At 37.2% G+C, this 288,358-nt stretch overlaps 4 protein-coding genes and 1 pseudogene across 8 annotated transcripts; 1 reads left to right on the top strand and 4 right to left on the bottom strand.

Annotated features, from left to right (window-relative positions):
• Positions 1–78,371: 78,371 nt before the first annotated feature.
• On the top strand, positions 78,372–283,055 carry PTPN13 (protein tyrosine phosphatase non-receptor type 13). Of its 5 annotated transcripts, none has more exons than XM_045997254.1 (48): positions 78,372–78,836; positions 129,779–129,898; positions 153,534–153,712; positions 162,999–163,064; positions 165,177–165,362; positions 173,512–173,599; positions 182,909–183,472; positions 196,277–196,372; positions 196,782–196,875; positions 205,182–205,404; positions 210,132–210,206; positions 210,333–210,507; positions 212,271–212,424; positions 212,692–212,830; positions 213,765–213,917; positions 217,019–217,201; positions 220,192–220,354; positions 224,870–225,287; positions 225,425–225,522; positions 227,049–227,105; positions 235,172–235,261; positions 235,582–235,689; positions 236,085–236,216; positions 239,826–240,289; positions 241,337–241,468; positions 242,708–242,801; positions 243,420–243,505; positions 244,192–244,351; positions 245,714–245,928; positions 246,045–246,143; positions 248,622–248,986; positions 249,992–250,175; positions 251,218–251,376; positions 251,874–252,045; positions 252,144–252,354; positions 255,369–255,436; positions 258,508–258,569; positions 260,908–261,001; positions 261,915–262,052; positions 262,151–262,233; positions 266,116–266,171; positions 267,998–268,104; positions 270,233–270,381; positions 272,062–272,152; positions 274,955–275,292; positions 276,924–277,139; positions 279,726–279,788; positions 282,357–283,055. In XM_045997254.1, the coding sequence occupies exons 2-48, from the start codon at positions 129,784–129,786 to the stop codon at positions 282,450–282,452; spliced, it is 7,458 nt and encodes a 2,485-aa protein (XP_045853210.1). In that variant the 5' UTR covers positions 78,372–78,836; positions 129,779–129,783; the 3' UTR covers positions 282,453–283,055. The 5 variants fall into 5 exon arrangements, with proteins under 5 accessions (XP_045853210.1, XP_045853209.1, XP_045853211.1 ...); XM_045997253.1 differs by having other exon boundaries at positions 241,337–241,483; XM_045997255.1 differs by lacking the exon at positions 182,909–183,472 and having other exon boundaries at positions 241,337–241,483.
• Positions 172,129–172,551, bottom strand: LOC123936731 (annotated as a pseudogene).
• Positions 178,056–180,562, bottom strand: LOC123932533 (phosphatidylinositol-glycan biosynthesis class F protein-like). The gene is given in 2 exon segments (XM_045990834.1): positions 178,056–178,706; positions 180,446–180,562. Coding segments are annotated over 2 exon segments (768 nt in total).
• LOC123936732 (60S ribosomal protein L37a-like) lies at positions 209,391–209,748 on the bottom strand. Its single transcript, XM_045997259.1, has one exon. It carries the CDS (start codon positions 209,722–209,724, stop codon positions 209,446–209,448), a length of 279 nt encoding a protein of 92 aa, XP_045853215.1. The 5' UTR covers positions 209,725–209,748; the 3' UTR covers positions 209,391–209,445.
• On the bottom strand, positions 234,087–234,389 carry LOC123932530 (60S ribosomal protein L39-like). Its single transcript, XM_045990819.1, has one exon. It carries the CDS (start codon positions 234,387–234,389, stop codon positions 234,087–234,089), a length of 303 nt encoding a protein of 100 aa, XP_045846775.1.
• Positions 283,056–288,358: the final 5,303 nt, after the last annotated feature.

The raw sequence follows: 288,358 nt of genomic DNA, 5'->3' as shown, positions 1-288,358 counted from the left end.
ATCGCTCTTTGTCAAATAAATAAATAAAAATCTTTAAAAAAAAATGAAATACCAGTTCTTAGCTATCAGATTGACCCCCCCCCAAATTTAAAAGTCTGAGGATATGAAGCGTTGGCAGATATGCAGACAAAAGAAGGTGGAAGAAGAGCTCTTCCATTATACTTGCTACTTCAGCCAGCAATAGTCTATCCAACCCAAAATGCACATACCCTGCAGCCCAACAATCCCACTTCTCCACATCTCTCCTAGAAAATACCCATGTGCGTAAGAATGTTTATCACAGCATTGTTGTAATTCAAGCCTAAAAAGGAGACAAGTTAAATATTATGGACTACTATGTTACCATTAAAAAACTAAACTAGATATATGTATAATAATATCATATGTAAATCCCTAAGATGTATTTTTTTTTTAAGATTTTACTTATTTATTTGAGAGAGAGAGAATGAGCAGAGAGAACGGCAGAGGAAGAGAGAGAAGCAGGTTCCCCACTGGGCGGGGAGCCCAACTTCGGGCTCCATCCCAGGACCCTGGGATCATGACCTGAGCCCAAGGCAGACGCTTAACCAACTGAGCCACCCAGGGGCCCCTCTAAGATGTCTTCTTAAGGGTAAAAGCAATTGTATACAGTGGTACAATATTTGACTTCTTGTGTAAAACATAGTCACATATACGTACACCCCTACTTGAGTTTATAAGACGTACTAAAAAACTTGTGTGTGTACATGTCTATGTATCTCACAGCCACAAACCTACATCTATGGTTTCTTCTAGAAAGGATTATGACTGGCGTGCCAGTCAAAGGAAAATTTAGCCATCTGTCAAGTTTTCATTTGTGGAGAGAAGCATTATTCACATGCCATTTGTGTGGTTATGCTAAAATAACCAAGTGGTTTTTTGATGGCGTGTGAGTTCAAGAGCAGATCCTTGAAAACAGGTGCCAAGGCTCATAGGTTTGCACCTCCCACTGAGTTCTGTGTACTGTTTACCTGGCAGGCTTGAGTATGTGCTTGTTAAAATGGGTGAACGGATGAGAATGAAGCAAGAGATTGAACAGATGATGAAGAGCCTTAATTTCTGAGTTCAAGAGTTTCTGGTTTATTTGGCAGAACAAGATAAATTAATTGAAATAATATATGTAATATAATTCCTTTCTATACATTTTAGCATTTATGATTAATCACTATCAGTTCTATCTTGTTTCATGACCAGAAGATGGAGCTCCAAACATTTACACCATACTCCCCTACCCACCCCCCCCCCCCCACGCCGTCCTGCCCCGTTTTGTTGGAGTCATGGTAGAGGTTGTAGTTTTGTTTCTTTAATTCTGGGTTGGTTGTTTTTTGGGTTTTTTTTTTTTTCCCTTCCACATTTAAACCCCTCCATTTTTACTGAGTTCTCAGATTATCAAACTCCAATTGCTGATTGCAGAGGGGAGGAATTACCTATAGGGGAAGCTACACCCTTCTGTCTGATTTTCCTACCTCTGGGACTTCTTTGTTTTATGCACTAGTTCATAATATTTTTGTCCAGTTATTCCCACTCTTTTCTTCCTCCCCACAATGGAAAAGCCCACTGTACACACGTGCTGACATCCCATTCTGTCCTCATGGGAGGGAAAATTCCAACCCTGCTATACATGGACTTTGTCCCTATGTGCAGTCAAGAACTTGTACGCTGAGGAAAGAGAACATGACACGGCTGTAATATATATTTTGGACTGTTCTCCAGTTTCTATGCTTTTCTAACATAAATTTCTTACCCACAGAATTCTTCCTTGAGACCTCGAAAGACCCGTGGGAAATAATGAATTTTCTAAATTTCTAGTACATCTGTTCTATGACCTTTATGCTGGTATTATTAATACAACTGTATGCCTAGCTAATTATTTAAAATTAATTGATTTAGTCACTTTTTTAAGTAAATATTTATTGATCACAAATGCAAAATTGAAGAAGGGTTATGGACTGGTGGTACACACACACACACATCTCTCTACTCTGAATCCTCAATATATTTACCCAAGAATACACAACCCAAGAAATCCAGAAGGGACTCAAGCAGAAGCAGCATCACCTATTAGGATTGTTCCTTGCCCTTGATTTCTCACACAGGGACAAAGCTGTCAGTGACTCTGGTAAGATTCCACACTAATTAATTTCTACAAGAAAAACTGCTTGCTTCACCATTGCTCTGTTAGGCTTACATCACCATTTCAAAAATAGTTACACTAACAACATATATACCACCGTTTAAGGGAACATTTATATTCCTCTCTTTCTTGATCCAAATTCAGTATCAGGAGACAATTCCTCACCATGGATCAATAACTGGATATATTCCAGTAAAATCTTTCTAACCCCTGCTTCCAGGTCCTTCTCAGAAAGTTCGTGTGTCTGTCCCTACTAAACCTCCTCGAGGCTCTCAGCTTGTATCTCCAAATATCTACCAGTCATTCCCACTTCTAAACCGACAATGTTTAAATTTGAACTTACTTTCTTTCTTAATCCTTTTCCTCTCCTACGCAAACCTGGTTTCCTCCCAGCTTTCTGGAGATGACTTTTTTTCTGTAGTCATCTACTCAGTAATCTAAATTTTAAAAAAAATTTGCAAAGCGATCACTTTGGATTTCACTTCTCCCTCACCTCCCACATCCAGTCAGCAACCCTGCCCATCCTACATCCACAGTGTGCCCCAAATCCAGTCCCTGTGTATCATTGTCAGAAACCATTCTCTTGCACAGTAATTTCAGTAATTTTCCGCCTCTCCCCACTCTCTTCCTCCTCAGTCTACACAGGCTATATTAACAACATACCAGGAGTGCCAAATAAAATACAGGGCATCCCATATTGTTGTTTGCTAACTCTGACAACCCTACACCACGCTCAACTTTCTAAACATATCTCTGGTCAGACAATTCTATTTAAACTCTCTCTCCTTTCTATTACTGAATTAGTTTTTTTTGGCTTTTGGTTTTTATTGTTGTTGTAAGTATCCTGACCATTACTGAATTAAGGCTAAGCCCTTTAGCCCGTCACTCAACAAATACTTTATCCACCACCTGCTATATACAAAATATTCTGATTTCTGTCATGAAGTATTCAAACTAAATAACTTACAACCTCTGTCCTTGAGGAGCTTATAAGCTAAAGGATGATCATTGACATAAAAGCACCACACAATCAGACAAGGAATTGTAAAAGGAATTTAGACCTAAGGGTGAGGAGGTTCCCAGGCTTACAATCATGTGACCTAGATTTTAATTTGGCCTTAGGCCAAAGAAAACTTTTTTTGACCCCGCCCACACCGTAGTTGTAAAATCCAGTCACTGAAAAAAAAGTCAACTTCTCAACATCTGCTCTCGGCCTGTGATAAAGGCAGTCCGGGTGAATAAAACTTTCTCCCCAGTGTATAAAGAAAAAGAAAGTAAGTTGTCTTTATTCAGTTCCATGACTGACAAAAACAAGCAGAAAAGTTGCATAACTTAAACAGAATCTTAAATGATTCAAGGAGACAGGAATGGAGTCCAGCATTATCAGTGTTCTTTCTTTTTTTTTTTTTTTTTTTTTTTAAAGATTTTATTTATTTGACAGAGAGAAATCACAAGAGAGGCAGGCAGAGAGAGAGGAAGGGAAGCAGGCTCTCCGCTGAGCAGAGAGCCCGATGCGGGACTCGATCCCAGGATCCTGAGATCATGACCTGAGCCAAAGGCAGCGGCTTAACCCACTGAGCCACCCAGGCGCCCCATCAGTGTTCTTTCTGATGCTAAACTCATCTCTGAACAGGACTTAAAGTCTTTAATGAATAAAGCAGTTTTACTTCAATAAGCAAAATATAAGGAGTGATATAGGAATACGCAAATCATAAAACATAACTAATATAGGAATAGCTGTTTCAAAGATTCAAAATTAAAAAGCAAAAATCAGAGGATATTCTAAACATTTGCTTTTGGGGAATTTCAACACTGAGATTCACTGGGTCAAAAAGAAATAATGAGCACAAGATGACGCTGGCTAGCAAGAACTTCTGAAAAATAACTCTAGGGTGTAGAAATGTACCTGGCCTATATATTTCTTATATATATCCATCAGCATTATAGAGTTGATTGAGAATTATATGACTATTTTTAAAAACTTTAATATAAAGCAATTCTGTGATATTTCCAGAAAGAAATATAACAGCATGGTTGGGAGAAAGAAAAGGGGGGGGGGCTTATCTTTTATTTTTACCATGTTCTTTTTTTTTTAAGATTTTATTTATTTATTTGACAGAGAGAGACACAGTGAGTGAGGCAACACAAGCAGGGGGAGTGGGAGACAGACAAGCAGGCTTCCTGCCAAGCAGGGAGCCCGATGTGGGGCTTGATCCCAGGACCCTTGGATCATGACCTGAGCTGAAGGCAGATTTAATGACTGAGCCACCTAGGCACCCCAATTTTTACCATTTCCTTTCTCTTGAATGCTGTAACATGTGTATATATAATTATTTAAAAATTTGTTTAAAAACTTTGTCTATTAAGGAATACCAACTCATCATGGACATGTAATGGTTTTATTTTTCCAATAAGTTTCCCAAACAAATACCACTTTCCTGCTGAATTAACAGCTCCTCCCTTTGATGATGTACTAATAAAATATACTTGTACAATAAAAAAATTGAATTTAATTTTTAAAAAATCTCCTCCAATACATATTGCCAATTATGTGCTTTTCAACAAAATATAGTTTATTAGAACAATCTAATTCAGCTATTTCAGACTCAGTCCTGTTCACTTAAACACTCTAGTTGTACAATCAAAACTCTACTTGTCCCACGATTCAGAAGAGGTGAGGCTTTCAGTTAGGACTAAAAGCTTAAGGGAGTTTGTCAGATGTGGGGACTGGAGTGGAGAGAATGAGTTCTGGCTCTTTGTTACCTCCACCCTCTTCTTCTACCAGGCATGAGCTGCTGTGGGAGTGAGGCAGGGAGGAAGAAGAAAAGGAACAGGAGCATGTCCTCATGTGACTGGGCAAGCTGTTGTCCTGTCCTGGGTTGATGATAACTACAAGTCTGGACTACTGTCTATGTGCTCTGTGAGGACCAGTGGTGGCTCCAAGACTGTGTTCTGATGAGAGATTTCATTATATCCTTTGGCAGATACTCCCCTGGTGGCTTGCCCCCACATATAGGCCCCTCTTCACCCTTCATACTGCATCAATCCTGGAACAACTGTGGCTGCTAATTTCATATACTCTCAGAACAAACTCTCAGAATCAATATCTTGCAGCCACGTGAGTACTTCCTCACCTCTACTTTGAGGCAGAGGCCCCCTTTCTACCTACATGCACTCTGCTCACCCCATCTCCTCTCAGTTCTTTTCCTATATTCCAGTAGCACACAAGGCACATCAGCAAATCTGCTACTCAGAAAGGTCATACATCGGGGTGTTTGGGTCGCTCAGTTGGTTAAGCAACTGCCTTATGCTCAGGTCATGAGCCTGAGTCCCAAGATCGAGTTCCGCACTGGGGTCTTTGCTTAGCAGGGAGTCTGCTTCTCCCCTTCTTCTCTGACCCTCCCCTTTCTCATGCTCTCTCTTTCTCTCTCAAATAAATAAATAAAATCTTAAAAGATGAAAGAGGAGGAGGAGGAGATATGTCCAGGAAACAAAAAGTCTACAAAATGTTTACTTTTATTTTTAAGAGGTTTACTTGAGCTCCCCTCCCTCACATGGGTCTTGAGAGAAAAAATAGACTGTACATTTACTCCTCAAAAGGCTGTCTTCCCTTCTTCCAATCTCCCTTGAGAAGTGGGGATGTCATGAGTGGTTGAAATAGTTCTCTAACTATGGGCCATTCACAGACCCCTGCAGGAAGGTCGCTGACCCCAACTGCTGGTGACTATATAAATTTAGAATATGGAACACATTGTGACTTTTGCCTTCAGTTTGGATATTAACAGTAAAGTGGCCAAAAGAAAATTCCTGCTCAACATCCTGTAAGTCTTATCTATGTATTTGGTTCCCATTGTCCATATAGGGCTCAGACACCATTATAATTTCAGTTCTTAATGATTAGAATGTTAGGGCACGTGGATGGCTCAGTCAGTTAGACTCTTGATTTTGGCTCAGTCAAGTCAGACTCTTGATTTTGGCTCAGGTCATGATTTCAGGCTCATGGGATTGAGACCTGCCACAGGCTCATGTTCAGCAAGGAGTCACCTGTCCTTCTCCCTCCTCCTTCGCCCCTCCCTCTTGCCCTTCCACACATGTGCCCATACACAAGTACTCTCTCTCTCTCAAATAAATAAATAAAATCTTAAAAAATTTAAAAAAATAAATGATTAGAATACATAGAGTAGGAAAACAAGAACTTACCAAAAGTAGCTATATTTTTGTAGCTATATTTTTTTCTACAGTCATCTTACTAAAAACTAATCTTTTTTTTTTTTTTAAACTTGGACAGAACTAAATTAAATGAGAAATGGTACTGACTGGCCAGTTGGGTAAGACTTCTCAAGGCTGCCTGGCTACCACAATGAGAACTTGACCACGCAGTATCAGGAACTGACCAGGAGAGGAGAAATTAGAACAAAGGTGAAGGGTTGGATGATTTCCTGACTGCCAAGCTAATGATCACTTGGTGCCTCCTTTTCCACCATAACAATATACCTACCAACATAACCCAACCATTTAAAGACTGCTAGAGATTTACTGAAAAATTCTCCCTCACTGGTTATCTTTTCTCCAGATTCCCATCTGTTAATCAAACTCTCAGGTTAACCAGTCTTTGCCTATGCCAGTAATAAAGTTAATAAAGTAAATGATTCTATTTGAGCCCAAGAATGAAAGATAGTCAGAAGAAAGGCATGCGGGCTTTCCCTAAGAGGAAAACACCTTTAAAAGGATTTCACGGCACCCTGGAAGGAGCCCTCCACGCTTGCCCAGGTGAACAACTACCTGACAGCTGGATGAGCACATGGACAAAAACCTGATTGGATGACAGGCGCATCGAGGGTTAATCAGATTAAAATTGCAGGCCAACAAACCCATAATAACTCCTAGACTAAGAAATTCCAGCGGCAACTCTCTCCAGTCCCTTCCCACTTTGGGAGCTTCCTACTATCACTCAATAAGCTTCACTTTGCTGCCCACCACTCTTCTTCTGGTCTACCTCTTCATTCTTCGAAGTGGCGTGACCAAGAACTGCGGGAAACTGCAGAAAAGCAATCCTGCAACACCATTACATTATCATCATTCTTAAGCCCCTTACTCTGGGGGTTCTTGGGTGGCTCGGTCGTGAAGTGTCTGCCTTTGGCTCAGGTCATGGGATCAAGTCCTGCATTGGGCTCCCTGCTCAGTGCCCACCTCCCTCCACTGCTTGTGTTCCCTCTCTTGCTGTCTCTCTGTCAAGTAAATAAATTAAATCTTTAAAGAAAAAAAGACCCATCACTCTGAGAATACACTCAAATTCCCTTGACTAGAGTATATGGTGTGTAATCCGATGAGTTAATCTGAGAAAACTGAACTGGTACCTTGGGATTGATTTGAGGTGGTGGTGGTGGTGGTTGTTTGGGTTATTTTACTATCGTATTGTTATTTGTTATTATTGCTACATACTCACCAAAGAAGGATTAGAAATCTCTTTCCCCCACCCCACCACAAGAAAAAGGAAGCACTGGTTTCTGAAGCCTGAGTTCCTTGCCTCCCTCACCAAAGGGAAGCAATCAGCTTTTGTGTTTGAGGAAGATTGGAGGAAATTCAGCTAATTGGCCAGCAGAAGTGGTATGGAGGTAAGATAGAAATTGCTGCCAGAGGAATAGAGGGGTGAATCTCTAACACAGAATGGAGACAGGATTTGGAGCTTGAGAGATGGCAAGTCATGGTCTCTACTGGCACAAAGCACCCAGACTAGAGCTGAGTGACATGAGAAGAAGGCCAGACACCAGACCAGGAGGCCTCACCAAAAGATTCCACCAACTACCAAAAAAGAGGGAGAGGAGCCACTCATTCTCTAAGTAAATTTCAGGAGTTTAGTTAACAAGTTTCTGGGAGGCTACCAAAGATAAACCCTCAAGAAAGGGAAAGAGCCCTTGATAATTATTGACATTTGGCTTCTCACCATGAGCCCCAACATGAGTGGGGGCTTGGAGCCAGATTTCATCTGATTTGAAAACGAAGTACTGATTTTTCTCATGCCAAAGTGTTGCTGAGAAATTTGTATCCCCTAAGGTTTGTCCAAACTCTTTAGACCCAGACAGGCAATGCTTTTTTTTTTTTTTTTTTTAAACTTGCAAAGGTGGCTAATCTACTGCTTGTGGGTAAATTTCACAGGCTTAACTCTCAGTGACTATATATTTCTATATAACTAGAAAGCACTTCACTGTGCTTCCATGTGCCAACAAAAATCTGTTCAAATATAATGTTATTTTTTACTGTTCACAGACAGTAGGAAACACTTCTACACAGAACCCACCAGACCACCAACTAGTCCAAAAAGTCCAAACAGGAGACAAAACAGCTGTATCATTTTTACTTTCTCACTAATAGAGACAGCATTTTCTATAGAAACATCAACTTCTGTGACCTCTGAGAAGAAACATCAACTTCTGTGACCTCTGAGAAAAAGAAATTATATTTGTTCTCCTGTGTTATGTAACTTGTTCAGGATTCCACAAGAGAAAATATGCAGGCAGAATAATTGATGACTCATTTCTCAGTTTTTCTTTCTTTCTTCCTTCCAATCTTCTGTTTTCAGCTATCAATAAAAAACTTCTGGCATATAAAGAGTAGGTAAACTCTCAGATTTCTTTTCAAATCTTTCCCTTCTTCAGGGCTAGTGGAGAAATACCTTCTGTTACTTCACCACTTCACTATGGTCAACCTGCCTCTATTTTCCCTACACATTTTTTTTTAAGGTTTTATTTATTTGTTTGACAGAGAGAGACACAGCGAGAGAGGAAACACAAGGGAACAGGGAGAAGCAGGCTTTTCGCTGAGCAGGGAGCCCAATGCAAGACTCAGTCCGGGAATCTTGGGATCATGACCTGAGCCAAAGGGAGACGTTTAAAGACTGAGCCACCCAGGTGCCCCCTTACACATTCTTATCATATTAATCTTCCTAATTTATAGCCTTGACCATTTTACGTCATTCTCCCATCAAAGTCCCTAATCTAACACCATTCCATTCAAAGAATGCTTAATGAGGAACTGAGAAGTTCAAAACTTTGTGGTTTAACACTCTGAGGGACATGAGCTTGAATAAAACAGCTCTGCCTTCAGGTAGTTTTTATTCCCACAGGAGATACAGACATTTCCCAACCTAGCAAAAGATGAACTATGCTAACTATTCTAATTAAGGTCAAGATTAAGGCTGTAAGAGTGCAGGCAAAGGAAAGATAAAGCTGGTCTTTTTTTTTTTTTACCTTATTTTTCTAATAAGGTCCATTATTTACAAAATAATCAGAATAACTTATCTAGCAATAAGTGCACTGTATAAACTGGCATCATCAACCTAATCCTATCTCCTTCTGCATTCCACAAACTCTCCATAGACTCAGCCAACTGCTCTATTTAGCTCCAAAAGCATCTTGTAGTTTCCATCTCTCTCCCTCTCCTAATGCCATTTGCTCTGAATAGATCATCCTTCCAGTTCTCCCTTCCTGTCCAAATTCTACCCACGTTATTTATATACTGCCTTTTCTATGAAAACCTTCTTGCAACAACCAGCCAGAGTGCCCTTCTTTCCTCACATCTGAGTCACCCCCTGGGATCTTTCTCGCCACCTTTCTGAATTTACAGTAACCTCCATATGCACTACAACTCTGGGACTCACAGAATTCAGGGTCCTTCCTGCCTGATATCTCTGCCGCAGTCCAACATCATAGCCTCATGCCATTGGTTTCAGTCTCTTACTTGGTCCTTCATTGCCCATATCCTTAGTACTATGCCTAGAACTCACTCTCTAACTCTGCCTGTAGTAGCTAAAGTATCTGGAACCACTTAGAATCCATGGACCCTACTGATGATGATGCACACTTTTGTCCTTCTATGTGTGTTTCGTGTGTCTTCCTATATACCTCAACCTATGAAATGGACTCGGAAAAAAAGCAAAAACTCAGCATAATTTGACTGTGACTACTTTAGTACAATATGGATGAAACTTGAAAGGCATTATGCTAAGTGAAATAAGTCATACACTAAAGGAAGACATTATATGATTCTGCTTAAATGAGGTACCTAAAGTAGAGAGGTACCTTTCAGACAATGAAAGCAGAATAGTGGTTACCAAGGGCTGGTGGAAGAGAGGAATGAAGAATAATTGTTTAATTGGTACCGAGTTTCAGTATGGAATGAAGAATAGCTCTAGATATGAACAGTGGTGATGGTTGCACAATAATGGGAACGTACTTAATAAAACTAAAATGTACACTGAAAAATAATGAAAATAGTAAATTTTATGTTATGTGTATTTTACTACAGTAAAATAAATAAATTTTTTTAATGAATCATTTACAACATGAGTTGGGGGGGGGGGAGAACAGTACCAAAGAGTTTGACAGAAAATCAAAATAGAGATCTCCATCAGCACTCGTTCTTTCAAGATCCTTAACTAGCTAGCCAAATATCTCCCCTGCTGAGATCTCACAGGACTGAGTATTTGCTCTGGATGTACCTTTGTTCTTTCCAGTTTTTGGCTCTGGTTTCTTCTAGACTGCTTTGCGGCCTGATTCTGAACAATAAGCTTTCAAATAAAGCATATAAGCAGTTTATAAACATAAAGGTTACTAAACAAATATATTTCACCAAGGTGTTCCTTCCTGCTCGTGGTCCTACTGCTTGATTCTCCCACCCTCTGTGGAGTTCAAGTCCCATGGACCCAATCTCACTTACTCCCTGACTAGTGAGTACGTTTCCCCCATGAGAGAGAGAAGAACCAATCTCCTTCACTATCTCGGATTCCCTCCCCATCTTATAGATGTACTACCACTTTTTGCTTAGAATCATGGGCCCTGGGTGCCTTTAAAAATACAGCCTCCTCAGGGATCCTGTTGCCATAGCCACTAAATTTATTTACCTTACAGCTCCCAAGGCTCTTCATTAATACTTGTCTTTCCCACTACATATTTCCTTATATTATTTACCTCTCTGGAAGGCAGAGACAGTGTTTTTTATGTCTTTCTACTCTTCTTAGTGCTTTTGATTATGAATGCCACATTTTCTTGGAAATATAACCAGAATGCCACTACATTTTCAAGAATCATAATTATCAATCCATAAAAAATAGTTTTTAAATTAGTCAGAGAATTTAAGTATAAACTATTTATTACTTTTAGATTTTATTCCTGTTTACTTAAGTTCCAACAAAGTTCATGTAAGCTGTTCTCAGAACCCACTGAATTCCACTGCAACGCTCCTTAGATATGAATCATAGAGATTTAATATACTGTCAGCTTGATAAATTCTGTTCATTCTAATAAAAATTTCCAAGACAATATAGTATGAATATTCTTCCTCAATCCTATAATTCACTTAAATGTCTTTGTGGAATTTTCATTAAATTTCTCAGTAGGGTGGTTTCTGGTAAAATTCCCAGAATTTAGATCATGCCATTGATCACTATTTAAAAATTGTCTGGGCTTTATCTAAGTCTACCTAGACTATAATCCATTATAAAATCTCTTCCAAATATTATTCTCTATTGAAGGAACAGGGCTTCTCAGAGGAATGTTGAGTCTAGGGCTTGGGTAGGACATATATAGATGAGCCCAGAGCTCATGGATCCAAAGTATAAATAAATATGGATCCAAAGTATAAATAAATATACATGAATCCATATTGATACAAATGAATGAGTGAATAAATAAATAAATGGGGTGAGAGGGAGAAGAGGTGGATTTTTCTTACAGATGACTTCCCAATGATAAACATTGAAACTCCTGCTTCTTGGAGGTACAGATTAATTCGCCACACACTCTCTCCCCGCTCAAGTGTGAGTGAGATTTAGTGACTTGCTTCCAATGAATAGAGTTTAGAAATGGAAAATAGTAACTTTCCAATGGAGAAATCTGACAAACAGCGGTTAACATCACTAGGCTTAGTCATGTAGATGGCATTACTTATGATATGATGTGATGAGAAGGGTGCTTTAGCCCTGTGATATTCTTTCCAAAAACTTGTAATCTCAACTTAATCATGAGGAAAACATCAGAAAGACCAAAACTAAAACACCTGACTGCTATACCACGAAACTATTCAGGTCATGAAAAACAAGGAAGGATTTGAGAAACTGTCACAGACTAAAAGGGATTAAGGAGGTGTGATGACTAAATGTAATGTGGCATCCTGAAGTGGATCCTGGAACAGAAAATGGACATTGGTGGAAAAACTAGTGAAATCCAAATAAAGTATGAAGTTTATAAATAGCGATGTACCACTGCTGGCTTCTTAGTTCCGGCAAATACATGATGGTATTATAAGATACTATCATTAAGGGAAAATTTTGAGGAGTATACAGAAGCTGTGTACTATCTTTGCAACTTTTTGTGAATCTAAAACTATCCCAAAATAAAAAGCTAATTTATATAATACTTTCTCCAGTCATTTTTAGAAGCAAATGGAAACTTATCTGATCCTGCTCATGGAAGAGGTCCCTGTTCTATCCTGGGACTTAAAAAAACAATACAATGGACTCGTGCCATTTTGTGTACAGGACTTAATACTTTTTCTCAATCTTCTCATAACTGGCTTTTTACATCCTTGTTTTTATTTTTAGTTTTTTGGTGACAATAAAGAAATGGCCCCTTGAACTTTGTCTGAGAAGTGAGAACCTGAGATTCTCCCACCAAAGCCAGCTAGAAAATTATAAAATTACAAAATTTAAGCTAGAAAATAATCCAAGCTAATTACTGCCTAAACATATTTAATGATTTATGCAAAATGGACAACCCAAGGGACACCTGAATATCTCAGTCAGTTAAGCGTCTGCCCTGGCTCTGGCCGTGATCCCAGAGTCTTGTGATGGAGTCCCACATTGGGTTCCCTGCTCCAGAGGAAGCCTGTTTCTCCCTCTGCTTTTGCCTCTCTCTCTGTCTCTCATGAATAAAATAAAAATAAAACCTTTAAAAAAATATGCACAATTCAAGAATCACATGAAGATACAGCCTAGATTAACTATATTCTTTTCTATCAAAAATATACTTAATTAATCCAAGATACATTTAAATGTATCCTGTATGCTATGAGATGTCTCCATAAGTTCTTTAGCCTCCTACGGTAGTAAAACAACTTTCAAAAGGAAAAGTGCAAAACAAGCTAAACTCAAAGAACTTGATCCACCAAATTCCCAGGCTGAAATTTTGAAACACTCACTGTCTATTGTCTATAGCATGGGATATTTCAAAATGTTTTATCAAATGCAATACAAATAATACCAGAAAATTTCTATCAAGTCTATGGCCATAGTATTTTTGTAGAATAGAGTAGACCCAAGAAAATTATGGAGTGTATCTTAGAAATTGACAGTGAGTCTAAGCAATTCAAAAAGAAAGAAATATAATGGGGACATTTTTTCATGTCCCTAGAAACTGATAATCTTGAGGTTCTGACCAACAGAAAATTGATATAGGAAAATGAGGCGATAGTCTGGATCAAGGCAAGATCAAGGCAATAACAATATCTACTAAAGAATTTAGTGATATATAGGAGAACAAAATACACACTAAAAATCTCTTCAACACTCAACAGGCAGTCCTTTTATATAATGCTTTATACTAGTAAATATGCTTACATAAATTTGCTTTCTTTGGACAGTTTTTGGTTTTCAATGTTTAATTTTACTTGACATAATTCAAAGAAGTAGAGCCAGGGCTAAGAAAGGGCTTTTTTGTTTATTTTTCTAGATGGAAACAGATGTGTACTAGAGAACATTCCCTCAATGAGCAACTCAAGTACTGCAGTCACAAAGCCCAGACACTCACATTTATTCATCCTGAGGTTTCACAAGCTTTCTAGTGAATCGCTTTCTCTTTTTAATTTCAAGTTCAAAACTTTCCTGAGTTGGACTTTACATATTGTCTTCTTAAAAGAAAAATTCAGCCTTGTTAAAATTCAACTTCACTTTTCTTCTTTCAGTTGTAGAGAACATCTCAAAAACAATTGGCTTTCTTGTTCCTAGGGTTGTCTTTCTTTCTTTCTTTTTTTTAATTTATTTTATTTTCAGTGTTCTAAAATTCATTGTTTATGCACCACACCCTGTGGTCCATGCAATACATGCCCTCCTTAATACCCACCACCACTCCCTCCCCCCAAAACTCTCAGTTTGTTTTTCAGAGTCCACAGTCTCTCATGGTTTGTCTCCCCCTCTGATTTCCCCCAACTCACTTCTCCTCACTCCCTTCAGGAATAAAAATTGTCATTTATTTCAACATTGTATATTATACTAATCAAAAATGTATATTATAGGGGGGGAGTCAAGATGGCGTGGAAGTAGGAGGAGGCACCATTTCAACCTGTACCCTAAAGTGAGCTGATTACCTACCAAAGAACTCCGATCACCCATGAAATCAGCCTGAGATCAGAATTATACACGTCTGGATCTCTACAGGAGCAGAAGACGCCAGTGGCAGGTAAAGCAGACTGGGAACGTCCAAAGATAAACAAAAGGGGGAGGGAGCCACCAGAGGTGACCTATCGGAAAGTAACACCCCAACACGAGAGTGCTCTGCGTCTGGGGACCAGCATTAACTTGGAGTCTGGTTGAAAGCACTCAAAAAACAAAGAGCAAAGGATCGCGGGGGGGTAATAGTGGGAACCTGGGCGGTTAGGGTCAGGGACCTAAGTCCCCGGACCCAGGACAGCCTCCCCTGGCGCGGAGCCAGAGAGAGTGCGGCGGAGAAATCAGGTCTCCCTCCCTGAGCGGCCACTGCACCTGAACGCCAGCGTGCCCGAGAACGAGTGGGGTCTGGCTCCCGTGAGGGGCTGGGAGCCTGGCCAGATGGCAATCCTGAAACGCGCGCGTCCCACACCCTCCCTTGGGAAAGGTGCTCATAGGCGCTAGCCTGGAGCTCTGGCAGCCAGAAAAACCAGACATTCCCAGCCGGGGACAGCGGGAAAATCTCAGTGCGCGATCTCTGCTCGGAACCTCTCTGGCGGTCTGGAGCTGCCTAGACAGCCACCGCTGCCCTGGTTTTGGGCACAACGAGAAGCTCCTGCATCCCCAGGGACAGTGACTCAGAACCGACTCTGCCAGCAGCTTTTGCAAAACAGTCTGAGGCTTCTCTCTGAGAGGGAGGTCGGGGTGCTGTTTGCTCTCCTCTAAACCTCCAAAAACCATCAAAAGCTGTCAAGGCGAGAGAAAGCAGATGAAAGAACATAAAAACCCCCAGAGAACAAAAGGCTGAAAAAAAAACAGTTTCCTGAAAAAAAAAAAGAGCTCACCCCCTTGAGGGGAGCGGGAGGACCTAACTCAGGGAACATCATTGTCTGAAAACCCACGTGGCAGGCCCCTCCCCCAGAAAACCAACCAGGAAGGAAGAAAAAAAAAAAAAAAAGACTACAAGAGAACAATCACCACTACTTCATAAATACAACTTTTATTTTTAACTCTTTACCAATATTCTGGTTCTTTTTAAATTTTTTAACCTATTTTTTATACTTTTTATAATTTTTTAACCTATTTACCATCACACTGAGATGTCCAGTACATCAAATTCTTTAATAACCTTCTAACCTGAACTTTTTGATACATATACCCGTGTTTTTCTTTTGTTTTTCTATTTTTTTAATTCTTTTTAATTTTAACTTAGTTTAGTCTAGTTTATTCTTTTTTAATTTTTATTTTCTACTATACATATAGAGTTAAACTTCAAGGTAATCCCCTTTCCCCAATCAATGCTACCCCTATAGGCAAACCAGTTTCTAATCCCCCTGTAACTTAGGAAAGTTGAGTCCCTTAACAAAAACATCAAGATACCTTCAGGAAGAATCAAAATAACCTTCCTCACCCACACTGAGAATCTATAACCATTCTCCCAATTTTTCCTTCTGTCAGTGTTTCTGTGAATTTGTGTTTGTCCTAATAATATATAAACTTTATACTTGGGGTTCTTTCTGATGAGGTTCTTCCCTTTTTTTTGCTTACATATACATATTTTTTTCTCTTGTCATATACTTTTATCACTCTTTTTGTCTGTCTGTTTTTGTTTGTATACTCCACAAATCTTACCTTGTGGCCCATTTGGGCTGAGCCTTCTCTTTTATCTTCCCTTTTTTTCCTATCTCTCTCTCTCTTTTTTTTTCCTTTTTTTTCCTTTTTTTCCCTCTTTTCTTTCCCCTTTTTTTTTTCTTTCTCCTTCTCTATTTCTTTTTCTTTTCTTTTTTCTCTCATTTGGGTGGGGAATCCTGATTGCACAGAAGCGTTCCAGGGTGAACATTGACTGCACCACAATCGATAAGTCCAGCTGCATCTGTTTAGTCATCTCTTACCAAAATGACTAGGAGGAGGAATACCCAACAGAAGAAAAATACAGAGGATGGGCCTTCTGCAACAGAGCTAATGGCTATCGACATAGACAATATGTCAGAAAAGGAATTCAGACTAACAATTATCTAGGCAATAGCTAGGTTGGAGAAAGCCATGGATGACCAAACAGAATTGATTAGGGCAGAACTGAAAGCCACCAGGGATGATGTTCACAATGTTAGGGCAGAACTGAAAGCCACCAGGGATGATGTTCAAAATGCTCTCAATGAGTTCCAGTCCAATCTAAATTCTCTAAAAGCTAGGGTAACTGAGACAGAAGATAGAATTAGTGATCTGGAGGACAAACAGATAGAGAGAAAGGATCAGGAGGAAGCCTGGAACAAACAGCTCAGAAGCCACGAAAACAGAATCAGGGAAATAAACGATGCCATGAAACGTTCCAACGTCAGAATTATTGGAATCCCTGAAGGGGAAGAAAAAGAAAGAAGTCTAGAAGATATAGTGGAAGAAGTTGTCTATGAAAATTTTCCCAATCTCACGAATGGAAACAACGTTCATGTACTAGAGGCAGAAAGATTTCCTCCCAAGATTTTAGATTCTCGAAAGTCCTCACGGCACCTTATCGTTAAAATGGGGAATTATGTTTCAAGAGAGACCCTCTTAAAAGCAGCTAGGACAAAGAAGCTTCTTACATACAGAGGAAAGCCCATTAGAATAACGTCAGACCTTTCCACAGAGACCTGGAAAGCCAGGAAGGGCTGGCAAAATATATTCAGAGTACTAAATGAGAAGAACATGCAACCAAGAATACTCTATCCAGCAAGACTGACATTTAAAATGGAAGGAGAGATAAAGAGTTTCCAAGACCGGCAAGGCTTAAAAGACTATGCAACCACCAAACCGACACTGCAGGAAATATTAAGGGGGGTCCTATAAAAGAGAAAAAATCCTAAGAATATCATTGAACAGAAATATAGAAACAATCTATAGACAGAAAGACTTCAAAGGCAACACGATGTCAATAAAAACCTATCTCTCAATAATCACTCTCAATGTGAATGGCCTAAATGCGCCCATAAAACGACACAGGGTTGCAGATTGGATAAAACGACAGGACCCATCCATATGTTGTCTACAAGAGACCCATTTTGAACCTAAGGATACACCCAGACTGAAAGTGAAGGGATGGAGAAGCATCTTTCATGCCAATGGGCCTCAAAAGAAGGCCGGAGTAGCGATTCTCATATCAGATAAATTAGATTTTAAACTAAAGACTGTAGTCAAAGATACAGAAGGACACTACATAATTCTTAAAGGGACTATCTGACAAGACGATCTAACAATTGTGAATATCTATGCCCCCAATATGGGAGCACCCAATTACATAAGAAAACTATTAATCAAGATAAAGAGTCATATTGATATGAATACAATAATAGTAGGAGATCTTAATACGCCTCTCTCAGAAATAGACAGATCATCGAGGCAGAAAATTAATAAAGAAATAAGAGCATTGAATGAAACATTGGACCAGATGGACCTCATCGACGTATATAGAACATTCCACCCTAAAACAACAGAATACCCATTCTTCTCAAGTGCACATGGAACCTTCTCCAGAATAGACCACATACTGGGTCACAAAGCAGGACTCAACCGATACCAAAAAACTGACATTATTCCCTGCATATTCTCTGATCACAATGCTTTGAAACTGGAGCTCAATCACAAGGAAAAGTTCAGAAGGAACTCAAACACCTGGAAGCTAAAGACCACCTTGCTTAAGAATGCTTGGATCAGGGGTGCCTGGGTGGCTCAGTGGATTAAGCCGCTGCCTTCGGCTCAGGTCATGATCTCAGGGTCCTGGGATTGAGCCCCACATCGGGCTCTCTACTCCGCAGGGAGCCTGCTTCCTCCTCTCCTCTGCCTGCCTCTCTGCCTACTTGTGATCTCTCTCTCTGTCAAATAAATAAATAAAATCTTTAAAAAAAAAAAAAAAGAATGCTTGGATCAACCAGGAGATCAAAGACGAACTTAAACAATTCATGGAAACCAATGAGAATGAAGACACCTCGGTCCAAAACCTATGGGATACAGCAAAGGCGGTTCTAAGGGGGAAATACATAGCCATCCAAGCCTCCCTCAAAAACATTGAAAAATCCAGAATACACCAGCTGTCTCTACACCTTAAAGAACTAGAGAATCAACAGCAAATCAAACCAACTCCACATGCAAGAAGGGAAATAATCAAGATTAGAGCAGAGATCAATGAGGTAGAAACGAGAGATACAGTAGAACGTATCAATGAAACTAGAAGCTGGTTTTTTGAAAGAATCAATAAGATCGATAAACCATTGGCCACACTAATCCAAAAGAAAAGAGAGAAAGCCCAAATTAATAAAATTATGAATGAAAAGGGAGAGATCACAACTAACACCAAGGAAATAGAAACAATCATCAGAAATTATTACCAACAGTTATATGCCAATAAGCTAAGCAACCTAGATGAAATGGATGCATTCCTGGAAAGCTACAAACTCCCAAAATTGAACCAGGAAGAAATTGACAACCTGAATAGACCGATATCTAGCAATGAGATTGAAGCAGTGATCAAAAACCTCCCAAAAAACAAGAGCCCAGGACCTGACGGATTCCCTGGGGAATTCTACCAAACTTTCAAAGAAGAAATAACACCAATTCTCCTGAAGCTGTTCCAAAAAATTGAAGCAGAAGGAAAACTTCCATACTCTTTTTATGAAGCCAGCATTACCCTGATCCCCAAACCAGGCAAAGACCCTACCAAAAAAGAGAATTTCAGACCAATATCACTGATGAATATGGATGCAAAGATTCTCAACAAGATCCTAGCAAACAGGATCCAGCAGCACATTAAAAAGATTATCCACCATGACCAGGTGGGATTCATCCCTGGGTTGCAAGGTTGGTTCAACATTCGCAAATCAATCAGTGTGATAGAACACATCAATAAGAGAAGAGAGAAGAACCACATGGTCCTCTCAATTGATGCAGAAAAAGCATTTGACAAAATCCAGCATCCGTTCCTGATGAAAACGCTTCAAAATATAGGGATAGAGGGAACATTCCTGAACTTCATAAAATCTATCTATGAAAGACCCACAGCAAATATCATCCTCAATGGGAAAAAGCTTGCAGCCTTCCCGTTGAGATCAGGAACACGACAAGGATGCCCACTCTCACCACTCTTGTTCAACATAGTATTAGAAGTTCTAGCAACGGCAATCGGACAACAAAGAGAAATAAAAGGTATCCAAATTGGCAAGGAAGAAGTCAAACTCTCTCTCTTCGCAGATGACATGATTCTTTATATGGAAAACCCCAAAGACTCCACCCCCAAACTACTAGAACTCATACAGCAATTCAGTAACGTGGCAGGATACAAAGTCAATGTACAGAAATCAGTGGCTTTCTTATACACCAACAATGAAAATACAGAAAGGGAATTAGAGAATCGATTCCATTTACTATAGCACCAAGAACCATAAGATACCTGGGAATAAACCTAACCAAAGAAGTAAAGGACCTATACTCGAGGAACTACAGAACACTCATGAAAGAAATTGAAGAAGACACAAAAAGATGGAAGACTGTTCCATGCTCTTGGATTGGAAGAATAAACATTATTAAAATGTCTATACTGCCTAGAGCAATCTATACTTTTAATGCCATTCCGATCAAAATTCCACCGATATTTTTCAAAGAGCTGGAGCAAATAATCCTAAAATTTGTATGGAGTCAGAAGAGACCCCGAATTGCTAAGGAAATGTTGAAAAACAAAAACAAAACTGGTGGCATCACGTTACCCGATTTCAAGCTTTACTACAAAGCTGTGATCACCAAGACAGCGTGGTACTGGCATAAAAACAGACACATAGACCAGTGGAACAGAGTGGAGAGCCCAGATATGGACCCTCAACTCTATGGTCAAATAATCTTCGACAAAACAGGAAAAAATATTCAATGGAAAAAAGACAGTCTCTTCAATAAATGGTGCTGGGAAAACTGGACAGCGATATGTAGAAGAATGAAACTTGACCATTCTCTTACACCGTACACAAAGATAAACTCGAAATGGATAAAAGACCTCAACGTGAGACAGGAATCTATCAGAATCCTAGAGGAGAACATAGGCAGTAACCTCTTCGATATCAGCCACAGCAACTTTTTTCAAGATATGTCTCCAAAGGCCAAGGAAACAAAAGCAAAAATGAACTTTTGGGACTTCCTCAAGATCAAAAGCTTCTGCACAGCAAAGGAAACAGTCAACAAAACAAAGAGGCAACCCACGGAATGGGAGAAGATATTTGCAAATGACAGTACAGACAAAAGGTTGATATCCAGGATCTATAAAGAACTTCTCAAACTCAACACACACAAAACAGATAATCATATCAAAAAATGGGCAGAAGATATGAACAGACACTTCTCCAACGAAGACATACAAAGGGCTATCAGACACATGAAAAAATGTTCATCATCACTAGCCATCAGGGAGATTCAAATTAAAACCACATTGAGATACCACCTGACACCAGTTAGAATGGCCAAAATTAGCAAGACAGGAAACAACGTGTGTTGGAGAGGATGTGGAGAAAGGGGAACCCTCTTATACTGTTGGTGGGAATGCAAGTTAGTGCAGCCACTTTGGAGAACAGTGTGGAGATTCCTGAAGAAATTAAAAATAGAGCTTCCCTATGACCCTGCAATTGCACTGCTGGGTATTTACCCCAAAGATACAGATGTAGTGAAAAGAAGGGCCATTTGCACCTCAATGTTTATTGCAGCAATGGCTACGGTCGCCAAACTGTGGAAAGAACCAAGATGCCCTTCAACGGATGAATGGATAAGGAAGATGTGGTCCATATACACAATGGAGTATTATGCCTCCATCAGAAAGGACGAATACCCAACTTTTGTAGCAACATGGACGGGACTGGAAGAAATTATGCTGAGCGAAATAAGTCAAGCAGAGAGAGTCAAGTATCATATGGTCTCACTTATTTGTGGAGCATAACAAATAACATGGAGGACATGGGGAGATGGAGAGGAGAGGGAGTTGAGGGAAACTGGAAGGGGAGATGAACCATGAGAGACTATGGACTCTGAAAAACAACTAGAGGGTTATGAAGGGGCGGCGGGGGGGTGGGGGGGTTGGGAGGTTGAGGGACCAGGTGGTGGGTAATGAGGAGGGCACGTACTGCATGGAGCACTGGGTGTGATGCCAAAACAATGAACACTGTTATGCTGTAAATAAACAAATAAAAAAAAATGTATATTATACTTCATGATAATAGATTAGCATTGGAGGTGTCTGTGTGAATAATGGTTTTCAGTATTGTAGATTTCTATGGAAATAAAGATAGATGTGTGTGTGTGTGTGTGTGTGTGTGTGTGTGTGTGTGTGTACAAATATTTCCTATCTCTGTCCACAGAGAGGGAATGGTGGCAGCAACACCATGGTAGTAATAATTGTACCTAGCAGGCAGATCTTGGTTTCCAAATATAATTCTCCAATTTCCAAGTACAAATTTGGAAATTCATTGGAAATTCACCGATTTCCAAATACAAATAAATAAAATAAAAGGAATCAGGGATCCCTGAAGAAATGGCTCATGCAAGGGCTGGGAAAGAGAAAGTGCAAGTGAGCTTGGGATACTTAAGGAGGTATCCAAAGAATGATGGGTGATATGTCAAAAGGACACAGAAGCCAGCTTACTGGGACTCAAGTCTCAAAGCTTCCCTAAGAAATATTTAAAGTTCTTATCATTTGCCTAATTTTCTATCAGGTTGTTTGTGTCTTCATCATTTTGCTTTTCAAGATTCTTTGTCCTGTGAACCAATCCTTCCTAGTTTATATGTGTAGGAAATGTCTTCTCGTTCACAGTTTATCTGGTCATTATCTTTTGATAAACTACTATTATTAATTTTAATGTAGCTGAACTTATCAATTTTTTAATCTACAGTTTGTATTTTGTGGGGTTTGTTTCATAAATTTTTCCTACTCCACTTTTATAAAGATAGTGTCCTAAATTGTCTTCTAAAAGTTTAAAAGTTTTGCCTTTCATAATTTGGTCTTTAATCCACAGGAGTTTTTGCTTATATATGGAGGAATACAGAGACAAAATTCTTTTCTCATATGAATAACCAATTCTCCAGCACCATTTTCTGTACTTTTCCCAGTTGAGTATTCTATCCTAGCATCACACCACACTGTCTTAAACCTTATAATAAATATTAATATCTTGTAAGGTAAATGTGTCTGTTTTGTTCTTTCTCTTTAAGTGTATTTTGGATGATTTTAGTCCTTTTTTATTCCATATTGTTTATTTCATTAAACAATAACGTTGTAAGATTTTACGTCCAACCTTTCAAGATTTTGGTTGGAATTGCTTTATACCTTTTTTATTTTTTTAAAGATTTTATTTATTTATTTGACAGAGGGAGTTCACAAGTAGGCAGAGAGGCAAGCAGATAGAGAGGGGAAAGCAGGCTCCCCGCTGAGCAGAGAACCCGATGCGGGGCTTGATCCCAGGACCCTGAGACCATGACCTGAGCCGAAGACAGAGGCTTAACCCACTGAGCAACCCAGGCGCCCTGGAATTGCTTTATACCCTCTTAAACCAAATTGACAGGAAATGTCTTTACCATATTCATTGTTCTTATCCACGAACAAGGTACATCAAAAAATGTTAAACTTTTGTACTTATAAAAATAATAATGAAACAACCCCCCAAAAATGGAAGAACTATTTCTAACAAACATGATGGTTCACAGGTTTATATGACTAGGGGCACCTGGGCGGCTGTAGGTTAAGTGTCTGACTTCAGCTCAGGTCAAGGTCTTAGGGTCCTGGGATCTAGCAGTTGGTCTGCTCCCAGCTCAGTGGAGAGTCTACTTCTCCCTGTCTGGCTTCCTCTGCCCCTCCCTCTGCTCCTGCATGCACACAGGCACTGTTTCTCTAAAAAATAAATAAAATATTTAAAAACAAAAAAAGCTTTATATGACTAATATTTTAAAATTTCATATGAAATACCATGGAATAATGAGAAAGGATTTGACCAGATAAATCATAGGGAAGAAATAGAAATTAGAAATAAGTATATGGAAAAATGTCTGGCCTGATTAATAGTAAAGAAATGAAATTTAAACACCTACAAGACGTAATTTCACCTACCAAATTAAAATTATTTTCAAAAATGTTATAGGAGTGCCTGGGTGGCTTGGTCAGTTAAGAGTGTGCCGTCAGCTTAGGTCATGATCCCAGGGTCCTGGGATGGAGCCGGCCTTGGTCTCCCTGATCACTTAGGGAGCTTGCTTCTTCCTCTCCCTCTGCTGCTCCCCCTGCTTGTACTCTCTCTCTGTGTCAAATAAATTAATAAGATCTTTAGTAAATAAATAATAAAAATAAAAATGTTTTAATAGACACATCTGCTTGAGTCCAAGTGAAAATCAATGCTCAGCAAGGTTGAATGCTTGAGGTGGGCTTGCTTTAAAACCTATTTGTATGCAAACTGAAGAGCCTCTTGGAAAAGAACACTTAGAAAGGAAGAATTATTAGGAATTATTAGGAATTATTAGGAATAATGAGTTTCAGCCAATAAAACAGCAGTTTTCATTGGTACAGTCTTGGTCTGTCTTTCAGATATATCTTCTAGTTCAGCTCCCCCTTTGAACTCCTACAGACGAAGGGAGAGAGGCCACCCAGAAAAAGAAAAAGAAGAAAGTAAAAGAAAGGAAAGGGAAAGGGAAAAGAAAAAGAAATCAAATCTAAATGAGCAGTTTCATTATTTGTGAAGCACTGGAACATACCAGCACAGCTCGAGGCCTGTTAGATAGAGTGACACACTGGAAGAGGTGCACTTTGCCCGAAACATCCTGAAGCTCTAAACTTCAGCTACTAGGCTGAGGCAAAGCCAACCAAAAGGAGGTGGGTATGTGGACACAAAGGTGAAGCCTTAGGCACTTTTAGAAAAATTTGATCCCGGGGCTCAGAGATAATTTCCAAAACACTAAGTGCTCACAAATCAGTTAACAAGGGAAGGTCGGGGGGAGCAATACTGAACTTTTTAGTTTTTAATATGTTCCCATAAGCTGATAAGCTAGTGAGGGCTGGGAAAATCCTGTTGGGTCTGCAATTGGTGATGAGTGGTAGGATATGGGTAGGAGCATGAGAACTCCCCCCGCCAAGCCTCCTGACTGCATTTTAGTGAGGTTTCCCTCTATCAGTTTTCATGGGAGGAAGGTTAAATGAGTACTGACTGGGACAACTAAACAAATGGGTAGATGATTAAATACTATGCAACCCTGTGTTAGAAAACACTGTCGAGGGGTGCCTCGGTGGCTCAGTCAGTTTAGTGTCTGCCTCCAGATCAGATCAGGGTTCTGGGATCAAGCCCCAAATCAGGGCTCTCTGCTCAGTGGGGAGTCTGCTTCTCCCTCTTCCTCTGCTCCTCACCCTTCCCACCCCACTTGTGCTCTCTTCTTTCTTTCTCTCTGTCAAATAAATAAATAAAATATTGTTTTTTTTTTTTGTTTTTTTTTTTTTTTTAAAGATTTTTATTTACTTGACAGAGAGAAATCACAGAGAGGCAGGCAGAGAGAGAGGAAGGGAAGCAGGCTCTCCACTGAGCAGAGAGCCCAATGCGGGACTCGATCCCAGGACCCCGAGATCATGACCTGAGCTGAAGGCAGCGGCTTAACCCACTGAGCCACCCAGGTGCCCCAAAATATTGTTTTTTAAAAGAAAAAAAGAGGGTACCTGGATGGCTCAGTTGGTTAAGCAACTGCCTTCGGCTCAGGTCATCATCCTGGAGTCCCGGAATCGAGTCCTGCATCAGACTTCCTGCTTGGCAGGGAGTCTGCTTCTCGCTCTGACCCTTCCTCTTCTCATGCTCTCTCTCTCGTTCTCTCTCGCAAATAAATAAATAAAATCTTTTAAAAAAAGAAAAAAGAAAGAAAACACTGTTGATAGTAAAACCCAGGGTATTAAACTGAATGTAGAAAGATAAACCTATGCTGGAAATTTTTTTTTTAAGAGTTTTTTTTTAAAGATTTTACTTATTTATTTGAGAGACAGAGATCACAAGTAGGCAGAGAGGCAGGCAGAGAGAGAGAGAGAGGAGGAAGCAGGCTCCCGGCTGAGCAGAGAGCCCGATGTGGGGCTCGATCCCAAGACCCTGGGATCATGACCTGAGCCGAAGGCAGAGGCTTTAACCCACTGAGCCACCCAGGCGCCCCTATGCTGGAAATTTTTAATTGAGGTTTTTCCTTTTACCAAATTACTTATTTTGCTCTGTCACTCTCTATGTATTGACTAAATTGGAGCTATTGCCTTGGGAGAACAGAAATCCGCTGGTCTGCTTGAATGCATTTTTCACTCATAGCACGCTTACCACTCAGAAGTAAAGCATTGATACATAAAAGCTAAGCCATCGTGGGTGAATTAGGTTTTTTAAAAATTAATATAAATATATTTAATAAATATATTTAATTAATATAATTTTTAAATTAATATAATTTAATAATATAAATATAATTTAATTAATCAATATAAATTAATTAATATTTTTAATGTAATATAAAACCCCATATAAATATTGGGTTTTTAAAAATTAATATAAAGACATGATTATAATTTTGAGGCAAAATCTAGAGGACTTGCATATAGAGATGACAAAAATTAATCACAGAATAAAAATAATGCAGTATTTAGCCTAAAGTCAATTTCCTGCCTGGTGGAAGGAAGAAGAAAAATTCCCTCCTAGGCTGCAGAGGAAAGACTGAAGAAAGGAAAAATGAAGAAAGACGTAAGAAGAGTCCCTGAGAGGACTGCCGCCCTTCCTGGGTTGAAATTCAAGATGGATTCTTGTGCTCCAGATAGGCTCCAGGATCTGAGAAAAGAAGGTACTTTGTTCCACTTCCTTCATGAAATCAGGGAGAAGACACTTTTGGAATGCATACTGACAACATAGGGTGGCTGCCGAAGACTATGAATCGCTACAGGTCAGGACTAGAGACAGAAGGGGCCTGTGAGAGCCACCTGCCCCCACAATCCTGATGGTTCCTGCAGAGCTGAGAACAATAACGCAACCACTTGTGGGTGGGTGGGGGTGGAGGATGACACAGTGGAGGATAGGGTGGCCCCACACTAAAGCCAGGGGAGGTGGGTTCTCAGCAACATTGGGGAGAGATGACAAAACTTCGGCTGCAATTATACTGCACTACCCATGCCCAGAATATAAGGGATGTGCTAAATTCGCTGCAGATCAGTGGGGCCAGGAACACACAGGCAAAATCCACACAAGGGAAGACCTCAGTCAGAAGGGACTGGATGATAACACAATGCCCAGATACCCATCCCCTGTGGCAGGATGGCAGCATGAGCTTCCCCTGTTCCCAGAGGTCATTCCAGGGAGGGAGGAAGGTGAGGTGAAAAGGAGAGACCTTGAAAGGAAGTCTGAATGGGCAAGAAACTGACTTTAGTTACAAAGAAATGTTCAGTTATTTTTTACACAAAATTTGTTATTACAAAACTAGGACATCTGTGTACAATGCCATTTTGACCTATCCAGTATTTATTCTCTCTTCATCTGACAAAAGCAGCTTGCTTTCCTGGGTCCTATTTTTTCAAGGCCTGGGTGTTCCTTTGACTTTGTCAAGCCTGCCAAGAAATTCCTTTCCTTCCTTAAATTTGAAACTAGGTCAGTTTCTGTTATTTGCAACTGAAGAATGCCAGCTGATATGAAATACATAATCCCAATTCTGTAAATGCACAAGAGCACACTGACACAAGCACGCACGCGCACGTACACACACACACACACACACACACAGCTATGTGTGGAAAAGATTAGAAGGAATTAAATAAAATGTTAATAATGATCACTCTGGGTAACGAGATTACCAATACCGTTAATTTCTTCTCCCTTCATTTCTAAATTTCCTCTTCTCCTCTAAATTTCCTCTTTGTATTTTTTTTTTAAGATTTTATTTATTTATTTGACAGACAGAGATCACAAGTAGGCAGAGAGGCAGGCAGAGAGAGAGGGGGAGGCAGGCTTCCTGCTGAGCAGAGAGCCCGATGTGGGGCTTGATCCCAAGCCCCTGGGATCATGACCTGAGCCGAAGGCAGAGGCTTTAACCCACTGAGCCACCCAGGCGCCCCTCCTCTTTGTATTTTTATTCAGAATATGGAAAGAGAGAAGTATTATCCATAATGTCCAGAAAAATAACATTAGAAAGCCCAATGACATTAATGAGACATGTCGTAGTTCTTTGTCTCCAGGCATCCTGGGCCAGCCAGCAGCAGCAAGCATGAGAACTATAGGGCCTTGTGGGGCAACAGGAAGAGGACTCTTTAGAGCGCCTAGAGACCCGAGGTTTAGGTCTGACTCTGTCAGGAACAAGCAGCTGGCCTTCATTAAGACTCTCAACCTCCCGGAGTCTCAAGTCTCTTCATCTGTGAAATGAAGGATTAAACTCCCTACAAGATCACAGAGGTCACTGACCTGTCCACCAGACGCTAGGCTCAGTTTCCAGCTCTCAACATTTCTAGGATATATGTGCAGCAGGACAAAATGTCCCAGTGATGCCAGTCAACGTTTTAACTTTCATAATGCTCTCTAGGGAACTCTGCTTGTTTTGCTTCTGAGACAGAAACCTCACCATATCACTTTGATGTTTTCCATCTTGTGTTCATGCTCTCTCTCTCAGAAGGACAATTTACAAGCCAATATTGCCTGTTACGAAAATGAGATTGCAGCTAGCACGTGACCCTGACGTCAGTCCCCGATTAGCCCAAGAACCCCGAGCACCACCATACTGGATGGTGCTAGATCTCTTCCTATCGACAGCATATTATTGCCTCATCATGCAGTTGGTCATCAGAGCCACAGACGGCAGGGAAAGGCTTAAAGAGGGATCTGGTGAAAGGCAGATTTGCTACTGCTGTCGCAATCCAGGAAATCGCAAAGCCAAGGAAGCCCAAAGGGGTGCAGTGCTATATTCATGACATATCCTCTGTTAGTGGGGCTCTGTCTGGGGAGAGGACCTAAGTGTAGCCCAGATAGGAACACATAGAAGGGTACAGCAGGAATGAAGCTGTAGGAATAACAAAGACCATACTAGCAACTTTTGTATCTATTCTAAACTAACCATGACTTCATCAAACTAATCTCTCACCTATTTTCTTTTTTTGGGGTCTTTCATTCTTATATCCATATCTTGCAACTTCCTCTGGGAATGTTCTTCCTCTTTTTATGTATAATGTCTAAACGTCCTCTTTGGCTTGCCCAGGACAAACTTCCCATGACCCAGAGTAATGCATGGCCCAAAATTCTCCACCATGTCTCAAGAGATCTCTTTAACTTTTAGGGCTCCAAGGAAAGTATAAGTCCCAAACCCTTTAATTCTGTATCATAAAAATTGACTTCTCTCCTTTCTGTTTATCTTAATTTCTAATCTAAAAGAAGAAAATAGAATGGAAATGAACTGGGTGATCTTTTCCAAGAAAAACTTGAATTTTTTAAACTACTAAGAGAAGAACTAAAATTTGAATGCAGAAAAGATACAATTAAGCACACTTGCAACCTTGGCAAGTACATTAAGGGAGTGTAAAGGGAACAGGACTGCGTGGGAGTCAGGCTCAGTCCAAAAAAAACAGGCCCGAGAATGTTTCAAGATGAGATTTAAAGAGATGGAATGAGTCACTGAGTCAAGAAGGGAAAGGAGAAGAGAAAACACTAGTAGACAGTTATTCCAGTGAAAGAACCCCAAAACCAGCAATAGGTAACTTTACAGGATAGAAATGAAAAAAAACAAAAGGTAGAAATGTCATTAAACTGAGGCTGAAGAAAAGCAAACAGGGAGAAATGGTGATTTGTCTCTTTGCCAAAGTCAGTGTTGCTGATGGGGAGGGAAAAGAATGGAGAATGTGGGAGGGATTGAGGAATTCCAATAAGAAGGTTATCTCCCCCAAAGAATGCTTGAGAAGGCTTTTTTTTTTCCACAAGAGATTAAGTCATTATTCTAAAATAACCCAAGAGGTCATGCATTGCCTCTCTAGTGTTTATTAGTATAATCCATGAGTAGAAAATAATTTTCTAATATGAAGGGGGGGAGCAGGAGGTAACAGAGAAAAGATAAAATCCCTCAAATTAAAAGCAAGAAGGTACTTAAATGACTTATGGTTTAAACAACCGCCCCCCAAAAGACTGCTGACTCTGCAGATAAGACTGACATCACAGCCTGCATCAGAGTTAAACTGCCTCCCAACCGTTCTTACTGAAAATATAGCAGGATAGGAAGTTGCAAACATCTAAATAGTCCCTTATCTCTCTCTCTTTCTTCCCTTGTAAACTGTTTCAAATCCCAACATCATTTTAATTCAGCGAATCAAAGCGTCACCTGCTTCCATTCACCACTTTCAAATCTAACACTGAAATCAGTGAGCAATGTAAACTAATTTAATAAACAGAGAAAATATAAGTAAAATAAAATGTAGCCACTTTAAGTATAGTTTGTGATTATAAAAAAGATAATTTCCATTTTGTTGACAATGGGGATTTCTGGTAGTGCGTCTATCTGGCAAACTTCAGAGACAATCGTTCTATTGAGGGGCTAGGAAGGAAGTTGCTATGACCAGATTGCTTCCTGTGGTGAACAAAGGGCTTTTGCTGACAGAGCAACTTCATGGTTAGAGAGACAAGCCCGCAAGTTTTGTCTTTCAACATTGAAAATTGTTCATTTTCTTCTTCTTCCTCTTTTTTTAAAAATTTCACTATTTCAAGAAGAAATAATATCTTCCGACTTCCTTCCTAAGGAAGAATCTTAAAAAGAAGAAAAGAAGGGATGAAGGAGGGAGGGCAAGAACAAAAGAAGGGGAAGGCAAGTAGGCAAGGAAAAAATGTCATGACCATGTTTCCAAGTGTTGGGTTTTTTTTTTTCCTATTACAAATATTAATATATCGGACAGTTAAGGAGACCAAAAAAAAAGTTATAAGGCCCACGTGTATATCATCACAAGGCTAAGAAAGCAGGGCAGGGTGAGCACAAGCAAGGATACAGAGTTTTGAAATGAGTGTAAGGATCTGTTTACCTGAAAACTTCTTAAGGGCTAGAATGGATGTTTCAGGTTAAAAGGCTGACTCTCAGTAATGAGTGCATGAAGAAATAAGGTACTTTCTCCCTCATGTCCATTTCTCTCCCTTCATCCCTGATGTTATGGGCATCTGTGATTAAGACAGGAAAAAAGGCAGGTGTGTTCTTCCCAGAGCAACTTCTCGGAAACAGACACTTTTTCCATGGTGTTTAAGACCATGATGAAAAGACTTGAGAAGAATTACTAAAATATCATCTGAGAATACTTTCCAGTGGTACAATGTAGGTCTCTATGGTAATGGAGGAGAAAGCAAATTTGTCTTGGTAGGAATGTCCATAAATGAAATATATGTGTGATTGTTGCATTTTCCATGGCAGGATGTCAGGGAGAAGGCCTGAAGGGAAGTCCAGAGGGAAGCATAAAGACCTTGATAGACAGGAAAAAGAAAAGAGGTGTTGATGGGAAGAAGGAATACAGTTCAGCACTTCAAACATTTGCTTCACTTTCACTCTGACCAGGGGCAGTTTGCCTTAATCCTAAATACATCCAAATAGTATAAGCACCAATTTCACATTTTAAAAAATTAACAATACATTAGACATACATTAGGGAGTATGAGTATCATTCGTCCTTTAAAAATAAAGGCAAACCACTGCAACAGAACTGGTTACATAATTTGCAAGATCCATTACAAAATGAAAATATGGGGTTCAAGGTGTTACCTGAGTGACTTAGTCAATTGAGCTTCCAACTCTTGAGTTTGGCCCCAGTCATGATCTCAGGATCCTGAGATCAAGCCCTGCGTGGAGCCCCCGCTGGAGCCCCACAAGTAGCCAGGTCGGGCTCCATGCTCCAAAGGAGTCTGCTTGTCCCCCTCCCTCCCCCTCTGCCCCACCCCTCATGCATGAGCACATGCTTTCTCTTTCTCCCTCTTTCTCTCTCTCTCAAATAAATAAATAAAAATCTTTTAAAAAAATTTTTTTAATGTGAGGCTCAACTCTTACTAAGAATTTCAAAAGGGCAAGAACAGATCAGTAAACCAGATGAGGGAAACTACTAAGTGTGGGTCTTGTATCACTGTACCAGACTTATACCCATAAAATCAGTCCTGCCCCACAATTGAAAGCAGATATGGATGGGTTCAATAATGCATTCGGAAAAAAAAAAAAAAAATCCCTGAGGTAAATTCCCACTGTAAAAGTTCAAGAGGGAGACCTGAATTATTGAAGTTAGAAGACCTCTTATCTCTGCTTTTCTATGAGCAGTAGCAGGTCTGGAGGCCCTCAGTGGTACTTCTAATCCTAGTATTTTTATTATCTCACTAGACCACAACCTGCTCACTATGAACAGGAGAGTTCAGAAGGTCATCATATACAGCTCTCAGATATGGAAATGACTAAAAACATATTTCAGATAGTTCTGGTTCTTTTCAAATATTTTTATAGTCTTACAATACTATGAGGCCCAGGGCACCTGGGTGGCTCAGTGGGTTAAAGCCTCTGCCTTCAGCTCAGGTCATGATCTCAGGGTCCTGGGATTGAGCCCTGCATAGGGCTCTCTGCTCAGCAGGGAGCCTGCTTCCTCCTCTCTCTCTCTCTCTGTCTGCCTCTCTGCCTACTTGTGATCTCTGTCTGTCAAATAAAATCCAAAAAAAATTACTGTGAGGCCCAACTAAATTGATGCTTTCACTATTAAAAGTTAGTGATTTCAGTTCTACAGCAAAGTGAAAATACTACTGGTGACTCACTATTTATTCCATTTAATGCTAACATACCAGTATAAATACCAATATATTTTTTTAAGATTTTATTTATTTATTTGACAGACAGAGATCATGAGTAGGCAGAGAGGCAGGCAGAGAGAGAGGAGGAAGAAGGCTCCCTGCTGAGCAGAGAGCCTGATGCGGGGCTGATCCCAGGACTCTGAGATCATGACCTGAGCCGAAGGCAGAGGCTTTAACCCGCTGAGCCACCCAGGCGCCCCTAAATACCAATATTTTGTTTTAAATTTTAAAAATCAGTGAAGCTAAATATTTAGTAGATTTAAAATACCAAGGTGTATAAATATATTACAAAGCATCAAATAGAAATGAAAATTTATAAAAATAGAAATCTTAACCATTTATTATGGTTGTGATAAAAATTATCCACAGATGAAATTATTAAAAATATTTTTGAATGTACTAAATACTGTGTTCAAGTTAAGATAATTGCATGAACTGTGAAAAATTAGAGGTGAAAAAATACACATTTAATTAAATGTAGTATAAAAACAAAGGCATCAATTATATCATGATTAATTCTTGAACAAAATTTTATACAATTTCTTCCAGCTTTGAAAAGTATTCTGACTGTATATTAGTTGGAAAATGGTGAGAAATAATTACCTGTGCCAACACCAAATCATTTCCTTCATTTTCAATTGGTAATATTTATTATTTGATAACTTTGAGATAAACCAACTTTTTTTCAAGACTACAAAGTTTTGATTATGACTATTTTGTTTTACTCATATTTTAATTTTTTTTAAAAGATTTTATTTATTTATTTTGACAGAGAGAGATCACAAGTAGGCAGAGAGGCAGGCAGAGAGAGTGAGGGAAACAGGCTCCCTGCCGAGCAGAGAGCCCGATATGGGTCTCAATCCCAGGACCCTGAGATCATGACCTGAGCCGAAGGCAGCAGCTTAACCCACTGAGCCACCCAGGCGCCCCAATTTTAATTTTTTTAAAAGATTTTATTTGTCAGAAAGACAGAAAGAGAGCACAAGCAGGGGGAGTGGCAGGCAGAGGGAGAAGCAGACTATCCACTGAGTCAGAATCTGGACTAGGGACTTGATCCCAGGACCCTGGGATCATGACCTGAGCCAAAGGCAGACACTTAACCAACTGAGCCACCCAGGTATCCCTGTTTTACTGATATTTTAAAAGAAAATATTTTAAGTTCATTTTAATTTTATCATGTAAAATGAAGACTACAAGAGTTAACCATATCACTTTCAAAACTATATATTTTTTTAAAGATTTTATTTATTTATTTGACAGAGAAAGACACAGCGAGAGAGGAAACACAAGCAGAGGGAGTGGGAGTGGGAGAGGGAGAAGCAGGCTTCCCGCAGAGCAGGGAGCCGGATGCGGGCTCAGTCCCAGGACCCTGAGATCATGTCCCGAGCCGAAGGCAGAAGCTTAATGACTGAGCCACCCAGGTGCCTCTCACTTTCAAAACTATTATTTTATATTCCACTTGTACAGAAAAATCTTGGAACTGGAGTGAAAATTAATTTTGTAATAGAATTTTTCCAATACCACAATATGATTGCCTGTTGAGACTCACAAATATATTAACCTGTCTGGAGTAGAGTTATCTTTCTGGATAAAGTGAATTTTGGAATCATTGATCTTGATCTCAACTTACAAATGATTCAGATGTCAATTTTCTTAAACAATGAAATAATGATACCAAATGAGCAGAAATATCAAAATGTAAGGGGTCACAAATATCACTGCACAGGAAAGTAGCAATTTACCAAACACCAATTTCGTCATCATTTTTTGGTTCATTTGCTTTTGTAATCCAACTCCTCACATACACACAACAAAAGTTAATTTCATTTTGAGAATTGCAACATTATCCTTGAGAAAAGTGGATATATGTTATAATATCAAAAACCTGAGGTTAGAATTATTGTAATGAAATTCAGATCAATGAGCAATTAATAAATATTTTCATTTTAAGACAGACATAGTATGCCAAAGAGCATGACATAAACAATTCTCTATCAACTCATTTTTCATTCTTTGACAGCAGCCAGCTCAAGCTATGAGGTAACCGTGGAAATTGAGTTTCATCCACAATGGAAAATGACAGGATGACCCTGGATCCCAGACACATTGGAGTGTCAAACTGACCTTGTATTAACTACTCTAGGGAACTCACAAAAGAAGAAAACCTATTTTAGGCCATTATTATTTGAAATTTTCTGCCAATCAGAGTCAAATTTAATACTAACTAATAAAAAATTCTGTGTACAAGAGAGGCTGCTTCAAAGACAAATCCTGAAATGTGTAACACCAGCTCAATGAAAGTAGCTGGAATTCTTTCCAAAGAGCTGGAAAGGTAGCAACCCTTCTTATGTCTCAGCAAAATATTTAATAAACTGTTACTTATGATAAGTTGGAAGTCAAACCACTTGCTAGTTAAGAATGTAGTACTTGGAAAAATAAAATAAGGTGGAAATAGAGAGGGGGCAAACCATAAGAGAGGCTGAACTCTAGGGAACTCTAGCACTGAGGGCTGCTGGAAGGGAGGTGGGTGGGAGATGGGGTAACTGGGTGATGGGCAGTATAAGGAGAGCACTTGATGGAATGAGCACTGGGTGTTATATGCAACTGATGAATCACTAAATTCCACCCCAGTAACTAATAACACAGTATATATTAATCAAATTAAATTTAAATAAAGAGTAAAAAAAAATAAGAAGGTAGTGCTCAGGAAATGATTAGAAGAAGATCAGAATACTGGTATTTGTCAGCTGCATCAAATTCTTATAAGCTTGAGCTAAAGTTACCCAGACTTCAAGCGATGGTAGAAAGGACTTCCGCTCTGCAGAGACAGAAAATACTCTGCCTACAACTTGCAATCAAAGGAAGTTGAAAATCTGATAAATTCGAGTCTCTCAAGATTTAAAAAGCCAATGCTTCTCTCCCCCAGCACAGAATTATATTTCTACCTCCTAGACAATAATCTTGGTTTATAATTATATATTTATTTAGTTTATTTATGTTACATTTTATGAAAATTGAAAGTGTTTTGTTCTCAGTTGTATTACCTCCTAGTGCTTAACACAACTTTCAGTGAAAATAGGCACTCAGTAAATACTAGTTGAAAGAATTAATAAATTTCTACTTATTATTTCCATTTACTTTTCACTCTATTTTAAGCATTTGGGATACAAAAAGAATCAGAAACATTATCACATGACATTTTAAGTTCATTTAAGTTTATTTAAATAAAATACTTTCCTCAAAAACTATACCCTCATCAAAGAAGAATACATTTAAAAAAAAAAAAGACATAAAGTATTATATCCTAAAAGTCAGGCCTCTTGGAACTTCTCAGGGCAGAGAATAAGTAAATCCACCTCACAAGTGACCGTAAGTTATTATGTATTATTATTAGTACCTTTCAAGAACAGCTTTCCAATCAGTACAACTCCCTATTTGTAGTAATCTACAACTAGTGTAGATTTACCATTTGCTTCAAGGACATAAAACTTCTTCACGTAAATGTTTCCTAAGAGACATCTTTCTCATAAACATTCTGAGCCTTTACCCAAGTTGAACATTCAGGACTCAAAAGTACACATACCCACTGTGTGACAACAGACAGTTCTTTTGTTTTGTTTTGTTTTGGTGTGTTAGATCTACAAGGCTGATATAACATTCAATATGCATCAGAATTTAAAATTTAAAAGTTGCAAAAACACCACTGTAAAGCAGAGCTTCAGTTAAAAAAAAAAAAAACTTCCAATGTCAGAGGTTCAATAGAATTAAAGTGTTTTTTTAAGATTTTATTTATTTATTTGACAGGGAGAGACACAGCAAGAGAGGGAACACAAGCAGGGAGAGTGGGAGAGGGAGAAGCAGGCCTCCCACCAGGCACGGAGCCCAATGCAGGGTTTGATGCAGGGCTCCACATGGGGCTCGACAGGGGGCTCAGTCGCAGTACCCGGGGGATCATAACCTGAGCCAAAGGCAGACTCCCAACGACTGAGCCATCCAGGTGCCCCTAGAATTAAAGTTTCATTCTTGCTCACATGAAGTCCTCTGAGGCTTGCTTTTCTTTGTGTGTTTATCTACTTTCTATGTTGCTTTAGTATTATGGTACCCATAATACTATTATGGGTATTTTTAAAGGTATTTATTACATAAATACCATTATCAGTCCATGTTTCTACAACACTGGGAATAAATTTTCTTCCTGAAAGTGACATATGTCACTTCTACACACATTTCATAGGCCAAAGCTAGATACCTGGTTACACCTCGCTTCAAGGAGGCAGGTATATACAACCCTCTTATGTCCTTAAAATAGAGAAGAAGAACTTAAGTGAACAGCAATAATGCTATCCATAGTACATTACAGTTATCCAGTTTGTGGCAGTTTGTATAGTTGGTTTGACTCCAATCTTCTAATATGTGCAGTAAAAATGGTATATGTATGTGTATATATATATAAATATATAATCAAATAAACCTACTTCATTATATTATAGAAATTTATGTTTTCTACTATTTAATGACCCTATCTTTTTTTAAAACATATTTTATTTTTTTATTTGTCAGAGAGAGAGAGCACAAAACAGGTGGAGCAGCAGGTGGAGAGGGAGAAGGAGACACCCCTCCCCCCTGAGCAGGGAGCCCCATACGGGTCTCCATCCCAGGATGCTGGGATCATGACTTGAACCAAAGGCAGATGTTTAACCAACTGAGCCACCCAGGCATCCCTAATGGCCACATCTTATTATGCTAAATGCAGTAATGTCAATTTTTTAAATTTTGTTTTGCTTTTGTCTATGAATTTTCTAATAGGCAAGACCAGATAAAAGAATATTTTTATAATTTTAGGAATCCTTTATTCAATGAGTAATTGTAATTAAGCCTATCTCATAAACAGTGAGTAAAATATTTGTCAAAAAGATCATTCCTAATTTTGAATTTTCATTAAAGATGATTAAGTATCTACTTCAAAAATAGCAAAATAGCATGAATTTTCATTTACCCAAATATTTTCTTGCAACTCTTTGCTGCCATAACAGTTAGAGCCTGAATTTTATTTTCATAAGTTTAAAACCAATTTTTATTTCTGCTTTTTATCATTAGAGGATATCTACTATTAAAAGATCATTTTAGTGGATTAATTTGCAATTTAAAAACAAATAAAGAGGAGGAAATAAGAAACACAAAAGGGAGGGTATAAGAGAGAGAGAAAGAAAAGAATACTCAGATCCTACTAGTTGGGAAACAATTTGCCATGGTCTCTCACATTTCTGCTCAGCACGCAAGCAGAGGAACTGGCTTTTTTTTCTAGATTACCTTTTCAAGGATGTCTGTACAAAGAACAACCTTGGAAGATAGAAGTATATCTCTTTAGAGCAGACAGCAGGTTTGTTTGCTGCACAGTATAATTAAGATAATGTTTCCCTCCAGGGCAAAGGTTGGGCAGCTTATCTTACAGCCCCCTTAATTGATTGGGGTTTCTTAAACTCAGGGTTCTTCAACTGTGATGCAAACCCACTGCCTCTGTGGCACTCACCTGGGCCACTCCATAAGATGTATGGGGGCGTAGGGGCGCCTGGATGGTTCAGTGGGTTAAAGCCTCTGCCTTCGGCTCAGGTCATGATCCCAGAATCCTAGGATCAACACCACCCCCCCCACCCCCCCCACCCCCATCAGGCTCTCTGCTCAGCGGGGAGCCTGCTTCCCCCTCTCTGCCTGCCTCTCTTCCTACTTGTGATATCTGTCTGTCAAATAAATAAATAAATAAATCTTAAAAAAAAAGATTTATGGGGGCATAAATGACATGAACATGAAGCTCATATGGCTTATGCTTGCCTGATGAGTAATAAGACCTCTTATTCTGACCTAGGAGTCTCCTGTCTTTTGCCAACATACACAAAACTATGGCAAGCTAACTTGACAACTTTTGATGACAAGAATGGGATACTGACAAACACGGCTTTCTGAAAGAGAAAAGCCAAGAGATCATAAGAACTGAGTTAAGGCTTATCAGAAGACTCCCCAGGACCCAGTGAGTAGTGAAGTGCTTACCCAAATAATAGGCAAGGGCAGATGGGAGGTGGGGGAGGAGCTTTTCACCATCCTAACTTTTCATGAATGTTTACAGTTTAAGTGTCAAGAAGCAGGATTGAAACAACTCACCTAAATGGTGCTTTAATTGTTGCTCACTCTCCTCTGAGAGGGAAGAAAGAGGGCTGAGGAATCCCCAAAGCTAACAGAGGGCATTGGGTGGTCTGAAAACATCAGAACTTCGTTTTGGTTGAGCCATGAGTAGCCACTGGCTCAAACAAAATGGAAAGCAAACATGCTTTGCTTACTGGCATGGAGCCACTCACTCTCTTCCCATATACCCCAGATTCCTTCTTCCAACCCTTCTACTTTTACCTCAGCAGCTTTAAGAGAAAAATAATTGGAGGTGGGGTTGAGGTCTTTCTGTCCCGAAAGGGGAACAAAAACTATATGCACAATTCCAAGTATGCTGGGGAACTCAAGCCAAGAGAAGGACTCAGACCTCTACAGCTCTGTTGAGACACAGACACCTAAGTCAACCATTCTATCCAGTTCTGTGATGAAAGGCAGTGCTCAGATTCAATTTATACAATTTGGTCAGGGTTTGTAGTAGGAACATAATACTAATATGACCTTGTCTTCTAAGATATCATTCACTCCTGATTTTCCTTCTACTTCTCTAAGAGCCCCTTGGTTTTCTTCAAGGGCTCCTTTGCCACAGATGACTTCTTCAATTAGAAATTCTTAAAAGAAATGGAGGGCAAGAGAGTGAAGAAATTAGGTGCTATAATAGAACTTTGAGGGGAAATATCTGAATTGCCATGATTAGTGGTAAGCTGAGATTTTTGTATTTTCAAAGAAGGCATGGCTTAAACATGAATGAGGAACACTGTCTTATATGTTGATGTTTTCCATAATTTCATCCTCGGTGGCCATTTCTTCTGCACTTTTTTTTTTAAGATTTTATTTATTTATTTGACAGACAGAGATCACAAGCAGGCAGAGAGGCAGGCAGAGAGAGAGGAAGGGAAGCAGGCTCCCTGCCGAGCAGAGAGCCCGATGTGGGGCTCGATCCCAGGACCCTGGGATCATGACCTGAGCCGAAGGCAGAGGCTTTAACCCACTGAGCCACCCAGGCGCCCCAGCACTTTTTTTTTTTTTTTTAAGGATTTTGTTTCTTTATTTGAGAGAGAGAGAGAGAGAAATAGCAAGAGAGAGCACAAGCAGGGAGGAGAGGGAGAGCCGATTCCCAGAGAGCCCAAGGTGGGATTAAATCTCAGGACCCTGAGATCATGACCAAGCTAAAGGCAGACACTTAACAGACTGAGCCACCCAGGCAACTCCCTTCTGCACTTTTAGTTACATGCTTTCATCTACATTCTAGAAGCTATTTACATGCTCATAATTCCCAAGTCTGTATCTCTAGTTCCAACCTATCTTGCAGTTCCAGTCCAGCTTTTTGCAAATGCTTGTTAACTGGCTATCCAACAAGCACGTCAACCTAAAGCAGTAAAAAGACTAAAATAATCACAGCTCTTTAAGTATTCCCTCCTTTCCCGTTGTGGTTAGTGGAATCAATATCTTTATTCTCCCAACTGAATCCAAAAAACTCATCCTAAAGTCCCTCCTCTTCCCTAACCATCCATACCCAAATCCTATTCCCTTTCTGTTTAGAAATATATCCAAAATATGACCATTCTTTCCCATTTCTACTGCCACTAATTCAATTCAGGCTCTTATGGTTTCTACTCTAGACTAATGACATAGTACCCTATCTGGTCTCTCCCCCATCAATCTCTCTTAAACCCATTTTTACACTCCTGCCATAATTATATTCTTACCAAACAAATATGATTACATCCTTCCCTTTGTTTAACAACTTCTCCTGATTTCCCACTAGCTGCCCTATAAAAGACAAGCTCTTTTGTTTCAGTACAGTGCCCTTCCTGATGTAACCCCAATACACTGTTCCAATTTCATTTCCTTCCACTCTACACCACAACCCTAATCTCCAAACCACAATGAACTTCTCACATATCTTTTCAAAACTCTATGCCTTTGCACATTTTGTTCTCTTTGCCTGAAATGCCCTTTTCTCCCCTCTTCTTTATATAGCATTCTGTCTTCAAGACTATCCAGAGTTCACCTCCTTTGTCAAGCAATCCCTGACATTCTTAGCAACTACCATAGCATTTGTTTCTCTTTATTCAATTTATTTCTTCATGTGTTTGCTTCTTCCACTAGACTGACTTCTGTAAGAGCAAACATTATCTCAAGGTTTTTGCAAATTTGAGTCCTGGATGTCTAAGCACAATGGCTTAATATGGCTGAATAAATGTTTTTTGGTTTAATAACTCAATTTCTTATGTCAAATTAGGATCCAATGAATGTCTTAGCCTAGAATCAATTCTTGAGCAATCAAATGATGTTATCTAATGAACTTCCATATTCTGTTTTATATAAATTTTAATCTCTGAACCTTTTATTTGACTACATTCACTGTGTTATTTAAGTGAACAAGATGAAATATCACATAAGGGAAAAAACAGGATAACACTTTGTCCATTATTAAAAGCTTATGAGGTTTTGTAGAGGAAAATACACTAGCTATTAGCTAATTTAAGGATGAGGAGCACTTTTGAATTAACCTCGTCTCCACTGGGGTCATAGAAAATCAAGAATGTGACTATTTGACTAGATATAAATGTATTACTAATCATATCCTGCCTTATAATATCAGAAACTCCATTTATAAAATAAAAGAGCTTAATCTGAAGATACCAGAAGATTAGTCTGGCTACTAAGATTATGTTTTATCCAGAGTATGGATTTCATTGCTTTGAGACACAGCATTTCATAGTCCACTGCATTTTATCTGGTCACTTTATCAAACTGATCATTTTCTACATTGTCTCAGAAACACATAGGTGGGAAATGAGGGGCAGAACACAATTCATGAAAGGAATAGGAAAAGCTAAGGCAACATGTGTTTTTATATTTAATGTAACCTGGTCTGTATCCATTATTGATGAAATTTGAAGAACACTGAATTCTACATCAGCTACCCTGAGGAAGTACAAGTTTCTTGAGGACAGAGAGCCTTTTTTCCTTTTTAAGTTTTGATTTGAAAAATGTTAAAGCATACAGAAAATTATGCCCTCTACCAAGATACACTAATTGATCATATAAGCATGAGCATATTTCTGGACTCTCTATTCTGTCCATTGGTCTATATCAATTTTTGTACCAGTGCCATATTGTTCTGATTGCTATAGATTTGTAGTGTATCTTGAAATCTGAAATTGAGATACCTCCAGCTTTGTTCTTTCTCAAAATTGCTTTGGTGGTTGTGGTTCCATACAAATTTTAGTATTATTTATTCTAGTTCTATAAAAAGTGCTGTTGATATTTTGATAGGGATTGCATTGAATCTGTAGGTTGTTGCTTTGTGTAGTATAAACATTTTAGCAATATTAATTCTTCCATTCCATGAGCATGGGATATCTTTTCATTTGTTTTCATCATCTTTAATTTCTTTCATTAATGTTTTGTACTTTTCAGAGTACAGGTTTTCCACCTCGTTGGTTAATCTTATTCCTAGGTATTTTATATTTTTGGTACAATTGTAATTCAATTGCTGTCTTAATTTCTCTTTCTCATATTCATTATTAGTGTATAGAAATGCAAACAGTTTCTGGGTACTTATTTTTGAATCCTGTAACTTTATTGAATTCATTTATTACCAGTAATAGGTTTTTGGTGGAGTCTTTAGGGCTTTCCATGTATAGTATCATATCATCTGCAAATAGTGACAATATAACTGCTTCCTTAGCAATTTGGATTCCTTTTGTTTCTTTTTCTGATTGCTGTGGCTAGGACTTCCATCTGCAAATAGCAACAATATTACTTCTCCCTTGAAAATTTGGATTCCTTTTATTTCTTTTTCTTGTCTGATTGCTGTGGCTAGGACTTCCATTTTGATTACTGTGGCTAGGACTTGTCTTGTTCCTGATCTTAGAGGAAAAGCTCTTAGTTTCTCATCCTTGAGTATGATGTTAACTGTGGGCTTTTCATACATGGCATTTATTACGTTGAGGTATGTTCACTCTAAACCCACTTTGTAAAGAGTTTTTATCTATCATGAACAAATGTTGAATACTGTCAAATATTTTTTCTGTATCTATTGAGATGATTATATCATTTTTATCCTTCACTTTGTTAATGTGGTGTATCACATTGATTTATTTGCAAATATTGAACCATCTTTGCATCCCCAGGATAAATTCCACTTGATTGTGGTGAATGATTCTTTTTATGTATTGTCAAATGTGGGTTGCTAATATTTTGTTGAGGATTTTTACATCTGTGTTCATCAGGAATCCTGGCCTGTAGTTTTCTTCTTTTGCAGTATCTTTGTCTAGTTTGGGTATCAGAGTAATGTTAGCCTCATAGAACGTATTTGGAAGCTTTTTATCCCCTTTTACTTTTTGGAATAGTTTGAGAGGAATAGGTATTAACTCTTTTTTAAATATTTGGTAGAATTTAGCTGTGAACCCGTCTAGTCCTCGACATTTTTTTACTGGGAGTTCTTTTTTTTTATTATTGCCAATTTAATTTTGTTACTAGTAATTGGTCTGTTCGGATTTTTTATTTCTTCCTGATTCAGTTTTGGATGAGTATATGTTTCTAGGAAATTATCCATTTCTTCTGGGTTGTCCAATTTGTTGCCATATAAATTTTCATAGTGGTCTCTTATAATCCTTTGTATTTCTGTGGTCTTGACTGTTACTTCTCTAATTTCTGACTATTTAGGTCCTCTCTCTTTTTCCTTATTCAATCTGGCTAAAGATTTAACAATTTTGTTTATCTTTTCAAAGAACCAGTACTTGGGTTCATTGCTTTTTTTCTATCATTTTTTAAGTCTCTATTTTATGTTATTTTTTTTTTCTTCTCTCTAGAGAGGGAAAGAGCAGGACAGGAGGGGCAGAGGAAGAAGGAGAAGTTTTTTTTTTAAGATTTTAATTATTTATTTGATAGACAGAGATCACAAGTAGTCAGAGAAGCAGGCAGAGAGAGGGGAGGAAGCAGGCTCCCCGCTGAGCAGAGAGCCCGATGACCCTTGATCCCAGGACCCTGAGACCATGACCTGAGCTGAAGACAGAGGCTTTAACCCACTGAGCCACCCAGGTGCCCTGGAAGAAGGAGAATCTTATGCACGTTCCATGCCCAGTGCAGAGCCCAATGTGGGTCTCCATCTCACAATCCTGAGATCATGACCTGAGCCAAAATCAAGTGTCAGACACTTGAACTGACTGAGCCATCCAGGCATCCCTATTTCATATATTTCTGCTCTGATCTTTATTTCCTTCTATCTACTAACTTTAAGCTTTGTTTTTTTTCTCTTTTTCTAGTTCCTTTAGTTGTAAGGTTAAATTGTTTATTTGAGATTTTTCTTGTTTCTTGAAGTAGGCCTGTATTGCTATAAACTTCCTTCTTAGAACTGCTTTTACTATAGAGTATAAAGAGCTTTTATTCATCCCTCTTGCTCTGTAGGTAAAACATTCTGAATATATCTTTACTTAATTATCTTAAATGAAAAGCTTTACTATCTCTTTACAAAGTTCTAGATGATATTCTAATAAAATATATTCATCCCTTGCCTTAATATAATAAAATATAACACATGTGCATTAAAAAGAATAAAAAACTTACTTTAACTCTCATGTAATATTTAGCAGAAATAGAACAGAAATATTTTTAGACAATCTTGGACCAGAGGAAACTGCAAAGTAATTGCTGACTTGGTCACTGGAGATGAAGATAATCTACTTCTGTCAACTAAAAGAGACTACAAAAAACAGACCCTAGGGAAAGGAAGATATTTTTACTTCAGAAAGCAGAACTGTGATTGCAAAAAGAATTAGATGCTGAGCAAAACAAAAATATGGTGTTTATTTATTATGGAGCCCTTTTAAGTCTGAGATAAAAAATAATAACTAAACCAAAGATAAATTAGAAAATACCTTCTAAAGTCTGAACATCCTTAATTTTTTTCCAATTCAATAATGTGAAAAATGAAAAACATTTTTATAACATTGTCAAGATAGTCAAGTTATAAGATGCCCTTACAATTTCATGCTCAGTCTCTGCTCAGCTGTAACCTCTAGGACTTTTATTTTTCCTGAGTGGGCTGGGCAGTGAAACCAGTGAGATTCACCCTCTGGGTCAGAGCCATTTTAAATACAGTGCTCTGCCTACTCATCAGACACAAGAAAGCAGTGAATCATTCATCTTCTGACCAAAATTAAGCTGGCTAATTGCATGGCTATCAACCCTGACTGTTAATGTTTACATTCAAATTTTTGGGTAAAGGATAAATGAGTTTTTTAAGAAGAGAAATATGAAGTGTTCCATTAATGAAATTCTAAGTAGAGTGTAACCAAATCTTTTTTTATGGCAAGAGTAAATGTTTTAAAGATATTACTTCTCGTTTTCCAGTCTGTCTTTTTCTTGACCACAACCAGTATAGGATATAATAATTCTAAAATAACAACCTCCTAAGTTATGTTATTGTAGAGTAATTTTACAGCCCAACCCAAAGCAAAATAAACATCAGTAATGAATTGCTCCCATGAACCAACCTGATGAAAGGCTATCACTAAAAAATAGTACATTTTAGAAGCCTAAGAAAGGTAGAACTCTGAGGTATGACAGTTTCATTGCTTATTTATGTCACCCAAGAGTCCATCCAACTGAGCAATTATTTAATTAGGAAATAATATCTCAAAAGTCTTATTGGCTCTAGTTGTAATCATTTGCCAACTTCTGATAAACTGATATTAAAAAGGGTAAAATTGTTCATTTACTTAGCACTAGCTCTTGAAATTTAATGAAATCAAAATGCTGTTTCGTTTCACCCAAAAGTAGGTGACAAGTATTTTTTCCTTATTACAGAACATAGAGGTGACTGATTCATCACAATGTTTTTTGTTTTCATATTAATTATTTGGCATCCAAGAAACTGAATATGTGATTAGTAGGGTAAGTAGGATGCATTAGGAGTCAAATTTCTAAAAATGAAATTGTTATTTTCATATACTTTTTCTATTGGCTCTTAAATTCATCCATTCAGAGAAGTATATTTCCCTTGATTAAATAAATGTCCTGACTCAGGTAGTATTTAATAACATCTGGATCTTAAACTGAAACATTTTTACCTTGCTGCTAAATAGTGGCAAAAACTTTAATGTTTCATTCTTTCACCTACCCCCACGAAGGTCTACAAGCCTCAATCATTCATTAAAAATAAATACCTGATTAGTTTATTGATAACACACAGAGGTAAAACAAAAAGTAAATAAAAAGTATACTTTTAATTCCATCAGGCTACAATTTCTGTTTTTAAATTATTATAGTCTTCATTCTTGACAGCCTAGATTGAAAATTTAAATATAGAGCTCCTCAACAAAACACACTTATGAATCAATTCATAAATTAAAGTTACATAAATTTAGGAAAGTATATTCTTATTTGAATTCTTATTTCAGAATTTCTCCATCAATAAACAAATTTTTATAGTCCATCAACTTCAGGGCTAATGATGAGGCTTTGTACTCATTTGGTGTCTTTCATCTTTGGCCTTTTAAAGCTTTTATGGGCCTTAATTAATTCTTACCACACCCCTCTGAGACAGGTTGGTATTATTATCCCCTTTTTATAGTTGAGGAAACCAAGACAAAAAGAGATTAGTATGAGATTTGCCCAGTGACATAGACTAAATCAGGGACTTATTCAGTGTAAGCTACGAAACTCTTCACAGATAACTCTGCCATTGGCTTCTTCATTTCTCCTTCCTGTCAGCATCAATGTTTTAACGTCCTCAACAGAACAAGTTTCCCATTTAGCAACATAGTTTAGTTGAATTACTTTCTCACTCTATAAAATTTACATTGCCTCTTTGAAGATTTATTTTAGATTTTTGACATTTTGCGACTAAATGTACAACTTGGTACCCTGAAGAAATTACAGTACATATGACTTAAAATTAGACATAAAACTTTCAGGAAATTCTAGCACACAGTATCAGATCTTTTAAGGACATTTTAAAGTCCACAGAGGCCATTCACCTAAAAATCTTTATGGTGATATTATTATGATACAACCTCATACGGTGACTCATGCTGGCTTGTTCAGGCTTGTGTTCTTTGTGAACTGAAGACCTGTGTAAACCCAGTTACAACTAGTTTCTCTGCTATTGCACTATGCTTCACATTGACTGTGAAAATAAATCTGCATGTCTATTTAATTCAGTGGTAAATGTCTGCTACTGAAATGAGAAAAGAAAACTGACACTTTTTATCACTTTTTTTTGTTATTATCACTTATCACTTATTTTTTTTTAGACATCTCCAAAAGTTTATGTTCAGGCTTAACCAAATCCAATGGCTTTGTTTTTCTATCCCTCACATGATTAGCATCTCTTATTAAAAGAGATAATGCGCATCTTAAAAAAATTTAAATCGCAGGATTTTTAATTATGGGTGAAATAGGCAAAAGGAATTAAAAGGTACAAACTTCCAGTTATAAAATAGATAAGTCACAGAGATGAAAAGAGCAGCATCAGGAATATAGTTAATGATATTATAATAACATTGTATAATGGCAGATGGCAACTACACTTATGGTGATATACAGAATTGTTGAATCACTATGTTGTTCACCTGAAACTAATATAACATTGTTTATCAACCGTATTTCAATATTTTTAAAAAGAAAATTAAAAACCACAGGATTTTAAAAATTACATATAATTTATCTTAAATGGTAATGAAATGGAAATGCTCATTAGGAGATATCTCTAGAATTAGATTTATTCCAAATCTGGTTTGCTTATGCTTTTAGGTTCTTTATTTTTTTAAGATTTTATTTATTTGTTTGACAGAGAGAGAGAAAGCTCAAGCAGAGGGAATGGAAGAGGGAGAAGCAGACTCCCTCCTGAGCAGGGAGCCCAACATGGGGCTGGATCCCAGGACCCCAGGATCATGACCTGGGCTGAAGGCAGACACTTAACTGACTCAGCCACCCAGGCACCCCACTTTCAGTTTTCTTAAAATGTCTTACTATTAAAAAAAAAAAAGTCCTACTGCTCCATTAAATTTTATCAGATCATGCTACCAGCAAACGATCTCTCTTTTCACAATAAAGTCTTTTTCTTCCCAGCTCTGTTTTGGTTAATTGTGTAAAATACAATGCAATCATTACCTTTGAGGAAAAGGTAAAGAGAGGAAAGGCAGAAAACACACATTTTAATTTTCAAACTTTTGAAACCATACTATTCAAATATTTTATACTATACTGTACCCTTTCTGTTCTTAATATAAAACCATCAGTTTTTATTTTTTTAAGATGTTATTTATTTATTTGAGACACAGAGCGAGAGAGAGCTCAAGGAAGGAGGAGGATCAGAGGGAGTGGGACAAGCAGACCTGCTGAGCAGGGAGCTCAATCCCAGGACCCTGAGATCATGACCTGAGCTGAAAGCATATGCTTAACCAACTAAGTCACCCAGGAGCCCCAAAACCACCAATTTTTAAATTTAGGACATTACTAGTCATATGATTTCAGGATTAAACATTTTATTTAAAAATTCTGAGATAGAAAAAAATAATAATAAAATAAAATAAAAATTCTGAGATATATATATAGTGAACTTTACTATGATTTAATTAAGTATATCACACTTTTTAATGTATATACATAATTTATATAATTTAGGGAAAATAGGTGTACCTGGGTGGCTCAGCGGGTTAAGCCTCTCCCTTCGGCTCAGGTCATAATCTCAGGATCCTAGGATCGAGCCCCACATTGGGCTCTCTGCTTGGCGGGGAGACTGCTTCCCCCTCTCTCTGCCTGCCTCTCTGCCTACTATGATCTCTCTCTCTGTGTCAAATAAATAAATAAAATCTTTAAAAAATTTTTTTAAAAGAAGGGAAAATATCTTTTCACTATGAATGAATAACATTCCCAGTCTCGGGGTCGGATTGAGCAAATCTCAATTGCTGAATATTTTAAGTATTGTCAAAAGTTCATATAGTGTGCCATATAGCTTGGACATTACAAAATAATCTTTTCTTCCTAAAATATAAATATATTCCATTTTCCTTAAATGAGAACTTTCAAAATAAGGACACATCTTCTTTCAATACATATTGCAGCTTATAATGGAATTCTTATTCTAAGGTTTGTATAGAATCAGTTATACTTATTTGCCACACACTCTCAAATATTTATTTTAGGGAGTAGCTGATAAACCTGCCTGTTCTATCTGGTAGCTTAGAACTAGGTCAATTTCACCATTTGGAGCTAAACACAATTCATCACCCTTATCTCTCTAACAGCTAATCTGAAGTAGTTAAGTAGTAATATATTGGCATTCCCCTTTTTAACTGATGCAGCAACTATAAACTTAGTATTGCAAAACAGAAAGGGGAAAAAAACCCAAACTGTGCAATAGTCCTTACTGATTTGGAGTAGAAACTTGGTAAACTATTTTCAATTCAAAACAAAGAGCCTTAAAACCACTTACTTTTCTATTTTTTAAAGATTTTATTTATTTATTTATTTATTTATTTGACAGAGATAGTGAAAGAGGGAACACAAGCGGAGGAGTGGGAGAAAGACAAGCAAGCTTCCTGCTGAGCAGTGAGCCCCGTGTGGAGCAAGTTGTGGGGCTCGATCCCAGGACCCTGGGATCATGATCTGAGCCAAGGGCAGACACTTAACAACTGAGCCACCCAGGTACTCCATTAAAATAATTTTCATACAGTCAGTAGATTCTTTCCTGCTGGGTAATAGGACATCATGGAATATATTTAATGACCTGGACAAAGAATAAAGCCTTTTGCTCTTGTAGAGTTCGTGTCAGAAATAGAGCAAAGCACTTTAAATTCTTCTTACGTTGTAGTAAAAGCCTTGCTCAGTTTCCTAGATGACTCTGTCAGTTGCTGTGTATCATGATTTTTTATGATATGTGAATAATATAATGAGTAGTAGTAGTAATGGTAGTATTTCTAATAATCATTCAATCATGCATTAATAAACCAGACTTTCATGTGCTCCAGGCATATTTGAGCTCAGTTTCAAAGGCTCTTTCATTTTTCACTGAGAGCAATTCATAACCCTCCTCTTTCCTTTTCCAGAATCAACTCTTCATTGTTGCTCCTTTTACTGACTTTACAGTAAATGAAAAACTGGTCCGGTATTACTGAGTTCTGCTTTTTATGAAGAACTAGAGCTAGAGACAGATAGATAGATAGACAGACAGACAGAGTGAAATATACATATCAATTAAGAGCCTACACAAGGCATAATTATGTGAAAGCACACTATCTGAACATGGTTGAATTAGGTAATAAGGAGACAAGACACAGACAAAATCCTTGTGCTCAGGAAACTGACAATCTAGTTAGAAAAATAGAAACTGTTTCCTCCTTTGCGATTTATGATGAACCATTCCTTTCCCTTCCACCCCCACTTATTCTAATTTTTATCATCCCAGTTTGGGTAGTTACCAAATCCTGCTTAGATTATTACAAGGTGTTCTCCAAAAAGAGGCTAAAATAATTTACTCTCTGGTAAACCCTCCCACTTGATCATTCCTGGATTGACTGTTCATTCTAAATTTCATTGGGATCATAGTCATACAAGATTGTATAATTCTGTCCCAAAAGTTCAAGAACTAATGTCTTTGGAATAAAGTTTTAATTTCTTAGTCTAGCCTCAGCCTCAATGCTTCTAAAATCAGATATCAATCTGCTCATCAACTTTATGTGCTGCAATATCCCCACACGTAAGTTAAACTACATGGCAAATCATTCTTTATATATGGCATATACTTTCCTATTTTTCCACCCTGGATTACACTGTTCCCTGTGTTTAGAGTTCTGTGTATTGAAATCCTACCCATTTAAGGTCACGTTCATATGCTGCTTCTTCCATAAAGTTTACCCAGAATTCCCCCAGCCGAAACTGGTATCTTTCTCTCTGTGTGTCTCTGTCTCTGTCCCTGTCTGTCTCATCTAAATGCTCTAAGTTCTTTCTTTGTATCACTCTTATGGCACCAGTCAAATACTACCTTGTATTGTTATGTTTATTTCTTTCTTCCTTACAAGCATATAAAAACCCCCACATACCTCTTGGCATGCGTCATATATATTGAGCAGGTTAGTAATATTTGTGAGGTGTTGAATGACTACAGTGAGAGAAGCCAGCAAGTGCAGAGAGGAGGGCAAATACATAGTAGAGATGAATGTTATATAAAGTTTTTTAGAAATAAAAGAAGTGGAACTTAAATTTATGTTCATAATTAATAATAAATTGATTGTTAATATTTTACTTATTTTAAACATTTATTAATAATTTTATCAATTATTTATTTTGACTGAATTAATTACTAAATTATTAAATTAGATTTGATAATTAAAGAAAGGAATTTTATTCATAATTGTATCTTAATTTACAGTTTCCCTACAAGAAACTTCTAATTTCTCACACAAACATTTCATTCATTCATAAAATATGAAGGAGTTATAAAAAGGTATTGAGGTCAGTGGATGATATCATTCTGAAAATTCCAGGAGAGAGAGGAAATTCAGAATATCTAAAAAGAACTTATTCAAAATAGTGGCATTATTTATACCCAAACAGGTAAACATCCAGATTTTATGCGCTGAAATATTTATTTAATTTTATCTTCTATGTTTATGGTATCATCACGGTAAGGCCCATTTGGGATTGAAGTAACTTTTCTGATTTCTTAATACATGTAACCTACTACCTTCCAGTTCACGTAGCTATGAGGTGAACTATCTCCTGACCACTAAGAAATGTTGGATGCATGGTGCTTTGAAAAAGAAACACAGGGAGAGAAGAGGAAGGACTGCAACTGTCAGAAGTAGTACAGGAGGGGCACCTGGGTGGCTCAGGGGGTTAAAGCCTCTGCCATTGGCTCAGGTCATGATCCCAGGGTCCTGGGGTGAGCCCCCGCATGGGGCTTTCTGCTCAGCAGGGAGCCTGCTTCCCTTCGTCTCTCTCTGCCTGCCTCTCTGCCTACTTGTGATCTCTGTCAAATAAATAAATAAAATCTTTAAAAAAAAAAAAGAAGAAGAAGAAGTAGTAGTAGTACAGGAGTCTCCCTGCAAAGCAGCTGGTCTCAGAGCCTCTTGTTTGTTTCCCCAGTACAATCTTTCTTCCCTCCCTTCCTTAAGATTTAGTACTTGATTCAAAAGGAATTCTAGCTGACCACAGAAAGAAGATAAGAAAAGGTTGTGCAAGGCATTTACTTGCATATGGATGAAGAAATGCTGAGAAACCACCAAATGAATCCCATTCTCCCACTCCCCACTCTACAAGCAGAGAAGTCTGTGTGATCCTACTCAGGTATGAGGCCATAGGAGAGATCCTTTCCCCTCTTCCTCCACATTTTAAGGAAATGGATGGAACAAGCAAATGTTCTTTAGGCTGGATTTAGGGCTCAAAGCTCTGAAAAGGGTAAGTTTCCGGTAGGGCAAGAGAGTCCTGGGGAAGAATTCTTCAAGTGTACAAGGTCAAACTACTCTGGAGAATAACACAATAGAGTATTTGCCTAAGCTTGTGGAACAATCTACATTTATTCAAGCGAGAGATGGTGGGGGAGTTTCAAGGGCCTCCCACACTGGAAAGTGTGCTTAATGGTTTGGCATCCTGAGAACTTACCCAGACGAGCAGGAGGAAGTCTAACCCTACAAATGGGCTTCTGTAAGAATTCTTCTTACACTTCCCACTCCCACTTGAGAATACAGCTGCTTGCACATGTGGCAGCCAGATGGCTCCCCAGTTTACTCAGAATATGAGAAGGTGGGGACAGAAGAGAAGATGGGTCAGCCTCCTACTGTACACTAACAACACATTAGTCAAATCAAACTCAGCTATGGACAAATTTGTTTTTTAATAGCTCAGAGCAATACATTTTTATTGATGAAATCCAGAGTATATTTTTATTTATTTTTGTTTATTCATTTGGTTTTTTAGAGTATACTTATATATATATTTTTTAATTTATTTGACAGACAGAGATCACAAGTAGGCAGAGAAGCAGGCAGAGAGGGGTGGGGAAGCAGGATCCCTGCTGAGCGGAGAGCCCGAAGCAGGGCTTGATCCCAGGACCCTGAGATCATGACCTGAGCCAAAGGCAGAGGCTTAACCCACTGAGCCACCCAGGTGCCCCCCCTTTTCAAAAATGTTTTTAAAAATTTATTGGACAAACAGAGATCATAAGAAGACAGAGAGGCAGGCAGGGGGGGGGTGGGGAAGCAGGCTCCCTGCTGAGCAAAGTAGAGTATACTTTAAATTACACATATGCTCATTTCTTACTTTGCTCAGAATAAATCCATGTTAAAATGAGTTAAAAGTTCTAATTCTCACCATTTTTATTACTTTGTAGTGATATTAAAAGACTAGAGAGAATACAAAAATCTTAAATGTAGAAGATATTAAATAAATAATTCCTAACACTCTGGTAGACTACAAAGATGCTCTCAAACACAGGAATCTTCTCCAAAAGCTAACATTTCAGCTCATCCACAATATCATAATTGATTAAAAAATGGGACACACAGTTGAGGCACTGAAAGATCTTCAAGTTCCTTCTGAATCATTACAGATAAAATTGTATTTAGCTTTTTGTAAACCAACTCTAAGAGAAATAAAGCACAATGAAAAACAAGTACATGGATATAGCATTTTCTATGTAGCACTCATTTATGTACCCAAATAATCCAGTATTCAATGCTTCTGCCCCAGGAATGGATAAGATTCAGCTTTTTCACAATGCTTGCTGCCTATCCCTTTCCCATCTTCCTGTTTAAATTTCTTGGGCAGATCACCACTTTCTCTACTCAATTTTCAAGTTCCTCTACTCAGCCTTTCTCTTCACATTGCTCTCTACCACTTCAAATGTATTTCCAGCTACTTCCTTACATACATAAAACTCCTGCTCAAGATAGAGTGGTCTATTTGTTGATTCCTGAACGTATCATTCACATTCTTTCTACCTTCAGAGTTTTGCTCAAACCCTTCCCAAGTGTTTTATCACTTCCCCTTTACCTTTCTTGAAGATGCAGTTTAAGTGCTACCTCTTCCAGGAAGCCTTCCCAACTATCTACCCACCAACAGATCCACACATATTCATACCCTCATGGAATAGAACACTCCCTTCCCTGTACTCATCTGGCAAGTATTGTCTGAACAACCACGTGGTCTTGACTTCATATTATATCATCCATTTTTTTATATCATCCATTTTTAAAAAAGATTTTATTTATTTGACAGAGAGAAACAGAGAGAGAGGGAACACAAGCAGAGAGAATGGGAAAAGGAGAAGCAGGCCTCTTGCTGAGGAGAAAGCCCAATGCAGGGCTCAAACTCAGGACCCTGGGATCATGACCCAAGCCAAAGGCAGATGCTTAATGACTGAGCCACCCAGGAGCCCCTATATCATCCATTTTTATCCTACATACACATATTTTACCCTCTTCCCAAGATCAAGGATCAGGCCTACTCTCTATTTTTTATTCCCAGAAACCAGAACTAAAAAGTACTCAATAAATACCATTGTTAATAACATTGATGTGATGCTGATGGACCCACTGGAAACAAAGACTAGGGTGGAACCTCTTAGGAAATTACTGGCTACAAAAAAATACAAGTTTATCTCACTGAAAACATCCTGTTCCTTTCCTAAATTTGCCAGATAGATATAAAAATAACTTATACCATGTTTTCACTGATAATCACCAATTTCCTCATTTCTTTATGGTAATAACATTCATTTTGGTATACCTCTTTTAAGACTGCATTTTTAAGTTACCCATATTGCATGGTATACATTTAAATATTATTTAAAATATGGTGTCTGACATCAGATAATTATTTCTAGGAGATTTTTTAAGTTGTAGTCAAATTTTTGTGTTTTTCCCCTAGGTGCTACAGTAGTTTCCTTATTTATGCTAGTCCATGCTGGTTTGCTTATACCTCTGAGTTTTCTGATAATTCATAATTCTTGAAATGGACAAAAACATACATACATGAGAATATGTGTTGTAATCCTTTGAAAACTCTCCATAGCTAAGAATCAGAATTCCTTAGTTCTAGTCTTAGCTCTCTCTACTGTATCATTTTCTTATCAGTGAAATGGAAATAACAACATATATCCTTTTCTTATTGCATATTAGATAATAGATATGACATAACACATCTGAAAATCCTTACAGAAAAGGATCCTTACATAAAGTCAAGTTATTACCCATTAAAGTAAGTCTGAGATAACAAAGACTCACATCTCTTCAGTGCTTGAAAAAAAAAATGTTTTAAGTTAGTAGGCACCTTTAATGTGCTAGGTAGTGTGTTGCCTGGGAACTCAAAGATAAATAAGACCAAGACAGGTCCTAGGTCTCAAAGTATAGTAATGACAAAGAATTAAATAAATAGAACAGAGGTTAGGAAAATTCACTGCCTAATTTTGTAAGGCTCATGAGCTAAGAATGGTTTTTACAGATAACAAGTTGCAATCAATTTAATGAATGGAAACACTAATTTTGAACCACAAGTAAGAGAAATGGTATCCTCTCTAAAAGAATTCCATCTTCAAAAGCTATATGTTATTATTAGAAACATACTTATTATCATTTTATTTAAAATTTTGTCAATAAAAAAATCATTAAAATTTTATTTTCTCTTGTATTATATAAGTACCTACATAATATCCTTGATTTTTCTCTTGGTTTGCAAAGCCTAAAATATTTACTAACTATAAACTTTTACAGAAAAAGTGTGCTAACCCCTGAAATAATTAAATATAATTATACTATAATGTGGTAAATACAACAGTAGAAACTATAACTTGAGAACTGAAGTAATGATGAAAATATTGGGGAGGAGAATCTAAATTAGCTTTGTGTAATGGTTTCAGGGTAGACTTCTGGGAGTAGATTGCACAGGACTGAGTCTGAAAAGCTAAGGAGGAATAAACAAAACAAGGGAAAGAAGCAGAGGGGTCACCAAGGATGGCTGGTAGGAAAACTATAGTCTTCCACAGTCCGTTCAGGTTCTCAGATAAGCAGATACCCTGATAGGAATAGGTAATAATTTGTTCCACGTGTTGATGATTCTTCACTCTGTACCCCAACCATGGGTTAGATTCTAACTACAACCAGTTGCCTGGTGATGAGTGTGGGTGGGAAATGCTCTTGTGAAGACCCCGTAATCTCTATTCCTCCTACGGATGTGGGTCCTTGTTACATGTTTTCTTATTGCTGTGTGCCTGTCCTGCCTTCAGTGTATTTACTGTTCATTTTTAAACATTGCATTGTTTTATGTAAAAGAGTAGAATATTTAAATTTTTTTAGTGACAGAAGTCTATAGAAAATAAATTTTAAAAAACAATAAAAATCTTTGAAGTGACATCCAAATTTTAAATATATATATTTCCAGTGACAGGTAATGAATAGAACACATGTATATGCTATTCCCTCCTTTCTCATATAACATCACAAAAATGATGGCAAGAAAGGAATTTTTTTAAATATAAAAATAAAAATAAATATAAATATAAAAACTGGAGATAAAATAGAACTGTCAAAAACAAACTGAAAGATGCAAAGCATCTGATCAAGTAGTAACTGACTTCTTAGCAGACCAGAGGCTGAAAGGTAAGTACTTATAACTGGGAAAATCCAGAAGCAAATGAATTCATTAGGCAAAACCTTGGAAAACCTCAGGAACTAGAGACACCTAGTAGCTCTAAAAAGTAATTGCCAGTGGAGCCACAAATAGGAGGCTTGGTTAAAAGTCTGAATAAGAAACAGGCCATTCAATCCCCCATTTCCTGACAACCACATGAATCAAGGCAACAACCTTCCCTCCACTCAATGGAAGACTGGATGTTTACTCTCCAAAGATTTTAAACACTGGACTTGGGTTCACTAAGCAAGATAAGGGTTACTAAATTAAAGTAAAGTAAAATAAAGATGTATATTCTAAACAATGAGAATTAATATGTTCTCCCATTTAGCTCCCAGAATGCTCTGTGTAGCATTCTGGGATATCTGGATGGATATCTCCTGATAATGCCACATTGAAGCCCAAGAACGGATTTCTTATGGTTAATTTTTTTTTTAAGATTTTATTTATTGATTTGAGATAAAGCAAGAACAAGCTAGAGAGAGAGAGAGAGAGCACAAGCAGGGGTGAGGGAGCAGAAAAGGTAGAGGCAGACTCCCTACTCAGCAGAGAGCCAGATGCAGGGCTCCATCCCAGGCCTCTGGAAACATGACCAGAGCCAAAGGCAGATGCTTAACCCACTGAGCCACCCAGCTGCCCCAGTCATATGGAAAATTATAACTTAAGCATATAATTAATTTATATAGGTCAGCTATATAATATGCTGGGCTCCTTGTTCAAAAAGCAGGAAAAAAAATGTCATTAAAAATACTGAAATAGAAAGTCTTTTTTTCTTCTTCAGTCTCTCCTTTGACTTGTCATGGTGTTTTTCCTTTTTCTTTTCTTTCTTTTTTTTTTATCATGGTATTTTTCTTATTTGATATTTAATATTTTTCTAAGGAAAGGAAATTTTTAAATTTAAATTATTAACCCAAATTTCACCATTCATCTTTATACTAGACAATGTCCTTTTTAAATGCAAATTTAAGAGCATTTGATTCATATATAGAATCACTGAAATTGCACAATTCATATTTTGTAGCTCACACAAGCATATGTAATTTGTTCTTAGCTTAATAGTGGAAACACTACATAAAACTAACTCAGTTATCTATTTCAAGTGTTAATATGCACATATTCTACCACTTCACTACTTTTGGCTTATTGGCATCAATAATTTCACCATAACTATTTTACCAATACTGTGAAGTAACAAGAATAAAAAAAAAATATGATAGGGTTCCTTGCTCGTGTGTGTTTTTTAGAATGCCATTACCTTCTTAATTCTGATTCAGACAGATAATATGACTTTTCGGGGCTGTCTATCCCAACTTACTATGTCATAGATCTACCTAGCCTACCTTGTACAATCCTGAGTCTCACTAAACGCTCATGCATCATGGGCCCACTGGAATAATGTGTTTATGGGGCATCTGGAACACTGTATGCAAATGGAGCAGCAAGTGGTGGCAGACATACTGCGTGTGCTCCAGCACCCAAAGGACTTTAATTACAAAACACAAGTTCAAAACAAACAAACAAACAAACAACAGAACACAAGTTCAAGATCAAATCCAGACACAAGTACAAAACGAAGATGAAACGATTAAGAATTTCAATATAACAACAGTAGAACATTAAGTCAAGCGTAGGGTTTTTCTAAGCATGAGGCCTTATTCGGTTGCACAGGTCTCATCTCTGTGAAACTGTCAACTTTATAAGAATGTGCTAAGTAGTTTTCCAAAGCAGTTGCATGATATCACATTCCCACCAGTAAAGCCTGGAAGTTCCAGTAATCTGCATCCTTACCAGTAACAGCAGTGTCAAACTTGTTAAATTTAGCCATTCTGGAATATATATAATGACATCTCATTTTAGTTTTTATTTGCATTTCCCTAATGAATTATTATGTCGAATATTCAGTAATTAATGAATTATTCATCCATAATTATGAAAAATTATGTGCTTATTTGCCAGCTGGATATCATCTTTTTTTTTAAGATTTTATTTATTTATTTGACAGAGAGCCTAGTGAGAGAGGGAACCCAAGCAGAGGGAGTAGGAGAGGGAGAAGCAGGCTTCCTGCCAAGCAGGGAGCCAGATGCGGAGCTCAGTCCCAGTAACCTGGGATCATGACCTGAGCCAAAGGCAGAAACCCAACAGACTGAGCCTCCCAGGTGCCCAATCTTCTTTATTTTTTTATAAGGTTTTATTTATTTGAGAGAGAGAGAGAGCACAAGCAGGGAGAGCAGGGGAAGGAGAAGCAGGATCCCTGCTGAGCAGGACCCTGGAATCATGACCTGAGCCAAAGACAGATGTTTAACCGACTAAGCCACCTAGGTGCACCCTCCTCTTTTTTTTAATTTTTTTATTTTTATTTATTTTTTTAAGATTTTATTTATTTACTAGAGAGACAGAGATCACAAGTAGGCAGAGAAGCAGGCAGACAGAGAAGAGGAAGCAGGCTCCCTGCTGAGCAGAGAGCCCGATGCGGGGCTCGATCCCAGGACCCCGGGATCATGACCTGAGCTGAAGGCAGAGGCTTTAACCCACTGAGCCACCCAGGCGCCCCGTCCTCTTTTTTTTTTTTTAAGATTTTATTTTTTATTTGTCAGAGAGAGAGAGCATAAGCAAGGGGAGCAGCAGGCAGAGGGAAAAGCAGGCACCCCCCTGAGCAAGGACCCAATGCAGGACTCGATTCCAGGACCCTGGGATTATAACCTGAACCAAAAGCAGAGGCTTAACCGACTGAGCCACCCAGGTGCCCCTGGATATCTTCTTTAATGAAATATCTGTTTAAATCTTTAGCTTATTTAAAAAACTAGTTTGTTTTCTTGAGTTTTGAGAGTTCTTTATATATCCTGGATATAAAATTTTTTAAAAATATCTATTTATTTGAGAGATAGAGAGCAAGAGACCCAGAGGGTGGGGGAGAAGTAACAAAGAGAGAGGAAAGAGAGAATTTCAAGCAGACTCCCCGCTGAGCATGGAGCTTCACTTGGGGCTGAATCCCAGGACCCTGAGGATCATGACCTGAGCCAAAATCAAGAATTGGGTGCTTAACCAACTGAGCCACCCAGGTGACCCTGTGTGTGTGTGTATATATATATTTTTTTATATATTTTATTTATTTTTATTTTATTTTATTATATATTTTTTAATATTTTATTTATTTATTTGACAGAGATCACAAGTAGGCAGAGAGGAAGGGAAGAAGGCTCCCAGCTGAGCAGAGAGCCTGATGTGGCGCTCAATCCCAGGACCCTGGGATCACGACCTGAGCCAAAGGCAGAGGCTTTAACCCATTGAGCCACACAGGTGCCCCATGACCCTGTATATAAATTCTTAATTTGTCTTTGACAAATATTTTCTCCCAATCTGTGGCTTTAATCTGCTTGTTTTTTTCATTTGCAATAGTCTTTTGAAGAGCACAAGGTCTTACTTTTGCTTTTTTTTTTAAATTGTTCTGTGTTTTTTTTTATTATTATTAAATAAACTCTACCCCCAACTTGAGACTTGAACTTACAACCCTGAGATCAAGAGTCCTAAGGTCTACTGACTAAGGTAGAAAGGCATTCCCAGGGTCTTCATTTGATAACATGTATTAATTTCTTTCATTTATAGTTCATTCTTTTTATGTCCTAAGAACTCTTTGCTAACCAAAGGTCACAAATATTTTCTTCTATGTTTTTGATTTTTTTTAAGGATTTTATTTATGAATTTGAGAGAAAGCAAGTGAGAGAAAGAAAGAGAGCATGACCGCGGGGAGGGGCAAAGGGAGAGAGAAGCAGACTCCCAACTGGCTAGGGAGCCCAGTGCAGGACTTGATCCCAGGACCCTGGGATCATGATCATAAGGCAGACGCTTAACCCACTGAGCCATCCAGGTGCCCTCTTTTATGTTTTCTTCTAGAAATTTTCATAGTTTTTGGTCTATGATTCATTTCAAGTTAATTTCTCTTTATCTATTGGGAGGTAGCTTTTAGTTTAATATACAATTTCACATTAAAAATTTTTGCATATGATATTCAATTGTTCCAGCACCATCTTTTAAAAACCTACCTTTTACATCATTAAATAACCCTGTCATCTTTGTTGAAGATCATTTGACTGTGTAGTTTGTTTTTCTGTTTCAAAATACTTTTGCCTTTGCATTTTCAAATAAATTTTATAGTAAGTCTGTCCATTTCTACCAAAATGTTTCAATTTTTATTCTAATTGATGGATTCTATAGATAAATGTGCGATTATTCACACCTTAAAAAGAGCAATTCTTTCATTTCCCTCCAATTATTAGGTCATCTTTCATTTTTCTCACCAATGTCTTAGTTTTCAGTGTATAAATCTTCCTATAATAGATTTATCTTATAGATTTATCCTATAATATTTATTTATCCTATAATATTCACATTTTGATGCTGTTGTGATTTTTTTAAAGTTTCAATTTCTATCTTTCATTGCAAAGAAAGATAATTGATTTTTGTGTCCTAAGACCCAGCTAAATAATTCACTCATTAATTTTAGATTTTTTTTTTTAATTTCTTGGGACTTGGAGGTAACATTCATGCCATCTGAAAATAATGATAGTTTTGTTTCTTAAACATGAAAGGGTAGACAAGGATCACAGGACATTTGAAAGAAGCCTCTAACATAAAAACAAAACCAAATAAACGGGGGGGAAAGGCACTTGAAGGAAACAGTACAACGAGCAAAGAAAATATTCAAAAGTGTCATTGGTATCTTCAGAGAGAGGAAAAGACAATACTTCCTAGGAAAGATAACATAGTACTGTGTATTTTTAAGAGGATCACTCAAAGAACTTAAAAGAACTTCTATAACTAAAAATGTAAACCAAAAAAAGAAAAGAAGGAAGGAAGGTAGGAAGGAAGAGAGGAAGGAAGAAAGGAGACATTTAAAAATTTTCCAGAAAAGAGAGGAGAAAAGACAAAGATGAAAATGAAGGGAAAGTAGAGTATCAGAAAATTTGAGATTCAGCATGTTATTAATGGTAGCTCCACAAAGAGAAAGCAGAGGTATTGCGAGGTAGAAGGGACAAGCAGTTATTAATGGAGGTATATTACAAGAAAATTTCCCTGAACTAAAAAGCCTGGATTTTCAGTACCCAAAATAATGATATTAAAAAGATCTGTATTATGCTCATCATTGTGAAACTTTAGAGCACCGGGGACAAAATGGACAAGAATTGCAAACATTCTACTGAGGAGAAACAATTTATATACAAATATTCAGAACTGGAATGGTATCAAACTTTCCAACTGCAACCCTTTAAGTTAAGAGACAATGAAATAATACTTTTAACATTTTGAGGGAAAATAATTTCCAAAATATAATAATTACATTAAAATAAATAGATTTTAGATGTTCAAAGAGTCTATTGGAGGGTGTAATTCACTAAATCAAAGGAGAAAACTAGGAGGAGAAAGAACAAGGCATAAGATCCAGAAATAGGGGATCAAATACACAATAAAGATAAAAGGAATCCCAGGACAATGACGCAAAGAAATTCCAGATGCTAGGCGTAAAGACCAATAGGTCTATATTGGAGCAGAATGCAAAGCTCTAAGAAGAATATCTATGAGAGAGAAAGAAAAATTGTTAATTTGCCAAATGTGTCCAATCTTATCAGGTAGATTTATGTTTCCAACAGACAGCCTAGGGATATTTAGCTACATAGAAAACTGAGCAAACAAAAACAAAAACAAAAGATGCAATTATTTACTCTAGCAGGGAAAAAAGTACAAGAAAATAAATACACTGAATATAAACGAATATGCTAATGCACTGTGACTCAATTTTGAATAATATATGACCATAATCATTATAAAGGCCAAATATTAATATAAACAGAAATTGTGATAATTGTATTAGGAAAATGAGAGGAATGGAAGTCTAATGGATAAGACATAAAGCTGAAAAATTAAATATGTAACTGTATTTAGTAAATAGTTATAGAATATTTACTGTGCAAGGCAGGAAATGCTTCAGAAATGCTATTCATTTAATCCTCATATTGGCTTTACGAGTTGGTTCCATTACTAATTCCAGTTTGCTGGTGAAGGAACAAAGTCACAGAAAACTTAACTTCCCCAAGATCCATGTTTCGAAACTGGGGGTGATTTTGTTTCTCCTGGGGACATTTGGCAACGTCTGAAGACATTTTTTGTTGTTACCGCCTGGGGGAGAGTGCTACTGGAATCTAATGGGTAGAGAGACCGCGAATACACTACATATGCTAAAAGGAACAGAATAGCTGCCTACAACAAAAAGCTACCTGGCACAGTATGTCAGTTGTGCCTGTTTAGAAACAGTGACCAAGATAAAGAGAAGTGGTGACTACAGAGCTGGGATTTGCATTCTTGGAGCTCTTGAATATCACCTTAGTATGCTGCCTTTCGACAGCAGCCTATGGATGCTGTTATTTAGGAACATGAAAGTAAATATCAGAAGAAAGAGCTAGAAAAATTAAAATTAGTTGCCTCAACTAAATAAGAGCCAGTGGACTGTTTTGGGTTTGTTTGGTTTTGAGTGTTGTTTGTTGTTTGCTTTTCTTGTTTCATGATGTTTTTTAAAAGACCTGAAGATTTATTTGAATTATATTTATTTTTGAATGTTAGAATAATTATGAACAGTCAAATCATAAACTATTCTCAGCTCAATCATTGTTTCCCATATTTTAAAATTTTTTTTAATTTTTAAATTTTAAATTTTAAATTTTTTTTTAAAGATTTTATTTATTTATTTGACAGAGAGAGATCACAAGTAGATAGAGAGGCAGGCAGAGAGAGAGAGGGAAGCAGGCTCTGCTCAGCAGAGAGCCCGATGAGGGACTCGATCCCAGGACCCTGAGATCATGACCTGAGCCGAAGGCAGCGGCTTAACCCACTGAGCCACCCAGGCGCCCTTTAATTTTTAATTTTTAAAATTTAAAATTTTAATTTTAAAAATTAAATTTAAAAAATTTTTTTTAATTTTTATTTATTTATTTGACAGACAGAGATCACAAGCATGCAGAGAGGCAGGCAGAGAGAGAGGAGGAAGCAGGCTCCCCACCAAGCAGAGAGCCCGATGTGGGGCTCGATCCCAGGATCCTGGGATCAGGACCTGAGCTGAAGGCAGAGGCTTTAACCCACTGAGCCACCCAGGCGCCCCAAATTTAAAAAAAATTTTAAGGGGGAACCTGGGTGGCTCAGTGGGTTAAGCCACTGCCTTCAGCTCGGGTCATGATCTCGGGATCTTGGGATCGAGCGCCACATCGGGCTCTCCACTCGTGGGGAGCCTGCTTCCCCCTGCCTCTCTGCCTGCTTATCATCTCTCTCTCTGTGTCAAATAAATAAATAAATTTTTAAAAAAATTTTAAGGATTTTATTTATTTATTTGGCAGAGACAGACACAGCAAGAAAGGGAACACAAGCAGGGGGAGTGGGAGAGGGAGAAGCAGGCTTCCGGAGCACAGAGCCTGATGTGGGGCTCCATCCTAGGACCCTGGGTTCATGACCTGAGCTGAAGGAAACACTTAACGGCTGAGCCTCCCAGGTGCCCCATGTTTCCAATATTTTAGAGGTGTTTAGAAAAATGCAATTTATAAGAGTTGTCTCTCAGTAAATTTTGATTAAATGAAAAGTAGGAAAAATACATGGAGGACAGAATATATAAAAAGAAAACTTGGGCGCCTAGGTGGCTCAGTGGGTTAAGCCACTGCCTTCAGCTCAGGTCATGATCTCAAGTTCCTGCGATCGAGTCCCGCTTCGGGCTCTCTGCTCAGCAGCGAGCCTGCTCTCTCTCTCTCTCTCTGCCTGCCTCTCTGTCTACTTGTGATCTCTCTCTGTCAAATAAATAAATAAAATCTTAAAAAAAAAGAAAAAAAAAGAAAACTTTTGTCTTGATTGACATCTTGCATATCAAGTTCCAACTTGCAACATAATGAAGGATTTCAGACAGAAAATCCTGATGATCCGGATTCTTAATAGAAAAGCTATTTCAGACCTTATTATAAGCAAACGAGAAAAAATAGCTTTACTAGATAATGATAGATTACCAGCTCTATAATTACATATATAAAAGCATCTATATTAGAGAAACAATGAAATTATTTTTAAAAAAATATTAGAGCCAAGGTAAATAAGGATGGCACTATTATTCTTAATCATTATTTTTAAATATGTATATATCACACAACCTTTAAAGATCCATATAGAAAACACAAATTCAACTTGGAAACTCACCCCCCCCACCCCCCAATATCTTGCAACGGTAACAACAAACTTTAATAGGATGAGCTGCGGAGAAAGGAATAAAGATACCAAGTTCAAACCACTCCTATAGCAATACATTGGGTCAACAGAGTATCTCTTTACTCTCAGAGAAAACAAAAGCCATTTTCAAGAATCTTCCCCATCCCTATTTCCTTTCCCCCAGCTTTATTTTCTTTCCTCAGATATTTTCCTGTTTAAGGTTGTGTATGTGTGCCTTTTGTTGTGCTTGCTCTGACTAGGCAATTTCACATGTTTCATAAGGCAAAATGGTATCCAAGTGTATACAGTAAGAAGTATTGCTCCAACTGCTGTCCACATTCAGGAATACTGCCCATTCTTCCCTGTTCCTTACAAGTAAACACTATTAATAGCATTTTTGATGGGCTGAATCCTCTCAATATTTCTTTATGTAAATACAGCAAATCTAGATACATATGCATGTGCATATATGTGTGTGTATTTTTCTTCTTTCCCACATGCACTGTTCTATTTCTTACTTTATTTCACATAACAATATTTTTTAAAAATTTATGTTAGTTGCGGCACCTGGGTGGCTCAGTTGGTTAAGAGCCTCACTCTTGATTTCAACAAAGGTCATGATTTCAGGGATATGAGATCCAGCCCTGCGTCAGGCTCCAAACTCAGTAGGAATCTGCCTAAGAGTTTCTCTCCCTCTCCCTCTGCTCCACCCCTGCCTCTGCTCTCTCTCTCAAATAAATAAATAAATAAAATCATTAAAAAAAATTTTATGTTAGTTAAAGTCTGGCCATCTTAGACTCATCACTTAACAAATTAGAAAATTTAAGTCCAGAGATGACATCTCTCTATTAAAGATATTGGCCATCATAATAATTATATAACAATTATTTAACTATTAAATTATGAAATAATTATTTAACAACTTTTAAAGTTTTTTAGTTTTCAGGTGCTAAAAATTTTTTTTTTTAAATCAGGTGTACAATTTCTGTTTTTAAGATTTTTAAAATTACTAGTTAAGCCAACTTCAAGAAAACCTATACTGTACTTTAACAAATAGTTATGTTTTGGGGCACCTGGGTGGCCCATTACTGTCTGCCTTTGGCTCAGGTCATGATCCCAGAGTCCTGGGATCAAGCCCCACATTGTGGGGGAGTGGTCCCTGCTCAGTGAGGAGTCTGCTTGAGATTCTCTCTCTCCCCTCCCCCTCCCCTCACTTTCATGTGCATACTCTCTCTAAAATAAATAAGTAAACTCTTTTAAAAAAATAATTAATTAATTAAATCAGTGGTTTTAGTTTGGCTAAATTTTGTATCATTTTTTTGTACTGTTCAATAGTAATTGCTTAAAATTTAAATAACACACCACTTTATCAAAGTTTTTAATTTCTCATATCTAAAGAAAATATCATTCTTGGCATAGTGAAAGATTATAAAACAAATGCTAAAAGTCTAACTAATCACACTGAAATAAAATTTTTTCCAACAAGATTTTAATGGGAAGTTATGGGGCTTGGAATTGTATAAATAATTAAACACTTCCACCTTTCTTTCTATTCTCCAATCCCCAACCCCAAGCAACCTGGGCAGCTCAGTTGGAAACCCATTTCTTAGGGTGGAGCTCCTAATGGGGACTTGGTAGAAGAGAAAAAGAAAATATGCAGCACATAACTATCCACGAAGTTAACCTAGGAATACTCCTCTTCACAGGGCTTTACAGCATGGTTAATTTGGTTAGAACTGTGAAATCAAAGGAGAGTTTGTTTTTCTCTGTCCCTTCTAAGATTCTTCCCAGGAGCAAAGCCCATTCTATATTCATGGGAAAATCACTATTATAGAATGTCAATGGTATTTGAATGAATGGTCTTCTATTCCAATTCAAATTAATATTATCTTTGGGGTATATATTAAATTTAGTGGCTCTCTTCTGTCTGAAGTGGGAAAGGAAATTACTTTGAACATAGGGAGAGACCTAGGAGACAATCAGAAGTTATTGCCCCATATCTATTTGAATTTCTTTAGGTATATGAACATACCCTTGTCTCAAATAAAAGACTACAGAAAGAAATGGAAAAATTAGCTGCATGCCTCAAAACAAGGAGAGAAAAAATTTTAAGAAATATAAAATAACAAGAAAAAATTAGCCATCTAATTAATAACTACCATAAGCAAAGAAGGTATATGCCCCCTTCCAAACTTCTAGAGGTTAAAAAATAATAATATGCTATCAAAAATATGATAAAACTGTCAAATTATAGATTATATTAGTCTTCTAATTAGGAAAATTAAGTCAAGAGTCTTCCCTGAAAGTTATATATATTCACAAGCACAAAAATAAAAACAAAGAAAAACAATAAGTACTTTAACAAAACTTCTCCAAAGATCATTTCAATCACATCAAATTCTCCTGGCAGATGTTCTGTCTGAACAAATTTATATGTTCACTCTTGTTCAGTTTTGCATAGCGAAGTTATTTTTCTTTGAGTTCTACATCATTGTATGTGTTCCTTTGATGAAGATGAGATGTAAGAACTTGAAATTCTTTGTACAATCTATATCCATATATCTTTGCATATGCTATCAATTTTTAAAAGTAGTAATAGGAATAAAAGGACTGCATAACCGTTGAACTGCATGTTAAACGTTATTATTGAGTTTCTAGAAATTACAAAAACATGGTAAATCACTCATACCTATCTTCAAACACTGAGGTGGCAAGTGAATCAAATGATTTGTTGATGCCTAAATAAAAGTTTATTTTCTGCTAAAATATTATTAATCAGGTGCCAAGCATATTAAGAATTCTCAGGAATCTTATGGTGAATTTATAAGCTTTTTTCTTTGTCTTCAAAAGCACAAGCAATATTTACCATATATAAAAATGAAAGTAACAACAATTATCAAATTCATTTATGAAAGAATAGAAAAGGTAAGCCAAAGGAATTTCTAGTTCTTTCAAGGTCAAAAGCAATCCATGTTGGCAGAAAGAAATTTAAAAGTCCAAGGCAAAATAATAAATACATTTTTCTTTACATTGTTAGAAGTACCGTATAAAATGATATTATTTTCAAGGGAAAGATGCTATATTACTAATATAAATATATGCTTTTCAGAGAATGATTATAATAGCAGCATGAAATGGGCAAAATTAAACAAAAGACGTTTTGTATGTAGCATACAAATATTAACTCACGACTTTGGTTTTACCAAAATTATATAAACTTTAACTTCATTCATGATCATATCGAAGTAACTACTTTGGCTCTTTGTTTTCTTCTCCATGACAAGCCTCTTGTGCCTTAGAGCTGTCACATTTTACTTGGCTTAATCTACAACTAGAGCAAAACTGAAATAATATCTGTATCATCTAAAGAAAACACACTTATAAAACAGTGTGAGGGGAGAGAGAGGCAGAGGCCTGGCACTGATGACCAGCAAACAGAAATTGGAAACTAAACCAATGGACCTCTGAAAGACTAGTAATTTGAAAGAATATTTTCTATAGAAACGGAGAAACAAAGGATACGTCACATAAAGTATAATCTCTTTTGTAAGATTTCTGCATTTTAGTTGATAAATACTTTTATATTTTAATACTGTGGTTATAGTTACTAATATAATTGTTGAAGTGCTATAAAGATAATGAATACATTATTTTATGAAAATATTATTGTATTATTTAAAATTTGTTTTAAGTTGAAATAGCTTATAAAGTTCTTGCTTGTTTACCAAAGATTCATGAAAAACCTTATTGTTACTGTATCCACATAACTTGTTCACTCTACTCTCACCAAAACCAAACTTTCCTGTAGTATACTCATGCTGAGAATCCTAAAGTAGCAGATACTGGTGATTACATCCATAATCCAATATCCATTTCCAAACCCTGTTTCCCATTCCCACCTTTGCTACAAAACTAAGGCTGCAAAACTAAGCACTTGCGTCCTTGCTTTCCTTGTACTTAGCCTTAGACAATTTTGGCCAATAATATGTAGGTAAACACATACTGGAGTATAGTCTTTTGGGAAAAGTTTTAATTTTATATTAAATTCATATATATATAAATTTTATTATATATATATATATATGGAAAGAGAGAAAGAGGAAGAGAGGGAAAACAGCGAAGGCTGACTCCATACTTCTCCATCGTTCTGTTGGTCTTGAAAGAGGATTGTATATCTGCAGTTACAGCCGTCCTATTAGGATTATAAGAGGATTATAAGAGGCAAAGAAGAACTGAATGGCAGTGACCCAGGCTTGGACATCAGAAGCAGCTGCCTACCATGTGGCTTCTTATGAGAAAAATAATCCTTTCTGTTTAAGTCACTACTTATCAGATATTTTATTACTTGGACCTAATAGCCTTTCTGATGCACTGTCCTCAAAGAGTCTATATTCCATTGAGAAAAACATTGTTAGATGTTCAAAGTAAAAGATGATGCTCTAACTAGAGACTATCTCTCTTACCTAAAAAAGAATGGCACTGATTCCCCACCACATCCTCCAGTAATATTCCGATTATCAGAATCTGACTATTTGCTGGATGGGAGGGGTGATGATGTCTCAAAGCAACTATCTGAAAGAGTTTACACATGGAAATACTTCCTATGTTTGGCTTAAGAACGGGGATAGTGTATGTGTACGAGTGCAAGTGTGTGGGTAAGGTGGGGACAACAAAGGCAAAGGCATATCATGATGACTATTCCCTTCACCTCCATCTACTTAAAATAGTTAATGTCATCAGAGACCTTTTTAAATGATTTTTTTAAGATTGTCTCTATTTTTTTGAGAAAGAGCAAGAGCAAGTGAGTGAGACAGAGAATAATAGCAGGGAGAGGGAAAAGCAGACTCCGCCTGAGCTAGGAGCCCAATGTGGAGCTCAATCCCAGGACCCTGGGATCATGACCTGAGCCAAAGGCAGAGGCTTAACTAACTGAGCCACCCAGGCACCCCTCATCAGAGACATGGTGATATAATGAACATAAGCAGTGTTGCTTCGAGAATCACGTGACCAAGTATGGCACAATGGTGGCCTTAATTTGGCAGTTGAATTCAGCCCAGCTCTGGCTTGTTGTTGACAGCTTCAGGAGCACCAAGAGATGATCTCCTTGACACTAATACTGATTGTCTCATAGAGGGTACAAGCAAGCACCCTACTGCAAATGATGTTCAGGCATTAGATTTTCAGGAGGAGGTTTCAGTATAAGCACAAAGTTAAACATTACAGAACACATGTAAAACATCACCTGGAGAATACTGGAAGTATGGGAGGTAGTCTACATTTTCAGGAGTCTAGCGTCATATGTATGGAAGAAGATGGGGGTCAATCTGTGTTAGTAATATAACTGGAATCCATCCAGTCTATGGCCCAAGCTGGTGACAATTTTAAAGACAGTGATTTTTAGCTAACATATTTTTGGATGATAGATACTTTAACTCTTCATCTAATTCAAGTTGCCATTGATGGTACTGAGAAGACTTCCCCATCCAGAGAACTGGACAAGCGAATGGAGGATCACTCAAACTACAATGAAGCAAGGGAATGTTTACTGAAAGCTGAGTAATTGGAGTATATTCTCTGATGAAAGGGAAGAGAGTTCATTATTCTTTGAGCTCATATTAATGGCAGAGTTCAGTAACTGTTTTGAGAGAGTAGAAAAGTCTCTTTTCCCCTCCACACTCTAAGAGTATATACGCAATATTAGTATCTCTTCTATTTGTCCTCACCCCTTTCTCTCTCCCCTTCCCTCAGCAGAATAACAAGAATAAAAAGGTCAACCAACAATCAACAACGATTAATATCTTCTGAAACTTATTGCGTATAAGATATTGTGTTAAACACCGTATAGGGATTTCTCAAAATAAAGTAACTCTACTAAAGAAAAGTTCAGTCCAAAAAAAGAAAGAAAGAAATTTATTATTATTATTTACTATTAAATGACCTTCATTTAGACAAACCGTAAGATTAACTGATGTTCTCCATTCGCCCTATAAAACAGACTGATGTCTGTAGCCACTGAAAGTTTATTAATGGGTTATATCATAGCATACCTGCACATTTATGCTTCCTCCAACTGAGTTATGACTACCAGTAGCCATTCATTCATTCCCTTAATAGTATCTGAGTGTCCATGCTGTGACAGGTTCTATTCTAGGAGGCAGTGACACAACAGTGAATAAAACAGACTAAGATTGTGACCTTCTGAAGCTTACATAAAAATCAATTTTTTTTAAGGGCGCCTGCATTGCTCCATTGGTTAAGCGGCTGACTCTTGATTTTGGCTCAGGTCATGATCTCATGTCCTGGGATCAAGTCTCACATCGGGCTGAGCACCCAGTGGAGAGTCTGCTTAAGGATTCTTTTTCTCCCTCCCCCTCTGCCCCTCCACCACCAGCCCCCAACCCAGATCATGTGTGCACGTGGGTTCTCTCGTTCTTCCTAAAATAAAGAAATCTTTTTTAAAAAGTTTTAGTTTCCCAAATTCTTAATGTGAATTATTCTTGCTAATGTAATTAGGTAATTTAATTTTTACATACTTTATTAAGTGTAAAGTACAAAGTGAAAATAAAGTTGAAATTTAAAAACACTTGAAGTAGTGAATTTTGGGTTATGTATATTTTACCACAATTTTTTAAAAAATGAAGTTGAATGCTATGGAAAGACAAGTTACTGCCATGAATTACCAGAGGCAAGAAAACTGGAATATATGACACAAGTGTCCTCAAGTTCTACATTTCCTTTAACAAAAACGAAACCAGAAAATTGAACATTTTGCATTTACGCAAGGTTTATGTACAAATGAGAACCTACACCTCTCAACAGCAGATTTATGGTCAGAAAAGCCTTGGTCCAACATCAAGAGATTGGCTAATGTATGTATAATGATAGGCTCTTGGTAAAAATAAAATACTTAATTTGCATATTATAACTTTTAATCATTCTCTAACTTTATTTTTTTTTTAATTTTTTAAGATCTTATTTATTTGACACAGAGAGAGAGATCACAAGTGGGCAGAGAGGCAGGCAGAGAGAGAGGGGGAAGCAGGCTCCCTGTTGAGCAGAGAGCCCGATTTGGGGCTCGATTCGGGGCTTGATCCCAGGACACTGAGATCATGACCTGAGTGAAAGCAGAGGCTTACCCCACTGAGCCACCCAGGCATCCCTCATTCTCTAACTTTAAAGTGAACTAAAGAACTACTCATCCTAACAGCTTCAACACTCTAAGAAGTTTCCTGTTCTGTGGTTGTAAAATGTGGCAGGTTCAGCATTTCTCCAGTTTATAGAAGTATCCTAGCTCAGGATTTAGTCCTAAATTGGTCATCAGTGTCTGCAGATAAGACTATTTTTCCGCCTCAGTTTTCTGTTAGACATTCCAGGAGAAGATGTAAGAATCAATCAGCTTTTTTTTTTTTTTACGATTTTATTTATTTATTTGACAGACAGAGATCACAAGTAGGCAGAGAAGCAGGCAGAGAGAGGAGGAAGCAGGCTCCCTGCTGAGCACAGAGCCCAATGCAGGACTCGATCCCAGGACCCTGGGATCATGACCTCAGCTGAAGGCAGAGGCTTTAACCCACTGAGCCACCCAGGCGCCCCAAGAATCAATCAACTTTTAAGAAATTTTTACAAAGTGATGCTTTGTTTTATTAAACACTCCGACTTGGCCTAATAAAGCCTTTAATGATCAACTTTCTTGCACAGCAGCTCACTCGCACCAGACAGTGTGAAATCACCCTCTTTAAAACACAACTTAAACTGGAAAGCTTAATTTCTGATTTGGTCTCCATTTCTGGGAACACCTAAGAAAATCAAGATTAGCAGTCATGAACCCTAAGGCAAGTCCCTATAGGTCAGATTTAGATGATAGCATGTTCTTATTAAATTTCTTTGTGTGTGTTCAAACACAGCTTAGTTTCAAAAAACAGAAGGGTTACGCTTATTTGCCATACTCCCTTCAACCAAACTGAATAGGCAGTTACATAACTTGCCGGGACAAGTAGTAGAAATGAGTCAGAGACAGGACCAGCCCTAGTAAAAATTGAGAATTAGGCAGTTTGACTTCAGCGCCACACCCCTTTAGTACTACGTGTACTTCCCTGATCCCCTCCCTTGGTATCATCACCCTGCCGGTCACCCTCATAGCACACACCTCTCCCCCGTAAATCCTTCTTTCTCACTCTGTCTCTTCCACTCGTACTGAAACTAGCTTCTCTCTTTCCTTCTTCCCCTTCATTAATTACAGTTTACAGCTCCAGTATCTCTCACCCTCGGGGTTTAGTGTGACAACTACCTAATCTGATAAACCAATCCATACTGAAGTGCTAAGAGAGAAAGCTGGAAGGTAAAGTGAATTTTAACTTCCACATTCTAAAGTTAACACCTTTGCAGTTTAACTTGTTAGTGGCTAAAAGGGAGAGTTTCTAGCCCAGGCATTCAGGAAATGTTTTGGCTCAGGCAGAGCCATTAAGCAACTGGCAAACTCAGGAGTGGGTGATGGTTTTTTTAGCCTAACATGCCACCAGCCCTATCAGAGGGACTCACAAACCCTGGTCAATCTGGGGCCAGGAGGGGTAAATTGGAAAAGAGCTAAGAATTGCTGGTAAAGAAGAGTGGAAGTTACAGGAGCACCACAATCAATTTTTTCTGACTTAACCTTTCATGGGACTAGTGAGCCCTGGTACCTGATAGATATTTTTTAAAGTTTCTTGTCAGAATGAAAGACACTATTTAAAAAATTTTTTTCTCAGTAAGTCGAGAACTAATACCAAAAATCTGCATACCTTTTGTTCTTATTGTTCTTTGATTTTCTTAAATAGCACTTTACAGTTTCCACACACAGATTTCATGCAATCCTGTTGAGTACTGAAAGAACATTACAGGATATTCTATGTGAAACATATCAGCTATTCTTATTTCCTTCACTTTATGAATGAGGAAAATGACACTCAAGAAGAGAAGTGACTTGTCAAGATTTGCACATAGGTCTTTTGAGAGCAAATGCTGTGCTCTTTCATTGTGCTGAACTACTAGGCCGCCTCCCAACATTTAGAGTTATCTGTGCCATTGCTGTCATGTAACTCTACATCCTAAGGGAATTCTCACATTCTAGAGTTCAGCTACCACCAAAAGAAAACAACCTGTTTATTCAATGGACCTGAAGGTAATTGTAGTCCAATCTGGTTTCCATTGCTGCATTTTTTTCCCCAGCCAATTCTTGGTTCCCTTGGAAGTGTCAGAACCGTCTCACCAAGTCTTCCTTAAGCACTGCCAGACTCTGTGCTCCAATTACCTGCTCATGTTTTGGTGGATTACTTATCTTGTTTCTGCTTCTCCCCTGGGCAAAGTTCCCATCCCTGTCCTTACTCTGTAAACAAAAAAAAAAAAAAAAAGTGGGGGGGGTAATGCGTTTCTGGGCTTAAAGGAGGAAAAACACGAACATAGATGGTACAAGCCTGAATACAAGTATTTCATATTGAGATGAACACAAGAAGCCAGCTGGGGAAACATGGCTATTTACAGATTTAGATTAGTTTAGAATTCATTTCAACCTTGGAGGTAAAGGTGGTATTTTTAAACCATTGGCATTTAAAGCACACGATCTCAACCTTTTGGAAAGATATAAACCCCTTTTTGAATTTGTTGAAATGTACAGATGCTTTCCCTAGATAACTGCACAAACACACACACACCGGGAATACAATCTCAAGGAGTCCATTACGGGGCGATCCATGGGCCCCACATAAAATGTTCCTGACTTAGAGTGTGACGCAAGGTTGGTCTCTAAGTGATGAGTGTTCTGAGGTCCATGAGCCACTTGGGAGCCCAATTAAATATGTGTTAAGGCCAGCTATTTAGTTTCTTTATGTTAGTAGTGATAATCTGTTGACCTTTTTGTTTGTTTATAGAACCTGGCAAAAGAGAAATCATTTTTATTTAGTCTTTAAGAGAAAAATCAGCTTTGCTAGCCTCTAAGGTAGCATTATCCAAAAGGACTTCTAGTGATAATGGAAACGCTCTGTATCTGTGCTCTTCCATTCAGCAGCCCTGAGCCATATGTGTCTAGCAGGACTGAGGAACTGAATTTCTTGTTTCGTTTCCATTTCATTAATTTACAAAAAAGCTTTTTTCTTGTGATGAAACTTTTAAGATCTACTCTCAGCAATTCTCAAATATACAATACAGTATTATTAACTACATTTGACTGTGTACATTACATCCACATGACTTATTTATTTTATAGCTGGCAGTTTGTCTTCTTAACACCCTAGACTTTCTATAAGAAAAGTGACAAGGCACATGTTGTAAAGATTTTAAATAAAAACATTTCAGAAATGGAATGTTTACTGTAATTCTAATCCTCAGAGAAATAGTAGTTGGTATAAATATTGCCATATAACCAGATACATGTATTTTTTTAAAAGATTTTATTTATTTGTTTGTTTATTATTTCTCTTTCTTTCTTTCTTTTCTTTCTTTAGTAAGCTCATACCCAGAGTGGACCCAACACAAGGCTTGAACTCACAACCTGAGCTGAGATCAGAGTCAGATGTTCAACCAAGTAAGCTACCCAGGTGCCCCTACCTCTTATTTATTCAAACATTTTTGTCTCATAAATTCATTTTTAAAGTAAGCTTTATTAATTTCTTTTAGTACTCATTTCTAGCTATTTCACTGTGGTCATTATAAATAGGATTTTTTTTATATGGTATGTTCTAACTAGTTACAATTCGTGCATGGGAAAGCTCTTCATTTTGTATGTTAATTTTTAAAACTGGTTACCTTAACTCACCTTTCATTGCTTGTAAAAGTTTTTCAACTGATCCTTGGAGTTTTCATACTTTTTGCAAGTAAATGACAATCCTGTTTTTCTCCATTGAGAATGATATTTGCGGTGGGTTTTTCATAGATGGCTTTGATAATATTGAGGTATGTGCCCTCTATCCCTACACTTTGAAGAGTTTTGATCAGGAAGGGATGCTGTAAGTAAATGACAATCCTAACTTATGTTCAGTATTTAATTTTGTATTTCTATTCCATGTCTTACTGGATTGGCTGTCATATCCTTTCATGGTATGATGATGAGCATTCTTGTCATGTTTAATGAGAATAATTGTTTCATTATAAAGGAAGCTTCTGGATTTGGTATAAAATATATATTTTTTTTAATCTTTTTTAAAAATATTTTATTTAGGGGCGCCTGGGTGGCTCAGTGGGTTGGGCCGCTGCCTTCGGCTCAGGTCATGATCTCAGGGTCCTGGGATCGAGCCCCGCGTCGGGCTCTCTGCTCGGCGGGGAGCCTGCTTCCCTCTCTCTCTCTCTGTCTGCCTCTCTGCCTACTTGTGATCTCTGTCTGTCAAGTAAATAAATAAAATCTTAAAAAATATATATATTTTATTTATTTGACAGAGAGAAATCACAACTAGGCAGAGAGGCAGGCAGAGAGAGAGGAGGAAGCAGGCTCCCTGCGGGGCAGAGAGCCTGATGCGGGGCTCGATCCCAGGACCCTGGGATCGTGTCCCGAAGGCAGAGGCTTTAACCCACTGAGCCACCCAGGGGCACCTAAAATATATACTGTTAAATTATGTATCCTAAATGCCTTAAAAGTTTTTATTAAGGAATGATGTTGGATTTTACAAAATCTATTTCATCATCAACTGAAACACTCATACAGTTTTTTTTCTTCCTTGACATATTAACATAACCAACAAAATGAGTAAGTTTTCTATTACTGATTCATTCTTATATACCTGGCATAATTCTCTTGATTTTGCCATAGCATTTTTAACATACTTCTGGGGTCTAAGTGTATCTTAAGTATGTATTTTAATTTTACATTATATCCAAAAGGAGATTAACTTGTAGATTTCTCTATTGTGTACTCTTTATACTCTTCATCAGGTTTTGGTATCATAGCCATTTATTTTAAAACCAGCTTTTTACCTCATACAAAACAGAAGGATTACTGGTGAAAAAGCCTTGAGGGCAACCACCTGAAATGGCCTTAATGGGGGGGGGGGGACCAATACTCACAGCACTGGTTTGTCTACTTTTGAGAAAATTTCCAACACTATCAACACTGTACTCTTCATACTTTCTTTTTGACTTGAATTTGCAAGCTATTCCAAGTATTATGGATTTGCTTTTCTTTCTAATAAATAGATGAACTTTCTTTCAGTGACAAACAAAGGCACATGTTCTACCTCAGCTCTGTCATACATGAACCAGAACACCCCAAAACTCCCATTTCAGAAAATGGGGGCTCCAACTCCAGTCCTTCACTTCTCTCTCTAGTTCAACTGGGCTGGTCTTCTCACTATTATTTACTATCACCACTCTCTATTCCTGCTGTTGCACCTGGTTTAATGTTTCCTTGGATTGTCTGTCTTTCCTCATGTGTTTCGTTCATCCCACCACCTACCCTTCTTCAGAGCCCAGTTTCTTAATATGACTAATCCAGCCCATTCAACCTACCACAGACTTTCATCTGCTACTGTGCTCAAAGTTTGGCTGCACATTCTAGCCATAATCTCAAATTGTTTCAAGAATGCTACTTTTCTTTCTTAGGCTCTGTGGTTAGCTCCCTGAGGGCAAGGACCTTATCTTAAAATTTTGCTGTGCATTTTCCATTGTATTCAGCAGTGTGAGTAATTACATTCAGTGCATACTTGCAAGGCATATTTGACTAAACACATCCATCACAGTTATTCATTTAGTAAATGAGATAATGAAAAGTCAATGCTCGCCAAAGCTAAATCATTACTATTAATTCCCTCATTCATCATACATGTACAGCAGCCTCAGGAGCTAGGGAACCTAGGATTGCAGTTTTAATTTTACCTCAGATTTCTCCATTTTGGAGCAGCCATGAAGTTTAGATTCACCTAGGACTCAACACCGTCAGCCCAGGACTACGTTTACCCCCAGGTCCCCTACCCAGAGTGGACCAGGTTACCTTATCCTCTGAGAGTAAATTCAAACTTTTGAAACTCAAATGACAAGATACTGTTTGCTCATGAATCCGGGAAGACTTTCTTGTTGATCGTGGAAAGCCAAATCTTTCTGCCTGCAGGAGGGCGATAGCTGCTAGGACATAAATTTGCGAAGTGGCGATGGGTAGCGCTATATGGAAAAATGGGTATTTTTTATTTTATTCGATTACGTCGAATCTTTTACCTAATTTTTTTTAACTTTAGGATCATCTTAGTCTCAGAGGAATTTTAACAGAAGAATTTACATCCTTTTTTCAAAAATATGAGTATTTGAGTTTCTCCGAGGGCATCTGGGGTTGACGAAGTGCTGCCAGCACACCTTTGAAGATCACTTTACAAGTGTGGGAAAACTCACCGAGCTGTTTTCGTTGACCCCGCCATTTCCAAGTTGCTATATTGCTGCAGGGAGCTGGCACAGCCCTGCTCTTTCTCTCTCTTCCCTCTTCTCCTCACCCTTTGAAAGCCCAAATCCGCCCGGTGAGAATATGGAAACAAGGCGGGAGGCCAGGGAGGACAAGGGGGGAGGGGTTCCTTAGACTCGCCGGGGAAGAGCAAGCAGTTAGACATTTTTCACGCTCCCTCACTCTCCCTAGGGCCATAAAGTTCTGTTTCGAAGCTGGAAGCGTGGGGGCGGTCGGCCGCGTTCTCGGCGTGGCCTGAAATTAGGAGTCCGCACTGCAGGGGATAGGAACTCCGCTGCCCCGCGACCAACCTGAGCGTCTCGTTAGCCAGAACACTAAAAGCCAGGCCCTGGGCACCGGTTGTCATGGGAACCGGGGCGCTGGTCTCCCCGGCGACCTCGTCCCTAGGGAGGGGGCGGAACTGGAGGCCCGGAGGGCCAATGAGGCGGAGGGGAGCGCCCGGGCGCCCATGGTTGTCCTCCTGGAGCCCTGGAAGGCTTTTGAGTGACAGGAACGGGGGCGGGGCCGGCGCGGGTGCCTGAGGTGGAGCCGGCGCTGGGAGCTAGTGGCTCCGGCGGCGGCGGTGCGGCGCGGCTCACGCACCATGCTCACGGCCCCTAGAGAAGGTCTCGCTGGCGCGCGGCAGTCCCTCGCTCCCCGGTCCGCCTCAGGCCGCTCGGCAGCTCTCGGAGCCGGCCGCAGGAGTTGAGCCGCCCCGCAAAGGAGGGTCTGGGCGTAGCTCTGGGAGGCGCGCAGAGCCCGGGAGGGCGGACGGGGAACTCCAGCGCTCGGGGGTCAGGCGGTCGGCGGGGGTCGCCGCTGGAGGGGCGTTTCCGAGGCGTGGAGGAGGAGGAGATGCTGCTCCTCTTCTCCCCCTCCCCAGGCTCCTTCTTCAGCTCCTTCGGCCCACGCCCGCAGCCGTTCGGCGGAGAAGAGGTGGTGGCTCTCGACGCCCGAGGCTGCTGCCGGCGGCCCGCCCCGACGCCGCGTCCCCTCAGCCCTCGCCTCGCGCTCCAGTAGCAGGACCGGTCACCGGACGAGCGGGTAAGGACGAGAGCCGCCCTGGGCTGCGGTGTGCACACGCAGAAGTGCAAAACCAAGTACACCACGCTCCCTCTCCTCTCCCAGCTCTTGCTCCGGCCCCTGAAACCGACTCCTCTGTTGCCCTGGTGGGGAAGGAACTTTTCTTTGGTTTTCGCGGTGAGGCGCTGGGTGGGGAAGGATGAGACCGAATTTCATTGTGAATTAGGAATTTCACCGTGAGTTTTCCCCCAGCATCTCCGCGGAGGAAAGCCGGATTCTTGGGAATGAAACCCCAGAGGGGGAGTAAGAGGTTGCGGGGTAGTAGGGAGTGACATCGCCCCATCCTGCTAGTACAGCTCTGCGCTGTGCGTGCTATGGGAAGGGATCCCGGAGTCTGTTTCTAATTTCTGTAAATGACTGTGGACATGCTGTGGTTAGAGGCCGCCCAGAAGAATGTGTATATGTAAGGGCTTAGAGAAGAGGGGGTGGGAAGGGAGGAAGAGGGGCAGAGGGAGAGACACTGCCTGATGCAAGCTCTTTTATTGCTTTTCTTCTCGGTGCCTGGGTTAAATCCCCCACCCCCACCCCCACCCCGCCTTTGCTCATTGCTGGATTCTGAGTACAGAAAGCTGGAAGGCTAAAGTTTGCTAAAGTCGAGTAAGTTCTCACCAAGTTTAATTGCCTTATGTTGTGAATATATTGGAGAAGGGGGAATGGGGAGAAATATTACAACTAAAATAGATTTGTAGCAATACAGTTGTCATTGATCTTCCACATATATGATTGACACCTCCACACACTTCCAACTAATCTCCTCGCCAGCCTTGTGTCATGTTCGTTTAATTCTATCTTTGAAACAACAAACGCGGTGACTTCATAGGGAGCTGCCTGGAGCCGAGTTTACCTCTCAGAAAATGGGGCAATCGGGTTTGTTTTCAAGGCGGAGACCTAAGCAAAATGTAGGACAACTAATCTGTGGGATGAAAGGCACTGGTAACTAATTAGCAAGACTTAAAAATTTACGTCTGTAGAGTTTTGCTCAAGATTGGAAAATATAGAAAAGTCGTCGTATTTTGAAACAAGAGTTGATATTTTCCCAAATTCGTGATGACTGGGTTAGCAGGATCAAAGTGAAAACTTGCATCATGCTTACTGCTTGCCTGTGGTGGTGCTTTGATAAACATTATTTCTCCTTTTAATATCATTAGTATTTTTTATTAAGTCTATGCTTGTATTGATTCTGCATACACAGGCAAACTAACTGCTCTATTAACTAATCCCAAATGTATTCTACTTTTTCATAATAACACTGTGTCCTAACTTTGATGTTCTAGAGGCTTTATGGGAGTATGTGTGGGGGAGCAGGTAGGATGAAAGCTGGAATTAAGGCTAGAAAAATATCTATGGTTAGTTATTAAGAAGAAAAGATTAATTTGTAGTGACTTTCACTTTTACAATTAGAGAATTATAACTTTTACCATTTTTTTAGGTTTGCCTTCTGAATTTACATTTGTGCCACCAAATGTTTACTGCATGTAAAGCCTACTTAGTTTTTGGAGAGTGATTACTAACATCCAAAAATATTTCTAAATAACTTCTCATGTCACAAGTAACACATACACAAACTGTTAAAACCAATGCCAATTTAAAGGATGAATTTTGCCACTATAATAGGGATCAAAAGTTGTAGAACTTACATTGTCTTTTTCTGGAGGCCTGCCTCCAATGCAGGAAGTAAATGTGAGAATTGGCTTATCAGTTGTTTCTGTGTAGATAATAGGTATCATTCTTTTAAAAAATTGAGTTTATGTATTATTTATTATTAAGAAAAAACAGGTCTAATCCTTGGTTTAGTCCACTTTTAATCGGCTAAGGATTGGGTGGGGAAACGTCGTAGTTTTTCTTATATCAACTTAGTATTTTTTTTTCCCAGGTCCTAAGACATACTGGGGAGAAAAGGGCTAGTGGAGATAAGCTACTGCTGCTGCTTCCTCTTTTTTGACAAGAGTTTGTAATTTTGAATTATGAAACTTTTTTGGTAGTATAATTAAATAGTAATTAATACCATTTGAAATTGAAATGAAACATTACCATACCCTAAGCCAGTGCATTTAGGAGTTAATCCTATCAATATATTCTTATTTTGGAATATGCTTTGGGAGAAGTCTGTGCCATTAATTAGAACAGTGACTGAAGATATTCTTTCTAACCTCACATGCAACTAAATGTGACACCATTGTGTTAATGTCACTTTACAGAGTGGGAGCCTGAAAAAGGAGAAAAGATACTGAGTCTCAGGATAGAAGGATTAGTGCTGATATGTACGGTGTGCGGGGTTTGTTGCTCTGGGTTTACCTTTTTTTTTTTTTTTTTCCTCTGTGAGAAACTTTCTCCCTTAAATTGAAAATTAAGATGGGTTGAACAACTCAGGAACTGAATTTTTAATAGATGGCTTTTAGTGGGTAAATTAATGCAAGACTTTCATGGCCTAGGTTAAAATAAAAGTTCTATACTCAGTGTAAATATATCATATCAAAACTGTGGTCTACAACATGCTCTGTGGGGAGTTCCAATAATCCTTTAAGTGGAAAGGGTAAAATGAAAAACTCTTTAAAACCCCTATCTTATCCCTGGTTAGTGTCAGGCAGCTAGCTGTGAATAAGCATCTTGTTCTATGCTGTCCGAAGAATGTGTGACTCTACCTAATAGCTTATGAGGCAGTAGGAGACCAATGGTTTAAGTTCTTAGGATAAAAGGCAGCTACTCCTAAATGGTCTGGTGTAGAGGCTGGTGTAGATTTGAACCACAGACAAACCTGTTTTTCCCAGGGTTTGCTCTCAGATACCTGGATAATGCGGGAACCGGGACCGGTTAAAGTATCTGTTTTAGTGTGTTTGCCTCATCCTGTGCTCCACCACTGAATCCTCCTTTTTCCTTCTTCCTCTTCCTTTTTTCTGTTTGATTCCAGTGTGAAATTTTACTGAAACAAACTTCCTCAGAGAGAATCCTTCTACTGTGGAGTGTGGACTTTACTGTTTGACAAACATATGTCCAATCCTAGAGAATATCTTTAAATCTACTCTCCACATCTTTTTTTTTTTTTTTTACGATTTTATTTATTTATTTGACAGACAGAGATCACAAGTAGGCAGAGAGGCAGGCAGAGAGAGAAAGGAAGAGAAACAGGCCTTCTGCTGAGCAGAGAGCCCTATGTGGGGCTCGATCCCAGGACCCAGAGGGTTAAAGCAGAGGCTTTAACCCACTGAGCCACCCACGTGCCCCTCTGCTTTCCACTTTTTTAAGCAAATTAGTAATATCTACCTCCCAAGTTAGGTTGATGATGAAATTAAATATACATGAAATTGGCAAAGGCAAGTTGACACTCAATATTTAGTTTATTTCCTTCGTTTCTAATCTCTTTTACATAATTGAATACTATTCACTGATAAAAATTTATGATTGGGGCGCCTGGGTGGCTCAGTGGGTTTAAAGCCTCTGCCTTCAGCTCAGGTCATGATCCCAGGGTCCTGGGATCGAGCCCCACATCGGACTCTGCTCAGCATGGAGCCTGCTTCCTTCTCTCTCTCTGCCTGCCTCTCTGCCTACTTGTGATCTCTGTCTGTCAAATAAATAAAATCTTTAAAAAAAAAAAAGAAAAAGAAAAAAAAATTTATGATTGTATAACCCAAGTCATTTCCGAATGTTTAGAATGTGTAGCTCATATTTAACCCTTAGGTGTTTTGACGTAAATTTGGGTTGTCAAAGGCCCTCTTTGCCTACCAGCAAAGAAATGTCTTAAGTTGCATAATGCGTCTATGCCTAATAAACAGTTTCTCATTTTCTTTCTAGTTTAGTAGTACTCAACTCTGGCTGCATGTTAGAATCACCAGGGTAGCTTTAAAAATTTTTATGCCCAGGACCCAACCCAAACCAATTAAACCAGAAGGGTGGGGGGATGAGACCCGGGCATCCATATTTTTGGAAGCCCCCTAAGAATATTTACAATTTGGAGCCAACTTGTAAACCAGTATTCTAGTCCTCTCTAGAAAATGAATATAGAAAATTTGTCCCCACAAATGCAACATAATTTTTATGTTGTGTCATAGTCCTTTTCTCTTCATACGTCACAAGAATTTACCAAAAAACTGTCTCAGAAACATCTATGTATATGCCCATCTACAAGACTTTTACTATTTGAATCAGAATTTAGGGTACAAATATTTCTCTCTACTTTAGTGCTGCACTGTCCAATGTTACAGTCCCAGATACAGGTGGCCAAATTTACATTAATTTAATTAAACGCAATTTAAGATTCAAGTTTTCATTCCCGCTAACCATATTTGAGGTGCTCAGTAGCCACTTGTGGCTAGTAACTGCTCTATCAGACAGCTCAGATACGGAAAATTTCTATAATCACAAAATTCTGTATTACCTGAAGGATTTTTATTTTTAATTTTAGTTTTTTATTGTAGCATAGTTGATATACTACCTAGAGGTTTTGAAATTTATATTCCATTTTCTCGTCATCTGAAGTGAGTGTGTATATTCATTTTCTTCAGATTTATAATTTAAAATATAATACTTTTTATACTTTTTTTCTAATGCAGAGAAATACCACATATTTGGTGCTTATATTACATCTTTTCTCAATCTCTTACACCTAGTTATAAGGTTTTCCTTTTCAGAGTTAACTGAGAGGTGGAACTTCAATGTACTTGTGTGTGTTATTTGCATCAGTATGCCCTGAATCTAACCAGTGGCTTCATTGCCCTCGTGTACTCCAGCAGTTTCAAGTTGGGAAACAGAGAAAGTCATCATTTCAATTCAAGTGTTGGAATTTGATTCTAGGTTTTTCTATCTGGTTAAGCTGTTTTTGTTTTTTTGTTTGTTTTCCTATAGAAACGCTTAGTTGTCACATGATATGATCAAATTTTCCAACAGAAAACCATTATATTAGCTTTAACATGAACATACAGATGCATGGGAGACTTTATTTTTTCCCACATAGGAAAACATCCCCTTCAACAAAAAATGAGGTTTCTAAACAATTTGAGGTGGTTGGAAGCTAACACTGTGTCAATGAATTTTATTGGTGTTTACCACTTGTTAATTACCGATGCACAGCTTAGAAGAAACTATACACTATGTGTGCAGTCCATCTCATTTCTATACCACCCCCTGCAAACCCCTAAAATATCAGTTTTCTTTATTGGTTTAGTGTGCTCTGAGTAGAAATGGAAACAAATTATTTTCAATTAAAAGTATTCTTTTTTTTTTTTCTATTGGTAGATGGTACATATCCTTTTACATAAACACATGCTTTTTTTTTTTTTTTTTTTTTTTTTAACCTATTCAGATCACAAAAGTTGCCTCCAGGACAAAGAGAGCTATTTCGTTGAAAGGATGCCTGATGGAATGTTTTGTATACAATATTGTTTTCATGTTTTGATGCTTTTCCACTTAGCTCTAATGTAGTCTGTGAGGGAAAAATGAAACTTTCTTGTAGAATAACTTAAGGTTAGAATGATTATATAACTTGAGAATGTGGTAGAAATATTCAAAGTTGGTGTTTTCCATTTGTTTCTTTTTGGAGTTTTTTGGAAAAGAGATAGAGCCTGGGAAGTTTTTAAAATTAGGGAACGCTTTTAAGAAATTTAGTTTCGGGACGCCTGGGTGGCTCAGTTGGTTGAGCAACTGCCTTCAGCTCAGGTCATGATCCCGGACTTCCAGGATCAAGTCCCACATCGGGCTCCCACCTCCTTGGGGAGTCTGCTTCTCCCTCTGACCTTCTCCTCTCTCATGCTCTCTCTCACTCATTCTCTCTCAAATAAATAAATAAAACCTTAAAAATTAAAAAAAAAATTTAGTTTCTCCCAGCACTACTAAGTATTACTTAACGCACTTTTTCTAGAAAAGTATAATTTTAAAATAAACATTTAAGCTACTAAGAGATGATTGATCATTTTAAGTCTTAGTGTAGTCAGATATCTCTTCTGGAGAACATAATATAATTCAGTTTTGAAGTAAAAAATCAGTACTTTGGTACAGGAATTTCCCTCATTGTAAGGTTTTGATTTATTTCCTCCTCAGTATCTTTCATATTCTTGACTTGTGCTGAGATGTAATTTTTTGGAGTTACTTGAACATAGTATATAATTCATCCTTCTAGTATCTATGCTTAGCTTAAGGTATAAGTGTCAGACAGTGTTTCAAATATAACATATCTCAACTTTTTAAGTATTATGTGAAAATCTGCCAAAGCTATAATAGCTGCACTTCATGAAAGCTAGAATAAGTGTTGTAAAACAAAAAACAAAGCAAAATGCTAATAATTAAAATATATGTATCTATAGACATATAGTAGAATAAAAACTTTAGTTCAGAAATGATCAATTATCAAAACTAAAATGGATAAAACTAAATTGTAGATATGTATCATTCGGTTCACTTCAATTAGAACTTCGAAATTCTGGCACTGCTTTGAGGTGTATACAAATGAATAACAAAAAGGACCTATGTTATTACATAGTGCCCAGCAATACTGTTACTTTAGCTATAATTCAAGCTAACATACACTACAACACTCATATGATACAATTCTTACAATGAAAAATCTAGACTATATTCTCCATTAAATTAAAATTTAATAGGAATTTCCTTTAATCTTTAAATAAAAGAAAATATTCTAATATGGCCACAGAATATATCATACTCATAGTGTAAACGAAAACCATCCTAAGTCATTTTTTAAGTATACATCTAAGTCTTAGTGTTTATGTTAGTACATCAAGACTTCTGACTTCAAAGGAATTTTACGATTGTATTGAGATAGTAAGATTTAATTGAAAAATCAGTGATACTGTTCTTCCACCTAAATGGATAGTAAAGAATCACTGTTGATGAGCCAAGCTAGCTAAGTGTTTTTATAATAACTGTATTAATGAATCGGTACCCATCTGACCACATTCTGATGTCCAGCTCCCTTTTTAGTTCTTTATTCAGTAAATATATACTGAATCCCTTTTCTCTGCCAGACCCTCCGCCAGGCACAGAAAAGACACATTTCTAAGACAGCAGATAAGTGGAATAATCTATGACCACAGAACTTTAATTACTTGAATTCATGCCAACTAAGTCCATCTATTGACAGGATATACTGACATAGAACAACTGTGAAGATTGAATTAAACAGCATGTAAAACTGTCTTGTAAAACTTTATGAACACATGTGTACCTATCTGAGTATATATGAATTGTTTTTAGATGCAGCTGTGCACGGTGTTGACCACACCTGCTTGATTTAGAGAGACAGAATAGCATGGTATTTAGAGCATAGACAGTGGAGCTGGTCTGCTTGGGTTTTGATCTCTGACTATGATTTAGCTTGTGCAAGTTTCTTAACCTCAGTGTACTTTAATTTCCTCATCTGCAAAATGAAGATAATGATCAAGCCTCTTATAGGATTTTTTAAAAAATATTTTATTTATTTATTTGACAGAGATCACAAGAAGGCAGGCGGGGTTGGGGGAGCAGACTTCCTGCTGAGCAGAGAACCAGATGTGGGGCTCAATCCCAGTACCCTGGGATCATGACCTGAGCCGAAGGCAGAGGTTTAACCCACTGAGCCACCCAGGCGCCCCTTTATGGAATTTTTTAAGGACCAAATGAGTTAAGATACATAAGCACTTCAAATAGTGCCTAATGCAAACTAAGTATTTAATAAATACTACCTGTTATTATTTTTGGTATACTCTGATTTATAACAGTTTTTGTTTTTCTTTTTTAAAGTGGGTAAGTGTAATATATGAACTTTAATGTACTTTTTTGTTTCAGTTTATGGCACTACTTTGTTCCTTGGGTTACATGTTTCTGTCACTTATCTTGCACTTACTGATATATGTGATATGTGCATGATTTTTATACACTTAGTGGAACTTGTAAAAATAAATGTTTTTCTCTTCACAGTACTCATTTTTAGAATATTACATCTCCTGTTTTGGAGTTACTTTTGAAACATATAACATGTTTTTTTGAATCTCCTTTTAGGCAGTATACCTTTGAAAGTAGGTTTTATTCAATTAAAGATTTGTTATTGTTTTAGAACGGTGAGTATTTAAAGAGGAATTAAATATTAAACTTGAATTAAAATGAAAAATGCTGGGCACCTTGGTGGCTCAGTGGGTTAAGCCACTGCCTTCGGCTCAGGTCATGATCTCAGGGTCCTGGGATCGAGTCCCGCATTGGGCTCTCTGCTTAGCAGGGAGCCTGCTTCCCTCTCTCTCTCTCTCTCTGCCTGCCTCTCTATCTACTTGTGATCTCTCTCTGTCAAATAAATAAAATCTTTAAAGAAAAAATGAAAAATGCTTATAAAGTAAAAGGAATGATTTTTAAAATATGACTCTAAATGTAATTTTAAAAAAGAGCCCCGGAAATGTTTCTGATATTATGTTTGAGGACAAATGTATGTATCCTTCTAAAGTATTTATTTTGAAATACAACACTCTCAGATATATAAATACATGTTTATAATATATGTTAAAATACATATTCATAATCTCACAAACACACAGAGCTATTACCTAATATTTGTAAATCTTACGTTGCTGTATTCCTGGGAATGTTGTATAGCATAAAAACTAAAATTGTTTAGAATATATGTTTGGGCACACTTCCTAACTAATACTGTGAACAGGCTTAGAATCTTCAATATGTTAATAAACCTCATTAATCTCCCAGATGATATAGATATATCTATCTATCTATATTTATTTATAGATAGATAGATATAATTTTTCATTTATTTGTCAGTAACTACAGAAATCATAGTACATCTCTTAGCCTCTCTCATAATAGGAGCGCTGATTTGAGAAATGCTGCCTGGGATATTCTTTGTGCTTGCCCTATCCAAGACTAATGCAATGAATTGTTGGTTCCTGCTTTTTCCAATTAGAAATTGCTAGTACAAGAGACCTAGAGACAGTGTGCAAGGTTCAATGGCCTAAAGAAGCTAGGGGTATATTTTTCTTTTCTTTTCTTTTATTAACATATAATGTATTATTAGCCCCAAGGGTACAGGTCTGTGAATCACCAGGTTTACACACTTCACAGCACTCACCATAGCACATACCCTCCCCAATGTCCATAACCCAACCACCCTCTCCCTACCCTCCCTCCCCCCAGCAACCCTCAGTTTGTTTTGTGAGATTAAGAGTCTCTTATGGTTGGCTCCCTCCTGATCCCGTCTTGTTTCATTTATTCTTTTTCTACCCCCCAAATCCCCTATGTTGCTTCTCGACTTCCTCATATCAGGGAGATCGTATGACAGTTGTCTTTCTCCAATTCACTTATTTCACTAAGCATAATACCCTCCAGTTCCATCCACGACGTCACAATTGGCAAGATTTCATTTCTTTTGATGGCTGCATAGTATTCCATTGTGTGTATATACCACATCTTCTTTATCCATTCATCTGTTGATGGACCTCTAGGTTCTTTCCATAGTTTGGCTACTGTGGACATTGCTGCTATAAACATTCAGGTGCATGTGCCCCTTCAGATCACTACATTTGTATCTAGGGTTAATACCAGTAGTGCAATTGCTGAGTCATAGGTTAGCTCTATTTTCAACTTTTTGAGGAACCTCCATGCTGTTTTCCAGAGTGACTGCACCAGCTTGCATTCCCACCAACGGTGTAGGAGGGTTTAGGGATATATTTTTCTCTAATATATTACAAAATCCAAGCACAATACTCCAGAGCAAATATGACAGTTTCAAGACTGGTAGTGAACTCAGACCTCTTTCTTCTTTTCTACCTTCTTGATGCATGGCTTTCCTCCTCAAGATGGCCTGTGGTCACAAAATGACTGCCAGCATTCTGTTCAAAATGCATTGTCTTTCAGGCAGACAGAATATGGAAGAAACGGGAAAAATGGCAAAACAGGGTGTGCCTTCCAGATGAGTCTGATCCTTTCAAAAAGTTTTCTTGAAAGACTTACCTAGTGACTTCTATTTATACTGGCCTTCCCCACTTGTTATGGAAGCTAGGAATTCTAGTTTCTTGCTGGCTATCCCAAAACTAATTAAGGAGAATGGATATTGGGGGTTCAATTGTTGTTTTTGCCAGAGTTCCTAACATCTGATCTCCATTTGTTTCTAGTTTAGCGAATTTTCACTGTAGTATGCATAGATAAATTATAGACCATACGCTAGGTTTGGGGGAGGGGTGGAAGGGAACTTGGTTTTATTGACTTGCCACTTGATATTTAACACATGGTTTATTTCTTTATCACCCAAATTTCAGCCTCTCTACTATACATTGTCTTGGTTAGGTCATTGGCTATGCCTTGGTTATCAGATTGTTTTTTATGTAAATGTTTTTATTTATTTTATTTATTATCATTATTGGTTTTTAAAGATGTATTTATTTATTTTAGATGAGGGGTGGAGAGGGAGATAGAATTTCAAGCAGATGCTGCACTAAGTGCTGCGCTAAGCGAGGAGGCTGATGCACCTTGATCTCACAGCCCTGAGCCAAAGCCAAGAGTTGGGCGCCTGACTGCCCCACCCAGGTGCCCCTATGTAAGATCTTTTTAAGACATGGTAGCTACATATAGGTCATGTTAAGACAAAAGTGGTTGACATTTTAAAGGAAATAAAGTGAGGAAATCTGCCATATCCCTTTGAATATGGGAAAAATATAGAAATTGGTAGAAAAAGAAATACCCACAGGATTGTTTGACTACAGTTAAAATAGCAACAATTAGAAATGTTTTATAAGTAACATAAATTTATTTTTGTCTTGTATGTCATTTGGTTTTTGTCTAAACGAATTACATAGCTATAAAGTATTTGTGACTCTGTTCAGAACTTTTTTCTGTATTTTGAGAAATGTTGAAAAAGAAAAGGAAATGGTTCCTACCAAAAAACTTAAAATCTAGGTTTAAAAAAATGCAGGTAGGAAACCATTAGATATTAGAAAACAATGAATAAGCACAATAGTAATTGGAACAGTGATGGCCCTAATCTATGTCTGCAGAAAATGAACAGTAAGTATAAGGATTATTGCAGTCTGTGGTGGTCGAATAAAATAAGAAGCTTAGCATAATGAGGAAACCTCACTGAGGCTGGGAGCATTGGGTCAAATGGGGAAGTAATTTTTCTCAGTTCTTACTGAGTTTTGTCAGCTATTGCTTGAAAGATATGTATCATTTGTTGCTATCTGCCACTTTAACAAGACAAGCTGACAAAGGATCTTGACTCTAAAGTATGTTTGATGTTCAGGTGGAAATGCTTTGTACATAAGTTACTGTTTGGTTCGCTTATTTGGAGATTAGGAATTATATTTAAAGTGAGCTATCTAAACTATAAATTCAAAAAGGGTGTTTAAAATAAAAATCACATCCTGTTGTTTAATGTTCTGCCATTGTAAGATTATTTATTTGCCACTAATGTGACTTTCCTGTCAGCTTTTATACTTAATTATTATGATTATAGTTACCTGTAGGATTCAAAACTTAAAATTACTTGGGAATGTTGTCTGCAAATTGCTTTTGCTACAAGATTTTTTTAATCCTCTTAGAAGTTAGCATTATACTTGGCAGACAGCAAATCCTAAAAAGTTTAGAATAAACCCTTCTTTCAGTTTGTAATTTAGATAAATACTTTATCTGCTATAGCAAATGTGATGTAGGAAGTATAATTTTAAAATATATTTAGTATTTTACCAACTCAGGACTTGCTTTATTCTTTAATTTCTAAAACAATATAATGCTAAACCTCTAGGCTATTTACACATAGTTGATTGCCTAAATCACTTAGTTGATTGTTAAGTAATAACAAAATTTAGTATAGGACTCTGAAAATATGTCTCAGCTGGCCAGGTGGGCTAAAGGATTAATAAAGTATACATAAGGGGCATCTGGGTGGCTTGGTGGGTTAAGTTGCTGCCTTTGGCTCAGGTCATGATCCCAGGGTCTTGGGATCAGGAGTCTTCTTCTCCCTTGGCCATCTCCTCCCCACCATCACCCTAGCTTGTGCTCTCTGGCCCTCTCTATCTCTCTGTCAAATAAAAAAATAAAATCTTAGAAAAGTAATAAAGTGTACATGATGGTAGCTGGTGTACTTTCCTTTTCTACTGCTTTTTTATTACCAAATAGCTATAAGGGGAAAAAAACTAGGAGAATTAATGTTACTCTAGCTTATAAATTACTCCTAATTCACTTAGCATCCTTTTAAATATATTTGACCTTTAATCATGTGGGAAAAAAGACTTAATTTATTCTGTCGGAAGAAGAGTAATTTTTTTTTTTAAGATTTTATTTATTTGAGAGAGAGAGATAATAGAGAAAAAGCACAAGCAGGGGGAGAGCGAGAAGGAGACTCCTGGCTGAGCCAGGAGCCCAACACGGGACTCTATCCCAGGACTCTGAGATCATGACCCAAGCCTAAGGCAGAGTCTTAACGAACTGAGCCAGCCACCCAGGCACCCCAAGAAGAGAAATTGTTTCAACGGTGGAATTCATTTCTTACAATTCCATTAAAACTATTATTTAATCTTTAAAAAGTGAGAGATTTTACAGAGATTTTCTTTTTTTTTTTTAAGATTTTATTTATTTATTTTGAGAGGGAGAGAGAGAATGAGAGAGAGAGTGTGTGAGAGGGGAGAAGTCAGAGGGAGAAGCAGACTCCCCGCCGAGCAGGGAGCCCCCATGGACTCGATCCTGGGACTCCAGGATCATGACCTGAGCCAAAGGCAGTTGCTTAACCAACTGAGCCCCCCAGGTGCCCAAGCTTTTCATATCTCTATATTTTGACAATTAGCTTTTTAGACTGAATAATATTTTAAAAACTTTGTAATATATCAGTTTGTAAATATTTATCTGTGCCATCATAATCTGTAGATTAAGCCAATAATTTATACACAGACCACACATATTTATGATGTCTTTGAGGCCACCAAAACATTGAATATTGGAAACAGTAAATGACATGATGCTGTTTGTGTATTTACTATGTGCTAGACACTATTTTAAGAATCGGACACATAGAATATTATTTATTTTTACAACAATCCTGTGTGGTGGATGCTATTACTCTTAAATTATAGATGAGAAAACTAAGGCTTAGAGAGACTTAATGAGTGGTCATAGGTCACACAACTAGCTAGTAGGTTTTGGAGCGGGGATTTTGAATCTGTTTGACTCCAAAGTTAGTGATGTTAACCATACATAGCTTCTTGTGTGAGTAGTATCTTTTAAAATGAACAGTATCAAAGAGAGGGAAGAAATTACCTCAGTTTGCATAGAAAATGTGTAAGAGAACTCCATCGTCTATGCTGGAATCTAAGTTTATGAAATTGTTCATGAGCTTTTCAAAAGTCATTTTTGGAATGGTAGTGTATTTTCCTTTCAGCTTTTTTTCCCTCAAGGTCTCCATCTCCTAACCTGTGGTCTTCTTAGCAGTGAAGTTTCTATAAACTGTTGAGTAAAGTAAAGATAGTAAATTACCCTTTTGAAAATCTTTAAAAAGAGTTTAAATGCTCATCACTGCATTATTCGTAATGGTGTAAAATTGGAAACAATATAGTAGCTGACAGGAGGAATGAATTATTCTAAATCCTTACAATGGAATTTCGTGATCCTCAAAAATTTAGGTTAAAAGAGGTTGTTTATAATGTGGAAATATGTTAAGTAGAAAAAAGGTAAAACTTAGTAAAGCATGATTATAACCATAGTTTTTATTTTGTTTTATTTTTTATGAAAACTTTAATTTTTTCTTACAGAATTTAATTGGATAATATGCATTGTTCATTAAATGAAAACAGAGAAGTTAGTCTTATATATTTAAAATTATTCAAAATTGTCTTAAAGCATATTTAACATAATAAATCTTTAATAATAGACTGATCTAAAATAAAACATCATTTTTTCAAGATAGATATGGTATTAATTTATTTTCATGTTTTCTAAAGTTTTTATTTAAATTCCAGGTAGTGGGGCACCTGGGTGGCTCAGTGGGCTAAATAAAGCCTCTGCGTTCAGCTCAGGTCATGATCTCAGGGTCCTGGGATCGTCCCGCAACATGCTCTCTGTTCAGTGGGGAGCCTGCTTCCCTCTCTCTCTCTGCCTGCCTCTTGCCTACTTGTGATCTTTGCCTGCCAAATAAATAAATAAAATCTTTTTTTTTTTTTTAGATTTTGTTTATTTATTTGACAGAGAGAAATCACAAGGGAGGTAGGCAGAGAGAGAGGAAGGGAAGCAGGCTCTCCGCTGAGCAGAGAGCCTGATGCGGGACTCAATCCCAGGATCCTGAGATCATGACCTGAGCTGAAGGCAGCGGCTTAACCCACTGAGCCACTCAGGCGCCTTAAATAAATAAAATCTTAAATAAATAAATAAATTCCAGTTAGTTAACACATAGTGTTGTATTAGTTTCAGAGGTATAATACAGTGATTCAACACTTCCATACAACACCTAGTGCTCATCACAAGTGCCCTCCTTAATCCCTATCACCCATCCAGCCCATCCTTTATCCGCCTCCACCCTGGTAACCATGAGTTTGTTCTCTATAATTAAGAGTCTGTTTCTTGGTTTGCCTCTCTCTTTTCCCATCCACTTGGTTTTGGTTTTTGTTTTTGTTTGTTTTTTTGTTGTTGTTATTGTTACTTAAATTCCACATATGAGTGAAATAATACTCTGTTTGTCTTTCTCTGACTTATTTCACTTAGCATTATACTCTCTATCTCCCTCCATGTTGTTGCACATGACAAGAGTTCATTCTTTTTTACAGCTGAATAATACTCCTGAGTATGTGTGTATCCCACATATTCTTTATTCATTCACCAGTCGATGGACACTTGGGCTGTTTCCATAATTTGGCTATTGTAGATAATGCTGCTAATAAACATCAGAGGGCATGTATCCCTTTGAATTAGTATTTTTGTATTCTTTGGGTAAATACAAATAGGAAAACTTTAATTTTAGAAAAGACCAGAAAGAAACAAAAATGTTCTGAATGGTGTTATGTAAGGGGAAGAGTAGATTTTGAAGAGCTCATGCCATACAGAATTTTTCTGTTGAGAAACATTATATTTTACACGATTTTTTTAAAATATAGAGGAGGCTTACTTATTATAATGCATCGAATTCTCTTAGCCAGTGATTTAGACAACTAGAAGATGTACTTTGAGGCTGGGTTATTGTTTTACAAGGATGTTTAGATAATAATGATAATACACACATTTATGAAGTGTACTGTTTAATGTAGTAAATATTTAATCCTCAAAGCAGCCTTAAGGTGGATACTACTGTTATCTTCACTTTTACAGGTAAAAGTAAGCCAAGGTAGAGATTTGCCCAAAATAGTACGGACAGTTAAGTGGGAGACTCAGCATTGTGAATCTCCTCAGTCTGGTCCCTTAAGCCTGTTTACATTTTAATAGTGAAAATCATTTATAACTTTCAGCTCAGGGTTAGAAGTAATGATCTTATTGAGGTATGGTAAGTAAGAATACTTTGACCCACTCTCCATTCCATTCTTAGTTCATTTAAAAATTGTCTTTTGGTTTGGTTGACAGCTGTTATTTACAGAGCCCCAAACTGTTGGTGACTGTTAACAAAGTTTCTTTTCTTCTCCTTTCAATCAGCTCTTTCAGTAGCCCTGCATGCTTTGTATGTGGTCGTGTAAAAAGTATCTGATAGGAGAACTCCAAAAGTTTCTAAGTTTTAGTTTATCATGTGGTTTTAAAATTCATTCACAACATAGCTGGTTGGCACTCACTCTTATTTAGAGAAGTAGAATTTGTATCCTAACATTTTTTGAGACAGAAAATCACTTATTAACCCTCTCTTTAACTGCCTTCACATTTTTTTTCTTTTTGCTTTTTTTTTTTTGCACTTAAGAGTTGTATACTGTTCTCATGCAAATAGTTTCAGCCATCATGTAGTTCTTTTGTTTAGTAAATAGTTTTGTTGCCCTATGAAGGAGATGTGTTGTACAGACTTTAATTTAATTACAGCAGATAAAGACTACTTTTTTATTTTTTAGAATTGATAATACATATATATTGTACAAGACTGGAAGGTACAACAATTGGAAAGTAAGTCATCTTTCTATTCGTATCTCCAGGTGCCTTCCCTGGAGTGCTCTTCTGTATCTTTCATTTTCAGTAATTTTCAGTCTCCAAAGCCAGGAGGAAACACTAATGAATGATGTGCCATACTGATGTTTTAGTCTTCCTCAATGTGAAACATGTACCATTTTAATATGCTAAAAATTTATTTGATTTTGAAAAGAATTTTTACAAATAAAGTTTTCTTATTTTATAATAGTACGCTTAATTTTTCTGCTTTTCTTTTTTACTGTTAGTCGAACATTTCTCATACTTTTGACCTGTTAATCCCATTCTTTTATTAGTACTTTAAAAATCTGTTATAGTAAAAGCAAAGTTGAATGTCTTATCAGTAATAATATAATTTTGTTTAAGTTGAAATTTTTCTTTTAACTGAGGTTGACAAATATTGGGTACACCTGGGTACAAATACTGGGTAAACCCCAATGTATAGAAATTTTTGACATACAGAAATTTGATATATAGCACCCTTTAAAAAAATGCTTCCTTTTCTAGTTTTCTTGGTTGAAGTGAATACTGAAAACTACAGAGTTACTCCTACTGTATACCTAAAGTTTCATTTTTCCTGTTTAAGTAGAGTGCGTGATGAGAAAAAGTGTGCCAGGGCATAATTTTCTAATAACATTGTTTTAGCTCTTTGTAATTATGCTTCCTTTTATGTGTACTTTCTGAAACATAGCCAGAAAATAGGGTGGGTTGTGGTTTCCAAATGTGAGCTGTGTCTGAATTACCTGTGAATTAGTTAAAAATAAACATTTTGGGTTACCTCCTACACCACCAGGAATCTACAGTTTAAAACATGCCCCAGGTGCAGCTTTCCTACAATTGGTAGGAAATAAGTACTCTTTTCAATGTATCTTTCTAAAAATCCCATCTCCCCTTACCAAAAAAAAAAAAAAAAAAAAAAAAAAAAGATATTATAGTGATGCTTTTATATGTTTGTTTTCTAAGTTTAAAAAAAAATGGGTACATTTGTTGAGATATTGTCATACATACTCTCAATCAGGTGTCATTAGCCTAAATACCTAAAATGCTGAGGAGGGTCAGGGCTAGTTGTGTGAGGGGGGAAAACAGTAGTGAATGATGGAACTGACACTGTAGTGAACTGAAAGGCTCAGACTCTAACTAAAGGTGACATCTGTTTACTTATCTTGTGTGCTACCATCTGTCTTTCTCCAAGATTTTTATATGAAATCTCTCCAATTCATGAAATCTTCCAGTTTATTAATATTGGCTGCCAAATAACACTTTTGTAAAACATGGTGTGGCCATTACTCTATACACCATATACAACATGTCTTCAGGCCAAATAAAGCCCATGGGCTACGGGTATAAAAACCTATGCTATAGGAATCATCTTGACTATCTTACACTTGCAAGAACTTGCCATGTTTTGTTTTCATACTTATTAAGGGATAATCGTGCTTCCAGCTATCTGCTTTGACTAATATTTCACCCTAGTGTATTAATTAAGTAAACATTGGATTTTTGTGTGGGAAGAAAGAAAAGACTATTTTCTAAAATAAATAAAAGACAAAGTCTGCTGTGTAAATGTATCAGATTTTTGGTTTCTGTGATTTTTCTTAGAAAGTTTTATTTTCAATCCCTTCTCAAGTTCTGCTATTCTTCCTTTTTCCTGCCTCCACATTCAGTATCTCCTTGCTCCTCCCATGAATGTTCTTTTCATTTGCAAAAGTTATAAAAGAAGAAAAATCCTTCTTATAGAAACTCTGTAGAATGAAAATCACTTTGTGACTTACTTAGCTGCACAAACTTCTAGACATTCTTCCCCATAGCATTAAAATTCCTTAGCCTTAGTGCTATTTCTTTGAAATGTGCTTTTTAAACAGAAGAATGACTGCCTTTAAGGCAGTTAGTGAAAAGACCCACACAGAAACAATCTAAAGACTCAGCCTCATAACCGTGTAAGATTTGACCCCAATCCATCAGGGATGATTGAATTGAGATGCCTTTACAATGGTTCAGTACAGAGAAATAAACATAATAAGCTAGTGAAACTTAGACTTCTAGTCAAGAAGGAATAACAGGGATGGGATTTACCCGCCAGCCCATAACAAATAAAAAATGGACAAAATTTGTGAAACAAAAAATTTTTAAGACACCAGATATCAAATAATGATATCCCTGAGACATGGAAATAAGGTGAGCCTTGTGATTGCTCAGCTTACAACCTTGAGAGGGTTTCTGGGCTGTGGTGCAAGATACGGGAAGCCAGGTTAGAGCATGGTAGATAGACTACCTGGATTCAGTAGATGTTGCTGAAAAGTTTAGGAAAACTGAGGCAACTAGAGTTAACAGAACAGAGTAATAGAGAGGGAAAACAGCACAGAGAGAGAACCCCCAAAGACCTGCAGAGAGTTCCCTTCAAGTATTCAGCAGAGTACTCGACAAGTACAGGTATGTGAGGACACTTCCTGAGTGGAGAAAAACCACACAAAAGAATTAGAGGAAACAGTACTTGTCAGCAGAGCAAGGAATAGTCCCTGTTCCCACAAATCAGGATGGAAAACCTCAAGATTCATGGGACAGTAGGTGGAATACACACAACCTGTTCTAGGAGCAAGGAATAATTAGACCTGGACTGAGCATTGCTCCGGGCCAGCCTAAGAAATCTTAAAAGCTAGACCCAAAAAGATCAAACTTCCAAGTTTTCAAATAATTTAACTTTATTCTGAAGCAAACGCAAAAATATTTATAAACATACTCAGCATCCAGTGAAACATTTCAAGGCATGCAAAGAAGCAGGAAAATAAGACCCACAATGAGAAGATAAATCATTTAAACTGAGTCCAAACTGATACAGAGGTTAGAATCAACAGATAAGTGCATTTTTTGTAATAGTTGTAACTGTAATCCGTATGTTCAAAAGTTAAGTAGGAACACAGTGAACTTCTAAAGATGAAGACTATGATGTCAGATGAAAAACAGACGGGATGGGATTAATGGCAGATTAAACTTTGCAGAAGGAAGCATTTGTAAGCTGGAAGACAAACCAGTACAGATGATTCAAAATGAAACACACAAAGAAAGGGAAATAATTTAAAAATGAACAGAACATGTTTGAGTTGTAGGATAATTTCAAGTGACCTAATATACATGAAATTTGAGTCCCTAAAGGAGAAGAGAAAGAAGGCCTGATGGAAAAAATAATCTAATAAATAATGGCTGAAAGTTTTCCAACTATGATGAAAGCTGTAAACAGATTCAGAATCTCAATAAACCCCAGCATGAAGATTACACCAAGGCACTTCATATTCAAACTGTTCAAAATCTGTGATAAAGAGAAAATCTTAAATGTAGTCAAAGAAAAAAAAGACAACCACAGGAAGAACAAAAAAAGGATGGCAGTATATTTCTGGCCAGAAATGAAGCAAATAAGAATATAGTACAGCAATATCTTTACTGAAAGAAACTTTCAGCCTAGATCTCTGCCTAATGAAATCTTTCAAAATTGAGGAGAAATAAAGGCTTTTTCAGAGATAAAATAGTTGAACGAATACATTACCAACCTGCACTACAAGAAATGAAGTCCTTTAGGCAGAAGGGAAGTGATACCAAATGGATCTACATAGTGAAATGAAGAACACTGGAAATGCAAACTACCTTGGTAATAGATGCCCTGTTTTTCTTATTATTTAAATATCCTTAAAAGGTAATTGCTGCTCTGAGACAAGTAGATTGATAAGCCTACTTTTAAAAATCCCAAAATGAAGTACAGAAATAATAATGGATGACATTTGACCACTTACTATGGGCAAGGAGTTTTGCCTATATTGTTTGATTTAATCTATCTAGCAGCCCTATAATCAAGTACCATTACTGTTTTCCTATTACAAATGAAGAAAGAAAGTTCTAGGAAGGTAAAATAACTGTCTGAGATTATAAAACAGTAAATGGAGGAGCTGGGACTTAAACTCTGTCCGACTCTAACTACAGCTTAGGTTCTTTGCCATTTTTCTACAGTGTCTTTCCAGGGAAGGAGGAAAGAGTACAGAACAGGTGATTATAGGGTAAAGAGACCAAGTACAGAGTTAACGAGGTTGAAATAAAAGAGGAGTTAGCAGACAGCTTGGCAGATGTCATTAATTCCTCACATGTATCAGATTATTTCTAGTGGAATGGTCAAGGCCATCCAAGTTGGCACTTTTAACTCTAATATTTTTTTAGATAAAAAATTTATACAGATGTGAGAGCCAGTGAGTCAAAGTCTCTATTTCTAGCTTTATGTAGTTCAAAATATGCCCTCTGGAGTTATGGAAGGAGGAAAAAAACATGTTTCCGTCTGTCCCAGGGAAGTGATGAACCTCTATCATCAGGGAACCAACCCTTGAGTTCCCTCAGCCAGTTTTCACTACATACTTGGACTACAGACCTAAGTAATTTAATAATCTTTCTCTTTCATTTTTAAAAACAGTTGCAACATTTATGACTTTACTTAGAAGATCAGCTAAATGGAAGAAAAAGTTTAAATTTGGGTAATCTGACTTGTACTACTAATAATGTTGAAGTCACATAGGAATGGTTTTAAAAATACCTATGGATAGGGGCGCCTGGGTGGCTCAGCGGGTTAAAGCCTCTGCCTTCGGCTCAGGTCATGATCCCAGGGTCCTGGGATCGAGCCCCGCATCGGGCTCTCTGCTTGGCTGGGAGCCTGCTTCCTCCTCTCTCTCTCTCTCTGCCTGCCTTTCTGCCTACTTGTAATCTCTATCTGTCAAATAAATAAATCTTTAAAAAAAAAAAATACCTATGGATAAAGATTGGTACTTTTTAATGTGCTTATATTTTCTTATGTGCAAAAATAATATCTTTTTAAAAATAATATTATAAAATTATAAATATAAAAATAATATCTTTTTTTAAAAGATAATTGACTTAAAAAATACCAATGTATGGGGGCTATAACATGTAAAAATAAAATGCATGGCAATAACACATGTTGGGAGAAGAATACTGGAAATATACAATGTAGATTCTTATATAAGTTTGATGTGATGTTACTTGAAGTAGACTGCGGATAAGTTAAAGGTGTACGCTATAAATCCTTTGGCAGTGACTAAAATAACAACAAAAAACAGTTAACAGCTAAGAGCTAACAAAGGAGATAAAATGGTATTATAAAAAATAATAATCCAAAAAGGGGGGGCAGATGAGGCAAATAAAAAAATAACAAAATGATAAAACCTACCTCTCTCAATAATCACATTTAATATAAATTATTTAAAACCCCCAATTAAATAGCAGAGCTTGTCAGATTGGATTAAAAAGTCAAGACCCAATTATATGCAAGAAAATATGCAGTATGTCAACTAAACTAATTGAAAGAAAACTAGATGTATTAATATGGACAAAGTTGATCTGAGGACAAAGAATTTTACCAGGGTAAAAAGAATACTGTTTTAATCATATGGTCTCACTTATTTGTGGAGCATAACAAATAACATGGAGGACATGGGGAGATGGAGAGGAGAGGGAGTTGAGGGAAACTGGAAGGGGAGATGAACCATGAGAAACTATGGACTCTGAAAAACAACCAGAGGGTTTTGAAGGGGCGGGGGTGTGGGAGGTTGAGGAACCAGGTGGTGGGTAATAGGGAGGGCACGTACTGCATGGAGCACTGGGTGTGATGCCAAAACAATGAACACTGTTATGCTGTAAATAAACAAATAAAAAAAAATGCAAAAAAAAAGAATACTGTTTTATAATGACAGTGAGTTCAGTATATCAAGAAGATGTAGCAGGTCTAAACACTTATGCATCTAATAACAGAACTTCAAAATACATGAAGCAAAAACAGAACTGTGAGTAGAAATGGAAACATCCATAATTACAGTTGGAGATTTCAATACCTAACAGAATAAGTAGGAAATCAATACAGTATAATACTTGAACATCACAATCAACTAACATGACCTAAATAACATTTATAAAACACTTCACCCAACAATGGCAGGAATATACATTTTCTAACAGTGCACACAGTATATCCACCAAGTTAGTTCATATCCTTGACCATAAAGGAAGGGTTTTTTTGTTTTGTTTTGTTTTTTAAGATTTTATTTATTTATATGAGAGAGAGAGAGAGCAGAAGTGGGGGTGTGGCAGAGAAAGGGAGAAGCAGACTACCCGCTGGGCAGGAGCCCAAATCAGGGGCTTGATCCCAGGACCCTGGGATCATGACCTGAATTGAAGGCAGATGCTTAACTGACTGAGCGCCCCCATTAAAGGAGTTTTAATGCATTTAAATGTATTCAAGTTGTACAAAGCATCTCTGGAAAATCCTCAAGTATTTGAAAACTTAATAACACTTCTAAAGAACCCATGGTTCCAAGAGGAAATGGGAAAGTATATTGTTCTGGATAAAAATGACAACATAATATGTCAAAATGGTGGGGTGTAAGCTCCTACAAGCAAGACTTAGGGGAAATTTATAGCACTAAACACCAATAGTAGGAAAAGTCTCAAACCAGCCTTCACCTAGAAAAAGGAACAAAGTAGTAACTAGAAGAAAGAATAAAGAGCAGAGGAGAAATCAAACAGAAAACAAACAAAATTAATGAAACCTGAAATTGCTTGTTTGAGAAGAACTAGTACATGTATAAACTTCTAGCCAGACTGATCAGGAAAAAAAGAAGACTCTAATTACCGGTGTCAGAAATAAGAGAGGTGACATTTCATGACAGTTTCTGCATTTATTAAAAGAATCATAAAGGAATATTATCAATGATTTTTGCCAATAAATTCAGTAACTTAGATGAAATGGACAATGCTTTGAATAATCTACTGAAATATAGGCACTCTCCAACTTTAGATATTACTATTTAAAGAAATGCCATGAAATGAGAAATTTTCCAACTATGTTTCTTTTCTTTTCTTGCTTTTCTGGAGAAATTAATCTAAAATTTAAAATATCCAAAGAGTAATGTCTTTAAATAATCCTATTTTACTTTTAGATTATCACTTTTTTAGAAAGCTTGGAAAAGTTATAAGGATTATTTCCATTGCAAATGCTAAAATGTCTTATTTTTGAAATGTTAAACATAAATGTTTGGAGGTAGGAAGTTCATAGGCTTATTCAGCAGCTCAATCATGCATTTCATAAGGTTCGTAGCTTGCACTTGCTTGCCTTTTTCCTCCCTACTCATTTTTTGAATATTCTCTCCAATTTTTAAGGCTTATCCTCTAGTAGTTACTATAAATATGGCTGCTACGGTTCCAAATATTGCCTTTAGACACCCAACTGGCTTGTGTTTGGGGTCCCCTAAGACCAAGCCACGTTCCATGATTTGCTAGGAGAACTCACAGGATTCAGCACAAAAGATTGGTCGCAACAAAGGATACTAAACAAAATCAACAAAGGGAAAAGGCAATGGGGTGAAGGCCAGCGGTAACCAGGAGCATACTTGGGAGAGCCATCTCCCAGTGGAGTCACACAGGATACGCTTAATTCCCTCAGCAACAAGCTGTTACAACACATGTTAAATATTGTCTATCAGGGAAACTCATTAGACAGTGCTCAGATTTTTATTTGGGGCTAGTCAGGTGGATACTCTGGGCCTAACATGTACAAAATTCCAGACTCCGGGAAGGAAAGCACGTATTTAGTATAAACCACATTGTTTGCACAAACAGTTTAGACAGTGAGGTACTCTTCCAAGCTGTGGGAATGGTGGGAACCCTCTCAAAATCTAAGTTCCCAGACCCCAGCCAAAGGCCAACTTCGTCAGTAGCCTGCTGTGTTAACTCTTTTTCAGCATAGCTAGACAAAGAATAAAGACATTTTCTCCCATGTGTCTTTTTATTAAGATGAAAGTCTTTCCTAGTTTCCCTCTCACTAGATTGTGTTTCAGTACCGTTAGCTAGATTGGGTTGCTGCCTATATCCTAACTGAGGGAGTCTGGGAATTATCCAGCATTTCCAACCCCTGTAGTGGAAGACAGATTCTGCCAAGAAAAAAGAAGAATGGTTGGGGAGAATGTCTGTTAGGAACTAAATATTTTCTTAATTCATAATTGTCAGTTCTAGTATTTTTAAGGGTAAGGTACTAAGAGGTACATGACTAAGAAAAGTAAGTACCAAGAGTATTGACTTTTAGTATGAAACATCATAGCAGCAAATTTTCAGCTATTCAAAGTGTCTTTGTTGTACTCTAATATATAAGATAGATTTGTAGACATTGTTTATTTTATCAATAAGCTTATTTTATCAATAAGCTGAACCAGAAAACAAAATTCTTCATTACTCCCATGTATAAACAAAACAAAGTAACCCCACTCTAAATTGCTCTTTAGGTTGACTAATTAGTTTAAAGAAAATTTTCTGTATTATAGTGCAAATTTATTTTCATTTAAGAGTTTTTGTCATGATTAATTTTCCAAAATGATGAGATACATTCTTCAAGAAGAATCACCTTATTTGTCATAAGAATTTTCATCATTTCTTATGAAGTCGTTACCTTTAGTTTGATGTTTAAGTATTTCCTTTGCCTTTGCCAGAGTAGTTTTGTCATGGCCAATTAGTCAATTCCAGTCAAATATCAGTTGTGAGATGCCTGAGTGGCTCAGTGGGTTAAAGCCTCTGCCTTCGGCTCAGGTCATGGTCTCAGGGTCCTGGGATCGAGCCCCGCATTGGGCTCTCTGCTCAGTAGGGAACCTGCTTCCTCCTCACTCTCTGCCTGCCTCTCTGACTACTTGTAATCTTTGTCTATCAAATAAATAAATAAAATCTATAAAAAAAAATCAGTTGGACTTATCAGGTAAATTTAATCATTTTGGGTTTTTACAATCAAAAGCCATCAGAATTCATTTCCTGATATGAAAGTTGCTCTGTGTTGGCCGTGCATTTAAACAGAAAGTTCTGTACTGGAGAAGGTGAAACTTGCTTATGCAAAAATCTCTGTACTAAATGAATGGTGCCAATTACAGTATTGCTGATTTTGGAAATATCTAACACTAGACTGCTAAGATGTAGATTTAGGTTTAAGAATGTTGAAATGCCCTTCATAAAAGAACAGGCTTTAAAAATTATGCTTGGTTTTTGAATGAAGATAAAACCTGGTAGAAATATAAAATTGCCCTGATTACTTAAGATGTAATTACTAATGGAAGTAAGAGGTTGTCGTCCAGGTTCTGATTATTCACTAACAAGTTTGAATCTGCTACTGAACTGCATGTTTAGTATTAACACATATTTTAGTACACAATTTGTTTTAGCTATTTTTTAAGATCTTAAGAATTAATTGGCCTATTAGTTATTGATTTAAGACCAACTCTGTTATGGTCTACTGGGTGAACTAAGGACCTCAATTTTGTTGTCTAAGTGAAATTTTAGAAAAAAAGCATTTGCTGTTGAATTGATTTTATTTTTTAGCCAAATATTTTTATTTATTTATTTATCTTTAAAAGATTTTATGTACTTATTTGAGAGAGAGAGAGCATGAGTAGGGTGAGGAACAGAGGGAGAAGCAGACTTCGCAATGAGCAAGGAACACAGTGTAGGACTTGATCCCAAGAGCCTGGGATCATGACCTGAACCGATTGCAGACGCTTAACCAACTGAGTCACCCAAACACCCTGTTCTTTTTTTTTTTTTTAAAGATTTTATTTTATTTATTTGACAGACAGAGATCACAAGTAGGCAGAGAGGCAGGCAGAGAGAGAGGGGGAAGCAGGTTCTCCGCCTAGCAGAGAGCCCGATGCGGGGCTCGATCCCAGGACCCTGAGATCATGACCTGAGCTGAAGGCAGAGGCTTAACCCACTGAGCCACCCAGGCGCCCCAAGCACCCTGTTCTTAACCAAATATATTTAAACGACTGACTGACTCTCTAATAGCACTGATGTGGAAATAATACTGTGACTGTGGTAATAAAATCTAGCACATTGTTTTTAAGTTGAACCATGAAAATGGTCATAAATGATCAATTTCGTATGATTCAATCTGTTACTTGGGTATATTTCTATGATACAGGTATAAAGTATTTTTCATTGTTCAGTAGATTATTTGTGTGTTAACTCTGTTTTGACTCTCATTATCATTACTTGCTACTTGTCAGCTTTGGGACTTATTACTTGTAACAAGCAGAAAGCAACTTGCCGGAAAATGACTGATGTATTAACTTGCATTCATTATAGCGTTTTACAGTCAGTATAATGTTAGACCTGGAAAATATGTTAGAGGTCACTGAAGGCCATCCCACTCACCTAGTAAAGGAAAATATGTCATCCCTTACATATAGTTATTTCCCTCTGCTTGACCACTTCAGGATATTACCTCAAGAATTTTTCAGTATTGTTGGAGAGTCAATGTATTGGACTGAAATCTACCTAATTTTAACTCATTAGTCACATTTCTGCATTCTGTTAGGAATACTGTGAAAAGACTACTCCTTCCAGATGGCAAATGTTTTAAAGATTCTCTTTATTTATTTGTCAGAAAGAGAGCAGAAGCATGGGGAGCTGCAGGCAGAGGGAGACAGAAACACTGAGTGGAGCAATTACTCCACTGAGTAAGGAGCACCATGCGGGACCCAGTCCCAGGACTCTGAGATCATGACCTGAGCCGAAGGCAGATGCTTAACTGCCTGAGCCACCCAGGCATCCTGCCAGATGGCAAATGTTATAATATTAGAGGGACAGATATGCTGTTTTCCTACTCTCATCCTCGTGAGAAAGTCTCAACTAATTCCAGCTGAAGTCATAGAATCAGCATTTTAGGATTTAAGGAACTTTAAGATTATTTCCATTGGTGATCCAGTTTACAAGATTTAGGCTTCTGTCAATTTAAATTACCCACATTGTCTAAGATTTTATTTATTTGATAGAGGTCACAAGTAGACAGAGAGGTAGGCAGAGAAAGAGAGAAAGGAGGAAAAGGAGGAAACAGGCTCCCTGATGAGCAGAGAGCCTGATGTGGGGCTCGATCCCAGGACCCTGGGATCATGACCTGAGCCAAAGGCAGAGGCTTTAACCCACTGAGCCACCCAGGCACCTCTACCCACATTGTCTAATGTAATGCCTTATAAATAATGAGCACTGAACAAACATTTGTTATATAAATGTGAGGCTTAGAGAGGGTAAATGAGATTTAAGTTTATTCAGTCATTCCATAAGTATTTGGGGGATATACCATTTAACGATAGAGACAAAATCTCTGTCCTCATGAGTTTTATATTTGGCTGCAAGAGACATTTCAATAAAGATTAAATCTATAATATATGGTCAGGTATTGTAAATGCTGTGAAATATTATGTAATTGGGTAAAGATGTGAGAGTTAGGGAGGAGGTAATGCTCCTATTTCAGATTGGGTGCTCAAGGAACACCTTTCTGTGAGGGAATTGATCAAGGACTGAATAAAGTGAGGAGACTCAGCCTTGTGGATATTTGAGACAGGAGTGTTATAGATGAATGCAAGGGTTTGGGTCACTAACTAGAACTGAATATGTCAGGACTGAAAGGGAGAGAGTAGTTGAGGTGGAGAGGTAGGTAGCCTGGAGAAAAATTATGTAGGAAGCTATAAAACTAAGTAGAGCTCTGAGATTTTCATTCTAAGTGAGGTGCAAAACCAAGAAGCAGAGGAATTACATGATTAGATCTGCAATTAAACAGGATCACTATAGCTACTATATTGGGAATAAAGTACAAGGGGGTAAGGGAGGAAGTAAAGAGACCCATTATAACCCTACTGTTATGGTCTTCTAGACTTTCAATGTCCTCTACAGTTGCCACAAGTTATGTGACCATTTAAATTAATTAAAACTAAGTAAATGTGTTGTTTTGTTTTTACTTAAAAATTGTGGGGGGCGCCTGGGTGGCTCAGTGGGTTGGGCTGCTGCCTTTGGCTCAGGTCATGATCTCAGGGTCCTGGGATCGAGTCCTGCATTGGGCTCTCTGCTCAGCAGGGAGCCTGCTTCCCTCTCTCTCTCTGCCTGCCTCTCTGCCTACTTGTGATCTCTCTCTGTCAAATAAATAAATAAAATCTTTAAAAAAAAAAAAAAAAACTTGTGGGACTTGAACTCATGATCCTGAGATTAAGACCTGAGCTGAAATCAAGAGTTACATGCTTAACCAATGGAGCCATCCAGGTGCCCCTAAAATTGAGTAAAATTTTAAAATTCAGTTCCTCTCTTGCACTAGCTGTATTTCAAGGGCTCAATAGCCACACGTGGCTAGTAACTTCATCATACTAGACAGCACAAATGTAAGACATATCCATCATCGTAGGAAATTTGACTGGACAGCATTCTTCTAGACAATATATAGTAGCCAAGATTGTAGGGTGGCAGAGGTCATGAGACTTGTCAGAGAGATTCAGGACCTATTTTTTTTTTTTTTTCAGGACCTATTTTTGAAATAAGAGCTACTAGTATTTTCTAAGAGATTGAATATGGGATATGAGGGAGAGATAGAGGTCAGGTGATTCTAAAGTTTGTGACCTGAATAAATGGCTTAGTTCCATTTCAAAATGGGGAACACGGGAGGAGAGGTTTAGTAGTTTAAATAAAAAATTCTGTTTGAATTTTATTTTATTTTATTTTTTATTTTTAAAGATTTTTTTTTATTTGACAGACAGAGATCACAAATAGGCAGAGAGGCAGGCAGAGAGAGAGAAAGGGCTCCACCTAGTAGAGAGCCTGATGCGGGCTCCATCCCAGTATCCTGAGATCATGATCCGAGCCGAAGGCAGAGGCTTAACCCACTGAGCCACAAAAGCCCCCCAGTTTTGAATTGTAGAAATGACATGCCTGTCATATTTTCCCTTAAGAGTAGAATTAGCTTATATTTCTCATACTGTATTTGTTTGAGTACTACCATTGTACTATAATCTTTGCTATATCCTAATGCCATTTACTTAGTATTTTTAAAATACCTCATTTTCATGCTTGAATTTGTTTAAAAGGAAATCTTAGATCAGTATTATTTTCTTACATGGAAAACCAGTCAAATGTCCCATTACTGGAAGTTAAGTGCAAAAGTCAATTCCATTTTGATACATGAAAACATGATTATGTTATGAAATGTCAGGTATGATAGGGTGGCCTGCCTGTGCAGCAAGGTTTCAAGCTCAGGACTGTCTCTGTTAAAAGGGAGATTAGCAAGTAAAACAAACTAGCATTAACCTGGGACTTTTTCCATGACCTAATCAGAAGTATTGAAGCAGAATTAAAAACAGTAACTTCTTATTGTGGAATTCAGTTTTCTAAAATTTAGCTACAAAAATTCTCTCCTTACTTATAAATATTACTCTTAGAAAAGCCCTACTGTAGGGGCGTCTCGGTGACTCAGGGAGCTAAGCAGCTGCCTTTGGCTCAGGTCATGATCTGGGTCCTGGGATCTAAGGTCCTGGGATCCAGCCAACCTGGGGATCAAGCCAAGGGCTCCCTGCCCAGCAGGGAGTCTGCTTGTTCTTCTCCCTCTGCCCCTCCCCCCACTCATGCTCTCTCTCACTCTCTCTCTCTTTCAAATAAATACATAAAATCTTAAAAAGAAAAGAAAGAAAACCCCCACCATAAGGCAAATAAGATAATCAAGAGATGTAGAAAAGACATTCAGAAATATGGAAATATAATATGGTGATAAGAGTTGTATTTGGGTCTCTTTCCCACTGCCCTCTTTCCTCTCCTCCTAAGAACTGAAATCCCTCAGGATATAGAAGACTTCCAGAATTCTCTATTCTCTATCTGTATTTTAATGGAGTTTCAGCGTGTTTGCTTACTAAAACAGCCAGCTGTTTCTCTTAAGTTAAGATTTACCCTTGTATTAAATATTTAAAAGATCAAAGAGCATGAATTTTCTTTCTTCATCTGTAGTTCAGACTATCTCAGGCTAGTTTCCTTATAAAACTGCAGCCTACATGCCCCTTTTCTTTATCAAATTTCCATCTGTGGGCTGCCAGAAAGATTGAAAAATCCAGTTTTCTTTATTGAGATGTCAGTAGTCCAATTTTTAATAATAATAGCTAACATTTATTAAGCGATTGTTATGTGCCAGGCACATGTTCAAACATTATTGCATGTACTAACTCAGCAATCCCCATTTACAAATGAAGATATTCATCGTGCTTGAGTTCACATCCCAGCTCCACAGTGAACTAGCTACATAATCCTGGGCCCGTTATGTAATCTCTGTGCCTCAACTCCTCATTTGTACCATGAAATAATCATAGTACCTACCTCACAGAATTGTTGAAATAATATAGTACTTTCTGTGTTTTTGTTTTGTTTTTAAGACTTTATTTATTTGACAGACAGAGATCACAAGCAGGCAGAGAGGCAGGCAGAGAGAGAAGGGGAAGCGGGCTCCCTGCAGAGCAGAGAGCCTAGCGTGGGGCTCCATCCCAGGACCCTGGGATCATGACCTGAGCTGAAGGCAGAGACTTTAACCCACTGAGCCACCCAGGTGCCCCTCTTTCCTGTCTTATTGAACAGAACTCTTACTGAGCTTAATCTCAGCCAATTAGCTCATTTCAAAAGTGAAACCTTTCTCATTTTGTTTGTTTTGTTTTGTTTGTTTGTTTGTTTTGCAGTTTGTCCTCAGGGAGAAAAATATATTCTAGAACTTGGAAAGTTCTTACAATAGGACTGAAGAGAATAAACATACTTCATTTTCAACAATGTCAGTAATTTAGTGTGTGTTCTTAGATAAAACATTTCACAAAATTAAGTCCCTTTAACCAAAGCCCAGTTTCAAATGAGGTCTTTGGAAATGAAGAACTTTAAAAAGAAAAAGAAAACTCTACCTCTTGAGCCCTGTGTAGGAATGATCTTCTGAAGTATTTGTACAGTGCCCTAATACCTTTAAAAATGAAAGTGGGACTGTTTCAGGAGGGACTGAAGTTGAGAACATACCCAAATATTTCATCCATTTAGATACATGAAATATTTTATTTATATAGTACAACAGAAGTGATTTTGAGGGTTTCTATCAATTTAGACTAGGATGTCATGAATATTACATATGATATAATATAAATAACAAAACCCAGAAAATACTAAGCATCATGTTCTTTGAATCATAGTGTTCATATATACTGAGTCACACTCTTCTTCAGTAATAAAAACACAGAGCATAATTAACTTAACACTACGCTCATTAATCAGATGCCAGTGTTTAAGGCTTGTTTCTACAACTCAGATTACTGGAGACCTAGCCAGCTTCAGATACCTTTAGATCTTCTCAAACAGATAAAGTCACTATTTTGGAAGTAAGTTTAGGAATAAATGTCAAAAACTATTAAACTTTGTAACCCCATCTCTTTTTCCCTCTAATTACCTGAGTATTTGCAACTACTTGATTACTGTTGAAGAGTTACCTCCTTTGTTTATGTATTTATTGTCCCTGGAAGCCTCTCCTATTTATCCCTAAAACGCAGACTTCCAACGTAACCTTCTGTTGTGTAGGCTACCCACGACCTCTCTGACTGGATCTTGTACTTCCAGTGTCTCCCTGGCTTGTTGAATTCCTTATACTCAGAAAACAGACAAAGTTTGACGTGGGGTTCACACTGCACGCCATGAATGTAAGCAGAAAGTCCTTTGTTAGGGGTGTGATCACTTTAACAATTAGTGCACCAAAAATTCTTACATTCACAATAGGCAAGAGAATATTTAATTTTTTTAAAATTTTAATCTTCACTTTCAAAAATACAGTCTTTGAATATAAACTTGATTGTACTGTGTAAATTGTAATTGGGTTCAATTCTACTCTCAAGTCCCTAGGATCATGCCAAAGTGTTCCCTAAGGTAATAGAATTTCTTATAAAGCTAGAGAGCATCTTTAATGAATTTATGTTTGCAATTCCTTATCTGCAATTCCAGAAAAAGCAAGACCATTGTTGTAACTTATTTGAAGACAAACCTGACCTGAGCTTCTTTGGTGACAAAACCTGACTTGACTTGAGACTATTTATAGTTTTTATTTATCTTTTTTTTTAAGGTTTTTTTTAAGATTTTATTTTTTATTATTTATTTGACATTTAACAGACAGAGATCACAAGTAGGCAGAGAGGCAGGCAGAGAGAGAGGAAGGGAAGCATGCTCCCTGCTGAGCAGAGAACCCAATGTGGGGCTCGATCCCAGGACTCTGGGATCGTGACCTGAGCCGAAGGCAGAGGCTTTAACCCACTGAGCCACCCAGGCACCCCAGTTTTTATTTATCTTGCTTAGCGTGAATATTAGTAAGTTTGCCACAGAAATGTTGGTATATTGGGCTACTGGATGCTGACCTGGATCCAGACCTTTGCTGGAAATGTTTCATAATATACAGTATAAGCACAGCATTAGTTTTCTAAACCCTAAGAAACTCTCATTATGAAAACACAGCTGGTCCAGAGTTTCACCTGAATGGTTGGGAACCTATATATAAAGAGACATAAGGGCTAAAGTGAAGCTAGATTTCTTTCTTTCATCTTCTCCTTTCTCTCCATCCCTCTCCCTCTCCCTCTCCCTCTTCTTTCCTTCCTCCTTTTTCTAATAAAGTCAGTAGTTATAATCCAACTAGTAATATTAGATGTGCTAGGAGTTCTGTCATTTTTTTTTTAAGGTTTTATATGTTTATATGACAGAGTGAGAGAGAGCACAAGTAGTAGGCGAAGCAGGTAGAGAGAGAGGGAGAAGCAGGCTCCCACTGAGCAAGGAGCCCAATGTGGGGCCCAATCCTAGGACCCTGAGATCATGACCTGAGCCTAAGGCAGACTGAGCCACCTAGGTTCCCCAGGAGTTCTGTCCTCAATACTTTTTATCCCCCAGATTTTTTTTTTTAAGTAATCTGCACCCATCATGGGGCTCAAACTTAACAACCCAGAGATCAAGAGTCTCGTGTTTTATGGAGTAGTCAGCCAGGCACCCCCCTTAATACATTCTAATTGACCTTAATACACTCTGTATTTCATCATTTACAATGGAATTGATAACAGACAGAACCTTAAAGAAACACTATTCCTTCTTAAAATTGTTACTTTGTCTCCAAAAGGTCTTTTGACTTAATACTGCAACCCTGTCATATTAGGTTATTTTGATTTTATTCCTTCTGAATTACAGGTTGAGTAATTACCACACAGCATAGTATAATTCTGTTGAATTTATTTTTAGGCTGGTACAGTACGAAAACTAGGGCAGTTGTCCTATTCCATACTTTATAGACGAGTCTGAACATAAGTTATAAGTATTATTTTTTATCATTTATTTGAGCTGAGATTTATTTTTTTCTTTTTGGCTGATGATAGTAAAGAGTAGCTCTTTTAAAACATACTGTAGTTTTGAGAGAGAATTACAGAATGCAGAATGCAAGCTTATGGAATTTTCAGTAATTAAATACATAAAATCCTTTCTAAAGTAAGCAAGTGGAGGCTAGAAAAATCTCTCCTATTTGTTGTGAATATAAATCATCTGTTTCTAATGATGAGAGTCAAGGTTTTTAAGTGAGTGAAATAAATTGGACTTTAAAAGTAAAATCAGGGCGCACCTGGGTGGCTTAGTGGGTTAAAGCCTCTGCCTTTGGCTCAGGTCATGATCCCAGGGTTCTGGAATCAAGCCCCACATCGGGCTCTCTGCTCAGTGGGGAGCCTGCTTCCTCCTCTCTCTCTCTCTGCCTGCCTCTCTGCCTACTTGTGATCTCTGTCTGTCAAATAAATAAATAAAATCTTTAAAAGTAAAATCAGGGGGCACCTGGGTGGCTTAGTGGTTTAAGCCTCTGCCTTCAGCTCAGGTCACAATCTCAAGGTCCTGGGATCGAGTCCCGCATCAGGCTTTCTGCTCAGTAGGGAGCCTGCTTCCCCCTCTCTCTCTGCCTGCCTCTCTGCCCACTCATGATCTCTATAAAATAAATAAATAAAATCTTTTTAAAAATTGAATAAAATTAAAATAAATTAAATTAAATTAAAATAAATTAAATTAAATAAAATTAAAAATTAAATAAAAGTAAAATCAGGGACATCTGGGTGGCTTAGTCGGTTGAGCATCTTCCTTCAGCTCAGGTCATGATCCCAGGGTCCTGGGACTAGTCCCTGCTCAGTGAGGAGCCTGCTTCTCCCTCTGCCCGCTACTCCCTCTGCTTGTGCTCTCTTTCTCTCTGACAAATAAACACATTCTTTTTTATTTTAAAACACATTCTTTTTAAAAAAAGAAAAGAAACTTGGCTTTATCTAAGTGTCAAAGATGTGCATACTATATAGCCCAGAATTTCTACTCAATTATCTTGCATACAAAATGTTCATAGCAATATTATTTTGTTAACAAAAAAAACTAGAAACCATCCAAATTCCAACAGTGGAATCCTATTCAGTAGTGAAAGTGAATAAGCAACACAAATGAACATGGATGACTCTCACAAATGTTTTGAAGTGAAGAAAACAAGCCAAAGAAGCATATTTACAGAATAATCACTGTTTTTAAAAAAAAATTCAAAAGTATGTATACATACAAAATAAGGGGAAAGAATGGATGGTAGGAAAAATGAGACTTGAAAGAAAGATAAATTAGGAGAGATTAAGAGTGGATAAGAAACAGTTTTTGGTAACAAGATGAAGGGGAAAAGGAGAAAAAAAGAAGGCAAAGAAGTGGGACCTTAAGTCTGGCCACCGGAGAAACAGTGGTCCCATTAATCTGTTTGGAACAGTTTGAGTGGCTAATTCGGAGAACAGACTGTTTTAGGCTTTACATTTATTGAATTTGATTTCAGAGGACAGTATCTATCCAGGGAAAAATGAGAAAATACATAGTTAAAATTGAAAATCCAGTATTTAGACCAAGTCTCTCTCAAGGCTGGAGCTAGATTTAGGAATAAACTGCCCTCATGTGATTAGGTGAAGTCTTGGGAGCAGGTGCATTCTCCAATAAAAACTGTATACAGAGAACACTCGCTTTATGAGAATGGATGGAGATTACATGAGTAAAAATTCTGACACTGAGCGGCATTGATTAGAGTTAGAAGAGATGATGTGATGTAATCAGAAATTCAAGTCAGAATTTTGAGAAATGAATTATAGTGGAGCATATTATTCCAGTTCTAATCTGTAATACATTAACAGTAAATTTGAATAATTTATCCAAAGTGATTTTGTCATTTGTCTATAAGCCAGAATTCCTTTATCTTGTGTAAAAAGTTCTCCATTATTTTGCATATTAGTCATTCTTATTTATGACAGTTACACAAGAGAACTGTGTAGATAATTAAATTAAAATTGTAGATATAAAAATGACACTTTGAGAAATACATCCTTTTAGAGTTAGTTGGAGTCCCAGCAGAATAAGACAGTAGCCCAAACCCCATGGTTTGAAATTAAATTCATGAGTTCTTGTAAGTCATGTTACTACTTAAACTATAACAATAATCTAATTTAGTTAATCACAATTATATTATGTGAAATAATATGAAAATCACATAATGAACAACAGCATTCAATATAAATATCTCTGTTGCTGCTTAATGTTTTTAGATTTGGGTTTTAGATTTGTTGAATTTATTACTTAGATATAAAAATTAGTCATTCTTAAGGTTGACATGTTAAACGTTTCGAAGTGGAAATTGGTATTATCAAAATCATTTTTAGAACAGAGCAGTTTAAGTAGAATTTTTACTCTCTCCGTATATTAAGTTGTAATTATTGTTGGAACTACTGAAATATGCTTAGGTTTATTATGCATCTGTGACTTCTGAAGTTGTTTGGGCTTACTCTTTTCATTTATTTTCTCTAGAATCAAAGTTGATTTTGTCCACATTAACATAGAATGACTCCTGCTACTTTATTTTACTGTGGTATAAATTTACCCAAACTTTTTAGATTTAATAGATTTGTAAGAAAGGACAGGAGGTGAAGATAGACATCACTTTCACCTACAATATTCTAGTATATGCTGAATAAGTAGTGTTTCTTCCCTTCTGTCTTCTAACACCTCTAAAAGTCAGGTTCTTATCAGTTAGGTCATAAATGGACATTGAAGGCTAAATGGTAGAAAATCAGAAAAGTAGCAGGAATCTCTTTAATAAACTGTCACTGTTTGTCTTGCTTATGTGAGTACTTCACTTTGGAGTAGTATGAGCCTTGGTCAACCTTTCTGGACCATCTAACATCACATCCCAGAGTATTATAAAAGGTACCTCAGTGCAAATTGCTTTGTCAATTAAAACATGAAGTGGGCGCCTGGGTGGCTCGGTCATTTAAGCATTTGCCTTGGGCTCAGGTCATGATCCCAGGGTCCTGGGATTGAGCCCCATGTCAGGATCTCTGTTCAGCAGGGAACCTGCTTCTCCTTCTCCCTCTGTCTGCTGCTCCCCTGCTTGTGCTGTCTGTCAAATAAATAAAATCTTTAAAACAAACAAACAATCTGCTCCAACAGAGTCTTCTTTAACATAACCTAATCAACTGAGCGACTATCCTTTGTTACTGATAAGTCCTGCTCACACCCAAGGGGAAGGGATTACACAGGTCTGGCATACCAGAGGGGCAGGAGTCCACCTCAGAATTCTGCCTACCACAGTCTACCCTCTGGACCTGAAGTATTCATGTCTCCCACACCTTACATACACAGAAGCAAAATCCACCTGTTCCCATGGTTCCCAGGTTTCTCATCTTATTAAAGCATCAGCTCAAAGTTCAAAGTCTTAGTTAAATCATCTAAGTTAGATGTAGGTGAGACTCCTGTTTGTCATCTGCGAACCGGTAAAATTAAAGAGCATCACAACGTAAAATAGTGGTACAGGCATGGGATAATTATTATAGACATTATGGTTCAAAATAGCAAGGACAGAATGGAAAGTTTAAAAGGAGTCACTGGTCCATAACAGTTCTGAAATCCATGTTGGCAGACCAAACCCAGCTGGGTTGAGTTAGGTTTCAAAGCCTGGGAACAGACAGACATGGCTCTCAACTCTATCTTCCCAGTCTTGGTTCTGCCTTCTGATACATTCTTCCTTTTCTTGAAGGTTATATATGTTTGCAGTTGCTTTGTTTTATCAGACTTCTTTCTGCCAGTGACATTTGGGAGGAGTCCAATAGCCTTTTTCCATTTTATATTCCTTTTGTTTCCTTTTAGTTCAAATTGGTAGTGTTTATGCTGAAATAATTTCCTCAAACTCTGGGTTTTGAGTGGCTTTCACAGGGATTCACTGCATTTGTCAAAAGTTAGACTTGTAGGGTTTTCAAGAAATGAAATAATCCTTTTTTTGTCTTTGCCTCCTGCTGAGATGGCTAAGGGAAAACTCCAAAGTTTACTAGAGGCCCTTAAAATATTGAAAGGGTCCTTTGTGTGACTAAATCTTTGGCCTTTTGATCTTTTTGAAATCTTACCAGACAGTCATCTTTTGGGGTGCCTGGGTGACTCAGTCAGGTAAGCCTCCCTCTTGATTTTGGCTCAGGTCATGATCTGAGGGTGGTGAGATCGAGCCCTGCCTTAGGCTTCATCTTAGTGTGGAGTCTGCTTGTTCTTCTATCCCTCCCCCCGCAGCCCCCCCAACTCGCACTCATGGACTCTATCTCTCTCAAATAAGTAAATAAAATCTTTATAAAAAATGTCTCTTTCTCCATTGTACTTTTGTTAAACATTTTTTATTTTTAGCATCTTTCTATTTGGAGAGGCTGGGCATTTTAGAAATCATCTAGGCCTAGTTCCTTTCTCTTTAGTAGCTATTTCCTCAATTTATCTCTTCCCTTTTGCATTTTACTATAAAGAACAAAAGTGAACCAGACAACACCTTCAACACATCACTTGGAAATGTCCTTAGTCATATATCCAGTTTTAACACTGGTAAGTTCTGCTTTCCATGTAACTGTATGATACAATGTTGCCAAGCTTTCTGCTACTATATAGCAAGGGTCCCCCTTATTCCAATTTCCAGTATAGGCATACCCCATTTTACTGCACTCTGCAGATACTTTTTTTTTTTTAAAGAAGTTGAATATTTGTGGCAACCTGCCTTGAGCCAGTCTGTCAGTGCCATTTTTCCAACAGTATTTTCTCTTGTAGATTTCAAATTTTTAACTGTTTTGTTATGGTGCCGTGGTGATCAGTAATCTTTGCTGTTACTATTGTAATTGTTTTGGGATGCCACAAATTGTGCCAATATAAGATTGTTAATGTAATCAGTAAACATTGCATGTACTCTAACTGCTCCACCAACTGACAGTTCCCCCATCTCTCTCCCTCTCCTCAGATTCTCTTATTCCCTGAGATACAACAATAGTGAAATTGGGCTAATTAATAACTCTACAAGGGCCTTTAAGTGAAAGGAAGAGTCATATGTCTCTCACTTGAAATCAAAGGCTAGAAATAATTAAGCTTAGTGAGGAAGGCATTTCAAAAGCCACGATAGGCCAAAAGTTAGGTCTCTTGTGCCAAACAGCTAACCAAGTTGTAAATGCAAAGGGAAAATTCTTGAAGGGAAATTAATAAGTGCTACTCTAGCAAACACAGGAATTATAAGAAAGTGGAACAGCCTTATTGCTGATATGGAGAAAGTTTTATTGGCCTGGATAGAAGACAGAAGATCAAACCAGCCGCACAAGATGCCCTTTTCAAAGCCTAATCCAGAGCATGGACCCAATTCTCTTCAGTTCTCTGAAAGCCAAGAGTGATGAGGAATCTGCAGAAGAGAAGATGGATGCTAGCAGAGGTTATTTCATGAAGTTTAAGGAAAGAAACCATCTTTATAACATAAAAGTCAAAGGCGCTTGAGTAGCTCAGTCAGTGAAGCGTCTACCTTCTGCTCCGTTCATGATCTCAGGATCCTGGGATCAAGTCTCAGTCGGGCTCCCTGCCAAGCAGGGCTTCTCTCTCCTTTTACCCCTCTTTCCCTGCTCATGTTCTCTCTCTCTCAAATAAATAAAATCTTAAAAAAAAAAAAAACATAAAAGTCAAAGTGAAGCAGCAGGTGGTAATGTAGAAACCGCAGCAAGATATCCAGAAGATCTAACTAAGATGATTACTGAAGGCATTAGTAAACAGATTTTCAATGTAGATGAAATAGTCTTCTATTGGAAGACAATGCCATATAGGACTTTGGTTTGCTTAGAGAGGAAAAGTTGATGCCTGGCGTCAAAGCTTCAAAACACAGGCTGACTCTCTTGTTAAGGGTAGTGCAGCTGGTGACTTTCAATACTCAACCATTCTGAAATTCCTCGGGCCCTTAAAAATTATGTGAAATCTAATCTGCTTGCACCTCAATGGAACAACAAAGCCCGGATGACAACAAATCTATTTATAACATGGTTTACTGCATATTTAAACCCATTCTTGAGACCTACTTGCTCCGGAAAAAGGATACCTTTCAAAATATCAGTGCTCATTGACAATTCACCTGGTTACCCCAGAGCTCTCATGGACATGTACAAGACTAATGTTGTTTTCGTGCGTGCTGACACAACATCCATTCTCAGCCCTCAATCAAGGACTATTTGTGACTTTCTATTTAAGAAATACGTATTGTAAGGATTATAGCTGCCATAGACAGTGATTCCTCTGATGGGCCTGTGAAAAATACATTGAAAACCTTCCAGAAAGTATTGACTTTTCTGGATGTCGTTAAAAACATTCATGATTCATGGTAAGGGGTAACTGTATCAACATTAATAGGACTTTTAGAAGAAGTTGACTTTGGCATAGGATTCTGAGCCTCGAGTGGGGGATGTGTTTGAGGAGTGCAAGTAGAGGAAGTAACTGCAGCTATGGTAGAAATAGCAAAAGAACTTGAATGAAAAGTGGAGCCTAAAGATGTGACTGAATTGCTGCAATCTCACGATAAAACTAACAGACGAAGAGTGACTTCTTATGGATGAGCTAAGAAAGTGGTTTCTTGAGATACAATCTACTCCTGGTGAAGGTACTATGAAGATTGTCAAAATGACAGCAAAGGATCTAAAATATTACATCAACTTCATTGATAAAGCAGGAACAGGGTTTGAGAGGATTGACTCCAGTTTTTATTTTATCATTAAAATTTCATTTATTTAAAAGAGAAAGAGCGTGGGAGATGTGGAGGGACAATAAGAAGGAGAGAGAGAATCTCAGGCAGTCTCCTTGCTGAATGTTTAGTCCAACGCTGGGCTCCAGCTCACAACCCTGAGATCATGACCCGAGCAGAAATCAAGAGTCAGATGCTTAACCAACTGAGCCATCCAGGCGCCCCAGCTTGACTCCAGTTGTTGTTTTTTTTTTTTTTTTTAAGATTTTATTTATTTATTTGACAGACAGAGATGACAAGCAGGCAGAGAGAGAGGGGGGAAGCACGCTCCCCGCTGAGCAGAGAGCCCAGCGTGGGGCTCGATCCCAGGACCCTGGGATCATGACCCGATCCGAAGGCTGAGGCTTTAACCCACTGAGCCACCCAGGCGCCCCTTGACTCCAGTTTTTTTTTTTTTTTAATATTTTATTTATCTGACAGAGAGAAATCACAACTGGGCAGAGAAGCAGGCAGAGAGAGAGGAGGAAGCAGGCTCCCTGCGGAGCAGAGAGCCCGATGCGGGGCTCGATCCCAGGACCCTGGGATCATGACCTGAGCCGAAGGCAGAGGCTTTAACCCACTGAGCCACCCAGGCGCCCCTTGACTCCAGTTTTTAAAAAAATTATACTATGGGTGCCATTCTGAAAGAGTCCATCAATGTGGCATTTTCAATGTTGTCTTATTTTAAGAATTTGCCACAGCCACCCAGCCTTTAGCAACCACCACCTTGATCAGTCAGCACCATCAACATCAAGGCATCTTGCCATCTATCAGCAAAAAGATGACAACTCACTGAAAGTTTAGATGGCACTTAGCATTCTTTAGCACTAAAGTTAAGGTATATACAGTGATTTTTTTAAAAAACATAACACTATCGTACGCTTAGTAGTTTATAGTTTAAACATAATATATCTGCCCTGGGAAACCAAAAATTTCATTTCACTTGCTTTATTTCAATACTCATTTTATTGTGGTGGTGTGAAACTGGACCCGCAGTATCTCCAAGTATCTCCAAATGAAGAACATGGTACTTCATTTCCTTCTGAGTCCTTACCTGCAGCATCCAGATTAAGGTCCAGATGTCAATTAACATTCTATCCAAGGCAAGTTAGACTTTCCCTATCACATGTCTCAAAATTCTCACAGCTTCTATTCAATATCCGATTCCAAAGCCATGCTCAGGTTTTTATTGTTAATACAGCATCCCTTGTTCAGGTACCAAAATTTGTATTAGTTTTCTAGTGTAACAAATTATCAGCTTAAAATTTAGTATCTTAAAGCAACACATTTATGATTTTACTTTTCTTATTGGTCAGGAGTCTGGGTGTAAATTAACTGGATCCCCTTTTAGGATCTAACCAGACTGAAATCAAGATGTCAGTTGGGACTACAGTATCATCAGAGGCTCAGAATCCTATGCCATGCTCACTGGTTGTTAGAATTCAGTTCCTTGTGATTGGAGGACCATTTTCTTAATGGTCGTTTGCTGGAGTACACTGCCTGCTCCTGTAGGCCACTCCTGGTCTTTGCCATGTACCCCCTACATAGGCTGTTCATAACATTGAAGGAATGTTCAGGGCAATTTCACAGTTCTGCCTACCACACTTTTGGTTTATTATGCTATAAGGGACAAATTTAATTTTTTTTCTTAATCTTTCATGCTTTATGCATATTTGTTTCCTTTAGTTGCTGCCCCCTCTGATAATATTTTAAGTCTGCATTTCTTGAGGACAACCAGTAAGTGCTCTAAAGCAATGATCCTTCAGGAGGCATTTCCAAAGGTCTGACCAAAAAAAAGCAATGATCTTAGCAAAAGTGAGTGGGTGGGAAGGAGGGGTGATATAGAAAGACAATACTCAGAACTGAAATTCTATCATTACGTTACTTTCTGTTGGTACTTCCCAGTTGGTGAGGAGAGTGTAACATGTGAAATTAGGGATTTCCCCCTCCCATTTTACTTTTTTTTTTTTTAAGGTTTTATTTATCTATTTGACAGAGATCACAAGTAGGCAGAGAGGCAGAGAGAGGAAGGAAAGCAGGCTCCCCAGTGAGCAGGGAGCCCAATGCGAGGCTCAATCCCAGGACCCTGAGACCATGACCCAAGCTGAAGGCAGAGGCTTAACCCACTGAGCCACCCAGGCGCCCCCCATTTTACTTTTCTCCTAAGTTTAAGTGATATATAGAAAGCGAAGAATTCCAGAGTTTTTCTTCTTGTTTTTTGAAGCTGTCTTTGAAAGCAGGGAATAGACATATATGATTTCTGTTTAGATAAGTGGTTGACATGAGCCAGAGGCTCAGAAAAGCAATTTAGGCTTGTTTGTTTTAGTTTCTCTTCTCTCACTGGAAAAGTAAAATGGAAAAGTTGACAAATATTAAGCCTTGCTCCAACTTCAATATAAATGTTTAGACACATGCTGTTTTCTATTCTGTGGCAGCCTCCAATTAAAACTTCACTGGGTTTTATCTCTTTTTCTCCTAAGAAATCCCAATTCTTCCTTAATCTTTCTGGACTATATTAGGCAATAATGTTTTTTCCCCACTCTTTAATCTGTCTATACCTATACCCTAATGGAAGGAATTTGTAATGTATTTATTCATTTATTTAGGGAGATTCACTTTCAGTCCTCTAGAGTTATAATAGTGCTTTTATTATTTCTACTTTGAATGTATCTGTCTTGGTGTCAACCATTCTGGATCAGTAGTTAAAAAGTAGAAATAATCTCACACTATTTAATGTGTCCTCTAATTATTGTGTTTATCATTTTGGGTCTAAATGCTTACAAAATTAGAAGTTGAGAGAAAAACAAGGGATTGCTTTCTTGAATAATGGGTTTTTAAAAAGACTGTGTTATCAAAGTACAAATTCTAATTTTACCAATGTCTAAGTTACATGGCATCTTAGATATGCTTTGGCTGTTTGAGGAAGGGAAGATTGTAGACCTTAGCCATAGATTTTGTTTTTGTAGTCTTACAGATTTTTTTTTTTTAAGTAGGAGAAGTTGACTCTTAGAAAACAAGTGTTTTGTTTCTTGCAGGAATATGACTTTATTTTTAACATTTTTTATTTTTTATTAATATATAATGCATTATTAGCCCCAGGGGTACAGGTCTGTGAATCGTCAGGTTTACACACTTCACAGCACTCACCATAGCACATACCCTCCCCAATGTCCATAACCCCACCACCCTCTCCCTACCCCCCACCCCACCACAACCCTCAGTTTGTTTTGTGAGATTAAGAGTCTCTTACGGTTTGTCTCCCTCCTGATCCCAGCTTATTCCATTTTTTCCTTTCCTACCTCCCAACTCCTGCCACGTTACCTCTCAAATTTCTTATATCAGGGAGATCATATGGTAATTTTCTTTCTCTGTTTGACTTATTTCACTCAGCATGTTTTGTTTTTAAAAGCATGTGTTACCTAAGTTGGGGGTTGGTTTCTTCTGACAATAAAAAAAAATTCAGACAGCTTCATGGGACAAAGAAAAGCATTGCTGTCTTGCTTTTGTAAAGTTTAGATTGTTTTTCCTCTTTTAAACAGTGTTATTGATGCATAATTGACATATGTATATAATAAACTATACGTATTTAAAGTATACAATTTGGTAAGTTACGAAATATTTATGCAGCTGTGAAATCATCATCACAACACAGGTAATGAACATACCCATCATCTCCAATCATTTTCTCATGTCCCTTTATAGTCATTCCCACAGGCTTCCTACAGGGCAATGCCATCCTCAGACAATTGTTCATCTCCTTCTCTGTTTTCATTTTTTTTTTTTAATTTTTCCTTTCCTTCCCCTATGTTCATCTGCTTTATTTCTTAAATTCCACATATGAGTAAAATCATATAGTATTGGTCTTATTCTGACTGACTTATTTCATTCAGCATAATACCCCTTAGTTTCATCCACATTGTTGCAAATGGCAAGCCTTCATTCTTCTTTTTTTTTTTTAAAGATTTGATTTATTTATTTGACAGACAGAGATCACAAGTAGGCAGAGAGGCAGGCAGAGAGAGAGGAGGAAGCAGGATCCCTGCTGAGCAGAGAGCCCGATGTGGGACTCGATCCCAGGAACTCGGGATCATGACCTGAGCTGAAGGCAGCGGCTTTAACCCACTGAGCCACCCAGGTGCCCCAAGCCTTCATTCTTCTTGATGGCTGCATAATATTTGTGTGTGTGTGTGTGTGTCTCTATGTGTATTTGTGTGTACACACACCGTGCCCCTTTATCCATTCATCTGTAGGTGGGCATCTGGGCTCTTTTCATAGTTTGGCTATTGTGGACATTGCTGCTATAAATTTTGGGGTGCAGGTGCCCCTTAGAATCAGTATTTTTGTATCCTTTGGGTAAATACCTACTAGTACAATTGGTGGATCATAGGATGGCTCTATTTTTAACTTTTTTTTTTAAAGATTTTTTTTATTTATTTATTTGACAGACAAAGATCACAGGTAGGCAGAGAGGCAGCCAGAGAGAGGAAGGGAAGCAGGCTCCCTGCTGAGCAGAGAGCCCGATGCGGGGCTTGATCCCAGGACCCTGGGATCATGAACTGAGCCGAAGGCAGAGGCTTTAACCCACTGAGCCACCCAGGCACCCCTATTTTTAACTTTTTGAGGAACCTCCATACTGTTCCCCAAGACAGCTACATCAGTTTGCATTCCCGTCAACCATGCAAGATGGTCCCCTTTTCCATTTGATACTGTATCTAAGAAGAGTTTGTCTAATTGATTTTCTCCTAACTTAAAAAAAAAAAAAAAAAAAAAGGCCTCTGGGGTGCCTGGGTGGTACAGTGCATTGAACATTAACTCTTGATTTTAGCTCAGGTCTTGATCTCAGGGTCATGAGATTGAGCCCCACGTCGGCCCTGCGTCAGCTCTATGCTCAGTGAAGAGTCGCTTGAGAGTCTCCTTCTGTCTCACTCTGCCCCTCCCACTTGTGTGCTATCTCTCTCTTTCTCTCTTTCTAAGATAAATAGAGTTTTTAAAAAATGGCCACCGGGGTATTATGGTATACAGAAAAGGTTATTGAAAATAATTTTTAAATTTTTATTAAATAAGAAATTCTAAAGCCTAGTTCTTAAGCTTCTAAGGTCAATTTAGTTATACTTATAGACGATTTTAATAGTTACTTTTAAGGAGTTCTTTGGTTTATAATCACATTTTCCAAACTTTATTAGTTAAATTTTCTTAGATATTTTAAACTGCACTCATACAACTAACAGTAAATTTTTAAAAGTATTTCGAGGGCACCTTGGTGGCACAGTTGGTTGAACGTCTAACTCTTGGTTTTGGCTCCAGTAGTGATCCCGGGATGGTGAAATTGAGCCCTGTGCCAGATTTGCTCATTGCAGAGTTGGCTTGAGATTCTCTCTCTACCTCTTCCTCTGCCTCTCCACTTGTGCTCTCTTTAAAAATAAAAGATATTTCCGTTGTCTGACTGACCATAAGGAAAAAAAAAAAAAAAAACCCTTCCCAAGTACTTAAATAAACCTGATGAATGAAAACTTGTAAGTATGCTGAGATTTAAGTTCTCTTAGATGTTCCAGTGGCATTTTGTACATTTTAGAATACAAGTCTGAACTCATTTTCCCAATTACTTTATTTAAATTGACATCACAAAGTATATCTGTTATTGTATCTGACCTAGTTCTCTTAAACATTAGAAACAACTAAATACCAAATATATACAGATTCTTTCATTTTATTTTTTAAGGTTTTTTTTGAAGATTTTATTTATTTGTTTATTTGTCAGAGAGAGAGAGTGAGCCCAAGCAGGGGGAGCAGCAGGCAGAGACAGAGAGAAAAGCAGTCTCCCTGCTGAGCAAGGAACCCAATTGGGGACTTGATCTGAGGACCCTGGGATTATGACTTGAGCCGAAGACAGTGGTTTAACCAACTGAGCCACCTAGGTGTCCCAAGTTTTTTAAATTTAGTTTAAAGAGAGTATATGCATGAGCAAGAAGAGGGGTAGAGAGAGAGAATCTCAAGCAGACACCCAACCCAGTGGGGAGCCCCATGGAGGGCTCAATCCCCTGACCCTGAGATCATGACCTGAGCCGAAATCAGGAGTTGGACACTTGACCAAATGAGCCAACCAGGTGCCCCAAAGGTTCTTTAATTTTCAAAAATACTAATATATGAGCTTATTTCTCTTAAACTTTTTATTAACTTTATTGTGAATCTTTTAGGTTAAAAGATACTTATAATTTTGGGGGTTGCTTTCTTAGCTCATAGTTTTTTAATGACCAAAGATGTCCTTAGCCCAGACGGTGAGTGGATATTTGCCCAAAACTAGTGGCACACTCACAGTTGTTTTGTTCTAAAATAGGGTAATCTTATAGCCCTATTTCCTTAGAATCAACATAGACACACCAAATTCATTAGTCTACCCCCCACCCCCAGACAGGTTGTTACATGACTTGATTGGATTCAATTAATATGTTTACTATTTCATTCTTTCTGGAATCACTTTTCTGGGCTCCCTATTTGTGAGTGACACAAATCCCTCAGGATTAAAATGACATCTGTTGGAATCCTTTTGTGGCTTTGTGGGACTGGACACAGATTTAAGGTCATGACAGTTAATACTTGTGTTAACCAAAAACACAATAATGATTCTGGTTATGTAATATAATTAATTTTTCTTATTTGAAAGCCTTCCCTTAAACTTATTTATGTAACCAACAACATTCAAGGAAACAAAAGTGAAGAATACGGTTAAATTTACTGTAAAGCAGAACCTCTTTGATAGTAAAATAATTCCAGTCATACATCTCTACCCCACGTTATCTGGTACTGTGCCTAAAGAAAATGACTAAAGTAATACACTTTCAAGAATTTTCATGACAGGGGCGCCTGGGTCATGCGTTAAACGTCTGCCTTCGGCTCAGGTCATGATCCCAGGGTTGTGGGATCCAGCCTCACATTGAGCTCCCTGCTTAGCAGGAACCTGCTTCTCTCTGTCTCTACCGTTTTCCCTGCTTGTGCTTTCGCTCCCTCTGTCAAATTAAAAAAAAAAAAAAAAATCTTAAAAAAATATTAATTTTCATGACAGATTGTTTCCCTCATCTATTAGTTGACTTCAAGCTTCTTTTTCTCCACTTTTCTTTTTTTTTTCTTTTTGCATCCTCTACTTCTGCCTTTCTTTCATTCCTTTGTCTTGTCTTTCCTTTCACAACTAATGATCTGGAAACCTGTAGTAAAGGTGAATAAAAGTAATAGAAAAAAAGATGATGATCGTAAGCAATTGCCAAACATGGTGACAATTTAGAAGGTATAGTGTTTGATTTTTAGAAAGCTGCTTTAACATTACATTAAGTTTTGAGATTGGGCAATTAGAGGGGTGATGCAGTTTTTAAAAATCTTAAGCCTCTTTTTTAGCAAACTATAAATTACAAATTTCCAATCTATTCTGTTAGCTAGATAATATTGCTTTAAAAAACAATGTTCCTTCTATGTTTTGGAGTTCCAAAAGTTCCAACCAGAGATGCATAGAGATCCCACTACACTAAATAGACAAAAAATTTTAATAAAAATTAAGAGGATTAATAAAATATAATTCAGCCTGATTGAACCAAACAACAGAAGTAGAATTAGTCATCTTTATAGATAGAGAAGTCAAACACTGAAAAAATTCTGTTGGTTGAGAAGTTACTTTTACTTTTTCATTTTCTTACAGGAAATAACTATATTTTAAAAACCTATTCCTTTAAAAATAAGTAAAAATCTGTACCTTAAGATTTAAAATTTTGTGTGTGTGATACAGATCACTTTCTTTACAATGCATAAGGTATAATCATAAGCAGTTTGTTTTGTTCCCCTTCCTTTCCTTCCTTCCTGCCTTCCCTCCATCCTTTCTTCCTTCTTTCATTCCTTTCATAAGAGAAGTTCTTGTCTTGCCTCTATGTAAAAAACTCAGTCTGGGGCACCTGGAATCTGACTCAGTTAGGTGCCTGACACTTGACTTTGGCTCAGGTCATGACCTCATGGTGGTGAGATCAAACGCCCGCATTGGGCTCCACATTGGGCGTGAAGCCTGCTTGATTCTCTCTCTCCTTTCCCTCTGCCCCTCTCCCACTCGCATGCATGTGGACACGCACACACACTCTCTCTCTCTTAAATAAATATTAAAAATAAAAACTCAGGTCCATCATTCTCTCCTTATAGGCACTTAATAACTACAGTCACTCAAGGTGAAAATACAGTGTCAATTCCGTAATTAAAACTGCCTGGTTAGTATAAACTTGTAAGTTCTTAAGGCTGACTCTTATGTGTACTTTTGTGTGTTTTTCAGAGACGTTTACTGGAGTTACATTTCCTGTAACATTTCAGAAAATGATTCCTCCTATGAGCCAGTACTGAATTCTTTTTCCTCTACCTTCTCCTCCCTCTATTCCTACCCTGTCATCCTTGTTCATCCACCCTTCCCCCCCTTCCCCCTTCTGTAGGTACTCTGGGAACTCAAGAGGTACTCTGAATAGGGTTGGGTTTTTGGTTTTCTTTTTTTTTTTTTAGTTTTAAGATAAATTTCCTGAGATATAATTGACATATCATAAAATTTACTCTTCTAAAATGTACCTTCAGTGGTTTTTAGTGCAGACACAGAGTTATGCAGCCATTACCACAACCTGAATTTTGTAACATTTTCATCATCTCAGTAGTATTTTGGTAGCTCCAAGCTGGCCATCTGTGTGGGCCTGTTTATTTACACCTCTCTATCCCAAAAATAGCATGCTTCCTCACTCTGAATCTCATATGCCCTCCTCAGGCACCAGTCTATGGTGTCCTCCCAATGGCGTTCTCCCTAATATCAGGGAAGCACTCGTAGGGGTCCAATGGAGGCCTCTTTGGCCAGGTAGGGTCAAACAAAGGCACCTTTCTATACACCTCCTGCTTTAGTGGGGGCATGAAAATCAGTATAGCCATCTTCAAAGAAATTCTTCATATGCAATTTTCTCTCTGCTCTTTTTATCTTGTGTGCAGGCTTTAGAGCAAGGTAACCAGTTCTCAGGAATCTTATTTTGGAAATTTGCTACACGGTAGACTTTCTCACAAATCCGGTTGGTATCTAATTTCTAATAATATCTTGATGCATCTGTTGAAACTTCAAATTTCGTACGGTGCTTTATGCAGAAGATAATAACTCAGATGTCTCTTAGAAAGCAACACAGCTTATTCTTTTTTTAAAATGTACTATCATTTAATCAAGTGCATAAGAGACAGTTTTTTTGGGGGGGATGGGTGCCTGAATAAATAATCACTTCTGTATAAGCTAAGTAAAAATGCCTTTGGTTTTTTCTAAGCAATATCTTATATCTCCCTTTTAACTACTACATTGTGCATTTAAGTGCACACTCCTCAAGGCAGATCCTAAGCATAAAATGCTATGGTAAACATTTGAAAAGGAAAGTGGCAGGACAAGGTTGTCCTCATTTATAGCTGGAGTTGCTTTTTTCCAGTCTGGGTTAAAGGAACATAAATACAAACTTTTAAAAAATATTATCTATCCTTGTTAGTTGAATAAACAAAGTCAGCTTTTGTCTGAAACAGCTGTTTTTTATAAGTTAATTTTTAAAATTTAATGAAGGATATAATTACAGAAAATAAGCATTTAACATTTTCCACTTCCTCTAGCTTCTTTTCCAAACCCATCTGTTTCTGCCTACCAAGAGATATACATTATGCACATTACACTTAAATTGGTTGCGATGGTTAGAAATCTTAGTGATCAAGAGCAATTGTCTTTTCAAGAAATGTCAGTGTAGGAAACTTAATGTATGATGATACTGAGTAGCTGCATTCTTGCCTTTCACAATGAAAGTAGGATTATTTTGCCCCATAGAAAACCTTAAAAATTGTCATTATATCACCCACTTAATTGAATGCCATTGAAAAAAAATTGACCCTACAAAAATGTCTCTACAAAGTCACCCTTCTGAGTTTTTTTTTTTTTTTTAAGATTTTATTTATTTATTTGACAGAGAGAGAGATCACAAGTAGGCAGAGAGGCAGGCAGAGAGAGAGGAGGAAGCAGGCTCCCTGTGGAGCAGAGAGCCCGATGCGGGGCTCGATCCCAGGACCCTGAGATCATGACCTGAGTCGAAGGCAGCGGCTTAATCCACTGAGCCACCCAGGCGCCCCCACCCTTCCGAGTTTTAATTCATTCTCCATAGAGTTAGATTACAAAGCATGTTTACAGGAATAGACTTTTCCCCCATTATAAACCCCCAAATGGCATTATTATTATTAATTATTATTGTTATTCCCATGTCACAGATGAGAAACTGAGTTTTAGACATGAAATGACTTTTCCAAGGGCAAATGATAAGTTGGCAGCATAGTTGGATCTAGAAGTACTTAAGTCCATTCGGTGCAAAATTTATAGTTATACTATGTATATCAAAGAGAAATCAGTTAGTGTATGGAAGAAATGTGTTCCATCTTATTTCAGCTCCACACACTGAGGCTGTAGGAGCTCCTCTCCTCATTTTAGCTGGGATGCGTAGAATGAAGCCTCAAACTATAATCTGAAAGGCCTTCTGTTCGGTCTGGCTGTTTTGATGTAATATCTGCACTTTGCTGCCTCCTGGTACCTTGAACTCTCTGCTTTCTTCCATGAAATAGTCATCATCTGTTTTCTGGTTCAGACCAAAAAGCTGGCCCTATGGGGCTAGGGCAAGGAGCTGGTTTGAGGTTTTTTTCCCCTCCAGTTCCTTTCTCCTCTATGAATTTGAGCTGTAGGGTGATACTTAGATTGAAGACCATATTGAGAGATTAGGTAGCCAGGAACCTCATCTCTCTTCACTGGTATGGAACTTCACTACTGTAAGTGCAGTACAAGTTGCTGATGTGTACCCCATCTGTTACCTTTGCTTCTTAGGTAATATGCACGTGTCACTAGCTGAGGCCCTCGAGGTGCGGGGTGGACCTCTGCAGGAAGAAGAAATATGGGCTGTATTAAATCAAAGTGCTGAAAGTCTCCAAGAATTATTCAGAAAAGGTAAGTCTTGTCTTTTTTTTTTTTTTTTTTTTTTTTTTTGCGTATCAGGTGATAAACATGTAACGAGGAAGAGTATAGAAAGGAATACTTTTTCTTATCTTTCTTTGGACTAAAAAAGCTCAGATCTTCTCTACCTTCATTTGAACATCTTCTTTGTCCCTCATATTGTGCTAGGTGCTGAAAATACAATGCTGATCAAAATCAAAAACATTGACTGGAGCTTGTAATCCAGTGCAGAAAATTGCTCTTAGTTAAAATACTTATATAAGCAAATGTAAAAAATGCAACCATGACAAGGGCTACAAAGGAGGGGAATCAGTGGCTATGACCCCCAATAGGATTTGACCTGGTCATGGGGAAGAAAAGTCATCTCTGAGCTAAGATCTGAATAAGTCATCTCTGAGCTAAGATCTGAAAGAAGAGAAGTTAACCAGAGGAGAAGAAGGGGGAAACATTCCTGTCGGAAACAATAATATGTGTATCCCTGTAACTCCAAATTGGGATAATGTAGACTGAATAACTGGTTTGGTGCTTCCCTATAGAGATGATCACCTGGTCCAAATGACTGTGTGGCATTTTGGAGCTGGAAAAGTTAGGGAGTCACTGTCCAGAAACATTTAATACTCTACTGAAACATTCTACATGAAGATGGTATTCACCTTTCAGACCACATGGCCAAAATCTATTCAGAATAGTAAATAAAGAAACCAAGCTTCATCTAAAAGAAGAATTAAACTTTAAAACTGTTTTGAGTAATTTAATCAGACACAATAATCATTACAGAAATGGGGGAAGATTTGAGCATATAATGGTTTCTCAAAGTGTGGTGTCTGGATGGGTAGCATCACCATCACCTGAAACTGGTTAGAAATGCAAATAATGTAGGCCCATGCTAGACCTACTGAATGCAAAACTCTAGGGGTAGAGCCCAGCAATTTATGTTTATCAAGTCCTTAAGGATATTCTGATACCTGTGAAAGAATCATTATGCAGGGAAATTGCTGAAGACCATGAGCCATGGGAACCTTTTGGAAGGTGTAAGGGTGACCACTCATTGAGTATAAGAAGGTCTAGAGCAGAGAGGAAGAATGTTTGGAGACAGGTGATAACGCTTTGTCATAGTTGCTTTTATATTCTAATCCAGGGACAGGAATTTGAAACAGTGTTAGGGCCCTCCCAATTCTGCTATAAACTAGGTGTTTGAGAATCTTTGATTAGAGTTAGGATTACTCTAAAGAAAATGTATTCATTTTATATAATGCCATGTACTTAAATCTAGCTATTTTAAGTAGACCTTGTCTTTGCTTCATTTTAATTTTAATTGTCAGACAATTAAGAAGCATATGTATTCCAGAATATAGAGCAGTAACCGTGCTCTAAAGATGTTGTTGAAGGAAGGATATGTTGGTGGTATTCCTTAGCTAATAGTCAGTTTAATATTTAAGAAACAACTATTGGCTATGAGGTTTTGTGTGGAAGATCCCAAGTAGAGGATGACACCATTGGCCTTAAAGGTTCACTCAGATCAGACAGGATGCATGTGTAGAGTTTACTGTGCCAAATAAATGATTGGGGCAGTAAGTACTAGAGATGTTCAAAGGAGGGAGAGATAATACCTCTTTTTATTATACTAATGGCAGGATCACTGCCCTGGCCATGACTCATACAGAGTATCTGGCACACTGCAAATACCTGGGGGTTTTCTTCTTTCAAATTTTATAATGTTAATAGAGATTGAATGTCTGAATGTAAAGTACTTGTCATTGAGATAAAATTACTGCACAGCATATTGGCACATTACAATGGAGAGACTGGTTATGTTATAAAATGAATTGTGAGGCATTTAGGTTTTAAACACTGTCCAGTGGGAGCTGGATACCATAAGGCCTTCAGTCCAATTCACAGGGAAACAACAGTAATACAGAGAAATTGAATTTGGCTTCTTTGGCAGTCTAGAAATTACCAACTATTATAATTGCCATTTGGAAATTTGTATTTATTTGGAGGGAATTTATGCTTATTTGATTTTGTTTTTTACCTGAAATTTCTTAGATTTTCATTTCTTTGTTTGATAACATGGTGTCTCTTTGGCCCAAGTTCTTCTCCTGATGATTATAACAAACTGAAATAAAAATTATTACTTTGCTTAGTTTTGTGAAGGAATGGTTTGGTCTTGGTTTTCTAGTATACCCCCTTATGAATAACAATAGGAATGTTAGTGGTAGAAAAGCAAGTAAAATACAGTGGTCTCTAAGAAGTTTGTTTTTCTAAAATGTATTTTCTTCTCTTGGTTTTGTCTTTTTTTTTTTTTAAGATTTTATTTATTTATTTAACAGAGAGAGAGATCACAAGTAGGCAGAGAGGCAGGCAGAGAGAGAGGAGGAAGCAGGCTCCCTGCTGAGCAGAGAGCCCGATGTGGGATTCGATCCCAGGACCCCAGGATCATGACCTGAGCCGAAGGCAGAGGCTTTAATCCACTGAGCCACCCAGGCGCCCTTTGGTTTTGTCTTTTTGTGCCTATTATGTAAACCTTAGTTTTAGTTCTGATGGGTGGTGTTTCTTCTCTATCTTGTATATATGCTGCCGAAGCCAGCACGTTTCTTCTCTATCTTGAACTTGCACATGGCTCCTGTGTCTTTTTCAGTATATAGGTTCAAGTATGAGCTCCTATGAATACAAGGCTGGAAATAAACATTTCCACTGGGAGATTATTGAACACAAATTAAGAAGATGTTTTTTCATCTTTTTGAGCCTCCCAGCAATTTAAGGCTTTTGGCCTATTTTTTAAAAACGAAATTATTGTGGTTGTTATTCATAGAATAATGATAACCTAAGCATGACCTTATTGAAAAACATCATATTTAAATGAGTTTCCTGGGCACCTATGTAGCTCATGGGTTAAGCCTCTGCCTTCCGCTCAGGTCATGATCTCAGGGTCCTGGGATGAGCCCCACATCAGGCTCTCTGCTCAGCAGGGATCCTGCTTAATCCTCTCTCTCTCTGCCTACTTGTGATCTCTCTCTCTCTGTGTCAAATAAGTAAATAAAGTCTTTTTAAAAATAAATGAATAAATAAATAATAAATGATTTTCTTTTCAAAGTAGTAAAAATATAAAACTTTTTGAAAACTATAATTCCACATTTAGATGATGGTAATGCTGGTAATTAGTTCTCTTTTCATTACAAGTTTCTTAGTTTTAGTGTCTTATGATTATTAAAATGTGTGATCTATGTGACTGCTTTTTAGAATTTTTCCAAGATTTTGTTATGGCCTTGCACATGGTCTATTTTGTAAAATATTCTGTGGGAATTTGAAAGGAATGTGTATATTCGATTTCTAGGATATAAATTAACCTTGTTAATATTAGTGCTTTTAAAATTTTTCTGTAACCGTATGAGTTTGTATACTTAATCTGTCGAATTCATAGAGATAGTTAAAATCTCCCATTATAATGATGTCTTTGCCTGTCTTCTTACTACTGCCAATATGTGTTTTTGTGCTATTTCGTATGATGCATATAATGGCTAATGACTAATTTAAATGGACTGGATGTTTTATCAATATAAAAAAACTCTTTTTTTTATTCCCTTTTATTATTATTGACTTAAATTCTATCCAGTCTGCTCTTAATATTACCACCTCTGCTTCCTTTCCTTGCCATTTTCCTAGTATATCTTTTCTCCTTCTTTACTTTCAAATCATCTGTATTGTAATTTAGGTATCACTTGTATATAGTAGACAGCTGGATCTTACTTTTTTGCTTATTTTTTTAAAAGATTTTATTTATGTGAGAGACAGAGTATGCATGAGCTGGGAAGGAGCAGAGGGAGAGGGAGAAGCAGACTCCCCCACTGAGCAGGGAGTGAGATGCAGGGCTCTGTGGGGCTCAATCCCAGGACTCTGGATCATGACCTGAGTCATAGGCAGATGCTTAACTGACTGAGCCATCCAGGGACACCGCTCTCTTTTTTTGCCTCTTTTTTAATTAGGATATTAAAGTGGTAAGTGAAATAAAAGTTCTGGAAGAATTTCATTAAGGGTCCTTCCATATCGTGACACTCTAACTGTATGCTTCTCAGTGCACTTTATTAATAGATTGGACGGCATAGCTAATGTCAGAAAATATATATTCATTTAAGATTTTAGATTTTACATCATGGATGAACTCTTGCAAGAACTGAGTAGTCCTAGATAATAAGAAAGCAATGCCATCTTCATATGCGTTCTAGATCATCTTTAGAAATGAAATTACTTCTGCCCTGGAATATTTAGTTTACAATATTAGTTCCCCAAAACTGTCATTTTCTTTTTCTTAATTATGGAACTGTTGCTCTTTGCAGAAAACAGTGTTTGAATCTAAGGGATTTTAAAATATTAGTGTGGATGATTGGTTGTTGCTAATGTTGCCCCTTCATGACTAATCAGAGGAAAAGAGATATTCTCCCTTACTGAGACAAGGATATAAACCCCTTTATGTGTAGTCATTCTGGTTCCCTGTTTATTAAATAAGATAATTAATGAAATTGGTAAATTAAATAAATAGTTAAAAATAGAATAAAGCGGGCGCCTGGGTGGCTCAGTGGGTTAAGACGCTGCCTTCGGCTCAGGTCATGATCTCAGGGTCCTGGGATCGAGTCCCACATCGGGCTCTCTGCTCCGCGGGGAGCCTGCTTCCCTCTCTCTCTCTCTGCCTGCCTCTCTGCCTACTTGTGATCTCCTGTCTCTCGCTGTCAAATAAATAAATAAAAATAAAAAAAAAATCTTTAAAAAAAAAAATAGAATAAAGCATTTTGATAAAGTGCTAAAAATGAGCAACATTCACTGTCTAAATAAAAACAAAGAGTTAACAGCAAATATCCTTGGAAAATTGAGAAGTCTGCTATATTTCTTTTTCTTTTTGGGAAACAAATTTGAATAAGTTTGCAGAGAGCAGGGCAAATAGACATTTTTGGCGGTATTTCATTATAAACACTTATGCGTGAATGAAAACAAATTACTACAGATATCTGAGACAAATATCAAATAAACTTCTCTGTTCCTCGCTTTTTTTTTTCAGCTGACAAGTACTTTTTAATGAGCTTTACAGATAATTAAGACTCACTTATTTCCAGTAGCATTAGTTTAAAGCAATGTTTGTCATCTGTTCCTCGCTTTTTGAGGAACAAAAAAATTCTACTTTAAAAACAGTCTTACTAGAGAATTGTGTATTATTTTATTATCAAAATTAAGTGAAATGTAAGTTTTTTTGTTTTTTTGTTTTTGTTTTTGTTTTTAATTTTGTGCATTTGCTTTCAGTAATAAATACTTTCAGGGTGCCTGGGTGGCTCAGTGGGTTAAAGCCTCTGCCTTCGGCTCAGGTCATGATCCCAGGACTGAGCACCACATTGGACTCCCTGCTCAGTGAGAAGCCTGCTTCTCCCTCTCCCACTGCCCCTGCTTGTGTACCCTTTCTCAGGTATCTATGCCAAATAAATAAATAACTTTATTAATAAGTAAGTAAATAAATAAGTAAATAAATATATATATATATAAATATTTTTTTAAATAAAGATTTTATTTGTTTATTTGACAGACAGAGATCACAAGTAGGCAGAGAGGCAGAGAGAGAGAGGGGGAAGCAGGCCCCCCGCTGAGTAGAGAGACCGACTCAGGGCTCCATCCCAGGACCCTGGGATCATGGCCTGAGCCGAAGGCAGAGGCTTTAACCCACTGAGCCACCCAGGCACCCCTATAAATAACTTTCTTTTAGGGAGGGCACCTGGGTGGCTCAGTTGGTTAAGTGTCTGCCTTCAGCTCAGATCAGGATCCCAGGGTTGTGGGATCAAGCCCCATGTCAGACTTCTTCCTCAGCAGAGCTTCTCTTTCTCCCTGTCCTTCCTCCCTGCTCATGCTTTCTCTACCTCTCTCAAATAAATAAATAAAATCTTTTTTAAAAAATAAAAAGTAAATACTTTTAAGGAAATTTTCTTGCTACTGAAAGGGAAAAATAACATACAAGGGATACATAAACTCAACCACACATACGTGTTTATTTTTATTTATAGAATCAAACTCTTTGATCTAGAAAGTTCTTAATGCATTTCACCTAATCATTTTTAGAGATAAGGAAACATGGCCTGGTTTAATGACTTATAAGAATTAGTGTTGGCAGAGCAGAACTTATATAACTATCCTAAAATAAGTCATTATGAGCAATACCTATTTAGAGCCATAAAATTACTTCATTATACCTGACAATAAAGTTTAAAAATTGATTGCCTTTCTAGGATGTTTAGAGGATGTTCTAGGATGTTCAGGATGTTTAGAGAAGTAACATCAGGGGCCAAAAGTGACATCACTTCAGAGTCTACAGATATTAAGGGAATAATAAGGGAAAGTTAGGACCAAAGATGTTGAAAAAATTGAAATGGAAATTGAAATTCGGTGTTGAAATTGGAACGGACACCTTAAAAGACGGAAACTACCAATGTTTATTCAAGAATGAGTAGACAACCTGAATTGCCCTATATCTATGAAGGTGAATGAATGTATATTTGTAAATGTTCCACAAAGAAAATCCCAAGCCCACATTGCTTCACTAGAAAATTCTAAAAATTTATGGAAGAAATAATAGCAAATTCTGTATCAAACACTTAAAGAAAATTGAAGAGAAGCAAATACTTCCCAACTAATTCTGAGGTCAACATTAATATCAAAATCAGACAACAAGGGGTACCTGGGTGGCTCAGTGGGTTAAGCCTCTGCCTTTGGCTCAGGTCATGATCTCAGGGTCCTGGGATTGAGCCCCACAACAGGCTGTCTGCTCAGCAGGGAACCTGCTTCCCCCCTCTCTCTGTCTGCCTCTCTGCCTACTTGGGATCTCTCTGTCAAATAAATAAATAAATTTTTGTAAAAAATCAGACAACAATATTAAAGAAAATAAAACTATAGACCAATATAACTCATAAACATAGAGGCAAAAAAAAAATTTGTGTGTGTTTGAGAGAGAGCATGAGAGTGAGGGGGGCAGCAGAAGGAAAGGGAGAGGAGAATCTTTAGCAGGCTCCACACTCAGCACAGAGCCCAGGGTGTTCAATCTTAGGACCCTAAGATCTTCTTTTTTTTTTTTTTTTTTTTAAGATTTTATTTATTTATTTGACAGATAGAGATCACAAGTAGGGAGAGTGGCAGGCAGAGAGAGAGAGAGAGAGAGGAGGAAGCAGGCTCCTTGCCAAGCAGAGAGCCCGATGCGGGGCTCGATCCCAGGACCCTGGGATCATGACCTGAGCCGAAGGCAGAGGCATTAACCCACTGAGCCACCCAGGCGCCCCCCCTAAGATCTTCTTAACACATTATTAAGAGAATGACAGGAGAAGTCACAAACTGGGAGGAAATATTTGTAAAGGATCTAACTGATAAAAGGCTTGTATCCAGAATATATAAAGAATTCTGAAAACTTAATAGTAAGGAGCAAGCAAATCCCCCAAATGGACAGAAGATTTGAAGAGCTAGCTTTCCAAAGAAGATATACAAATTTCTGATTTCAAATAACTTGAAATTATTAGACTTCAGGGAAATAAATACAAAATCTCAATATCATTCGTCATTGAGAAGATGTAAGATTAAAGCCACAATGATATTATTTCACATCTATTAGAATATATATACTGCTGGGGATATAAAATGATCCAGTTTCACATTTTAGAAACTGCTTTATAAGTTTCTTGAAAAGTTAAATATACACTTAAATATGCACTTATCATACACTTAAAAGTACTTAACCAAAAGAAATTAAAACCTATGTCCATACAAAGCCCTGTATGTAGATACTCATCTTAGCTTTATTTGAAGTAGGCAAAACCTGGAAACAAATCAAATGTCCTTCAACAGCTGAATGGATAAACAAATTGTAGTATGTCCATATAATGAAACAATACACAGCAATAAAAAGGGCTAAACTTTTTTTTATTAACATATAATGTATTATTAGCCCCAGGGGTACAAGTCTGTGAGTCACCAGGTTTACACACTTCCTAGCACTCACCATAGCACATACCCTCCCCAATGTCCAAAACCCAATCACCCTCTCCCTACCCGCCATCCCCCAGCAACCCTCAGTTTGTTTTGTGAGATTAAGAGTCTCTTATGGTTTGTCTCCCTCCCGATCCCATCTTGTTTCATTTATTCCCTTCCTACCCCTAAAACCCCCCATGTTGCCTCTCAGCTTCCTCATATTAGGGAGATCATATGATAATTGTTTTTCTCCGATTGACTTATTTCACTTAGCATAATACCCTCTAGTTCCATCTACGTCATTGCAATGGCAAGATTTCATTTCTTTCAATGGCTGCATAGTATTCCTTTGTATATATACACCACATCTTCTTTATCCATTTATCTGTTGATGGATCTCTAGGTTTTTTCCATAGTTTGACTATTGTGGACATTGCTGCTATAAACATTTGGGTGCACGTGCCCCATTGGATCACTACATTTGTATCTTTAAGGTAAATACCCAGTAGTGGGATTGCTGGGTCGTAGAGTAGCTCTATTCAACTTTTTGAGAAAAAAAGAGGTAAACTTTTGATACATGGAACAATGTGGGTTAATTTCAAAATAATGAAGGAAGTCAGACCAAAAAAAAAAAACTCATACGGTATGATTCTAATCTAAAACCCTAAATTATGTAAACTCAACTATAGTAATAAAGCAGATTAGTGGTTGCTTGGGGATGAGAGGTTGAAGAAGGGATAGAATGCAGGGTAGAAAACTTTTGTGGGGTGATGGATATGTTTATTATCTTGATAGTGATAATAGCTTCACAAGTGTATTCAAATGTCAGAACATCAAATTGTACTCTTTTAATATATGTAGTTATTATGTGTCATATTATGCTTTAATAAAGCTACTTTAAAAATATATCAAATGTTTTTGAAAAATTATTTTTAAATTTAGAACTTAGCCTTTTTTCTTAATTTGAAACTGTGGGGATTTCTGTTTGTTTTGAAACTCTTACCTTTTTTTTTTTTAAGATTTTAATTATTTGAAAGAGTGAGAGCACAAGCAGGGGGAGGGGCATAAGGAGAGGTCAGAGGGAGAAGCAGACTCCCTGCTAAGTAGGGAACCCAATGTGGGACCCAATGTAAGGTAGCTCTATTTTCAACTTTTTGAGGAACCTCCATGCTGTTTTCCAGAGTGGTTGCACCAGCTTGCATTCCCACCAACAGTGTAGGAGGGTTCCCCTTTCTTTAGGAGCCATTTTTAAAAAGGTTTAAAAAGAAATAGATGAAGTTAATTTTATTGTATTTAATCTATTAAAATATTCTAATATGTAGTCAATATAAAAAAGTATTAATACGATGTACACTTATTTATACTAATTTAAAATCTATTTTATATTCACAACCCATCTCAATATACTCTATATTTCATCAAGAATATTTAGGTCTTATGAAATGTATTGATGAAAAAGTATATTTACATACTTAAGCTGTTCCAAGCATACTTTTTTTCTTAGTTTTTTTTTCCAAGCATACTTTAAGCAATTTCCCAATATCTGATTAAATATTCGTTCTTAAATTTATTTATTTTTTTAAGTAGACTCCGTGACCAGCATGGAGTCCAACACAGGGCTTGTATACATGACCCTGAGATCAACAAGTCACTTAACCAACTAAGCCACGCAGGTGTACTTTCATTTTAAAATTTAAAATATATGTGAAATTCAGTTTCTTACTTATGTTAGTCACATTTCCAATTCTTTTTTTTTTTTAGGAGAATTTTTTTTTTTAAAGATTTTATGTATTTATTTGACAGAGAGAGATCATAAGTAGGCAAAGAGGCAGGCAGAGAGAGTGAGAGGGAAGCAGGCTCCCTGCCGAGCAGAGAGCCTGATGTGGGACTCAATCCCAGGACCCTGAGATCATGACCTGAGCCGAAGACAGGGCTTAAACCACTGAGCCACCCAGGCGCCCCACATTTCCAATTCTTAAAAGCTGTATGTGGCTAATCGCTACTGTACCAGAATGTGCAGATAGAATTTAATGTCCTCTTAAACTGGCAAAACAAAAGCATTTTCATGAAAAAGTGAATATTTACCATCAATGAAACATCATTGAAAAAACTACTAAAAGTTGTATTTCCAGAAGAAGGAAATTTAACCCAGAAGGAAGAGGAAGGCTTAACAAAGGAATGATAAGCACAACAGTTAGCTAACTTGATGGCAAATCTAAATAAGCATTGTCTATATTAAAACATCAAGAAAGATGATGTCAAATTTAAGTTTACAATAATAATATTTAGGTAAATGATAGGAGTTAAAACAGCTTAAGGGTCTGACCTATGGGAATGATAGGTTTATTGACTTTAGAGCTTGCATAGTAATAACCTCAAATTTTGTAAGATAATCAGAAAACAAAAAGAGAGAAATGTGCAGGGGTACCCCATGGGTGGCTCAGTGGGTTAGGCCTCTGCCTTCGGCCCAGGTCATGATCTCAGGGTCCTAGGATGGAGCCCCATATCTGGCTTTCTGTTCAGCAGGGAGCCTGCTTCCCCCTCTCTCTTTGCCTGCCTCTCTGCCTACTTGTGATCTCGGTCTGTCAAATAAATAAATAAAATCTTAAAAAAAAGAGAGAGAGAGAGAGAAATGTGCAACTTCCAATCTGGTGGAACCAATGGAGAATAAATAACTGAACTCAGCCTTGAGAAGAGAGACAAAGCATTGAACTTCAAACTGATTTCTTGGTTGGTTGGTTTTATAAGCCTTTGTAGTAAATATAGAAAGTTTTTATGGTTTAAAATCTTTTGAGTAAATCTTTGTACAGTCTATGCAACTTTTAAAAGACCAAATCCTAACTAGTCTCTTCATATTACATTCCTAATTATCTACAATCATAATTTTCTTGATTAACAGGGTGTATCAGTTGTCTTTGACAAGCCACATCTTGCCCTGTCTTTATAAAGCCACAATGAACAGGTCCTTCAAGTTAAGTGTGTTTGAACCAGACAAGATTACCCCATTTCTCTCCCTGGAAACAAACCATAAAACATGAAATTAGTATCTAGCATTCTTAAAATGAATAATGTCAGTTGCTTAACAAGTGTATGAAGCACTTGTAGTAAACCACGCCTCCCCCCATAAATACACAGTCGATACACTGTTTTGATTTGAAATGTTTTTGGCTCAAGATGTGACAAACCATTTACAAATTTAAGGAGTCATACATTTTTTCAAAATTTATTTGACAGAGAAGGCATGTGATAGAGCACAAACAGAGGAACTCCCCCACTGAGCAGGGAGCCCAACATGGGGCTAAATCCTAGGACCCTGGGATCATGACCTGAGCTGAAGGCAGATATTCAACTGACTGAGCCTCCAGGCTCCCCAAAAGTCATATATTTAAACAGGAAAGTTGCTACAGGTCATGCTTTCTAGCCTCATCCTAGGCTGATAAAAAGAATTTTACTCACAATAAGTATTGCTTGAATTTCATACTTAAGGATTTAAAAAAAAAAATATTGAGGTATCATGTATGTAGTAAGGAGTGTTGTGCTTTTTTCTTTTTAATAACTGGAAATTTGTACTTCTTAATCCACCTCACCTACTTAATAAAGAGCATTATTGTTAATTGTACAGCCTGATGAATTATATGAAAGCACACACCCATATAACTACCACCCAGATCAAGATATAGAACCTGGGAGGTCTCCCTCATACTCCTTCCTTTCAGTTCTCCTTCTTCCTCCTCCTCCGCCTCCTTCTTCTTTGATTATAGCTGAGACACAGTGTTACATAGTTTCAGGTATACAACACAGCGATTCAACTTCTGTATATGTTATGCTGCACTCAGCACAAATGTAGCTACCATCTTTTGCCATACAACCCTCTTACAATATTTATTAATTTGGGGGGGGGAGAGTAAGAGAGCCTGTGAGTGTGGGGGAGGGGCAGAGGGTGAGGGAGAAAGAGAGACTCTCAAGCAGGCTCCACACCCAACATAGAGCTCAATCTCATAATCCTAAAATCATGATCTGAGCCGAAACCAAGACTTCCACGTTTAACCTACTGAGCCACATAAGTGCCCCTACAGTATTATTAACTGTATTACCTATGCTGTGCCTTTTATTCCCATGACTTATTCATTCTGTAACTGGAAGCCTGTATCTCCCACTCCCTTCACTCATTTTCCTACCCTCCACCCCCTCCCTTTTGGCAGCCATTGGTTTGTTCTCTGTATGTATAGATCTGATTCTGCTTTTTGATTATTTATTTACTTGTTTTTTAGATTCCACATATGAGTAAAATCTTATGGTATCTTTCTCTTTCTGACCTACTTAGCATAATACCGTCTAGATCCATTCATGTCATCACAAATGGCAAGATCTCATCCTTTTCTGTGACTTGTAATATTCCTGTGTGTGTGTGTGTGTACCACATCTTCCTTATCCATTTGTCTATCAATGGACACTTAGGTTACTTCTATATCTTGGTTATTGTAAATAATAAAATAAACATAGGCTGCATGTATCTTTTTTGAATTGTTTTGTTTTGTTTTGTTTGGGTAAATACCCAATAGTGGTATTAGCGGATCATATATTATTTCTGTTTTTAATTTTTTTGAGGAAACTCCACACTGTTTTTCACAGTGGCTGCACGAGTTTACATTCCTACTGATAATGCACAGTTTTCCCTTTTCTCCATATCCTCACCAACACTTATTTCTTGTCTTTTTTATTTTAGCCATTCTGACAGGTATCAGATGATATCTGGTTGTAGTTTTGATTTGCATTTCCCTGATGAGTAGCATTGTTGAACATCTTTTCATGTGTCTGTTGACCATCTGTATGTCTTTGGTAAGATGTCTTTTCAGGTCCTCTCTCCATTTCTTATTTTTATTTTTTATTCATTTTTTATTTTTAAAGATGTTATTTATTTATTTATCGGAGAGAAAGAGCATAAGCAGGGTGGGTGGCAGGTAGAGGAAGGAGCATGACCTAAGCCGAAGGCAGATGCTTAACCAACTGAACCTCTCAGGCATCCAGCTCTGTCCATTTTTTAATCAGATTGTTTGGTTTTTTGTTGTTGAATTGTGTAACTTGTTTCATATTTTGGATCTTAATCTGTTATTGGCTATTTCATTTGCAAATATATTATGTTCAGAAGGTTGCCTTTTTATTTGTTTATGGTTTCCTTCGCTGTGCAAAAGCTTTTTATTTGTTTTTTGGGTTTTTTTAAGATTTTATTTCTTTATTTGAGAGAGAGTCAGAGAGGGAGAGCACAAGGGGGGAGGAGTCAGAGGGAGGAGCAGGGAGCCCAGCAGATGTCCGGCTTGATCCGGGGACTCAAGGATAATGACCTGAGCCGAAGACAGACATTTAACTGACTGAGCCACACACGCACCCCAAAAGCTTTTTATATTGATGCAATCCCAGTAGTTTATTTTTGTTTTTTGTTTTCCTTTCCTGAGGAGACATAACTAGAAAAACGTTGCTATAGCTTATGTCAAAGAAATTATTCCCTATGATCTCTTCTACAAGTTTTATGGTTTCAGGTCTCACACTTATGTCTGTAATCCATTTTGAGTTTATTTTTGTGTGTGGTAGAGAAGGTGGTCCACCTTCATTCTTCTGCATGTAGCTGTCCAGTCTTCCCAACACCATTTGTTGAAGAGACTGTCTTCCCCCATTGTTATAGTCTTGTCTCCTTTGTTGTGTACTATTTGGCCATATACATGTGGATTTCTTTCTTTTCCTAGTTAATTCTTGACTACAAGAATAATCATTATTATGACCTGTTACATAGATAAATTTTCCTTGATTTTAAACATCATATAAATAGAATCATACAATGTAAACTGTTTTGTGTCTGAATTCTTTTACTCAACATTCTGAGATTCACCCACATTATATGACCAAGCTTTTTAAAGAAAATGTTTAATGATTACTTCTCTATATTCTCAAATACAGAAGTTAAAAGGGAGTTTTATGCCTCGTATCATTTAGTAACCAGTTAATATTGTTACCTTTTTGGGTGATGTGTATCAGTCATGCTTTACATTTTTACAAGAAATGTGTCCCGATATTTCTTTTTGGACAGTGGAATCGTTTGCCATTCAAACAAGCCTCCTTCTCCCATTTCTCTTCAGAAGGAAAAATTCTTGAAAATGTGAATAGGATGGCGTATCTGAAGAGCAGCAGAGAATAGCATTAGTAATCACAAAAATATTTTTCATAAATAGCTTCAGATCATGTTTATGTGGAATCATGTTGTCATAATTAAAGTCAGTTTCTCTCTGGCAAAAAAAAGTTTCTCCCTATACTTCCTTTTTCTAGAAATTGAAAATATAAACTAATCTTCATTAACTTTTTCATCCAGTTCTTCAAAAATGAAATAAATGCCAGTCATCCTTAATATTTTTTGTTTTTCAGCCACTGTATAAATTCCAGGTCCTCGGGCGCCTGGGTGGCTCAGTGGGTTAAAGCCTCTGCCTTCGGCTCAGGTCATAATCCCAGGGTCTTGGGATCGAGCCCCACGTCGGGCTCCCTGCTCAGCGGGGAGCCTGTTTCCTCCTCTCTCTCTGCCTGCCTCTCTGCCTACTTGTGATCTCTGTCTGTCAAATAAATAAATAAAATCTTAAAAAAAAAAAAAAAAATTCCAGGTCCTCGAAAGTAAAGAGAAGTTGCTGAGTTCATTCTTGAAAATTTGTAATCTTTTTCCCCCAGTGTTATTCAGATAGCAGTAGTGGGAAAAGATGTTTTTTTAGGTACTTGAAAATATGTTGGAGGGAGAAAAAAATAAAACTTGCTGTTTTATAAATGGCCTTTAATTTAAAATTTATTTCCATTGCTGATTACCTTGGTTATAGTTTAATTTGTCTGACAAAATATAATGCAGCCACTGCATGATCTATAGAGGCTGTCAGGAAGGTGCTGGGAAGCAGTAGAAATGCCATTGAAAGGGGCGCCTGGGTTTCTCAGTTGTTAAGCATCTGCCTTAGACTTAGGTCATGATCTCAGGGTCCTGGGATCAAGATTCTCATCCAGGTCCCTTCTCCATGGGAGCCTGCTTCTCCCTTTCCCACTCCCCCTGCTTGTGTTCCCTCTTTCACTCTCTGTCAAATAAATAAAATCTTCAAAAAGTTTGGCACTGGGTTCCAGAATATAACCAAGTATTGAAATAGATTTTACCATTCAAGATGAACATTGTCAAAACTACTTGAATGGGATGGTTAAATAAGATATGATCGGCATACTTTCAGCAAGAAACCACTTTCAAGCAAATTTGTCTTTTAGAAGTCTGCAGCATAAAAGATTACATATATGGGAAATAGTTTTGTTCTCGACATTTGGACTCTCCTTCAGGAAATAAAATTTGTTGTTAGTCCCAGTGTCTTTTTTAAATACAAGTTGTGTATGTAAGGATACATGCATATATCAGACAAGGTAGGAGATCAGAGGTGCTCGCTGCAAGGCCTGAAGAGATACAACATAGATATTCCCTGGATTTATAGAAAGGGGCAAAGAAGCAAAATGCAAGGAAAAAATGAAACAAGATGGAATTGGGAGGAAGACAAACCATAAGAGACTCTTAATCTCACAAAACAAACTGAAGGTTGCTGGGGGATGGGAGGGGTGGGATAGGGTGGTTGGGTTATAGCTATTGGGGAGGGTATGTGCTATGGTGAGTGCTATGAAATGTGTAAGCTGATGATTCACAGACCTGTACCCCTGGGACAAATAATACATTATATGTTAATAAAAATAATTTTCTTAAAAAAAGCAAAATGCATAGGAAGTTCATTTGTAGTTTTCTTTACTTTGGGAATAAGAAAGAAAAAACCAAATGAAGATCATTTGATTAGGTGGGTAAGGCAACTTATTTCTAAATGCACAGTGGGATCTTCAGTTGGGTGCCATTTATTCAGCTCCTTCTTTATAAATAAAGAAGAACTATCTAGGTCTTACTTCTAGTCTAAAATTATTTCTGACAGGCATTCTGCTTTTCTAATACAAAATGACTTTATTATAATTTGAATAAAACACTCTCGTTTGCCATATCTCTTGAAAAATGCCTCTTTTGTGGCTTTATAAACTGGAAAAAAAATTAAGCATTAGGGGAGAATATAAACCCGTACATACCCTCCATCTCCTGATGTTCTTACAGTCTGTTAATTGACATAGAAATGAAACAAGTACAAGGTCAAGAAGCAACTTAATTGAGCTGTGATACCATTTTATTGACCCTCTTAAGGGTAATAGTTCTTATATGTGTGTCAGCTCAACTGGTATACGTATCTGAATCTCCAGGAAGCTTTTAGAAAATACTGTGCAGAATCCTGTGCCCTGTCTCCAAATTCACACCAAAATCCTGAGACTTAAGACACTAGGAGATAGGAGACTTCTTACCTCAATCTAAGGTAGATCCTTTGTAAATTTAAAGTTTGTTTCAATATTCTGATTAACTAAGCTGACATTTCTTTTGACTCATACTTGGAATAACTAATAATAATAAAGATTCAAGAATAGAATAAAGATTAATCTCTCAGTGAATAATTTAAACTACCTGGTATTGAAAGAAAACTTTGTTTTCCTTCATAGTGAAGCTCCAAAATAACCTTTTTTTGTGACTGGCAAAATGTAAATTGACAAATTATTGTCATAGCAGAGCAGGGCAGAAGGACACCTTTTAAAGACTGTGAACCTGTGGTAAAGAGTTGGAATTGTAAACAAATTCATTTTTTTCAAATATTGCAATTACGTCATTGTAATTGCGTTGTACCTGATCTTTAAGAAATTAAGGGATGCCTGGGTGGCTCAGTCAGTTAAGCGTCTGCCTTCAGCTCAGGTCATGATCCCGTGGTGCTGGAATCAAGTCCCATATTGGGCTCCTTGCTCAGCAGGGTGCCTGCTTCTGCCTCTGCTTGCTGTTCTCCCTGCTTGTGCTCGCTCTCTTGATCTGTCTCTTTCTCTGACAAATAAATAAATAAAATCTTTTTAAAAAATTCATAGTTAATATCCTTAAAACACTTCCAGTCTAGAGGGAATTTATGAACGCAGAGTTACAAAAGCATTTTGTTCGGTATTTTGGCGTACAATTTTTAGGTGTGCAGTTTTTATTGATGGGTGCAAAGAAAGGGGAGGAACTTAATATATGAAGAGATCAGAATATGATACAAATGAAAGAAGACGTGAAAGGAACTGCTGCTGTTTCTTTCATGCTGTTTGGATTGGGTGGCCAAGAAAGTTTGCTGAAGTAGAGAGCAAATTCATAGGGACCTGGTTCCTTCTGTATTCATATTATCTAGCCATATAAGCCCTGTTGCTTTTAATAATCATAACCAATTTAGTTTTACTAATATAGATTGCCTATATACCTCTTTTTAAAATTCAGATCTCTTTGGTGTTCTGTTAACAAGACGCACGGTTTGGAATTACCTCAAGAATCTTGCAAGTACATAAACAAAACAAACTACTAGAAGCCTAATTGATCAGATGCCATACCCAGATTCCAGTGGTTGTGGTTTGGATAGGTGGCTTGCATGTGTTTAGTGTTTAAAAGCAAAAAAGAAAAAGAATGTGTATATTAGTGTGAGTAAATGTCATCATGAAGAAAAAAGCCTTTTTTTCCTATTGTAGTCAAGAAAAGCTCATAAAATACATCAATTTGGAGGGCATGCCTGCATAATTTCATTTTATCAGCATGCTATCACTTCTATTACAAATAAAAATTTTCAAAAATGTATGCTGATAACATAGTTGATATGTGTACATCCCAGATAAACATCTTCGTCTAATAAATCATGTCATACCTAAAGATAATCTCTAGGTACAGTAAAACACCAATTTCTCATGAATAGTTAGTAAGTACAAACTGGATGATTATAAAATTGTAAACTAGTTTTTCTAAATTTGGTAACTTTGCTAACTAGGAATACAATATAATAAGTAGGACACTTATAGAAGATACATTCCCCCAAGGAATTAAAGAAATAATATTTTAGGATACTTAATACTTTAAATTATCCATATTTCTAATATGACTTCTAGATATGAGATATCAAAAAGTTCCTAAAAATCTAATTGGATCTATTCTTCTGAAATTTACAGTACCTGTTATATATGGTATGCTCCTTATGTTCCATTGCATGTGGCAGGGAGCTAAGTAGGAGACTGAGGATGAACTTAGATACAGTGAGTTTTCTTAGATGTACTGTCTACATGTGGTATCTTCAAAGAAAAGACATTAAATAGTAATAACAATCACTGTTGTCTGTACACTGCCAAAGAGAGCATAATAGCCACTACTTTTGTATTGTACTTACTGTGTGCCAGGAACAGTTCCAAGGGCTTTTTCCATGAATCCTCACAACAACCTTACCTATTCAGATGAGGAAGTCGAGGCAAAGAAAGGCTAGGTAACTTATTTAAGATCACAGTATAAGCTATAAAAGTCAAACCTAGGATATTAACCCAGGGTTGCTGGCATCTGTCTGAACTCCTAATCATTATACTATTCTTCCTCTCTCTCTCTCTCTCTCTTTAATTTTTAAAATTTATTTGAGAGAGAGAAATAGATGTCTTAATTCCAATTATTTACACTTTTTTTTCAAAATAGGATTGCTATTTTATTCTAATCCATGTCAGAGAAACTAAAGTTTTAAAACAGTAGTAACAATTTATGAGGAATCAACAAATTTTGAATTGGGAATCGATCCGTAGCATGGCCTATAATTCCCAGTGAATCTTAAATAATTTATCACAAAGTTTTACTAATCAAGTAAAAGTTCAAACATTGTGAACTGATTTTTTATGCATTGTTATACCAGATGATTTATTTAACACTATATATGTTTGTATATACATACGAACTGAATTTTTGAGAATTATGTATTAAGAGTGACTTATTCAAATTTTTTGGAGTTTGGAACAGTGGCCACTGCATAAATTTTTGACAAGCACTCTAACAGAACATATGGAATAGGAGGACTACAATTTCTGTATATATACTTAAATAGGCAAAGGGATATTTCAGGCCAAAATGATGTCATTGTTCTAAATCTTTAGATGATTCCTGTTTAGTTCTCTTATCATGTTTGCTACCGGTTATGGTCATTGCCCTAACCTTTATACCATAATTGGAAGGCCACAAAATAAAATGAAGGAGACAATAAAAAGTAAACTCTTTCCGGGAAAAAAAGTACAGTGGGGCACCTGCGTGGCTCACTTGGTTAAGCATCCGACTCCTGATTTTGGCTCAGGTCATGATCTCAGGGTTGTGAAATGGAGCCCCATGTCAGGGTCCGTGAACAGCTTGGAGTCTGCTTGAGATTCTCTCTTTCCCTCTCTCTTTACCTCCCCTTCTACCCTTCCCTTCACTTGTACTCACCCACAGGTCTGTGCTATCTCCCAAGTAAATAAACTAAATCTTTAAAAAAAAATTAATTTTAATAAAAGCATGGCTATGGGACTTCGTTTAAGGGAACATTGGAAAGAAGCTCTGAGTAAGATATTTCTTTGCATATCAGATTTTTGCTTATTTCTAACTTTGCCTCTCGCCACTTGTTTAAGCAACTTTTTCTGTGGAATATTGGTAAAGGTCTATAAATAGAATCATTTGACTACTGGAATCAGTTCACATCTGATTTACTGTTTCATAATAATAGCATTCTTGAGGATAATCATCACACAAGTAAAACACAGGACATCAAATTACAAGCTTCTGGAATTCCATTTTTAAATATTCTTTTGTTAGCATTCTGTGAAGGATTTTGCATGCATTTGCTTTAAATTCTTTCCTTGTGGTTAGACAAGGACAGTGAATTATACTGATTTGAGCCACTACTCTAAATTTCCTCACTTGTAGGTTTGCATAACCCTTTGCAACTATTGGAAAATATATTTTGTGGTTTGACTGTTCTCTAAAGAATCTAATACTAAATGTCGTACGTGTGTGTTTTGGGTATTTGACAGCAATGTAGTTTGTTGTTGCAGCTGCTTTAGCTCTATTACCAGACCTTTAAAAATCACATTTGAAAACAATGAAAATATCTGTCATTTCTTTATGTGTGTGTGTTTTCTAATAAGTGAAAATATGACCCACCTTGGTAATTTTGTTTCTCACTGCTCTCTACCATTTCTCTGTCCAAAGTTCTTGCTGTTCCTTGTACAAACTTAATAATTTCCTGACCACATGTCTTTGCTTTGGCTGTTTCTTTTCTTTGCCATCTTCCTCTTAACCATGAACCATGGTCAAATCTTACTCATATTAAAGGGCCACATATAAAAAAAGAAATTAATTCATTCTTATTGTAGTTGAAGTAATTATGCTGTCCTCTAAACTCCCTTTTGTGTTCTTTTTCTCTCTTAGATACCTTATGCTTTCTATCTTGTATTTATTCATAAATACATTTTATCTCCCCAGTAGTACTGTAGGTTCTCTGAGCAAATGACTTGTCATGTTGGGAAGGTTATGTTTAAATATGAATACTGTTTATAATAATGGTATACCTTAGATATTTAGTAAAAACAAACAAACACAAACCTGTTTTATCAAGTACAATTTGAAAGATAAAAGGTCTTTCCAGAGGACCAATAGTTTTGCTGACCTTGGTTGTGCTGGTAAATAAATCTCTTAATATTGTAGTGCTAAGCAATTATGGATTACCTTCAGCAGTTTCTGTTCTGTGCTACCCTGTCAAGGATGGGGCAGGGTTAGTCTATGGCCTTGAATGAGGAAGAGAAGTGTAGCAAGTTCTTTTCTGGTCTAAGTGGACACTAGCACCCAATATGGCAAGACAGGACATAGCCTTTAGATGTCTGAGTGGTATTTATGCCTCTCCATTAGCTGTGATTTCCTATTATTTATAAATTTAAGTGGTAACAAGTATACAAAAAAATCATAATTCTATCCCCAAAAAAGACTGACAGGAAACAGAAATGAGAGTTAAAACCCTAGCCTCCTGTCTTAGATTTAGGATTAGATACTGGGGAATGGCATAGAAAGGCTAATAAAAAGAATCATTTAAAATAGTGGGGGTGGAGGGGCACCTGGGTGGCTCAGTGGGTTAAAGCCTCTACCTTCAGCTCAGGTCATAATCCCAGGGACCTGGGATTGAGCCCCGCATCAGGCTCTCTGCTCCGTGGAGACCCTGCTTCCTCCTCTCTCTCTGCCTGCCTCTCTGCCTACTTGTAATCTCTGTCTGTCAAATAAATAAATAAATAAATAAATAAATAAATAAATAAATAAAATCTTAAAAAAAAAAAGTGGGGGTGGAGATTGGCAGTGATGAGTGAAAGAAGTGTGAGAGGGAGATTATAGCACCATGCGTGCACAGATGCCCGAGAGAAGAACAACCTGGGAAAAAAGACTGACAAGGAGCCATTAGTCTTAATGTTGGAGTGTGTCTTAACATTAAGGGTATGGTCCTTGCCCTTGATTTCTTTTCTATCTGAACTCATTTTTTGGTAAGCTCATCCAGGCACAAGACTTTGAATACCGTCTATTAGACCATTGACCCCCCCAAATGTATCTCCAGTTCAGAACTTCCTCCCAAATTCCAACCCACCTGCCTACTGATACCCCCATTTGAATATCTAATAGTTAACCTTAAACATAGTAGGTCCCAAAGTAAAGTTCTGATTCCTACCAACACCTCCCAGCCCCTACTTCTGCAACCTGTGCTCTAACTCAGTTGAAGACACTCCATCCTTCCCATTACTGAGACCAAAATCTTGGAGTCATCCTGATTCTTCTCATTCTCTTGCTTCACATCCTGTTTTTCAGGAATTCTGTTGTCACTACCTCTAAAATACATTCAGGTTCCAACAGGTTCTCGCTGCTCCTAATACCACTGTGTGGTTCCAGGCCGTCATCACCTCATACCAGATATTAGTAGGTGACCTTCGTTATTGGTCTCCTAATGTCTGTTCTGTTTTATTGCTAATTTGAAAGGAATTGATTGTAGACAGTTTTATAATAATCTGTGACATGGGAAATATCAATATTTCGAATAGCATCATTAGGCAAGGAAAATATTGTTCTGCCCTGTTTGAGTTCTCTTTCATCAGACTGTGTAATGTTTGTGCATGAAATACCCAAGACAAAGTTTTTAACAGAAAATGTGTAAAGTGGCTATGAAAGACAATATACTTAGGCTTTACCATCTGTGATGACTCATTAAAACATATTTTACCATAAGAATTACAGGCCATGTTTTTAGCTGTGTGATGTGTGATCGGGTGGTACTATAAGGACCTCTGGTCTGTGACTCAGCTTCAGTGTAACAGGAGATTTGCTCACTGATGAAAGGATACATTCAAACTCGTTTTTCTTCCTTGACACAGTTACTAAAGACATGTTTCAGATTCATAAAAAATACAGGAGAACATATAATTGTCTTTTTAATCTTCAGGAAAGGAATGAATTTTAATAGTTTACTTTTTATTAACATAAGTCAAATTCTGGTTAAAAAGTCAGAAAGGATGAATAATTCCATTCTAATAAAAGTTGTTTTCAGGAAAGCATAGATACTGTAGTATGTTTAACAAATTGTGTCTTAGACTTTGGTCAGTTTCTTAGACGTGGAGAGATATCAGTACAGCCTGTTGGGCTGAGAAATAGTGGCACCAGCAGTCACACACCTTTTGTGACTCCCTTCTAGCAGTTTCTTGAGTCCATAATCCAGGTCATGTAGCAGTTACCTTAAAACATAGATTAGTTTCCTTTTGCAGTGGGAGGACAAAATAAATTACCTCTAATGAGTCTATTTTGTTGAGCCTAATGTATACTTTTACTTTTGCGAGCTGGCCTGCTGAAATCGAAGGACAGAGAGAGTGTGGGTGTGTATGTATGTGTGTGTGTTGTTGTTTTGTTTTGCTTTTGATACTCTCTTAAACATGTGCTGTTAAGCACCCATACATGCAAACATTAAAACAAAAAAATGTTAGAGACCCCAATGATCACATTTGGTAGTACAGAAGCTGTCTGAAATTCTGGTAAAATAATGAACAAATGCAAACAAGACAAATCTGAATTCAGACAAATATCTATTTTGATGCAAAACGAGAGACATTCTCTATAGCTGAAAACTTATTAAGTCCAAATATGATGACTTATCAAAGGAATTATTTTCTGTGTTTCAGAACACGATAGTCTAAATGAGGAAATCTTAACATAGGGTCTGTGAGTGGGCTGTAAGGAGATCCTTGAATCTCTTTTGTATGCAGTTTTATATTTATCTATATCCTCAAAAAAAGAGACCATATTTTTCACCAAATCCTCAAAAGAATCCATGATCCCCCCCCCCCCCCACCAAAGTTTAAAGAACCACTCGATCCTTATGCTCATCTATATCACTGTGGTCAAGTTTTTGTACCAAATTTAATTCTTATGACTGACAGTGAAAATTTTCTATTTCTGCTCTCCAAGGTTTACCATCTAAGTTTTCAAAGGTTAAGCCAGATCAAGGTGATGTTGTTAATAATGCTAGCAATAGTAGATACATGAAACCCATTCTCTTTGTAGCATGTTGCTTTGGTGTATGTTAACATGTTAACATAAATATGAATAAGTTGGGATAGTCGTTTAAATGATCTATACTGCGATTATAATTTTAAGCAGATTTTTCTTTCCTTTTTATTCTGTGTGATTACAAACCAGTAAGCATCGCTGATCCTGCTGCCCTTGGTTTCATCATTTCTCCGTGGTCTCTGCTGTTGCTGCCATCCGGTAGTGTGTCGTTTACAGACGAAAATATTTCCGATCAGGACCTTCGTGCATTCACCGCACCAGAGGTTCTTCAAAATCAGTCACTGACTTCTCTTTCAGATGTTGAAAAGGTAATTCTTAAATATTCTTGCTTGATTTTTTTGTTTTTGTTTTTGTTTTTTGTTTTTTTAGTGGAGTAGGAAATGTAAAAGGCACTGGGCTACCCTACCTCAACCCTCTGAAAAAAACAGCCATTGAATTTTAAATGATTATGTATTCAAGAAGTTCACATTATTTTGTGTAAGAATCCAAAGTAGTTTTATAAAAATTTATGGATTGAAGAAAACATTTTTAAAATGTGAGCTGTTACTAATTCATGTTTAAAGATATTTATTAAATGCCTGCTGTATATAAAGAACTTGCTTGTGAGAAAAATGCAAAAATAACCATAAATTGATCCTGATGAGCATACCTGGATGGCTCAGTCAGTTAACCATCCGACTCTTAATCTCCACTCAGGTCTCAATATCCAGGTCATGAGTTCAGGCTCTGTACTGGGCTCTGCACTGATTGTAGAACCTACTTTAAAAAAAAAAAAAAAAATTAAGAAGAAGAAAACCGATCCCGATTAATGTGTATAAAACATTCTGTAATATATGGATTGAAATAAATGCTATAAACAGGAGTAGAGTATATCAGGATGCTGGAGAAGAGCAATTTTTAGCTTAGAATGATAATTACAGAAAAGGTAGCATTTGTATTGGGCTATGAAGAATGAATAGAATTTAGAAAAGTAAAAATAGGTAGAAATGAGCATTACACTCAAGGTTATTACTACATGCAATGATAAGAGGTAAGAAATTGCCCACTGTGATAGGGAAATGTTTAGTTAGACCAGTTAGTCTAGGAAGGCTGTGGATAAAAAGAAGGAAGCTATTTGATCAGAATAAAGAAAACTTTGAATGTCAGACCCTGAGACTTTCTTCTGAGTCATATTTTTAGGACAGTGACATAGTGTGATTTGTGATTTTAGAGGGTATGTTTGACCAAAGTGGATAACTAGATAAGATGAAAGATTGTATAGGAATTGTATTATATAGGAATCTGTACAATATATAGAATCTATACTACACCCACAAATAAGAGAATGTATAGGAACTGAACTGTATAGAAATCTAACTGAGGAGTTTTAGTAATCTGGGGGGAAGAACTGAAAATCATGTCATGCCTTGGGAATGTAAGGGCATGAATGAAGGGGACACAATGGAAGTGAAGCTGGCAAAGTTTGATGTTTCATTTGATGGAACAATTAAGGAAAATTTATGAGAGAAATATGCAGTCTGAGGATGGCAATACCATTGACATCAGATCTAATCAGGCTATGAACAAAATAGATGGATAGTGTGCAGCTCACTGTGGTAATTTAGATATGGAACTTGGAGAATTCAGAAGTGGGTATGAATATCATTTCCCATACATTATTCCACGTTAAGTGCAAAAATTAACCTAATATTTTCTAATAGTAAAATTATTAAATGAAAAAGTATGTGCATTTTACTTGAAAGAGTTATTTATTTGAGAGAACAGGAGCCAGAGGAGGGGCAAAGGGAGAGAATCATCAAGCAGACATCCCGCCGCGCAGAGAGCCCATCACAAGGCACACTCCCAGGCCCCTGAGATCATGACCTGAGCCGAAGGCAGACATTTGACCAACTGAGTCACCCAGGGGCCCTGGGATCTCTAAATCTTAATTGAGGTTCAGGATATTTACAAACCAGTGAAATAGCAAATTAAGTTTTGCTTGTCTGAGCACTTTTGAAGAACAGTGTCCGTAACTTTATCAGTCTCTCAAGTGGATCTGGTGACCTCAGAAAAATGAAGAAAAACTGCAATAAAGCCATGCCTGCCATAGTTTTAAAATTTTCTATTGAATTTCAGTAGGGTTTTTTTTCTAATTATGAAAAGTTTTACACAGGTGTTCATGAATTCTTGAAAGTATTGAAAATCCACAATAAAAGAGAAAAAAAGTGCTTAGTAGAAATTTCAGGTGTAGAAGTGCTTTTCATTTGCTGAACGCTTTCCCATTTTGCCCCGTGGTGTCAAGATACCCAAACTAGTAAACTGTCCTGTGTTTAGGTACTGTTAGAGCACATGTTTGGGAAAGTGATTTGACACCTATCTTTTACTAGGCTGAGTACTTAGGAGCCGGGATGGATGGGTGTGGGATTGTTGCCATTACTATGTTAAAGTAGAGTTGATTTCTTTTTTTTTTTCCAAGTGGTTGCACAAATTAATGTCTTATTTATTTATTTTTATAAATTTAAATTTACATTAGGAATGTGTCAGAATTCAATTTGTTTTGCATCCTTTTCAACAATTGGTTGAAATATTGCCAGTTAATCATCAAGGAAATGCAAATATATATGCAATGATTTTTTTACTATATATTATATAGAAATATATGTATGTGCATTTCCTTGATGATCAGTGTAGAAGTTTATCTTTTCATATGATCAGTAGCCACTCAAATATTCTTTTTTTAAATTTTATTTATTTATTTTTTAATTTAATTTTTTTTCAGTGTTCCAAGATTTATTGTTTATGCACCATACCCAGTGCTCCATGCAATAGGTGCCCTCCTTAATACACACCACCAGGCTCACCCAACCCCCCCATCCCTCTCCCCTCCAAAACCCTCAGTTTAGTTCACAAATGACACTACAGACAAAGGGCTGATATCCAAGATCTATAAAGTACTCCTCAAACTCAACACACACAAAACAGATAATCATGCCAAAAAATGGGCAGTAGAGTTGATTTCTTAGTGCATCTAATTGGAACTCCTAGTTTACTGCATGCTTCAAAACCTCCAGTGTAATTCTAAGTATAAAGAAGATCAAAGGCAATTTTCTTGATCCCATTCCTGTTTGTGATGTAAATATAAGCAAAGGTCAGAGGAATAGTCCTATATTCTAGTATTCTTTTTTTGGTGGGGGTGGGGTGCAAAAGAACATATATCTATTTGACGACTAATGGCCAGTAAATTCATGGAAACTAATTTGATATTGTTAGTATGGAAATTAAAATTAAAAATCACCATTCTAATATTCTGATTTTAATGGGGAAGGGGTGTACTAAAAAAGAGGATGGTAACTGCATTTCATGACTTCTATGAGTTAAGGATATGTCATTAACTAGCATTCAATACATGCTTACTGTTATTTTTAAAAATAATACTCAATTCTTGCACAGTATTGTGAATAATAGTGAGTGCTTAGTAAGACATTGATGCATAAAAATATTCTCTTTATTCAATGGAACTTGTTTGAAAACTGTATATGTTTGGAAAAAAATTTACCTCAGTACCAGCTCTATAAATAGGTACTTTCATTTATTTGCCTTAAAATTTTACTTTTTAAGATAACATGCCTCTTTAGAACTACACAGGTTTATACAGGTCACACTAAGCTTTTGATCCTCTGGCTTTTCTGTTTTACTTGGTAATTGTTCACTTCCTGCTTGCATAGCACGTGATGTACTTAACTGGGCAGTTCTTTTGAAATCAGTTTGATGGGATTGGAACCTGAATCAAATTCTTGTTTTGATTTGTCTTCAAGAATATTGATAGGCGGGCACCTGGGTGGCTCAGTTGGTTAAGAATATTGATAGGCCCCAGGGATTTGTACTATATCCCTGATAAACCAAAGGAATCTTCCTTTTTAAGTGTTCATTTCCACCAACTTGCTGTCTAAATGTCAGGAAATATGGTTGTTACTATCTTTGTGCTTCTTGAATATCAAGGGTCATTTTTATAAGAACAATACTGGACTTCTCCAACCCTAGCAGTAGCCTCAACTGAATTTGTCAAAAAAATACCTGGGGCACCTGGCTGGCTCAGTCAGTGGAGCATGTGACTCTTGCTCTCTCAGCTCTAAGTTCAAGCTCCACACTGAGTGTAGAGATTACTTAAAAATAAAATCTTAAAAAAAAAAAAAGACCGGGGCGCCTGAGTGGCTCAGTGGGTTAAAGCCTCTGCCTTCAGCTCAGGTCATGATCCCAGGGTCCTGGGATCAAGCCCCACATCGGGCTCTCTGCTCCTCGGGGAGCCTGCTTCCTCCTCTCTCTCTTCCTGCCTCTCTGCCTACTTGTGATCTATCTGTCAGATAAATAAATAAAAAATATTAAAAAAAAAAAGACCAAATTCCCTTATGCATATTATACTTTATTTACTTTATATTAAATCTTATTAATGCATCCTTTTCCCTCTCCCTCCCATTTGTCTATTCATTCATCCATAAATTTCACAAGTATACTTGTTACATGATGCAAATCACTAAAAAAAAAAAAAAAAAAAACCCTCCAGGACTGTCTAGTACCAGAGTCTAATATGAAGTAAAATCGTTAATTTGAACATTTTAAATGCTAGGGTTGTGGAGATAATCTATGTCACATCCACTAGGATGGCTACCAACAAAAGAACAAAAAATAGCAAGTGTTATCAAGGATGTAGAGACAACAGAAATTTTATGCACTGTTTTTAGTTATGTAAAATGGTGTGACCATTATGGAAAACAGTATGGACATCCCTGTGTGATTCCTGTGTAATCCAACAATCTAACTTCTGGTTGTATATCCAAAAGAATTCAAAGCAAGATCTTGAAGAGATAGTTGCATACCCACATTCATTGCAGCATATTCTTAATACCCCAGAAGAAGCAACTGAAATGGTCATTGATGGATGAATAGATAAAGAAAATGTGGCATACACACCCAACAGAATATCATGCAGCCTCTAAAAAGAAGGAAATCCTGTCACATTCTACAACATGGGTGACGCTTTGGACATTATGCTCAGCAAATAAGCCAGTCACACAAAGAATAATACCGTATGATTATACTCCTGTGACATATCTAACGTAGACAGACCGTAGAAACAGAAAGTAGAAACGTGATTACCCGGGGCTGGTGAGAGAGGGATGGAGGAATTTGTGTTTAGTGGATATAAAGTTTCAGTTTTGCAAGATGAAGTTTTAGAGTTCTGGTATACAACAATATAACAACAATATATGTATACCTTGTCCAGTCTGTTCTGACTGTAGTCAGTACATTTTTGAAACCCCATGTCTGGTCTTATCCTTTGCTATTTAAAATTATTCAGATTCTCTGTTTCCCTTGAATAAACTTTAGACTCCATACCATGGCCTTTGAGTGTGTGCTGTGCAAGCCTTCCCTCTGAGCACACTTTATCCCAAGCTCTATGCTTCAGTCGTTCTGGACTTCAATGTCTTGGATGTGCTAAGTGCTTTATCTTTCTCTTAGCCTTTGCAGTTCCTTTCCTTCAGCCTCCAGTACTCTTTCATGCCATCTCAGCTCTTGTCTCATCCCCTCATTGCCTGGCTAACTTTGCCTGTAGATCTAAAGCTTTCTTTTACACTAATTGTACTCTCTGTATACTGTCTTGTACATCGCATTATCTTGTCTTATTTACTATAGTAGAAGGTTTAGAGATGGAAGGGACCCTGCCTGTCCTTCCTCATTGTTATTTCCCTTCTGCTCTATACTGGTGGTTCTCAAAGTGTTGTCCTCAACTAGCAGTATCAGCATCATATGGGAACTGTTAGAAAGCAAGTTCTCAGGCCCCACACCAGATACTAAATCAGAGGTCCTAGATGTAGGACCCTGTGTCTGTGTTTTACCAGATGATACTGATCTGTGTTGAAGCTGGAGAACTGTTGGTCTGTGCCATATCTGCCACTTAGTGGCTCTGAAAATTTGTTGAATGAGTAGAAACAATTCAGGATTTTTTTTTCACCCAAAGCTATTTATGCTTTGTTGCTATTAAATGCATAGCCATAAAGTGCCAAGGAACTATGTAGCACACATAAAGCAGCCCTTAACTTCTTCACAGAGATCACTGGGTGGGAGGTATCTGCATATCAGACTGCAGTATCTCACCCAGTGACTTACGGTCAGTTAGCTAAGTCCTCAAAGACTCAACATCTCCTCTTTAGAGAATGGATGTAGAGGTGGAAGAATACCTTCCACCCGTGAGCCTTCTCAGTGATGACTGTTTTCATTATTATCCCATTTTATTTTTCAACAAATATTTACCAAGTATGGGTTCTGAGTAAAATTTCTGTCCTTGTCACTTGAAAGATGTGTGACCCAATGCAATTTGCTTACCTTTCTATGGCTCAGGTGACTTATTTGTGGAGGGATAATGATAGTACTTGCCTCATAGGGTTATTGGAAAGTTAAATAATACCTGTAAGTTACTTAGAACAATACCCAGCACAGAGTAAACACCCACTAAGTATTTCCAGTATATGTCAAGTGCTGTTCTAAGTCCTGGGATAGGGTGGTAAGTGGGACAAATTCCTTCCACTTATGGAGTTTACATTCCAGCACATTAGAACTATAAAGACAAATGAGGCATATTAACGAGCTCACTCAAGTGTCCTCTTACCCATGTCACATTTTCATTGTATCTTTATCTCTGGCTCCTCCCTTTTCACATATCTACTTAATTGCCTCAATTTCTTAAATCCACTTTCCAAGCCTGACAGTTCTAGCCCTTTCCAACTCCAAAGGCCTGACAACCAGGAGAACTGATGTTTCAGTTCAAGTCCAAAGGCATCTCAGGGTCCTGGGATCGAGTCCCGCATCGGGCTCTCTGCTCGGCAGGGAGCCTGCTTCCCTCTCACTCTCTCTGCTTGCCTCTCTGCCTACTTGTGATCTCTCTCTGTCAAATAAATAAATAAAATCTTTAAAAAAAAAAAAAAGTTGATGTCCTCATTCAAATGCAGTTACACAGAAAGATAGTTTTTGTTCCTCAGGAATGGGTAAACCATTTTGTTCTACTCAGGCCTTCAAATGATTGGATGAGGCCCACCCACATTAGAGAGCAATCTACTTTACTCAGTCTACTTAAATTAAGTGTTCATTTCATCCAAAAACTCTCACAAAAATTCCCAGAGTAATGTTTGACCAACTGTCTAGGCATCCTGTGGTCCAGTCAAATTGACATACAGACTTAATCATTATACTATATACGTAGAAGGTCATCAAATATATAATTTTATAACCTAGTTTTAAGAATTGTGCTAATTTTATATAGTCATGAATAAAAATTATTAAAATATAATAACTCATTTAGCATATTGAGCAATAAATATAATAAAGAATCTTGAGCACTCGAGAATCACAAATCAATATGAATATGTTAAGAGAAATATATTTGAATATATAATTATTTATGCTAAAGCCATGAAAAGTGTTTTTCATATACAAGGCCCTTTGAAAAGGTGCTCACATATGAGGTTCTTTAAAAAGAATCTGAACAGAAATATACAAATAGCCTGCACTATGCTATGTACATTTCATGAAGTTCAGCAGGCATATATTGAATATATACTATATGCAAGTTCTGTGTTAGTTGCTAAGAGGTATTATAAGATATGTAAAAAAGACTTCCTCAAGGAATACAAACATGGACACATCTTAACTATATTATAGGCAATATTAGTTAACTGTTTCATTAGAGATGCAAGTGAAATATAACTACATGAAAGAGAATGCTTTATCCTATTTGAGAAAATTTATATTGTCTACATCTCTAGACCATCAATAATGTGTAAGAATTTTATTGTCAAATGAAGAAACAAAGAACTGTTGAAGAAAAATTGAGAAACAGAAGGATTATTTTGGCAACAGAAAATTATTTAGTGGTGCTGAAATGTTTAGGTTATGATAGGTGAAGGAGTAATAACAGAAGGAAGACTTATAAATCTATCTAGAAAAAGGAGGTAGAAGCAAGTTAGAGTGAGCCCTGCTTCTCATTATAAAGAATTGGGATTTTTTTTTTAATTGGGAGCAATGAAAATATTTGAAAAGAGGAACAACTTTTGCACTCTGAGATTTAGAATCATTTAGGAGACAAAGTTGGAGTAGGTTAAAGTGCTATGAAATTGTAAAAAGGAATACCCAGTTTTATTTGTGCATACTTCGCCTGTTTCTAAAGAGAATTTGAGAGAGCTTAAAGAGTTAAAAAATAAATGTGAGAAAATAAGACCGAAGTGAAAATAAAGGCAAGAAAATAAGATGGTGCTGGAGTAAGACTGGTACAAAAAAATTGCACGTAGTAAGATTATGCAGTATTGATAGAGAGAGGCTAACAGGTTAGCTCTGAATTTCTCAACAGGAGGAAAAATATGAAATGATTACTTATAAGACTAACTGTCCTCACTTTCATCTAACTTCCTGTTTCACAGGAAAGAAGTAGAAGCAGTCAGGAGAAACTTCTCCCAGGATACCACTACCAGATTACTCACATAAATTCCCGTCTTCTCTGTCTCCTTACGGTAGATGAACCATCCATCCTCCTCCATAAAGCCAACTCCTTCATTTTTGCTTTCACTTCCACTCCTCCCACTTACTCAACAATCTTCTCCCAACAACCTCTGCTCTCTCCTGCAATTCCAGTTTTCTGTGTTGAATCACTCCTATGAGCATAAAAATGTGCTATTATTTTTCTAAACTTAAGAAGCATACAAACAATGCAAAATATCTTTTTTCATCCAGCTTCTTTCTCCATCCATTACTCCATTCTTTCTTAGTAAGAAAAATGCTAATCAAATTTCAGTGAAAAAAAAAAAAAAAAACCTTTCATGAGATTTTTTTCTCTTCCTACATTGGCAAAAATCAGATCTTTGTAGCACATTCTATAGACAAGTCTTGTGAAAAAAATCTCTTATATGTTACCGGCAGAAATGTAAAATGGGTTTTTTACATCCCCAACTTCTATGTAGGGAAATCTTACAATGTGTATCAAACTACAGATGACTTACTCTTCCATACATAATCTCAGAGAATCAATTCGAGAGATTGGAGAGAAATAGCTGCATGTACAAAATGACATCACATCTCTTGTTAAATTAAAAATGCAAGTGTGGAGTAATTTTTAAAGCTTCTGACATTTATAAAAATATATATTTGTGGGGCACCTGGCTGGCTCAGTCAATAAAGCATGCAAGTCTTGATCTTGGGGTAATGAGTTTAAGATCCATATTTGGCATAGAGATTACTTAGTTAAAAAAGGGGGGGGAGAAAAAAAAAGTAATTTGCATGAGTTTGCATAAAGAAACTTAAATAAGAAGTAACAAAAATACTCCTAGATGATATGCTGGGGAATTATGGGGAAAAAATCTGTTGTGATAATTTCCATTCTTTTTTCTATTTTAAGCTCTCACATTTACATAAAATATGAAATGATGATTTTTCTCAAATCATGTGTTATACTTTATCTGGGACCAAAAAAAAATCATGAATATACAGTACTCACTAAATCGTGTTTTTAGTACTTGCTAAAGTTTTAAATTTTATTTCATCATAAAATGATTTTTTAAATTCTGTTCCTAGATCCATATTTATTCTCTTGGAATGACTTTGTACTGGGGGGCTGATCACGAAGTGCCTCAGAGCCAAGTAAGTCAAATTGTCACATCTGTACATCTTTTTAGAAAGCTCTTCCTTATATTTTTATGTTCTACAGCATGTTATGAGGCATACCAGCATTTCCATGCTATTTGTTCACATTAATAATATCATACTCTCAATTAAATTATAAAGTACTAAGGGCACTATTGTTCTCATAATGTTCTTAGAATTATAGCAGTTACTATCTACATACAATTTAGTCTGTGAAATGTAATGGCCTCTTCAAAAATTATAGCAAGAGAAATGGGAGTCCACTGTATTTCTTCTAATGTAATGACTGATAAGAGGGATTCTCAATGTTGATGATTCATTCTTGAACTAAAGTGATAATGTTTTTTGATGCAGACATATAGGAATAGTAGCTCTATGTCTCAAAATACAGTTTATACTTACTACATTTTTTTCCTTAATGCTTCAAAATCATACTTCACTAAGCCTATGGCAACAGACACCGATATTAAAGCAACACTTTCTGAAGTTTTGGGTTCTGATGACCTTTGGGCTGCTTCTAGTTCTTATTTTCTAAAATAACAGATTCCTGAAGACCCAATGTAAAAATAATAATGACTTGAAGTTGAAAATTTAAGAATACTGTATTTCATCAAAGCAAAGATGTAACATACAGAATTAGGTTTTATTTTAGGCATGTAGAAGTCAAAACCAAAAATAACTAGGTGTAAGCATTGTTTTGGTTTGTTTTATCAAATTAAGAAGTAATAAGCATTTTAGGCTTTTAGTCTAAAATTCAGACATCCTAAGATCCATGAGAGATGGATGACATCTTCAACTTGGTTTGGTCTCATTTTGTATCATGAAAAATACTGTGATTTAGTCTCTCTCCTCAGTTCCAAGTTTATAAATATAGGTGAAAAAATTAAATTATTACTAATATTGGTGTCCTGTATTGTACAACCTAACTTAGTGTAAAATGTGATCACAGCCTCTGATTAATACTTTATACTCTTCAGAGAACCAAAAATAAGTAAATATCAATAATGTATAAATTGGAATGGAAGTATAAACTTTAACCTATATCTTGCTATCAGAAATCACAATCATTTACAAATATGTAATACCATTTCAGAAGTACTAAGCCCCCGTCTTGTGTCAGACATTGTACTAGACACTTGGAATGTAATGGCCCATGCCTGTGGGGTACATCTATGAGTACAGGGGGAAAAAAATAGCCAATTATAACAGTGTGTGAATGCTATGGTAGGGAAATGGGAGGTGCTGTGGAAAACCAGAGTTGGAGCCTCTAACTACACTTAGAGGGTTAGGATGAGTTTACTGAAAGGCATTGCATCCAAGCTGAGATCTAAAGGATGATGTAGCACCCAAATGGATGAGAAGTGGAAAGGAAGGGTCACAGGAAGAGCATGCTTCATCAAAATGGTTGTACCAGTTTAAACTCCCACCAACAATGCTTTTCTCTTATCAGAACTTCAAATTATCAGTCTTTTTCTTTTTAACCTTTCTGTTGAGTTGTGCAGTAGCTCTTTTTTGGTTTTAATTGCATTTTTAGTATACTTATTGGACATTTGGATAGAATAGTCTACAAATATGTCAACTAACTAAAAAATCTTACATTACAGTTTCTCTGTTTCACCAGCATAAAGAGAACTTACATATAAATGATCTTAAGTCATTGTAGTATTTGAAATCTAAGTTATCATCAGTGTCAAATTATATTGAATATATTACATGTTTTTGATTGTTAGGAAATCATTTATTCACCCAAAATGTACGTACACATTCACATTCATGTAACTGCTTACCAAAACACTTGAATAATTGAGGAATTCCATTTCTTTATCATACCAAAAAAAAAAGAAAAAAAAAGAAAAGAAAACCACTGAGTTTTCTGTAATAATTCCTATCTTGGGAGAGTTATGTTAACCATCTTCTGCTAATAATTTTTTTGAGTTATGAAAAGGTAAAATGTACTAAAATATATATGCTGCTAGACAAGGAGTTCCTTTCCTCCAAGTATTTGAAGTATGTTTGGTCTGGTTCCTCTGACTCCTGAAATAGCTTGTCTCATGTTAGAGAAGATTTACACACACTTTTCAAAGTGGCTTTTCCTTTCTTTATATTCAGCCTATCAAGCTTGGAGATCATCTCAACAGCATCCTGCTTGGAATGTGTGAAGACGTTATTTATGCTCGAGTTTCTGTTCGGACCGTTCTGGATGCTTGCAGTGCCCACATCAGAAATAGCAATTGTGCGCCTTCATTTTCCTATGTGAAGCAGTTGGTAAAACTGGTTCTGGGAAATCTTTCTGGGGTAAGCTACAGTTTCAACTGGTACATATAGTCATATTTTAAAGATACTGTAGGCAGCATTTGCTCAAGGAAGACGAGGAATAATACATTAAATTCCTTGTTCTAATGTTAATTGTTCACTTGAAAACAGGACTTAAAATTTAGAAGCCCGGTGCAATAACTTAATCTCTTAGATTTTATGAGAATTTGCCTTTTTTAGAACACATTCGAGCTGAAAATGTCTGCTCTTGCCTCCTTTCTTTTTTTTATTAAGTCCCCATACAGTGTATCATTAGTTTTTGATGTAGTGTTCCATGATTCATTGTTTGTGTAGAACACCAAGTGCTCCATGCAATCTGTGCCCTCCTTAATACCCATCACTAGGCTCACCCATCCCACCATCCCCCTCCCTTCTAAAATCCTTAGTTTGTTTCTCAGAGCCCAGCGTCTCTTGTGGTTCATCTCCCACTCCAATTCCCACCCCCCTTCATATTTCCCTTTCTTCTCCTAATGTACTCCATGCTATCCCTTATGTTGCACAAATGAGTGAAACTATATGATAATTGACTTTCTCTGCTTGACTTATTTCACTCAACATCATCTCCTCCAGTCCCATCCATGTTGATGCAAAAGTTGGGTACTTATCCTTTCTAATGGCTAAGTAATATTCCACTGTGTATATGGACCACATCATCTTTATCCATTCGTCTGTTGAAGGGCATCTCAGCTCTTTCCACAGTTTGGCTATTGTGGACATTACTCCTATGAACACTGGGGTAGTTATGGCCCTTCTTTTCACTACATCTATATTTTGCGGGTAAATACCTCAGTAGTGCAATTGCTGGGTCAGAGGATAGCTCTATTTTTAATTTTTTGAGGAACCTCCACACTGCTTTCCAAAGTGGCTGCACCAACTTGCATTCCCACCAACAGTGTAAGAGGGTTCCCCTTTCTCCACAACTTCTCCAACACTTGTTTTTTCTTGCCTTGTCAATTTTTGCCATTCTAATTGGTGTAAGGTGGTATCTCAATGTGGTTTTGATTTGAATTTCCCTGATGGCTAATGATGATGAACATTTTTTCATGTCTGTTAGCCATTTGTATGTCTTCTTCAGAGAATTGTCTGTTCATGTCTTCTACCCATTTTTTGACTTGATTATTTGTTTTTTAGGTGTTTTTGAGTGGTTCTTTAGAGATCTTGGATATCAGCCCTTTGTCTATAGTGTCATGTGCAAATAACTTCTCCCATTCCATGGGTTGCTTCTTTGTTTTGTTGGAAGCTTTTTATCTTGATGAAGTCCCAAAAGTTCATTTTCACTTTTGTTTCCCTTGCTTTTGGAGACATGTCTTGAAAGAAGTTGCTGTGGCCGATGTCGAAGAGGTTACTGCCTATGTTCTTTAGGATTTTGATGGATTCCAGTCTCACATTGAGGTCTTTCATCCATTTTTTTTTTTTTTAATTTCTTTTCAGCGTAACAGTATTCATTGTTTTGGCACCACACCCAGTGCTCCATGCAATACGTGCCCACCTGGTGGGCTCCATGCAATACCCACCACCTGGTCCCCCCAATCTGCACCCCCCCCTTCAAAACCCTCAGGTTGTTTTTCAATGTCCATAGTCTCTCATGGTTCACCTCCCCTTCCCATTTCCCTCAACTCCCTTCTCCTCTCCATCTCCCCATGTCCTCCATGTTATTTGTTATGCTCCACAAATAAGTGAAACCATATGATAATTGGCTCTCTCTGTTTGACTTATTTCACTCAGCATAATCTCTTCCAGTCCTGTCCATGTTGCTACAAAAGTTGGGTATTCATCCTTTCTGATGGAGGCATAATACTCCATCCATAGTGTATATGGACCACATCTTCCTTATCCATTCGTCCGTTGAAGGGCATCTTGGTTCTTTCCAAAGTTTGGTGACTGTGGCCATTGCTGCTATGAACATTGGGGCACAGATGGCCCTTCTTTTCACTACATCTGTATCTTTGGGGTAAATACCCAGTAGTGCAATTGCAGGGTCATAGGGAAGCTCTATTTTTAATTTCTTGAGGAATCTCCACACTGTTCTCCAAAGTGGCTGCACCAACTTACATTCTCACCAACAGTGTAAGAGGGTTCCCCTTTCTCCACATCCTCTCCAACACACGTTGTTTCCTGTCTTGCTAATTTTGGCCATTCTAACTGGTGTCAGGTGGTATCTCAATGTGGTTTTGATTTGAGTCTCCCTGATGGCTAGTGATGATGAACATTTTTTCATGTGTCTGATAGCCATTTGTATGTCTTCATTGGAGAAGTGTCTGTTCATATCTTCTGTCCATTTTTTGATATGATTATCTGTTTTCTGTGTGTTGAGTTTGAGGAGTTCTTTATAGATCCTGGATATCAACCTTTTGTCTGTACTGTCATTTGCAAATATCTTCTCCCATTCTATGGGTTGCCTTTTTGTTTTGTTGACTGTTTCTTTGCTGTGCAGAAGCTTTTGATCTTGATGAAGTCCCAAAAGTTCATTTTTGCTTTTGTTTCCTTGGCCTTTGGAGACATATCTTGAAAGAAGTTGCTGCCTATGTTCTCCTCTAGGATTCTGATGGATTCCTGTCTCACTTTGAGGTCTTTCATCCATTTTAAGTTTATCTTTGTGTATGGTGTAAGAAAATGGTTGAGTTTCATTCTTGTGTACATAGCTGTCCAATTTTCCCAGCACCATTTATTAAAGAAAAATCCCAAGAACAACAAACCCTGTATCTGTAGTCTTATCTCTGCAAATCATGTGTCATAGTAATACTTTATCTGGGACAAAAAGACGTGAATATATAGTACTTGGATACTTCTTGGTTTTTTGTTTTTTTTTTTTTTTTTTTTTTTTTTTTTTTTCCCTTTTTATTTATTTTTTTTTTTTTCAGCGTAACAGTATTCATTCTTTTTGCACAACACCCAGTGCTCCATGCAAAACGTGCCCTCCCCATCACCCACCACCTGTTCCCCCAACCTCCCACCCCTGACCCTTCAAAACCCTCAGGTTGTTTTTCAGAGTCCATAGTCTCTTATGGTTCGCCTCCCCTCCCCAATGTCCATAGCCCGCACCCCCTCTCCCAATCCCACCTCCCCCCAGCAACCCCCAGTTTGTTTTGTGAGATTAAGAGTCATTTATGTACTTGGATGGGAGACTTCTTGGTTTTTTATCTGATCTGATCTAGATCCAAACTTTTTCTGCTCTTACCCTTTAGAGTTGTGATACCTGAGTGAGGTCCTTCTTCTTTCTGTGAACTACAATTTGCCACTGTCACATAGTGTTCTTGATGGCTTCTTACTTGTAAGTTTTGCTCTCTTAACCAGGATGTTGTGTGGCTGGCAGGGGTATATCCGCATTCCATGCAGTTTGCTAGTTGACAAGAAACAGGCTCATAGATTCTTCCAGACAAATAGTTTGTAAACTGTACCCTGTGCAGCCTTGGTACTTCTATGAAAGGAATATGGGTAGTAGAGGCTGAGTGAATGGGTTCTTGCCTGCTTGTTTCTCCTCCCTAACTAGAGCTGCTCCCCCAGTCTTAATTTATTTGTCTATATTCTTGCATCTGATTTTTTTTTTTTTTAAAACAAAGGTGAAGCTACGAAAAAGCTGTGAAAGCCACCTATCCAGAGCAAAGTTTCCTACGTATTATCAAACACAGTTTTGTTTTTAAAAATTCTTTTGTGATCGGGGCACCTGGGTGGCTTACTGGGTTAAGCCTCTGCCCTGGGCTCAGGTCTTGATCCCAGGGTCCTGGGATCGAGCCCTGCATCAGGTTCTCTGCTCAGCGGGGAAGCCTGCTTTCCTTTCTCTCTCTCTGCCTGCCTCTCCGCCTACTTGTGATCTCTGTCTGTCAAATAAATAAATAAATAAAATCTTTTTTAAAAAAAATTCTTTTGTGATCAAATAAGTTTGAGGGAAACCTGTATAAGAGCAATTAAAATGTATTTTCACTGCAGAATTTCTCGGAGCCTTTAATACACTAGACTCACCTTCAAGAATGATGCACACATAGACAAAACATTCCCCAAACTTATTTGGGTCTCTCTTTTTTTTTCTTTTTTTTTTTTTTACAGATTTTCTCATAATACTAATGTTCCATAAAACTTCCTCCGAGAAATAGTGATCTATACTAATTTTTTTTTTATTTTTTTTTAAAGATTTTATTTATTTATTTGACAGAGAGAGAGATCACAAGTAGGCAGAGAGGCAGGCAGAGAGAGAGGAGGAAGCAGGCTCCCTGCGGAGCAGAGAACCCGATGCGGGGCTCGATCCCAGGACCCTGAGATCATGACCTGAGCCGAAGGCAGCGGCTTAATCCACTGAGCCACCCAGGCGCCCCTAATTCCTTCACTTTTTAAATAAAGAAATTGAAACTCACACAGTTTATGGGTCACATATTTCCTATTAGTCCAGGGATCTTTCTATTTTACCACATCTCCTCTAAGACTTGTCTTGCTGATTTTATCACTGTAGTAAAATTCCTGGAATTATTTTTTCTTCCTTCTTTCAATGAAGCAATAGTCCCCCTTGGAATTCTGTTGCCCCTCTAATAGTTGCCTGTATTAAATAAAAGATCTTCATCTCTTTACATGTAGTATTTAAGCCAGTTTATTACAGTAACTAAAATTGCTCATCTAAATGTGAAACCTTTCTGCATACTACAGAAGGTCCAACTTTGAATAAAATATTTGCTCTTATTTAAAGTTCTACAACAATTTGCTTAATTATAAAATGCAGAGGAAGATATGAAAAGCAACACAGGAAGAATTTTAAAAGTTACGAAGTTTTGAGGGGGTATATAAGTTATGACTGCATCGAAAAATAGCGCTTTGAACTAGATCCAGTAGTCTGATAGAATGGAATCTAGGCAGAGGGAAGTAAGCCTGGATAAATGCTGTGAAATAGTCACGAGCAGGATATATTTGAGGAACAGTATTAAGTCTGATATGGGGTGTGTTGTGGGATTGTTGTGTAGGAGAGAAGAATAGAAGGGTCAGTCAGAGTTAGTATACGGATAGCCTGCCTTTCCAGAGGCAGATTTCTACTAAGAAGAAATAGTACTGTTCCCCTCATCTTTCCGTTGCTCCTGCTAGACTCCTGGTCATCATCCAACAGACAGAGCTCCAACAGCTACCTTTTTTTTTTTTTTAAATGTTTGTTTTATGCCAGGCACTGTGTGCTAAATGGCTTATGCGCTCTTCCACTTTTGCTCATCCTAACAGTCTTAGGTTACGAAAGATATTTTGACCCTCGTTTTAGAGATAACAAAACTAAAGCTTAGAAAGATTAAATAATCTGCCCATGACCACACACTTTGTAAATTATAGACACAGCTGGAGCCCAGATCTCTCTGGCCCCAGAGCCCAAGCTGTTAGCCATTTTGCTCCTCCTACACTGTTTTGCCTCCAGGAGCTAAGAGAATGATTTAGTTTTTTGCTTAGGGTGAAATTCATTTCAGGTGACCATCACTCTTATCTACCTAAAGTTAATTAGCATAGAATGTAAAGTCTGCAGGCCAGCTTACTTGTCTTGGTTCTTCTACTGATTTAATGTTACAGCATCTTTGACCTCAATTCCATTTATCCGTAAAATAGGACTAGTAACACATACCATCCACTCATATTCCTGAACAGTTGTGAAGATAATTATTTCAATGTTGAGGAGCTTCTTCAAGGTTCTTAGAAGTTTCCTTACTATTTATCTCTTCCTCGGCAGTATGCGGTTAATAACCCTACCACATATGGGTTTTGAGGATTAAGTAAAGTAAAAGCCCCTAAAGCAGTGCCTGCTTTATAGTAATTGCTCAATAAATGACAGCTGTTATTAATAGTAATGTCAATGCAGGGATTCCCAGATGCAGGATGTCCCTTTTCTCTTCAGTTACTGACAACATAGTTCAATACACTACAAATACCACTTAATTTAAAGGATGACATCATTCCAGAAATATTTCTGTTTAAGTCTTCTTATAAGTAGGGAACATAATACCTTGAATATACTACCTTAAACTACTGCCATAAGTGGATTTTTAATCCAGTTCAAACAAGTTTCACTAATGGAAGGATATTAAAATTATTGTGTACCTATGTGTATAAACAAATATGTATGCATGCTCTTGATGCTAGACTTTAAGTAATATCATTTATTTCTTTTTTTTTAAAAAGACTTTATTTATTTATTTGAGAGAGAGAATGAGAGAGAGCATGAGAGGGGAGAAGGTCAGAGGGAGAAGCAGACTCCCCATGGAGCTGAGAGCCCAATGTGGGACTCTATTCCTGGACTCCAGGATCATGACCTGAGCCGAAGGCAATGGCTTAACCAACTGAGCCACCCAGGCACCCTCCTTTGTTTATTTCTTGAAGCTTCTACTCGATCATCTAAATAAACCCAGTGTTCTAATTTTTCATCCCTTATAATGTGGAATTTGATCAAATTTGATACATTTTTGTTTTTTAATGGTAATATGCTTCTTTCCATTAATACATTTTTTATGTTTCTATTATTCCAGTGTAGTTAACATACAGTGTTAGATTAGTTTCAGGTGTACAATATAGCGATTTAACAATTCTGTACATCATTACCCTGTGCTCAAGTGCTCATCATGATAATTGTACTCAATCTCCTTTGCCTGTTTCACCTATCCCTTCACACACCTCCCCTCTGATATACTTTATTTTATTAATTTTTTTAAAAGTTCTTTGTTAATTAATCCTCTTATGAAAAATCTGCATAATCACCACAGATAAAGTCACTGCAGTATCTTTACTCCTTTTCTGTCATCCAATCTCCAGCTCACTGCTAGACACTTCATTTCTTTTTGCCAGCACCAACATTGGCTTTTGCAGTCCCCCTGATTTTCTTCATTCTGTCCTTGTGTTTCTTAGCTGTTTTCTTGGGGTATTTTTCTTCTCATACGGGCCATGTCTTGCAAGTCTGATTTGGGTTTATTTTTCTTTGCATAATCTACTGAATCATAAATCATGTCAAAGCCATTTGTCTTGCCACCACAAAAATGGGTTCTGAGTCCAAACACAAAGATGACATCTGGTGTGGTTTTGTACATTTTGGCTGGCTTTTCCCGAATTTCTGTCTTAGGTACTGTTGCCTTTACGGAATGAAGAACATCAATGACCATTTGTTTCAGCTGAAGAAGTCAGTTGGTCTGAACTTCCTGGACTGGACAGTTACTGTGTCATTCATGATGGCAGCTGAGGTTCAAGCAGCTAGGGAGGAAAAAAGTGATATGCTTTTTTTTTTTTTTTAAGATTTCTTTTTTTTTTTTTTTTTTTTTTTTTTTTTTTTTTTTTTTTTTTTTTTAATATTTTATCTATTTGACAGAGAGAAATCACAAGCAGGCAGAGAGGCAGGCAGAGAGAGATGGAGGCAGAGAGAGATGGAGGCAGTGGGGCAGGGGGTGGGGGGAGTGTGCCGGCAGGCTCCCTGCTGAGCCGAGAGCCGGATGCTGGACTTGCTCTCAGGAACCTGAGATCATGAGCTGAGCCGAAGGCAGCGGCTTAACCCACTGAGCCACCCAGGTGCCCGATATGCTTTATTTTAAATGAGTACCCTCAGTTAAAGTTATTAAAGCCTAAGACTATTCAAGCATTGTGTTATAAAGGATATTCAAAAGATCATTGATTTAAATTTCATTATCATCTCTCAGTATGTCCATTTGGCTTAAAGCATTTCAAAAATGTAATTTCTGGCAAGAAAAATCTAGAAAATTACTTTTGAAAATAATTTAAGTCAATACCCTCAGTGCTTAGTTATAATCAGGAGAAAGCTTTATTATACCAGAATTAATGTGTTTTTAAAATCATAATCGAACTTGAGCGATTAACATAGTTATCAATCAGAAGAAGACTCCTCTAGTTTATTGTTTTCAGATGGGGCTCATTTTAATTACTTCAGTTCAGCTAACTTTGTTTCCTAGTTAGATAATTCTTCTGTCTTGTCTTTCATTTCCTGAGGATGGATTGGCCAGAACTGAGCTACATAAATCCTGTGAAGAAAAACAAATTAAGAAGAGCAAATGTGGAGTGTTTTACTTAACACTGTACTCTCTAAAAATTGTCTAATTAGTGTCATTCTGTCGATAATTACCATGAAAATTAAGGGGAGATTCTTTTGTCAAATTTGATTTTTTATTACTGTATACAGACGGATCAACTTTCCCATAACAATGAACAAAAGCCTGATCGAAGTCAAGCTATTCGAGACCGATTGAGAGGAAAAGGATTACCAACGGGTAAGAGTATATTAGTAGGAAATCTTTAAGTTTTAACTTTATTTCGTTGTTTCTTTTAATGAAATCATACTTACCTGGCTTTGAAATCTGGTAATTGTGACCATAATTAGAACATAAGTATGCAAGGTGGAGACAAGGAGCAGACAGGAGCACTAACTGTATTAATATAGAAACCCATTAAAATTATGCAAAAAACATTACTAAGACATAACTCCCACAGTAAATCATTTCCTTTCCAATATTATTACAATAATAACATTTATTTACTTTATCATCTATGTCATGGAATTTTATATTAAAAATATATTTTAAAGCAAGGTGAAACAGTACTGAATCAAAGTTTCAGAAATCAGCATTATTTTTGCTTCCCTCTATTTTCTAGAGGGAAAATTACTCTGCTATATTTAATATATTTCTTAATATTGTAAAAAAAAGGCATTAATAATTTGGTTTAAAATTTCTGATATATTTGTTGTTACAGTAAAAAATAGTCTATGTTAATTAACACTTGAGTCTTTAAAATTTGGTAAACTAAATATAGCAGAGTAATTTTTTTTCTTTTCTGTAAAATTTATGTTAGGTATGGATAAAATGGGGGTCTCATATATATTGCAACATTTCTGATTTTTAGGAAAAAACAAAGTATATTTAAAAATTAATAATCAATAATATAACATTATTGTTACTAACTCAACAAATAACAAATAACAAATGAGGACATGGAGAAGCAACATGGGGGGTTAGGGGGATAGGAGAAGAATAAATGAAACAAGATGGGATTGGGAGGGAGACAAACCATAAATGACTCTTAATCTCACAAAACAAACTGGGGGTTGCTGGGGTTGGGAGAGGGGGAGGGGCTATGGACATTGGGGAGGGTATGTGCTATCGTGAGTGCTGTGAAGTGTGTAAACCTGGCGATTCACAGACCTGTACCCCTGGGGATAAAAATACATTATATGTTTATTAAAAAAAAAAAAATTTTGGAAGGGGAGGCGAACCATAAGAGACTATGGACTCTGAAAAACAACCTGAGGGTTTTGAAGGGTCAGGGGTGGGAGGTTGGGGGAACAGGTGGTGGGTAATGGGGAGGACACGTTTTGCATGGAGCACTGGGTGTTGTGCAAAAACAATGAATACTGTTACGCTGAAAAAATAAATAAAATGGAGAAAAAAAAAGAAATATTTAATATTATTGTCTAATAGTTCTTGAGAATTCTTTTGACTAACAGACTATCCAAATGCAGATAATCTAGAGCTGACACAAGTAACTTTAAAAATTTAACAGAGAAATCTGTAAATGGACTGTCCCTTGATTTTATTTTCTAATAGTCCTATCCCTTTATTGGAGAGTTACATCTTCCCTATATCCAAACTCAAGGAAATTTGTAAGGAATTACAATTTGTCACTCAAGATACAACAGATTTTGTTTATATTTACATTTTGGGTAGAATTAGAGGTCCTTACACTTAATAGCCTTTTTGAGATCAAGTGTAATACAAGAGAATTCTTCAATTCTTCTTAGGCATTGCTCTCCACAGTAGTACTGCTCAAGGGCTGTCTTAATTGGCCTTCAACACATGTATAAAACCACATCTCAAAGACCAAATTGACATAATGTACTAATTATACTCATTACCACACAAGCAATTAGGAGTTAATAGTCAATGGCTTATACTAATGTAATATAAAAACCTTAAGATTAAAAAAATGGACTTGTGAAGAAGAAATATTTTTTAGGACCCAAATGTTAGTTTTGGGCAGTACAGTTCTTCCCCGTCAGTGGTCACTTGTAACAAAGAGCCTTGTTAAACTACATCCGTACGAAAGCATTCTCTTTGCAAACCAACCTGAAAACTTTATGTACTGATAGCTTTAGTTTATTAGGCTCCTGGCTGTAGTTTTCAATAAAGAAGATGTCAAATGGGCATTGAGATACAGAATTAGGTTAAAAGAAGTAGACAATTTTAAGGATAGTGCCTTGTGTCTAAGTGATTTGATTCTTCAACTGAAACTTAACAATAACATTTTTTTATCTAGGAGTCAATGACCTTGAAAGGTCTCTCTTTATATCTTACCTCTCAGATCTGTTAACAAAAGCAAAGGCCTAAATTTGCGGGCTGTCTGCCCCCATTTTGTTATTTTATACTGCCAATGCTGATAAAATGGCTTCACTCAGCAAAAAGAAATCAAACATTTCCTGCCAAGCTTAAGGCGGAAACCTACACCATGATCAGATCAGCATGATAGTGCTTCAGAACTTGGGTGTATTGACAGTATCATGTTTCTTTTGTGTGTGTACTTGAACACACTTGTGAGGACAGATGGAGAATTGGGAAACCTCTTTTAATACTGAAATGTCATTTTGATGTTAGCTTCTAAGAGATGCTTAAGTCTTTTGAGTCTTGTATGAGGGGAAAGGTGAATGATGATATCCAATTAAGGCTGATGTTAATCATATTTAACAAATATACTTAAAATGTACTTTACAAGGGAGATTTTTTTGAATTTGACTGAAATAAACGGGATATGTCCTATTATGAAGACTTTTTATGTTCTTAAAATATTTATTTTTGTTTATTTTTCCCCCATTTAGTTTTTAGCAAGCTATGTATTCTCCAAAAGGAGAATGTTTATGGTTTGATTTTCTATTTGGATACTTGTAATTGTATATAATCTAAGGTTGTTTGTAAACTCTCTTTGAACTCAGAGCCTTTTCAAGAGATGTAAAATCCACCTATAGTCACCATTTATCCTGTTTTGAATAATTTGATTTTTTAAGTAATAGGATCTAAAACTTTTGTAGGAGATCTTTTGATTTCTGGTTTCATGCTTTCCTCTCAAAAGAACTTTTAAATTCTCCCTGGGTAGATAATGATATGCTGAGGAGAATAAAACAAAAACAAAGAGGAGGTGGAATTTAGAATTTTATGTTGCCCTTGTTCAGAAGAGCTCATGATATTTCACTGGATGTTAGTACATTTATCCTGTTATCTTTAAGAAGAAGGTATAATAAGTAACGTCCGCAGCACTGTAGATGAAGGAAGTGAGAAATATGGAAATGAAGTGGCTTGCCCAACCTCATGGATTGAATTTGGTAAAGTTAGAATTAAAACCCAGGTGTTTTGACAATAATCTTTCTGGTAGATTACGCTACCTAAATTGGGTTTAAAAGGTTTCAAAAAGTTATGTAATAATCCATTCTAAAGCATTGTTTTGGAATGTCTTTAATCAAGAACTCGAAATCACAGAAACAGGTAAGACATGGTTTCTTATGTTACTGTTCCAGTTGGGAGTGGAGTGAGGAAACGAGTGGGAGTGATGACAGATATCTAATATAACAGATAATGTTAACATAGTGAAAGAAATGTCCTAAGAGAGGGCCAGCATGCTCTGGGAGTATAGTGGAAGGAGCTAGTAACTCTCCCAGGATGAGGAAATATTAAAGAAGTTTCTACCTGAAACCCTTTAAGAGTCGCTCCAGTGGCTATGCCTTCAAAAATAACATTAACTTCCTCTGATGAAAATGGGTAGTGAGCACAGCTATTAGATGTACTTAATGATTTCAGTGCTGTTTATTGCCTGTTAAATAAAATAATAATAATAGCCGAACACATGTTCAGAAGATTTGGAAAGCAGCTGTAGAAATTGCATTTTACCTAGTCTCAAATGAAGTTAGTAAGTAAGGAGCACTGGTACTAACAATAGTACATAGTTTTCACTGGTCTAGCAGCCTATGCACCTGATAAAATGAGCCTAGAATTCCTGTTTCTCCTCATTTAAAGAGCCATATTCTATAGCTGAGCTCTCATTTTTAGTTCCCAGATTAGTGAAACTTTTTCAGTGGTACTTTAGCAATATAAGGCAACCATGATGATATGTGATGCTATATATATTTTATCCACTTGTGAAGTGTTAATCATGCAATTCCATATCCAGATGTACAGCTGAAGATAGGATCACTGATAGGACAAAATGCATTGAGAGCCAGTTAAGAATATGTGATTTAAAAAGGGTGTGTTTATACAAGCCAAAATCCACATCTCTGTTGCCTAGATAAAGGTATGTCTCCTTTTTCATCCAAAAAAGCAAACACAACAACGAATCTTGGAACACTGAAAAAAATAAATAAATCAAATTACCAAAAAAGGGGGGGGGGTGGGCAAACAAATGCAGTCCTTAAGATATTAGACCCACTGGAAAAAGCACTTAGCTCCAAACGTCTCTTTCTTTTTTTATTTTTTCTATTATAAATATTTTATTTCAGCTAGAAGGTACAATCTCTCAGGGATTAGAAAAGCACATCATGTTATAACTACATAAACAGTCACATCATGTTGTAACTACATAAAAAACGGTGCTATAAATGCAACTGCCTGGCTTAGACCCATATACATGTGTCTGCACAGTCTATGGAATCTGCACAAAGAAATGTCTTCTCTCCCTTTGCTCTAGTTAATTGTTCTTGTATGTAAGTTGCTTTTTATTCCAGTGTATCCACAGTGGTGAAATCATAAGGCCAGCCATGTAGCCAAAAGTCACTCCAAGTGTACAGGAGATGGGCCGTATCTGCGACAGTCTTTCCCAATTGAGCGGACTAGAAAAGATTCCAAGCCATGTTCCTATAGAGCTAGAAATTGTAATGATCTGAAGACTGTTCTCCCAAATGGTGACTCCATTTCTTCTGAAAATTCTTAGCTGTGCTTTGATGTTTGGTTCTAACAAACATGAAAAAGGTACAGTAGTAAAAGTAGACAAAATAACTGCAAATGAAAATGTTTCTAACACCAACTCTGTGAGTGGTGCTCCATGTAGAACAAAATTTATGTGAAAGAAGAAGCATCACATAAGAAATTAGATACAGCATTTCAAAAATCTGGTCATCTTGTATGATAATGAACTTCTTTTAGTGGGTGTATTTGGTTTCACTACTAAATATAATACTAGCTTGACGGCAGTTACAAAAACAGAACAGATGTCCAACCATGTCAAGTGTGTTTCCAATATTGAAAAGTTCTCCAAGAAGAATGATGGACTGAAGATGCTTAGGATAATTGAAAATCTGCATAAAAGATGGGTATGCAGTAGTCTCTTGCTATCAGTTATCTTTCACAGTGTTTTGAGAGGCTGTCTAACTCTCCTGCCTGTGGAAGAGAAGCAGGGATAATGCCTCCCACCATTAGGTACAACTGGCTTCCCTGACCCTTAGACAGGTGCAGGCCTGTGAGGCCCAAACATCTCTTTCCTACCACTAACTTTTTCTTTCTTCAAAAGGTGATCCACACTCAGTTTCTCCCTTTAATGCTTTTGTGGCTCAGAGCTCTTAGAATTTTACTTCAGACCATGTCTATCAGGTATATACATATCACTCTGAACTTTGTTTCACACCTCCATAATTTTTTGCCCATTTTTCCAGGAGTATCAATCCCTCCCAACCCCTTCTCTCTCTCTCACTCCTCTTCCTATTTACCCATTCCTTTGGTTATTTTATTGGCTACTAGAAGAGACCTTATTATGGTTAAAAATCTTTTATAAATAATGGTCATGAAATTTTAAGCTGGCTATCATAATGGGATTTTCAGGCATGTAGAGCAAATTGAGAAATAGTTAAATTTGGCGTATTTTGTAGAGCAGAATAGGAAGCTAGTGCAAACTTCCAAACGAATTATTTTCATTACAATTTTGTACTACCTTACAGAATCTAAAAATGGTAATGTTCTGGACTTTTAACTTTCTGGACTTCCAATAAATAGGAATTGGAATATTTTTTATGTCTACTAATTTGCGTAAAGCAAAAGCTTAGCATTTATAGACCAGTAGTTATCCAAAAGCCATCTTATTAGCAATTAGTTTTAAGTCTCATATGGCTGGTGAGAAGACATGGCTCTTTTAGGATACCATGGCCCATTAATATATTGTTAATAAATACTAATGATGTATAAGAGAATGATAAATTTACCTGTTAGGAACGGAATAGATTCATGATACACTTAGAAAGTGATTATTTCAATAGTGGTTGGGGTAGGCCTCACTGTCATATTTAAAATAAAAGTTTAGAATAAGAAAAACTAACCATGAGAAAGGTCTGGACCATTCAGGGCATAGAAAAATTTATGTATAAAGGTCCTAACATATAAGAGAACTTAACAGGAAAACCTGTGGCCTGGATGGAATAGAAGAAGTGGCGATGAGACTGAAAGATTCAAATGGCAGATCTGAAAGGAGTCTTGATTTTATTTTGAGTGTGATAGTATGCCTTGAAACTTATTTAAAAAGGGTGCTGGCATCATGGAATAGGTGGTTTGAGAAGATAACACTGGCTGCCGAGTAGAGGAGTAGTTGCGTGAAGAAAGAAGGGAGGCCTGTCCAGAAACTGTTGCAATTTTTTAGTCAAGTGATAATCTTAACTGGGAATCGGGCGATGCCAGTGAAAAAGGAAATAATCACATGGAATAAGATATCTTTGAGAAGTTAAATAGCCAGCACTTCTGATGGATTTGATACAAGCTATAAGGATGATGAAGGATTTCAGGATGGTGCTCCAAACTGAGGTTTGAGCCATCAGTTAGGTAGTGAGTGAGGCCACTTACTGAAATCGAGAAGATTGAAGTTGAATGGACATCCCTGGATGTGGCAAGCAAAAAATAGTGTTAAGCATGTTCAGTTTGAGGTGCTTTTAAGATACACTAATAGAAGTCTCAATTATATGAGATTGGAGCTCCCAGAAGTTATTGGTGCCAAGAATATAAACTTGGGAGTTATCAGTATGTAGTTAATTATTTAAAGCTTTGTTAGTCGATGAAATTATACAAGAGAGTGAAAAGATAAGGTTCTGAAACTGATACCTGAGGAATTCCAACATTTAGATATCCTCCAATAGAGGAGGCAAAAGCAAAAACTAAGCATGAGCAGTCTAAGAAGTAGGAGAAAACCGGTCTTGCAAAGAGATGAAAGTACTTCATTACGTAGCTGTCATCACCATCAGTTGCTGCTGAGAGATAAGTAAGATATAGATGCAAAATATCTGTTGGATTTAGCAGTATGGAGGACATTAGTTTTACATAATGGAAGTTCCCAAGGTGTGGAGGAGTTGGAAGTTGACTAAAGTCAGTAGCATACTAATGGAAAATAAGAATTGGTGACAAAGGAAGCTAGAAGGAAATGTGGTAACAGGGGAGAGATTTTGTTTATTATAGAGATACTAATGGGAATGACTCAACAGAGAAGGGGGTTAGTTAAGATTGAGGGCAGACATTAACCAAAGAAGTAAAATTTCTGATAAAATAAAAGGAGAGGGGGATTAGACACATATTGGGAATTGGCCTTCAACTGGTAGAAAATTTCATCTTTGAGACAAAAGAAAAGAGAGACACAGGTAGATATATAAAATTAGCCATGGGAAAATGAGAAGCTTTCTTTTGACAGATTCTATTTTCTTGATGAAATATGAGCCAATATCATCAGAAAAGATGGAATTAATGTGGGAAATTTGAAGAATGAGGAAAAGTGAAGCATTGTGGAAAGTGAGTGAAATTACTGTTAACACATTGATGTTGAGGGTCCAAGGTGTTTGACTCTGGATTTATGATGTTGCCAATATCCTCATTTGTTGGATTTTCTCTAAGTTTTGGCTACTTTTTGGGAATCAAGGCAGTAAAAGAAGACAGATTGTTGAGCTCATCTATGGTTGTATGATCCTTAAGTCCTTTCAATTCTTATTTTTTACCTAATTTTCAAGAATATCTCTGTTCTCTATTTCTTAATAAAATCTTAAATTAATGAGTTTCAATATGAGGTTTGTTTAAGAATGTAATTTACTTCTAAAATACTAATAACATAGATGTGTTTATCAATTTTAAATTAGATTAGAAGCTAGAGTGTGACAATCTCTGTTTAATTGTGGTGTGGTATATTCTCAGTGTTCTTTATATGACATGGCCCAAATATTGGTGTTATCCTTATCTGCACTTAGGTGGATCCATGTCCAGGGAAGATGAGTTACAAGAAAAGCAAAATGTTTGAGTCTAATTTTCCAGTAAGAAGTTATTTGTTGACCATTCTGAAATGAATTCGCTTTTCTAAGATTTTTAAGGTGAAATGTGGAGTCAGGGAATTAAAGCTTATAGCTATCACCCTGAAGAGGAAATTGACTTATTCGGATGAATTACTAAGCAATTTATTACTACAAGGAAAGTTTTAGTCATTATTTTATATTGTATACATAGCAAATAAGTTATTAAGAGGGATCACAGAAGGTCAAACAGGAAATCTTCAGATTTATGGACTTTTGGGTTAGTAACTCTGAAGTATTTTTCTACATTTCTTTTTCTATAGTGGAGCCATATACATACATACATACACATATACATATATATAATATACATATATAGTATATTATATGTATATGATTTTTTATGTGTTATTTTTTTATGTGTTATTGACTCTGAATTCCAAAAATTAATTTCTGGTTGGACATTTTTGCTGTGTATCAATGTATTGATAGACTGGCGCCATAAAAAAATTAGAATGCCTTACTGATTTTTAACTACATCAACACACAAGGACTAAAGAATAAAAGGAATTAGTACTTAATTCCAATTGACAAATATTGATGCATTTATGTTCAAGAGTAAAAGCTCTTTTAATACATGATGGTCTGCCTTGGAAAAATTAAGTTTCTTACATAATTTAAACAATCAGATTATCTGGATTTCAAACAGTCAAATTTTCTGAAAACATATTTAATCATAATAAAACTTTGATACTTAAGAATTCCAAATGCTGCAATCTTTTTTCCATCTAGAATATAGCAAGAATTCTGTTTCTTCTTTAAAAATATTTAAACGACCAGAAAATACCAAGGCTTCATGTTGAAGTGATAGGTGGTTGAATTATATCTTTAGACGTTAAAGGAGTATACTCTACATTCTATTATTATCCCAAATCATTTCATGGATTAAATTAATATTCTGCCAAACTGGATAGTATCAGAAACTTTTGCCTATTTTTTTTACTTTTGTCTATTTTTAAAAACCAAATAATTCACCTTTGATGAATATAAAATACTACTACTCAAAAAAGAAAGTTCAATACATTATGTTTTCACTGGGTAAGAAACATGGGACTATGAAAAGTTATACAAACATATCATCTCTTCCCACTTTCAGCATTACTGCATCCATTTCATCTCTGATCCTCCATTAGGAAGATTTAGGAAATGACCAGCACTTTCACTGTCAATAGTAAGGTTACATTCCAGTTGTTTTCTAAAACTTCTGTGCATACATGATAGATTCTTATCATTCCAGGAAGAAGCACTACTTCTGATGTACTAGACATACACAAGTCTCCACTCTCTCATCAGACTTTTCTTAACAAAGGGCTTAGTAAATCTATGGGATTTCTGTCCATCAGAGACACACAAGATGAGGAAGACTATTTCAAGGACATTTCATCAGATAATAATTCCGGACACGAAGATTCTGAAAATGCCTGCTCCCCTTACCAGTTCAAAACTAGTGGCCCAGAAAAAAAAACTCTCCTTGGCATTGATGTGCTTCCCAAGAAGAAGATTTGGGCTTCATCCATGGACTTGCTTTGCACAGCCGACAGAGACTTTTCTAGGGAAACAGGTGGATTCCGACAGTACCTCCCTGAGGCAGTAACAGTGCGGACTTCAACTACTCCTAGAAAAAAGGAAGCAAGATACTCAGATGGAAGCATAGCCTTGGATATCTTTGGCCCTCAGAAAGTGGATCCAATGTTTCACATGAGAGAATTGCCCACTTCCTCAGCAATATCAAGTGCTTTGGACCGAATTCGAGAGAGACAAAAGAAACTTCACGTTCTGAGAGAAGCCATGAATGTAGAAGGTTAGTAATTTTGTATGTGTTTGAGAGAGAATTGAAATGAAATATTTAAAATTGTGTTTTGAAATAAAGAGGGTTATTAAACCATTCCACAAGTCTTATTTCCACTGCCAAAGCTTTATACCAGGTTAGCCTCTTTTCTGTCAGTTTCTGTCCTCTCCACCAAAACCCTAATCAAAAACACTACTCATCTCTAGTCGTCTCTAGTCATCTAGTCATCTCTATTAAGCATTCCACTCCAGGCATTGTATAGCACTTAAATATTTTGGGTAGCATGTTTTTAGATTGTGAGCTTCTCAAGGCAGGAGCTGTGTGTTCTACTTGTTTTACTCCTCCACAGCACTGTGCATCTTGCACTCTCTCTCTCTCTCTCTCTTTTTTTTTAAGATTTTATTTATTTTTTTGACAGAGAGAGAGATTGCAAGCAGGCAGAGAGGCAGGCAGAGAGAGTGGGGGAAGCAGGCTGCCCTATACGGGGCTCAATCCCAGGACCCTGAGATGATGACCTGAGCCGAAGGCAGAGACTTAACCCACTGAGCCACCCAGGTGCCCCCTGTATCTTGCACTCTCAAAAGCGGCTTCCCTACAGGACTGGTTAATGGAAATATGAGGCAGTAATCCAAATCAGCAATTCTAGGGAGGCAAAATAGCCTGGTAAGAGTGCATTGGCTCCCAGACCACCCACTTCAAAAAAGAAACATAGGGGACACAACTCTTGGAGGACATAATTAGTTTGGTCTGGAATGAAGTTTTAAGTCTATATTTTAGAAGTTATGGTGTGTAGGTTTATAGATTTAGAGGCAGACAGCCCAAGCTTGAATTGTTTACTGCATAAGTAGCAGTATGATCCTTTCTTCAGCAACTGGGCTCAATCCCTTCAAGGGTAAGTTACCCCATCTATAAAAGGTGCTTAACAAAAGGAGATTCGGTAATGAATGTAAGGTGATTAACAAATCAAAGTATCACAGTATTAGTATGAGGTGCATAAAAAACAACTTTATCGATGATAAATTCTTATTTGCAGAGCATAGCTGTGGTTCAAAAATACCTGACTGGCACACAAACCTCAATGTATTGAGTAGAATAAAATTATGTGTTAGACATGGATAGAGGCCTTTTTTAACATAAATAAATGGAAGAGAAAACAAAATTAGAATTATCAGTCTAATCCTCTACACTTTTGAAGATTAAAATGTCTCAATGCATTTATAGACTGGTGCCTTTCCTTGTAGACAAACTTTGGGACCTAGCTGAGAGAGAACTTTAAGGTGTTTCTAGTTCAACGAGAGTAGTGGCATAATAAAGGGTCATATTCGTTTTTAAGGCCATTGTTCCAGTGGAATATTTTTGATTTTTAAAGTGCTCTGCCACTGGTTTGTTCTGTTACTTAAGGTTAAGTTTAGCTCTGGACTGAAAATAATCTACACATTGTGCTTTACTTCTAATAAAAGAAGCTTTGCTTCTTTTTTTCAATTCAGGAATTGCAAATTAGCAATGAATTTGAAATCATAAAGGAAATTATTGAACACTTAATTGATACTACGGGTATGTATGTATATGCATTTAAAGAAAACACTAGAGGCACCTGGGTGGCTCAGTTGGTTAAGTATCTGCCCTCGGCTCAGATCATGATGCCAAGGTCCTGGGATTGAGTCCCGCATTGGGCTCCCTGCTCAGGCAAAGAGGCTGCTTCTCCCATTTGCTCTGCCTGCTACTCCGCTACTTGTGCTCTCTCTCTGCGTCAAATAAATAAGTAAAACCTTAATAATAAATAAATATATGTGCTGCCGAAGTGAGCACTTAATAAATAAATAAATAAATAGACACTAGCCAACTTTATGAGATGATTGTATGTAATCTTGATCTGAAAACTTTCAACAACAGAAAATAGCTTAGAAATTTGTTATATACATGATTTTACTGTTTAACTCTGACCAGTAAATTTTTAGAGTTGAAAAGTTTTTAGAGTTGAAAAGCAGAAAAGGCACTTTCTGTAGCTTAAAGTCTTCTCCTTCATAAGTTGTACTTCATGATTACTTAAAGTTGCACAACAACTAGCATTAGAATAACAGCCTGACCTTCTTATGAACATGCCTCGTAGAGAGGTTTATGTGAAGAATTTTTGCCCTATGTGGGGGGAGAAAAAACCAAACCCTTACTTATTCAAATAGATAAAACTGTGATAGTCTCAGAGTATAAATAGCAAAGCTACCTATTGATGTAGATGTCTGTTTCTAACATTTAAGAAATTGGGTAATTAACATGTGAATATTAAAAATTAAATTAATTTAAAAATTAAATTATTGAATATTAAAAATTAGTGAATATTAAAAATTAAATTAATTTAAAAATTAAATTAAATCCTAATATCTTATGTTCTCATGTGTGTGTTTTAAAAGATTATTTACTTCAGTGGCGCCTGAGTGGCTCAGTCGTTAAGTGTCTGCCTTCAGCTCGGGTCAGGGTCCCAGGGTTCTGGGATCGAGCCCCACATCGGGCTCCCTGCTTGGCGGGAGGCCTGCTTCTCCCTCTCCCACTCCCCCTGTATGTGTTCCCTCTCTTACGTGTCTCTCTCTGTCAAATAAATCTTTATTAAATAAATAAAAGATTATTTACTTCATATTTGTTAAATTAATAGTTGTATGATTTAGTAAAGTCTGAAAAAAGTGTTATTTTTACACTTGAACTTTGGTTTGAGAGCTAAACTGTAAAGAAATCAGACACTAATGGAAATATATGAGCAGTAAGCCAAAGTATCTCCTAGTTTGCATATTAGGCTTTTATCTTGTTAGGGAATGTGTGCAGGCACATGTGTTAAAGAAATTCAAATACACAAATTTGTTGACAACTTGTTTTTCAAATATGCACATATATCTACAAAGATGATGTATAATGTTATTGGACCTTATTTATTAAAATGGTAACTTGTTACAAACCTTACTTCTAAATTTAGAAATTTTATATTCATTACAAGAGATTCAAGAAAAGAAGAAAAGGAAAAGGTTGTTTGTTTTTTTTAAAATAAAATATGCTTTGTATTGTTTGATACAGTACCATTTTCATCCTGAAATCTTTCTTTGCTATTGAAGTTTTCAAAAGCATTTGTTCTCACAAAGAACCTACTCATTTTTCCCAGGGTGTATTTTATAACCAAGTTAAACAGACACCTTGAAAATGTTAATATACTATGGAAGTGCTTACACCATCTTAAATAAACTCCATTATTATATAATAACTTTCAAGTAGTAATAAGTTATATTTCCTTTAAACTAAAGGTATTCTTCAAAATGAATGTTTGATGTTTGGAAATCAAAAGCAATAATTCTTAGTTATTTAGTTGAGTAATTTGCTGGTTTTATACTGTGCATGTTCCAAAAGTGAAATAATTTATGTTAGCTGTTCAAACAAAAGTGCAGATTGTTAATATAAAGATTTTAACTAGTATACAAAGAAGAAAAAAGTGGGAAACAATACAAATCCCATTTATCTCATTTAATTCTCATGAAAAGTAGGCTTCACTGGTCCCTTTTATGTGTGAGAAATCAAGCAAAACAGTGGATATTGCTAATGTACACATTTCTTTTTAAATACTATTGTTTTAAGCCATTTAAAATATTAATAGTGCTCTGTACAATTTTTGTGATCTTTAAATCTGGCAGTTGCTACTGGCTATCAATAATTATAGAATTAGAAGAGGTCTTAGAGTACATATTCCTGAAGTACATATTCATGAAGATTTAATAACTTACCCAAGACCACGTAACTAGTTAATGATAGCGTTTCCATCATTATGGGAAATTGTGGATTTCCATCTAGATTTCAGAGCTCTAGTCTAAGAATTTCCAAATCTCTGTTACTTCCTAATTTTTAAAAAAGATGTGTTCCAATGTTCATTGGGTTAATACAGCAACCGGAAGAAAAGTAACTGCCAAATTTCGGTTTGTCCTTTTAAGCGTGCAAGGAGGCTCATTGAACTAATAGGAGAGACAGTTGTATGGGATGCCTGGGTGGCTCAGTCAGTTCAGCATCTGACTCTTGATTTCAGCTCAGGTCATGATCTCAGGGTTGTGGGATTGATCACCATGTACAGTTGTGCACTCACCACAGAGTCTGCTTATCCCTTTCCCCCTGCTCCTCTTCCTACTGTCTCTCTCTGTTCCGCTCCCTCTTTCTCTATCTCAAATAAACAAAATCTTTAAGAAAAAAAAAAAGAAAGACAGTTGTGTGCTTCAACCTCAGATGTATAGCCCTTTCCTTAGTCCAGCCTCTTGAAAGGAGCCTTTTCCTAAATCATCTCTATAGCATTTCCTTAGCTGACAACATCAACCAGCCAACTAAAACAGGGAAGAGCAGAGTTTGGTACTAGAAGGAATCTGGATACTATTTAAACCAAATCTCTCACTTTCAAAAGCCTGGAGTAGTCTAGGTTGCCAAAGGAGATACATAATTGGTAATTTATAACAGAGCTATATTTAGAATCCAGATCTCTTGAAACCCAGAGAAAGATTTTTTCCACTCTGCCATTCTGATTTCAAGCAGAAACGAGATACATTTCAGATAAGTTATTTGGAAAATTTTTTACTGACTGGAAGGTTGGGCATTCAGCTAACCAACTAACAAACCCCTTCAGTCTCTTCCTAAAAAAAATTATATAATTTTTAATACAGTAAAATGAGATAGTAAAATGAAAAAAAAGGCTCAAATGAGGCAATTTTTGTTCTTTCTGCAGCAAACCACACTGGATAGGGGTTAAGATGGAGCTCTATGATGTCTCAAGCTCTATTGTGGTAGAGAGCATTTTAATGGAGCTTTCCTACAGTAGGTGGTTATCCTGCAGCCAATGAAATAAGGGTATAAACTCCCAAAGAGTAGTGGTGACCACTGAGTTTTCTGATCTCCTTGAGAACAAAATAAGAAATGAACAGAAAAGACCCTGAGAAAAAAGCTATAATTGAAATTTAAAAATTATAAATATAAGACTATTTCTATGCTTACTAAGTTAATACTTAATCTTTCAGATAGTTTTCTACGTATAAAAAACAGTAAGGAAGGGGCAGGAAGAAAAATAACAGGTTTATCTTGTGGAAACTAGTTATAAAATTTAATGTGACTCCTTTTTTGCTTTATTCTTTTCATTTCACTGTTTTCACCTCAGCAGAGTACTGTCCTAGTCTACTTTCTCCCTTTCTCTCTTGTTCCTGTATCTTTTTTCCACCTTTCTACTCCATCTCAAAATCTGATATATCATGTTTTCTTATAGAAGTATCTGTCACCGTCTCTCTTGTATGTAATCACCGCACGCTCCCTATCTAACATTGCCGTGTGGTTTGGCAACACATTCCTGATTATGAGAGACTGACTTGGAGCCAATACTGTGAGTATAGTATGAACAGCACTCCACACCCTGGGCGGGGACCATGAATAGCATTTTGCTTCCAACAGTCAAAACTCCTCTGCATTCTGTATAAATACTAGAAGGGAATATGAAAAACAGATAAAATTAAATCCTTCAAAAATGACTATGGTTAAATATTACTATGTAAGGGGTTTTAAGTCAATCTACTTTCCTTCAGCCTTAACTATTGTTTAAAGACAACAATGTTGTGACCTCTGATCAAGCCTTAGTTTGCTGTTCTGTGCCGGTGAATGCAGCTTAAACTCTGTGTTGTGCAACTAGAATATGTAAGCACTCAAGTACGTGAGCCTGCGCTGATTACTGAGGCACCTTAATGTTTCATTGTCATGAGAAGATTGAATCCGAAAGTTCACATGTTTTTATAGTTGCGTTTCAGAAAAACAAGGGGATGGGTTTATAAATATTACAGTGCAGCATGCAGGATACTTCTCGTGACATGTTATGAAGAGACAAATTTTTCTTCAAAACTTAGCTCTTTTAAAATCCAAAACAGGGGCACCTGGGTGGCTCATTCAGTTAAACATCTGACTCTTGATTTCGACTCAGGTCATGATCTCAGTCCTGAGCTCAAGCCCCACATTCACTCTGTGCTGGGCGTGGAGCCTGATTAAGATTTTTTCTCTCCCTCTCCGTCCGTACACCCCTCCCCACTTTCATGTGCTCTCCGTCTCTCTCTCTCTCTCTGAAATAAATTAATTAATTTTTTTTAAAAAGACAACTTTTCATTTATAGCCAGGTTCAGAAAGCCTTTTCTCACCTTCCCAATGTAGGATGATGTCCTATTTTCATTGAAATTTTTTGTTTTGAGGAGCTTGTTTCTTGTCATAAACATCAGAAATTTGACATGGTCTGGGGGTGCCTGGATGGCTCACTCAGTTAAGTGTCTGCCTTCAGCTCAGGTCATGATCCCAGGGTCCTAGGATCAAGCCCCAGCTCTCGCTCCCTGCTGAGTCGGAGGTTGCTTCTCCCTCTCCCCTGTACCCCTCCACCTGCTTGTGCTTGTTCATTCTCTCTCTCTCTCTCTCTCTCTCTGTGTGTGAAATGAATGAATATTAAGATCTTTAAAGAAAAAAATGAAAGAAGAACGTTGGCATGGTCTAATTCATAGCTATGTCCTTAGTATCAACCACTATATCCTATGTGATGGTATTAATCTAAACTGAGTATTGCAATGTAGCTATTAATATTAAATATTTGGTAAGTGTTTTTTCAGATATGTGATTTGACATTCTCTGATGAATTCTGTGTAGTTAGGAGACATCCTACCTCCTTCTCCTGTGTTTTGTCCAAATCTAAGAAAGTGATAACCTTACCAACCAACATCAAATGCAGTCAACTTCCTTTAGAGCTTTGGACTCTTTGAAAGCTTTAGAAGGGGTAGTGAAGTCATTATAACACAGGATCCTGGAGGATTCTAGAAGAGTGGTATAGCCAGCGCAAGACACAGCCCAGATTGGTAGCTACTACATTATATAAAACTGCTCCAGATTGAGGGAACTGGAAACTTCATTCTTTCTGCTGTTCTTACTCTGCACAAATTTTACATCTATAAAGTAATTTGCAGGGCACAGCATTTCTCCATATATTTTTCCTCAATTATGTATTTTTACCCTTGCATGAGTTCTGTTCCTCCTGATTAAAAATTTTATTTGCCATGTCTAGCTCTCAAGGGATTTTAGAATATGTTCTATTCATATATCATGTAGCATGATATTACATAGAATACAGTGGACTCTAGTGAACCTATAAAAGGAATAATCTTTATTCCCTAAAAATGAATCCCCTGGAAAAAAAGCAAAGAAAAACACTTCATATATGAAAACATAAGGTTATTATTTTTGTTTCTTTGGCATATTTGAAAATTGAAATATTTCATTAGGGTCATAACCTTAAAAATGCAGAGTTTTAAAAAATCTTTATAGTTATTTAGTTCCTGATGCTGCAATTGTCTTGAGTCTCACTTTCTGCCTGTCACTTGTCTAAGTTTGAATATGTATCACTTGTAAATTATGTTTTTAGATTATAGTTTGTGCCAGCTTAGTTTGATTTTAATATGAATATTGTAAATTTGAACATTTCCTCTGAAATAACTTTATGTAACTTGGAATATCATGTAAATCTCCATAATATGCTAAATATTAAAAGTATAGTGTTCATGATCACATACTATAGCTTTATATGTTTGAAGTGTTAAGTGTGATAAGCAGTGGTAGAAATTGTGACTCTAACTGCCAAGAACTATGGCTAAATGCTCTAGCCTATTGAAAAACTGCCTCTTATTGTTACTATGTAAGTGACGTCGACAGGATATTAGGGCTGGAGTGATTTTTGTTTAAAGGATCAGGTTATGGTTAAAGAATAATAAAATGCCTCAGATTTTCATATCTTGTATTCTGACAAAAAAATAGTATACTTTCAATTATGGTAAAATAGTGCTAGAAATGAAAAGATGTCTTCAATTGTCGGTGTATGTGTGATTACAAAATCTCTATAACTAGACTTCTCTCCAAATGTTGATTCTTTAAGCCATCCTTCTGTGGATCCTTTTCTTCTCATTCTCTCTCCACTAGTCTACAGAATGCTTTTGGAGAGAATGTTCCTTTGTGTTCTATGTGTTTATATACATAGACTCACATACGCCCAGTTTGGTGCTGCTTTTTTGGCGACATGTATCGAGGCTGATTTTACGCTTTCATTTATTCTTCTGCACTCATTATTTCTACACTAAGATTCTTTCCCACAACTTCACTTTCCATATCTATAAACTAAGTACTCATAGGAAATCAAAGAGAAGGAAATTGTCTAGTGAAATGAAGAATAATCATGACCCTAAATGGACCCCGGAACACTGATTTGTACAATGTAAACTTCATTTAAATATTTACTAACTGCGGAATTTGCAAGTCAACAAATCAGATATTGAATCTAATTCTATCCCACAAAAGTCAAATACAGTTCTGCAATTATAATGGCGAAAGCTTAAAATTTTGTTGTTAAAATTTTAACATTGCAGTGAAGGTGGCCATATGTGCATTTTATAAAAAGTGTATTTGAATATTCTTAATAAGTCCATTTCACATGGTTCAAGAATTTTGGCATTTATAAAACTTTGTGTATACTATAAATACTTAGAAGCATTTCTTTGTTTAAAAAAATAGTCTGATACTTTTTAATTAAAATAGCAATCAGTAGATTTTATTGATCTGGAAGATGGGTATGTGAGGATGCTTTCTGTTTTTGTGTCTCTGTAGAAGTTTTCATAATAAAAACTTTTTTTCTTTTTTAATCATTCAGTTAATACCCCATTCCTAGGATCTGGACCAAATCTAAAGTGCTTCTATTATACATTTAAATATAGGTAGAAAACATATCTGTGGTATCTGGATCCTTCAAAAAAAAAAGAGTCGTCTACAATGTAAAGACAACACATGGATAATTAGGGATCACCCTTCTGCAGACCAGAACAGTGGACAAAATCTACTCTGGAGCTAGTTAGTGTCTACTGGATGCCTTTAAGTAGGTCATCTCAGAAAACCAAGCATTGTTCTATCAGAGCACATGATCTGTAAGCATGCAAAATACGGCTCTCCATATACACCAATGCAAGATACACTCTTGGTAAAGGACGTGTTCATAATTTATGTTTGCAGGGAATTTTGTAATAATTCTTGAAATGGTTAAATTTATTATTTAATTCAGAAATGGAAAGCCAATACTTACACAGGCTAGCCTTTCTCCTAAGCATAACTGAATAGTAAATAATGCCTGGGAATTTTAATCTGGCCGTGCCCCTACATGAAAGGAACGTGGCTGACAACATTTTTTAAAGATACATTCCAGAATACAAGAAGCTTACAAAAGCGATTCCTACACTTTAATTAACACAGACTTCCACTCCTACCCGAGTCTTTGAAGAAGAAAAGAAAGTCTTCTGTTCCCCTAGTAGTGCTGCCAATCTAGTCATCCTCTCCATGTTTCTGGAGTACCAGTGCCCCATTACTATAAAACAATAAAGCATATATGTCAGTGCCCTCCCTCCCTGCAGGTGTGATATTGAGAACATTTACAAACCAACAGTTCATCAAGGGAAAGTGACTTATTGTTATGCATTTAAAAGGGAACATAATCAATATTACATTAATTTGTCTCACAGAAGGAACCCAAGAATTGAAAAAAGAAAAGGGAACATGGACTCATGAAATAATGTAAGAACAATAATGAAGCACCACCAAAGAATGAAAATTCAACTTAAAATTTATTTACTAACTTAACACCCACTTGGCAGAAATAGTTATAAAGCAGTAAATTCATGGAACACTTGGGTGGTTTGTTGGTTAAGCGTCTGCCTTTGGCTCAGGTCATGATCCCAGGGTCCTGGGTTCGAGCCCCAAGTCAGGCTCCTTGCTCAACGGAGAGCCTGCTTCTCTGCCAGCCGCTTCCCCTGCTTGTGCATACTCGCATGCTCTCTCTCTGTGTCTGGCAAATTAACTAATCTAAAAAAAAGTAAATTCAGTGTGGGGTGTGAAATTGTTATTGCATGGCATAACATCCAAGTGACTGAAGTTCTCTACTCTGTCTACTACATAGGCTTATTGAGACTGTGTACTTTTCTTTGTAAGGTAAAAACCATATTGCCTCTTTACATTTGAGTCTTCTCCTTGGCCTTTTGGTTTCATTTACTGTCCTGTACATTGCAATGCCAGGTTTGTTGTTGAAGTTACTTTGGGGAATCCCTCAAAAATTTAACATGGCAGTTCTATAACAATATAACAATCTTCTTCAGTGCCCTTGGAAAATAGCAGTTCTTCTTAAGTAACCAATTAACTTAAGTAACAATTATTGAGTTAATTGGTTAAGTTTAAATAGAACTAGACAAAACCATTATTTGATGTCTTCTAAAATCTTTTCCAATCATATTTACCTTTTTTTAAATTTCTTTTCAGCATAACAGTGTTCATTGTTTTTGCACCACACCCAGTGCTCCATGCAACACGTGCCCTCACTAATACCCACCACCTTGTTCCCCCAACCTCCCACCCCCCGCCCCTTCTAGACCCTCAGGTTGTTTTTCAGAGTCCATAGTCTCTCGTGGTTCACCTCCCCTTCCAATTTCCCTCAACTCCCTTCTCCTCTCCATCTCCCCATGTCCTCCATGTTATTTGTTATGCTCCACAAATAAGTGAAACCATATGATAATTGACTCTCTCTGCTTGACTTATTTCACTCAGTATAATCTCTTCCAGTCCCGTCCATGTTGCTACAAAAGTTGGGTATTCATCTTTTCTGATAGAGGCATAATACTCCATAGTGTATATGGACCACATCTTCCTTATCCATTCGTCCGTTGAAGGGCATCTTGGTTCTTTCCACAGTTTGGTGACCGTGGCCATTGCTGCTATAAACATTGGGGTACAGATGGCCCTTCTTTTCACTACATCTGTATCTTTGAGGTAAATACCCAGTAGTGCAATTGCAGGGTCATAGGGAAGCTCTATTTTTAATTTCTTGAGGAATCTCCACACTGTTCTCCAAAGCGGCTACATCAGCTTGCATTCCCACCAACAGTGTAAGAGGGTTCCCCTTTCTCCACATCCTCTCCAACACATGTTGTTTCCTGCCTTGCTAATTTTGGCCATTCTAACTGGTGTGAGGTGGTATCTCAATGTGGTTTTGATTTGAGTCTCCCTGATGGCTAGTGATGATGAACATTTTTTCATGTGTCTGATAGCCCTTTGTATGTCTTCATTGGAGAAGTGTCTGTTCATATCTTCTGCCCATTTTTTGATATCAATCATATTTATCTTAAACCAGAGAAATTTTTTTGAAATTATCTTATTTACCATCACACTTCCTTGTGGTGGAATGGAATCATTTTTTAAAGTACTAGTAAATATTTGGATTTTCAATCCCAAAATTCTTTTCATTAATTATGGTATTATTTCTTACTCATATTCGGTGTGTACAAAGCTGAACAAAATAGGGTGTTCTGTATAATGCCTACATCCTCAGGTAAACATTGCCCCAAGAACGATGTGCAACTTCCTCTCTAGCAAGTGGCCTTTTTTCCTTCTTTGTCTCAGCGTGACCTCCTTATTCCTCCAGCCCATCATCTTCATCCTGGTTCTACAAGCCTGGTTCCTGCGTTGTCATTTGACTATTTCATTAATTTATTCATCCCTTTTTCTTTTAACAATCTCTACTGAACACCTTGCAGCACCAGGAATAAGTCAATTCATTTTGTGAAGTTCCTGTTCTCAAGTTTGCAAACTAGTGGAAAAGAATCCCTCCCATATATCCATTGTGTGGCATCCCATGTCTCCTCCCTCAGTTCTAGGTGTTTCCCATGGTTTTCTTTCTCTGGTGCCAAGAAAAAGCTGCAAAACCATTCCGACTGGTTCCAATGAAATTCATGCATTCCAGCCCAACCTAAACCCTCAATAAATAATAAACCCTTTATAAAAGTTTTCATGTGGTTTTTACTGACTCTTATCACATTCTTCATAGCAGAATTTCTTTACTCTTCTCAAGCTCCCGGCCACTGGCTCCCAGGAAGTGACACACGTTTTATTACCGGGAGTAAAGCAACCTCTGATGATTGTATCTGATGATTGTATCTTATGATTTCTTCTGTATTTTCACTCTGTCCCTTGTCCAAAGTGCTTCCTCTTTGCCAAAATGACAATCCATGTGTGTTGGGGTTTTGTTTTGTTTTGTTTTGCATATTCTGTTTCCTTCACTTTTTTTTCATCAATTTTCCCCACTATCATTTGCAACTTCAGTCTCTCTCAGTCTGCAGGCTTATCATCCACTAACATCCTGCTTAGACATCCCACCCTGCCACAAAGACTCAGATAACTCAGTCTATTTTTTCTTACATTAAATTTTTAATGTTCCATTTAAATATTTGTGCTTTTGTATGTTTTGGGGAGTGGGTGGAGAGAAGCCTGTAGTTTTCATAAAATTCTAACAAATGAATCTGTGACTCCACAGTATTAAGAGCCACAGCTGTAAATGTAGTCAGAGACCAGGTTATGAAAGGCTTTGGATACCAAGCGAAGGAGATTTTAAATTGAATCCTGAAGACTTTAAGAAATAATAGTAACATGCTCAGATTCTCATTTCTGGAAAGTTCCTAATATGTCACACAGTTGGCAAGTAGTGAGCTGAGATCCAAACCCAGATAATCTGGTGTCAGAGTCCAGATTCTTAACCAGTATGCCAAACTGCCTCGAAATTGGAATTATGTTGTTTGAATACCATCCAGCAATTGGTAAATTTAAAGCAATATATAAAATGTTCTAGTCTTATAAGAGTAAATGTAATATTTGATTTGATTTGTGTGGAACAGTTAATGCATTTGCTTTTTAATGTTTTTGTTTTAATCCTTTTAGAACCAATTCGAAGATACAAAACTTACCACAGTGATCTCTTTAGTACCTCCAATGAAAGTCCATCTATCATTTCCTCTGAATCAGATTTCCGACAAGGTGAGAGGCATTTGAGTAACCAAAATGTTTTTAAGAAACCATGAACGTCCTTTTTCAGTGATGTTAAGATATAAGGTAAAAAAATAATTCTATATAAATATAAAAATTATAAAAAGCAGCTGATTACTCTTTTTAATAGTATTTTAGGAGCTTAATAGCATCAAATATCATCAAACAACAGTATAGTCATTTTCATAATGGGAAGTAATTCATTGTCTTCAAAAATAATGTGACTTGTCTCTGAAGAGTTTAATGACATTATGTCATTAATTTGATGGTATGAACGTGATTTGTTAAAATTACCTTAGTGTATCTGCTAAATGTTAGAGTTTTAAATAAGGCTACTTCATATTTTTTATCACCTGTGCAGTTTTCTCTTTATTCATTCCTTTTTTCATTCTTTAATTAGTACGAAAAAGTGAAGCTTCCAAGAGGTTTGAATCCAACAGTGGTCTCACAGGGGTAGACGAAAACCCAAGTCAAAGCCAGTCACAGAGACCAAGGTATGTAATATGAAAAAATAGTAACAATAAATTGCCAAAGGCAGGTTTTTTAAATTAGAGTCAGGGAGAATTTTTGAAAATTATCCTCTTTTCTCTATAGTCTTTATTTTCCTTTTTCTTTACCTCTTCTTTGAGTTCTTGAAAATTCATTTAATTATGTGGAAGACATTGTGGTTGTTTCTGTTTGAGTTATTGGAATCTTTTAAAATTAGAATTGGCTGTGTTTATTTATAGTTTGTGCTTGAAATTAAAATTGTCAATATGTATCTAAAATAACTTACAGGAAATTCTGAAGGGATGGCATCAAGAATCTGTGAGACGATAGTAAACCTTGATTTCTAAGAGAATAATTTCTCTTTTGAAAAGTTGAATAGGCTCGACAAGCAGGTTTTCAGGGAGTATTTTTTGTTGAATGAATGACTAGTTTACTACTAAGTAACCTATTATGTAAAAAGTTAACTATTCACTACATATTTACTGGCTTAAAAGAGGTTATCTTGTTGTTGTTGTTGTTGTTGTTGTTGTTGTTTAAGTTCAATTTAGGCTTTCAAGTTCATTTTCATACTGAAATATTCAGCTTTCTTATAAGGTGTTAGGTATTATTCTTGTGCTGTGCTTAGGATGATGGTATTATAGCTATATATTGATTTACTTTGTTTAAACTGAAAAGTGTCAAGTCAATACTGAATATTTTGATGTATTTTCTTTTCATGTGTGCACAGGTCCCTTACATGAATAAAAGCATATTGTTAATATTAAACATTAATTTGACATTTGTAATATGTTATTACAGAACCAGATGTTGCTTCAGAATTTATTCCCAAACTATGGAAATCCTTTTAAATTTAATATCTTAGTTCATTTAATTCAAGTATCACCATATACAAAAGAATCATTTGGAGATTAACAAAAACTTGCCCCTTAGCTAATTAATTCTGGCAGACAGTGTTTCACACCTGTAAACTATTAATAGACCAGGTAACCCTAGCCATGTGATTAAAACAGACAATTTATCTAGGGTTTAGACTCCAAGTAATTAAATACATTACACTAAAGTTATTCCTTTTAATATTGCAGTTTTTATTAAATTTATGTCTTTTTCTCTTCTCTTTTATGCTTTTTAAAATAATCCATGATACTTTATTTCCTTGAAGGAGAGCTCTAATAAGCATTCATTTACCTAAAGCAGTATTTTATTTGCATAATAGAATTTTATGTTACTAGGACTCCATTGTGGTGATAACCATGATTGGGTAATTTTGAACAAAGAGGTAAGAGACAAAGATAGGTTTATGTTTGATGTTATACGGTTTTCTTAAAGACACAAAAGCATTTTGGGATGAACAGCAATACAAAGCAAATATTAAAATGCAGTCAGTTCTGTAGTGAATTGAGGAAGTCACTCCTCTCTATATATTTAATTTGGAGAAAATTTATATAACTAGTATGATGTTCTTCAGCTCAATGAAAACATGTTAAAGATAACAACTGGAGAATTATTGGGCTTATGTATTAAAAATTGATTTTATAGTTCATTTATTAGTTGTTTAAAAACATGTTCCTCCAAATAAAATTAAATCATTTTGTGACTCTTATTTCAATTTTCTTGATGAGTTACATCAAGAGATTATGAGAGAATATTTGTTTCAACTGTTTCCAAGTTTTATTTTTAGGGCACGTTAACTTTAAAGCCACCTAAATCATATTCTAATCATAAACTATCTTTTATTTCACACTTTAAAAGGGAAAGAAAAGCTCAATGTGGCATTTATAGCCTCTCCATTAGATAAAGACATATATTAAAAAGTATTTCAGGAGAAGTAGATTGTTAAGTCTCTGTATATGCTATATTTCATGTAAGATGCTAAACTCTACTTCCTTTAGACAAATCTCACCCCCTTTTCCTGCCCACAGAAAAACACATTAACTAAAATACTCTAAATTCCTTATTTTAAGTGCAGAATTTTCTGAATATGAACAAAGATTTCTGATAACATCCTTAGCATGCTGGCATACAATTAGGAGGCCCTGTTTTGTTCTTTAGGTCATATATTTGTGAGTCCTCTATTTAGACATGTTTGCATGCTTCTTTATAAAAATTTCCATTCCCTTTAGCTAAAATGAAATGGAAAAACAGATCCAGGCAGTGCTATTGATTTGTATCATAGAGGGTGGAGGGAAATTAACAGGAAATTATGAGTCAGATACAGCAGAATGAGTAATTTTTTGATTCTGAGTTATCAAAAGTGTCTTTCAGTGACCAAAAAGGATATTCAAAGCTGTTTTCCAAAGAACATCTCTAAGTTTTTTCTGTGTTAACTTTTGAAGTACAGTTTATACATAATACAATTCCCACTGCTTCTGTGCCTATCTGCTTGACGAGGTAACCTATTTTTCTGACTTAAAGCTGCCTACTTATTCATTCCTAAATGATCCAGATTTTCTTTGTTTTTTGTTCATTTGTTTGCTTTGTTTAGGTTTTATTTTTTATTTTGTTGTCTCTCAAACTTTTTAGCCTTTATGGGAACTCTACCAAATACTGTGTTGAAAGAGATAAACTGATAGTCATTTTTCTACCTGTTTGTAACTCTGGTATAAAATAATTTGAACAAGAAAGCTAATATATTTAACGAATATATTAGGTGCAAGTTAAAATGTATAGATTCATATTCTTATTATTATCCTTGACCCCCCACTAAGTGAGAGAGCCACAAAATTAAATTTTGTCATTTGCTCAAGAAGTGATTGCTATGCATCTACCATGTACTGGGAACTTTTAGGTACTGAAGATAGAATCATGAACAAAACCAAGAAAATGTCCCTCAAGGAATTTCTAGGGCTGAGAGATAGCCAATAAACCATTAAAAAACAAGTGAGTAATACACCATCAGATAATGATGGTGCTTTAAAGAAAAATAAAGCAGGCTAAGGAGATAGAGAGTGCACACAGAGGGAAACTGATCAACAAAGTGAAAAGTCAACCTAATGGGAGAAAATATCTATAAGTGATATTTCTGATAAGGAATCATATCCAGGATAGATAAAGAAATTATACAATTCACACCAAGAAGAAGCTAAGTGATCCAATTTAAAAATGGGCAGAATATACATTTTTTCCAAAGAACACATACAGATGGCTGATAGGCACATGAAAAGGTGCTCAACATCATTAATTATCATGGAAATCCAAATCAAAACCACAATGTGATATCACCTCACACCTGCCAGAATGACTGAAGTCAAAAAGACAAGAAACAAGTGTTGGCAAGGAGGTGGAGAAAAAGGAATCCAGTGTACAGTTGGTGGGAATGTTAAGTGGTGCAACCATTGTGGGAAACAGTATGGAGAGTCCTCAAAAAATTAAAAGTAGAAATACCATATGATCCAATAATTCCACTAGTTGATATTTACCCAAAGGAAATGGAAAACACCAGTTTAAAAACATATTGGTATATCTGCGTTTACTACAACACTATTTACAATACCCAAGAAATGGAAGCAACCCAAGTGCCCATCAGTGGATGAATGGATAAAGAAGACACACACATACACACCCTGGCATATTACTCAGCCATAAAAAATAATGAGATCTTGCCATTTGCAACAACATGGATGGACCTAGAGGGTATTATGCTGAGTGAAATAAGTCAAACAGAGAAAGGTGAATACCATATGATTTCATTTATATGTGGAATCTAAAAAAACAAAACAAATGAACAAACAAAACAGAAACAGACCTTTATACAGAGAACAAACTATTTTTTTCTTTTTTTTTTTAAAGACTTTATTTGTTTGACAGAGAGAGATCACAAGTAGGCAGAGAGGCAGGCGGGGGTCGGGGGGGGAAGCAAGCACCCTACTGAGCAGAGAGGCCAATGTGGGGCTCAATCACAGGACCCCAAGATCATGGCCTAAGCTGTAAGCAGAGGCTTTAACCCACTGAGCCACCCAGGTGCCCCTACAAACTATTGATTGTGAAAGTGGGGAGAGAGTGAAATAGATGAAGGGGGTTAAGAGGTGCATTCTTGGGCGCCTGGGTGGCTCAGTAGGTTAAGCCACTGCCTTCGGCTCAGGTCATGATCTCAGGGTCCTGGGATTGAGTCCCGCATCGGGCTCTCTGCTCAGCAGCGAGCCTGCTTCCCTCTCTCTCTCTCTGCTTGCCTCTCTGTCTACTTGTGATCTCTCTCTGTCAAATAAATAAATAAAATCTTAAAAAAAAAAGCGGTGCATTCTTTCAGTTATAAAATAAGTAAGTCACAGAAATGAAAAGTACAGCATTGAGAATATAGTCTATAATATTGTAATAACTTTGTATGCTGACTATACTTGACATGGTGAGCATTGAGTGATACAAAATTGTCATAACCTTGTGTTGTTCACCTGAAACTATACCATTGTATATCAACTACACTTCAATACTAAAAAATTTAATTTAAAAAGACATTAAAAAAAAAAAGAAAGCAGGATGAAGGGATAGTGAATACAGGGTTGTGATGTCCAAGTTCTATTTTACATAGGTAAAATTACATTAAAATTACATTAGAGGAGGCCTTTCCCAAGGATTATATTTTAACAGGAAACTATTTTAAGTGACAGGATGAACTATGCAGATATCAGGAGACAGAGGGTTCCTTCCAGGCAAAGGGAATGTCAAGAGTAGAGGCCTTGCATTATGAGAGATGTGTTGTATGTCAGAGGAATACAGGAAGGACGTGTGGTTGCAGCAGAATAAGGGAAAGGCAGAGCAGGTAGTAACCAGAATCCAAATCGTCTCATACCTCGGGAGCTTAAGTGAACAATTTGGATGTATGATGGGAAGCCATTGGGTGGCTTGAAAACATAGGTCTAATTTACATTTAATGGGATTACTCTGTTCTGTTCTCTGAAGAACAGATTACAGGAGTAAAAGCCCACTTAGGAAGTAATGATAGTGAGATCTAGCCCCACATCCATTTGGATGGTTGTAGCCCAGATTAGATTGCTGGTGATAGAGAAGAGTCAGATATACATATTTTCAAGGTTGTGCTTTCAGGATTTGCTGCTCAATTAGGTAGGAGATTTGTAGGATAGAGAAATCAAGAATGATCCCCAGTTGTGTTGTGAAGCAACTGGTGAATGAGAAAAATTGGACAAGGGAAAAAATATCAAGAATCTGATTTGAGACATAATAGCCTAAAGATGCATATTAACATCCAAGTAGAACACTCACCTAGGCAAATAAAATTAGAATTTAGAGGAGAGACTGAGTTATAGGCATATATAATGTAATTAAGGCTATGTAAGTAGATAAGATCATGTAGGTATGGAGTATATATGGAGACTAGGAAAATCTGGAGGTTAGAGCACTATTGTCGTCAAACACTAGGAGATTAGAAATGAAGGAGGCACCAACAAAAGAGCCAAAAAGGAAAAGCCAATAAAGTAGAAGGAAAATAAAGAGCATGGTTTTCCAGAAGGAAAATATTTTAAGACTAGGAAGGACTACACCTGGGTAGCTCTGTCATTTAAGCGTCCAGTGTCTTGATTTCAGCTCAGGTCATGATCGCAGGGTCATGAGCTCAGCTCCATGTCCTACACCAGGCTGTGTGCGGAGCCTGCTTGGGATTCTTTCTCCCTCTCCCTCTGCCCCTCCCCATCTCTGAAACAAAACAAACGAAAAGAATAGCAAAGACTGAGCAACTGTGTCTGTTGGTGCTTAGAGGTCAAGTAAAATGAAAATTGAGGATTATCCTTGTACCTTGACAACGATGAGGTCAGTCATTTTTGTGAACAGCTTTGGTGAAATAGTAGGGACTAAAACTGTTGGTCTGAGTCCAAGAGAGAGGGAGATGAAGTGGAGATAAAACTTAAATGATGCGAAGAAATTTACTCTAAAAGGCAGCAGGAAAAAATGGGGATAGAGTCCAAAAGAAGATGTACAACCAAAGGAGAATTTTGGTTTTTGTTCTGAGTAGGAAATAGTACATCATGTTTGTAGACCAATGACAATAACATAGTGTACGATAGTTTGAATGCACCTGAGGGGTAACTGCAAGGGCAAAGTCTCTGAGTAGGAGAGGGGGCAGAATTCCATGCCCCGGAGAGGTGCCAGGCCTCTGTAAGGCTGCAGGAGATCCATCACAGTTACAGAAGAGAAGACAGAACATATGGATGTAGATCTGGAAAGTTTGATGGCAGAAGGTTGAGGAAGTTTTTTCCTGATTGCTTCTTAGTTCACCAAGAAAACTGAGGAAAGGTCATCAGTAGAGAGAAAGAGGGAGAGAGAATTTGAGCTTTGAAAAGAAAAGGGAAGGCGAAGAAGGTATAAAGTAGTTCTCTAAGAAAATGAGTTACCAGACAGCGCTGAGAGCCCAGTGATATCAGTCAGCATGGTTTTGCAGTTTCATGTCTGCAAAAGAGTGGTCCCAGGGTCCTGGGATCGAGCCCCGCACCAGGCTCCCTGCTTGGCGGGAAACCTGCTTCTCCCTCTCCCACTCCCCCTGCTTGTGTTCCCTCCCTTGCTGTGTCTCTCTCTGTCATAGAAATAAGTAAAATATTTTTTAAAAGAAAAAGAGTGATTTTAATGATGGGCCTTGGAATTCAATGTAAGGGTAAAATATGGGTAATAGAGAAAGTGGTAGAGTCAGTGAATTATTTGAAGAAGGGTATTAGAGATAGTGAGAAAGATAAGATTATATAGAGAGTTCATTGGAGGAGGGAAATAGGACATTTTTAGAGGTAGTGCAGTTACTGTTTATAGGAGACACAACCTGGGAAGTAGATGACTGGCTGGCTGGGGTGTGGGAGGCTAGAGTGTTGGAGGACTCCCCAGCCTCTGTAACACAATCTTAAATGATGACAGGAGTCCTGACATCAGGTACTTAAATGTCTAATGAATAAGGGAGAGTTGACCAGTAGGACAACAGAATGTCTAGAGCAAAAGCAAAGCGGGGGAATAAGTGATTTCATATCATGTACTTCAGGGAAGCTGGGGGCTCTTGTAGGTCAGCAATGGTCTGGAAGCAGAAATAAGAATTAAGGGGAATCTAGGGGCACCTGGGTGGTGCAGTCAGTTGAGCATCCAGCTCTTGGATTCAGCTAGGATTGTGGTCTCAGAATTATGAGATCTAGTCCCACGTCAGGCTCTGTGCTCCACATGGAGTCTGCTTCAGATTCTCGCTCCCTCTCCCTCTGCCCTCCTGCTTGTACTCGCTCTTTCTCACTCTCTGTCGCTCGAATAAATAAATAAATCTTTTTTTAAAAAATGAATTAAGGGGAAACTATCCCATCTGCAGGCCCAGTGGTACAGAACTGTAAAAATAAACAGCTGCATCTGGAGAGAACTGCAGTGGAAGCAGTTTCAGAGGATGCTAGAACGTTTTTTGTTGTTGTTGTTGTTGTTGTTTTAATTTTTTTTATTTTTTTATAAACATATAATATATTATTAGCCTCAGGGATGGAGGTCTGTGAATCACCAGGTTTACACACTTCACAGCACTCACCATAGCACATACCCTCCCCAATGTCCATAACCCTACCACCTTCTCCCTACCCCCACCCCCCAGCAACCCTCAGTTTGTTTTGTGAGATTAAGAATCTCTTATGGTTTGTCTCCCTCCCGATCTCATCTTGTTTCATTTATTCTTTTCCTACCTCCCAAATCCCCCACATTGCATCTCCATGTCCTCGTATCAAGGAGATCATATGATAGTTGTCTTTCTCCGATTGACTTATTTCACTAAGCATAATATCCTCTAGTTCCATCCACGTCGTCGCAAATGGCAAGATTTCATTTCTTTTGATGGCTGCATAGTATTCCATTGTGTGTATATACCACATCTTCTTGATCCATTCATCTGTTGATGGACATCTAGGTTCTTTCCATAGTTTGGCTATTGTGGACATTGCTGCTATAAACATTCGGGTACACGTGCCCTTCAGGTCACTATGTTTGTATCTTTAGAGTAAATATCCAGTAGTGCAATTGCTGGGTCATAGGGTAGCTCTATTTTCAACTTTTTGAGGAACCTCCGTGCTGTTTTCCAGAATGGTTACACCTGCTTGCATTCCCACCAACAGTGTAGGAGGGTTCCCCTTTCTCCATCAGAGGATGCTAGAATGTTTAGAGAAGAGGTGGAGCATGTAGGTCTATCTGGTGGAAACAGGACAGCATACAATTATCAATAAAGTAAAAGTAGGATTGAAATGCTACTGCAGGGGTTCTTCTAAGATGACTAAATAAAAATTGTTTAAATTCATGATTCCTTACTTCACCTGTTTTTCTTGAATTATGCCAAAATAATTGTTTTCTTCTCTTTTCTCTGTAGTAGACAATATGAAACACCCCTTGAAGGCAATGTAATTAATCAAGAGATTATGCTAAAACGGCAAGAAGAAGAAATGATGCAGCTGCAAGCCAGAATGGCCCTTAGACAGTCTCGGCTGAGTCTGTATCCAGGAGACACAATCAAAGCCTCTATGCTTGACATCAGCAGGGATCCCTTACGAGAAATGGCCCTTGAAACAGCCATGACCCAAAGAAAACTAAGGGTAGGTTAATTCTCAGATTACTGCATTTAAACATGGTCTCACAGGGAAATTTCTTTTTTTAAGTTTTTACTTAAATTCCAATTGGTTGGGTGCTTGGGTGGCTCAGTCTGGTAAACATCTGCCTTCAGCTCAGGTCATGATCTCGGGATTCTGGGATCAAGCCTGGTGTCAGGCTCCCTGCTCAGCGGGGAGTCTACTTCTCCCTCTCCCTCTGCCTCTCCCCCTGCTCATGCTCTCTCTCTCTCATGCTCTTTCTCTTAAATAAATAAATAAAATCTTTTTTTAAAAAAATTCCAGTTAGTTAACATACTCACAGGAAAATGTTATACAAAACACTTTTAAATTCTGTAGGTATCCTAAAGTTGCCTGTAGATGAAATCAGAATTCCATAATAATTACACTGGTGGGGATGCCTGAGTGGCTCAGTGGGTTAAAGCCTCTGCCTTCAGCTCAGGTCATGATTCCAGGGTCCTGGGATCCAGCCCCACATCAGGCTCTCTGCTTGGCGGGGAGCCTGCTTCCCTTCCTCTCTCTCTGCCTGCCTCTCTGCCTACTTGTGATCTCTGTCTGTCAAATAAATAAATCAAATCTTTTAAAAAAAATTATTACACTGGTATTAAATGTTGGTTGCTAATAAATATTTAGATGTTTCATTATTTCATTTTTAAAATAACATGAGATGGATTTAGAAAAAGATGTTCTAAATATACTGTTTATTTTTAAAGTATATTCATGATCCTTAAAGTCAACTGGATTTATTCAGTATTGTAGGGGATTATCTTTTAATATTAAGAGATTTATTATCTCACGAACCAAGAAAATCAGGAATAGATAGTGAAGGGTTGGTTCAGAAGCTCAAGAATGTTATCACGTATATTCCATCTTTCTGCTCTGCCATTCTCAGATTTTTGATAGTGATTTACTTTGTAATCAAAAGATGATCACATGAGCTTCAAACATCGTATCTTTGTATTACAATATTAAAAGACAAAAGGAAAAAATTTGTGTCATATATCGGGGGGATTTTTTAAATGTGTTTGTTTTTCTTTCAACATATGTATTTTTCTAAACTAAGCTTAAAAAGAACAGTCCTCATGTAAAATATCTTGAACATTTTACAACTTCTGTAGTATTACTGTTAAGAGCTGTCAAGTACTTCATTATATGAATTTATCATGTACCATGATTTCTTCAATCAGTTTCCAGTTATTGGACATTGAAAATACTTCTTTTATTTTCTTCCAAAGTTTTTATTTATTTATTTGAGAGAGAGCAGGAGTGGGGGATAGGAAGGAAAAGGGAAAGGAAGAAGCAGACTTCCCACTGAGCAGGGAGCCTGATGCGATGAGGGACTCCAAACCTGGCTCAATCCCAGAACCACAAGATCATGACCTGAAACGAAGGCAGATGCTTAACCAACTGAGCCACGCAGGCCCTCCTGAACACTGAAAATACTTCTAATTTGTTATTGTTGCTATTGCAAGCAATGCTTTGATGAACATCCCTTTAGCTAAATCTTTTCAGGTAACTTCCTCCAAGTAGAATAGCCAAGTGAAAGGCAAACACCTTTTAAGACATTTGATTCATCTTGTCAGATTGTGCTTCAAAACATTTGTACGATTTTATGCTTCCTGTGATCATGCCTCTTTCACCATACTCTTACCTACCCAGAATATTGTCTTTCTATTCTTTTATCATCACCAATGTGATACGTGAAGCGGTATCTTATTTGTAATGTTCCTATACAAATAATTCTTCAAACATGAAATAAATAGTAGTAAATGTGATAAAAATCTAGGATGAATTTTTTTCTTTTTAGTTCTGCACTGTATATTACCCACATTCTGTTTTGGTTTTTTGTTGCTTTTTTCAAAGAATTGTCTTTTTTTTTTTTTAATTAACATATAATGTATGATTAGCCCCAGGGATACAGGTCTGTGAGTCATCAGGCTTACACACTTCACAGCACTCACCATATCATATACCCTCCCCAATATCCATAATCCCACCACCCTCTCCCTCCCCCACTACCCCCCAGCAACTCTCAGTTTGTTTTGTGAGATTAAGAGTTCAAAGAATTGTCTTAAAAGCATATATATATGCTCTGGAGTTGATAGAATTCAAATTTCCCTCATTGTTTTCTAAGGAGAAGAAACAGTACTGAGTGGTGAAAAATGTTTGAACCACAAATTTGAAGACTTGGTTTCTATTGTTAATAATGCTGTTACATGATTTTAGCCAAATTTTTAAACCACTTTGTTCTTTATTATGCTAACTTTTAATGTGGAATTGGGTTGTAATTTATAAGATATTGTCTACTTTTAAAGTTGCTCGAGTCCAATAAAATACGATTAAGCAGAAAAGAAGAAAGTCCATAAGGCCACATCGATTTATCATTATCACCAATACCGTTGTCAAAATTAAACACTAGGCAGGATATCATACAAAATAGTGTGGGCTTCTAATAATTAAAGGAATGCATAAAGCATAAAGAGCATGTACATATACACCTTTTTCATAAATCATAATTTCAGAGAGCTAATGCTGAACATGGCTCATTAGAGATTCATAAATGGTATTCTGTACTTTTACAGTATGCCACTGTTACGTGCCATCTCACTAAAAATCTGTCTTGCCTTTTAGGCAGTCAGTTTCTGGCTATTTCAATAACAAACAACTCTTCATCAAAGACTTACTGTATCAGTGACTACAGAATGTGAACTTGTGGTCCTCAAAGGACCACGTGTTTTTTCTGAAAAGAGCAGAAAGAGTATGTTTTTGGTGCTGAAAAGCAGTGTTAGTAGTTGAAGGAACAATCATCCCATTTAATTAATGTTCTTTCCCAAAATACAAGTATTTAATTTTTTTTTAACTTTATTTATTTATTTAACAGAGACACAGCAAGAGAGGGAACGCAAGCATGGGGAGTGGTAGAGGGAGAAACAGGCTCCCTACCGAGCAGGGAGCCTGATGTAGGCTGGATCCCAGGACGCTGGGATCATGACGTGACTGAAGGCAGACACTCAACAACTGAGCCACCCAGGCGCCCCTAATTTTTTCTATGTTACTTTTAGTTGCGGACGCCTTTTAACTTGTTTATACACTGTTGCATTAGTTTATCTGTATTGGATTCTATATTTCCCAAGGCAGACCATTTTCATTTTTTCTGCTCTATTTCTGTTCTCATTTAAAATGTGTCCTACTGGTTCGTTGAGTATTAACAAACCCTTAATGTTAAAGTTTTACTTAAATGGTATCTGTCACATGTTCCACACTTGGTTAACTGGATAGAATTCCAACACCAAGCAATCAAGGAAGAAACCAACAAAAATAAAACTCCAGTAACCTTCATGAGTGCAAACATATCATGTGCATTAGTGCATACGTGCACACACACACCACCTGACTTTGGCCTCAAGATTAGCCATTTCATTTTACTTTTTGTCCATTTGGACCTAATCTCTCAGTCTGTTCTGAATCCTGCTCTCACCTGGAGTCTAACATTTTAAGTAATTTCCTCAACCAGTTATCCACTCTTGGCAGAAACTTCTGGATATGCAAGACATGCAGGAAAGAAGTAGATTAAGAAGCAGTAAATGAAGTGTGTGGACTCCACTTTCCCCAGCTCCTCCGTCTCCCCTATCTCTTGAGATAATGTTTTCTCACTGGAGGCAGCAATGGGGTACAAAAGCTAATATCTGTAATATCCTTAGCTGTCAACTACTTATAAAAAAAAAAAAAAAAGACAATCAGTGTCACAGTCTTCCAAGCACATGATTATGAATGGATATGTGTATTTCGTAATTACAAAGTAGATATTGTCCTTTAACTACATTTATTTTAGGATACAGGAAGTATCACTCTTTAAAGGAAAATGAGATTGTGTTCAATCACTTCACACCTTAGCAGTGCTAAACCAAATCCTTATCATGAGCTTGATAACTCTTCAGTAATTAAGACTACTATTTCTTTTTTTTTTTTTTTTGTTACATAAATTAACCCATTTGTTATAGGCTAGCAATGTTTCAAACGGTGGTGCTTCTACTGGTCTTTCAACTCCTTCAGTCTTCTGATGGCAGACTTTACTGTGACGGCAAAAGTGGTGTTGTAGGTCCAGGCGCCACCAGCGACGGTTTTCATGCAGGAGCCACAATGCCAGATCCCCACAGCTCGTCTTTTCATCTTGGTTTTGCCACAGAAGGAACAAGTGTACTTGGCGTGCTGGCTTATCTCAATCTTCTTCACCATCTTCCTGAAGGAGGCACCATAACGGGTCCCGTATTTGCCCACGATTCCGACCTTCTTGGTGCGTTTAGCCATGTCGCCTCAAACTAGGTCTGAGCCCCGAGAGGAAGCAAGACTACTATTTCTTTTTTTTGAGACTCTGAGTTTATCTGAAAGCCAAAAAATGAAAAACTTGTAAAACTATGAAGCAAGCCTTTACATTTGACATCACTGGTAGAAAAGGAAACTGAGGAAGAACTTCTGTTTACATTTGGTGTAGGGCGTATTCCATTCCTGTTCTTCATAAAATCCACATACTTTTTTATTTAAAGTTCCTACATTTGTTTCAGATCACCTGGTTCTGTTGTGGTGGCTTTACATGTACTTTATTATTATTATCATTATTATCATCATCATCATCATCATTATTATATTCTTTGCCTGTTAAGGAAAGACCTAGATTAAAAGGTAAAAACTGTTGATTCTATTTATGTAATTTGCAGAATTTCTTTGGCCCTGAGTTTGTGAAGATGACGATTGAACCATTTATATCTTTGGATTTGCCACGGTCTATCCTTGTAAGTAATAAAACCAATTTGTGTTACTCTTAGAAAATAATTCCAATAATGACTTTTTAAAAAGCAGTTAAAATTCTTATAAGGTTTACTTTAATAAATGCCATTCATTTTTTTTTTCAATCGTAGGCCAAGAAAGGGAAGAATGAAGATAACCGAAGAAAAGTAAACATAATGCTTCTGAGTGGGCAGAGACTGGAACTGACTTGTGATACCAAAACTATATGTAAAGATGTGTTTGATATGGTCGTGGCACACATTGGCTTAGTGGAACATCATTTGTTTGCTTTAGCTACCTTCAAAGGTACCAAGATATTTCAAGTTCAGTGTGCAGTGTGGAAACTTGGCAACAAGTTGACTTCCATACCTGTTATTGCCCAGCTTGTTTTGGGAAATGTTAATACATGAACACGTCAGCATTGAGAAGGAGGAGTTAGGTTCATTGTTTTAATAGCTTGTCTTTTAGCGTTTTCTCTACCTGATGGTGAAGATTTTTCTTTAGCTCGGTATACTAAAGTGGATTTTATTTATTATATTTTGGGGATCATTATATATGTCAATTGCCTACATATCTACTCTAGATATTAGTATCCTGTTAATCTGAATTTAAATATATAGCAGGATCCTATTTCAGAATCTCCACATCAGCTTCTTTAGCCTACTATCCTTAAAACATACAGTGTCTTATGGTTCGCCTCCCATAAGAGACTATGGACTCTGAAAAACAACCTGAGGGTTTTGAAGGGTCAGGGGTGGGAGGTTGGGGGAACAGGTGGTGGGTGATGGGGAGGGCACGTTTTGCATGGAGCACTGGGTGTTGTGCAAAAAGAATGAATACTGTTACGCTGAAAAAATTAATAAAAAGGGAAAAAAAAAAAAGCCAAAGCTGAATTCCAAAACCCAAAAAAAAAAAAAAAAAAAAAAATACAGTGTCTTTTTTAAATGTTTTCACTTCATGATGGCAAATACATCATTTTAAATATTTTTTAAGCTTTATGTATGTGCACTGAACTTTGTGACATTCCCAATGGTCTCAGAGCATAGCTTCAGTAGAAATCACTCCTATTTATCAGTTAGAATTTCCATAGCTTCTTACTGCTTTGAAGTTGGGCTTTACTAAATCCTTATATTTATAAATTACTCTTCAATATATCAAATTCCTATTTACCTCAAAATTTAACTTAGCTTAGACAACAGAGTACGGTCAATTGCGGTTGAGGATCAAATTATCTTAAAACCCTACAAGATTAGGATAATATCTTCTTTATCACAGAAGAAATGTTTCCTTCAATTTAGTTTATTGAATTCTCATTTCTTAAAAACTAAAGTTCACTTTGTAGAGTCATCCAATAAACATTTAATTAGTACCTACTAATGTTCTGTCACTTTACTAGTTACACGTTTAGACTAATCAGGTAATACCATTCATATGAATAGTTAATCATGATTTCTGTCTATAATACACCTAATTTCTTGAACGTTCTGGATAAGTCAGATTTTATTGAATAAACTTTTATTTAGAGTCAATAATATTTAGATGGAATTACAGAATGAAAAAATAGAATGATGAGTACTTTTTCTTCTAGGTTTCAGTTGAAAACTCAATAATAGTAAATAATAACTAATATTTATTGAATGCTTACCATATGCTGCGTGCTTTACCAAGTGTTTTATATGCCTTGGGTCATTTTAGTCCTACAATAATACAATAATGCAGGAATTAGCACTATTCTGATTTTACGGACAAGAAAATTAATGTCTAGAAAGGTTAAATAATTTATTCAGTGTCATGTAAATGATGCGGTGGAGTTGAATCCAGTTCTGTCTGCCCCTAGAACCCTCAGTCTTAAAAGACTCAGCCACATCATATTGCCCCCACTGTATGCAGTTGCCCTCAGCATTCCCTGCCATACTTCTTAACAATCTTATTTTATTCTTTTTTTTTCTTATTTTATTCTTATGTCGAACTATTTTGTGCAAGTCGACCCCCCCAAAAAAAAACCCACACAGGAATCAGAAGAAAACATTGAAGTATTTTTATCTGAATGTTTTCTCATTCTGTTTTAGATAATGAATATTTCTTTGTTGATCCTGATTTAAAATTAACCAAAGTGGCCCCAGAGGGATGGAAAGAAGAGCCAAAGAAAAAGAGCAAAGCCACGGTTAATTTTACTTTGTTTTTCCGAATTAAATTTTTCATGGATGATGTTAGTTTGATACAGTGAGTACACAAGTTTCTATTCTTGTCTTTCTGTCTTCTGGTCTTTGGACCCTTTAGTTTACTGATACTGAATTACTTGAATATGATCAATGAAAATGTGTTCTCTATCATCAAAGAAATATTTCCTTCAACATAGTTTATTAAATTCTTGTGCCTTAAAAGCTTGATAATAAACCATCTTAGGAACTCAACTTATATTGCCAGTAATAAGAATCTCTCCTGACTCAAGATAAAGCATAGATGTTTAGTGTGCATTTGTTTTTCTAGACATACCCTGACCTGTCATCAGTATTATCTTCAACTGCGAAAGGATATCTTGGAGGAGAGGATGCACTGTGATGATGAGACTTCTTTATTGCTGGCATCCTTGGCTCTCCAAGCTGAGTATGGAGATTATCAACCAGAGGTAGGATTTGTTTTTTTTTCTCCAGGGGCCACTTTTATATTGATATTTTTATCTTCGGCATAATTAAAAACTGAACCTGGTTGATGTGTTTGCTGTTTAGATCTGGAGTTGTTGTTGGTTTTTTTTAAGATTTATCTATCGAGAGAGAGAAAGAGAGTGGGAGAGGCAGAGGGAGATCAAGTAACAATCTCAAGCAGCCTCCGCACTAAGCATAGAGCCTGACAAAAGGTTCCAGTCCCACAACCCTGAGATCATGACATGAGTTGAAATCAAGAGTCAGATGCTCAACCAACTGCGCCACCAAGGTGCCCCAAGATATGGAGATTTTTGAGGCTAGTTTGGTACCTTAGAGTGACTAGGTTTCCCACGTACATCGGTATATAAAATCATACAGTGTAGCTTTCTCACTCTCTCTCTCTTTTTTCTATGTAAAATTTCTTGCTTCACAATTTCAGGATATCTAGCATTTACCCTTCCTTCTCCCAATTTCTAATTAATGGATACTAGGCACAAGGGTTACAAGCCAAATCTGGATCAAAGTCTTCTGCCTTCCACATGGATCCATGCTGTGATGGGCTGAGAAGCTAGCAGAGTCCACTGTACAGAGAACAGATGTTTGTGGCCAATCATTCCTGAAAAAAGTGGATCTGAGAGGAAGCAAGGGGCAAGAATCAGTGCCACTTGCGTAGCATCCTTCTTAACATTAACCCCAACTGTAGTGACATTGGCCCTTGTTGTCTGTCTCTTTAAGCTTGCTAATCAGTTCAGTCATTTTACCTCACTGGATGAAAGAGAAAGAATGATACATTTCCTCTAAAACTCACTCCTCAGGGAGAAGTCTAAATAAAAGTGTCTTACCTCTTGGTTGAGGCAAGAACTTTAAGATAGAAGGAAGAGGGCAAACAATTGCTTATAAAAACATTCTCTCTTCTAGGTTCATGGTATGTCTTACTTTAGACTGGAGCATTATTTGCCTCCCAGAGTGATGGAGAAACTTGATTTATCCTATGTTAAAGAAGAGTTACCAAAATTGCATAATACTTATGCAGGAGCTTCTGAAAAAGAGACAGAGTTAGAATTTTTAAAGGTAAGCATGCAAAATTACAAATGATAAAGTTTTTATCTTTTTCAAAGTAAGCAAGAAATGAAAGACATATGTATCTAAAAGCTCAAGTGTCAATAACTGATACTATGAATTATCTCACTTATTCCTGGATAAAACCATGGCATTTTAATTATCTTGTGAAAGAGAGGACTAAAGCTCAAAGAGCAAATGTAATATTCCCAAAGTTAATGGCTGGTATGTGGGGCAAAACTGATTCAAACCCATACCTGTATGGCTATAGATTCTCTGCTTTTATTCAGTTCCATACTCAAGATACACTGTAAATGTATTCAGATACATTGTAAAGAAGTAACAACTGAATTTTTTGACTGGCTATAAGAGGGGAGGTCATATGGATTAGAATTATTTTGCTTTGTTTTTTCTTAAAATGCTTAAAATACAATTACATCCTCAAAAATAGTGTTTCACAAATGCCGACTAATTCACATAATGAAATGGGGTCAGAAAACATGGCTTTATGGTTCCTGGTCTGCCACCAGCTTTCTTTGAGACCTCAGATAAATTGTCCATTTACGATCAGGAAAGATAGTATTGTGTTAACTTCCAATGAGCATAGCAAGTATAGTATTCTGTTGAGAAGACAAACTTTCAGAACATTCTCCTGATTTAGCTCCCTAGTATGTAACAGTGGCCTTCCATTTGCTCCACACTGAAGGGAACTAAGGTTCCCAGCCCTGTAAGTATCTATGAAGGGGTTGCACTCACCTAACTTACATCACCTTTAATCTAGGGTTTGTGCTAAGAAATATAAGGGGGTTTGTTTTACTTAAGTTGAGTCAACATTTAAAGACATTGAATTATGTAGTTATGTTTTCCTTTAGTTATTACATTTTTATACTTCAAGGACATAAAAAGTTATATTTTTATTAATAAAGGTAGAAAGCAGATTAGCATAGTGGTAAGAATTTGCTTGGGAATTTGTAGTCAGACAGTCTTGCATTTGAATTCTTGTTTCAACCAGCTGTGTGAACTTGGACAATATATTTAACCTTCCTGAGCTTTAGGGTTCTCCCTGTAAGTAGTGTGCTTAATGCATAAGTGGGTTTCCCTACTCCTTCTAATAATATATCCTGTTACTCCGTTCTCTTTAACTTTAGCATCTTTCTTCTAACCTGAGTTTTTTAAATCACATTAATACACCTTTCTAAATTTATACTTCTTTTACATATTTCTGCACATCATGCTATTTGGACCGAGACAGCCAGGCATCCCATATCTGGTCCTTTAAAGACAAAGATTTGCCAGCCTCTGATATAACACATTTCCAACACCAAAAAACTTCCTCATTCCCTTTGCAGTCAACCCCCACCACCACTATGCAAGCTCTTGGCAACTACTAATCTTCTTTCTTTCATCATAGTTTTTTCTTGTCTAGAATTTCTTAAGAAGAATTATGTATTATGTAGTAGTCTTCTGTACCTGGCTCTTTTCACTTAGAAACAATACTTTTGAGATTCATCCATGATACGACACGTATCAGCAGTTTTTGTTGTTGTTGGTTTTGTTGTGTTGTTGTTGGGGAGGGGTTTCTTGTTGTTGGTTTGTTTTTGTTTTTTGCTGGGTAGTTTCTCTTTCTATAGATACGCGACCTATTTATTTTTTCATTAGTTGATGGATATAAAGCTTCTGTAAACTTTCAAATACACATTTTTATGTGAGCATATGGTTTTTATTTCTTTTGAGTAATTACCTAAGAGTAGGTTTGCTGGGATCTTTGGGAAGTGTATGTTTCATTTTATAAGAAAGTGCCAGATTGTTCTAAAGTGTTTGTCCAATGTTACAGTACTACCAGTAATGTGTGAGATTTCTAGTTGCTCCACAGCCTCAAAATACTTGGTATGCTCAGTCTTTTTAACTATTGAAATAGGTAAGTAGCAGTATATCATTGTGGTTTTAATGTGTATTTCCCTACTTACTATTTATGGTGAGCATATTTTCATGTGTTTATTTGCCATTCATGTATCTTCTCCATTGAAGTGTCTAATAAAATCTTTTGCTCAGGGACGCCTGGGTGGCTCAGTTGGTTGGGCGGCTGCCTTCAGCTCTGGTCATGATCCCGGCGTCCTGGGATCGAGTCCCCATATCGGGCTCCTTGCTTGGTGGGGAGCCTGCTTCTCCCTCTGCCTCTGCCTGCCTCTCTGCCTACTTGTGATCTCTCTCTCTCTGACAAATAAATAAATAAAATCTTTAAAAAAAAAAATCTTTTGCTCATCTTTGTATCTGGTTATGTGTCTCCTTATTGCTAAGAAATACATGTTTTCTATATGTTCTGGGTACAGTTCCTTTCTCAGATATATAATATGTTTATCTCCCAGTATGTAGTTTTTTGGGGTTTTTTTTGTTTGTTTTTAGAGAGGGAGATTAAGAGGGTAAGAGAGAGAATCTTAAGCAGCACACTCCCCACTGAGCACAGAGCAGGGCTTGATCTCGCAACCCTGAGATCAGGACCTGAGCTGAAATCAAGAGTCAGACACTTAACTGACTGAGCCACCCAGGCATCCCATTGCATTTATATTTCTTATCACTTTTGAAGAGCAAATGTTTCAGTTTACCAATTTTTTATTCTATAGTTCATGTTTTTTATGTCCCACAAAGAAATCTCTTTCAAATCCATACCCATAAAGATTTTCTAAACTTCATGGTTGTAGTTCCTGTGTTTAGGTCTATGACCCGTTTGGGGTTAATTTTCATATATTCGGTGTAATAGGGGTCAAGATTCATTTTCTTACCTGTGAATACCCATTTGTTTCGGCACCATTTGTTTTCTTTTGTTTAGTTTTATATATTTATTTGACTGAGAGAGACAGCGAGAGAGGGAACACAAGCAGCGGGAGTGGGAGAGGGAGAAGCAGGTTTCCCGCCTATCAGGGCTGGATCCCAGGACCCTGGGATCATGACCTGAGCCGAAGGCAGACGCTTAATGACTGAGCCACCCAGGCACCCCTCAGCACCATTTGTTGAAAAGACTCTCCTTTCCATATCAAACTACAGTGGTACAACTTTCTATATCTTTGTCACTTTCTACCAAGGTACATTGCTATGATGTGCTATTGTTCCAACAGGTATGCCAAAGACTGACAGAATATGGAGTTCATTTTCATCGAGTGCACCCTGAGAAAAAGTCACAAACTGGAATATTGCTTGGAGTCTGTTCTAAAGGTGTCCTTGTGTTTGAGGTTCACAATGGAGTTCGCACACTGGTCCTTCGCTTTCCATGGAGGGAAACCAAGAAGATTTCTTTTTCCGTATGTCCATTTAAACTCCTTTTCATTATATTTTAAAATACATGTCGTCAGTTTCAAATGTAACCTATTAATTGATTACCCCTAAGTAAACTTTAGATTCTTCTATTCAGTAGGGCTAATACATTTTAATAATATTTAACTCTTCTCAGTTGTAGGAAGTATTACTGAGATTTTTATTTGGTCTTAGTTTTATCAGGAAGTGATTTTTAAAAGAATAGTATACATTCCTAGCTGGTTACACGCTCAATTAACTTAGTTAAATTACAACCAAGTTGACTTTCTATTAATTCAGAACCTATTCTGGGTTACTAACTTCTCACATGGAGAAATCTCTCTAATATATATTTAAAAATAATTATTTTAACCCTAGTAAATTTTGTCTAGCTCAATAGTGGCGCCCTCACAGCAACTATGTTTGAATTTCAGCAGTCCAGAGATTTATTGGATTTTATGAACTAAAAAAATTTTTTAATGTCCCAGAACTTTCTGTAGTTTTAAGTTTTAATGTATACTCCATGTGGAGATAAAGTTGTAGAATAGCATGTTTACGAAAGATAGTAAGCCATAAAGGCATATTTTGATTTTGGAAGTCGCTGAAGTTCTGAACATTGAAATGCAATTGGGAAGCCCCAGAGGTGAATAAAAAAATATGTTAAGATGTGTATTTGTTTTTCTAATGGTATGCAAGGACTACTGAGATCTCTAAGGACTACTAGATCCCACATTTGGGCTAAAATACAGTCCCACTAGAACACTGTTTATAAGGATACCAATCTCAAGGTCCCAACTTACTCTGGTTAATTTTCAACCTAGAGACCTTTGAAATCAGTTCTAGACTTGATGGTTAGTTGGTTGGTTTCCTGTGAAACCCAGAGGTACCACTAAGATTACCAGGTAATAATGTGTTCTCTCAGGAAAGCCCAGACAGCCTCATCTTCCCAAGATTGTCCAGACCAGGAAATTGCCCTGGTATAATTTACCCTCCCCAGTGGAAATGCTGGCAGAGCAAATATCTGAAGGAAAGCTTAGATTAATTAACTACAAATCTAATTTGGACCGATTTAGAAAAGGCAACAAATCAAATAGCATTTGATCTAGCATTCAGCTCTCTGTTGTTTGCCAAGCTAGCACACCAGCCCTGCCATATGTAGAACTAGCTGTGATTAGCTCATTTTTAAAGATCTCCAGTAATAGAGATCACATTCCCACGCAGACTGTTCTTGTGTTTAACAAAACTTGTTTATCCCGAACTTCCTTCTCCAACACAGAGCCCTTTTAAACCTTCCTTTCCCCCCACCACCACTAGCCTCCGGGGAGATGGAAATGCCACCCTCCTTCGCCTTTTCTCATCTCTCACAACTGAATTCCCTTGGACACATTTCTTGTCCAGTTTTTCAGTAAACACTTAGAATATTCTTATAATTTGTTTCAAACATGTACAGCTTTACAACTTTGGAGAACAATATCCTAGGGAATTACTTGACAGTGGTTATGTTTGTTTGGAAAAAAAAATTCCCCAACTGTTTCAGGTATGCTACTACTAGTCAAGGTACTAGTTTGGTGCTACTGAGTCTTTAATTCCACTTTAATACTTGCTAATTTCCTTTTTTAAGAAAGAGAGAACGGGGTTCCAGAGATTTCATTGGCAACATATCCAGCTAGAATTTAATAACCTTATTTTGCTTATACTGCATTGATTACATATACTTTTTAAAAGATTTTATTTATTTATTTATTTATTTATTTATTTAAGCTAGAGAGAGAGAGCATGAGCAGGGGCCAGGGGCAGAGGGAGAGAGAGAAGCGGACACCCTGCTTAACAGGGAGCCCCATGCAGGACTCGATCCCAGGATTCTGGGATCATGACCTGAGCTGAAGGCAGGTGCTTAACCAACTGAGTGACCTGGGCACCCCTGATTACATATTTTTAATACCTGGATTCTATTTATGGCATAGTGGTTTTCTATTTATAGTTTTGATATAAAGTTTTAGTGAATTTATATAAACAAATTCAGTTTAAAAATTTGTAGTTTAACAAGACCAGAAATTATGAAGAAGACACCTGCACAATTGAAGTTTGAGTAATACTCTGTTATTGTGTCATTTGTGAACATCACCAAATGTTTCTGCATTTGAAGACAAGGGACATGAGTAGAGGGAATAATTTGCACAGTAGAAGCAGCCAAGAGCTAGAGTAAAACCTAATTGGACTTAAGTAATCCTCCAGAGACATTAGTCTTAGATTCCTAGCATGCCGAATGCTAGTCTTTTAAGACATACACATCATCTGCAAGCCTCACCCCAGAGGTTGCAACATTTTGGGATGCCCTCTTACACAAGACACGTTTATTTCTCAAGAAACATAGAAGAGATAACACTAATTGGTGGCTCTCCTGTTTCCCCTGAATTTGAATGCAAGAATCCCTCAGTCTCTAAATATTGATGTGTTTTATCTCTCATTCCAGCAGCCATGTTACCCAGTGACTCTCTATTCTCACATTTTCTTTTAACTTCTCACAATTTCCATACCAGGCTTCAGGCCATCAAGATTCTTTTTGGCAGAATAATAGCTCTTATATATCAATAAATCAATTTTTTTGAACTTCATTTTCGTACCCAAGAAGAATATATTTTTGTAATGTCTTTTTCAAATAGTTACGGTGTTTGCAAACGTTGCAATATAGTAAAAATATCAATAATCTCATTAAAAGAAATTTTTCCCTTGCTGGTAGCTTGTATACTGTCTGATTTAAGCTATAATATTTGAAAGTGACAGGGGATATTAATTTGATTTATTTGCTGAATCTGTTATAATAACAGGGTCCTATTTTTCTGTATTTATATTGGATGCAGGTCAAGCAACGCTCATGCTTAATGAGTGTTAAATGAAAAATAAAAATAATATCTGTACTTACTAATTATTGGTTACAGAATTCAGTCATGTGGTAGGAAAGCATCCTAATTATCAACACCCCTGATTAATATTGTAGAAAAAGAAAATCACACTGCAAAATACATCGGATGGAATAAAACATGCTTTCCAGACAGACAGCAGTAAGGTTTGCCAGTACCTGCTCCACCTCTGCTCTTCCCAGCATAAGTTCCAGCTGCAGATGAGAGCAAGACAGAGCAACCAAGATGCCCAGGATATTGGTAAGGAGAAACACATTGTGCCAGATGATCAGGGTGCAAGCTTGGTTTTTGCCACAAATTTTAAAAGACTTTCCGTGTCAAGGATGAACATTACAAGGTATATAGATGTTAAATGACTAAGTCAACTTTTTAAAGGTGCCACACATGAAGCTGGGATTTCAACTTCATGTTCATTTTGAAAACAGCCCCCCAGATCAGTCAGGGAGTACCTTTTGAAATGTCTATTTCGTGCAAATCATGAAGCTAACTGATGTAAATATGACATATGGGTCATAGTCTCTACTCATAGTAGAATTACATACTTTTGGGGAAGGTAAAACCAATGTGCATGAAGCAATAATACACCTTAGAGGGTCCAGGTTTTAATAACAGATTAGATCATACAGACTACATGACCTGCAGTAAGAGAGGGGGAGATCAGAGGCCAGAATATTGCAGTGTTGACACTTGAACTGGAATTGGAAGGACAAAAGTAACTAAGATAAATGGAAGGGGTTTCCAGGTGAGGGTAAAAAACACAAGAAATGAGGTAGGGGGCAAGGGGAGTGTGCACCCAGGACAGTGAAGTTACATACTGTAATGGTTTGGGGGGGCAGATTTCCCACCTGTTACTTTTACTTGAGTGAGTCCCTCTTCAGACACTGAAATCAGTAACCCGCATACCCAGTATCAATGCTCAAGCATCAATCAAATGCTTCAGTTCCTTTTGAAAATGAACCAGCAGAAGAAACTAATTCAGCTCTAAAAAATATATCTCCCAAAGAAAATTAATTTATTAATTAATTAAAATTTTAAAAATATATATCTCTCCAACAGAACTGAAATACTTAAAGCTTACTCTGGAACACCACATGTAGAGATTAAAGTTATACAAAGTCTAGTTCAGTATAGTAAATTCTTGTAAACTTCTGTGAAATACTCTGAAGAATTAGATTTTTAAATTTAATGGAATAACACTGATGACCTTGTGCAGCAGAGTCCTATGAATTCTGTATCCAAACTTTCTCACATCCTGAAATCTTACCAAAAAAATGTATTCCCCGTTGGATCACACTGGGGTGATGTCAGCCTACGACTAGATGTTTCTCAGCCTTTCAGAGCTAAGACGGTAGGGATATATGCTTATTAAAAATGAAGATTCCAGAAACCTACCTAAAACTTGGTGAATCACTATCTTTGGGTATTGGGTCCCTGGAATCTGCATTTTAACAGGTTTTCTTCAGTAACGACTTTTATGCATGCTAGAATATGGTAACTACTGCTGTAAAGTAATCTCATTATTTCTTTGCTTTACCTACTTTGCTCTGCTAAAAAATTGTATGCTCTTGCATATTTTAAAAGTGCAGTGAAATATCAAACTTTTTAGAGCTATCAGTATTCCTACTTGGTCTAATACTCTAGTCAATAACAAACCAAAATTATACAATTGAAGGTTGCGTCCTTACAGATGTGGTATAATGTGTTATTATGAAAAAAATCAGAAGACAGAACTACAAAGCCAGCCTTTCTTCCTCAGCATTTCTTATACTGAAGAACAAAATAGTAGTTAGTTAACAGCGTGAACTCTGGAATCAGACTGTCGGGATCCAAACCTTGCTCTATTACTTATAAGCTCTGAAACCTTGGGCAGGCACTTAAACTCTACCTTAGTTCTTATCTGTAAAATGATAGTCATAATGATAATACCTATATCATGAGGTTGTTGTGAAGATTAAATGACTTCATACATGTAAGCCCCTTCAAGGTGCCTGGCACAGAGTAAGTATTGAATAAATATTCATTATTGTTATCTTCACCATCATCAACATTGTTTTACCACCACTACCACTAATAGAAATAGTAGTAGTAATATAATGACCCCATAGGAAAGTAACTGATTTCTAGGAGTCTCATTTTCCTCATCCAAAGTGGGAATACCCTATGTATCTCACAGGTTTGCGCCAAGGAACACAACAGCTGTGTATCCTTGAACTCATATGTGAAAGCACTTTAAGACGGTATTATCTACATCTTTTCCCAAATTTTGTTAAACCTTTAAAGGAATTATTATTTATTTTTTTTTTGGTTCTAACGGCTTAGAAGGAACTACCTGCCTACTTACCTATCTGTACTAGACAAGTGAAAATAACCAGTGTTGTCCATAGGAGGTTGATGGGTTAACAAATGTATGTTACTTCTTTAGCATCAGAGAATGTTGGTGCTAGAATCCTAGAGGCCTTTTAGTCCCAAATTTTACTGATGAGAAAACAGAGTCAAAGCACAGTGTCTCACCTAACCTCATAGAGGTTAAATGAGACTGGAGCCCTGATCTCTTAATTTTTATTTGATGAGTTTTCAAAAAACTAATTTGCATAGAATGAAATTTAGATTAATAATCATTTATTGAGCACTTACTACTTGGAAGAGATGATGCTGAGTGCTGTGAAATAACAGAAATCAATGAAATCGCTGTCCTCAAAAGAGCATACAGTTAAGTTGATGATAGAAAGAAATACCAAACTTTACAAAGTACTGAATGATAGCACAAGCAGAGGTTAGGTAGTGTGGATGGCAGATGCCATGTAGAACAGCCAACCTTTGAGTTCAAAGCTGAAACATTAGTATGAGGATGTAGACTCAGTCTAATGTCCTTTCCCGTCCTGGCAATCCATACTGGAGTCCTTTCCAGGTGAAAGGGATGAACGATAGATCAGATAAATGATAGTTTATGCTCCCATCCAATGAATATATGCAGCATTTTAAGTCTTTCCCAGGACTAGGCTGTGAATGGATTCGTCTAGCATAATCTTGGGTATGTTTACAAAACATCTCTTTTTCTACCAAAGTGTGGTCTACATCTTCCTTAATGGTGAAGAAACCTGTAGGGTATAAAGGCATTTCCTGGTAGTTGAATCTGTGTAAGACTCAGTTTTGCATCTTTGATTACAGTCTGCTCTCAAAGCAAAAGAAAATAAAAATCATGTGATCTGCTCTAATAAAACTGTATTTTAAGCTAAAGATCATTCTGGGTATTTTTAAACCAATATCTTATTTTTATTCTAAAATGTTTTAATTTGGTGTCCACTTCCAATTCTGTGAAAGGACATTGAATTTCCATGTTGACAAAACATGTTTATTTAAACTTCATTCTGATGCATTTTAAAAATCTTCAGTGTTTTCCTATCTCTTTATGCCTGACATAAACTATTAATTTATTAACCCTCCTGGGAATTAGAATGTAAATGAAACAGAATCTAAAGATCTAAGTCAACAACATATGCCTTTTTTTTTTTTTTAAGGAAGTTTTTGCAGCCGTTTTACATAGTGGTCAAGCTGTATTCCTTATAGTGTGCAACATAGGGTTGGTACTTTCCATGAAGGTACCAAATGGGGAGTACCTTGGAAGGTGGATTACCAATGCATGAACTAAATCATTTGAAATGTTGTGTTCCTGGCCCTTTATTTACTTGAAAGGATTTTGAGGCTAAAATTCTGTGATACTGTGCTTTTGGTTGATAGCCTCAAATATTGCCATGACATTGGCTCTCACAAAATAGAGGAAGCTAAGCGTTTGTCATAGAGTATCTCTAAATTGAGCCTCTAAAAGACTTTGGGTGTGTATTAGGAGTGAAAGGAATTTAAGCATAATCAGAACCCCTGCTCCTTGATCCTGCTTATTAACTGAAACCAATAAAATGAAAGAAGGCACGTAATACTTGACTCTCCCATGGCTCTTGTGCCTCAGTTAAATCATGAAAAGTCAACCAAGTGGGAAGGTGAGTTTGGCATAGTAATGAAATATCAAAAAAAAAAAAAAATCATTTTCTGGCACTGGGTGTGGTGCATAAACAATGAATCCTGGAACACTGAAAAAATAAAATTTTGAAATAATTTTCTGTAAAAGCTTTTTTTCTTCTTTTTTTGGTAACAGTTTTATTGAGACATAATTCCCATGCTCTATAGTTTGCCCCTGAAAGCATACAATTCAGTGGATTTCAGTATATTCACAGGGTGGCACAACCATCACAATCTGCCATGAGCTTTAAAAAATATAGTAGTACTCAAGAACTTTTTCTCTGGGCAACATTCTTCTCTGTGTAGCTTCCTTTTCACGTTAGCCTTTCCAGGCTCCAGCTCTCCCTCTCCCCATCCTTGGCTTGCAGGCATTTTAGCCGAGACACCACTGGGGTTGAAATTTCTGTGTGAAATGCTCTTTTCATTTTTAACTGAAACCCGGAAGTGGGAATTTGGACTGAGCAAGCCCGAAGCCCAAACCTTATTAGATGCTCAGGATTCATTAGATGAGGTCGGAAATGCTGACCAGGCCCTGGCTGCAAGAGAGCTACAAGGATGGAGAGGTGGTTTGAAAACCCAGCAACTTTTTCTGATCTTCAATTGCCCCACTTGGAAAGCTGCTACTTATGTTGGCAGTCAAAACAATAAAAAGTGCATGCTGTATTTTATTTATTGAACTAACGCTTCTCATAAAGGTACTGCGGTGTTTCCATCGTGTAAAGCCATCCTATTTCCTTGTAGAGAGAGCTTCGTTTAGGAGCCTGAATCTCCAAGCGGAGTCCATTAGAGGATTTAATATGGGACGAGCAATCAGCACTGGCAGTCTGGCCAGCAGCACCCTGAACAAACTTGCCGTTCGACCTCTGTCAGTTCAAGCTGAGATTCTGAAGAGGCTCTCCTGCTCAGAGCTGTCGCTTTACCAGCCATTGCAAAACAGTGCAAAAGAGAAGAGTGACAAAGCTTCATGGGAGGAAAAGCCTAGAGGGATGAGTAAATCATACCACGATCTCAGTCAGGCCTCTCTCTACCCTCATCGGAAAAATGTCACTGTTAACATGGAATCCCCACCACAGAGCATTGCGGAGTTGGTAGGAAAACCATTACACCAGATGGCGAGATCTGATACAGAATCTTTGGCAGGATTCACAAAACTTAATAAGTAAGAACATAATTACCCAGATACATATGTGAAAATTCTACATTTCATACATATGTTTTTGTTTTGACGTTTTATTATTTTCACCATATTTTTTTACATTGACACATTCCCCTCCTACCTTCCTTTTCCCTCTTTAGTTCAAAGTCTGTTGCAAGTTTAAATAGAAGTCCTGAAAGGAGGAAACAGGAATCAGACTCCTCATCCTTTGAAGACCCGGGGCAAGCATATGTTATAGGTCAGCATAAACAAGCTTACCTTCTTTCTCCCGTACCTCATGCTCATAGTGAAATGAACGAAATAATGTTAGTGACCAATATATTATTTTTATCTGATGTCCTAATTGCCAAAACTGCTTATGAATATGAAATTTTAGGCTACTTAAAATGCACCAAGTCAAATCAAAAGCTGAATTACCAGGTGATTACTTCAAGGCACAGACTGTTATTTCATTTTCTCTTGGTCACAGTTAAAAACTGTGACGGTCGTACTGAGAGAACCCAGACAGTCTGGTACCATGGCTTTGGACAGCCTTCCTTTGGATTTTCCATACGAGCTTGTGGGAGTGGGCTCCACTCATTCTGTATTTTTTAAAGAAAGGTTTATTTAGGGTACTTTCAGCTTAGCAGGAATGCAGTTATATCTCAAACCAGATAATTTTATGAAATGAGCTATGTTTGGTAGGTAGAAATTCTTAGTTGATTTTAAGTTTTTTTCCAATTCTCCCATCTAGCTGGGGCATCTTAAGTATTTAACTATAGAAGTTTTAAGCACATACTATCTTATAAGATAAATAGTTCAGGTTTCCTGTTGCTTAATGCATCGTGAAAGGGAAATGCAACTGAACTCTTTCAGAGGAGTAGATATTTAAGCACAGAGGTGTGAATGACTACTCGGAATAGGAGCAGCTGGGGAGACAAAAGAGAACAAGAAGAACGCCCTCTTCTGCTGCTATTTAACAAGTAATACTTGTTAACTCTCACTTAGACCAACATTTGATCATTTAACCCTAATTACACAAAGTTAAAAAATACTTTTTTATCTGTAGTTGGGTTGAAGATCTGTTTAGTAAATGAAGTCAAAACATCTTTACAGAAAGCAACATTACATTATCAGTGTGGGCTTCCACAGCTTTTAGAGATAACACCAGCATCAACTTAAATTGAATTGGTGAAAAACCGTAAAGAGATAAAAGGCAAGATTTCTCCTTATAGGTCACCACTCTGTATGTTGAAAATAGCCTAAGAAGACACTAGTTCAATCTTTTAGAAAATACTTTTCAAAATGTATTCATATATAATGGAATCCCTTGTAGATTCTAAGCTATTTTCATTAGAAATGCTTTTGTCTATATAAAAATCCAGCACATATCAGATGTAGAATAGTAAATGTTTCATTGAAAAACACAGACTAAAACTCACTCATGAAAGAAAATTTATTTTCTGCATTTATTTTTGATTAAGGTTACTCATTCTTACTGAATATTAAATTTTCTTTTAACATTTGAACAAATGCTTTTAAAACTCATTTCAGTTTCATCATTTCATATTTGACATATCGAAATGTCATTGCCAGAAACAATACATTTGTGTTTAAGTTTATTCTGCAAAACAAGCTGATACATAAGCCCATTTTGGGAAAACATTTTTCTGATTGTAAATTTTTATAAAAATGTTGCCACCTTAATGTTTTATTGATTTTTATGATTTAACAGAAATTACTGACCATTTTATAAACTGTCTAATAATTTAATTTATGCCACAGGAATGACTTTGCATAGTTCTGGAAATTCTTCATCCCAAGTACTCTTAAAAGAAAATGGTAGGTTTACAAAATGTTTCCCCTCCTTTCCATCATACTTTTCTCTTGTACCTTATGAGATAGTCTTGGACATAATATTGAAGAGTCTTCAATTCCATTTGAAGAATTTTAGGTCTTACTCTGTTGTCAAAGGAGAGTTGGGATTTTCAGCACCATGGTGATGTGATGGGACCTGTGATGTAGACTAGATGATGAACTAGAGAAATGATGGATTATAAATAAGGACATCTGGAGAGCTAATAAGATAGTCATTCAGGTGGAAGATAATCTTGACTAAAAAGAGTTTTAACTGAGGATGCTTGAGGTGGCTCTTGAGATAAAAGGAGAAAATTCAAACAGAATGTTGTGGGTATGCATTCCAGAACAAGGTCATAGTGTAATCAGACAGGGGTTCAAGTGAGAGGGTAACAGATTCAGGGAACTGCAAGAGTCTCAGTATGGAGATACGTGGGGCCAGAGTAATGCTGGAGAACTAAATAGGGACTAGCTCCAAGTCTTATCCTAAATATTATAGAAAGAATTTGAAGGGGCGCCTGGGTGGCTCAGTCAGTTGAACAACCAACTCTTGGTTTCAGCTCAGGTCATGATCTCATGGGTCCTGGGATCAAACCGGTATGCAGCTCCATGCTTAGGGCAGAGTCATCTTGAGATTCTCTCCCTCTCCCATTGCCCCTCCCCCCACTTGTGCATGGGTGCACTCTCTCTCAGATCTTCTTTTAAAAAAAGAATTTGGGGGTGCCTAGATGGCTCATTCAGTTAAGCGTCTGCCTTTGGCTCAGGTCATGATCCCGGGCTCCTGGGATCGAGCCCCACATCGGGCTCTCTGCTTAGTGGGGAGCCCACTTCTCCCTCTCCCTCTGCCTGCCGCTTTCTCTGCCTACTTATGCTCTCTCTCTGTCAAATAAAAAAGTAAAATCTTTTTTTAAAAAAGTTACTAAGACCATCATATATAGTTTACAGTGACCAAATGTCTTACATGGTCTGAGTTTAGAATACCTCTGTGTCCAAAATAGCTCAATTTTAACAAGTACATACTGGTAAAAATTTTGACTAATAGTTACTGAGTGCTTATATGTGCCAGACAGTGTTCTAAGTGCTTTATGTTTAATCCCTCATTTAATTCCCACAACAATCCTATGAGGCAGGTAGTAATATTATTTCCTTTTCACAAATGAGAAACCAAAGCATAGAGAGGTTGAGTTGTACAGAATGTCAAGGAACTGGCAAGTGCTGGAGCCATGATTTGAACACATGATCTGTGTTTCCCGAGCCCATACTCTAGTTTACTCTTTAGACTGTGTCCTAGCATAATAATGCCTAATCATTTGTAGGTATTGTTTCTCCAAGCTGATCTTTTGAAAGAAGCTGGATAATGACCTAAAAAAAGACAAGAACCTGAAATGTGTTTAAACCTAGGTTCTGATGGAAAAGAATATGAATTTTGCAGTAGACACCAAATGAGCAAAATGTGCAGGGTAGTTGCTCTGTTTAACCCTTCAGAAACCTCATCTTCTGAGGTTAGGGTCCCCAGCTAAGGACCCACCTTCCTGTGGAGGTGTACACCAGTTGGCTTGCAGACAAGTTTGTTCTTCAAAGTTCTCTTAGAATCTGCTCATCTAGTCCTGACTTAGTGCTCTGTTGAGAATCAAGTCCAAAATTCATACAAAAGAACATGGCAAACACATTTTTCCAAATAAGGTAACTGAGTATCCAAAAATTAAATTACTTGCCCATGAATCAAATATAGGACTTCTTATCTAATTTCAGTGATCTTCCTTGCTGGTCAGGATTATTAGAAGACAATTAGAACTTAGCATCAGTTAATACTGAATTATTCACCATTTAATATAAGAACCAACAAATAAAATTCAATCTTAACATTTTGTGACTTTCAGAGACCCTTAAATAAGGTGAAAATTGACAAAGAAGGTAAAAGAAAAAAAGACATGAATCTTCTAATAAGACAGAGATATAGAAAGGATTACAAACCTCTGATTGTGATTTCAAAAAAAAAGTTCTTCATCTTTAAAAAATACACACACATGTCTTATAATTCTTCTTCCCAAGAGAGTAAAAACCAAAAAAAGAAAATGTAGAACTGATGCAACAATTATGTAAAATTGGTTTTCAGTGTTTCTTGTTTTACTATAAATCAGGATTACTATAAAACTGAAAAGTAACTCTTAGCTAAATTTATTACCTTCCTTCCTATCCAAACCATAAAAATGGGGTCAAACACTGGACTTTTAAAAATGAGATGCACGACTCTTTGGTACATACACTTACTTTAAGAATCCCTAAGTCATTTTGGAGATTAGAATATTGCATTCACTGGCCTTTCAACCCATAGGGAAGATCTCTCATATTTGTATGCAAGGACATTCAGTGTATTCTAATCTTCAAAAAAAAATTTTTTTTTTATTTTTCAGATCTGCATTTCTTTGAAAATTAGCAATATTGATCAGTTATCTTTTCCTGTGTGTTGGCCATCTGTTGTGGGGGTTTTTGGGGTAGGTGTATAATGGGCCCTGTAGTCATTCTTTAAAAAAAAAAAAAGATGCACAAAACAAAAAGCTCATGTAAAGTAGGTTATTCGAGCAGAGTAACCTGGTACAGACACTGAAATAAGCTATTTTCCCCAATATTAAGACTGATTATTGTCCTTGTGTTCAACCTCTATTCCAAGTAATAAAATGTTACATAAGCAGATTTTAAAACACTTTGTTTAGTCAGATGTCAAGGACAAGTGTAATGTTAATGCTAGATTTTTCCATGTGAGTCCTAATTAGAATACATACAAAGTTGAAAATTATAATAAAAATTGAAGCCCAAAGTGCTCACAGAAGGTTTCACCAGACACAGGAATTGACCAGAAGCAAAACATAGAGTCAACTAAATTGAAACTGAAAGGAACTTTAAAGTGTATTCAACACAGACCTGTACCCCTGGGGATATAAATACATTAATTATATGTTTATAAAAATTTTTAAAAAATAATAATAAATAAAATAAAGCAGTACCCTAAAAAATTTAAAAAAAAAAAGTGTATTCAAACCAAGCCTTTACATTCTATGGGTGAGTTTAATAAGTCCCAGAGATGTTATGTGGCCCCAATTTATTCAACTAATTAGTGCTGGCACAGAAATAAAACACTGACATTTCCATTATTATCCCCCTTTCCCTACTATTGGAGCAGTTAGTATATTAGGTAGTATAATAATGAAAAATACCTATCTTTGTTTTTATATTAATATGGTGCTGCTGACCCATCATCTCCAAGATTTGAAATGGGCCTTTTCCCCTGGAATGACTGATGGATTTATCCAGAGTCGTCTTCACCTACAGTCCAGTTCCTCATAGATTGGGTAGCACGGAGCTGTCTGACACTTGGAAAGGACCTATATCTGTAACCAATAAAATCAGTTTTTCTTGTTGTCTCATACTCAGATTGATTACATGACTTGGCCTTATCAGAAATAAGGTCTTAGTAGGAAATTTAGTTTAATCGTAGATCTATCTTTCATTAGTATGTACAGTTATTTTAGTCAGGGACTATATATGCCCACATGAACCTTAAGAGAGATGAGAAAGGCAACAGTGAAACAAATGTATCTAATGCAGAGAGGGTTTACATTTTCTAAAGTTTACATTTAGCAATTATTCTAAAGATATTTCCCAGGTAAACATTATTGGGAATGACACCAGCATATGCTACTTAAAGAAGTGGACATTTGAAGTTGAAGCTCCTTTTCACTTTAAAATGTTCGTAGAATTTTCTGTGTTTCTAGAGTATAGTAATGGGAAAAGAAAGAAAATCCTTTTTAGGATTTAAAAATATGTACTCCTTCAATATTAAAACTTGTTTTTATATAATAATACAAATAACTCGGAAATGTCTTGGTACTTAAAATACCTGGCTGCCTTACTTTCAGATTCATAAATTCTATTCATTTCTTTCAGTTTACTTGAGTTGTCCTGTGCTATTTACCTCAGATACTTCCTCCTGTCTTTTTTTTTTTTTTTTTTTTTTTTACCAAGGGGAAAGTATTTTGGGCATCTACATGAGGAGAATACATATAGAATACAGACAGAAACTGGGCATGTGCACAGCACTGTGGAGAAACACAGCTGCACGCCGTCCTGCCTTCTTTCTATGCTCACATTAGTATCTTACTGTATATCGGTGGGGGTGCAGAGGAGGACAACCCTGTTAAAAAGAATGGGTGCACACAGCCCCCTTTCCAAAAGGATATTTATCTCCGCCCTACTCAAGTCTTGTCCTCCAGCCAAACTGATCTGTGACATTTCTCCAGGACCCTTTCTACTTCTTTCCATCTCAGCCTTTGCTAATACCTTATATTGCTGTATAACCATCTCCATAATCCACTTACTAAAATCCTACCCCGTTTCCTGGAAGTCTTCATTTCTGGCAGGAAGAAGCCTCTCCTGTTTAACTGGCCTGACTCATCATGCCTTTTGTAATGCAGCTGTTTCATTGACTGTGGTAACATTTCCATCACTCAGGCTAGGACTTCACTCTTGTAGCCGGACTGATTCTCAAGCTCACATTTACTATGCACCAACTTTCATATATATATTATCTCATTTTATTTTCCCAAATTGCCTAGTGAGGGACTTTGACAGGAAAGTTGTTCAGTCAACATTTGAAGGATGAAAAAGTAATCAACTGAATGATTACGCAAATCCTACTGGAGAATCCTTGACTGCAGAGAGCTGCATCTGTTGCTTCCAGACACAAGTACATAAAAAGAGTGCACCTTTAGTGTGTGTATTTTATATACATATTCTAGTAATGTTTACCTGGGAAATACCTGTTCAACACACACACACACACACACACACACACACACACACACACACACACACTAGCCAAATAAGAAAGATAAATAACCGATATTGTTAGTACATACATTGGAAAAGAAAATGGGATTTTATATTTGAATCCATACCTTTCACTTGTTATAGGTACTCTAGGCACATTAAGACTATTGAGCAGTTTTATAATTGAGGGCAAAAACACTTTGCATAAAGCAAAGGGAGCTTGTCTTCACAATGGGGATAAAACTATACGTTTAATACTTAACCTAACCTTATCCTTTTATTTGTTTCACTTTATTTTATGGGTTTGTCCTGTTGTATTTTGTTCGTCTGAGTTAAAAATTAGAGATACTTGTCTATTTTCGGGCAAAAGTATTTTATGGTCTATTTTAGGATAAAAGATGATATTAAGCTAGGCATAACTAATTCATGGACTTTATTCTTATATGTATGTGTATGTATGTATATACATATATATATATACACATGCAATGGTCTTTCACACCATTGTCCATTTACTTCATTTACTTAGCAATCTGAGCAATATGAACACACACACACACACACACACACATTCTTTCACCTCTATCTTTAGGGGCTGAATTGTGTCCCTTTACCCCCACCCCCAAATTTATATGTTGAACCCCTTATAAATCTTATAAATTAATTAGAAATACTGAACTATTACTACTCTTATTGATTATAACTAAGTTTTAGGCAAAAAGAAACAATGAAATAGGGACATGTATGCTACAGAGAGCTAGCCAACTTGCATAAGGGATAAAGTTAATTTACTCGAGAGAGCAAATGATTCCTGTTTTTTTTTTCTGGTATTAAAGTGGTTTACTTCTAGAATATGAAGTATCACATTTGCATCATTTAAGCATTAATACATGTTATGTAACAAAATTACTATTTATAACTTTTTCATACAATTTTATATCCACAGATAGTCATATGTTGGCAAATAATCTATAATTTTCGAAAAGCTACAGTATGCTTAAGAACTATGTAGAGATTAATTTGAAAGTTTCCTTTATAGAAATTATCTTCCCTAATGTGTTTATTCATCTACCATCAGTACCACCATTCTCACACAAACCAGTTGGAACTATCGAATTATAATTGATATTAATAAGTATATTAATGTGCTAGCGCTGCTAAAACACAGTCCCACAGACTGGGTGACTTAAAGAACGGAAATTTATTTTCTCACAGTTCTGGAGGCTAGAACAGAAATTTATTTTCTCACAATTCTGGAGGCTAGAAAGAACGGAAATTTATTTTCTCACAGTTCTGGATGCTAGAAGTCTGAGATCAAGATGTTGGCAGCATTGATTTCTTCTGTGACCTCTCTCCTTAGCTTGTAGATGGCAGTCTTCTCCCTCTGTCTTCATGGTCCTCCCTCTGTGTGCCCACAGGCACGCACATGTCAGTATTCAAATTCCCTCTTATAAGGACACCAGTCCTACTGGATTAGGATTTGCCTTAAAGAACTCATGTTAATTATTTCTTAATCTATCTCCAAATACAGTTAAGTTCTGAGGTACTAAGAGTCAGGGGTTCAACATATAAATTTGGGGGTGGGGGTAAAAGGACACAATTCAGCCCCTAATAGATAGAGGTGAAAGAATGTGTGTGTGTGTGTGTGTGTGTGTGTGTGTGTGTTCACATTGCTCAGATTGCTAAGTAAATGAAGTAATTTTATTAACATGACACTTAAGTAGCATATTTATTTAATTTTATTTAATTTTTAAATTAAATTTAATTTAAATTTAAATTTTATTTTATTTAAATTATTATTTAAATTACGTTTTTATTTAATTAAATATTAATATTAATATTATTCATTTAATTAAAATAATTAATTTAATTAAAATAATATTACTATTATTTATATTGATAAAAATATTAATATATAAAATTAAATTATTTAAAATTAAATAATTTAATTTAAATTTTAATTTAAATTAAATTATTTAATTTTAATTATTTATTTAATTTAATTATCACCTTTAATTTAGATGATATTTGTGAATGATCAACCTACTCAAAAAAAAAAAAAAAGCCCTCAGTGGAAATAAGAAAAGTAAATTCTAGCTCTGATGTTAACATTCCCTCAATTTATGTAACTAGCATTTATCAAGTACTGACTACGGCTTTTTTTTTTCTTAGAGCCAAAAGGTAGGAAGGATGTTTACAGAGTGACAGGATAGAACACATGATCTTCACGCAACTTAAGTAAATATGTGTGCCAGTCAGGTGTGTCATCTCATGATGTGTGACGCCTTCTAGACCCAGCCTTGTTCTTCTCCAGCACCTCCTCATGGAGTTGTACCTGATTTTATTACCAGTTTTTGTCTGAATCCACTGGGGAATGGGACGATTCTGCTTTTGTCTCTTGGCTGGGAAGCGCTTTATTCTGAAAGTCTTGTGAGAAGACATGGCGAGAAACGGTCAGCCACACATAGCAGGATGGCGGCGAAAAAGAGAAAGCCTGACTAAAGGCATTTTACTGGGAGTGATACTAGCTGTAATGTTGAACAAGTCATGAACCGTTATTCTCCATCTGCAAAGTTGTAATTTAAATCTCGTACCTAACTCATAAGATTGCTCCACAAATAAGTAGATAAAAGTCCTTTGAGAACATAAATGTGCTAGCCAAGTCATTATTAACAGGATTTTTAAAAGTAAATGCATTTTCCTCTTGTTGCTGTTTTGCCATACAACTGACCGTGAATATTTTATTCATTGCAAGTAAAAATGTGAACCACTAGTTACTGGAAAATTCTTAATATAGTGAGCATTGTCAAATTCAGGAAGTCACCTGTGATGTAACAGAAAAACAGTGTCAGAAAACTTAAGTTTAAGGTTCGGCTCTTGCCTGTACTAGCTGAGTAAACCTGCTCAAATCATTTATTAAACTCTTGAGAGTTATTTGCTCATTTGTGCCTGAAATATATTTATTTCACAGGGAATCATTTATGAGGAATTAACATGATGATGTCAGTGGCATGATAGTCACATATTGAACCATGTGATGATAATCAGTCCTTTTGTGGACTATCAGTCACATTCAATATACAAGATGATGGCGTAATATTACTTGAAAGTGACCAAGTAATCTATTAATGAATTTTATTAACATTTAAATTGGGACAAGCAGATGGTCTTAATGCCTGAGGGTGTTATGTTTCTTTTATCTTAACATTATACTTTTCCAATAGATGTGCTACACAAAAGATGGAGCATAGTATCTTCACCAGAAAGGGAGATCACCTTGGTGAACCTGAAAAAAGATGCGAAGTATGGCTTAGGTAAGTCACTGAGAATCTTCAAGGGAGTAAGGGTTCAAATTCTGTAGTCTAACAGTGGCATTCAGGCACCAGCCCACCACGGATCAAGACTCTGGTTGCCTCCCCACAGCCCCTTCACCCCACCCACCTAGTCAGGAAATGTGAAAGATGAAATGCTCAGAAGCAAAACTTCTACCGAATTCAACAGTCCCATTTCACATGTGTTACTTACTGATCATATCTGACCTGAGAATCTCTGCACTTCTCTGCGTCAGAGAGACTGCTCACCGTCCTTGAGCACCAGTGTCATCAGGGTCTTTCTCAAATGTGTTGTTTCACAGGATTTCAAATCATTGGTGGAGAGAAGATGGGAAGACTGGATCTAGGTGTATTTATTAGTTCAGTTACCCCTGGAGGCCCAGCTGACTTGGATGGATGCTTAAAGCCAGGTACTTCACATTTAGGTGATTTCCTAAGTACTTAATTGACAGGTATGAATTTGCACAGATGGCTAAAGTAGAACTCGGGGAAAACAAAGATAGTGGAAAATAATGTCGGCAGTAGCATTTCTAAGACTTAGCATGAATTCCTCTTTGTTTTTGAAAATACGGGCTTGTCGGGTGTCTGGGTGGCTCAGTGGGTTAAAGCCGCTGCCTTCAGCTCGGGTCATGATTTCAGGTCCTGGGATCGAGTCCCACATGGGGTTCTCTGTTTGGCAGGGAGACTGCTTCCCCCTCTCTCTGCCTGCCTCTCTGTCTACTTGTGATCTCTGTCTGTCAAATGAATAAATAAAATCTTAAAAAAAAAAAAAAGAAAGAAAATACTGGATTGTCTGTTTTTACAGGAGACCGTTTGATATCTGTGAATAGTGTGAGTCTCGAGGGGGTCAGCCACCATGCTGCGATTGAAATTTTGCAAAAAGCTCCTGAGGATGTGACTCTTGTTATCTCTCAGCCAAAAGAGAAGATACCCAAAGGTAATGTTTTGGATGTTTCTTAGCTGTGTATTCTGTTTCACTTTTCACAAGTACTTCCATATCATGGATTGGATTAAAGCTCCAGGTGGTTTTAAGGTCCTTATTTCCTTCCTGAAAATTTAATATATGTAGCTCTGTTTAATATTATACATTAGTGTAACTTTTCATTCATCACTTCTGAGATTTTCTATCTCATTCATCTTCAGTCCTCTATGCATAAAAGTGGATTTGTTGTGCAAATTGATGTCACTTAAGTAAATCCTGAGTACTTGCTGCATTCCATCCCTTCCTAGGCTCAATCAGAAATAAAACTCTTTACCCTTGTCTAGTTAATATAATTATGTAATTGTTATCTATGAAGTCCTAACCTAAACAAGACTGTAAAAAATAAAAAGATAAAAACATCAGAAATTTTAAAACAAGACCATACCATCATGTCTCATAATTCCTGCCATTAGCATGTTGTGGCAGAAAAGGCCCTTGGCCAAGATGAGATGACTTGAGTTTGAGCCCTGGTTGTTTTTCACTAAGGATGAGACAGTGATCTTGGCTCTGCCTTGTCTACCTTGCACAGAGTTGTTCGGGGGCTGCAATAGTGAGGCGGTGTTTGTGAGAGAAGGACACACAGCACGTGCAGTGGGAAGAGCTCCAAAGTCTAGGGTCAGATTCTGTCTCCACTACTTAATACTGTATACCCCCAGCAAATCACTTGAATTTGCTAAACCTCAATCCACTCATATATCATATGCTGAATACAGAAGTGCTTATCTTATAGGTTTTGAAAATTAAATGAGATAATATATGTAAAGAATTAGCACATTGCCTGGTACCTATTAAGCACTTAAATGTGAGTTTTAGTTGTCATTTTTAACAGTATTTTTCAAAAACATTGTAGCGCTAATTATGTGCGAGTTACCTTCATCCCAAAGATACTGAGAAATATGTAAAAGAATATTTCAATGTTACCTGTAAAACAAGTTTAGATAGTGGATTTTTGGCATAATTTCAGACAATTAAGATACAAAAAAAAAACAAAAAGAAAACATTTTTTACCATATGTTGTGACATAAAACTTTCTCAGGTTGTATACAGATGAGTTATTTTGACTGCAGTTTCTTTTATTCACTAAGTAGTGTGTGTGTGTGTGTGTGTATATAGTGTGTGTGTGTATACAAAATAGGTACATATATAAATAATGTTTTCAGTACTTGTTACTTGAACAAACACAACAAATAGAAAACAGCATCACTGCCCAAAAGAGCCTTATAATCTAATTGTAGCCCTATCATCTTAGGCAGAGGAAGATGATTACATTTGAAAAGGTAGTTTCAAGCAGCCAAAACCAAAAAAAAAAAAAAAAGGAAAAAAAATTGGGATCTTTTATTCACCCTTTTTTAGCAAAAGAAGCATATAAATTCAGAAGAAACTCATTTTCCACCTAAATAAAGCTCAAAGGGATTCCCCTCTTGATTTTCTTTTCAATAGATATTTTATATAAAATGCATTCATTTGTTCAACAAATGTTTACTGAATGCCTGTGATGTGCAGGACACAAACTTTGGTAGCCTCATGGGACTTACACTTTATCAGGGAAGGCAAATATTGAACAACCAGCTAAACAAATGTCTCATTTTGACTATGATAAATGTTAAGAAGAAGTCCAAGGTACTGAGAGCATTTAGCAGAGAAACTTCACCTAGTGTAGGGACCAATAAATCTTTTCTTTTTAGCAGACTTCCATGTGGTTATTTTATTTTTTACTATTCATTCTTTTTTTTTTTTTTTTTTTTTAAGAGAGACAGGCATAGTGAGAGGAGGAAGCAGGCTCCCTGCTGAGCAGAGAGCCAGATTCGGGGCTCGATCCCAGGACCCTGGGATCATGACCTGAGCTGAAGGCAGAGGCTTTAACCCACTGAGCCACCCAGGCACTCCTTTACTAGTCATTCTTAATAAAAGTTAAAAGCATAATGTTAAAGTATAGTTCTGTGAAACTGTTACTTCAGAAAGCTAGATTTATCTTACCATATGTTTAGCTATACTGTAGCGTAACTTGAAATAAAACTCAAAGAACCTAGAACATTGCCAGTATATAACTTGGGCTTTCCGTCTCAAGTATCAACCACCAAAGGGAAAGGTTTTTATTTTTCTTTGTTTGCTAATATATTTAAAGTTATAGAATACATACTAGTTAGTTAAAATAAATCCAATTTATACAGAAATCAATGAAGTAAAAAGTAAAAGTTCCCTTATCCCCATTCTCTAGGGAAACTCTTTGATATCTTTGTCATTCTCTGTATATTAGAGATAAATTTGGAGGGGAAAAATACTGCCTCTTGTTTATACACACACACACACACACACACACACACACACACATATACACTTTTTTTTTTTATCTAAATATCAATTTGCAAGTTGCATACTCTATATTCTAAACATCATGAATATACACTTTTTTCATGTGGCGATATATTTCATGTCATGGGTGCATCAAAATGTAATGTTTTTCTTTTACTGTATATCCAGGTTAGCTATAATTCTTTTATAAATGTGATTTCCAACAAACACACTTGTATATACACCACTGGCAAATGTACATATTCCTAGAGGTTAGACACTTAGAAGTAGATTGCATATGCCCATTTGAATTTTCGACAAGTGCTATCTATTGCCCAAGTTTTATTAATGTTTAGTCAGCCATGTACATGTGACAGTGCTCTTCTCACACCAATAGTGGTGTGAGAAATTATCAGTCATTCTCATTTACATCAGCCACAGAGCTAGAAAACTGCATTAAACTGCACATCCCTGAGCAACATGAGAGTATCTTTTCATATACTTGTGATTTGTATTTCACTCCAAATTTCCAATCTACCTTTCATACCCTTGTTTTAAGGGTATGAAGTTTAAGTTTTAAGGAGTTATAAATCTCTTTCTTACTTTTAGAAATTTTTTGTTAGGGATAATCGATTATTTTTTGTTATTTTTGCAAACATTTTCTCTCCAGTTGCTCATTCCTCTTTCAAATTTTCCTTGGTTTCACTTGCTCACAAAGAACTTTTAATTTTTTATAAATTTACAACTGTAATTTTTTTTCCTGAAATCTTTGATTTGTGTCTTACTTAGGAAAGCTTTAGGTGGCTCTTGATAAGAACCATATATATAAGGAATTTGGGGTTGCCTTGATAATTATTTGGAGTCTAAAAAATGCAGTCTGGAAGGACAATACAAAAAAAGTAAATAAATAGCCATTAAATAAGGAGCAAGGAGTTTTGATGACTCAGATTATTTCTAGTTAGGGAATCGAAATCTTCATAGAGGAGACTGACTTGAAATAGGTATTGGAGAATGGAAAGGGGGAGTTAAGGCAAGGGGGGGTATGCACTTTTATAGAAGATGCAACAGAAATGACCAAAAGAAGGGGCAAAGGAAATAGCACCTGCGACATTTGTCAGGTCCTCATTTTGGCTCCAGGCCCCAGATCAGGTGTTATGAATACGTTACGCTGTAAAATCCTTTCGCGATCATTAAGAAACACTGTGCAGGTATGTAAGCACAGGCATGTGTGTCACTAACCTGTTATTCCCCTTGATGGATTTTGACTTCTAGTGCCTTCTACTCCTGTGCACATGGCCAATGGCATGAAAAACTACATAAAGAAACCTTCCTACATGCAAGACAGTGCTATAGATTCTTCTGAGGATCACCGCTGGCCACAGGGTACCCCAAGGCACATCTCAGAGAGCTCTTTTGGGCTGTCTGGGGGCCTGCGGGAAGGAAGCCTGAGTTCTCAGGATTCCAGGACTGAAAGTGCCAGCTTGTCCCAGAGCCAGGTCAATGGTTTCTTTGCCAGCCCTGCAGGTGACCGAACCTGGCAGGAAACACAGCGCGGCAGCCCTTCCCCTTCGGTGATATCCAAAACCACTGAGAAAAAGAGGACTGCTACGGACAGTAACCGAGGCAAAACGAAAAAAACAGGCATTTCTGATGCAACAGATTACTCCGACCACGGAGATTCAGACATGGATGAAGCTACTTATTCGAGCAGTCAGGATCATCAAACACCAAAAAAGGCATAGTTTAATTTGAATATCTGGGTTTGTTGTTGTTGTTGTTTTTCATTAAATAAAGCAAACAACAGCGAATATATTACAGAGGGAAATAACCTACTATAAACGGCTTACCTTATTCTGGAAAGGAGGAATAGTTTATGTCCTGTGTTACTAACTGCTACTGCATTTGATGCTAACTTTCAGACAATTAGCAGCTTTGAATACTAACTCTAAAATGGCTATGATACTGGATACTTGCAACCTGGAAGTTGGGAAAGGAATGAATAATCAGGTTATGATTATTTTCTACAGATTGTTTGTCTCTTGCATACTTAATATTTATATCAATAAGAACTTAATATCGGGAATAGTTGTTCCTAAACAGTTCGTATAATGGGCAGTTGACTATGTGGATAGCCTAAATTCTTCTGAAGTTCTGAACATAGGATAATAATAAGAACAACAACATACAGAATTGCTCATTTCCTAGAAATGATGTGAATGTAAACTCACATTCACAAGCGGATTCAGAAAAGAACCTTAAGCTCTTGATTCACAGAGGAAGCAACATTCTGCATAAGAGGGTTATGCCCTTACAAATGGGGCTTAGCTGTTGTGCCTCTGTTTATATTGGATTTGTAAATGTAACCAAAGTAATCATGAAGCCCCTTCATCTTACAGGTCCCACTTGAAAGCTGCTGCTTGATATATATTGATTTTTAAGGAAATAGAAATATTTTCTGAATGTGAGAGCATAAAAAAACATTGGACAAGGATTATGTAAAAGCCAGGTTTGAACTGGATTCTGGGCTTCACTCTGCCTTATCTAGCTGTTTGACCTGAAGCAAGCCCTTTAATTTCTAGACCTCAATTTCCTCAACCATAAAATATAAAGGCATTGGATTAGGTGATCTCTGAGATGGCTTCCAGCCCTCATGATCTTTGAATTTAGTCTATCCCTTAATATCTTGCTTTCCTTAATTTTTCCAAAAAACATATATTGATCTTCCAGTAGTAATTCATTTTGACTCTAACAAGAAATCCTTTTGTTTGTTTTTCTTTGTTAAGGAATCTTCCTCCTCAATGAATACATCCAACAAAATGAATTTTAAAACTTTTTCTTCATCACCTCCTAAACCTGGAGATATCTTTGAGGTTGAACTGGCTAAAAATGATAACAGCTTGGGGATAAGTGTCACGGTACTGTTTGACAAGGTTTTCAAATGTTTTCTCTTCTCCATTTCCAGCAGCCTATTGTATGCCAGCTTATCAATTTATTTTGCTTCTGAAGGGAAACCTGTCAAATAATTTCCCAGATTACAAATTGAAATTGTATCTTAAAACTTTTTTAAAAAGCTGTGTGCTAGTGCCTTTTTCCTGTGGTTTAAAAGAAATTAGACAAATCCTCCTTACTTAAGCTACATAGATTTCATAATGCTTAATCTGAATACAAGACTAAGAAAATATAAAATTTATAAGTATGTTTTACATACGTTTGACACTTCTGCATGAACATCGGGTAACATACTTTAACCTACATCATAAATAAATTCTAATGTGTATTTACATGCCCTTTCTCCCCATAATATATCCTAATTGTAAACATGACTAGTATGTTAAAATTAGAGGTTCCCAAGGAACAGATGTACTTTTACAGTATTTAAATATAAGCATAGGCTACTTAATGAAAATACTTCAGAATTCTAGTCTACTAATTCTAAATTGTTTATTTATTTATCTTTATAACATTTAAAGGATATTGTTAGTTAGGAAAAGCCATTTCAAAACATGGTAGAAATGGCACTATTAGCATATAGAAGTCAAAAAGAAAACCTAATTTTCAAGCACTTTTTAAAATATTGTAACTCTTCACCTCTTGCCCTTGATTTCTTCAGAATTTTATTATCTTCCTGTTGTGAAGGGAGCTAAAACCTGTGCATTCACAAGAGATGGAGAATCTACTCATTAAGTCTCATTTACAGTGTAACAAAACTAACCTACCAAAGCCTTTTAAAATTTAAAAAAAAAAGTTCCTTGACTCATAGATTTGCAAGTTGCAGTTTAGCACATATGATCTGAAGTAAATTACTCTATATGTTGTTCTTTTCTGACAGTCATGTTCTCATACTAATTTTGCATGGATGGATTTTGCTTTCTGCTTGCTCATAATGCATGATGTAGACTTACAAAGGGAGAGCAATTCATATACTCAAGACCCAGCATGTTGTTTTCTGAGTAAAGAGTTTTTCTAAAGAGTAACTGCTTTACATTTGGAAAACCTGGCTAGAAATATTCTTGGGTTTTGAATTAATTGCATGTGCTGAGGTGCTGCTGCTTTGGCTGAGGAACTGAATGCTTTCTAGGTCTCAGATTTGAAAGATGGAGTGTGAAATTATCCATATGACAAAAATGTTATTTTATTTGTCTTTTTCCACTTAGGGTGGTGTGAATACCAGTGTCAGACATGGTGGCATTTATGTGAAAGCTGTTATTCCCAAGGGAGCAGCTGAGTCCGATGGTAGAATTCACAAAGGTAGAGTGTTTGTGTGTGTACAGGAATTATACATAGGATTATCACTTCAACAAATAAATAAGAAATTAGAAAGTTGATAGAGACTTCAAATATTCATAATATAAAATAAAAACATGTGCAATTATTTTAAGACTTAAGTGTTAAAGAACTCCCTGATGTCATTCTAAAAACTCTTCTTTTCAGCCTATTCTCTAGTATCAGAAAATATCTTGACAGTGTTTTATTTTGTGTTTTGTACTTTTGAAGAAGCAAATTGCCAGAAAATGGGAAAGGAATAGTGCCCTTGTAAAAACACTGACATCTACATTTTTAATAAAAAACTAACTAGGTTAGTTCCTTCCAATCTCTCTACATTTGTAGTCAGTTTATCTTTTCCCATGATTTAAATTGATTCTATAATACATACAATAATATCTTGTTCAAAATTGTATTTAAGATTAGTCATAGAATTTGGAAAGTAGATATGTATTAAAGAGACTCTGTGACTTGAGTTTGTCCAGAATTTCTGAGTCTCTCCTCAAATAAATTAATATAAAACAATAGCACAAGATATTAAAAAGCATATAGAATCTTTATCTTATAATTTTGCTTTTTTCAAAATTATTGCTTAATTTATAGGTGATCGTGTCCTTGCTGTCAATGGAGTTAGTCTGGAAGGAGCTACCCACAAGCAAGCTGTGGAAACGCTGAGAAATACCGGACAAGTAATAATAGCTCATTATACCAACCTTTTAAGATATGTTAGAAGAACATAATAACGTGTGAATAATACCTGTCTCGCTTAGGTCTCCAAATTTGTTAGTAAAGAAACCAAGCCTAATTCCTGTAAATGTTCTGGTATTTTCTTTTCCTTCAAATTGGGAAGCAAGTATTATGACAGAGATTTTTCACTGAGGAAACTTGGCTTTCTATATCATATTTAGCCCTATTGTTACCAGATATGACAGGAGAAATGGTGGGGATTACATTTTTAAAATTTTTTGTAAACATCTACAAATACCTAGTGATTTTCATTTCTACTCATTTTTCAGCCAAAGGCTAAATTTTTTTCTGAAGTTTACCAAATTATTTGTAATGGTCTGTATATTACAGTGGTGATTTTATTCTAGTGCCCAAATTTTCTATAACATGTTTATGTTCATTCTAGAAGAGAAAAAAATTTTTTAAGAAAAAGAAAGCAAGAAAAGGGCAGAGGGAGAGAGAAAAAGAAAACCTTGATTTTGCAATATTCAGTCCCTTGCTTTGTTTCTTCATTTTTTTTCTTCCTCTACCTATATTTTGGTGGGCCGAGTAGTTATTGTAAATGATTTTATACCAACAACTATACAAAAAAATTATCTACTTTCTTATAATTCTTCTTAGTTAATGAAGTGCTATTCCATTTGTCCAGGTGGTTCACCTGTTATTAGAAAAGGGGCAGTCTCCAGCATCCAAAGAATGTGTCCCCCTGTTCCCACAGTGTATCCTTCCAGATCCAGATGCCCAAGGTCAAGCCCCAGAAAAAACGAAGAAAATGACTCATGTCAAAGACTACAGCTTTGTCACTGAAGGTCAGGCCTTGAGAGACTGTATTTCACCTTTAACTTCTTATTGACTTACTCAAATTTTAATTTTTATATATTGGATCATAATTCATGGCTGAGTTTCTCTAATTACTCTTGTCAACTGTAAATAATCTGATGGAGCACTATATCATTTTTTTTTAAAGACATATATGTGCACCTCTTAGAGTTTGAAAGACCTTGGTTAATGAAGTCATGCATAAGACAAATTATGGCCACCTAATAGTGCTTTCAATAGTGTAAAATTCAAATAAAATTTTCGAAGGAAAAAATAAATACAAATAATTGCCAAGAATGACTTTAAATCCATATGAAACCTTAACTCTTAACATTTTCTATATTTTGCTTTAATTTTATGAATCTGTCAAGCTAACCCTAGGCAGAAATTCACCTCATAGCTGCCAGATAGTGGTCTTTCTTAAAAATTTTGCAAGCCCTTGGACATAACTCTACTTGGTAGCAAAATAAGAAAATTAAGAATGATGTAGCCTTTCATAAGGCTAAAAGTGTTCATAATACAAAAGTACCCTTTATTCTGAGATTCCATTTATCTCATTTTTAGGGGCATAGATGTCCTTTACTTTATAAATGATGGTGGTGGTATATAGTCATTGTTGTCTTTTATTTTAAATCCTTTTTCGATTGCCAAATGTTAGTACCTCTAAATTAGTCACAAATATAAGGGGAAAAATTAGCCCAAATTATCTCATTATGAAATTATGAAAACAAAATTAGCATACTCACTTTATCTCACTACCTGGTATTCTTTATTTTTTTCACTCCTTTAAATGTGTTTTTTCATTCTTTCCTGGTTATTATTCTTTCAGCTTATTTTGTTGATGAGAATTTCATCAAAATGCTGTTGCAGTTTACTGGAGTAAAGTATGCCTCACTAAAACATTAGAATATCCACTTACTTTCCTCTACCCTTCTCTAACATTTGTTTTGCTCTTCTTACCATCTCTCTCCTATTATGTACCCAAATTTTCCTCATTCCTCTACTTTCCCAGATTTTTCTCTCTTTTTTTTATGTTATTCTACAGTCTTTTAAAATACATGGGATTAAAACATCATTTTATTTTCAGAACCTTAATATCAAAACCCTCTCCTGTTCAAGTAGCTTAGTTCATGCAGCTTAGTTTAAGTTTTCTTAACAAAAAAGAGTGTGCGGTGGGATTTGAATATAGAATAAAAGTACAGTAAGTGCCTATAAAGCTGTAAATTTTCTGAGAAAATGGGCTTTTTTAAGATGTGTCTTAAAGTATATATGTTTGTATATTCATATGTCCATCTCAAGATAGCATGTTAAGAATATTTAAGTTTTTTATATCTTTTTTTTTTTCTCTCCAGAGAATACGTTTGAAGTAAAATTGTTTAAAAATAGCTCAGGTCTAGGATTCAGTTTTTCTCGAGAAGACAGTCTGATTCCTGAGCAAATGAATGCCAGCATAGTAAGGGTTAAAAAGCTCTTTCCTGGACAGCCAGCAGCAGAAAGTGGAAAAATTGATGTGGGAGATGTTATCTTGAAAGTGAATGGAGCCTCTTTGAAAGGACTGTCTCAGCAGGTGAGCCCCCAGGTGTTAAATGTAGCACTTTGCATAATGAGATAGATTGGCCTTTCATAATGATTTCATAATTCTGGCTGAACTGTATCTTCGTTTGTCATTCATGGTACCCCTAGGAAGTCATATCTGCTCTCAGGGGTACATCCCCAGAAGTATCCTTGCTGCTCTGTAGACCTTCACCTGGTGTGCTACCGGAAATTGACCCTGCTCTTTTGGTGAGACCTGTGAAAAGTCTGTATTTTTATAGAATAGCAGTTGAGTGGTTAATTCAGCTACAGTGGTTTCATCATTCATTGATGGCTCCTGGGTTTCATCCTACCTTATTCTTTAGCTAGGAGTCATGGAGCCCCTGAGTGCATTCTGCATTTGTAATAAAAAAGTAATTCAATTCACTTTCCTTTTTCTCCTTTCCACTTCTGGAATTCTAGAATTGTAGGAGTTTGTTTTCTAAGTGTAATTAGGAAAAGATACAAAATAATGGTTACAAAACCCTTTTGTCCATTTCTTCATTGAACCAAACTGGAAAGCATAATTTTCATTCTGACTAGTTTAGATAAAAGTGAAAATTATTTAAGAATTTCTGCCTTTAGGGGTGCCTAGGTGGCTCAGTCAGCGTCTGCCTTCAGCTCAGGTCATGATCCCAGGGTCCTGGGATTGAGCCCCACATCGGGCTGTCTGTTAAGCAGGAGGCCTGCTTCTCCCTCTCCCATTCCCCCTTCTTGTATTCCCTCTCTATGTCTCTCTCTGTCAAATAAGTGAATAAAATCTTAAAAAAAAAAAAATTTATGCCTTTATTTTTAATTCCAGAAATTACAGAGTAAGCAATATGTTTGTCCATTTCCCTTTCTTGTGTCAAGGAAACAGTTAAAGGATCCAAAATCTATTCTGATGGTTATTTATAAATTACATGCTGGTAGGTAGGAATCCATACTTAGATGAATAATAATATAACTGAAGAAAGACAGATTTTGTCCTGTCTACTTAAAAGGGTATTCCATTAAAAATAAACATGACTTCTGGGTATGAAAGGCAGGAATGTCTAGCCCCAGAAACCTTGGCTTTTATATCAGGGAGGAGGGTAGTGTTAGGACATTACTAGGAAAGCGTCATTTCTGAAGGTATATTTTAAACAGCTTTTTATGAGAATTTCTTTGATTTTGGGCACCAGATAAGAAGAACTGAGTGGAACTCTCTTAATGAGTATATAAATTGATTCAATCCTTCCAGAAAACAATCTGGAAATATTAACAAGACCTTTAAGAACATCCTATGTGCTGATTATTAAATAGAAAATTGCAAGGAGGGGCACCTCGGTGGCTCAGTTGAGCAGCTACCTTGGGCTCAAGTCATGATCCCAGGGTCCTGGGATCCAGCCATGTCAGGCTTCCTGCCCAGCAGGAAGCCTGATTCTTCCTCTCTTTCCTGTTTGTGCTCTCTGTTGCTCTCTCTGTCTCTCTCTCTCTCAAATAAATAAAATCTTCAAAAAAAAATAGAAAATTATTAGGAAATAACGAGAAACTGGGGTGGAAATGTACATACAAAGAATCTCTGGATTTCTGTTAATAGTAAAAAGTTAGCAACAATTCCATATAAAATAATTCTGAAATAAATGTTAGGCAGAGCCATTGTGGGATCATTACACAGTTTTATGCAGTTTTTTTCAAAGCATATGTAAGGACTTCAGAAAGTACTCATGATAGAAACCTAAATTTGAAAGTAATTTACAGGGGTGCCTGGCTATTTCAGTCAGTGGAGCATGCGACGATTGATCTCAGGGTACTTAGTTTGAGCCCCACGTTAGAGAGAGAGAGTACTTAAAAATAAAATCCTTTAAAAAAAAAAGGATACAAATTATAATACATAGTATAAGTCATGTAATATTAACAGTTTTTTTTTTTAAGATTTTATTTATTTATTTGACAGAGAGAGAGAGGTCACAAGTAGGCAGAGAGGCAGAGAGAAAGAAGGCGAAGCAGGCTCCCCGCCAAGCAGAGAGCCCAATGAGGTCTTCGATCCCAGGACCCTGAGATCATGACCTGAGCCGAAAGCAGAGGCTTAACCCACTGAGCCACCCAGTCGCCCAACAGTTATTTTTATATATGATATTTTTATATGGTTTTGCTCTCCAATGAGCATAAATTACCTTTATTATCAAAATATAAGTGAATATTTTAATAGAAAGTGCTGTTGTTCAACATGTTCCTTTTCATTTAAGTGTTCATTTTTTTTTAAGATTTTGTTTCTTAAAGATTTTATTTATTTGTCAGAGAGAGAGAGCAAAAGAGCAGGCACAAGCAGAGAGAACAGTAGGCAGAGACAGAAGCAGGCTCCCTGCTGAGCAAGGACCCACCCCCACCCCCACCCCTACCCAATGCAGGACCCGATCCCAGAACCCTGGGATCATGATCTGAGCTGAAGGCAGCCGCTAAACTGACTGAGCCACCCAGGCATTTCCTTTTTAAGATTTTATTTATTTATTTGGGTGAGAGCGTGCATGGGCAGAGAGAGGGGCAGAAGCAGACTCCCTTCTGAGTCAAGAGCCCAACTCAGATCTCCATCCCTGGATCCCCAGGTCACAACCTGAGCCGAAGTCAAGTGCTTAACTGACTGAGCCACCCAGGTGTCCCTCAATTAAGTGTTCTGAAGTTAATATAAGTCATCAGACTCTTTCTTTTTCACTGTGTGCATTACAGACCCCACTGCACTCTCCAGCACAAGTGCTCCCAAACAACACGAAAGACTCTTCTCAACCAGCATGTGTGGAGCAAGGCACCAGCTCAGATGAAAATGAGATGTACGACACAAGCAAGAAATCATGCACATCCCCATCCAGGAGAGACAGTTATAGTGACAGTAGTGGGAGTGGAGAAGAGGAGTTGGTGAAAGCTCCAACAAAAATACCGAATATGAGCTGGAGTTCATCTTTGCATCAGACTCTTAACAACATGGTATCCCAGGCACAAGGTCAACATGAATCATCTAAAAGTCAAGAAGATACCATTTGTACCATGTTTTACTACCCTCAGAAAACACCCAGTAAACCAGAACTCGAAGACAGGTATTGTCGATATTATGGGTAACACTCAGAGCAATGGTCATTGTGAGTAATGGGAGCAGCAACCTGCATTTCTCTAAGGATGAAATACGGCTGTGTGCGAATGAGCATCACAGTGATCAGGCAGATGATGACTGTGTTAGGTATCCTGTTCCTGTGCCTGACGGTGTTAGTTAGCAAACCAGTAAGCTCTTTAGCCTTTTAACCTGAGACTTGCTGACCTCTTGAGCATGTATCTCAAAATCGGGAAAGTTGTTTGCATTTCATCATCATTCATATTACTTTAAGAGAAGAGACCTATTTAGATAGTGATGGGCAGGAGAGTAGGGAATACAAATATAAACAGAAGTGGTTGGGAGGGAAGAGACATAAAGTTTAAAAAGGTCAGATATAAGACTGCAGAAGGTGGGGAAAGATGATTGAAAGAACAAAGGCAAGAAGAAAGACTACATTTATACCTCTAACAGTTATTCACACATTTTATTGTTTGGCTACATCTTTGTGTATGTCCCGTTGCAACCATATTTGTTCAATATGGGTGTTTGGGGGGGTATAGCTCAGGGGTAGAGCATTTGACTGCAATATGGGTGTTTGGGGTTTTTTTTCCCCCGTTGTATCATCAAAAATAACTACTGAAATGAGACTTGCATTTTTTTCTTATTTCTTTTTTTTTTCTTATTCTGCTGAAACACACATTAGGCTTCTGATAACATTAGCTTCAGCCTTGAATTAACAACTAGGAATCAAAAGTATATTCACTTGACCTGTCTTAGTAATTTATGCAGCTTAAAGAGCTTCATAATAACACCCAGACAGAGAATAAAAATTGGTAATGTTAGCATATAACAAATATGAAATAAATTCATAGCCCAGAGTCAGGCAAAAATCCAGAGTCAGGATCACAACCAAATGCAGCCATGACTATTTGTTAAGCATTTTCTGTTTGTGGCACAAACTTACTATATTAGATTGAAATGTATTTGAAAATAGTCTTGCTTCTTTGTGTAGCAATCCTCCTTCCCCTCTACCATCGGACATGACTCTTGGACAAAGCTATCAACCCCAAGCAGAATCTGCTTGCACTAATTCAATGGATAAATATCATATATATCACATTTCTGAACCAGTTAGACAAGAAAACTTGACATGTTTGAAAAATGACTTGGAAAACCACTTTGAAGACTTTGAGCTGGTGAGTTGTTTCCTCTGTATTAAGAAAACTCCGTATTTTCTCAAGTAAGTAGGGATTAAATGAAATATATGTAGAGCACCTAAAATAGTACTTATTTCCCAAATTCTGATGAGTTGCCTTTTTAATTTTTAATCAGCTTTGAATGTAATTTTTTTCTTCTTCACACTTTTGTGTGTGCCCAAATGGAATCCTTTACATTGCACTAATAGCCCTAGGACTTCTAACCCTTATATTCAGTTTGGAAGCCAAATTTTCAAGAATAATAACCTTTACATTGATTGAAATCAGCCTTTTTCAATATTGTTTTTATTATCCAAGTAATAAATATTTGTTATAGGAAAATTAAAAAACAAAGAAAAAATTATTAAAATCACTGATAATCTCACCACCTAAAAATCATAAATATTTTGGAATTGATCTCTCCAGATACTTGGTTTGTGTGTGTGTGTGTGTGTGTGTGTGTGTGTGTGTGTGTGTCATCTATATCTTCAATTTCATTTTCAGCAGTAGAAAATAATCTTTTCTCAGAGAGAAGAAAATCTTTGAATGATTTCCTTTAGAAAAGCTATAAGCAACCTTCATATCTTGTTCAAAATCTTTTTTAAAAAAATTATTTATGCAATTAAATGAAGCTGTAATATTTAGTCACCCAAAGGCTTCATGTTTTTACAAGAAAACCTTTTCTTTTATGATGCTTGGCATCTATCTTGACTGTTTAGAAATATATGAAGAATTTTTCTGAACCTTCCACGGAAAATGTGTTCTTTGATCATCAAAGTATAACCACTAATGAGAATGAGTTCTTGTTATCCTGAAAATACAAAAATTGAAGCATGAGGAGGTTTTGTCTCCGCTGTCTTTAGACAAACACTTAGTACTGTACCTATACCCAACTTTTAAATGGGGATACATTCTATCTAGAATCAGATAGACCTAGCTTCTTCACTTGGTTAAGCTCGGTAACCTTTTAAAGTTTATAGTCCTCTCTGTGTGTTGATGGGCAAAAAAGACAACCTAAAGAGTCACTGTTTTCTTTTCTTAGGAAGTAGAACTCCTCATTACCCTAATTAAATCAGAAAAAGGAAGCCTGGGTTTTACAGTAACCAAAGGCAATCAGAGTATTGGTTGTTATGTTCATGATGTCATTCAAGATCCAGCCAAAAGTGATGGAAGGCTAAGACCTGGGGACCGGCTTATAAAGGTGAGCCATTACCAGAATGGATTTGTACTAATGTAGCCAAAAACTAAGCCAAGGCTGGAGAAGAAAGAACAAGAAGGTTGACTTAATATAACACTCCATTTATTGTTTGGTTTATACTTCCCATCTCCACTTCTTAATAATAAAGGCCTTATATAGTTAACAGTTTCTTACAGTTGACTGTAAGAATACTTACAGTTCCTTTTTAATTAGGAAGTCCCTCTAATCTCAGTTAAAGCATTAAATAAGCTATCTTGGGTATCAGGGACAGAAAGTTTCTTAAACTACTATGAGGATAAATTTCCTGTATTTGCAAAATAATGATGCATTTGTATTTTACAGCGTGTAGTTATTTGATCATTGTATTTATGATTTCCACAATAAAGGGAATTAGCAATAAATTGGAGACCACTCTCTTACTGGCTAATATACAGGTAGGGAGATTACTGTATTTCCATAGAAACTTCTAATCCTGTTTTGCCTATTTCTCATTTTTGTAGGTTAATGATACGGATGTTACAAACATGACGCACACAGATGCAGTGAATCTGCTCCGAGCTGCACCCAAGACAGTCAGATTAGTTCTAGGACGAGTTCTAGAATTACCCAGGATGCCAATGCTGCCTCATTTGCTACCTGACATTACATTAACATGCAACAAAGAGGAATTGGGTAATGCACATTCAAGTTTTGTGTGCTGTGATTTTCTTGGCTAGGTTTAAATAAATACTCTTAAGACTAAGGAAACCAATATTTTCTATTCCCTGAAGGTTTTTCCTTATCTGGAGGTCATGACAGCCTTCATCAAGTGGTATATATTAGTGATATTAACCCGAGGTCAGCTGCAGCCATTGAGGGTAACCTCCAGCTGTTGGACATCATCCACTATGTGAATGGAGTCAGCACACAAGGAATGACCTTGGAAGAAGCTAAGAGAGCGTTAGACATGTCACTTCCATCAGTGGTGCTAAAAGCAACAAGGTACTCTGCAATTACTTGTGGGTTTTGTGTGTTTGCACAAGTGCCAGGCTGTTGATTACACTTGGGCTATTTTAAAAAGCTACTCCTAAATTAGTAACTCACAGCTAAACTAGCAAGAATTAATAAAATTAGAACAGACTCTTTTTTAAACATTTTTTATTTATTTAAGTAATCTCTACACCTGACATGGGGCTCGAACTCAGAACCCCAAGATCAAGAGTCACCTGTCCTTCCAACTGAACCAGCCAGGCACCCCCAGAATAGACTTACTGATAGGAGATTCCAAGAGCACGTTAAGTGGATTAGTGTTTGGTTACGTGTTTGCCGTTGCTAAGAGGGTGGTTACCATTGTCCTCAGGGTGTTTTCAGTTGTAAGTAAACAGGAATAATACAACTCAACTTGGTTTAAACAGGAAAGGGTTTATATGATTTTAAAAGTCCAAAGTTGAGCTGGTCATTAGGTAAAATTTGATCCGGGCTCTGGTTCCATTTTTTGCTGTTTTCAGTTATTCTTCCTTTTCTGTGTTACCTCCATGATTGTTAAATGTCTGTGTCAGTTTCATGACTCACACCTACATACCACATGATCCAGAACAATCTTCTGACAAGTATCCCCAGTAACCCTGATAAAGCAAGGACTGTCTGCTGATTGCCGTAGACCTAAATTAGGGCCGGTCCCTGAACTGAGGCAAAGAGACTGATTGGCCTAGACCAGTTCTGGCCCATTCCTGGAACTGGGGCAAAGTCAGTCCTACCCAAACCTCATGTCTACAACCATTGGGGCATAGAATTATCACTTTCACTACACTTTATAACAATTTCACATTATAAGAAGTGCTAATAGGCACTTTTCTTTCACTTAATAGAAATAGATCAGAAAAAAAATGTATGTATTCATTTCAAACTCCTACAAATATAGTAGCTTAAATGATAGAAGTTTATTATCTTAATAGTTCTGGAAGCAGAAATACAAAGTGGGTTTCACTGGGTGAAAATCAAGTTGCTATCAGGGCCACATTCCTTCTGTAGGCTCTAGAAGAAAATCCATTTTCTTGCTTTTTCTACCTTCTAGAGATTCCCTGTATCCCTTGGATCATGGCTCTCTTCCATCTTCAAAGCGAACAGTCACAACACTCTACTTCTGGTGTCACATCTCTTTCTCTGACTCTGCCTTTCCTGCCTTCTTATTTCACTTACAAAGACCCCTATGATCACACTGGGCCCACCCAAATAGTACAAGATAATCTCCCCATCTTTAGATCTTTAACGTACATCTGCAAAATCCCTTCTACCATGTAAAGTAACATATTCACAGGTTTGGAGGATTAGAATGTAGACATCTTTGTGGGACTATTATTCTGCCTGCCACAGTGTACATACAACCAGGATTTCTGGATTACAGATTTATGTTACGTTTGTATCTGTGATACATGGTGAGTTTTACATAGTATGTCTTTCAGAATACAGGAACTATAATTAAATCATTTGATCATAAACATTTGTTCCTTCTCAAACTTTAAATTAGACTGTGTACTTTAATTCTTTAAATGTAATCCCTGATCTCCTTCCCTCCTATATTTCTAAAAGTTTGATTGGCTTGCATTTATTTTCATAGATGTAGCCGAATGTTAATTAGTGGAGGAGGAAAGTGTTCAAACAACCTGGAAAATATTTTTGTGAAAATTAACATCTCCTCTAACCATAGATCTAGCCGAATTTTTTGGCCTCAAAATCCATAGAGTACCCAGCCCTAAAATCACTACCTTTTGCCTTTCTGCTTTTTTTTTTTTTTATCTTCACTATAGTCGCTACAGTTATAGCGGTGCTAGCCACAATTACTTTCCCCTTCTTTCTTCCTCCACATTTCTCCTCTACTGTATACATATCTGTCCTCTTCAGAGTCCAAGGGGTAGCTATAACAGAGGGATAGAGATTTGTCTGTGTGTCGAGAACTATACAGGGTCTGTCATCTTACCTGACTTGCAAGCTAATAAACCATCCAGTTACTGTTTTTTGGGTGCTGGTAGAAGGTATGAAACTCCTGGATCAGAGACAAAATATTTTTTGAGTAACCACCACGAGCAGCATGGGCGTTGTATCAGTGTCAATTCCACACATCTTCTAAGTCTCCCGAAGATGGCACATGTGGGCCCAGTGGATTTCTGAACATGTAGTGGGTCGTGTCATTGAATACCATGAGGAGAAGAGAGAACCTGCCCCTTCATGTCACCCTGTAAGAAAACCTGCTTTTTATTTGGAGAGAGAAGCTGCCTCATCTAGTGCCTCATGTAGTGAGAAAGGCTACTTTCTCACTACAAACATAGCCTTGAGAATTGGCCCAGATAAAAAGCAGTCAGGGCCTTGCACTCCTAGGGTACCCAAGAAGAACATACAGAACCCAAATTGCTTCTCCCAGCACTGTATACTTTAGGCAGACTCCCTTTTCTCTCAAGTACTAACAATGAGAAGATTTCATACCAGTCCTCTGCTTCCAAGGTGCTGTCTTTTTGACAGACTTTCACATTGGGTGGTACTATCCTTCCTATGATCCTTTGAACATAGATATTTTGTCTAGGTTTCACTTTAAATAATTTTTTAAAAACACGTATCAAGGGCCTCAGATATATGAAATGTAGTGAACAATACTATAATTCCTAAGTTATCTTTGAACTATCACCTGAGTATAGTGAACTAATTAATTAGATCAGAATATTACAAATGTTTTAACGAGAGGGAAACGTGGTAATGTGTTAATCCGAGACCTAGAGAAAGATCATGTAAAGAAGTGATTCTTAATCTTTTTTCAGTCAAGAATATCTCTCTCCAGAGAATACGTAGATGTAAATTGATATAAATTTTGTCTACAGTTTCAGGGGTGCCCAGTCCTCCCTCTGAAGCCCATCTAAAATAAAATTCCTGAAGCTCAATAGTTAGCAGATGGTTCAAAGGGTATTTAAATAAACATATTAATTTGGAATTGCCTTTTCTTTCTTTCTTTTTTCTTAATGACGCAGAGATGGTCATCCAGTAGTCCCAAGTTCTAAGAGGTCTGCCTTTTCAACTCAGTCAACCAAAGCCAGCGGTAAGGAAACATTTGTTTTATGACACAAGTAGTTATTTAGAGATAAATATTTTTTTTCCCAAAAGCAAGTTTGAAGACTATCACTACGATGTTTTTATTGCCCTTCCAGAGTAGAGTGTTTTTTAGGATCTCTCTAAGTGCAAAAAATTACATTTAAATAAAAACATTGAAATAGTAGAGCAGCATGGACCATGGGATTTATGGCCAAAATAGACCTGACTTTATAAGTTCTATGTGACCTTAGCAAGTTACTTGATCCCTATGTAAGCCTCTATTTCCTATCAGTAAAATAAGAATATTAATAGTAGCTATCTTATAAGTTTATAATGAAGGATAAATAGGATAAGAATACGTGAAATGCTTATCATAATAATTGTCACGTAATAATTTATTCAGACAATTATTGAATCCCTTCATTGTGCCAGGTGTTGGTTTGGACACTGTGAATAAATCAACAAATATACAAAGTATCTGCCTTACATTTTAGCATAATAATAGAAATTGTAGTGTTAGTAATTGTGGCAGTTGCTAACATAAATTTAATGCTTACCCTGGACTAAGCATTCTTTTAATTGCTTTAGTCCTCACAACAACTCTGTGAGAATAGTGTTATTATAATCCTCCATTAATAAAAGGGGAAACTGAGACAGAGAAGTCTGACAACTCGCCTAAGCTCACAGAGTTAATAAATGCAAAGCCAGAATCTAAACCTGGGGTGTCTGATTCCATGCTCTCATTTACACAATTGGGCTCAGTAAGTGAAGCTTTTAAATGCTAGTGTTAATATAATAATAAGAATGATAGACACAGGGGAATGTGAAATTAATGTATTTGAAATGTGAATTCAGTACTTCATACACAAGTAAACTTTTAGGTTATCAAGCAGTAGTATCTAAATACCAAAAGAATCTCACTACTGCAGTTCTGATTTATCTGCTAAATACTAAAGCACATCTCTTCATCTCCTGCTCTGTTATCTTGAATGCCTTAGGGATCCTTACTATTCTCTATTAGTTCCAGTTCACAATAGAGTCCAACTACCTCATAGAAAAGTCAGGAGAGCATTTTCTAGTAACCTCTAGGTCATCTGTAACTTTCAGAGCTAAAGAGAGCTGTGCCCTGCTAGCCCCCCTTGTAGAAATTGCCCAGTGATCTGTCTTTATGGAATTCTCTGATTTGACTTCCACAGAACTGATTTCTTTATGAGTTCTGAAAATCATATAGTTATCAATAATAGGAACCCTCTTATAGTGATGAGAATATAAAATAGTATAGCCATTTTATAAAACAGACAATTTCTTAAAAATTTAAACATGGGCCTCCCATATGATCCAGCCACTCCATTCCTTTGTTTGTTTACTCAAGAGAAAAGAAAGCATATATCCAGACACAGAAACCTGTACATGAATGTTTTAGCAGCTTTCTTTGTAAAAATCAAAATCACAAGCCACTCAAATGTCTAAAAACTATTGAATGAATGAGCCAACATATCCAAACAACCATATACTAAGTATACTACTTAGTAATAAAAATGGCCTGTTGAGACATATAGCAATATAATCAAAATAACCTCAAAATAAGACCCTGGAATGAAAGAAGCCAGACAGAAAAGAGTTGATACTGTATTATTCCATTTATTCAAAATTATAGAAAATGCAAATTATAGTGACAAAGCAGATTAGTGGTTGCTTGGAGACAAAGAAGGTAAGGGGCAGTTAGGGGAACAGGAGGGAGAGATTACAAATAATAAACTGTTGTGTTTTGTACTATTCCGGGATGATTTTTTAAACTGGTAGTCTATTATTGGTGCATTCTTTCAGTATTTTTCCTGGAAGTTTAATAATGTATTCTATCTCCTGGAAATGATATTAAAAGGCATTCTTAGCTCTTCATAACATCAACCCCATGATTATAGAAATTTATCCCTACAAATTTCATGTCAACCTTCATCTTTCTAGGTGAATTTTTTTTTTTTTTTTAAAGATTCATTTATTCATTTGACTGAGCGCACACACAAGTCGGGGCAGGGACAGAGGGAGAGATTCTGAGGCCAAGTCCCCACTGAGCGCAGAGCGCCACACTGAGCTTGACCTCACCACCCATGAGATCATGAGCTGAGCCAAAATCACCAGTCTGCCACTAAACCCACTGAGCCACCCACCCGCCCCTCTAGGTAGAATTACTTTCAGGTCATTCTCAAATAGATGTCCTTGAATACACTTATTTGTATTTTTTTTCCTTTTCTATTTTTTTTTCCTTTTTAACTTCTCCAAACTCTACTATATCTTTCAGAAAATCTCTTAAAAATATAATTTAATGAAGCAAATGATTTTTAAATAGGACTTTTTAACTGTAAGAAAGATCATTTCATTTAGTATATGTATTGAATCTTCGTGCTGATGGCTAAGAGTTAAAATTAACATTTGGCTTAGACATATGTTAAAAGTTCTATTTAGTTGTATCCATAACTTATTTTACTGTGTTAAATTGATAGCCTTTATGAAATGATATACATGGCTTGCTACCTTCCCTTAAGTAGTAAAGTGAGCATATGTCACATAATAATGTGTTATCTCTCCCATTCAGTTGGGATAATTTATATTCCGTGTCTCAAAATTAAAACCATTCCGCCCAAACTGAGCTCTCGTGCAAACTATAGTATTTTCTTTCAAGAAAATAACTTTTTCCTTGGAATAAACCCTTTTGTAATATTTGATTCCTTCTAGTTGGTTTTAAATCACTTTGTACTATGACCTCTTCTGGCACACTAATAAAAATAAGAATATGCACAGAGGGGCACCTGGGCGGCTCAGTGGGTTAACCCTCTGCCTTCGGCTCAGGTCATGATCTCAGGGTCCTGGGATGGAGCCCCGCCTCAGGCTCTCTGCTCCTGCTTCCTCTCTCTGCTTGCCTCTCTGCGTACTGTGACTTCTCTCTCTGTCAAATAAGTAAATAAATCTTTAAAAAAAAATAAGAATATGCACAGAAATGTGGGTTTTCTTTCACTCCTTTGATGTCCGTCTTGTGGTTCCAGCTGGCTCTTCCCTGACTTTCTGTGTTGTCCCTTCCAGGTCATTACCCTGTGGAGTCTTGCTGCAAACCTGTCCTCACTCCTAGTAATTCATTCTCCAAGGTAAGGAAAAGGCCGCCTTCTTTGTGTCATACTTCCTTAGCTATGTAACCAACTTGTTTGTCTCGAACCAAACTGATTTCACATTTGAATATTTGCCTTTTTTAGATACATGTTGTGAAAGTTGGAATCTATTTTAGTGAACTCATGGCCTTTCTAAGGAAAGCACTCAGTGAAAAGACCGCACACAAATAACCCTCCAATATTTGGCACATATTTAGATCTTGTATAAGTTAATTACTTGTACAGATAGCTTTAGCGCTGGGATTTTTTTATTAATGTGCACAGTTCTTTTGGTTGTGTCTTAGTCCCCAGGAGAGAAGAACATACATAATTAAGAGCAGAATTGGTCCTTTGGGTTAATGTTGACCAGCAGTGATCTCAAGTGACAGTTCTGTGCTGCTAGTACAGATGGCACTGACAGAAGATAGAGGCTTATTTGCTTTTTAAAAGACATGGGAAATGCTTTACCGCATCATCAAATGTAAGAACCTAATTATTTAAGATTAGCGCAGAAAAATCTGGAGGTGGTTTAACAAAACTGCTTTAATACGTAACTAAATTCCACTTCAAGCTTTTTCTTTAAGGCCTTACATATGCCCATTTGTTTGGTTAGCATTTCTTTTAAAGATTTTCTTCTGGCATGTAATGTACATTCTAAAATGATCCCAGCTGGGTCTTCATTTTGTGGAATTGTTTAATCCCACACACATCCCATACAGTCTGTTCTGGACCCCACTATCTGAAAGTCTTTCCGTGTAAGATCCAGACCTGAGGCATTGGTCCCCTAGGAATCTGAAAATCCTATCATCTCAACAAGACTTCTGGGTAAGAGCTAGAGTTAGTATAGTAGGAAAATTTGGTGACCAGAAGGTCAAAATTCTATGTCTTTCAGCTCACTGGTCTAGCAAATCCTGAAAAGATATTGTAGTAGAAGAATTATTAGGCAGAAATGATTGGGACAAGAAAATTATTGAGGTAGAACAACACCCACTATTCTCTGTTTATTCTAAAGGTCTGCAATTACACACAGCTGGACCACCTGAGTTTTCATGCATTTCTAGTGTTAGTCATGCTGTATGATGTTCATTTTCTTTTTAAATATCAGCATGTTATTGAAAGGGAGATGGGGAGAATTTCTGTTTAAATTATATAAAACCCTTAAAAACTAGAACCTTTGTTATTCATGGTTGCGAACATTTTTTGTTGGAATTCAAATATTCCAGGAAGTCGTTCAAACGATGTTCTGTCCTTGATGCTAATGTCTGTACTATGAATTTCTCATAAAGATTCACAATCCAGTAAAACTTGACATTATATAAACAGTAGTTATAAAGAAACAATTCTGTTGCATCTACCATTTCTACTTTTGTCTTGATGAAAAGAGTAAGATCTTCAGAGCAAACCATCTTTTATTTATATATATTTATTTTAATTTATTCTAGTCATTTAATGATTCATTTTTGCTCAAATCAGTTTTCTTTCAATAGGCCATGTACCATGAAGTGTTTACAATTTACCATGGAATTAGAAAGTTACATCCTATTAAATAATTATAGTTATACACCCATTGTTACTTTTCTTAAATTGAGATGAGATTTAGACTAGATTTGAAAATCTTTAATCTTTATACCCAGCAGTTGACCAGAATGCTAACCTAGAGTCTGTCCAAGTCACAGCTTCACTAATACTTTTTTAAAGATTTTATTTATTTATTGGACAGAAAGAGAGATCACAAGTAGGCAGAGAGGCAGGCAGAGCGTGGGGGGAAAGCAGGCTCCCCACCGAGCAGAGCCCGATGCGGAGCTTGATCCCAGGACCCTGAGATCATGACCCAAGCCAAAGGCAGAGGCCCAACCCACCGAGCCACCCAGGCGCCCCTAAAAGACAATTTTTTCCCTTCCCCTCATCTTCTAAATTTAGTGATCCTATAAAACTTTGCTAAAAAGTTATATGAAAGAGAAGTCCCATAAAATATGCCTCAAAAAAAGAGATTTCTGCAGTCAAGCAGATTTAGGAAATACTACATAATAAAGTTTTCTTTGGCAACTCAAAATTTGTAATAGTAAACATTGTGAGAATTCTTGGAATAAAAATAATGATTTCATGTTATGTATAATCTGTTTCCAGAGATTTTCAGTGATGGATAGTCCCATCCTCTTTGTACATTCCATTGTACCAATGTTTCCTAGAAACACTGATCTATTATGGGTAGATATAAAATGGATTTTATACTAAGAAAGAGGGAGAGAAGGACATGGTGGGGTAATCTACAGTCCCTCCCTAATCCTGGAAATTAGTAAAATATAAACTAATGATTTGCTCTGGTTTCATACCTTAGGTTAATGGGGAAGAAATAACTGAAGTTTTGTACCCTGAAGGAAAATGCTCTACTTATCAAATGAAGGGATCCGCAAACTTGATTCTCTCCAAAGGTAGTTTTCCACATCAGTCATCTAGTTACTCTAAATGCCCTAATAATTGAGGTAATAAAGAAATATTAGCTATTGGGCATACATGCTTCTGTAGTGTAAAAAGGAAGGACTGTTGTTCAAAGAAATAAAAGAACAATGTAAAATTATTGTTAGCGGCATTACTGTACAAGTGTCCTGAATTCATTCTCATCTCTAATATTAAAAATATTTTTAAATGTTAGAAAAGACAGCTGTTTTTGTTTGTTAGTGTTGCTTATATTCTTTGAAACAGCAATTCACCTAATAATTTAGAAAATGTTTCTTGAATATATTTGGGCTGCTCTCTTATATCTTTAATCTTTGTAAATTTTATTTCTTTTTTTTTTTGAAGAGAGAGCATGTACGCAAACACACACATGGCAGTGGGGGGTTGGGCAGAGAGAGAGGGAGTGAGAGAATCTTAAGCAGCCTCCACCCCCAACACAGTGTGGGACGTGGAGGCTCGAACTCATGACCCCGATATCCTGACCTAAGCCGAAAACCAAGAGTTGGACCCCTAACCAACTGACCCATCCAGGCGCTCTTGTATATCCTTAATCTTTGTAACATAACTTCTTTAGTTGAGTTTCTTTCATAAATTAATAATTTGGGATTAATTTAGGAAAATAAGCATTAAGTTATTGCTTCACAGACATAGATTTTGGTTTATTCTTTTTAAGTTGTATTTGTGTGGTCTTTCGTCATGGCAGCCAGAGTCGTGTTGGGACTAGAAATGACTAGTTTCCACGAGTGTAAACTGCTTTTCCCGTCCTGGCTGCTTTTCAAAGACGAGGCTTAAAATCTGAAAGATGTACTACCCGTGATTTGACACAGTGTCTCTTTCTCATGTCAGTATTTTTATAGTAAAATCTCATGTGCATTCCTGTTTTCCAAGAATCTAATGTACCAGAAGATGATATCTATGATGATCCTCAAGAAGCTGAAGTCATTCAGTCTCTGCTGGATGTCGTGGATGAGGAAGCCCAGAATCTTTTAAACCAAAATAATGCAGCAGGAGACGCCTGTGTTCCAGGTAGATGAACCAGAGGGAAGAAGTAGGTATACTAAGGAATACAAAAAGGCCTCTGGGGAGCATTTTAATTCTTTTTGGCCCATTTATTTCTCTCCCAGGTTCGTTGAAAACCAATGGGAAGTTATCTGAAGAGAGAGGAGAAGACTGTGATGGTTCACCGTTGCCTGAAGATTTTACAGAGGTAAGGATAATACCTAGATAAACACTCTAGGATGCTATATCTTGTTAGAATTGTGTATCTCCCTACTGCAAGCTTGCTTTCTCTGCTGAGACCTTCCCTCTGCCTCCCCCGCCTCCAGCATTTCCGATTTCCCAGCACTGCTCACCCCCTGCCCTGACCTTGGCATTCACAGGTTTATATTTATCTGTCTGGTTCCCGTAGGCATTTGAGTTTGCAGCCTGTAGTCTTGTGCTTGGACTGCCATCGCAAAATACCACCGACTGGGTGGCTTAAAGTACAGAAATTCATTTTCTCACAATTTTGGAGACTGGAAGTCCAAGATCAATGTGCCAGCAGGGTTGGTTTCTGAGGGTTTCTCTCTCCTTGGCTTGCGCATGACCAGCTTTTCATTATGTCCTCACATGGCCATTCCTCTGTGTTTGTGCACTCCTGGTATTTCTTCCTTTTCTTACAAGGGCACCAGTCCTGTTGCTTTGGTGCCCCATCCTTATGACCTCATTTAGCCTTAATTACCACCATAAAGACCCTGTCTCCAAACATTGTCTCATTGGGAGTAGGGCTTCAACCTCTGAATTCTGGGGGAATCACAATTCAGACCATAACAAAGTCTTTGCTTTAACCAGTTATAAAATATGTAATTAAATAAAATTTCATTCATAATAGTTAAAAACAAAAAAACTATAAGCATAAATTCAACCCAAAATGTGTAAGACCTATATTACAAAAACTTTAAAGCTCTGCAAAGAAGCAAAAAAAATATTGAATATTTCTATTCTTTTTACCTAAAATTTAAATTCTCCCTAGATTTACCCATAAATTAAATACTGTCCCATAAAAATCTTTTAACTTTTTTTTAAAATGAGAAGCAGAGCATAAAAAAGTAAAAAAAGTAAGAAAGTAAAAAAACAAATTCAAGAAAGGAGGAAGCAAAGTACTGACATAAAAACATGAAGTTTCATTTATACCAAACTCTAAATGTGTTAAAATCACTGTGGGATTTATATTCATAAGCAGACAAATTTAAAAAAGACAAATATGACTAACCTCCATAGCTGAAAGGAAGACTAAGCCAGTATTCTGGAAGAGTTTTCTGTTTCATCTTATATTTCTAGAATAGTGCCTGTATTGAAGTAATTTTAAGTTTCTTTTCTTTTTTTTTTTTTTTTAAGATTTTATTTATTTATTTATTTGACAGAGAGAGAGAGATCACAAGCAGGCAGAGACAGAGGGAGGGGGAAGCAGGCTCCCTGCTGAGCAGAGAGCCCAATGCGGGGCTCGATCCCAGGACTCGGATCATGACCTGAGCCAAAGGCAGAGGTTTTAACCCACTGAGCCACCCAGGCGCCCCAACTGCATACATTCTTAACAGTGTATTCTACAACCCTGGAAGCTTTGTGGGTTGTTTTGGGGTTTTTTAGCTTTTATTATTGAAATATAGTTGAAATACAATGTTATATTCATTTTAGTTATGCAACATAGTGATTTAACAATTGTATACTTTATTCAGTGCTTACCCTGTTAAGTGTAATTTATCACCTATAACCATACAAAGTTATTACAGTATTAGTGACTCCATTTCCAGTACTGTACTTTTCATCTTCATGACTTATTTATTTTATAGCTAGAAGTTTATAACTCTTAATCTCCTTCACCTGCTTTGCCCATACTCCCACCCCTGTCCACTCTGGCAACCACCAGTTTCTTCTCTGTATTTATGAGTCTGTTTCTGTTATTTGTTTGTTCATTTATTTTTTAGATTCCACATCTCAGTGAAATCATATGGTATTTGTCTTTGTCTTATTTCACTTAACATGATACCCTGTTGGTCTATCCATGTTGTCACAAATGCCAAGATCTCATCTTTTTTGTTTCTCTATTGGTGGATACTTGGGTTGCTTCCATATCTTGGCTATTGCAAATAATGCTTCAGTAGGGGCACTGACTGGCTCAGATGGTAGAGCAAGCGACTCTTGATCTCAGGATTGTGAGTTCAAGCCACATTTTGGGTGTAAAGATTACTAAAAAAAAAAAAAACAACAAAAAAAAACCAACCCTGCCATAAACATTGGGGTACTTCTTTTCAAATTCATGTTTTCATTTTCTTAAGTAAATACCCAGTAGTGGAATAAATAGATTATATGTACAACCCCAAAAATTTTAGGGTTTTAACCCTATGGGCCAAAAGTTAAGCTACTAATCATTGTATTATGAAGAGTATAGTATAATGCACAGTTATTTGTCACTCTACTGTAATTTGTCACTCTATACTTGACTACTTCTTAATGAAATACTTAAGTCCCATGTCTGAGTCTTATTTATGAATGAAGGAATGAATGCCAGTCATATATATAGTGTAAATCATCAAGTAAGCTTTCAAAACTATTCATTTAGCTATTACTGAATGTGTTTGACTCTGATTAAGCTGGGGTAACTGGGTAAGAAGGTATGTCAGTGTTTCCATCTTAAATTTGCTTGTATGGTCTAGTAGTCAATTTGGGAGTTGTACACATGTAAATAAGTAAGTGTAATTTTTTTAAAAACTGTAATAAAAACATGTCCTGATAAATGTTTATATGGGATTCAGAGTGTTTTATTTATTTCTCTTTAAAGATGTTATTTATTTATTTGACAGAGAGAGATCACAAGTAGGCAGAGAGTGGGAAGCAGCCTCCCTGCTGAGCAGAGAGCCCAGCTCAGGGCTTGATCCCAGGATCCTGAGATCATGACTTGAGCTAAAGGCAGAGGCTCAACCCACTAAGCCACCCAGGCACCCCTCACAGGGTATTTTAAAGAACAAGGGAATAATAGCGACCATACAGGCATTTGTTAAAATAATTGCTAAGGTAATTTGTCCTACTAAAGATTGGAATGGGGGCCAACGGGTGGCTCAGTTGTTAGGCATCTGACTTCAGCTCAGGTCCTGATCCCAGAGTCCTGGGATCGAGCCCTACGTCGGGCTCCCTGCTTAGCGGGAAGCCTGCTTCTCTCTCTCCCACTCCCCCTGCTTGTGTTCCCTCTCCCACTTTGTCTGTCTCTGTCAAATAAATAAATGGAATCTTTAAAAAAAAATTTTGAAAAGGATTGAAATGTAAGATTTATTAACCATGTAAGAATGAAATTTAGCATATTCTTCTAATTGTAGCAAACTGCTCCTGCAGTATTTGGGTCTCTGAGACACCATACTCTGTTACAATACAAGCTGATTGATCATTGTTCTCCATGGAGAGACTCCTCACTTTAATAATAAAAGGGAAAAATAATTTAATACATTGAAAATTACTAAGACATTTTCTAAAGAGCCCATTTTCAGATTTTAACACTGAAGTAGTGTAGGGCACCTGGGTGGCTCAGCTGGTTAAGCGTCTGCCTTCAGTCCAGGTCATGATCTCAGGGTCCTGGGATCGAGCCCCAAATTGGGCTCCCTGCTCAGCAAGGAGTCTGAGTCTCTCTATCTCTTTCTTTTCTCTCTCCCTCTTCCTCTCCCCACTACTCATTCTTTCTCTCTAAAATAAATAAATTCTTTTTTTTTAAATGAAGTCATGTAAAAGTATTTACCAAATATGCATATCTAAATCATCATACTTTAGCTTTTCATCTTGCTTTTTGCTTACCTCTATACTGTTAATACCCTTACATAAGAAATGAAAAGCCAAGATGAGTGTAAAGGTGAATAGGTAGAACCAGCAAAAACTCTTGGGTCACTGAAGATGCCTTATCCACAGTTTAACTTTAATTGAATATCATACATGTCTTTGTTACAGGAGGGTGGACATAACAGTAAATATAGGAAATAATTAACGGGAAAAAATTGAACATTGTGACATTGTTTGATTTTTTTTTTTAACAATGGGCTGATGTGATTTTTATTTCTCTTTATTTTAGTCTATCAAAATGAATGGCTGTGAAGAATATGGTGAAGAAAAAGTAAAAAGTGAAAGGTAAGAAAATAATCTTTTAAAGTATAACAATTCCATTCCTTTTTAGAAGTGCCATGAAGGGGGGCACCTGGGTGGCTCAATGGGTTAATAAGCCTCTGCCTTCAGCTCAGGTCATGTTCCCAGGGTCCTGGGATCGAGCCCCAAGTCGGGCTCTCTGCTCAGCAGCGAGCCTGCTTCTTTCTCACATTCCTGCTGCTTGTGTTCCCTCTCTTCCTCTCTCTCTCTCTCTGTCATATAAATAAATAAAATCACAAATAAATACAGACAGACAGACAGACATTTAAAAGATTAACAAATATCTGGGCCAGCGGCCAGTAATTGTAAAGATAGAGACAGGCTCTACTCTGTTAAGCACGGGAAGGGGAGGAAAGAGGAAGCGTAGATAAGTATATGTAATTTATTTGGGTGGCAGTTAGAAACACTATTAACAAATTTTATCTGTAGGTTACTAATTCTTAGATACTTTTTAATTTTACGATCTCTGAAATCATGTACAATCATCAATATTGTTTCTTAATGTAAACAACAGTATATTTTGCAGGGATAGACGTCATAGATTGAAAGAACTGTAGTACCTAACCTTCAGTCTAGTAATTTGACTTCTAAGAATTGCTCCTACTACAACTTGTGTACAAAGACATTTCTACAAAAATTTAATTGCAAAATCATTTATACTTCAAAAAAAGGTAATATACACAAAATAAATTAAGATGTACTCACACAAGCACCCATGAAATACTAAAGCAGCTAATCAAAAGAATGAGAAAGAAGATAATGCCTGATTGAAGGATCTCCAAACTATATCATTACAGACAAAATGTACTTACTGGTGACAAAAGCAACCTCACAGATGCAGAGCTTGCAAATTAAATATTAATTATAACCCACAATTAGCTGGAGTAGAGGAAAACATCCGCCATCAAAGCAGCATAATTGCAGCCCTGTTATTGACGTCTGGGGAGAATTGTACCTGTCTTGCTTTAGTGGTGTGTCCTACTGTCATCAGACAGATGTACTGCCTTGCTCCTCCTGAATATCAGAAAATGGAAAGATGTGTTCAGCCTTTTACATTATCCTTTTTCACCTCATCACTAACTATTTCATTTGCCTAGATTCCCTTGCCTACCCATCCACCTTATTGGGGAGATGGCATCTGCTGTGTACCCCTAAATAATGAGAACGTGTACTATGCTTTATTACATTAAGTGAGTGCCCTGATACAAAGTGTCCTTCTAGCCCCCCACTGTAGCAAAAGATGGATGTCCATCCATAGGGACCTCTATAAATAAATTAAGATACCGCCATGCTGTACAATAGTAGGAAGCTATTAAAAAGACAAGAGAGGGTTGCCTGGGTGGCTCGGTCAGTTAAGTGTCCAACTCTTGATTTTAGCTCAGGTCTTGATCTCAGGGTAGTGAGTTCAAGACCCATGCTGGGGTCCACGCTGGGCATTGAGCCTACTTAAAAAGAAAGAAAAAAAAAAAAAAAAGATGAGCTATTCTCACACAATTGTAATAGGTTATCCATGCTGAAGGGCAGAAACCAACCACTCTCTATCCCAGAGAGGACTCCTTCAATCTAAGGTTCAAAGACAGGTTTTGTGTGAGGATTAATTTTAGACTATATTAAACAATTCTGTACTTGAGTTTAATTTCTACTGACCAGTGAATTTTAGGAATTGTGGACTTGGGTTTTTTTTATCAGATGATCTATTTTTTAAATATCATGAAATTATAGAGGAAACAAGGGGATCAAGGACATAATATTTAAATTTATTTCTGGAACAAAACTGAATAAAATATTACCACTGTGTTTTGTTGTCATAGCTTGATTCAAAAGTCACAAGAGAGGAAGCGTGATGATGACGATGAGATAACATGGGGAAGTGAAGAATTGCCAATAGAAACAACAAACCATGAAGATTCTGATAAAGGCAAGAATTTTCTGAGCAATTTTCTTGTCAAGAATAATAGACTGGGGGTGCCTGGGTGGCTCAGTGGATTAAGCCGCTGCCTTCAGCTCAGGTCATGATCTCAGGGTCCTGGGATCGAGCCCCGCATCGGGCTCTCTGCTCCGCAGGGAGCCTGCTTCCTCCTCTCTCTGCCTGCCTCTCTGCCTACTTGTGATCTCTCTCTCTGTCAAATAAATAAATAAATAAATCTTTTTAAAAAAAAAAAAAAGAATAATAGACTGGGAGAGGGTGGTGGGGTTATGGACATTGGGGAGGGTATGTGCTATGGTGAGTGCTGTGAAGTGTGTAAACCTGGCGATTCACAGACCTGTACCCCTGGGGCTAATAATACATTATATGTTTATTAAAATTTTTTTTAAAAGTTAAAAAAAAATAGATCAAAAATGGTGTTCAAAAATTAGTTTTCAGAATATATGGATGTGTTATTTCACTGTATGTGTACATTATTTGGTTCCATACATAAGGTAAAATCACATAGACAAACATCAACATTCAGTTTTATAACTAGATATTTGCACAGATGTAGGCTAAAACTCTCAGTGGCTTAAAGTAAAACACACAAATAAACATGTGAATAATTAGAAACACAAAGTCACAATTTTGCCATTCTGGACAAGAGTCGAGAAACGCATTTTATTTATAATAAAATAGGTAGAATAGCTCAGAAATAAGAAATTAAATACCCTTGCATCTCAACCTCATTTTTTAAAATAAGAGTCATTTGCTCTGTCCTAGTACTGCCTCTTTTATTTTATAACTGAGGCAGTGGAGAAATGAGGCTCTATCTAGTGTATCATTTCTCTTTTTTTATAAAGGCAATGTTATACTAATGCAATGAAAGACATGGTTCATAATCTGAAGTCTTAGTTGTTAAAGGAAATTAACAGTTTTTCATGAAGTCTTAGTTGTTAAAGGAAATTAAAGTTGAATTAACGCTTTTCCAATTTAGGTCAACCGTCAGTATCAGCGATGGTGCTCTTGTCAAATCCTGTAGGCCATGCTCATCTCCAGGCTTTGGGCTCCTGTTGCCTTTACACTCTGTTCTGTAAAAGTTTAGAGTTATTTTTTGTAAGTGGACTCTGTATTTACAGCTAGCCTTCATCCCAACGGATATTCGGCTTCTTGAAGTATCTTGTATGGCTCTGTATACCCCACAAGCCAGTGTTATTGTTGCCTACCTAGTAGCTGCGTCGTCAGAACGCTATACTTGTAGCTGCAAGACTATAGCAAGAACTCTCTCCTGCTTTTTTCCAGGATAATAGTTGCCTTCTGGTATAAGCAGTTTCCACAGAGCAGGTCCTAAATTAGATACATACTTCTCCCAAGACACTGATATCACTCATTTGATAAGCTCCTGGAGACGCCCCAGTTTTAATTTGTATTGAGAAAGCTTTCAAATGCCTAGGATACAGGCACTGAGTACCAACCCAGGGTAGAGAGAGGGGGCATCCATGTTTCTAGTGCATGTCCCATTATAAGGAATTTCTGAAGCATCTCCCTTCATCTTTTCCCCAATGTGCTCGGAAGCTAATTTAAGTTGGAATTAGCTTGGAAGCTAATTTAATATATCTAGGACTAGATATATTTTGAAACTCTTCTAGAAACTGTAAGTACATGAGAGCCAAGAGCCTTAAGAATTTCTGAGCAGTCAGTGAAGTGTTTCCTTAAAAGTTGGGTACAAAGGCCTTGCTATATGGCCAAGATTTTCTTGTGTTAATTGTAGGTATCTGCCTGCCTGTTCTCCTGCCTTATTAATTCTGAAGACTCTTGCTTTTATAAAAAGATGAGGTGAGAATAGGCTCAAATCAGTTCCCTTATTAGCTAAGTCACTTTGAGGGGATTTTTTTTTTTTCTTAAACAACTGCTGTCAGTGCACCTGGTGACTCAGTCGGTTAAGTGTCTGTCTTCAGTTCGGGTCATGATCTCAGGGTCCTGGGATAAAGCCCCACGTTGGGCTCCCTGCTCAGCTAGGAGTCTGCTTCTCCCTCTCCCACTGCCCCAACCCCCCATCCTTGTGCTTTCTCTCTATATATATAAATAAATAAATAAGCAAAATCTTTTTTTAAAAAATCAACTATTGTCTTGTTAGGTCATCCCTTTCTGACAAATGAGGAGCTTGCTGCACTCCCCATCGTCAAAGTGCTCCCCTCTGGTAAATACACTGGTACCAAGTTGAAATCAGTCATTCGAACGTTGAGAGGTTTATTAGATCAAGGAATTCCTTCTAAGGAGCTGGAGGTAAGTGGTTTCTGCCAAGGTTTCTTTCCCAAACAAAGTTTTATGCAAAATTAGGAGAAATTTTTAAAATGTCCATTACTTTGCCTCTTTACTTCCAACTAAGAGCACCATCTTGTTCTATCCAGCAGGAAATTAATTCTCCCAATTAGGATCCTAGTTGTATTGTTTTAAAGAGATCTCTTTAACCACTTTGGAGCTTGATAAATCTCTCCAAAGATTAACTTTCCTGCCTCAGAGTAGAGATAGACTTTTTTTTAAGTCAAGGGTCAATTCCAACCATCTACTAAACTTTATAATTAAAATACTGTTGGTATGGTTTATTAGTAACAGTTTCTAGTTTAATATAGCTCCAGAAATATGCCCCTCTGTTCAGTGCAGCAGTGGTTCAGAGCCCTTGCTCATGTGGTCTTGCTGGCAACGTCCATATTTACCACGAGGCCAAAGAGGAATGTAGCACCACTGTGGTTTTGAGGTTTACCTTGTTCATCTCCCTCAAACCATATGCTTACTTTGCCCACTTCCTGAGCTTTTCATAACCACTGAAGTGAAAGGAGCTAACTTCTTTTGAGAGCTTCTGGAATGTAATAGATGCTTTGTATTTAATATTCAAAATAATGTAAATCAGATTAATATATTTGGAAACAAGTTCACAATACTTGGAGTATACACTTCCTCTCCATTTTACAGCAATTTCTTCTTAAAGGCTTAAGTTTAAATGTCACCATTCCACAGACCTGCCATCACAACACTTTATAGAGTAGATCTTTATTTTTTTTCTAACATACAGCTTGGTAAATTCTTCAAAGCATTTATCACAGTATTTGTTTACTTCTTTACTGATTCTTTCTCCCAGTAGTCTGTAAACTCAAGGAGAACCAGAATCATATCTCCTTTCTCACCACTGTATTCCTAGCACTTATTACAGTGTCCTGCATCTAGCAGGCATTTTCAATATAGATTTGCGTGGATGGATGGATGAAGAGATAAATGGGTGAATTAATGAGTGAATGAAAAGTGAAAGTTGGCTTTAAAAACCGAGGACTATCTAACCACAACCCTACCACATGGGATATTCTATGATCCCACAGACAATATTGTCAAGCAATTCTGCTGCAGCTCATTACTTTAAGCCAAAGTTGCTTTTGTATTTTTTTCCTAAAATATAATTATAGATCTCTTTAAACTGAAATTTAAAATTAAGGTACAAATTGCGGCCTCACAAATTTTTAGTTGACTACATGTTAAAGATATTTGCAACAATATATTTCAACAACTGGTATAGCAGATTAGTTTTGGGATTTTTAGACTCACTTATCTTAACAGAACATACCTATTCTTTTTTTTTTTTTTTTTTTTAAGATTTATTTATTTGACAGATAGAGATTACAAGTAGGCAGAGAGGCAGGCAGAGAGAGAGAGAGGAGGAAGCAGGCTCCCAGCCAAGCAGAGAGCCCGATGCGGGGCTCGATCCCAGGACACTGGGATCATGACCTGAGCTGAAGGCAGAGGCTTTAACCCGCTGAGCCACCCAGGCGCCCCAGAACATACCTATTCTTAACACTCAAAGTCTGCCCTGATCAGTAGCCACTTTTACACCCTGCCTATTTAAAGCATTTGCAATTGTTACTGAATTACTGCTTATCTCAACAAATTTAACTTTATTTCCATTTTTTCTTGCAGAATCTTCAAGAATTAAAACCTTTGGATCAGTGTCTGATTGGACAAACTAAGGAAAACAGAAGAAAGAATAGATATAAAAATATACTTCCCTGTAAGTTTAATTTGGCTTCAAATCAAATATTATGTCTAACATAATTTGAACTGATTTAAAACTTTTGTGCTAATTTACCCTATCTCTAGCATAAGTGTGCACACACACACGCAAACACATATTCGGAGATTTATATCAGTAACAGATACATTTAGATATACAATGTAAATTCCTTTTTAAACTATATATTCTGAAAAAAAAATAAATAAACTATATATTCTGAAAAATCAATCAGAAGAATCTAAACTACTTATTCAGACATTCATGGATTTTGCAGCATAGTATTAGAAATTAATCAGTGATGCCAAATCAGTAGTTTTATTATTTTTAAATATTTATTTATTTATTTATTTAAGAAAGAGAGCATGCATATGTGTGAGGAGAGGGAAGGGACAGAAGGAGAGGGAGAGGGAGAGAATCTCAAGCAGACTCCCTGCTAAGTGCAGAGCCTGAGCTCCACCTCATGACTCTGAGATCATGACCTGAACCAAAATTAAGAATCCAATTCTTAACTGACTAAGCCACCCAGGCACCCCAAATCAGTAATTTTGAGGTCTTCTTAAAACTATGAATTGGGGGGCATCTGGGTGGCTCAGTGGGTTAGGCTTCTGCTTTCGGCTCAGGCTCAGGTCATGATCTCAGGGAGCAGGGAGCCTGCTTCCCCCCCTTTCTCTGCCTGCCTCTCTGCCTACTTGTGATCTCTCTCTCTCTCTCTCTGTCAAATAAATAAATTAAATCTTTTTTTTTTTTTTTTTTTAATACATGAATTGAGGCACCTGGGTGGCTCAGTCAGTTAAGCATCTGCTTTCCACTCAGGTCATGATCCTGGGGTCCTGGGATCGAGTTTCACATCAGGCTCCTGGCTCAATGGGGAGTCTGCTTCTCCCTCTGCCTGCTGCTCCCCCTGCTTGTGCTCTCTCGCTGTCTGATAAATAAATAAACAAAATCTTTTTTTAAAAAATATGAATCAGCTTCTCCAGGAAGGGGTGCCTAGTTGGCTTGGTTGCTAGACTATCTGACTCTTGATCTCAGGGTCATGAGTTCAAGCCCTACATTGGGTGTGGAGCCTTCTTTAAAAAAAAATTTTTTTAATTTTTTTTTTTAATTGTCATTCATGAATTCACTTCAGCATGAGCAGTTTCTTAGTTCATGTGTCACACCACATCTATTTATTCCACTCATTCTAACTTCAGAGAAATTTCTATGATACATTATACATGCATGTGGCTGCAGTGGTATCAACAATGGTACTACCAAGTTGCATTAGAGTTTGAATTATTCAGATACTAGGAAGACAAAAGGGAGTTTTTTTACCACATTTTACTAATTTCACCAATCAACATGTGATTTGTTTTTAATATATAGGGATATAGCCAAAATATTAATGTCTAGCAACTTTGTTTTTTTAAGCAACTTCTTACAGTAATCATCAGCCATATTTATACATATATCAGCACACTGGGTTCCACCGTGTATGATACAACAATCCTATCTTTACCAGAAAGTCATAAATTCAAAAATCTAAAACGGAATAGTGGCAAATCATGTAATAAATGACAATACAACTGAATTTTTTCAATCAAGTTGTAAGACACAAAATTTACTTTGGAAAACTTCCTGTGAAAACTGAATCTTAGCATTTTAAAATGAAATCAATAATGGTTCAGCATAAAGTAGGTAGGAATTGTTTCAGCACCACCACCACCCCCAAAATTGCCAGACTAGCCTCTCAGAGTCAGATGAGATAAGCCATAAATCCAAAACTACTGTGTGGATTTTTTTCCATGGACTCAGAGGTAGAAGTCAAGTAATTGAAGGGCAATTGATGGAGGATTTTGAAACATTACTGAAGTCATAATTTGATAATCATAGAAATTACCAGTTAAATTTATAGATGTTTTAAATAGAAATGACTTTTGATGTACATACAGTACATACTGATTAATTCTCTTGAACAAGTTGGCTTACATATAGTTTTCACTGGTTTGAACATTTGTACTATGAAATTACAATCAGACAAAGACGGGGGCCTGTATGCCTGGAGAATAAAGTGAGTTACCTTTTTACTTATTGGGTTAATATTTTGACTGCTGATTTTAAAGTATATAATTTAATTAGATGAACAAGAGGTAATTATGCCAATTATATTTGTAATAAGTACTTTAATAGTTTGATTATAATACTAATTTTTATTTTATGAAATAATCTTCTGGCATTGTCATTCATTAAATTCATCATTATCATAATAAGGATGGATAAAGGGTGCCTGGGTGGCTCAGTGGGTTAAGCCTCTGTCTTTGGCTCAAGTCATGATCTCAGGGTCCTGGGATCGAGCCCCGCATCGTGCTCTCTGCTCAGTAGGGAGCCTGCTTCCCCCTCTCTCTCTGCCTGCCTCTCTGCCTACTTGTGATCTTTGTCTGTCAAAAATGAATAAAATCTTTTTAAAAAATTTTAAAAAATAAGGATGGATAAGAAGTAGCAAAGTTATGTTTGTTTCTCTAGGAACTCATTAAGAAGTTCTAAATGTATTGATTTATTAATTTTAATTAACCAAATCTGTGTAAATAATATCAAATTGTCAGAAACTCACTGAGTTGACATCTTAGATACACTTGTAACAAGAGCAAAATGAGTAAATATAAAATGATTTGACTGTAATTTGAAAATATGCCTCATTAAAAAGTATGATTTCGTTTATGGTTCTGAGAAATTTCTCATAATTTTTGACTCATGCTGTTTATGAGGCTCTTGTTTAAAAATGCATGATATAGATGGCTCTGTTTTGTGGTGGAAAATTCACAGATGATGCCACAAGAGTTCCTCTTGGAGATGAAGGCGGCTATATCAACGCCAGCTTCATTAAGATACCCGTGGGAAAAGAAGAGTTCGTTTACATTGCCTGCCAAGGACCTCTCCCTACAACTGTTGGAGATTTCTGGCAGATGATTTGGGAACAAAAATCCACGGTGATAGCCATGATGACCCAAGAAGTAGAAGGGGAAAAAATAAAATGCCAGCGCTACTGGCCTAACATCCTAGGCCAAACAACAATGGTCAGCGACAGGCTTCGGCTGGCTCTCGTGAGAATGCAGCAGCTGAAGGGCTTTGTAGTAAGAGCAATGGCCCTAGAAGAGATTCAGGTAAGTGAGTTAAATCTTTCCGTCTCCTAAGGCTTATCTCCTAGCTGGAATGCAGGCCTGGACACTTTCCACATCAGTATATTTCTAAATGAAAGCCAGCAACTTGGGGCTTCTCATTTCAGGGAAACTAATGTCACCCATTATTTTTTATCTAGCAGACACTTAAATGTTACCTTCTTACTGCCAGTTTCCTCCAATGCATACTGTGTTAGGATGAAATGAGAATACACGCCTAAGTAGCAAATATTCCCCCATGAGCACAACATATTTGGTAATGCATGGACAATTGTAGCATAAATGTTTATCATTTGGGTAGTTCCTTCTGCAGCCACCTCACCATTGAGTCAATTTAGTTTGAATTAGATAAGTGGATATACCTTAAGTAAAGCTGCTACTTTTCCTTACCTCCGCTGTCCCTCAATTTCACCCTCTTCCCAGTACTACTAGCTTAAGTGTAAGTGGTTGACCCTTGAACGAAACAGGAGTTAGGGGTACTAACTCCCATGCAGTCCAAAATCCACATATAACTTTGGACTCTCCATAAACTTAACTACAAACAGCCTACTGTTGACCTAAAGTCTTACTCGTAATATGAATAGTCCTTTAACACATATTTTATATATTATATGTATTATAGACTGATTCTTAACAAGAAACTAAGCTAGAGAAAAAAATGTCAAGGAAATCATAAGGAAGAGAAAATATTTACAGTACTGTACTATAACAAAACCCAAATATAAGTGGACCTGTACAATTCAAACCCATGTTGTTTGATGCTCAACCCTAATGGGTTTCCTTTTGGACTTGGACTTGATTCTTTTGGTCACATGTAAACATAGCCTAATGATTTCCTTCATGGTTTTTGATGTGATTTTATAAATAATTAAAGATTATACCTTCTTATTCATTCACACCAGCCTACCCATTACTTAATTACAGTCATTCAGTATTCCTTAAATGATTTGTTTAATTAATAGAAGGTTTTTATAGCCTGGGCCCTGTTATGGAATCTAGGGATTCAGCAGTTAGCCATACAGACAAAAAGAAATCCCTGACTTCATGGAGTTCACTTTTTAATGAGGAAACACTAGTGTTGATGATGCTGTGGAAAAAACTCTAAAGGAGTTGATTGAGCCAAGGGATGAGGGGGCAGGGAGGGATTTCAATCAGAAACAGCAAGTGCAAAGGCCCCGACTTGAAATATACCTTGTGTTTTCAAAGAACTACAGAGAGGTCCCTGAGGTCCCTGTGGTGAAGCAAAGCCACCACCAAGAACAGGTCAGGTCTGAGAAGGAGCTGGGTCAAGGGCTTATAAGCCATTGCAATGATGGTGGCTTTTATCTAGAGTGGGTTTGAGGTGCGGTTGTTTAGAAAGGTTGTTATTCCTATCAATGTAATCTGCTTTTAGGGTTTCAAAAGAAGTTGTTACCGTGGTTAAAATGTGGATTTAGCATCTCCTTGATAAAGACCCTCCCTGTGTCGTTGGATGGAGTCTTCTTGTCTCCTGCATCTGTCCTTTGATTTGATCCAATGGGCAAGTCAAAGTTTGAAAGGACCGTTTATTATGAAGAACTAAAACATGTGTGTGAACAATACAGTATTTATCTATTTCTTATATTGTACAATTTCAGACAGGAGAGATACGATATATTTCTCATCTGAATTTCACTGCTTGGCCAGACCACGATACACCTTCTCAGCCAGACGACTTGCTCACTTTTATCTCTTACATGAGACACATTCATAGATCCGGACCAATCATCACACACTGCAGTGCTGGCATCGGACGTTCAGGGACCCTAATATGCATAGATGTGGTCTTAGGATTAATCAGTCAAGATCTGGAAGTGAGTACAACATACAGTCTGAACTAGCAGTCAACCAGAATTAACAGTAGAATCTAATTTTTAATACTGTGTTATGATCTTGGGATTTTTTTTATTTAGCAGGGGCTTTGGGGGGGTTACTTAAGTAAAATCTTAAGATTTTTTTGTAAGTAATCTCTATACCTGATGTGGGGCCCGATCTCACAACCCCAAGATCAAGAGTCACATGTTCCAACTGAGGCAGCCAGACACCCCTGTTTAGTAGATTTTATGAATGCCTTAATTTTCTTACTATATCAAATTGTATTTTAGGGGTGCATGGGTATTCAGTTGGTTCAGTGTCTGCCTTTGGCTCGGGTCATGATCTTGGGGTCCTGGGATCGAGCCCTACATAGGGCTCCCTGCTCAGTGGGGAGTCTGCTTCTTCCTCTTCCTCTGCCCCTTCCCCCAACTCATGCACATGATCTCTCTCTCTCTCTCAAATATTAAATCTTTTTTTTAAAGGACAATCCACTCTTTTTTTTTTTAAGATTTTATTTATTTATCTGACAGAGAGAGCACAAGCAAGGGAGCAGCAGGCATAGGGAGAGGGGGAAGCAGACACCCCACTGAGCAGGGAGCCCAACTGGGGGCTCAATCCCAGGACCCTGGGATCACAGCCTGAGTCAAAGGCAGACACTCAACCATCTGAGCCACCCAGGCACCCCAAATTAAATCTTTTTAAAAATGTTTTTATTTTAGTAAATGTTCAAAACTACTCAGACTATAATCAAGAAGAAATAATATTTCAATTTTATATTTGTTCTACTGGTTTTAACCATGTACTTAAAATTTCTTATGCAGTATTAGATTTACTTTTTATAGTCTGTAGGCTTCTATACGGTAAAGTCAGTTTCACTGTAACACTAAGGGATAGAAATATTGAAGCACTGGGGTGCCTGGATATTTCAGTTGGTAGAGCATGCAGCTCTTGACCTTGGGATCCTGAGTGCAAGCCTCACGTTGGGTGCAGAGCTTACTTTAAAAGTGTGTGTGTGTGTGTGTGTGTGTGTGTGTGTGTGTGTATGGGCACCTGGGTGGTTCAGTCAGTTAAGTGTCTGACTATGGCTCAGGTCATGATCTCGTGGTCCTAGTATCTGGCCCTGAGGTATTCTCCTTGCTCAGCAGAGAGCCTGCTTGTCCCTCTGCCCTTTCCCCTCACTTGTGTGCTCTTGTGCTCGCTCTCTCTCAAGTGAATAAATAAAAATCTTTAGAAATATATGTAGAGAGAGAAGCATAAAAGAAAGAAAGTATATTTATGGGGCACCTGGATGGCTCAGTGGGTTAAACCTCTGCCTTCTGCTCAGGTCATGATCTCAGGGTCCTGGGATCGAGCCCTGCATCAGCTCTCTGCTCAGTGGGGAGTCTGCTTCCTGCTCTCTCTCTCTCTCTTCCTGCCTCTCCATCTACTTGAGATCTCTGCCAAATAAATAAATAATATCTTTTTAAAAAGTATATTTATGAAATAAAGACATTTTTGTTATTGTTTACCTATGAGTGGGAAATGTATACTTTGTTCTACAAACTGATGCTAGTCTCTAAACAATTACTCCCACTTAAAAAAAATTACTAAGTAACCAAAATTAATGAGTATAATCTTATTTAAAATCTAAATTAGTATAAACCTTACTTAAAATGTTAGAATATCTTACTGTAAAATCATAGTCTCTTAAAGAATTTTCACTAAAAGCAGTTCTGTCTTGTTCTATACACACTATTGTGTCTACCATAATAATTTAAGTAGAATGAAACAAAGTCTATTTCTCCCTTGTTTCAAAGTGGCAATATCAGTGAAAATAAAAAGATCAAGAATTTCATTCTGAAAAGCAAACTGTAGGAAAAATAATTAACCTTTTTTTTTTTTTAATGTTGATATTAGAAAATAGTCAAATTCCAGGGCTGCCTAGGTGGCTCAGTCAGGTTAAGTATCTGCCTTCGACTCAGGTCCTGATGCCAGGGACCTGGGATCAAGTCCCACATCAGGCTCCTTGCTCAGTGGGGAGCCTACCTCTCCCTCTGCCTGCCGCTCGCCCTGCCTGTGTGCTCGCGCTCTCTCTCTCTCTCTCTCTGACAAATAAAATCTTTAAAAAATTTAAAAAGAGGGGCACCTGGGTGGCTCAGTGGGTTAAAGCCTCTGCCTTCGGCTCAGGTCATGACCTCAGGGTCCTGGGATCGAGCTCCGCATCGGGCTCTCTGCTCCACGGGGAGCCTGCTTCCTCCTCTCTCTCTGCCTGCCTCTCTGCCTAGTTGTGATTTCTCTCTGTTAAATAAATAAAATTTTTTAAAAAATTTAAAAAGAGAGAGAGATTAGACAAATTCCAGAGGGGAGAGAATTTCTTTGGGGGATTTGTTTTTTGTTGGGAATTTTCAAGTAGAATAACCTCCCCTAATTCTTAACAAAGATCATAAATAAAATTATCAAATGTTGGCAGGGTCAATTCACTGACTTTGGTCCAGAACAGTTTCCCAAGACTGCTAAGAGGAGGAGGAAGAGGAGGTATGGAATCTTTGGGGCTCAAATTCAGTAACCCTTTTCAACTAACACCCAGACCCTGTTTTCTTTGGCAGTTTGACATCTCTGACTTAGTGCGCTGCATGAGGCTGCAAAGACATGGAATGGTTCAGACAGAGGTGAGTCTTGGTTGGTGTCTTCTAATGAGGATTTTCGTGAAGGTTCTGATGTTTTAAAATTCTGGTTAAACCTTTTCTCTTCTTAAATGGTCCCGTTATTACATAAAACCAAAAATTTATGATAAGGGACTTTTTTTTAAGCATGAGGACTAATTCAGAAAAAAATTAAAATATTTCAAAGATACCTCATTATATCTTGTTTTAACTTAAATGCAGGAAATAAGGAAATGCAGTATTTGCACTTAACGATAAACAGAGAATGGGGCAGCATGTTGGGGGGTAGTTTGGGTTGGTATAAAATAGCATATAATTTAGTGGCATTCTTTCCCCATTTCCAACTTTAAAGAGATATCGAAGATAACATTCTTGCCACAGAAATTCCCTGAGAGGGAATGGTTTCGGCAGCATTGACAAGAAGTCCAGAAGGCAGGCTAGAGTTGCTTAGCTTAGAGAAGACACTCTTGGGGCAGAGTGAATGGGTAGGTTTGTGCATCCTGTCTTTTAATAATGTTTCCATTTCTCTTACCTGAAATCAAACCATGGGTGGTATCACAGGCCGACCTACAGACATGTCTTTCACAGGAACTACATTTTGTAGAGTATCTGTCTGCTCTCAGTGGTTCGACTATCCTTACTGTTTGTAGTGTGAGGAGGGATGTGGAAGCTATTTTCATATCTCATAAATTCACTTCTCTCTACCTCTTGAAGAATACAGAAATTTACCATCTTTAAAATTAAAATTTGCCTCCTTTGCCTTCAGATACCTTTTTAATTCAAGTTAAACCTCCTAATTATTAAGCTGATTTGCACACTTTTTTAGGTTAAGAAAGCATACTGATCTGTATAAGCAGTTCTTTAGAACCAGGAAACTGACTCATTCAACAGGTACTTACTTACTGAGGGCCTGCTGTGGACCAGGCACTCTTGTATGCATGTGGAGCACATCCATGTTTGGAACAAAGACCTCCTCATGAGGTGGTGATGAGGAAGGCAGATATTAAACACATTAACTAAGTAAGTTATATAGGATCTTTGAAAGTGGTAAGTGCTTTAGAAGGAAAAAGAGAAAAAATAGAACAAGGCAAAGAGGTCGAGACATGGCAGGCTGGGGAGGGTTTTTTTTTTTTTTTTTTAAAGGATTATTTATTTATTTATTTATTTATTTATTTATTTGACAGGTGGAGGTCACAAGTACGCAGAGAGGCAGGCAGAGACAGAGAGGGAGGGAAGCAGGCTCCGTGGGGCTCGATCCCAGGACCCTGAGATCATGACCTGAGCCGAAGGCAGAGGCTTTAACCCACTGAGCCACCTGGCGCCCCTGGGGGAGGTATTTTAAATAGGGTAGCAGCCCTGAAGCAAAGACTTGAAGGAGGTACAGTGGGCGCATGAGGCTAATCAAGAATAAAAAGTATTTCAGGCAGACAAAGCCATCTTCTCTGAGGCAGGAGCAGGCCCGGTGTGCCCTAGAATGGCCATGGTTAGGTGGCTGAGGTGAAAAGGGGAGGTGACAGGGCCAGAGCCTGGGCTCTCCCCTGAGGGAAATGGAGACAGCACAGCATTATCAGTGTGGACTGACATGACCTGACTTACATTGTAAAGGTCCTCTCTGGCAACTCTGTTAGAAGACTGACTTGGGGAGGAGGACGAAGGGTTAGAAGCAGGGAGGTCAGTTTGGTGGCAGGCAGTGGGCCCAGCCTGGAGTGTGTGGATATAGGGAGAAGAGGCCATGATGTGAAGTAGATTTGCTAATGGATTGTTGGTGGCCTGAGAGAATGTCAAGGATGATCGTGTGCAAATGTAGGAAAAGTTAAAGTACAGAGGAGCACCAATTTCTCAGAACTGCACATGTTTTAAACAACATTCTTACATTCTTTAGACCAAACATATGTGTAACAGGCATGAATGCTCACATACACCCAACCATTTTAAATGAGATTCAACTGTCGTTAGTACTTTATTGCTTTCCATTTAGTATATTGTGAATTTTTTCTGTCCACCTTCAGACTCATTAATTCCTTGCAAAGTATGTCAAAAAAAAAAAAAAAAAAACTCAGATCCCTGTACCGTCAACTTAACAGAGAGTAATTTCACCAAAAATGAGTTAATTTTCCAAAAACTTTGATTTCCATATTCTTTTGTTCCAAATATTTAAAGAATATTATTTTGTGTAGCTTCTTGGGTATTAATTTCTTGACATTTCAAAACATCGAGATGAGTTCAATAAATCTAAAGGAAATTTTGTAGAAACCTTATTTTTCCATTATAAGAGCAAATCATAAATATTACCAGAGCACAGAGATAAATGTGTCCTACCACAGATAATTTCAGTTAAGACTCTGGGGTATTTCCACCTGCCTACTCACCCCCAAGGCTTTGCCCTGCCTCATTTTGTCAGTCTGGTTCAGTTTCTTATCATTTCGATGACACTGCACAATTCTATATCCTGCTTCTTATATTAAACATTATCACAAAATTTTTCCATATTTTCAAAATTACTCAAACATTATATATATATATATATTTCATATTATACATCTAGAGTCTTCTCTCTTTTTTTTCTTGCCATAGGATCAATATATTTTCTGCTATCAAGTCATCCTTTATGTGCTAACACGTCTTCAAGCTGAAGAAGAGCAAAAAGAACAGCCAAAGCTTCTGAAATAACATGAAAAGAACAGCCTTCTGGATGCTTCATCTCGCTCCCAACCTCCAACAGGTGTTCCTGTTATCTGCTTAAAATAAAGATCACAGGGCAGCAAGTCCATACAATATCATTACGCTTATTCTCCTCTACCTTAGAGGGGCATTCTTCACAACAATAAATAATATTGAAATGCTGTATTTTTACAGCTACTTTAGCCTGTGATAATTTAAAATTTTTTAACACTAACCGAACAGTGCAGATCTTAGGGGTGATTAAGGCAGCTTTTGATTATAGCTGATGTTGCAAGGACACGCCGAGTCTATTTTTAATCCACCAATCTTGTTTATAGCAAAATTCTTTCCCAGTATTTTAATAGAGTTATTTTATAGGGGATACTTGAAACCAGTATTTAAGCTTTAAGTGACAGTAATATTGGCATAGAAAAAAAGGTAGCAAATGTTTACTGTATCGGTTTCTAATGTTTACTATATAGAATTTCCTGTAATATATTTATATACTTTTTCATGAAAATGGAGTTATCAGATACATTTGTAACTGCATTATATTTGTTATGCATCATCTCACTTTGTAAATAAAAATACATCTTAAAAATATGAACAGGACAAAGTGTATGCAAACATTTTCATCAATGTGTTCGTTCTTTCTTTTTTTTTTTTTTTAAGTAGACTCTACCCCCTGTGTGGAGCCCAACTTCAGGCTTGAACTCACAACCTGAGATCAAGACCTGAGCTGAGACTCAAGAGTCAGATGCTTAACCAACTGAACCACCCAGATGTTCCTTCAGTGTGTGTTCAGTGTGTGTGTGTGTGTGTGTGTGTGTGTGTTAATTTAAATTCCATTTAGTTAATATATACTGTATTATTAGTTCCAGGGGTAGAACTTAGTGATTGATCAGTTGCATCTCATACCCAGTGCTCGTTCCATCAAGTGCTCTCCTCAATGCCCATCACCCAGTTACCCCATCCCCCCACCCATCTCCCTTCAGTGTGTTACTTCTTATCACCCAGGCCTCAGGGGAAGCAAGAACTTTTGAACCACAATTTCTCATCTCCCCACTTGGTCCCAGTCATGGCAGCCACAGGGACCAAGAGTGTTGTTGGAAACCCTGGTAAATCTTCAGGGTGTGACGTGTGGGTCCTGTACTGACCAATAGTAGTGAAGACATTCAGTCTCCCTGCCTTCTGCTTCCCTGCCTTCCAGCTTACTGTGCCTGGTGCATAAATCAGAATACTTTCAAGTTCTAATTGAAGTAAAACTCAGAATATCTAAGCTGACAAGGGGTAATCAAAAGAAAACAATATCATATTTCCTGGGAGGTTATACTTGGTTCTGCCTTAAGAGAAAGTGACCTGCCTCAAAGAGCCTGCTTCTGATTCCCAGCGCTGACCGCCTTTCCCTCAGTCCTAATTCTGCCAGCAGTTTTCCAGTCAGCCACAAGTGATGCTCCTGTGAAACCCAGGAGACTGCTTGATTCATCCTCATGGGACTAACACATTGGAACTCATAAACTTGAATTTCTGATCTTACCCAAGTGCAACAATTTGCAGGAATCCAACCCTGAGTATCAGAGGCTGTTTGAGGGAGAAGACAGCAGTAAATGCACAGAATCCCACCACCATATGTTTGACTCCCCCACCTGGTCCAAAGTAGCTCCAAATATGGCAAGAGAATCACCACCACCCTTCCTACTTCAATCAGAATAGCTTTTATAGATTGCATTGTAGCTGAACATTTCATTTGAAAAAAGGGCTCTGCTGCTTTAAAAGCTATTTGGAAACTAATGTTCTGAGCCCGTTGGAATCCTGAGTCCTTGTTTTCCTGTCATAAGCACAGGAAACCAGGCCAGCAGGGCCCTGGGAGCCAGTACAGCTGGAGGTGATTAGCTATCATCTGCAGTCAACAACAGAGAGGAAAGAGGGGAAAGCTGAAGAAGGATCCTTTTTCTGGAAAGAATGTAGCTAGGAAATGGAAACTGTGGCAAGAAAATGTGGTTTCAGTTTAGGACCCCTGAATGGAAACTCATTATAGCAAACATGTTACCGCCCTCATCTGGGACCTGGCGCCACTACCATGGAATGGGATGACACATTGGCTAGGGCCACTCTGGCTAGAAAGTGCATGGCACTTGCGTAGTAAGGCCACTGAGCCAAGTGGCACTCAGGGGCACTCAGGTATCAGATGAATGGATAAATACTGTGTGGCTCTTAACACACATTAGTTAGCTAAGTACTATAAAATGTATACCAGGAGATGTAACAGCTCAAACGTAATAGAAGCTTATTTCTCGGGCACCTGGGTGGCTCAGTTGGTTAAGCAACTGCCCTCGGCTCAGGTCACGGTCCCGGAGTCCCGGGATGGAGTCCCGCATCAGGCTCCCAGCTCCATGGGGAGTCTGCTTCTCCCTCTGACCTTGCTCTCTCATGCTCTCAGTGTTTCGCTCTCAAATAAATAAAATCTAAAAAAAAAGAAAAAAAATGTTTAAAGAAGCTTATTTCTGGTGTGCCCAACAGTTCTGGGCAGGTGAACAGCTCAGCAAGATAGCTCTCTCTCCAATTTCCAGGAACCCACGCTGATGGAGGTTCTATAATCAACACACAACTTACAAGGTCATCCTGGGAATTGTCTCCATTCCCCCAGCCAGAAAGCGGAAAGAGCATAGATTTTATGCTCTTTCCCATGGGGGATTTTATGAGTTGGGCAGGCATAGAAGCAAAGCACATCATTGCCACCCATTCCATCAGCAAGAACTGGCCAAATGGTGCCCCCGAGTGCAAGGAAGTTGGGAAACGAGTTGGCCGAGCTGTCTGCCCATGACAATTCTGTGCTACAGAAGAGGAAGCATAAATTGTGGTGGAATCTATTTCTAAAAGTGAAATTGTATGTTATAAATGAGTGGTATCTTTTATTAAGATTTTATTTCTTTATTTGAGACAGAGAAAGCAGAAGCAGGGACGAGAGTCAGAGGGAGAGGGAGAAGCAGGTTCCCTGCCGAGCAGAGCCCGAGGCAGGACTTGATCCCAGGACCATGACCTGAGCTGAAGGCAGACATCCAGCCAACTGAGCAACCCAGATGACCCAAAAGAATGGTTAAGTTTAGTCCTAAGCATTGCAGGATTAGAAACAGCATTTGTCCCCAAATCAAAACTTCGGTAAGTGCCATTAATAAAAATATTTCTGAATTATCATTGTTAAAGGAGAAAAATGGCTATTACATAAAAATCAGGTGTTCCTATCTGTGGTTCCAGTTAGCCTACTAGATCTCTTGCTTTTAAAATGACTAGTTATCTAAATGCAATCTGATATATCCAAGAAGTTAAAAGTTATCCTCTGGTGATAGATACCTTGACATTGAGAGAATGTGTTCCCATTTTACATAATTCAGAAATATTCAAGGTACTTTGTTATGGTGGAGATAATTGTAACAAATTATGCATTAACCTGCATAATATTTTAAAGCCAATGCAAATTGCAATATATTAATTTGGAATTGCATTTGACTGCAAGTTGCCAAAAACTAACCAAACAGGCTTCTACAAATCAGAGATTTCTTTCCCTAAGAAAACAAATTCAAAAGCAGGCAGTTGCTGGGGTTGGTTCTACAGTTCAAGAATGTCAACAGATACATAATTATCCTGGCCTTGCCTTCACTGTCTGAAAATGGCTGCTTCAGCTCCAGCTATTACATCCACATTCCAGGAAGGAAATAGGATTGACTAGGAGAAAGGGTCAATCAGGGCCTGGGGCAAGAAAGCAAAATTTTCCAGAAATCACAAGCAGACTTCCCCACTTGTGTCTTAATAACAAGAACTGTGTCACATAACCATCTATAACTTCAAGAAAGCTATTTTTAGCCAGTCATTGCTGTCCTGAACAAAATCTTGGTTCTGTTAATAAGGGCAAAAGGAACAGTAGATTTAGGGTAGCAGCAAGCAGCATGTGCCTTTCCACTTCTGCCAGTTTCCACCATTCCTTAGTAGCTAACACTGTTCAGTTGTTTAAGATCCTCCTAATCCCAGAAATGTCTGAATTTATAACTTGAAAATTCACAGACAGAAAATATTTGAAAGTAGTCTTCAGCTTCATGAAGAAGACTACATATTTTTATCCATTCACCTCTATATTCTAGAGGTCATGCTAAGCAAACTCTCCGGATACTTAATGATAAACTACGTTGCCAAGTGTTTGGCTTAGCTCTATCCAGCAGAATGAGTAATTATTCAGGTGGGGCCCCTCCAGGTGGACAAAGTACACACAATTACACACCTTGTGTGGTCAGAAAGTTGCTTAGTAGCTAAAATATGATTCATTGAGGCACCTGGGTGGCTCAGTCAGTTAAGTATCTGCCTTTGGTCATGATCATGATCATGCCTCAGGTCATGATCTCCGGGTCCTGGGATTGAAACCCATGTTGGTCTCCCTGCTCAGCGGGGAGCCAACTTCTGCCCCTCTCCACCTTGCGCTTGCACGCGCTCTCTCTTCTTCAAATTAATAAATTCTTTTTTTAAAAGATCGATTTATTGGAGGCACCTGGGTGGCTCAGTGGGTTAAAGCCTCTGCTTTCAGCTCAGGTCATGATCCCAGGGTCCTGGAATCCAGCCCCACATTGGGCTCTCTGCGCAGCAGAGAGCCTGCTTCCCTCCTCTCTCTCTCTTTGCCTGCCTCTCTGTCTACTTGTGAGCTCTCTCTCTGTCAAATAAATAAAGTCTTTTTAAAAAATCGATTTATTAAACTGGCTGTGGGGATTAGGCTGAACTCCGCTTTGTACTCTAGGATGTATTGTGGCTGTGGGAGGAAGGGAACAGTTCACACTTACTGCACACTTCCCACACATCATACCAAGTGTTTTCTACTCTCAGGGTGTTTAGGATCCAATGTTATCACCCTCTTTTTAAGAGAGGAAACTAAAGTTCAGAGGGACAGTCACTTGCCCCATGTTGCCCAAATAACAGAGTTGGAATTCAATTCGAAGTCAGCCTAACTTCAACACCCAAATCCCGAAGTGTCCTAGTTCTGTAAGTGGAATAGAGTGAGTAGCCCTGGGAAAGCCCATGTTCTTCCCTCTGGAGGGAAGTTGAGGCCCTGCTGCCTCAACTGCCCAGCAGCTATTTTTCAGATGTAGAGCTGAACACATTCCTTTTTTTTTTTAGTTAAAGATTTTATTTATTTGACAGACAGAGATCACAAGTAGGCAGAGAGGCAGGCATAGAGTGGCAGGGGGAGCAGGCCCCCCACGGAGCAGAGAGTCCCATGCAGGCCAATCCCAGGACCCTGGGACCACAACCTGAGCCGAAGGCAGAGGCCCAACCCATCAAGCAACCCAGAGGCCCCGTATTCTTTTGGGGAGGCGCATTCTTAACATATTTCTCTGGCCCCACTTCTGAGCTTCATTGAGGTTCTGGCTTTCATGAACCCATGATTATTTTGTTGTTGCTTGAAGATTTTTTTTTTTTTTTAAATTGAAAGAGAGAGAGAAAGCACAGGGTGGTTGGCGGGGCTGCGGGGCAGAGGGAGAATCAGACTCCCTGCTGAGTGGGGAGCCCAACAGGGGGCTTGATCTCAGGACCCCGGTTCATGACCTGAGCTGAAGTTGGATGCTTAACTGACTGAGTCACCCAGGCGCCCCCATGAACCCATGATTATTTAGATCAGTTAGAATACAATTTATCCAGCTAGAGCTTTTTTTTCTTTCCCAGCTACATTCTCCATATGAAAGATAACGTGTAGCCTCCGGGACAACTTGACTGTGTCCAGTTCTCAGTACCACGTTTACAAACCACTTCTGGAGATGAGTTTTCTGACAGGACTACTTTCAAACCCCTTACCTTGATTTGTGTTGTGACTGTCTTAAAGGGTGGCTTTTGGTGGTCTTGTCCCCAGACCTGTCCTGACTGTGGTAAATAATGAC

Source organism: Meles meles, chromosome 2 (genome assembly GCF_922984935.1).
Source record: "Meles meles chromosome 2, mMelMel3.1 paternal haplotype, whole genome shotgun sequence".
NCBI lineage: Eukaryota > Metazoa > Chordata > Mammalia > Carnivora > Mustelidae > Meles > Meles meles.
This window is presented reverse-complemented; position numbering and strand designations above follow the sequence as displayed.

Bases quoted from the DNA above. Each gene is read 5' to 3' on its own strand.
- PTPN13 (XM_045997253.1), top strand. From the start codon at position 129,784: ATGCACGTGTCACTAGCTGAGGCCCTCGAGGTGCGGGGTGGACCTCTG. The intron at 242,802-243,419 runs GTAGAGTGTTTG...CTTAATTTATAG, and splicing joins CGATGGTAGAATTCACAAAG to GTGATCGTGTCCTTGCTGTC. The intron at 252,355-255,368 runs GTACTCTGCAAT...TTAATGACGCAG, and splicing joins GTGGTGCTAAAAGCAACAAG to AGATGGTCATCCAGTAGTCC.
- LOC123936732 (XM_045997259.1), bottom strand. From the start codon at position 209,724: ATGGCTAAACGCACCAAGAAGGTCGGAATCGTGGGCAAATACGGGACC.
- LOC123932530 (XM_045990819.1), bottom strand. From the start codon at position 234,389: ATGTCTTCTCACAAGACTTTCAGAATAAAGCGCTTCCCAGCCAAGAGA.